The sequence below is a fragment of the Eulemur rufifrons genome, chromosome 21, assembly GCF_041146395.1.
Source record: "Eulemur rufifrons isolate Redbay chromosome 21, OSU_ERuf_1, whole genome shotgun sequence".
In the NCBI taxonomy this organism is placed as follows: domain Eukaryota; kingdom Metazoa; phylum Chordata; class Mammalia; order Primates; family Lemuridae; genus Eulemur; species Eulemur rufifrons.
The window spans coordinates 20340196-20602277 of NC_091003.1; the positions used below are offsets into that span (position 1 = coordinate 20340196).

Consider the following 262082-nt stretch of genomic DNA (forward strand, 5'->3'; position numbering starts at 1 on the left):
CCTTCGGATCTTTACCTAAATGTCTCTTTCTCAAGGAGTTTCTACTTCCTTCCCATTCTGTCTGAAATGCTCGCCACACCAAACCTGATGCCACCCAGCCCCCTCTTCTACTTTGCTTTCCCTCAGCCACACTTTTCATGATCCAATACCTTGCATAGTGAGTTACTTCTCTTGTTTGCCATTTGCTCCTACCCCAGCTAGAATGTAAATTCCACGAGGGGATGCATGTTTGTCATCATTATTCACTGATTTATCTCCAATGCTAGATACCTCCTGCCACCTAGTAGGTATTTTATGAATGAATTTCAACCATGAGTTGGGCCCGGGACCTCACAGTTGGGTGGAGAGAGCCCGGGGTAAACAGAGAGCTGCAAGCTGTGCTGTAAACATAACGCACAGGTGTGCAGGGGGCTGTGGCAGAGCCCCCCAGCCCCACCTGGAAGCCAGGAAAGGCTGAGACCTGGAGGAAGAAGGGTGATTAGCAACGTGAAAAGGCAGGCGAGGCTAGGGTAAGCCCCCAAGGCCAGCAACAGTGTCTCTGGGTTGTTCGATTTGTTGGATGGACGCTCAACAAATACCTGTTGTATGAGCGAGTACATGAGTGGACGAACGAGTGTTCCAGGGGGGGATAAAAGCGTGTGAGAAAGCCCAGAAAGGAGAAGGACCAGGAGGGGGTTGGGGCAGTGTCCGGGGCAGCGGCAGGCAACACAGGTGGCGACCACATCACTCAGGAGCCTGGGCGTGGCAACACCTATAAAAATAACGATGATGTTAGCATAATAATAATTACAGCAGCTCACATCTATGGGGAACTTACAAAGTGCTGGGAGGGATTCAAAATACCTTTTCATGCATCCACTTGTTTAATTCTCACATTACCCTTTGCCTTAGCCTTGGTCTTAATGCACGTTCCCTAAGAAATAAACCTCAGGCAAAGTTTGAATGTTCCCATGTTATTGGAAGGTTCAATCTCTAGGCCCTGAGACGGAGGGAGAAGGGAAGTGAGGCAGGAAAGATGAGAGCTAAGGTCGGTCGTGCGTTACCAAGCTGGCCCTGGTGGTTGCGTGGCTAACGTGTTCTGCCCCCAGTTAGGCTGCAGAAGAAAACTGCCTGGTGTGGCCCAGCGGAAGGAGTGGAAAGAGAGTGTGTCCACTGGCTCCCTCAAACCTCCTGTCTCTCCATGGCTAACGTGCACCTCATAAGATCCCCTTCATAATCTGCAAATGGTGGGAGGAGCCAGAGACCCCAGGCTTTGGCTTCAGGTGGTGGGATGCGATGGGTATGGAGTGTGTTGCCATAGCAACAGCTATGAGTCAGGAGGCAGTCGAGGGTCCAGGAGTTAGATGAGACCAGGAGAACCTGAGAGGATGCATGAGAGGGATCCAATACCATCATCATTATGCTGACCTCACAAAAAGGAAACTGAGGCCCAGAGAGGCTACGTAGCTTGCCCAGCCATGCAGCCAGCCTCTGGTGGGCTTCATGCTACACTGAACACAATTTGGACTGCTCAGGGCTGCAGAGGAAGAAAGAATGTGGACCTAAATCTTTGAGATAAGAACTTGGAGGGGCTGTCAGGGTTCTTTAGTGCCCCCTAGTTATCTGCAGTCGACCCAAAGACTGAACTATCCTCAGATCATTCCTCTCCAGCTCCAGGAGGCAGCAAGAATCGGAGGGAAAACGCTAGGTTTAGGTCTGCTCCAAACTTACTGTGTGCCTTTGGGCAATAGATGCTCCTTCTCTGGTCCTGTTTCTGCTTATGAAAAAACTAATGTAGTGGTACCAGCTGGGCCCTGCCAACAGTGTCTTCTCCTCAGCCACAGAGAGCACCCCTGCCTGTCCCCGTGCACGCCCTTCAATGCCAGCCCAGGGACTTCCACACACAGGTGCAGTATGCAGTAGTCCAGGACAGGAGCCGTGATGCCCACCTAGCTCTAAACCACCGGCCGCAAGAATAATTTCTAGCATCTCCCTGTTTTTGGAAAAGGACACATTTAAACCCTTCTGGAGGCTTTTTGTGCCATGACAAGTTGGTACAAGTCACTTGAGCCATTGAATATGAAATTGGTTCCCTCAAAAATGGAAGAATAGGGAGGGCACCCCAAGAATCATCCCCTATCCCCACTCCACTTTCAAGGGAGGTTCTTTGAGGTTGGAGTAACCAACAGGAGGGAACGCCTGCTAGGGCTGCGCACTGTGCAAGGCCCCGACGGAGCACCCTGCCTGTGCCAGGGCTGGGAATCCTTCCAGACGTTTCCTGCACCAGCCAGACAACCCTGAGACTCCAAAGAGGTCTGAGGGTGGCCACAGTAGGAAGAGCACTGAACTAGGAGTCAGGAGCTCTGATCCCAGCTTCTTCAGTGCTAACTCGGGTCAGTCACTTGGCCTTGCTGAGCCTCAGTTGCCTCATCTGTAAAATGGGTGTAATAATTCTTGCCTTGAAGTTTCTGTGGGCCGGACAGGCTCTAAAATTCAGGGTGCCTTCTTCTACCCTTTATTACTTAAAAAGAAACCAAGACTTAGAGAGCTGTAATAAACTGCTTAGAAAATGACAAAGCAGGAGTAAACCCTCGCACGTTCCCAGAGACTGGGCCCTATTGCCCCCAGAAGGAGCAGGCAGGCCTGGCTTTGTTTAGCCAGAGGGGGACTGCGAAGGTGAAGCTATATGATCCATGGACCTATTCTACCAGCCGACCTTACAGGAAAGCGTCGTCATCTGCACTGCCAGGCTCTGCCCATGGCATTATCGCCAAGAATGCCTGGTATTTTGGAATCAGAGCTCTGGGTTCAAATCCCAGCTCCACCTGTCTGTTCTCCCTGAGCCTCAATGCCTGACATGAGGGAAAGGCACTAACTCTCTGCCTCAGCCCTTGTTAGCTCCCCTGTCCCCACTCACTCAGCGATGAAGAATTGCTATTTAATAGGTCAGAGTCAGCCGCAGTCACTGAACTCCCTTTGCCGGGGGCGAGGCCGCTGTGTTTTAAAGGATGGCATCCCCTGGTGCGTGTCCTTCTCCCTTCTCCGGCAGATCCCGCCCCGCAAGCATAAGCCGGGGGTGGGGGCAGGGGAAGGCCAAGGGCTTGGGAAATGCAGCTCTCTCTCTCTCCCCCCTTTGCAGCAAACTTGAGCAGGAAGCCCGTGAACTTGAGATTCCGGGAGACGTGAGGTGGGAAGAGGGTTCCATCCTCTCCACCGAGTTCTGCAGGCTGCAGGCTGCACACTCCGTGAGCACGGTCTCACCACCGAGCCCACTTTAGGCCTTCACGCCGCTATTTACATAGGAGCATTTTGAGTCACTTTCCCTTTGTCCCTGCACGTGTAGAGTGCAGGGGGTGACGGATAGGGCAGCGGCCCCCTCACCCCGGCCTCTTAGAAGTGATGTTTGAATGTCACCGAGCGCAGTGCCCGGCTCCTCACAGACACGCAAGGACTGGGAGCTGGGATGGTTCCTAACAAAAGGTGACAGGGTCACTGTCTCACCTTGTCACCGGGACTGCTGCTTCGCATCTGTCACCGTGCTCCAAAGGTAGCTGCCCATATTGACAGGTAAGGAAGCAACCGGGTCCAGGGAGTGGGAGTCCAGCCTAAAGTGTCCGTCATCTTTGAAAGACAGGGCGGGAGCTTGGCCAGGCCATTCATCACAGCCAGAGCCTCCTACGGCTGCATCCGACATCCTCTGGCATCTGCCTCTTCCTGCGGCAATGACAGTCTCCTCTCTCCCGTTCTTTCTACTTAGAGTCTTTGGGACTGGGGGAGAAGGCTGAGCCTCAACTCCCCATCCCTGAATTCTGCAGAGACTCAGGGGCCTTGGGACAGGGCTGGGTCTGTGTTGCCTGGAGAGGGCCTCCGGGCAGGGCTGATGTCACGCAGTCACAGGAGGAGGACCTGTGGCTGCCGGGCTGCTGGTGGGGCACCGGCTGGGAGGGGTGGGCCAATGCACATACTTCCAAGTCCACCCCCTGCCTCCTCCAATAAGCCGTCAGCTTCACAAAGCCAGGACCTTGGCCTCTCCCATTCTCAGCTTTCCCCACAGTGTCTGCAACCGGGACACGGCATGGTGGGAGGGCCAGTAAATGTTTGTTGAATGAATAAGTGTTAATTGAGTTCTAAACTCAGCTCTGCCATCGTGTGCCTTTGGAAAACTCTTTTCCCTCTCTGAGGCCCATTTTTCTCCCCTGTAAAATGGCTTTGAGGCTTTCTTCTAGTCTTGGTGGCCTAGGGCTCCTTCTAACACCTGGGCACCCTGTTAAAAGTGGCCTCAGGGTATGGACGCAAGGGAATCCACTTAACCCACCTGGATCCACGACCACTGACAGCCTCACCCTTGAAATGACTTTGGTTACGTTAGCAGGGAAGCCAAAGCATGGTGCGGCCGTGCAGATGGAGCCTCCGGCGTGGGCATCAGACGGCAGAGCTTCCGAGCCCAGGGAACAATGTCGCCACCGTTTACTGTGCTCTATGTGACCAGCACTGCGCTGAGTGCTTCATACACATCTGACCCCTCACAGGATGCCGGTGCTAGTTTAGACCCATTTTACAGATGAGTAAAGGAGAGCTTGGAAAGGAGTGAACTCACTGAGGTCACACACAGGGCACGCATGCTGGATCTGGGGCATGCGTGGCAGAGACCAGGGGCCAGGCCACTCTGATGTCCCGGGTAGCAGAAGTGGCGGCAGGGAAGGTTCGGAAGGTGCTTAGCACCCTGGGTGCTGGGGTGAGCACCCTGCCCTTGTGAGCCTGGGGTCCGCGCGGCATTCCTGGAGTCAGTTTGCCGGGAAGAGGATCGGTTGCATAAGCAACTTCTGCTCCGGGCTGTGTTGGGTTGTGGGGGGACTTCAAAGGCAGGGGGGGCTGCTGTCACCTTCTGGGATGTTAAACTGACTTTTAATGAGCATCTCTCGGATTTCTGTTCACTGCCGAACAACGAGGGAGGCTCTGCTGTTATCAGTTGGCTTTAACCTTTTTGGGTGCGTCACTTGCACGTCGTGGGAGAATAATGACGGGTTTCTTCTTTTACAAAAACGCACTTCGTAAAATAAACGCCTTAAACATTTTTACCAGGGAACTCTGAAGATAATTTCATCTTTATTTTTCTTCATAGCCCTTCTCGCTCTCTGACAGCGTATTAATTCTCTTGCTTACTGTGTGTCTGCCGGCAGAAAGGCAGGGTGATTCTGCCCGCCCACCTCGGCACCTAGGAGGCACTCGACAAATATTGGCTGAGTGACCGTTGTTACCGGCACTTGAAGAGCAGCTCAGGGGAACACACAGGTTCCAGGACCTACAATGTCCCTGGAACGCCAACGGCGGGAAGGCCGTGCAAATCCGCTCCTGACTTCCATAACTGCCTTTGTTTGGGGACCAAGCTGGGAGCTTGGGATGTATTTATCTGATCATTCTATGAATCATAGTGATCATTACTAATAAGTTAAATCACTGCCTACTTTTGCATAGCGCGTATCGTGGGCTGAAGGGTGACCCTCTAAAATTCACAGGTGGAAGTCCTAACCCCTGGACTGAGAATGTGACTGTATTTGGTGACAGAATCTTTAAAGAGGTGATGAAAATGCAGTCATAGGGTGGGCCCTGATCCGGTGTAACTGGTGTCCTCATAAGAGGAAATTTGGACACAGGGAGACACCAGAGGTGCCTGCAGGTGAGGGCAGACCATGCAAGGACAATGCGGGACACTGGCCATCTACAAGCCAAGGACCGAGGCTCTGGAGGAACCACCCCCACCAACACCTTGATTTCAGACTTCCCATATCCAAAACCGGGGGCAAATACGTTCTGTTGTGTAGGCCACCAGGCTGCAGTATTTTACAATGGCATCTCTAGCAAATAAATGCATAGTTTTTTTTTATCATCTTCCTTCCCAGATCTCATTGGATTCTAATAACGGTCATTCCCATTGCCAAGATGGGAAACTGAGGCCCGGTGAGGGCAGTGGCTTGTCTGAGGCTCCGAGACTCCATGGGTTCCACTGTGGGACGTGAGCGTGGGTCTTCCCCACGCCGACCCCACACTCAAGCTTTTGGGGGGGTGCATCCTCCGTGCCAGGGCCCTGACTCTTTGCAGAGCACCCAGCTGCTTCCTCCGTATGTCCCAGCTCTTTGCAGAGAGCAGGACGCCCCCTGTGAACGGCAGGCAGAGGGCAGATGCTCCTCAAGCGGCATTTGGTGCAGATTGGCCAAGTGAGAGAGTGTCCTGGCATCGGGGATGATGGAGCCCGCTGTTGCACCGCCCTGCCGCGCCAGAGAGGCAGGAAGACGGCGAGGTCTTCCAGAGGGGGGCTCCGGTGAATTCCACCTCCTGCCCCATCCTCCTCCCCTCCCCTCTTCCACCTGCGGACTCTGGTGAGGATGGTCAGAGCCGAGGTCTCCCCTTTTTGGAGTGAGCTCTTATCCATTGTTATGGGTTGAATTGTGTGCCCACTCCCCACCCCCCCAAAAAACCAGATATGTTGAAGTTCTAACCCCCAGTACCTCAGAGAGTGACCTTATTTGGAGACAGAGTCTTTACGGAGGTCATCAAGTAAAAATCAGGTCATTAGGGTGGGCCCTTATCCAATAGAAAAAGGGGACATTCATACACAGAGACAGATGGACGCAGGGACGATGGCGTGAAGAGACCCAGGGAGAAGAGGGTGTCGTCCAGCTAAGGATGGAGGCCCTGGCAGCTCTCAAGGAAATAACCCTGATGACAACTTGATTTTTGGACCTCGACCCTCTAAATCTGTGAAACAATAAATTTTTCTGTTGTTTAAACCACCGGGTGTGTAGTACTTTGTCACAACAGCCTCAGCAAACTCATACACCAGTGGTCCAAACAGGAGTTTCTCCCCACTGGCGGAAGCTGTGATTGGCTGTACTAGAGGGGACTTAGGGATGGAGGCACATTTGGGGTGGGATAGGGAGGTGACACCAGTGGGAATTTACATGGAGGCAGCGTGGATGTGGGCACACATACCTTGGCAGAAGGGGAATAAGTTCAAGGTTCTTGAACGTTACTGTGGGTGCACATCTGTAGGGCTGCATGTATTAATACATCTGTGTGTCACATGCATTCAGGGTGTGTGGGCTCATTTATTTGTTCACTGGCTCATTCATCCATGCATCAAAATTTCTTGAATGCTCGAGTACACTTACATACACACAATATAGACAATAGGCGAAGGAAATATGGTAGCACAATGTGGGGATTAAGGGAGCATGGGAAAGGAGCATTGATTTCAGTTTGATATAGCAGGGAAGACTTCCTGGAGGAGGTAACACTTAAGCTGAAACTGGCAGGTGAAGAGGAGGAGGAAGGTCATGGCATGTAGACACATAAGGAGAGAAATAGCTGTATACACCCCAAACTACAGACAGTTTGGGTTGGTTCCATTCTTTGGAACTATTCCACCCCTGGCCACAGCCTATATCAGCCCTCCAGAGCCCCAGGTAGCGTGGTCGTAGCACAGAGAGGAGGCACAGATGCCAGGGAGCCAACGCTTTATTTTGTTCAGACCAAACAGCCTGGGAGCCCAGCGCCCCCGCGGGATCTGGCTCTGTGGGCCCGTCTCGCCTCTTGAGGGGGGCCTTGCTGGCTGGCTCCGGACCGAGGGCCCTGGGGGGAGGCCCGGTCAGTCTCTCTCCAAACTGTTGTGGAGCCGAGAAGTCTTCAAGGGCAGCCGCATCTCAGGAGGCTGAAAGCACACACAGATCAGAGTTGATGAATGGGGAGAGGACGGGTGAGTTTTGCTGGAGAGAATGAATGGGGTGGAGGGGCTGGCGTTCTGCATTCCCAGGGGGCATTACTGCAGCGGCCTGCAGAGAGAGAGGAAGGGCAGGATGTAGGCGGCAGACAGGAAGCAAGTGGGGGGAAAGTTGGGACAGATTTTCCGAGATTTCCCTGTGCAGGGTCACCTGGCATTCATTGCCTCCACCGGGTGCCACGCTCTGTGCTGGAAATCTCTCGTATCCTCATGAAACTCACAGGGTTTCTTTAGGTTGTTGGTATGAACACCCCCATTTTCCAGCTGAGCACAGATGTTCAGCAAGACCGCGTCACTTGCCCAAGATCACACAGCTGCCTACAGGGAAGAACTGAGCTCTCGGGGGCTTGTTTGGTTCCAAAGCCCCCCAGACGTTTGCCTCGTGGGGGCTGGGGCTGTGTTAGGTGGCTCAAAACTCACATCCTCGGAGAAGAACCCTGCTCGGGGGAGGGCCGGGGACTTGAGTTTAAAAAAAAGAGCAGCAGAGACAAGATGTTCCATGATGACTTCTGCTCGGGGCTGTCCCCCTCACGGACGTGTGCCCTTTACTTGGCCTTTGAAACTGCTTTCCGTTTCCCCGGGAGTATCATAATGTAAATGAACGTCAGATCTTTACTCGGTAATTGAGAGCACAGAGAAGGCCATGTTAAGCCAAATTGGTTTGCTCTGATAGAGCCCAAGCCCGTCTCCACGGAAGGGGCAATGGCTTTTTGATGGGCTGAGGGAGGCTCTCGCAGAAGCAGGTCTTCGGAAGGGGAGGACGTGTGGCTCATTCGGGTCAAGGTGGCCCGGGGTGGGGGCTGCGGCAAGGCGCGTGCCCAGCAGCCACGTGCAATCCCACAGCCACCTGAGCCTGGAGCCGCCGCGAGTTCTGAGATTCGGCGACTGGGAGATTTATTAATGCAAAGGCCGTGGGCCGTCGGGCAGCTCTGACGTCACTCACGGAGATGGCTGGAATAAGCGTTCGTAAGGAAAACTTCTAGAGAGAAATGCAGGGCTTCTAGAGTTTTGAATCCCAGTTCTGCCTTGGTGATTTTGTTACAAGTGACGTAAGCTGTCCGATCCTCAGTTTATCAACCTATAAAATGGGAATAAATAATACTAACCACCGCTTGGGGTTAGGAAGAGTATTAAAGTGTTGCCTGACATATACTCTCAGTCAATATAAGCCATTGTCAGCAATGAAGTCCTCTTCCTACCTTTATTCCGGGACGTGCCGGGATCAGTGCTGGGAGGAGGAGGGAGGGCTGAGAGAATTTGCTTCTTCCACACCATTGTTCTGTGATCTTTGCACTTGCCCCCTGCACCCCCAACCTTGGGCCTCAGTTTCCCTCTTTATAAAATGCAAGAATGGGGCTCTGCTATTCTGAAGGCCACTTCCGGCCGGCCTTCTGTGCATCTGTGATCTCACCACAGGTCTCCCCTCCTTACGTGAACAGAAGCCACCGCAGCTCCCCCGACCCCATGTAGAACGGGATCAAGAAGTTGACACCAGGATGGGGAAACTCTAAAAGTCTGGCACCTTCTTTGGCATCATCCCCCAAGACCCTCTTGCTTTTGGATGAGGCTGCATTTCAAACAATAAAAATACAGCAGAGGGATTCTGATAAGCAACACATTACTTTAGCTAAAACATCTCAAAACCCTCGTCTCTCGAGACATCAGTCCCGGCCCTAAAGGCACTAACAGCACCTGGTCTCCTTAAGGCTGTCACACTCAGGTGAACTCTCTTGTTGTCATTCCCCAAGAAGAGTGGTCCCAGCCCGTTGCTTTTACCTGCACCGGTTCCTACTTCTGCAGATACTTCTTCATTATGCTCTCAACGTCGTCCTCCTTCCTGCCGGCCCCCGGCTCTCTGTGCTCGGGGGACGTGCGCTCACCACCGTCACCTGCAGGTCGTGGGACTCCCGGTCGACTCTTGATGCTGTCGGCACTTTTGAAGGACACGATGGAGCTGGAGGATGAGGATGAGTCGGACAGGTGGGCGGGGTCCTCCCTGGGCTCTGGGCTCTTTTTCAAAATGGTCTTGATCCCCGAGAGATAGGAACGGTCAGCCTCTTCCGTCTCAAAGTGGACACTCGAACGCTTTGAACCATCTTGCCTGTCTTTGGCCGCCCTGGCCAAGGACGCGGGTGTGTCAGGCTTCCGGATGGCCGGGAGGAAGTCATCAAAGTCCACTTTGGTCTTGCGTTCGTAGTTGAGGCTAGGGAGCTTCCAACTGAACGGGTCGCTGCCTAGAGGGTCCTCCATCAGGTGGGCAAACTGGCGGTTCTGGAAGACGAGTGGCTCCTTCCCGAGGTCGGGACAGCCCGCCTCGTCCACTGAGGACTCCAGACACCGCCTCCGAGGACGCAGTGTGGGTGACAAGAGCACGTCCCTGGGTCTGGTCGGAGAGCTCAGTTTTCTCCCCAAGCTTGGTGTGGATTCTAAGAGGGACTCGCAGGAACTGAACCGGGTCTTTGGCTTCTCGGGCAGCAGGGCTGTGCCCTGGACGCCGTCTGAAGAGATGCATTTCAGACTGGTGGACCGCAGGAGGCCAGCCGATGTCCCAGCGGCCCCCTCCAATTCCAGGGGTGATTTTGCCCCACACCTCAGTGAGAGGTCTCCCTCATCGCTGCTGGCTCTGCCCCTCCTTAGCGTGGAAGCCCCGGTAGTCTGATAAATGGGGAGAGTGGGCCAGTCCTCCAGGCCCAGCGTGGACCCCCGGCCTCTCTGGGCTCTCTTTCTCCGAAGTCCTTCCACGAACTCCGAGAGGGCCGCAGAAGGACTGGGCAGCTTTTCCCGTGACAGCGGGGATGTTTCTCTACTCCGAGGAGCCAGGGGAGAAGACCAAGCTTCCAATCTCTCCGTGGGCTTTCTCTTGACGCCAGACCCTTCATCGTCCCCAAAATGACAATACTTCTGCCGGCGGAGCAAGTGGGGAGAGACGGACGTGTCCCCCGAGGTCTTGCTACGGACATCCCGGGCTCCGCTCAGCGCCGACGCGGGTTGGGTCGTCTCAGCAGCCCCGGCCTCTTCGTTCATCCTGTGCCCAGAAGAAAAATGCAGTCAGTGGAAATTGTACAATTCAGACAATCTGTGCAATCGGCGTGAGAGCCACTAAGCACAGGCACTAATATTAGTTTTCTTTGGAAATGCCATCCCTAACGCACTCTCAAATGAACTGTATGATTTAATGTGCAAATTCAAGCCATGTAAATGATTTCTTGTTGCTTTCTGAAACGCAATTTCTGTCTATAATTAAACCCAGCTAAGTACATTTGAGTAGATTAAAACTGTAGCTAGGAAGGATGAATTAGATTTATGAGGCATCATATCTGACAGGATAGGACCTATCATCCCAGAGCCTACTGTGAAATAAATCATTTGCCTCTTCAAGATGAGAAGGGGGCACACAGGGGCTATTTATTTATTTAGGGCCCAGCCCAGAGGACAGTCCCACCGAGCGGGGCTCTGAGAGCCAATGATCCACTCGTGCGTCTCCCAGGGCCGCTCTACAACATCCCGGATTATTTCATGGGGTGAGGTTTCTTGGGGGAGGAGGGTAAAATCGATACCACCACCACCCCCCCCCCCAAGAGGAAAGATTCACATGAAACCAGCTTGAAACCAAGGCTATACACAAGCGGACAGACGGTTGCTATTCTGGGCCCACACCAGACGCGGTTTTTATGCAGAGGGAGTTTGTTGCAGCGGCGCCAAAAACACTTTGCCTCGGAAAAGCAGGAACCTCGCAATGGGACAAAATTATAGACCATAAAATAAAGGGCCTCATGTAAAGGAGAGAGACTGGAGTCCATCAACCCTTCCTTTCATACATAAAATCTATTTTTCCTCCCTCTAGGAGAAACTACCCGCTTCCCGCCCACCAGCAAAGTTATAATTTATGCAAGAGCAAAAGAGGCACCAAATGTCAGAGCGCTGGCATTGCAGACAAAGCCTCGGGCTCAGGCCGGAACTGAGGCCGAGAGCAATGCAGACATAGGTTTCCGATCGTGAGACCCACGCCTCTGAGTGCTTTGTTGCTCGAACTCTAACAGGACAATTGCAGGAGTGAGAGTTCCAGACACAGAGGGTGATGGGATTCTGCAACAAGACTCTGGAGAAGGCTTCTCGCCTGCTCAGCGGGATATTGCCGGCCACCTCTACCCACGATCACACGGCACAGTTTAGGAGAAAAAGGACTGACCACGATGCCTTCAGTGGCTTTTGAATCTGGGAAGGAAGCCAAGCCCAAAGCCCCTGGAGGTGATGCCTCGGAAGGAACGGGAGGGGACGGATCGGGTAGGGGATCAAGTTCTTTTCCAGGGAAATGGGTAGGATTGCAATAGACTGGACGTCGTGTCCCCCCAAAATTCATATGTGGAAACTTAATCTCCAATGTGATGGTGTTAGGAGGCGAGGCCTTTGGGGAGATGATTAGGTCATGTGAGCAGAGCCCTCCTGGATGGGATTAGCATCGCTATTATAAGAGACCCCAGAGGGCTCCCGTGCCCCTTCCACCACGTGAGTTCACAGTGAGAAGATGACCTTCTATGAACCCGACACTGAATATGGCGGGACCTGGATCTTGGATTTCCCAGCCTCTAGAACTATGAGAAATAAATTTCTGTTGTTTAGTAGCCACCCAGACTATGGTATTTTGGCTACAGCAGCCAGAACCGATGGAGACAGGCACCTAGATGCTGCCTGCCTGAGCTCCTGAGGACAGAGCGTCAACCATCCCAGGAGCCTGTCCCCTCTGGGGCTGGCGGGATGAGACCCAGAGCTGGCTGGGATCCCCTGCCCCTCCCTCTTGCCCGTGTCAGATGGGGGAGGAGAGTTGACCCCATGGTCTGGGGCTGGTGAGGGGACCTGGGATTGGGGTGGTGGTCAGGTGAGCCGCCTGCTCTCTCGCTGTCCTCAGCATCTCCCGTCCTCCTCCTGCGTGGTCGGACTCCCCCCGCCATGCCCCCCCTCTTCCCCACTGTGCCAGGCTACACTGGTCTCCTGGGACAGGCCACGCCCTCCCTGATCCGGGTTTGCACTTGCTGTTCCCTTTACCGGAAGTGCCCCTTCCTCTCCCCCGCCCCCGGGTCACAGAGCCGAACTCACGGGGAAGTTAGGAGCATGAAGGAAGAGCCCTTGATCCTGTGCCTGGCGCCTCATTACTCAAATAATGGCGGAGGGTTAGGGTGAAAAATTAGTAACTAATAATGAGTGGCTGTCAATCATGAGCCATTAACAAGGAAGGTTGTCACTACTCCTAGTCTCTGACTCTTCAGAGCCCAACCCCTGCGCTGGACTCAACGAAAGCCTCAGTGGAAGTTCCAAGAGGGACGTCCCAGAAGCATGAACGGGCCGGTGACCTTGCATCTCGTCATTTGTGAGCAGCGTGGGCTCCCGCAGCTGGACACAGGCTGGGAGAGGAGACGGAGGGTCCCTGTATGACCCCCTGAAGGTGTGTTTGTCAACATTATTGCCTTGCAACCGCTCCCCTAATACACGGCAAGTTGGCATTCACAGACGCCTGTGTGTTTTTTTCTTTTTTAATAAGCAGCTTGGAGCTGCCAGGGGCGGTGGGCTGCCGCAGAGCTGGCAAAAGTCATTTCCGTCCTGTCCTGGCCCCGAAAGGAGGCGGGTGTGATGAATGTGTCTTCGACACGCTGTCTCATCCGTCGCCTGCCACGTGAGGATGGCAGCGGCGGAGGCTCCTGTCACTGAGGCTCCTGGGACTCTGCCGTCCTGTCCTGCTCACCCCAGCTCCCACCGCCACCAGTGGCCGCAGATGCCAGGGCAGGGCATGGGGAGAGGGAGGGAAGAGAAGTCACAGGATGAGGAGGAGGAGGAGGGAAGATGCACCAGGGACACAGGAAAAAGGGAATGAAAGGGGGGAGGTAGGAGAATCACAGACCACAAGCCTGGACTGGCAGGACCCTGCTGACTGTCACTTCTGCGTCTCCTGAGTTAGCACGGAGCCCAGGACATAGCAGTAAATGTTGTAGAATTCAATCCAGGTACACAAAGAAGGGGGAAAGAGAGAAGTGGAGGGAGGGCAGAGAGGAGGGGAGAAGAAGAGAGGGAGGGTTAGACGGGAAAAGAAGAGGAAGTAAGAATGGGTTGGGGGGATGGTGAGGAAGAGGACAGGGCGGGGGTGATGAAGAGGAGGGGAAGGAGGGGACCGAAGCCAAAGGCAAGAGGGAGAGAGGGGGATGCCGCGTATGCCCTGCAGGTGGGCGACTGAGGAACTGCCTTCTTCAACTTTGAAATAAAAGTGGGCTAGGCTGGGCCCGTGGAGACGCAGCCAGAGTTCAGAAGTGGGGGCCTGGAGGTCGCAGGCTGGGAATGCCGGTGTCCAGGTGGGGAGGGCGCAGAAGGAGCGATGCCTTCCACCAGGTGCGGAAGCCACTCAGACCCAGCCGGGCTGCCACAGGGGGAGGAGGGGACAAGGGCCTGAGGTCTCGGGATTGGGGTGAGCTGAGTCCGACCTTTCCAGAATGGCCTGGTGCCTTTGGAGCCTCAGCCGATGAGCTTGAAACAGGAACGAACACAAGCCATGCTGTGTAGACTCCTGGGGAACCGGAGAGGAGAGGTGGTGGGGGAAGCAGGAGGAGGGAGAGAGGAGGGATGAGGAGGGGAGGGGAAGATGGAAAGAAAGAAAGAAGCCACCTACGCCAGGCTGAGCACTTCCTCCTGGCTTTGCCTTGCAGAAATCCACCTACAGCTCTGCGCCTGCTTCTTCTAGCTCCCGTCTGCCTCGCCCCTCAGGGATGCAGGGTTCCTCGCCTGCCCGCCTGTCTGGGTAGAGACTGCAGATCTTAATCTGAGTTAGCCACCCTCTCGTAGTCTTCGGGGTGATGACCCTAAGCTCTGCTGTCGGAGGCTGCATGATCCAGTCCCTTCCTGTCCCAGCTTTGGTCACTCCAAACACACCTGACTTCATCCAAGAGCCCGAGGAAGACTCTTTTATCTTTTTCTTCCGGCCGTCCTTACAGGATGGCCTGACTCAGATGGGACTCCACTGGCATTGCATGACAGATGGATGGCGGATAGTCAAGACGCCTGCCTCCCAGAGCCTGGGCCGGGGAGGGATGATGTATGCAAGGCTCTGCGGGTCCCTGGGAGACAGGTGTGCGCAGGAATGGGGGGTGCTGTTGCTCTCTAAGGAGAAGCTCCAGAAAGACCTTGGGGACTTCCGCTGCCTGCCCCACGGTCCAAAAAAGGAACAGCCTCCTGGCATACCTTCCAGGGGCTGGTCCTGTAATTGAGTGAAGGGGACAGTCAATCACCACCATGGCTACCCATGGCTGAGCACCTACTGTGTGCCAGGCACCGTGCCTGGGATACAAGGGAGGACAAACTGACAGCCCCTGACTTCTTGGCAGCCCCGTGAGGCAGGGATTACGACCTCCAGTCACAGAGAGGTTGCATGGTGACCTCCATAAGCACAGGCAGCTGGGAAGTGGCAGGGGTGGGGTTGCAACCCCAGGGCCACAACCAGGAACAGCCTTCTCTGTAATCTTTTCCAGAGCCTGTGATATGACACAAAGGGTTAATAGTAATTCCTACGTCACCTAGTCTAGATAATGTCGTTACGGTTTGGGACCTATATGGTTCTGCAACTCACTAGCCATGGGGCCTTGGGATTGTCACCTAACTTCTTTAGGCCTCAGTTTACTCAGCTGTAAAATGGGTGAAACCAGATCAACCCTGCAGTGTGGTGAAGATGAGCGCTCCATGGGGGCAGGGATCTTTATTCACTGTATTCACTGTTACCAGTGCCTCAGTGTCCTAGCGCATAGTAGGTGCTTAGTAAATCTGTGTTGAATGAATGAGGGAAGCACAGGGTTGGTACATAGTAGGTTCTCCATAGCACGTGTCAGATGAATGAATGAATCTCCAGGCCTCTGGCACATAGTAGGTGTTCAATAAATATATGTGCAATTTATGAGCGATGCTCCAGTGTCTGCCGCATAGTAGGTTCCAACAAATGTTGATTAAGTAAATTGATGAATAAGAGCATTTATATGAAAATGCTCTAAGTATTGATTACTTCGAATTATGCAGGATTATTAGGTAAACTAGGATATGAAAACTCAGGAATACTGAAATTCCCACTTTTTCCCTAGCTTTCGAGGCTAAAAAACAAAAAGAAAAAAAAAGAGCTTCAGAAGCAGACAGGCTTAGGTTCAAACCCTGGCTCTGTCTCTTCTGAGCCAGGTATCTTTTGGAGCCTGAACTTGCTCAGTTGTAAAAGTGGGAGGACAACGTCCTGGGTCACAGGGTCTTGTTGGGAATGAGAGATGATGCCCGTGAGTGCTGGCCAGTTCTGCTTCCATCTACTCCCGGTATTTCTAGCAAGGCAAAGGACACTACAGTTAAACTTGCATACGTTACCTGTTTGTTTCAAAGCACTACTAATAATGAATAAATATATATTCAAAAACCTTAACCCTTGTTTGATTCTTTAATGACCCCAACCCTCAGGGCTAGAGAAGATCCCAGACTGAGGGCAGATGTTCAAGAATAAACAATTCCTCTGTGTGAGTCTCTTCTGAGCAGCGTAGGAAAGGGAAGCGGAGATTGAAGTGGCTGGTTCAGCCTCAGAGCAGGCCAGCTACCCAGACAGCGTGTCCTGCTTGGACCACACCCCTCCCCCTGCCAGAGTATCTTGCGAATGTGCCCCCATCATTTTACCTCTACTGCTGACCTCGGTAGCAGGTGCTTCCTGAATATTGGTTGAAGAATAAGCAAGGTACCTATCTGTGAACTGATTTTGTACACATCGAGATCAGTATCATCACCCCATCTCACAGATAAGGCAACTGAGGCTCACTGGTGACAGTCCGTTTGCTCAAGGTCATACTGCTAAATGGCAGGGTCAGGATTTGAACCCTCGTCGGCCAGATATGAAGCTCATTCTTTCTCCTTCCGCTCCATCAACGTGCCCACCGGGCAGAAGGCTAAGAGGAAACCTCAATCCGTCAAACTTACATCTACACAGATATATTTTTGAAAATCCACTGAGACATAACGAACAACAACAACAAAAAAACCCATCAGGTCCAAGTCAGCATCCCAGGAGATGCTGGATTCCCTGGCATTTGATGTAATCACCCAGCAAAAAGATATAATTCCCAGGTCTGAGTCTGGTCAGAGCCTGGGCCAGTCGCAGCTACAGGAAACTGGATGCAGATTTAATGACACCATGAATCATCCCCAGAGGCGTGTTGTCACACCCATTCTTCATCCACACCCTGAAATTAAAGAGGAAATTAAAAACATATTGATGTTCTTTAATACTGGTGAGGCCTGGGATAGGAAACTAGATGTCTTTTTAAGATGCCCTGAAGATTTGGTAACTGAGTCCAAAGTAACAATTGCTAGTCTATAATAAAGGCTGACATGGTGCCCAGGAATGTGCATGATGCACGCACGTGAGGCATTTATTTAGCACCTGTGGTATGCAAGTGAATTCCATGTAATAACAGCTACTATATATTGTGCCTTTAGGTTTTGTGGACATGACTCAATTTTTTTTTTTTTTTTTTTTTTTGAGACAGAGTCTCACTCTGTTGCCCAGGCTAGAGTGAGTGCCGTGGCGTCAGCCTAGCTCACAGCAACCTCAAACGCCTGAGCTCAAGCGATCCTACTGTCTCAGCCTCCCGAGTAGCTGGGACTACAGGCATGCACCACCATGCCCGGCTAATTTTTTCTATATATATTTTTAGCTGTCCATATAATTTCTTTCTATTTTTAGTAGAGATGGGGTCTCGCTCTTGCTCAGGCTGGTCTCGAACTCCTGAGCTCAAACGATCCGCCCACCTCGGCCTCCCAGAGTGCTAGGATTACAGGCGTGAGCCACCGCGCCCGGCCTATGACTCAATTTTATCTTCAAAAAAATCCTCTAAAGTAGACACTATTGTGATCACCCCATGTCAGAAATGAGGCTCAGAAAGGATAGGTAATTTCTCACGCAATAAATGGATTTAAACCAAGGAGTCCCACTCTAGATCTTTGCCTCCTGGCTGCTCTGCTTGACCGCCCTTTATTGTCCCAGTTTACAGAAGAGGAAGCTGAGGCTGGGAGAGGCAGATGGGCTTGCTGAGGAGGTAGCAGAGCTGAGACTCTCACACGGGTCTGTCTGACTCTCTGCAGTGCTCAGCTGGGCTCACGTCAGTAGAAGACAGGCTGCCTTCCCCTCCTGGAGAGCACACGGCAGGTGTGGAATCTGGACAAACCCATCAAGAAAAGTCAGCAGAGCAAGGAATTCCGGGTAAACCGTGAACCACAGGCTACCAGTGCTGCAGGAGGTGGTGAGGGAGAGAGCAGTAAGTACCCCCACCTGGGGTGCACAGCCTTTCTAGAGGGGGTAGGTTGAGTCAGGCTTTGGAAGAGAAGTAGGATGTGCATGGTGGTGATGGGCCAACAAAGACAATCCAAGAAGGAGCAGAAGATTCCTCCTGCCAACTCTTAGCTTATTCAATCTGCAAAACCCGTGTCCAGCAAGGACTGAGATCTAACTTCCACAGGCAAGGAAACAGAGGCTCAGGAAGGCCACCTGGCTGAGAGGAGCTAGGAGAGTGGCAGCGGGTGGGATGGCCACGGCAGCAGGGTTGATGGTGAGCAGGGACGCAGTGAAATTAGCAGCAACCCATGCCAAGCCTGGCCACTCCTGGCCCGAATGTATGGAGAAGAGAGTCAGGAAACAGACACTGTAAATATTCTCTATTCCTCATAATATGGCAGTTTTTATGAGCCAAGATAACTCTCAAGGCTTGCTTGCTCTTCTATCTGATGCATAAGCAGGTGCTGAGTCCTTGACATTTTTTAAAACCAATCCAGAGACGTGCCCTCCGTGGACACCCGGGCCGGCAGAACTGGCCTTGGCATCACTCCAGCATTCCTACTGGCTACTAAGACCAGTGGTTTTTGCACAGAGCTGCCCAGAGCGAGCAAGGGAATCATTCTAGCTTTAAAAGAGACTAAAGATTAGTACAAGATGTTAATAATTGGGAAAACTATGCAAAGGGACACGGAGTTTATGGGAGCTCTCTGTACTTTCTGTTCAATCTCTCTGTAAATCTACAACTGCTCTAAAATAAAGTCTATTATCTTTCTTCAAGAGACTAAAAAATCATAATCAAATGTAATGAGTATCCTTAATAGGATCCTTCTTTTAAAAAAAGACAGTTGATACAAGGCAATTTTAGGACCGTTGGGTGATATGAATGTCACGATCTCAGACAATTTTATGGATTTGTTAATTTTCTGAGATGTGATAGTGGCACAATAGTTAGGAAATGTCTTTCTTGGGAGAAAGATGTGAAACTATTTCAGGGGAACTGTCATGGCGTCACGGTGTTTTCAACCTATTTTCGTATTGGAGAGGGAGAGAGAGAGAAGGAAAGGAAAGAAAAGAAAGAAAATCCGTTTAGAGACAGATAGACATGGAGAAGGAACTAAAGATAGAAAAGATGTCAATGTGGAAATTGTTGGCAATTATCAAATTAAGATAGAAGCTAATAGTTGATGGCACCCCCACACTTCTGTTGTTAAAAATAAAAAGAAGAAAGACAGAAAGAAGGGTGGAGAAAGTAAGAGGAGAAGGAGGTGATACATTTCAGGTGATTCTGAATAATCATCTCTCTATATTAAAAACAAAATCAGACAGACAGACATTTTTACTCGCCCTTCAGTGCTCAGCCCAGCTACAGCCTCCCCTAGGAAGGCTTTACCCACCTCCCAGGTGGGGCTGGGCCCTCTTGTGACTCCCACAGCCTGCTACACTCCTCTCTGCACAATGATTGTTTATTTCCTTAGCTGTATCTCCCAAGAGAAATGTTAGTTTCTGGACTAGACTGCATTCTTCTACGAATCCTCAACATCAAGAAGAATGCTCCGAGGAAAGTTTGTGGACTGGAAAGAAGGAAGGAATGCAGGCATAGAGAGATACAGGACTGGGGGAATGCAGGAAGGATGCACACAAGCCTCCACCTGCCTCACCTGTGCTGCTTAATCCAGACCCCGGGATCCCTGTGATCAGCCAGTCAAAGCAACTTCTCTTGGCTTAAAAACAAGATTAGAAACCGACGTCCAGTGCACAGTCTAGAGTGAGTTCCTTGTACTCCTAAGGCCAAGCTAGGAGCCTGATTTCATTTCTACAGGATGTTATCAACTTCTGGAATATCAGAACTGAGAGGGTTCTGGGAGATGGGACCTCATCTGGTTTGAGCCTCTCATTTTACACCTGGAAAAAACAGAGAAGGAGATAGAACTTCTGCGTCACACACTCTGATGAGATGGTGGAAGTACCAGCTCCAAAATCTGGGTCTTTTACCTTCTGATCTAATTTCCACAATATTTTGAAAGAATATACTTCTATATATGAAGAGGAATTAAAATCTCTAGGTAGATCCAAGATATTTGCAGTCAACTAAATGCATCCTTTCATTGTCCATCAGAGACATTGCCTCACCTGTGTATTGTAAATTGCAATAGCCACATAAAATCTCAGACTTATTCATAAAAGCGCTCAGCTCCCCATGAAAGTGCAGTTTTAAGTGAATATGGAAATGATTCATCCATTCATCTCTCCTGACATCCATCTGGAATCATTTATTGAGTGTCATGACACCAGATGTTGTCGACACAGAAATGAATAACTCTTGCCTTCAAGGAACTTACGTTCTAGAGGGGGAGGTAGATTCGTCAAGTTACAGCTGGGGGAAAATATGAGTGAAACTTCGTGTCTTTGTAGGCATAAGAACTAAGAGAAAAAAGTTAATTTAGCAAAGGGAGTAAAAGTTGAGCTCCGCAGTCAGCTTCCAGATGTGATAGACTGGCTTGACCCAGAGGAAATCCCCACTTAGAAAAACCAGAGAAGAAGAATTCAAATTTAAGGACGTTGGAGAGTCACCAAAGCAGTCAGGTTTCGAAGGGCCAAATTCTGGAAAGAGGGAAATAAGCTGAAGGTGAGCACAGTGTGATGTGGCACTTAACCTGAGAGTCATTTGTTGATCTTGAAGAAGCGTCGCTACAGAGAAATTATACTCCCAGGTATCAAGACTTGCTGTATAAAGCTACATTAACTAAGGCAACACTGTATCAGCTCATGGATGGAAAAATTTAAAAAGTGGAATAGAACAGAGTTCAGAAACATATCTATGCATATAAGATTCTTCGATTTACGACAAAATGATACTGTCGTTCAATGTGGAACATATTATGTCTATAAAATATATGTGCTGGGCCAATTGGATATCTTTATGGAAAACAATGCAACTTAATTCCTCCTTCACGCCATAAAGAAATATCAATTCCTCTTGCATTGTATATCTAGATATAAAAAGTAAATCAATATGGCATCTACAAAAAAAACATAAGGGAATATTTTCATGATTTGAAAGTAGACAAATAATTCTTCAACAGTATATAAAAAGCACCAACCATAAGGGAAAAATTATAAATTAGGTTATGTTAAAGTTAAGAACTCTGTTTATCAAAATAAAGCACTTCAGAGAGTGAAAAAGGCAAGCCACTGAATGGGATATACCCACACACCCTTTAAAGGACTTGCACGTAGAATATACAAAGAACTCCTACAAATCAATATAAAATAGATGGATAACCAAAGAGGAAAAAAAATAATGGGCAAAAGACTTTATCAGACACTTCCTAAAGAGGGTATTCAAATAAAGATATAAGCACATAAAAAGATTTATTTACCAGGGAAATGCAAGTTAAGACCAAAATCTGACACTACTTATATCCACTAGAATAGGTAACTTTTTTTAAAAAAAATAACAAAACCAGGTATTGGCAAGGACGTGGAGCAACTGGAACATTCATTCCCTGCTGGTGGGGACATAAATTGGAACAACTGTTTTGATAGTATTTACCAAAGATGAAAATACATCTGTGACTCAGCAATTCTACACCTGAATCCACACCCAACAGAAATCTGTACATTCATGCAATGAAAGATATGCACAAGATTGTGCATAGTTGTGTTATTTATTGTAGTGTGAAATTGGAAACAACCTAAATATCTATAAATAATAGAATGAATTAATTATTTTATACTCACATAATGAAATATTATAGACTAGAGTTTCTCAGTGGTGGCATGATTGCCATATTGGACCAGATAATTCTATGTGGTCTGTCCTGTGCATTGTAGGAATATTTGGCAGCATCTTTGACCTCTACCTATTAGATGCCAGTAGTAACCCCCAGTTGTGACAGCCAAAAATGTGTCCGGACATTGTGAACTGTCCCCTGTGTGTGTGTGTGCCCGTGTGCACAAGCGCACACGTGTACAAAATTGTCCCCAGTTGGGAACCACTGTTAGGGACTACAGAGCAACGAAAACAAATGAACTGCTGCTACATGCAACAACGTGAATGGGGCCTACAAATATAATATTGAAAGAAGCCAGAATCGAAAGCGTATATACCATATATACCAGATACTTCCAATTACATTGAGTTCAGAAACAAGCATATCTAATTCATGGTGTCAGAAGCCAGGGTGGTGGTTATCTTTGAGGAAGGAGGAGGTCGTGACTTGAATGGAAAACAGGAACTTTTAGGGGCACCCGGTAATGATGCAGTCTTGATTTTGGCAGTCATTACAGAGGTATGATTAATTTTTTTGAAAATTTCATCAAGATGCACTTTTTTGTATGTATATTTCAATAATAAGTTTATTTAATAAAACATTACCTCCATCAAGAGAACCACAGATTCTAAAAGAATGTTCCGAACCATCAGTGATTAATCCAAATGGTTTTATACAAACTTGCAGCTCGCTTAGGTAAGCCTCAGATTTTCTGAAAGGTCCGCAGACCTACCATTCAAGACCTGGAGTTCTATACAGAAAATAACCTTCCTTTCATGGAAACCTGTCTGAGAGGGGTGTGGGTCCCAAGGGTGAATCCTGTGTCCACATCCAGACTTCACCTGCTCCCACTTACGCAGACCTTGGGTCCATGGTCAACGCCTTTGCACTGAGTATTCCTGTGCATTCAGTTTCAACATCCTTTCCACTCAGCTTACTAAGACTGATAAAACTGAAAAGAACCATTATGTCCTAGGAAGACATAAAACCATATTCATGAGAGTCCCATTCATTAAGTGTATTCAGGATGGATTAAAATTATTCTGAGCTGTACCTCTGAGAATGCAGCGACCAGTAAATAAATGTACTATTGAAATAAGATTAGCATCAGATGCTTAACCTACTTTGAGAACAAGCTGTTTTTAACGCCAAGTACCATCCATTCACATATACATAATTAATGAACTAATTACAAACGAGTCTTATCTAATCATTTAAGCAGCCCTCACATGACCCATCCTTGGCTTCACTGCTGTAGTAGAGTAATTGCATTTCCTTGAAAGTAATACAACTTTATTTTTAAAACAATACCCTATAATTTAGACCTTTTTACTAATTCAATCTAGCCTTATCCCAAATAAAAACAAATGGGGGTGGCGGTGGTATCTAAATATTTTCCTTTTAAACTAAGAAACCACAAGCCAAGCGTTCGGGGCTGCAAATATTTACAGAAAGCCACATTTTCCCCAGAAAAAGGAAAAGTTGCAATGCCATCTTTTAGCCAAACGAAAAGCAGTCGTGTTAAATCGGCACCAAGGCAAACGATACATACAACAGTAATTAGCAAAGATTACACAGTAATTAAAATCACGATGATTATGTGAGTGAGAATAATTTATACAATAATCTCCATGTTCACACTGCAATATGGTACAAGTCCAATAGCAACCGTAGAGGACCGGGTTTGGTAATAAATTCAAATCACAGCGTCACTAATTATCTTGTGTTAGACCGGCCACTGAAAGTTAGGGATAAATAAAGTCTCTGACCAGGACAGTCCATTTGATTTGGATTTTGCAAGGTTACCACATAGGGACTCCAAACACCCTAACATGTTTCCCCACCCCCACCACCGCCGCCCCATTCTCTGTCTCCACCCTCTGTCCACCCTCATAGCTCAGCCCTCCCCTGGGTGGAGAACCTTTGCTACGCTTACTGTTGTCATCTACCCAGTGTCACTCTCCTGTTCAGGTACCACCTCCCCTACATCGTCCTGTGGGGAACCCGTCCCCTCTCAACGTTCCCGTGGTTTGGTGGGATGACCCCAGAGACAGGTGAGCACACTGGCTTACGCCTAACTAACATGAGAAGCTCTTTCAGTGCCACCGTCCACGCTGGCTCAATGACGGACATGTGACTCACGCAGGCTTGGGATTTTTGAGGAACTGTTGAGAAGAGAGAAACCCTCTTTACCGTGGGGCTGAGAATGGGGCAGGCATGCGCTTGGAGCCGGTGGCTGCCATCTTGTTGCCTCAGAAAGAAGTCAACAGCGAGGAATAGGAGACAGTGAATCAGCCTGGCAAATCCCCCCTTGGTGCTTGTTACCAACGTCACCCTTTTAATTGCCTGGGAGAGAAGCCATCTGAGTGCTGTCCCCTGGTCATTTATCTGTTCAGTGAAGATTTGTTGAACACCTACTATGTGCCAGGCACTGCACTAGGTATTGGGGTTTAAGAAGGACAGAGACAGGGCTTATGTCCTTAAGGGGCTCACAGCCTCACGAAGGAGACAGATGCCTGAGCAGATGATATCGACATAACACGGCCTGTGCTATGGGAGAGGGACATTTGGGGTCTGCGAGACAACCACAGAGGCACCTGACCCTCCAGGGAGCCAGGGGAGGCTCCTGAGGCAGGTGACGCATGAGCCGAGTCCTGAGGGGTGAGCAAGAGGAGACAAGGGAAGACACATGCGGAGGACGATCCAACTGGTTGGAATATCATGGACAAAGGAGCAGAGCGGGGAGATCACATAGTGTGTAAGGAAGAGCTAAATACCACATGGGGCACAAATTACAAAGAAGAAATGGAGGACAATGAGACCAGAGACATAGACAAGGGCTGGAGCGTGGAGGGCACTGTGAGCCAGGCTAAGGCACTTGAATTCGACCCCCCAGGGCAGAGGACAGCAAAGCTTTTCTGTAAAGGACCTCATGGCAAATACTTTTGGCTTTGTGGGCTATGTGGACTCTGCAGCAACTAATCAATCCTGCCATTGTAGCGCAAAGGCAATCATGGACAACATGTTAAAAACAATGGGCATTGCTGTGATTCAATAATACTTCATATCCAAAACCAGGTCAGGGGCCAGATTTGGCTTGTGGGCAGCAGCTTGCCGACCCTGCTGTCGGTGACGGGAAGTCATGGAAACCAGACGTTTATTTCAGAGGGATCGTCCTGGCAGAAGAGCAGAGGATGGATGAAAGGAGGGTGGTGTTGGGAGGTCTTTGCCAGAGTCTAGGAGAGAAACGATGGGATGGCAGCTTGACTTAAATTCGCTGGCAGTGGGAGTGGAGAAAAACAGAAGAGCGAAGTCAGGAGTGGCTGGGGAGAAGGTGGGGCAGAATAAACAAGGTGTACGGGTCAGTCGAATATGGGAGGAGAGAGGGGGGTGATAGCCCAAGATGACTCAAGGGCTCCAGCTCGGGTGGCTTTTATGAATGACAGAACCACCGAGTGACCCCGGGAACATAGAGTGGATGGGGAGGCATGGGTTTCCTCTCCGATATGCTGAGCTGAAACATCAGGGAGACACCCAGTTCGTGATCAGCGTAGGCAATTAGGTAAGACGTGTAAGTTTAAAACTTGGGAGAACGTAAGAGCTGGTGATCTAGACTTAGGTGTCACCTGGGGATTCAAAATGACAAGAGGAGAACCGACTGCAATCAGGTGCGGAAAACAACAGCCAGGTGAGAACTGGGGCACGGAGTAGGCAGGTAGAGACCAGGAAGGAGAAGTTTCAGGAGCACCAAGGCGCAGAAATGTTGTCAAGGCTAAGTGAGCAGAGAGCTCCAAAAAGTGTTCAACAGCAGCTGATGCAGGGGGAAGCCCAGAAAAAGGTAAAGACTAGAGAATGTCCCCCGATTTGTCTCTTTGGAAGCCGCTGACACGGTGATAAAAGCTTCAGTGGAGTGGTGGGGACAGGCTCTGGGCTGTAGTAAGTAGAGGTGTACTTGTGATGTAAGTGAAGATGCTACACACAGACGACACTTTTCAAAAACTTGGATTTAAAGGGAAGGAAAAGCAATAACTCAATAGGACAGCAAGGTGATGGGCGAGGATGGAGTTAGCATGGCGAGGACCGCAAGGTGTTTGTAATCGGGAAGAACTGGCACAAAGGAAGTTGAGGACACAGGAGAGAGAGGGGACCCTGCATGGCTCGGAGTGTTTTAGGAGGAAAGAGGGCTTGGATATGAATTAGCCTCGGACAGGGCAGGAGCAGACCTCATCTTCTGAGACCAGTGGGAAGATGGGGCCAGAGAGAAAATGAATTTACAGATGTCACAGCAGAAGTTGAGGCCATTTCTTATTTTGCTTTGGATGAAAGAGGAGTTGAGACGCCTCCTGAGGGTGTGAGGAGGGGCGGAAGGAGAGTCAGGATGGTTTGGAATAATTGCCCAGTAAAATGAGAGCAGTAACAAGAAAAGACAACAGCGGCAATCTGGACAGCTGTGTCCCGCAATGGCCGTCAGCAGGGGACCCTGCAGTGCTGCCCGGGTGGCCGAGGCTGGGGCTCTGTTGGGCATGGGGGTGAGGGTCTGGAATGAAATGGGGCTCGGGCCGTGCTTGGGAAGCCTGGTGCACTGTGAGGACAAGAAGGAAACCAGGAGAGTGCGGTCACTTGCACACTCTATTCCGCAGGACGATGGCCCTGGAGGGTGGGAAGGAGAGGCCAGGCACGAGGCAGGGGCCGAGGTGAGCTCACCGCCCCCCCCCCCCCCCCCGACAGCCCTGCCACCACCTGTGGCCAGATGCCAAGAGAGACCCCTGAACAAAGTGTGACTGCTGCCACCACCAAGCCCACACCCTCCCTCTCTGGGGGACGCAAAGGTAATTTAGTGTCTCCGTCTCTGGAAGCGCTTACATTTATTTATCAGCGGCCGCGGCAAAGATTCCTGGGCTGTAAATCATGACGCTTTAGGTGTATTTCTCCTGAGTTGACATCCCCTTATAAATAATACTGGGAATGCTTTTATTTTGTTGGCAGACGACTGCTTGCTCCCTCTCTTCTGTTTTGAGCATGACCTTCTTCCTCAGTCAAATTGGAAATATCCAAGAGGCTCATTTATTGGGCATTACCGTGTGCCAGGTTATATGGAGACAAGAGTCCTATTCTCAGCTGTCATGCAGGGTCTCCTAGCAGAAAGGACACTGGGAGGATTGGCAACATCTATTCAAATTTAAAATGCAAATGCCCTTTGACCCAGAGAATTATTAACCCATGTCCTTAAGGACCTGTGTTTGTTTTTTGAAGCCTGGTATGTTAATGGCAAATATCTAGAAAGCACTTAAAAGTGAGATAAGAAGACTATAGTTAAATACAGCATGGCACCTGTTGCAGGAATTACAGAAACTGAGATAGATCCATGCATACTGGTAAGGAAAGATCTCCAAGGTATGTTGCTAAGGGAAAGAAGCACATTGTAAAAATTTATGAATAGCATAATATACGTAACATAGTATCATACCATTTCTGTTTTTAAAAGCCTACAAATATGCTATGTATTTGCTACAAGTACGTATATATGTTTATGAAAATTAGAAAGATGTGGAAGGCTATAAACCAAACTGAGGGATCCCTTTGGGAAGGGAGGAAGAACAGGGTGGTGGCCAGGGGAATTTAGCTTTCTGTTATATTTTAAGTTCTCGAAGAGGGGAAGTAGTCATAGATTACTTGTGCAACTAAAAAAAGGTAGAAGTCAAGGCACCTGAGCTCTGGGTCTGTCCTTACTATAAATTTGGGCGATATTTCCCTGTGTAGATGTTAATTTTTCCCATCTATCTAATGAGCAAGTTGCACTAGATAATCCCAGTGGTCCTTTCCGACTCAGAATGTCTAGAGTCTTCATATTATAGACATATTCAGAGGAAGGGCTTCAAAAGTCTCAGGTCACAATGCCATGGGGTGTGGCACTCAGTAAATATATTCTGGCTAAATGTTGAATAATAATCCTTAAGCAGTGTTAGTATTAATAAACAGGTCAGATTTTGCCAGTAAACTTTGCCAGGTGAGTGTCCTACCCCCTGGATAAACATCAGAGAGCCATGGTAATGTGACAAAAACAAAGAGAAGTTTTAAAGGGATTCAAACCTGCATTCAGATCCTGGTTCTTCCGCTTAGCTACTGTGTGACATTGAATGAATTACCAACCCTCTCTGAGCCACAGTCATTGTGGAGTTGTGACTAAATACAGTAAATATTTCTGCTCAAACTTTGTTGCGATCTGGTTAGTTATTCACTCAACAAACATTTATTGAGCACCAACTGTGAACCAGCCCTGGGGACACAGACGTGAAGATAGACAAGGAGTCCCTTCTTACAAACGTGCATCTGCCTTACTTCCTACTTCCACTCTGAACTGCAGCTGTACATGCCCGAGGACTTGGAAGGGGAGAGGGTAGGGAGAGGAGGGATGGACCCTGGAGGGGGCTGCCTTGGGTGCTGAAGCCCCACCCTGCCTGAGGGGCAGCTGCGGGAACTTGGGTCAGACCATCTGTGAATAGATCAATCGCTCCCCCTTCTCCGGGTCTCAGATTCCTCTTCTGTAACACATGGGTAATGACATCTGCCTCCTGGGATTCCTCCGGGCATCACATAGATACTAAATGCAGGTAAAGCGGCTGATTCTTTGAGCTATTTCTAGGTACCAGGCTCTGAGTAAAGAACGATGTGTGCACCAACACATTACCCCTGATACCAACTCTGATTTGCACATGAGAAAACACCAACAGAGAAGTTAAGCAACTTGCCCCAAATCACACAGCTCCAGATATGCAAATAAAGGATTGCAAGCCACACGTTCCAACTTCAGATCATGCACTGAAACCACCGCTCATCTCCATTGAAACAGGTGCCACACAACTCGGGGTACAATTTCTTAGGTTAAGGACCCTTCTCATGCACCTTAATATAATTCTGACTGTGAAACGTGGATATTAGGTTAACGCGCATTCACGTTCTGCTCTGGCCGCCTCCAGTTCTGCCACTGCCGCTGGCAGACAAGGAAATACAAAGATATTTAGTTACCAGAAGAGAAAAGGTCGTCATCATTTGGGGTGCACAGAGGACATGAGGCTTCCTTCATACAGACCTTTGTTTTTTAATTAAGAGCCGCAATCAGATAATCTTGCTTTAATTAACTCCCCAGATGCACCCCATTCTTGGAGCCTGCGTTTGGTATTTTCGACATCAAATCTTTCAGCCTAAGATTGTCTGCAGACACGTGCCAGACACTTGCCATTTGCCGAATAATATGCCCAAAAGGTGACCGTGAACTCCCACCCCCCCTTCCTCCGGCAGAGACAAACCCTGCCTCAGAGCAAACACGTTCCAAGTCAGGAAGGGGTTGTCTGGGTTTGCTCTGTTAGTCTGCGGTTTTTTTCCCTTCCGTCTGATCACATTGGTCCTTCTGTTATCACACAGGCAGTGTGCATTTCATCTTAATTATGCATCTGCTTAATCCATAATTTCTGACTTATGGCCATTAACTCCTAATTACAAGAGGACGGCCCTTGAAAAGGAAAACTCAGGGAGCTCAGAGACATGAAGCTGAAAAAGCAAGAGGGAAGACGGATTTAAGTCACGCAACTAAGGGTGCATCCCAAAGCCTGTTTGTTGGGGCAACGTATTGCCAGCAATCCTGTAGATCCGTGAGGGTCCCGTCTCAGGCCGTGACAGAATTCATCTCCTTCTTTGGTAGAGAAATTACAAAATTACATAAAACTAAAAATTAAATAAAGCTAAAATCTCCAAATAAGAACTCTTCCAGCCTAACTTTCTTTATAATGACTCCCCACTTGAAAAAAAAAAAAAAAAAACCTTAAGTGAATATATTTATAAAGAAAATTTTAAACTCGTTACTATCCACAAATGGAAAACCAGTGTGACTTGCCTTCCATAGACGGCAACTATCATAACTATTATTATTTTTTAAAAAATGTTCACCCTGTGCTACTTAAAGTCACCTGGAAAATTATGCTTTGGAAGGACTGTATTAGATCGTCATCACTTTAACCATTTGGGTCAGTAAACACAATTACGTTCCATGTTTTGCAGACGAGGAAGTGGAGACTCAGAGACAGTAAGTGACCTGCCTAAAGTCACAGTGCTAGGAAGTGGCAAGGTCATACCTCAAACTGTCAGGACCACCCTTGTCCCTTGCCTAGGCCAGCGAAAATGAAAGACTTGTACGACAACCTGCCAATTCTGAGATTCTTCGAGCTACTGGCAATCCAGCGGCAGCAGAAAGATACTCTTACCTGGGGCTGAGGATGTGACTGCCGGAGGCTGACTGTCGAGAGGGGGTCCTCATGGTGTCTGTGGCCAGCGACAGGGTACAGCTCAGCCAGGACTGCAGACTGCCCTCGGGCTGGGAGCTGAGCATGGAGACGTTATCCCTGGAACCAGAATGCAGGGCACTGTCAACACAGTGACAGCCACAGTAGCGGCAATTAGATATCCACCCCATAATAAGCCAGGCATTGTACCACCGAGTGCTCTACACGCTTAACTTCACTCACCATCCCTGAGAGTGGGGAGCTCTGTGCTGCCCCATTATACAGATGGGAACAGCAGGATTTGGAGAGGCCAACTGGGGTCTTGGACAAGGTCACCCAGCTAGTCAGCGGTGAAGCTGGGATGCAAACCCTGTTCTTTTTTATTCCAGTGCCCATGCAGTTAACCACTGCACTCTTCCTTGGGGAGTAAGGGACTGCCTAAAGGCCTCTCCAATTTGGGGGTAAAACTTGGCATTGAATTTCATAGCAAATGATATGTTCATGGAATATGTCAAGTGTGAAGGTCTTAACTCCTTTCTTACCTTACCTGGAATGTCTTTGTAAACAGGGACTTTACTCCATGAAAGCATCATGGGGAGAGAAGCAGAAGCCCAGGTACATACTCAGTAATCATTTTCTGGTGGACATACTCACTCAGCATTATATATATGTGTGTGTGTATTTATATATTTATATTTATCTATGAGTCCATGTGTGTATATATATGGTTTTTTTTTTCTTTGAGACAGAGTCTCACTCTTTTGCCCGGGCTGGAGTGCCATGGCATCAGCCTAGCTCACAGCAACCTCAAACTCCTGGGCTCAAGCGATCCTCCTGCCTCAGCCTCCCAAGTAGCTGGGACTACAGACATGTGCCACCATGCCCTGCTCATTTTTTCTATATATATTTTTAGCTATCCATATAATTTCTTTCTATTTTTAGTAGAGATGGGGGTCTCACTCTTGCTCAGGCTGGTCTTGAACTCCTGAGCTCAAACAATCCACCTGCCTCGGCCTCCCAGAGTGCTAGGATTACAGGTGTGAGCCACCACGCCCGGCCGGGTTTTTTTTTTATAGGATACTCTATGTATGCCAGCCATCAGGGAAGGTGAACTGTATACATGAACTTAACATTGACCCCGCCTTCAAGACTCCATCTATATAAATAACCATAAAATAAAGGAGAAATTATTAATGCTATGGAGAGGGACAGGAGGTGGGTTCTGTGGGTAATAGGAGAGAGCCTTGATTTGCTTCTGGAAGGCACCAAGCAGTGGAAGTTGAGCTACATCTGCTTTGAAGGTTAGGGCTTGGCCACGCAGGGATGGGAGGAAGGAATTTTAGGTGGAAAGGACAGTGTGCACATAGGTTTGGAAGTCATAAAAGTCAGGGCATAAGCAATATGGAAAGTAGGAATCCCAGTTGGAGAGAGAGGTAAGGGTCACCATGGGCAAGACACCAATGTCAGTGTGAAAAGTCTATTCTGGAGCAATGGGGAGTCATGGAAGGTGTTTGAGGACAGTGTCATGATAAGGCATGGGCTTCTCTCAAAAGGAGCTGGAGAGTTCAGTCATATGTCCCTAGTGCTCTCTGTTACAAACACAGAGACAGAAGTCTCTCGTGGGAATTGCTGATAAATCTCCAAGCAGATGTGGGTGTTCCCTCTGCGAACTGGACACACAGAGCCAGGGCTCACCCTTATAAGCTGCTCAGTTCTCCTTGGGGTTAACTTACATCTCTTTTCTGCCACCACTGCTGCGATCCACTGCTGTCTGGACACTAGAAAGAGGCACAGGAAAGAATCTGTCACCCTTGTGCTGCCGGGGGCTGGGGAACATGGTGGCCACATCAGACAGACTTGGGTTTGAGCCCCACTTCCGACCTTTGCCACTGCGTGTTCTTAGGGAAGTCACTTGCTTTCTCTGAGCCTCCTGTCCTCCTTCGTAAAATGTGGCTAATGATGGGGCCCTGCATCCAGAGTTGTGGAGCACAGTAAGTGACATAACCCTTGTAAAGATCTCAGCATGGTTCCTGGCAAATAGATAGTGCTAATTAAATGGTAGCAACCATTACCGCTACTCTTGTTTTAGTACAACGAATGCTGCTATTATTAATAGCATCGTTACTGCTGACAAGCAGGGCATTTGCTTTATGTTTTTGTGAGTGTTAGCAAATCAGACCTAGGGCAGGGTAGCTTCCCAGGGCATTGTGGGAAACTCTGAAACTAATGACAACAGTAGCTATTCTTTAGAGATCATCCCTTCATTCAACAAATACGCTGTACACACAATTTCACCTACCCACTCCATGTGTCTCCATTCTAGAGATAACCTGATACCCTTGTCTAAAGTCACACAGCTTTGACTCCCAGACTCATACTCCTAAGTGGTGTGGAATTTCCCAGTGTGTGGGTGCAGACAGCCAAACCACAAATCTCAGGTCCCTAAGACATCATTTTAATCTGGGTCCTCAGGCTGGGACCTCACAGCTTTATTCTCTGCTAGAATTTGGGCAATTCCTTCCTCAGAAGACCTGGTTGCTTTCTCTGAGGGATGCACCCGCTGTTCCTTGGCCCCCATCCTCAAAGACCTGTCACCCCCAGGGGCTTCTATTTACATGCATCTGTCCCCACCAGACTGCAACACCCGTCCTGGGCCAGGAATATGTCTTAGTCATCATTCCACACCAGGGCGAAGCCGGCCAGATCAGAAGTTCTCAGACAACGCTTGGCAAATCCAATAGTAGAGGGGTCAGTAAACTATAACCATGGGCCAAATCTAGCCCACCACCTATTTTTTATAAATAAAGATTGACTTCTTTTGCACTACAACCAACCGAGTAGAGTAGTTGCAACAAAACCCATGTGGCCCCAAAAGGCTAAATGTTTGCTATCAGCCCTTTTAAAGAGAAAGATCCTGAAATAGAAATAAAAGCACCTTTTATGAATGACCCTGTGGGAGGCAGAATAATGGCTCCCAAAGATGTCCACTTGCTAATCCCTCATCCCAAGAATGTGGGACAATGTTTCCTTATATGCCAAAGTTTCACTGGAAGACAGTCACACTGGCTTATTTACATTTTGAACACTTCCTCACATTCTTTGACTAAACATCAGTCTTTGTCTAAACATCAGTCCTGAACACAGGAATGTCTTTATAGCCCAATAACTAATCAAAGCACACGCTGGTCACTCTTGCCCACTATTTATCCTAATCAGCTCCATGAATATGAGCCCCGTGGGTGGCCTCGGTGTTCAGATTTGCCCCCTTCTAAAGGGCTTTTCCCCAGCACTAGAGACTCATTCACTCTGTGGTGTCCAACTGTGCCGGGCATCCTCTCTCCACTCCTCCATGCTGGCTCTAGTTCTCCACCTGCGATGTGCCCGGGGCTGATCTGTATGGACCACATCAGTGGGCTCCCTGTCCCCATGGCTTCTCCTTGGGCTCAGGAACAGGGAATCCAGCTGGCAGCTGATGGGAAGGAGGGAAGAGCGGGAGGCTGGAGTATTCACTGTCCTAGATTTCTGGATTGCTCTCTATTGCCACTTCTTGGGCTGGCTCTATCCCTCAACCAAAAGCCAGAACTCTGCCTGGCAGACAGTGCTCTCTCTCTCTCTCTCCCCCGACCCCCTAGTCTGGCAACTGCACCCTCATCAGCCCAGCGGCAGTTATTGCTCCTAGCTGTCCCTATCTATCCCTGGGTGCTGCACCACCCATCCTCTGGGGCTCCCCCATGCCACGCCCACACCTTTGTAAATCGTCCCTTTGCTAAGCTCTTCAATTGGAGTTTGCCTTCCTGTTCCAGCCAGATTCCACTACAACAGCTGATCTCCGTGCTGTTTCCACATTAATGGGAAGATCTGTGTTTGCCAGGCCAACATTTTGCGTGTTGAACAAGAAGGCATCAGGCATGACCCAACGCTGCACTGCTAACAACTGTCACACTCTTTATCAATGTGTAAGAAAAAATGGTGAAGAAGCTAAAGAGAAAATCCTCTAAAAATATAAGCTTATCAGCCATCATTATCACTCCCTCCTAAGCTTGTGACTCTGGAAAAGAACCAGCCATGAGGACAAATGAAAAGATGCAGGTATGCATGCTTATTAATCCTGCGCTTTTATAGTACCTGTGCACTCGTTGCTTCTGCCCATGAGCTTGTTTTGCTGAATTTGTGCTGAACTTCTAAGGCTGAAGTCAAGACCTGCCAGGTGGTCTATCTAATTGTTCACTTGTGATGAAATACTACCCTGACCAAGGCTGGTACCTAGCCTGGACCACACATTACCCACCATTTGGGAAGGTCTCAACAAAATAGAGTTTGTTTAAAATAAAGGGGCTGGATTGAGAAGAGTTTCTGAAAGTATATCCCACATTTATTGTATGAGCAAATGCCGAAGGCATCTAACACCTTTACCATGAGCTGGTCTGGAACAAAGTCTTAAAGGCAGGGGGTAAAGAAAGGCTTCCAGGCAGAAGCAGAAGGAGTTTTGTTCTGTCTGCCCTTGAGGAGCATTAAACCAGACGGGTAGAAATCACCACCATGTTGACTTTATACAAGTCAAGGGTGTTTGGTCCTGGCAAGTCCTGCAGTTTGTACCCCATGGACCATGGAGCCCTCAAGTTCTGGGAGACCCCCGGGGGCTATCAAGGGGTCAGGAAGAGAGACGTAGGAGGAGGGCTTAGCTCCAAACCTTCCTCTCTTACTTCAACCAGAGAATGGCTGCACTCCATCCAAACCTAGAATTTTCTATAAGAGTTCACTTTGGTGTAAAAAAAAAAAAAAGCAGGGAGGAGTTCTATTATAAGCAGGAAGTTTGAAACCCATTGACCCTTTCACCACGTGAAGAAAGAACCTCTGCGCTACGAGCTCCATGAGGCAGGTCCATGTCTGCCTGTTCCCTACTGAACCTCCTGTCCTAACACAGAAGGTGCCATAGATGATTATCGGTTGAGTAGGCAAGCACAGGCCAGGAAGGGCAGGTGAGCTGTCCCTGGTCCTGATCGATTTGGCGGCACAGCTCGGCCTGGAACACTTATCGCTTGACATGAGGTCACTGGTTCTCTCACTTGGTGCAAGTGGCTTTTTTAAAAAAAAGAACTTGTGCCTGGAATTTGTAAAAGGGAAATTAATGATGAGCAAGATAATTAATGAAATGTCTTCAGATGTATTCCGTAAGGGTGGGTCTTTGCCGTGCAACTCCAGTCTAAATGCAAATACTGCCTGGGCAGTAACACATAAATTCACGTTTGGCCCCATCTCTGAGTAACAGACACAAGTTCGCCATGATGACAGGCCAATTACTGGGCAGAAAGCAGAGACCTGGACAAGGGAAAGGAGGAAGTAGGGGTATATTTGACGTGAGAGCAGAGCTTGATCATTAGAAGTGTGGGTGATGGGGTAGCCTGGAATCAGACCGTGGCTCCATCACTTACTGTGTGGGTTGGGGCAAGTGTCTTGACTTCTCTGAGTCCCGGTTTCCTCATCTGCAAATGGGAATGATAACCTCAGAGAGCTGTTACGAGGACGAGGGACACCAAAAAGGTAGTCCTCAAGGAAGGGCACCTATTACTACGGTCATGATTATTTCCTGTAATGCCAAATAGATAAGGTAGCTTGGACCCCTGACTCCCTGTGAACCCCATTTGTTGGGTATTTGGGCTAGAAACATGCTCAGAAAGCCTTCGCAGCATCATTTAAACAGGTGCTACACTGCACTAAAGCCCTGCGTTGTAACGTGCACTGCGGCATCAGCCTTCTTGGGTTCATGGAGAAATGCTTTAAGGTGTCCTCCCAGGCCTGGGGCACACTTATCACCCATGAGGGGCGAACTAGAAGGTAAGAGTGTTGTAGGCAAAGAGCTGTTGGCAGTTCCAAAGACTGTCCTGCTACGTAGCGAGAAACTTTCCAGTCTGGCCAGAGCCTGGGCCCACCACTGAATAAATTAACTCAGAAGTACACCCTCCATGGCAACCACGATCTTTGGTTAGACCCAGATCTTTCTACGTGTCCTCCTGCAGCCTAATTTTAGCCAGGTTATAAAAGGATGTATGTTGGAACACATCCAACTTATACAACACGGCAACAGGGGACTCTTGTCCAGAGCATTCGCCTCGGATTGGGCCAGCTAACAGATGCACTTTCAGCTGACCCAAGAGTCAAGGGTCATCTGTTGACCTTGCCACATCCCACCCAACCCTCCCCAGCCCCCAGCCAGGGCGACAGATGGAACAGCTGCAGCCCCTGGGCCAGGAATAGATGGAGCTGTCTGTCAGCCGACACATCCCTCCCTCTATGAGTAATGAGCGTGCTCCAGGCCTGGGGGAGCAGCTTAAAGCATTTCTCCATTAATCTAAGGAGGTTGACGCCACGGTCCAAGTTCCAACGCAGGGCCCTCACGCAGGAGAGCGCATATTTAAATGCTGCCGCATAGCCCACCTGGCTTTCCGAGCACGTAGCCGCATTTCCAGCCTGGAAGGCCTGTTACATTCAGATCTAATTCCCAACACGGGGAAATGTGACTTTTTGTAATTTGAACAAGTCTCTCAAAGAACCTCACCTGCAGCTGAAGCCTCTCTCTCTCTCTCTCTCTCTCTCTCTCCTTCTCTCCACCTCCCTCCCTCCTGGCTGGGGTAGGTTTGAATCCTAATTGAGAACTCAGTTTGCGGGAGTACCTGAGACCGACCCTTCAGGCTCCAATCCAAACCTCCTGTCCCAGGTGGTGAGATAATGAGGAGAGAAGGGCAACGTGGAGTTGCCAGCTCGGGGGGATACAGGCCGGTACCGGGTCAGGAGCTGGGGGTTCCGCTCTGGACGGTGGATTTACAACCCAGCAACACATATACTTCTCTTTATGGTTGATAAGCAATTAAATTGCACTGTAACCAGAGAATATGCTTTGTACAACACCAGTTCTTCGAAAATGTGTTGTGACTTCTCCGTGGGCAATTTCTTCCCAGTTTTCACATTCCTGTGATGTTATTGAAATCTATGCTGTGTTTCCATCTCAGATCCAAGTTGCGAGGCAGCATGTCAGGACCAAGCCCTGCCAAAAACTAGGACATGCTCCCCAAGAACCACGCTGGGGTCAGGGATGGATTCAGGGGCTTGACACCCAGGCCCAGAAGGGCTCGTGCTTGGTTTAAGCCTCTTTTGTCACCATCTTGAAATTTTTAGTAACGTTGGAACAAGGAGACCCACGTTTTCACTTCACACCGGACCCCACAAATGATGTAGCCGGTCCTGCCTGGGGCTCTGGGGCACTTGAAGCAACTGGGGGTCTCAGTTCATTTCTGTGGGTTGTTTCCAGGGTAGGAGAAAGGGAGGAGAGAGGGAAGGAGGAAGGCGAGGAAGGTGGAATGAGAAAGAGAAAAAGAGAGAAAGACAGTCGCTTCTCTCTCGTTTACTTGGGGACACCGATCTTCTTTCACTTTCTACAACGTGCCTCTCTCTGAGCTCACTCACTGTGTCCCGATCGTCCCAGGGCCACCTCCTTCTCCTCATGTGGCTCTCAACTCTGGTGCCTTCCTCCCAGAGGGGCACGTCCACCTGGCCTGCTGTTCCTGGCAGCACCACGTCCTCCGCCTTCGTAACTCTGGCTGTATTCTCGGGTTTTATTTGTCAGTGTGTTCACGGCATTCATGCACACACACACACACACACGTACACACATGTGCACACCCATCGGGATGAAGGTTCCATAAAGGCAGGACCATTCCTGGGCCTTTCTCCCCCTCTGTTCCTCAGCAATTCAACAACCCTGGGCTCCAGCCACAGCTGTGAATGTTAACTTCTGCCTGACTTCAGGCACGTTGTTCAGCCTCTCTTTATCTGTGAGATGGAGCACAAGGATAACAAGAGGCAAGCGGAATAGCACAAGCACCTAACACAGCATCCGGCGTGGAACAGGTGCTCAGCAAGAATTCATCAAACGAATGAATGAATGCAACTGGCAACTGCTGAGCCCCTACTATGTGCAATGCACTACACTAGGAAGTCATTTTTCTTCACTTCTTATTACTAACCCATCTTACAGGTGAAGAGACTGAGGCTTAGAGAGGTTGAATAACTTTCTCACGGTCGTGCAGAAATCAACCACTGGATCCCTAACTGGCCATCAAGCTTGTTGAAATGCAGAGCCTGTGTCCTCTCTGATTCTTCCCCTACTTCCAATGCAATCATCCTACACATTGCATGGGATTTTTCCAGGTACAGGATGCATTTCTTTAGACCTGGCGGTCTGTAGTCATTGCACATCTCAAAGCAACCCTGAAATGCAGGTGAGGTCCCTTCCAGCTACGAGCCAGGTGCTGTGTGCAAACTGGAGATCCAGCAGGGAGGAAGACTTCAGACATTCAGATTGGATTCCTGGGTGGCTAGGGCCTGGAGCTTAGAAAAGGTGGATCAGAACAGAGGATGACTATGAGTCTTGTCATCTGACACAGACACAAATAAAGCTGTTTGCTTTCAGGGTGAGGGTGAGGGCAGGATCCCTTTAAGGCCAGAGAGGCTCCTTTGTAAGCAGAGGCTGGAGGGATGTCTGTGACCCTCTCTGACCTCTAGGATCTCATTCTCCAGGTGAGAGGTCTGTTCCTTGCTTCCTGTCACACCTTCTTCCCAGCCTGTCACCCATCCCTCCAGGCATGCACCCTCTGCCTCTTTCCAAGGTTGTTATTTTTTTTTAAACTTTCATTGTTTATGAGAAAAGCAATTTCTTGCTATGCAATTGAAAATGGTTCAAAGATGTTGCTCATTGGCCAAAGGTATTACTATTTACAGCCATTCATCCCCATTATAATTAATGGGAAAGATCTGTTATTTCTATGAATGGAAAAAACCAGTCTAAGCATCAAATAAGTAATAGGGACAAAAGGGGTTTGTAATTACAGTAAGTTCTGCCACGACACTAATGAAACAGGAGGAAGAGGTGAAGGGTGGGGGGGGAGAGCCTTAAATGCAATGACGAGTTAGGAGGCAGCTGCAACATCAGGATTTGCCCTTTTACCAGCAGTTTGGCAGCTGTGCAAATTAGCAGGGAAGGGTGGGGATACTTGGAATGTGCATGGAAGACACTTTTGAACGAAATGAAGATTTTTTAGATGAAGCCCTTTATGTAGAGGCAAGAACAGGGTGTTTTAGGGTCCACTGGGTCTTCATTTTGCTGGTGCTGAGCATGAACATGTTTGCTGGAGAGTCTGACGTTACAAATCAGTGAGCAGCTACAACCAGCCCAGGATTGCACCAAGGGAGGAAGGCTATGCGCATTCTAAAATTAGATGCATATAAAGTACACAACTAATATGGACAAAATCTCCTAAAGAGGGCACTAGTACAGCCATAGATGTGTGTGGATGGTCATTGCACAGATTTTATAAAATACAAATAAACTGGAAGAAAAAAAGTTGTCACCCATAACACTTTCCCTCAGTGTTAGAATGTTGGTGTGTTTTCCTTCCAGAGTTTTTTTTTCCCTTGACTGGGCACAGTCAACTGTAATACAGTCAATATAGATGTCTGGTTCTTCCCACTGGCTAAACAAGGGCTGTCCAGTTTATTCATGGACACACAGACACGCAGATACACCCAGCAGGATGCAGGTTCCATAAAGGCAGGATCATTCCTGGGCTCTTCTCCCTCTCTCTTTCTCAGCAATTCAACAAACCCGGGCTCCAGCCCTCTGCTTGTTACCCTCTCTGGCTCCCTCGCTTGTCCCACACCCACAGCTTGCAAGGGTCAGCAGCTGCCCCCTGCCCCCACCTGTTAATAGGGCCGTGCGTGGCAAAGGGCTGGGCAGGAAACTCAGCAGATCTGGCGTCTAACTCAGTGTACGACGCAGATTTGCTGTGCAACCTTGAACTTCCCCAAGGTCAGGGTCCTCATGTGGAAACAGAGAGGGCTACACAAAGACCTGACATTTCCTTGTTCTCGCTGCAGCACAAACCAGCCTTCATAGAAAGGAAGACCAGGAAAAACTGGTTTCCAATCTGGCCGGCTCAGGTGTGTGCAGGGGCAGCTTGTAGGCATTGGGTGGGAACAGCATCTGGAGGTTCCTTATTGCAAAGCTATGTAAAGAAAACGTCTTCCCTGCTGCCCAGGCTTAGCTATAGTGGCTGGGATGAGGGCAGAGATGCCATGGCAAGGCTGTGGTTCCCCAAGAAGCAACAAGACAAGGCTACAAAGGCAGCTCCTGGGAACAGCATGCTTTGGCCATCTGTAGAGGCTGGACAGCGTGAGCCCATGTGCCCAGCTAGGACACCTCCAACTCCTTCCAGCTCAGCAGCCCACCTGTGGCCTGTGGCAGCTTGGGACTTGTGTGAAGATGGCAGGAAACAGCATATCTTCTGGGAAAGGTGAGAGGCCCTGACATTAAACTTGGGTGATCTCACCAATCACCAGCCCAACCTTGCATCCTTGAATCAGCCATTGCCTTTGTAACATAATGCTCATTATTCCGTACAAACATAGCTTTCACTTATATACACTTACATCCCCCAGCACTGTTCTAAGCCATAGTCATCTGTGAACTCAATTAATCCTCACTAACAGCCCTATGAGGTAGGCAGGATGTTGAAAATATGAAATCTCCAGTCGGAAGGTCAAAAATGGTCAAATCTTGGCAATTTCATGAGGTTCATCCTAAGATTATTATGTCCACTTTAAGATGAGGGAATTAGACCAATAATGGACGTGAACTTGCCCAAGATCACACACCGGAGTCCACGTTCCAGCCGCAGTGCCCTGCCAGAGGCTTGGTGACTGGGCCCGGCAATTTCAGCAGTGCCAAGGAGTGGAACCCGTCTCTCCTCCCCCAAGCAAGCCAGGGATCCCTCCGTCTGCAGAATGCCTGTGGGTTTCCCAGCAGATGTGGCCCTCAGCCTGGCTAAAGACCTGCAGAGCACCCCAGGGTGCAGCCCACGTGCTGGGTGCAGCCCCACCCGGTCCCTTGCAGGTTACCTCTCCGTGTCACTGTCACTGGACACCACCTCTTCCAAGGCTGCCTGCAGGTCAGCAATCCGACGGATCGACGTCTCCAGGTCTGTCTGGAGGGTCTGCCTCACTGCCGCGAGCTCCTCCACATACTTCTCCTGGGGACAGACCACAGGCACACATTGGCCTTGGGCAAGAGCCCCACTCACCTACCCACACATTCCCTGGGGACACACCCTGGGCCGCGCCAGATGCCCAGTGAGTGCTTATGACGTGGTGGGTGTTCCGTGGGGGACTCTCTCTGCAGATGGGAGTATCAGACCTTCAGCCAGATGCTCTGTGTTTTATAGAGGAGGGAATGGATGTCCCAGGGCGCGGCCCAGGGACACAGAGCTCTCTCACCCGTGCAGGGGGTGCTGCACCCAGTGTGTCCAACCCTAGGAGCACGCTCTGAATCTGCACCACCATGCCGGGGCACACGGGGAGGGCCCGGCCCATCCTGGATGGACGAGTGTATGTATGAACCAAGAAGGGTCACAGAAGCTGGTTTCGGAAGCAGAGCCCCTGGGGATGGATCTGGTGCAGGAGGTTGGAGGAGGACAGAAACAAGAATGGTTCTTTTCAGTCTGCGCCCTAGATGCCCCACCTTTTTCTCCTCAGCAACAGCAAAGGCAGAGATGGAAACCCCCGCGGGGCTCCCACCAGGGCAGGCAAAGACAACAGGCATTTGTCAGGTGCTGTCTGTGGCCAGCGCTGTTGAGTGTTTTACGCTCGTGACTTCACTTACACCTCACAAGCCTGGCAGGTGAGTGACTGTTCTTGCTCCCGTTTCACAGATGAGGAACCGAGGCACTGAGAAGTGAAGACTTCATGGCAGTGCCAGACCTCGAGCTCAGTACATCTGACTCCCTCTTAGTGCTCATTCGCAGTGCTCAATACTCTCTGCTACTGCCCTCATTGGACTTTGTCTAGACCCAGGGAAGTCTCTGACTTGCATTTGCAACCTATTCCATGCACCCCTGCCCTTTAATGTAATGACTGTCAACTGAGGGTAATTTCGCTACCCCCAGGGGACATTTGGTGATGTCTGGAGACATTTTTGGTTGTCTCCAACTTGGGGAATACTACTGGCATCTAGTGAATAGAGGCCAAGGGTGTAGCTCAGCACCCTACAATATGTAGGACAGCCCCTACCACAAAGAATTACCTGGCCCAAATGTCAGTAGTGCTGAGTCTGAAATTCTGGGTTAAACCCAGAATCCCATCTTCTAGGGAATTAATCCTACGGGGGCTAAATCAAAAGGCAGAGCACAGCTCTGCATCCGAGGATGCTGTTGACGACAGGGAGAAGCTGAAAGCTGCCTCATCACGGAGCAATTGGGAATGGTTAGGGAAATCACAGCGTGTCACTTTGATGCTATTAGGCAGACATTAACATTAGAAATAAGAATTGTGGCAGCGTGGAATGCTTCTGTGAACCAATGTGAAGCAAACAGAACAGAGCAGAGGAATATCATGCCTGAGTCTTTGCAAATAACACACACACACACACACACACACACACACACATGCTTGGAGAGTTGAGAGTATTTATGGGTGGGGGTGAAGTGTGATTATGGATGCGATTTTTCTTTTAAGCGGTTCTAAGTATGTAAAGTTTGTTTTTGGGTCAGAAATCACTGCAATTCCTAACTCCCCATTGAACTCTCTGGCTCTGTGACCATGAATGGCTCATAGCCCCTCTCTGACCCTGTGGTCATTTTTTCTTTATTCTGTAGATGAGGACACTAAGGCTGGTGAGGCTGCTCAGGGCAAGTAAGGAACAGAGCCTGGGTCTTCCCAGCTCCCAGTCCCGGGATCTCTCTGGGGCTAAGAGTGCACCCCCAGGGGAAGTCAGCGAGGACCGTGGCGGCTCCCCATCATAGGGACACGTTCAGCTCTCTGCAGATTTGCTTGTCTACTCATGTTATTGTAAGTCTCTGCTTTTCAAATAATTTTGAGTCTTTTCTGATTTGAGAGAGAGAGGGAGAGACTGAGCCCGCCCTGGGGCCATGCCGAGCTGCCGGGAGAGGGAAGGGGCGGTGAGGAGGGGAACCGTCGCCTGGGAAGTGGCTGGCGGTACATTGCGGTTGATTGAAGCTGCCAACTGTGAAATCGCCAGCTCGGTCCTGACAAGGTGGGAGACGGTCTGAGCCAGGGGCCCCCAGGCTGGAGGCCAGCGGGCTGTCAGAGGAAATAAAGGACAGGGAGGGACAGAGAGGGGGTGCTCACCCCAGGATGCCAAGCATGTCAGCTCATACGTGCACCTTGAAAATGGCGGGGCACAAAATCCCAGCAGCTTATGGGAACATTTGCCCGCACTCAGCTCCTTCCTAGGGGGCCAGGACGATGATCCCTGGGATTCAGCCACCTTCTCCCAGGAGACGCGGCACCCGTGTCTCTGTGGGACGCCGAGGCTGAGACATCCGGATCGCTGCCGTAGGTCCTATCAGGGGTCCCCAGGTCTGAGGCCTGTGTTAAGGACACTGGATCCTGCACACATTGGCTGAAAGAATGTCCTGCCCACGTGAGAGACGAGGAAACCGAGGGCCAGAGCAGCAAAATGACCTGTCCAAGGTTACACGGCTGGCGAATCACAAAGCTGAGCTGAGCGTCTAGGTCCTGGGTTCCAAGACAGGAGAAAAGAGCACCAGACGTCCCCTCCCAGTTTCGTTTGGATGAACCTTTCCCAGGCCAGTGTCCTGCAGGAGCAGCAAAGGTCTAAAGTCTACACCCTCAGGGAGCCTCCCGGTGGATGGAGGAGAGGCACAGAGGCAGGCCCTGGGCCTCTGGGGTGGGTGCATCGGGGCTGGGACTAAGCAGGTGAGTGGAGGAAATTGGGCCCTGAAATGAGTCAAGTCCATAATATCAGGAAAGTGAAAGTAGGCTCTGGAGCCCGGCTGCCTGGGCTCGAATCCCAGCTCTGCTGTGTGACCTTCAGCAAGTTACTTAACCTCTCTGACCCCCAGTTGTCTCATTGGTAAAATAGGGACAGTATTAGACCCTCCTTCATAACGCTGTTGTGAGGAGTAACTGAGCTTGGCAGAGTGGACAGCCTTAACCAATGGTGGCACTGCTGTCATTTAACTCTTGGTGGACAATGAGGAGCCTCAGAAAGGGCAGAGTCATCCCCACATCACTGAGATTGGAATGCAGGACTCCGGCTCCAAAGCTTTTTCACCATCCTGCAGAGAAAAGACATGACGGAAAACAAGGGCAGTGTAGGAGGTGAGTTAGCCAGACAGAATGAGAAGAGGTGAGAATAAGGAAGCCGTCAATAGACGAGAGTACGTGGATCAAGGACCAAGTTCAAGGACTTGCCACCACCCCTCACCCTCCACCGTGCGCCCCTGCTCTCTGCATCCCATCCTCCATCTGCCAGGGATGTGCATCGCACTCAGTGGGAGCACCCCGAGGAGAGGGATTTGAGAAATGTAGTGTCTGTGTAATCAGCAATCAGCAAATCTTTCTTTCCTGCTTCAACTTGAAAACCAAATGGAGTCTGCTGATTGCAGAGACCAAGTCATTAGGCTAAATGGATGCCGAGCCCCAAACTGTCTCCTGCCTGGGGCAGATAAAACAAGGCTCCAGCCAGAGACCCCCCAGGAGTCATGGAGGGGGATGTATGAGCAGAAGGGGGCACAGAGGAGGTACCCCCTCTCTGGCCTGGGCACCTGGCCTTCCTGCACCCTCCACAGAACAGGACTTGGTCTGGGAAGCAATGATTACACCTGACTAGTAACGCTTGGGGTTGGCTCATGGCTGCTCCATGCAAATGAGGCTGTGTTTTGAGGCCAGGCGTGAGCTTGGTCTTCTCTGTTGTTAGCTCTCTTTAGAGACTCGGAGCATGGAGATGAATTTGGGAGGTGGGGGAAATTGGATGTAAAACCATTTAGATAGTTAGATGTATATATAGCGGAAACCCACTAAGAAATATACCATATGCTCAGACTAATGTGAAACTGCCATGCAGTGATATACACACTGTGATAGACACTCAACATCCAAACATCCTAGTATGTATTATATATTCCTGTACTATTCATTCATACCTATATTCATTCATAAACACTTATTGAGCATCTACTATGCGCCAGCATTGATCTAGGCGTGGTTGCAGGAACCTCATCTGTATTGCCAGTGTCTGGAACACAGCAGGCACTCAATATATGCTTGGGGATGGAATGCATGGTGTTATTCTATGACTGTTAGTGGTGAATGAAGGAAAGACAGGGTATTACACACACTCATTAATGCATACCTAATATATATGATGCATATATCATATACAGATATTCTCTGTGTCACGCATACAGAGATAAATACAATGATACATGGCATGTACATAAAATGCTACTTGACCTCCCCAGCACCGCTTGAGACAATCACAATCCCAGCTACTCCCCGCTACTCCCCCTGGAGCACACCGCATAGAGTTGCCCGTGGGGGAAGCGGTTCATACGATAATTAATGTCTGCAATTAAAATCATCTCCTCTTGTGATGTTCAATTAGAGGCTAATATTTAAAACTGTTGTTTGTTGTTTGTTTTCTCTGCCCAGCGCATCTCAATCATCAGAGGACCCTTCCCTGTCTGCAAATGAACAAGACTCTCCCGCGTCAATTTCTGAGGCCTCTAGAGGTTGCCTTTCAAACATCTTGGGGTGTCTCCCGAGGCCCCTCAGAAGTTAATTTCACATGTGCCACGCAATTTATACTGTAGCTCAGACTATTTCAAAACACTTTCGAAACTTGATGAAAATTTGTCTTGTTATTTTCTTCTGATGTAGTAAAGACAAGTAGAAGAAACAGTGTCACAGAGCCTGGGGCTGAAGAAAATTACACACACATACGCTGTTATAAATACATATATATAAATATGTATATGTGTGAATGTGTGCACGTGTGCGTATAGTTACACACCCAAATGTTCCCAGTGTCTGACACATAGCTTACTTAATAAATGTTAAGTACATATTTATTAGAATTTGTGTAATCAGCAAGCCTTTCCTGCTTCAACTTAAAAAACAAATGGGGTTGAGTTTCACATGTACCACATCATCTATACTATACATCAGACAATCCAAAACACCCCTAATACGTGATGAAAGCCCAGCAAGTATTTTTGCATACTTAGTAAATGCTTAATAAATATTTGTTGAATTACTTAAGAAGTGAATACATTTACTTATATTTCTCACGTGCACAGGCTCTCTGCTAAATGTACAAAATGTCTTCTCTCACTTAATCTTTATAAAACCCTTCAGAATCAAGTATCACAGAAACACATAAAAAGTAAGTTGAGATTACTGCAATGAAGCAGTAGCAATGGTTATTATCTCTGGGTGCTGAGATATCGGGCGATTTTTACTTTCCTTTTTACACTTCTACAGATTCTCTGTAATGAATATGAATTACCTTTATCATCGGAAAGTTAGAAAATACCCGATTTTATTCCTCTCTGACACTACAATGAGCAACCTCCCCACCCCGTCCACCTGCTCAGTGCTGAGAAGTAGTCCTGGCAGCCTCATTATCCCCATTGTACAGATGAGCAGGCTGAGGCTCACAGAGGTTAACTCATTTGCCTCGGGACATGCAACCAAGAAATGACCTAGAGTTAAGCTCAGGGCTCCTGACTCCGGCTCTTCTCTCCTTCGCCTCTCATTGTTTCTGCTTCATCCAAGGATGGCCGCATCTCTGGAGGTGAGGGAGGAGGAACTGCCATTGCTTCATTCAAATTGTCTGCAGGTCACTGGCCTGGGGGAAATGAGGCTGGGGTAGGGGGTTGGGAAATAAGAGCCCTGTGTCCTGTGTCCTGGCAAGAGCCCCAAGGCCACAGTGGCAATGGGGGAGCATCTGCAGGCAGCGCTCAGTCTCATTTTGGGAAAGGGTTGAGGTGGCCCTTAGAAAACCTAAAAAGTAGGCATCAAATTCTCATATTTAAGGTCGAAAAAAGAGCCCAACCTCCAGCCGGAATAAGGACTGGGGAGAATGTGGTCATCGCTCCACAAGGTCCTTTCTTTATAATTATCCTGCAAATTCATTGTTTTATTCTATTTTTATGATGTGATAATGACCGCAGAGAGACTCACCAAAGATCCCAAAGTCACACAGCTAGAAAGTGACAGACAGATTCAAGCCAGGCCTTCACATTTCTAAAGGGTCAGCAAAACCTTACATGTTGCCTCTCAGCCTTTTCTTCACCCACGGCAGGCATGTCCAATCAATCACCGCACAGACTGAAGCAATCAGGGGCTGGAGTCCATTCTCTGAACCACTAAACTGGGTGCTTCCTCCCTCCCAGTGCTGCCCCATGCTTCACCTGCCAGCATCAACCCGAATTCCTAACTCTGGTTTAAACAACCCCAATCCCCCCGGAAATGGCTTCCAAATCCTCAAAGAAGACAGCTACAATAATTGGTTGATTCTGGAGGTTTATTTCTGCTTGCAAATTGGCGAGTGCTCCATGAAACTGAGTGAGGCTGAAGCTAATTGCACTTAAAAAGGGACCCTGAAGGGCAGGAGGGGAAAAGATGCAAACTGCTCACAATGCCACAGACAAGCAGCAGATGAGGCACCTGAGCAACCATGCGCATTTTGCAGAGCCACTAAATCCTTTCTTTCTTTCAGTTTTTAATCTGCTAAAATGACAGTATTATTCCCCAAAAAAAGGTTGTTAGAAGGAATCAAATGAAGGAATGAAAACCTGAGTGCACCCAGCACACCTAACGCAGCAGCAGGTAGTTGGTATACAGCAACTGTTCCTATTTCCTTCTTTCTAAGACTCAGACAATACGAAGGCTACAGGTATTGTATAGTGAGGACAACCGTATTTTGCAGAAAATGAAGTCTAAGAATCTGTTCCATTTTTTTGTTGAAGCTAGAAGGATTTTACACAATGCCTCAGGAAAATAGAAACCACTCTAGGCCATTCAACCAAGAGAATTTAATACAGGGAATTTATTACACAGGTGATGGAAAAGTTGAGGAGCTGGGAGAGATTAGCAACAGTGGGAAGGCACTGCCAGCCTGGGGCCAGGAAGGAAAGCAGAGAAGCTGGGGCGTCCAGGGGGAGGTGGGACTTCCACTGTGCCGCCCAGCGGAAGCCAGCTTCAAGGAGGAGGGGGATCCCCGATGGGACCGAGAATTAGAAGGGAATACAACTGCTTCCAGGGGTGCCCCAAGGCAGAGCCAGAAAAGGAGAAATATCCTGGCTTCCCTCCTCCTTTTCCCTTGAATTGTCCATCACTGTCTTTCATTGGCCAAACCTTCCAGAAGGCAAGAAACAGGAAACCTTTTTTCTGCAATTATACAGCAGAGCAGAGGAGGGGTGAGCATGCATCTGAGAGTGAACAGGCAGAATGACGGATACAGAGCATGAAACATCCAGCGTCAATCCCGGCTTCATTACTGAAGACAGACCACGGCGCTTTCTGTTTGTACAGATTCACCGAACTGTTCACTTAGAAGATTTGCACATGTTCTATGTATGTCTTTCGAGAAAGAAGTTATAAGACGTTCAGAATTACGATTTTCAAGGGCTATAGAATCAAGTGCTGGATTACAGATCCCTCTTCTGTATCGGTTATTCATTGCTACATAACAAATTGCTTCAACACCTAGTGTTTTGAAATGTCAAATATCATTTATTAGCGCTCGTGGTTTTTGTAGGTTGAGAATTCAGGAGGGGCTTGTCGGGATGGTTCTGGCTCAAAGTCCCTGGGAGGCTGAATACAGGCCTCCCAAAGATGCCCCTCTCCTAATCCTGGAACACGTGATATGTTAGCTTATATGCAAAGGGCAACTTACAGATATTATTAAGTTAAGGACCTTGAGGTGGATTATCCAGCTGGGCCCTAAATATAATCACAAAGGTCCTTATAAGAGAAAGGGGGGGAGTCTTACAGGGGGGAAACCAGCAATGTGGAGGTCGAAGCAGAGATTGGAGTGACGCAGCCAGGAGCCCAGAAAAGATGGCGGCCTGTGGAAGCCGAAAGAGGCTGGAACAGATTGTCCCATGGGGCCTCCAGAAGGAATCAATCCTGATAACACCTTTATTTTTCATCCCTAATGACTCATTTTGGATGTCTGACCGCTAGAATTATAAAAGAATAAATCTTTGTTGTTTTAAGCTACTGTGTTTGTGGTCATTTGCTGTAGCAGCAATAGGAAATGAATGCAGGATCTCTCGTGACATCATAACCAACATGCCAGCCGGGACTATGGGTGTCTGAAGGCTTCACTGGGGCTGGAGGGTGCCCTCTTGAGCAGGCCCAGTGACACAGCTATTGGCTGGAGGCCTCGGTTCTCTGCCTCGAGGGTCTCCCACTGAGTGGCTTGCGAGTCGTCATGACATGGCGGCTGGTTTTCCCACAGCGAGAGATCCACGAGAGAACAAGGCAGTCGCCAAATGTCTTTTATAACCTAGCCTCAGAAGGGACGTCCCACGACCATGGACACAATCTATAGGTCACACAGATCAACTCTGTACAGTATACAAGAGGACAACACAGGCTGTGAGGGGCAGAGACAAAGATTGTTGGGGACCATCTTGGAGGCTGGCCACCATGGTGACATTATAAGTTCTTCACAGTTAGACCCGGTGGCCATTGACTCCCACACCCACAAAGGAGGACCCTGTGGCCACTCTGACCTTCCTCCCATTTCTTGGGACCCAGCTGTTTATGGGTTGAATTGTGCCCCCCGGAAAAGACAGGTCAAAATCCTAATCCCCAGTTCCTTAGAATGTCACTGTATTTGGAGATAAGGGTCTTTATAGAGGTGAGCAAGTAAAAATGAAGTCACTAGGAAGGGCGCTAATCCAGTATGACTGGTGTCCTCATAAGAAGGGAAATTTGGACACAGAGACACACAGAAATGGAAGAGTGTGTGAAGAACACAGGGAGAACATCACATGAATATTGAGGACTGGAGTGATGTATCTATAAACCAAGGAACATCAAAGACTGCCGGCAGACCACCAGCAACCAGGAGGCAGGCATGGAACTGATTCTTCCCTAGAGCCTTTGAAGGGAGCACGGCCCCGCTGACACACTGATTTTTTGGACCTCCAGCCTCCAGAATTGTGAGACAAGACATTTGTGTTGTTTTAAGCCACCCACTTTGTTACAACAGCCCTAGCAAACTAATAAAGCACCACATGGTCTTTTCTGTCTCTTTTGAACATGATGGCTTTGGTTTTCTGATTCTAATGGGGTTCACTATAGAGAATTTGGAAAATTTGGCAATAAAACCCCGTTAAAATCACCCTTAAGTCTGTTACGTGGGGACAACCACTCTTAATGAATATGTTGGTGGATTCCTACCCTGTGTTCATTTCTGCATGTATGTATAGATATATCTACTTAACACACACTCAGGTAAAAATGGTTTTATGTTAAAGGCAGAATGGAGCTAGCTATGCGGCCAAACAGAAAACTCTGGAACTCTACACTACCCAGTTTTCCCTGCTGGGATTCTCTGCAGTCTTGAGGCAGAAGGGCTTGCAGCTGCAGGCACCTGCTTGCAATCTTTCCTTCCTCTTCTAATTTTTCAAGCTGATTGTTTTAAAATGTCCTGTGCTGTTGCCTGAAGGCCGATGTAGATTTCTGGAAAGTTAACATCGAGGCAACTTGAGCTATTGAGGATAAAGAGTTTGCCTGCAGGAAGTCTAAGACCCCTGTATTGGGACGTACATCCACATATCTCATGAGCGTCTGTGGACACATATATCAGGCACCAGGGGCCAAAACTGAGTCTTAGAGTAGAACTGATCAAGGTCACTTGGTCACATGGTGGCAGAGAAATAACTAGAACCTGGGTGTTTCCAACCTAGGTCCTCTCTCTAGTATTAATAGAAAGCACACCTCTCTCTCTGTTTCGTCCACGTTAGGTGGGCTGTTTCGGCCTGGACATCACTGCAACAACTGGAGCAGTAATGGTGCCAGGGATTGGGGTTTCAATGGTGAGGAGGGGGTTTTGTACTTCATTCATGGGGTCCTAAGTCTCCCCTGGTGGATGGGGATGAGTGGGAGGTACAGACCCCTCAGGATCCTCACATGGAAGGAGAATGTGACTGAGGGTCTCCCAGGCCATCGGGATGGAGATGGGGTGGGAGAGGGTGAGCAATTCTGCCTTGGGTCTTTGAGTCACAAGGTTTGCAATTTTTAAAATTTCACAGCTGTAACTGGGGCTTGTAGTTTTCCCAGCCTTAAAAATCCCCTCTGGCCTGTGACCTCTGATGCGGTATCTTCAGAAAGGGGTGAAGAAGGGCTGTCATGGGACTCCGCCCTTCTCAAAGTCAACACCCAGCAAGGGCTTCCTGAGACTCCCAGCTGCATACAGACACCCTGAAGTGGGCTGAATCCCAAACGCCTTGCTCCCGACTTCCCAGAGCCACCCACCCAAATTGCTTTCTGATAAAAGAAAAAAAAGAAGGCATTTCATTTTTCTGCCCAAGCACAAATATGACATATCTGTGCCACCCAATTTTCCTGACAGGGGAATAATTATATCAACATAATTAAGTCTCAAATGCAAAAATTATCTGCGCCGCATATACCGACACTACACTTCCCACATCAGAGGGCCATTGTTCCAGCCAGTGATTATCAAGCCACCTTTGACATGTCTTATTTTAATTTAAATGGAAATGCAGCTCATATTTCTTCTCAGTCCACTAGCCCATGTGATTGCAGAAATAGGAAAACCAGACTCTGAAACTTCTCAAGTGGCCACTGGGCTTTGCATCCAAATAAGCCCAGCATGGGAACAATTTATAATTTAGCCCAGGTCCCTTCCCTGGGCTTCAAGTATCTCATCAATACAATCTCTTGCGTCTTTCCCCCCCACCCTCGATCCTCTTTTTGTAAATTTCATCTTCATCATCATCGTCATCATCTCCTAAGGGTTCTTGTAGTCTTAAACTGTGTTCCTCCCTTCGATCCACCCTGCCCTCCAATCCGTTTTCCACAAAGCATCCAAGGAGGAATCTCTTTAATCTGATCATGTCATTCCCTGCTTGAAAGCCTTCGGTGGCTCCCCATTGCCCACAGTCCATGCTTTGTGGTTTGTCATATCAAGTCCTTCACCGTCTTTCCCAACCCACCTGCTGAGGTTCTTTCCTTTCCACCGCCCACACCCTGCACCCAAACACGCCCTGTTCTTTTATGCCTCTGTGCCTTTGTTCCTACCATCCCTCCACCTGGAATCCTCTTCTCTGTTGTAATTACCCCTTCTCTGATAAATGAACTCCTATTCATCCTTCAACGCCCATTCCATAGTTACCTCATCTACGATGCTCTCTCTGGCTCCCTCGGGTAGAATTAACCCCCTTCATTTCTGTACTCCCAGCATTTGTACAAGCCCCTAGGATAAGCACATGTCCCATCAGCTTGTAATTACTTTCCAATTTATAATTTCCTGCTATATTGTGCTCATTAGGAAGAGGGTTGTACTCAGCCTTGTATCCCAAATGCCTAGTGCAGTGCCTGGAACTTAGAAGTCACCACATAAATATCTCAGCTTTAAATTCCTCCAGCTCTAAACTCATGACTCGGGCAGAATACAGCAGGTCTTACCAACAGGGGCCTGCCATTCACACAGACATGGGCTTGCAAGCCAGCCCCACCACTTACAGTGTGTTCCCTGGGCAAGTCTTGTCACCCAGCTGACCCTCAACTTTCTCCCCTGCAAAGTGGGGATGACGACAGCATCGCTATGCTACAGGACTAGTCACTGGTGGAAAGTGCTTGTCACATTGCGTAGAATAAACAGCTGCTCTCCCTCCTGTCCTCAGAACTATTGGGCGGCAGCTCGTGAAATGTGGCAAGCTTAGGGTCTCCTCTGTTTTGATGCTTTCTCAACCTCATGTTCTCCCCTGAGGCATCTGGTGCACTCAGCCCTGAGCCCTGCTGGCTGTACTACTTTAATGCCCCAGGATGGGCCCCAAAGTCCTCCTGTCCCCTCCCCACCAAAACACCACCTGTGTCCTACTGCCCCATGGTCAGGTCACAAGTCACGTGAACACGCCCAAGAATCAGACACGATCACTATTGCCCATGTGCCAACCCCTGGATCATGTTAGGCCGTAACCCTGTTAGCATCCATGTATGTCCAGCACAACCCCAGGAGAGAGGTGGCCAGGGACTGCAGACACAGTCTATGGACACAGGAGTTGGAAGATCACCCCTTGAATAAAGCCATCTAGGCCACTGGTGACTAAAATGACCACATCCCAATAGCTACGCAAGTAGGCACAGCCAAGGAGGGACAGCACAAAGGCGAGAATGAGACCCGCATCCAACTCAAGACCTGGGATTGGATCCCACATCTGCCCAGACCAGTGGGCATCTCCCAGAGTGCTGCCCTCGACTCTGCCTTGGGCATGAATCCTTCCCCGTCTTCAGTACGGGGTGTTGTGAGGCCCAGTGCATTCAGGTGCTTTGTCAACTGAAGAGCTGAAGGTATATGAGATCATTATTTACCATACAGCTTCCTCCCTCTTCAGAGACGCACCTCTTTGTTCAGGCACATCTATCACCTCCTAACAACTGAAGCCCCAGTGTTCCCCACCAGCCAAAGCAACATCGTAAATGAGCTCAAGCAAGCAGGAAGAAACAAGCCCTCCCAGGCAAACCAGCCCTCATCAATAGTCTTGTACTACTAGATACGTTCCCCCAAGGATGGATGAGGGAGGACGTGGAACAGAGCTATTGGTGTTGGTGATCAATGCCAGAGCTTAGCCTTCCCCAGGCTGGGACCGGAGTCGATGCTGTCTCACTGAGGAATGGGGTAGTGGCGGGGGCTACCGTCACAGAAAACAGCCCGTGCGACATAAACAGCAAAAGACGCCAATAAACAGCGTGCGGCCAGGCATGGTAATGACCGAGATTAAGACGATAATTTCTGGACCTGATTTGGTTTCCATCTGCTGAGGCAAGAGGATATTACAGAGCTGCAAACACCATGGCCTCATCTTAAAGTATTCCACCTATTGATTGCACGATGGACTTTTTTTGGGTAATTATGGCTCTTATATATCCACGGCCACTTTCTAGTGGGGTTGGTTCAAATGCCCACTAACCCCTTCTAACTCAAGGGCTCTCAGTGGCCTCAAGAGAGAGGTTCTGGGTAGACATTTATTTTCTGGACCAAAAGACACTGAGCTAGAAAGCAGGGTTTCTCAGCATTGTGAACATTTGGGAGCAGATAATTCTTCGTTGTGGGAGGTTAGGGGAGCTGTCCTGTACAGTTCAGAACGTTCAGTAGCTTTCCTGGCCTCCACCCACCAGACAGCAGCAGCACCTCCCACTCAAGCTGTGCCAACCAAAAATGTCTCCAGATATTGCCAAATGTCCTCTGGGGGCAAAACCATCCCCAGCTGAGAGCCAGGCTAAAGGCATCAGGGTAGATGGTAGACTTCATTTGAGAAGAGACACAGGCTCAGACAGATGTGAATTTGAATCTGGACACGCAGCTTCTTGCTGTGCGATCTCATCTTAAAAACATAAACCTCCCCCTTCCATGATTTCAGGGGGTCTGGCATAAACAGAACATACGACACGGTACCACCTGCTCCAAATGAGCCCTCTGGTCCGACAGCACCAGTGTCACCTGTTTGCTGATTGGACATGCAGAATCTCAAAGCCTTCCCCAGACCTGCTGAGTCAGAAACCGCATCTTTAACAATATCCCCAGGTGATCTGTCTACAGGAGACGTTTGAGAAACGCAGGCTTTGCAATTAAGAGCACAGGTTTTGGAGTCCAAGAGACTTATCACATCCCTTGGTGCCCATCTTTCCTAGCTATCTGGCCTTGGGCAAATCACTTCACCTCTCGTAAGCCTCTTTTGTTACATGTGTAAAATAGAGATAAAAATATGACCTCCCTCCTAAGGTTGAAAGTGCAGATTTAATTAGTTGGTGCATCCAAAGCGCTTTGCACGGTGTCTGTCCCACGGTAGACACACGGGAACCGTCGTTCCCTGCCCCCTTTCAGACGCCTCTCGGACGATGCCGTTAGGAAACCCAGGCTCACAGAGGTGGAACGTAAAGATGTTGAAGCTCCCTCCATACGCTTTTGCGATCTTCCTTTTGAGGGAGTCTAAAATTATACCAGCCACTTGGCCACTCATGCTCCATTTATTCATTTATTGACTCAGAAGGAAAGAAAAACAACTGCTAAGCGGTGGGCGCTCTCTCTTTCCCCTCCGCATCTCGAGGTCACGGCCCGGTTGTGCCGCCTCGCAGATGAACAGTCTCATCAAATTCACTTCGCAGCTGGGGCCCACTGGCTCTCGCCAGGACCATCAGTTCTGCCCCCAGGGGGGTTAAGGAGCATCTTCTGCTTCTGATCAAGGGCTTGGCTCGTGGGCGCTGCCCAGCACTACAGAAGCCAGGCCTGGAATCCCAGGGTCTCCCCCATTTTCCTTTAGCCATGGGACATATGAACAGTTCTTTGACTCCCTCCTGGTGCCAGGGATCACTTTAGCCACAGCCTCCAAAGGCTCCTTCTTCCCTTCATTTCTTCTCTGGAAGCCAGACACTGTCCTGGGGTGGACGGTGACCTGAACCAGGCAAAACTGTCCTTAAAATGGTTCTACCTTTGAATGGGACCCTTTGGAATGGCTGGAGACAGGTCTAGGAGTTTCCTGTGCAAATCCAAGTGCTTGGTGGGACCTTTTCTATTTTACGTTCCAAAACGGGGGTGGGGAACTATGGTCCATGGGTCAAACCTGGCCTGCTTCCTGTTCTTATAAATAAAGTTTTATTGGAGCACAACTCTTCATTTATACATTGCCTATGGCTGAGTTCATGCCTTAAGGACAGGATTCAGGGGTTGAGACAGAGACTCTATGGTCTACAAAACTAAAAATATTACTATCTGGCCCTTTGTAGAAAAAATGTGCTGGCCTCTGTTCTAAAACCCTGAAGTTCTAACACTGTGTAACATTAGGAGCTAACAATTCTAATAATGCATGGATTTCAATATTCCATACTTCTACTAGGTTGAGGCACCTGCAATCAATGATAGTGAACAATTTTAGACCTATACAAATGGCAAATTCATATGGTTCAACTTAAAATTTTAATACTGTACATGTCCAATGAGGCAAGATTCTATGAATCCTAAGATTTTCTGGTTTGAAGGTTCTAAGGTCGTATACATCATAGTTCTAGGATGCTCTTACCCCAAATGCTAAAATTCTGCAGGTCTAATGGCTGAGGAGCCATATTGATAATCAAGAGATGCTATTGTAGTAGACGAGGAAAGGGTATGAAAGTTAATTAGCAGACATCAAAGGGTTAGGCAAGTAAATTAATTTTTCAAAAAATGCTGGCTGGTGGTACCTTGTAAAAAAAAAAATGGATGAACTACAGATGAGAGATGACAACATTTGCATCCTTGCCGTCCCAAGACTGGGGTGGCCCAAGACACAATTGGGATTTGACTCAAAGGAGCCAAGGGACCGAGTGAGGCTCAGCTGAGCATGTATTACTCTTGCTTGCTCCAGAAATAGGTCCCCCTCCTTATGACAATGATACAACGATGAGAAAAGCCATATGTGAGCAAAAAGGGAATCAGAAATAAAGTGGCATGTGGCCCAGCTAGCTCCACCCTAGGGAGAAGTCTGGGAGGGAATTGCAAATGAGACAGGAAGGAAGCAGAAGCATTTGGGCTCTACACGAAAAGATTATGGCTGCTGGCCAAGGCGGTGGCCACCAGCCACACGTGGCTACTGAGCATTTGCTATGTGGCCGGTGCGATGGAGCACTGAATTTTAAATTTTCTTTCATTTTAATTAATTTAAATATAAACAGCCCTGTAAGGCTGGTGACTGCCACACTGGACAACACCATCCTAGGGTATCGGTGTATGTTGAGGTGAGATGGAAAATCATCTAAATATCTGGGAAATCACTGCATTTCACTTATTCTGTCTGCTGAAACCATCACTCCAAGGGAAAAAAAATAAAATAAAAGAACTCCAAACTAGGAGCCATTGAGTTCTGTCCTTCTACATCCAAAGTTTCTGGGGTCTTGAGGTTCTAAGAGGTGCTACTGATCTATATTCTAATGACTCAAAGCCCTGAAATGCTCGGGAAACCCTCCTGATGGATACTGACAGCCACGACCACCCTCTTTTTCAAAGCAAGCTCTCGGTTTCGCATTTGCAAATGTTTCATGGAATCGTGCAACCACCGAGCAGTAAACATTTGAACACCCACTGGGTGTGTGGTTAACTTTTAGACCCCACACTGGAAGAGTCGAGAAGAAAGTGATGTCTGGCAATAGAAGTAGATAGTGTGGTTGAGGCAAGAGACCTAGAAGCAAAACAACCAAATCAGTAATACACAGGCAGGGACCATAAGCCATATTGTGTAGCAGCCTGTGTGGGTAAGATCTAGATGGGAGGAAATCCTGTCTTTAACCTCTCTCGGCCTTAGTCTCCTCTCCTGTAATACAGTCCTGATGAAATACCTATAGCGGGGCTCCTCCAGTTGCCACCGAGGGCCTTGTTAAAATGCCAGTCAGGACTCAAAGGGGCAGGGCGGGGCCGGAGATTCTGCAATTTCTACAGCCAAGGCTGCCAGTGTGGAAATCAACTTTGAAAAGCAAAGTCATAAGTCACAGGGAATTGGGGAGACTTAAATGACACGAGGTATAAAACATGCTTAGTCCTGTTTTAAAACATGATAGGCCGTTCTAGAAATAGTAATCACAGCAACAACAATAACAAGAAAATATATGTTATACGTAACCCAACTTAAAATCAGTCTCCAGCTGACAGCCGTAATAGAAACAAACCAACCCACACACCATAGAACGACAAATGACGGCTCTGTTCACACTTTTCCTGTGAAGAGTAATTATCTTTTTTTGCCCTCTCTGGTTAAGTGGATCTGAACTGTTAGCATCATCGCACAAAAGTCTGAATTGTCTCTAGAACCCCGTCTGAAGATCACACCTGTTCAAATGCAAACGTAATTATTAGATTTCGTACGCAGCAGTGTCCTTGACTTGCAGACACAAGGTCTTCAATGATGGCCCAACGTTAGACGACAACACAAACCAGGCACTCTAACAACACAAGGGCGTACACAGAATCGTAATTTGCGTACTTGGGGTTTTCCACCTGAGGCTTGCCTCTGTGATGGAAACAAAATAGGCCTCTGGGTGTGGCGGGGCACTGGCAGAACCACAACAGAAGGACCATCCTTGGGATACTCAGACCTGCTTTCAAAGGGACTACAGACACATCTGCATCAGCAACTGTCACTAGAGCTGGGGCCAACAGAAAAGCAGAGAGCCTTCTTTTAGTGGAGTTTACTCTCTTGTGCTTTCTAGCAGGAATGACAGGGTTGGTATTAAGGAGAGTTATAATTTCTTAACCACTTAATGTGTGCAAGACACTCCTTTAATCTCCCTACTACCTTATGACCCATTTTACAGATGAAGAAACTAAGACTCAGAGAGGACAGGTGATTTGCCCAGTTCTGAAAGAGCTAGAGCCAGGATTTAAACCTAGCTCTGCAGCCTGTCCCCTGCTCCACCTTTCCTTCTGATAGAACAAGAGTTGGCAAACTACAGTCTGTAGGCCACATTGGCCCACCATCTGTTTTTGTAAATAAAATTTATATACATATTTAATTAATTTTATTTCAGAATGTTACAGGGGTACAAATATTCAGGTTATATATATTGCCTTTGCCCCACCCAAGTCAGAGTAAAGAAGATAGACTAATGGCCAAGAAACATAAAAAAATACTCAACATCTCTAATCATCAGGGAAATACAAATCAAAACCACAATGAGATAGCAATTAACTCCAGTGAGAATGTTTTTTATCAAAAAGTCCCCAAACAACAAATGGCGTGGATGCAGAGAGACAGGAACACTCATACACTGCTGGTGGGACTGCAAACTAGTACGACGTCTATGGAAAGTAACATGGAGATACCTCAAAAGGCTAAAAGCAGAACTGCCATTTGATCCAGCAATCCCACTACTGGGCATCTACCCAAAGGAAAAAAAAGACATTCTGTAAATAAAGTTTTATTGGAATACTACCACGCTCCCTCATTCACAGACCGTCTGTGACTGCTTTTGTGGTACAAGGGAGGGTTGAGAAATTGTGACAGAGACAGTATGGCCTACAAAGTCTGAAATATCTACTACCTGATCCTTTACAGAAAATACTTGCTGATCCTTGGAGTGGTGCACCTAGTTGTTACCTGGGTGCAACCCCAGCAAGCTCTCGGGAAGAAGTGAAAACCATCTTTTTTTCCCCCTAAGTTCCTTTCCTTTTGTTTGTTGAGAAGTGACATCAGTATTTTTTTTTTTTCTCCCCACCCACCAAGCAGTTAGCTCAAAAAGGCAGGAGCCTGACGGATTCCCCCTGAGTGTTTGTTTATAAGCGTCTCTCCAGCAGGACGCTTTGTCTCTAAACTGCTGCCAAACTTTAATAACAGCGTCGACCACGTCATCTCCCACCAAAAGCAAACAGGAAACCTAGCTCTGCACCCAGCTGGGTGGATGTCAGCTGCAGACAGCTGCAAATTGCCTGAACAAGGACAGATGTAGCTTGTTGTTGCCTTTCTTTTTCCATCTGAAAACTTTGTGAGGGGGAGACGAGAATGCTGTTAGGGAAATGAATGTGTTGATTCTAATTATCGGAGCAGGCGGCAGAGGTGACAGGCGGCAGGATGGGCTCCGAGTCATTTACCTGGACTGCAGCCCAGGCAAAGCTGGGGAGAGGGCAGAATTCCAATGAAGCGGATGCTCAGGACACTGAGTGCAAAGAAGGAGACATCTATGAACCCAAAGGTCACCGAGTGGGGACACGGCATTTGGGGACATAATTCCCAGAATTTTCAAACTGGAAATAATCCAACCACTGGCCTAGGCTTATCCCTCCGTTCTGAAGCTCAGAGTCAGCCTACTCTCGAAGGGGCTCTGACTTTGGTTTCACTCTTGTGATGATGATGATGATGATGGTGATGGTGATGATTGCAGTGATGATGGTAGGAATGGGAGGAATGGTAATGATGGTAGTGGTGGCGATGCTCATGGGGGTGTTAACGATGATGATGGTGATAGTGGTGATGAAGAGATGATGGTGATGATGACGATGGTGATGGTTATGATAATAATGATGATAGTGGGTTTACTTTATGCCAGACACTGTGATAAGCACTTAGAACACATTATCTCATTAAATATTCCCCACGATGCCGTGCAGGAGTTGCAATGATTATCCCTACTTTATGAGATAGCAGAGAGAAGGCGAGTGCCTTGACCAAAGTCACACAGTCAGGACGTGGTGAAATTGAGGTTTGCATCTAGGTCTCCTTACTCCCAGTTCTTTCTCCTTCCCATCAAGCTCTTTCTTCTCTCAACACGTATTCTTTATGCCTATTATGTGCTAAGCAATGTTCTAGGGCAAAGGTAAGCAAACTTTCTCTGTAAAAGACCGGATAGTAAATATTTTAGACATTCTGGGCCAAATGGTCTCTGTCACAAACATGCCTCTCGGCCATTTTGGCACAAAAGCGGACACAGATAATATGTAAGTGTTTGTGATTATGTCTCAATAAAACTTTATTTACAAAAAAGCAGGAGACAGGCCAGATTTGATCATAGATTATGAAACTGTTTTGCATTGCTGCCTCAGGGGCCGGGGTGGGAGGGAGACGAGCCCTGATGAGGAGCTCTGCCTGTTTACCACAGAGCTGCATCAGCTATGAATTCAAAACACGGCTTGGCTACCTTTAAACAAACAAACAAAACTTGGCAAGCTCTGGATTGACACCGCCCAGGGGAGAGAAGCAAGGGATATCTCTCTGCCCTTTGAAACCATCTCCCCAGAGATAGGGTGATACTTGTGGAATCATGTCGGGGGTAGGTACAGAATCAATCTGGAATGGGCTGGAGAGAGAGAGGTATCTCCAGGGATATTGTTGTCCACGGAGGTAGTGACTTCCCCAGCCCTGCAGTTGCATGACCAGTAGTGGAATTTCCATTGGTATGAGGTTGGAGAATGCATCAGTGAGGATGAAGAGGCCTGGGTACCTCCAGGTTGGAGATTCTGTGACTCTGTGCATAGGTCTTGGAGTGTAGGAATGAGCTTGTTCCAGAGGAGGCTGTCACCAGGACTATTGGCTCTTTGAGACACATTCAAAGCTTGTAGCTCCAGGACCAACCAGCTCTGAACTTGTCCCGGTCTCAGCAGAGTTCTGAAGATCATCTGGTCCATCTTACAGAGAGGGATAGTGAGTCCAGCAAGGGGAGAGGCATGCTCAAGGTCACCTAGTCAGTTAGAGGCAGAAGGAGCTCAAATTCAAGCCTCCTGGCTCCAAGGAAGGCTCCTGCTACTATGTGAGCCACTCCCTTGGGAAGACAGAAAGGGAAATCAGGCTTTCTACTTCTGACCTCCTTTTCCTTTCTTCGATCCACCCTACTTGTAGGATATCCCAGCCTCAGAAGTAACAGAGAAGGCAGAAAACAGAGGAGGCAGAAGTCAAATAGGAGGCAAGAAAAAAAAGCAGAGAAGGGACGTGTGGCCATGCAGACAGATCTCAGCGAGGGTCCAGGCACACAGACACGGCCTCTGCAGTGGGCTTCTATGGGTTTTTTTCTACTGGCACCAACATTTCGGTTTTCCTTGGGGGAACTATTCTTCCTCCACCCCCTATCCATGTGGTTAGGATGGCCCTGACTCTACTCCTGGATTCAGGGCTGGGCATTTATCCCAGAGCTGTCCAATCAGAGACTGCACCCTTCGGGCACCAGTGATTGGTTTAGGGTTGGGCATGTAAGGCCCATCAGAATCAATGAGACTCCATTTCCGGACCTTTGTTTGAGTTATTTGGTAAAAGAGGCCCTCTTCTTACTGAGGTTGACACGCTGGCTTTTTGTCAGCCTTGACTCTGTCGACATGAGAAAGGGAAAGCCTACCTGAGAATGCCAACCAACCCCAAGGAGATGGGAACAGAGAGCTCCATCCAGTGGCGCCCTGGTAAATGTTTCAAACTGGCTCTGGGGCTGGGGGAGGGGAGCCCTGATTTGTAGCATCAGCCAATTTCCGTGGCATCAATACTCCCTCAGTGGGTAACATCGAGCTCCCAATGTGACGTCATGGAGCACAGAATTGGGAAGAGATGGGCACAGTCACCTTTGCTAAACTGGTACCAGTAAACCACAGCACCTTGGATTCAGCCTATTGGCATCATTGGCATCCCTGAACTCCACTGGGTCTGAAACCAGAGGTCACGAGACTTTTTCATTGCGTGAACCAATAAATTCCCTTTTGCTTAAGCCAACTTGAATTTTATTTCTGTCACTTAACAACCAAAAGAGACTTAACTTAGATAAGTTTACTCATCTATTCCCACTAAATACGCTTCCAATTCCAAACGGGTCAGTTCTCCCAATAAAGCCATTTTGCTTTCCCACTGTTGGTCTGTCCTCAAGTTTTTTTTTTTTTCTGTTTCTATTTTTGGTGGAGACGGGGTCTTGCTCTTGCTCAGGCTGGTCTCAAACTCCTGACCTCAAGCGATCCTCCTGCCTCGGCCTCCCAAAGTGCTAGAATTATAGGCATGAGCCACCACGCCCGGCCTGTCCTCAAGTTCTGAGATCCCCTCTTCTCATGGTTTAAGCTCAACCAAAAAAAAAAAGGGGGGGGGTGTATAAAAAAAACACCAAATAGAGGAATTACCCTTTAAACAGAATTATAGTCTGGAAATGAATTCAAAATATTGTCTGAACTTGGGGGTCCCTGGATTTCCTTGGACCACTATCTGCTAAAGGTGTCGACCTGTAACAGTGAACACGCTTCCTGTGTTCACCAACCTTCCTAGGCCCCCCTCAGATGCAATTAAGGGAAGCGTAATCTCATCTAAACAATTTGAATCGGATTTATTTGAATAATTTAATGTACACCTGCCATATTCAATCAATAGCTCCCCCATTTCGTTTTTAAGTAATTAACTCTGAGGAGTTAAGTTACTCTAATTTCCAGCAAGTCTGAAGTGACGAAAGTTCAATTGATGGAGTCTCAGGGGACAAGATTAGTATCTTCTCCGCTATTTGCCGTCTCGAGACTCGGCGCATTATTTGTAATTGGTATTAGCGAATTTAAATTCTGATTAATTGCTGGCAAGCCTGTTTTCAATGCAGAAACAAAACCGCAAGTCGGGGAGTAATAGACCCAATTATTCCTAGGTAGGCTTTCGGTAATAGATTTTATTATCAAGATATCTCATCTCAGAGGCAGATGCAAAAAAAAAAAAGAAACCTCATTTCATTAGATGGTAACACCTCTTGAATTGCGACGAGCACATTGGCCATGTGAGATACAGACAGCTTAGAAGGATTCACTTTCAGAAACATGTCTGGGGCTGGTGGCACGTAAGTCGCTCCTAGGACCAAGTTTCTTTTGTGCAGAAACCTTTGTGGGGAGACACACGGGAGGCCGTGGTGCCTAGGAGGAGGGCAGTGACAGAAATACCCTCGGTTTCCTCTGTCGGCTCTCTGAGCACGTTGGGAGACCCTAAGAGTGGGTCTTAAAGGCAGCCTGTGAACACGGAGTTTATAAACGTGTCGGGCCACTTTGGATCACGCTGAGATAACGGGGCCCTAATTAGGAGAGCGATCTCCCTGTCAGGAGAACCATAAAACGTGTTATTTACACCCGGCTCCTGGCCACAAATGCCCTCCATATGGAACGCCTTTTTAAATACTTCAGCTCCCAGCCAAAGTTATTCGTCTTTACGCTCTCAGGTTCGTAGCCATTTGCAGGAGGAAAACACTGAGGGCTTTTTAAAACGGACGCCTTCACTGTGGGTCTGGGGGATGCCACGTGGCAGGCAGCAGGAGAGAGCTGTAGTCTGACCTTTGGAAACATGAATCTGTGGGTGGCAAAAAAATTTAAAGAAAAAAAAAAAAAAAGAAAAGAAATGGCAAAAAATAAATCAAATACAAAAACCAAACAGACCCTGGCTTTGGGCTTCCTAAGGCCCTTACCCGATGTGGCCAGAAGACAGAAGAAAGTGGACAAGAGGAACGACAGAGCCAGCGCGCCTTTGGGGAGAGCTTTGCGGCAGGCAGTTCTAGAAGCACGGCATGACTTACTCGCTTTCGTCTTTTGGGGTAGGTGTGACTGTACCCATTTCACACACCAGGTAAAAGACCTTGCTCAAGAGGACAGAGTTCTGATGGTGAAGTAACTTTGCTCAAAAGATGACAGTGAGTGAGTGACGAGATTTGATTAAGAGCTTTCTGACTTCAAACTTTCACTCCTTCCGCTCCACCGCCAGCCTTCTATCCAGGGTGTGGGGCCCCACCCCGAGGAGACTCCAGGCCAGTGGTATATTGAAAGCAGCTCATTCCGGTTGGCAAGAGATGCTCGTTAAATTTTCAGGAATTTGGAAAGCCCATTGTCAAACAGAGCTATTATTAAAACATAAACAATGTAAGCTTACAATTTAAATAAATTATATTAAAAACAAACAATGCCTGCTCAACATGCACCACTTCCTAATGATTTTACTAACATTTTACTATACCTATGCTTTTGCAGTTGTGTCTATTGCCTCTGTGTGGCGGAAGTGACACAGAATGGTGTGCTACCTCGCGTTGCTTCCCAGCTCTGCATTGGGTGACGTCGTGTAGTTAGGTTGAAATCAGCCCCGATGGGAAGATTTACACCACAGCAATTGGCAGACACTACAAACCAGGGATTCACCTGCGCTGGAGAGGCAGCTGTTAAGCGTTTACCAGCACACCGCCACCCCCGTCGCTTTTCCTGGTGGTCTGGTGTCGTCCTCTCAATCTAAATCCACCTCTCAGTGACATCGATGGGAGGGAAATGACGGATACCAAGCGGACAAGGACCTCACAGCTATCCCCTCCTCTGCGTTAGGCCTCCCATTCTTTTCATTTTCCCCCCTGAAGGTGACAAATATACCCCAAAGTAACACCAAATAAATAATTCACGGGCCATATATAATTGATGCTAGATTTAACAGAAGTAGAGTCGTAAGTGGTTGTCTATTAACTATTTATGACCTTGCCCGGGCGGCTGACAAGCCAGGCTCGGTGAGGAGATCACACCCATGCTCCCATGTTTTATTTAAACGTTATTAAAAGTACACAGTCTGCAGCGAGGCTTTCAATTCCACTCAGAATTAGATTCTGCTGTGAAGCTGCCTCGGGGTCTTGGAAAGGTTACGATTGGATTTTGCTGGAATGGCTACTGTGTTGTTCCTGGGAGCCTAGGGAGTTGCATTCTGCCTTCCTGGTGTGCCTCCCTCTCCCGTGGCCCTGTGACCTTGGGCACATCACAGCACCTCTCTGTTTAATCATCTGTAAAATGGGGAGTTATCATGGGTGTTGCCTTAAGGGTTATTGTGAGGATTAGATGAGACCAGAGGCTCCTAACAGGGTCACTTTGCCCTCTTGGGGGCATTTATTAATGTCTGGAGACATTTTTGACTATGATAACTAGATGCTATTTGCACATAGTAGGTTGGGGCCAGGGGTGCCGCTAAACACCCTACCATGTGCAGGATGGCCCCTACAACAGAGAACTATCGGATCTAAGCTGCTAATAATGCCAAGACTGAGAAACTAGATTACGGACTCAAAAGCAATATGAATTTGTATGATTAATTCTTTAAACGAACTTGAATGAGTAAATACCATGTATCTAAAATTCATGAGTGAGAAATGGGCTCTGAGTGCAAGTCAAACCCAGCTTCAGATTCTGTCTCTGCCACTTTTGGGGAATGTGATTTTGCAGTAATTTTTTCACCTCTCTGATTCTTAGTTTCCTGATCGGTAAAATACGGATAGCTATCTCAGATAGTGAGGCTAAAAGGAGAGGACTCGCGTAAAGTACTTAAGCCAGTGCCCAGCATGCAGCGTGTGGTAAACAAATACTAGTTGCTGTGACTATCGTCACCTTCAACTGTCACAGACGTTGCAGGGGAGGCGGAAGCAGAGCTGGCAGATTTATGACAAAGTTTGAGTCCTGGGAGAAAGTCAGAGGAGGAGCAAGAAAAGGAGGGAGAAAGAAAACAAAGTGCCATCTATTAAGTGCCTACTATGTGCTACCATTTGGTACTCTTATTAATACACACATTACCTCATTTAACCCTCACAGTCAGCCAACAAAACGGGCTGCGTTACACCTCTCTGGTTTACAGATGAAGAAATCAAGATTCTGCAACGTCAACTTAGCTGTCTAAGGTGTCAAACTCGAGTTCAGGGCTCTTTCAACCACCCTGTAGCGGGTTAAATAGTGTTCCCCCCAAATCCATACCCGCCTGGAAACTCAGAATGTGACCTTATTCAGAAATAAGGCCTTTGCAGAAATAATTAGTTAAGATGAGGTCACACTAGATTAGGGTGGGCCCTAAATCCAATGACTGGTGTGCCCCTATAAGAAGAGGAGAGAGACACACAGGGACAGAACGAGAAGAGAAGTTCATATGAGAACAGAGACAGAGATTAGAGTGATGCAGCCACAAGCCAAGGAATGCCAGGAGCCACCAGAAGCTGGGAGGGGAAGGAAGGAGGCTCCACAACAGCTCTCAGAAGGACTGTGGCCCTGCGGACACCTTGATTCGGACTTCTGGCCTCCAGAACTGGGAGACAATCTATTTCTGTTGTTTTAAAACATCCAGTTTTTGGTAACCCTAGGAGATTAATACACACTAAGAGGGAGACAGGTCACTGCTAAATAGCTAGAAATCTAGCTGGGGTCACCGGGTAGCTTTATTAAGAGTGAGCAGAGCACCGTCTAAGTTTTCCGAGACCTGGAGAACTTGTGAAAAGGACACTTGTTCAGAAGAAAGTTGAAATTAGAGTCAGGCCAAGATGATGAAGGGTGAAACCCGACAGGTGCGGCCTCCCAAACAGGTGCATGTGGCTGAAAGCAGGCAGAGGGCGGGCCTTCCGGTCACCATCAGCACTTCTAGCTTCCCTGACACCCCTTGGATACCCTGTCCTGGGGCCAAGGTGGTCTCCCCTGGACTCTGTAGCTACTGAAAAACAACAGAATATAAATCCACACATAAGCTGTCTCATCGCCCCAGTGACAAAGGGACTTGAATGATTTAGAGCCAGAATATTCTTTTCTCCATAATGGTTCCTGGAGTCTCCAGGAATAGTACATTTACTAAAATTAATGGCAAAACCTCATTTTTCTTTTTCTCTGGAAGAGAAGTTCCATCGGCGGGGTAATTGATCCTGATCTGGATGTGCCGGTGAGTCAGCTGGGGGTATAAATCATTCACATGCAACAACTCGCAACCCTTAAACCAACACCAACAGTGACAAATGGTACGGGCTGGGGACAGGCGGAAAGGAACACAGACAGGAGATCCATCAACATCTTTCTTGCTTCTCACCGGGGCCCTGGATCCTTTTTTGGTCTCCCACAGCAGAGCCATTTTTCAGCAAGGTTGGGTTGAAAGAGCAGCGGGGGGCGGGAGGGTCTGGTGATAGCTTGGCGTTGGATGCGCAGGATCCCAGCTCTGCCATCCCCGACCCTGCAGCCCTGGGCAATCTCACATCCCTGCCCTCCACATCCTCCACCCGCGGGGGTTGATGTTAAGCATTAAAGAAGACAGAATCTGCAAAGAGCCTGAGCACAGAACAATCCAATAAACATTTGTTGAATGAACGAACGAATGAATACTTGAACGGTGGAGTTCATGAATTCATTCTATGTCTCTAGGGAGATCTGAATTTTAAAAATGGAAGATAAAGAAGACAGTGTTCCACCCTAAGAAATGGATTTGTGGTGGTGACAGTGGGCGTGGGAGAGAGATTTGGTGGCAGCTGGCTTTCCAAGACTCGCTCACATCACAGCGCACCACCCCAGTTTTGCCTGTGAAAGCTCTGAGCTCTCATTATGGAGGAAACTCCATACCTGATGCAATACACTGGCCATGGCCTTAGCTGTATTTTCCCATGCAGCTATATATTCCCATGCATGAGCCCCTCAAGGTCAAGGGTGTGTCCTCTTCCTCCCCAGATCCCAAGCATGTAGCACGAGGCTTGATCCATAGTGAAAATAATGTACACATATCACACGAAGGAAAGAACCAGAGCTCTGGCTTCCTTTCAGGGTTTTGGTGTAGTATAGAGCGAACGAATGGCACAGAGAAGCTGCCCCTTGCCTTACAGGAATGCGATGGGGAAAGGCAAACTCGTGGCTTGGACATGGACAGGCAGGATCCTCTGTCCTGAGACGCCTGGGCAAGTACCAGGTCTCCACGCCAATAGGAGGGGCCTCAGCAACAAGACTCGACTTGAAATGACAGTGAGCACTTAACTCTTCCACTGAGCCCCGTTTTGTCTACACTGTAGGTGTCTACACAGCAGGGACCTCAGGTTTCCTCATCCTTCCTTACCAATGCTTGTACCTGTGTCATGGGCATGGCTGGTATTGAGTAGATATGTGCTAAATGAATAAACAAGAGTATGACATCCTCTTTTCTCCCAGTGGAAACTTCCCAGGGCCCAAAGGCAAGGGACGTACTTGAGGTCAAATAGGTTGATGAGTTTTGGGGACATACACTACTAGGAAGAGGCTGCTAGCCTGATATAACCCTTTGGAGCTTTGTTGTCCCACAGGATCACTGAGAAAACAGCAGGATGTGCTGGACGACTTCAGAACACCAGCCAAGGAGGAGCAATGCCCTCCTCTTCTACATCGGGTTGAAGGATGGCCTCCTGAAAGATATGTCCACCTTGAATCTGTGAATATGATCTTATTTGGGGAAACAGTCTTTGTAGATATGATTAAGATAAGGATCTTGAGATGAGATCAACTTGGATTTAGGATGAGCCAAAAATGTAATTTCAGTCGTCCTTATAAAAAAAAAAAAGGCAGGGGGACATTTGAAACACACATACACAGAGAAGACGAGCCCCATGAAGATGGAAGCAGGGCTTGGAGTGGTGCAGCCACAAGCCAATGAATGCCTGGAGCCACCAGAAGCCAGAAGAGGCAAACAAGTATTCTCCCCTAGAGCCTTCAGAGGGAGCATGGCCTTTCTGACACATTGGTTTCAGACTTTCGGCCTCCAGAATTATAAGAAAATAAACTTCTGTTGTTTTAAATCACGCAGTTCGTGGTAATTTGTTATGACAATCCTACAAAACTGATACTTCTCCCTGCAAACTGAAATAAAAAATTCAGCTTTGATAAACTTACCCAGAAACTTGCAATCGAAATCAGAGAAAGATGCAGGTCTAATTTCAGCATATATGCAAGCTTTGTGTTTTACAGTTTTGTCGGGGGTTTTTATTTTTATTCATATGTGGGGGCTACACTACAATCTTTTCAGTATTTTAGGGTCTTTCATGATCTGACTATGGCCCCAGGAATGGGGACAGGGAGAGGAAAGTGAGAGGGAAGGAGAGACGGAGGAGGAGAGAGAGAGAGGAAAGCCAGAGAAAAAGAGAGCAAGGGAGAGGGGAAGAAAACCAGTTTCATCTGACTGGAATGACTGAGTGTCTGGCCAGTTAAAGACATCAGAGGAGAAAGCCTGGGATGTTCTCTCCTCCCAGCCAGAGCTTGCGGGAGGGCAACTTGCCTGCATGAGAAGCAAGGCTGGTTAGTGAAGAAGTTGTCTTGTCAATTGAGGAAAGACCCATTTTCTCTCCCGGCGCCATGGGGGTGGAGGAACTGCCAGTCAGGGGCCCTGGACTTTGGGAACCTCTGAATCTGTTCAGTGCCTCACCTCCCCCTGCACAAAAGAGCCAGGCAGCCAGCTTGTCAAGGGCAAAGCTGATGGGGGTGACACTGGCAGTGGGAAACAGTGGCCTGAGAAATACATTTGCTGCGGGAGGACAAGTCGGTGAGACCTGTCACAACACCAGAATTGACAGGGTGGGAAGGAGAAAATGACTGTAATTTAGAGACCCCTGAGCCAAGCCTTGGCACGCGGTGGACTTTTTCAGGCAGGCTGTGTGGTGGTAGGCAAACGGAGTGCCAGATGCCCCTGGGTCACAGAATCAGAAGTCTGGAGCCTTGGGGATGTCTTGCCCCATGGGGAAAAGGCTGCGGAGCCTCTCTCGGATGCCCTGTGACTCCTGCAGGAAACTGTTCTTAGCATAAGACACCGAAGGATGGCAAAACCTCCCCATTAGGCAGGAAACAAATTTAAAACTGTTTCTTGGACTACACCAGGGGCAAGGTATGGCTTGGCGATTAAAAGCAGAGACTACAATGTTGGACAGTCCTGGGTTCAAATTCTTACTCATATGTGACCCTGGCCAAGTGAACATACCACTCTGAGCCTCAATTCGGCAGGTTGATGTCCCTGTGCCTCCGTAATCCTCATCTTTATAATGGACATGATCATAGCACCTACCTCTCAGTTTTAAGGTGAGGATTTAAACGAGAAATGTTTCGTTCAGAACCTGGCTCATACCAAATGCTTCCTACACGGTGGCTTGCATCATCATTTTTATGTTTTTTGTTGTTGCAGTTCATGGCCCAGAAATAGGTCTGGGTTCACTAGATGTGACCTGAGACTGGTTATCTCCCCTCTTTACTTTAAGAGGGGCTCAGTCTCCTCATCTGTAAAATGGGAGTGGTAAGTCTGACTTTGCAGGGCTGGTGTGAGGTTACATGGTATTACAGATGCTAAAACCCAGTGCAAGACAGGCAGTTAATGAACATTGGTCCCTTCCACTTTGCAAGAGGCTGCTCTGCTTTGGACTTGAACGTGCGAGGTGGGAAATGAAACGCTGATGTCCTAATCAGGCTTGGGGCCGCCCAGCCGCAAGCAGTGAATGCCATTGGTCCGCTTTGGCCCCGCCCCCAGGACTTGCAGCCAATAGCAGCACCGGCTCTCAGCCCATCCCACTTCCGTTTCTTCCTGCTTCCGGCACACCGCGCAGGCCCAGCAGACAGGCCCCGAGTCTCGCACCGGAAGTCTTCCTAAACCTCATCCCAAACACTCAGCGACACGAGAGCCCCGACGGCGCAGGACTCACCAGCTCCATGCAGCGCCGGCTGGCCTCCTCCTCCCTGCGCGCCAGCTCTGCCATGTCCGCCTTCAGCTCCTCCAGACGCCGCTGGTAATACTGGCTGCTCTCCCGCTGCTGGGACTCAGACGCCGCTGCCTGCGACAGCTCCTCGCCCATCTTGATCAGGCTGTCCCGAAGCCGGATCACCAGGACCTGGGAGGGGCAGAGGGTACACGCCCGCTTTGCAGTTAGAGGCCAGGGCCACGAAGCAGGAGGCCTCAGGAAGACAACAGATCCTTTGCTGAACCTCTGCGGGTTTTCATAAAGTAATCGGGACAAGGATCCTGATGTCTGCTACAAAAATGAAGACTCTACTGTAAAAACCTGGGAAATGATGACTGCTATTCGAAGAGGCAGTGTAGCGCACTGATGATGTTCTGGGTTCAGATCCCCCCTCTACCTCTTCCCGGCTGTGTGACCTGGGCAGATTGTGCAGCCTCTCAGAGACAGGGATGATGACAGTGTATGTGTCCCCGGAATACTGTCAGGCTCCACTGCATTGTTATGCTGAAGGCTTAGCTCGGTGCCTGGCACCCAGATGTGCTGGATAAGGCTTGGGAATTATTAATATTTATAGCAGCCTCTATCCTCTCTTCATGCCAGGGTTTGCTGGGGGGAGTGGTGCAGTGGAGAGAGAACTATGCTGGGAGCAACACCTTTTCCCCAACATGGGTTTTGGCTTCCTGATTTATAAAATGAGAGTGTTTCATCAGCTGATCTCTCATGAGCCTCAGCCCTAATATTTTATGACATTTTTCCTTTTCTGGGGAGTAGGGAGGGACCCAGGGGGACACAGTGAAACAATAGAGAAAAGTGCTTTGGGCGTCACAAGTACTGCAGAAAATAAACCCAAGGGCCCTTCTGCAGAATTCATTAGTTGGCCAACAAGCCTGGAACCAATCGATCCTGATGGGCAAATACTCCAGTGTTGACACAAGACGGAGCCCACATGAATATTTCAGGTCCTTGCTAAGGACTCTGAGCCACCTTTCTGCAGCCACAGGCAGGAGGAAAAACAGTCTCCAGACCAGACACTGAATAATAGCCTAAAAGGAAGCCTTTACTATTCAGTTCCCTTTTGCCTGTCAAATGAAGTTCAGCAACAGTGTCAAGGAGCAGCCGGAGGGGGTATAAAGAGGAAGAGTAGTTCTCATACTATGTCCTTGAGGTACCCCGACTCTCCACTGCAAGGACCCAGGATTCTACTAAATTCAGATAATGGTGGCAGAGTGGGACAGTGAATTTGGAGATAGCCTCTTTCAATTTCAAGTTTTTCTGCCATAATTTTCTTTTCTACTTTGCTTTCATTTGACTACGCTAGAATCAAGTAAAAACTAGCATGAGATATAGCCTCACATTATGTATTTAATATTTAAAATATAGTAGATCACAAGTTTCATGGTGATCTACAGGGACAATCATGCCTTGACAGATCCCGTGAGCAATTCCGAGAACTACTGAGGGTCAAGGAAAAGAAGAATTTCTGTCTGTTTTTCATCCAGAGGAGCTTTATTGGAGACCAAATGCCCCTGGGGGATCAAGAGAAAATGTTTCAGAATGAGGAAGGCAGCTTTCCATTATCTAGATGCACTGTCGTGCTGTGGTAAAGCCAGCTGCCTGCAGAGAAATTGGAATCTGTAACTAGGGTGGAGTGAAAGTCAGGCATGGTGTCAATCTACCTTAGCCTGGGCACTGCCTGCCTTTATCTTGAGCAAGCCACTTGACCTCTCTGAGGTCATCTCACTCATTAGATGAGGCCTATCCTTCCTGCCCCACTGGGCTGTATCAAACATCAAGTGGAGTAGCTGATAGAAAAGGATTTTGACAATGGCGATGTCCTCTGTAAAAGTCCCATGTCATTGGCCTGCAGAGCTGAAGAAGTAAACACCTGTGCTTAGGGTGAGGCAAATACAAGGTCCAGCATTATTGCCACCTCCTCCTGGAAGCCTCCCTGACTCCCCAGCCTTGAAAGGATGTCTGTCTTCTGAACCTCACAGCCCTCTTTCCAAATTATGGACATTCGTGTACATATCTTACCCACATCTCTTACAAGGCTCTATGCTTCTAGAAAGCAGATCTATGTTACACAGCTGTCTTCTATGCACCCAAAACAGGGCCTAGCACACACTAGGTACCAAATAAATTTCTGTTCAAAATGAGTGTGGAGCACATAAGTGGTTGAATAGGTAGGTGGAAATGAGAAGAACTGGATCAGTGCATGAAGAGGGGGGCAGGCAAAGGGATCGAGATCTCAAGAAAAAAAGGAAGAGAGGAAGAGAAGAAAGAGTGAAGGGAGAAGGAAAAAGAACACATGGAAGGGGGGATGGATGGATGGAGACAGAGAAATGGAGATGGACAGGTGAATGCATAGGTGGTTTGTGGGATGGGGTGGTGGTAGAAAGAGGGAGGGAGGAAAGGAAGGAGGGAGGAGGGTTTGGATGGGAGATGGATGAGTCATGTGTATCCAGATAAAGGCACATGAGTAGATAGATGGAGGCTGGGGGGATGGATGGAGCTTACACAACAGCCCTCACTGCTCCGGGTCTGAGCAGTGCTTACATGTCACTAAGTACCTCAAATCTCTTAATCTGCACTTTCTGGAACTCCGTCCTGTTCTCCAGGTCACAGATGACCGCCTCCTGCCTGCTGACAATGGCTCGGTCCACGGTGGACTGCTCCAGATGTTCGATGCGCGTCTGAGCCACCTGCAGCTGGGGGCACACCGAGAGGTCCGTTGGCCGCCTGCTGGCCTTGCATCCCAGGACAGAGACACATGCAGGACCCAGCCTGGGGGCTCATTCCTACGGCCTCCTTCTCTGCTCAGGTGCCGCACGTCAAACGCCTGCACAAGCAGGACCTGGCGGGTCTCAATCCGAGGACCCTCATTGGACCCTCACACCAGACCCTGCTCCTGGGTCTCAGGTGCTGGGAGAGGATGCTTCTTGTGTCTTCAGAATTCAAAACAGGACTTATAATCAGTGCTCCCCCTCCCTCCTTCCCTGCTATAAAAAAAGAAAAGAAAAGAAACAGCAAATCTAGTCTGTGAGCGACCAGCTACAGCATCAAAAAATGTAGGCACGTTGAGGGGGTTTCCAGTTGGATGAGTTTGGGCAAGTCAGTTCCCCTCCTCAAGCCTCAGTTTCTTCTTTTTTTCTTGTGAAGATTAAAGGAGATTAGTGCCTGGCATGTTATAAGCACCCAGCAAATGGCCACCACTGTTATTTCTGTTGTGCTGTTGTTACTCAGTGCCCGAGCACATTTGCTTGAGACCCGGTCACTCTGACAGTCACTTTAGGCAGGCACGTGCAACGGTTCTAGAAGAGCCTTGAGAATTTCATGGATGATAGCAACCCCCCGGGGAACGGTGGGAAGCCAGGGATGTTTGGAGGGATCCAGGGATGTTTGGAGGGATCACGACTTCAGAGGAAGATTTCACAAAGGACCATGATCCTGTCTTAACACAGATCATCCCCTGTTCCTTGGAGCCATTCCTCGGGGGGAGAAAACCCTGCACTGAACCGTCGCATTGCCTGGGGCATGTCTGGATGCAGAACAGACATAGGCAAGAGGGGGTGCGTGAGTGAGAGAGAGAGTGTGTGTGTGTGTGTGTGTGTGTGTGTGTGTCTATTGGCGTTGTTCTCAATTCATCTGGCACACAACTAGAGCTTAGTAAGTATGTGAATTAATGAATGACCGTTTCCAGGAGTCGAAGCGTAGGTGCCCAGAGGGAACCCTTCTCTTCCTCCCCCACAACATGACGGCTCCCAGCACGTACTTGTTCTTGAAGTTTGTGCTTCTCCTTCTTGGTTTCCTCCAGCTGCAGTTGCAGTTCTTGGATCTGCCCAATGTCAGTAGCAGACTGGTGAGACAAAAAAAAAAAAAAAAAAAAACAGTCACCCTGAGACCACAAGCTTTTCTGGGAAACCACCCCTGAAAATCCCTTCTTCCCCAACCCACAGATGTCTGTCTGTGTCTCTCAGAGCTTCTGTGATAATAGCTGTCTCCCAAAAGTTACCTCTCACATCCTCCCCAACATCCTTCATCGAAATGTTCACTGAGTCACTCCATTATATAAGCCCGTGGCTTTGGTCAACTGTCCAGCACTGTCTTACACACCCTTGAGAGCCCAGATAGAAATGGGCTGGCCGTGCCACAGGGGCCAGATTCCAAGGGAAGAGAATTATCCTGAGTGTCAGGTGACTGAGATTCTAGACCTGGACACTGGCCTCAGCAAGCCACAGAGCCTCTCTGCCCCTCTGTCTCCCCATCTGTAAAATGGACTCATAGTCTCCGCTTAGCCCCTCTACCTAGGGTTCATTCAGAGATTAAATGGAGCACCTGGAGAGTAAAGGTATTTTTTTTTTTTTAAGTAGAACCAACCATGGAGCTTGATTATCTCAGAAGAGAGGGATTCCAGAGGGTAGGATGGCCCTCTCACTTTCTATTTCTCGTGTCTTAATTGTTAAAATTATTTAAAATGGCCATATGCATATAATGCTTTTGTAATTGAACAAATAGACCTCCATTTTGGACAAAGAGTGATTCAGAAATGCAGAAGATGGCATAGGCTATTTTTGTGGTGGTTGTTCTAATGTTGATGATATCACTGATGGTTTTTGCTGTTCCTATTTTTTGTTTAGCAAAAATTCCATCAGGTCAAATCTCTATCGGATGCACTTGGAGCCTGGAAGGCATTTCACCCCGGATCTCCTCTGGGGGCACAGTGTGAGGAAGACGCTCATTGCTCCTGTGGGGAGCCATTCTCCCCAGTTTCGCAGATCCTGGGAAGTCCTCATCACACCCCTCAGCCCCACCCCGATGCCCCTGTTTTGTCCGTGCCCCCTGTTGTCTCTGAGTCATCCACCCTGTCCTCATCTCCACTCCACTGTCTGGCTGTAGTTGTCTTTCTCCCGGGCAGCTGCAGCTTTCATTTATTCGACAGCTATTTACTGGGCATCTGCTCCAGGCCGGTCACTCTTCTTGGCTCCAGATACAGCACTGGACAAGGCAGAAGCGAGCCCTCCCATTGTGGAGCTGACGGTCTGGGGCAGTGTGCTGGCTGGTCCTTTGCAACTGCTCTTGCCCCTAAAAAGCTTCCCTTCGACCATAAAATAAAACCCAAACTCATCACAGCCTCTAAGACCCTGTTCTGATCCTCTTTCTCCTGGCCTCGCTGTTCTCACCTCTTACCACATTCCCCTTGCAGGTCTCCTTTCAGTCTCTCAAATGCACCACCACAGGCCCTTTGCATGTGCTGTTCCCCTGCCTGGAACACACCCCCCAACCCCCATTGTCCCCCTCCAATCTAATTAACTCCCGCTCCTTGTTCAGATCTCCATCCAAGTGCCACCTCCTCAGGGAAGCCTTCCCTGACCTGAAACCTAGGTCAGGCTTTGCAGAATTGTGGTCATTTCCTTTCTGGACTCTTGGCTCCGTTTGCAAGTCTCCCCTCTGCTCTGGGTGACTATGTGATAAAGTCTGGCCAGCCCAGTAAACCATGAGGTACAGGAGAGCAGAAATGGGATGTGCTTTTGCTCCCCAAGGTATACTCTGCATTGCTCACAGTGTCTAACACATAGCAAGTGCTCAGTGGCTATTAGATAGATAGATAGGTACAGATAGATAGATGATGGATAGATAAAGGCAGAAGGATGGGTGGTTGGATAGGTGCATGGGTGTATAAATGGGAAAGTGGGTGGAAGAATGGATGGATGGATGAACAAATAGATGAATGAATAAATGAATGGATAGATAGATGAATGAATGAATGAATGGGATGGATGGATGAATAAATAGAAGAATGAAGAAATGAATGGACAGATAGATGAATGAATGAATGGGATGGATGGATGGATGGATGGGTAGATGGGTGGATGAGTGGGCGGGTACAAGAGTGGACAAGTGAATGGGTGGGTTGATGAGCAGATGGATGATGGGTGGGCGAGTGGATGGATAAATGGATGTATGGATAAATCAAAATCTTTCTTGGTGGAGATGTCTTCCAGAGGGGCACACACCATCTGAAGGTGACATTCTCCTCCCTTAGGGCCACATGAAATTTACAATTCCTATCTGTCTCTGTGATGTTCATCTCTCCAAGATCCTAAGACCAATGAGTGGTCCAACCACACATCACCTTCTCAACAGCCCCTCCTCAATCTGCCCCAAGCACCCGAGCTTCTTCCACCAAGGCTGGTTCATCACCTGAGCAATGAGTTCCTTGTGCTTCTGCATCAGCTCATTCAGATCATCCTGGTCCTCGTCGATGCGCTTCAGGAGGTCTGCTTTCTCGAACTGCAGCCGGTACAGCTGCTCGTCCACCTGGTGGGAGGCAGGCCAATGGTCAGGGTGAGGTAGGAGGGTGCGGGGTGGGCAGGAGGGGCCTGATGAAGGGCAAAGGGAGGCTTGCCTGTGGGTGTATGAGGGTGGTCATAGGTGCCAATGCCTGGGGTGGGTATAACAGCTTGTGTGTGTGTGTGTGTGTGTGTGTGTCTGTACTGGGCACGCATGTGACTGTGAATGTCAGGGGTGTGCACCTACATGGATTTATATCTAATCACTTCCTGGCCTTTGGCTAAAATCAAGTGTGAATGGATTTATATCTCTGTAAGCCACCTGGGAATCTAAGTATGCACATTTTAAGTGTTCATGGGACATATATATAAATGCAAATCCCTGCCCTCTCCCTGAGACAAGGACTTGGTTCTGTTCCCAGGTATATATCCCCAGCATTAAGCATCAAGCCTGGCATATAACAGCAAATACGTATCGGGGATGGATAGATAAGTCTGGATGAGCATTGTAGCTATGAGGACATTATTTTGTATGTGTGTCTGGTGATTTATGTGTATATTCATCCCCATGTGTGTTTATGTGTGCATGTATGTGTGCATATGTGAATGCTCGTGGGAAAGTTCCTCTTAATTTGGTGCAAAAAAATTAAGGGACAAAAGGGCAAACAGAGATCTTAAGCAAGCATTTGCCCGTAAATCTCCAATTATACCTAAACTTTGGGATTTTACATAATCAGGAGAGCACACAATAGTTCTGTAATATTATAAATGGCTGAATCCTGTTACAGGAGGGAGCCTACGTGGACCCATGAAACGACGCCCTTGTCTCCACTTACAGGAACAGACATGCAGTAGCCCCAAAAATAAGGACCAAGTTCCGTCTTAGGGCACGACACACAGTAGGACTGCAATAGACACCTGAGAACTACAGAGTGGTGGGCATGCTGTGGCCACACAATGAACAGCTGCATTCCCACTTTTGATGCTAAGCAAACAATAGGCTCGTATGGGATGCACCCTCACGACACTGAGCACACAGTAGGTCCACAACAGGTTTCCTTCCTTACCGTTGCAGACAGGAGCACAACACTGAGGCTCATATATGCCCTCACACCTTTAGAATGATCAGCTCTCAGTAGGCTGCCTGCACGCTCAGAGTGCTAAGCACCCAGTAGGTCTACAATAAGTGCCCTGTCCCTGTCATAGAGCTGAGCACCCAGTAGGCCTACAATGGATGCTGGTACCTCCAAGGTGACACGTAGTAGGTTTATAATAAGTGCCCTTATCCCTCTCATGATGCTGAACTAGCTCCCGGAGGCCTTCACTGGCCCGGGTCCCCACAGGGGCAGGAAGGGACAGGTACCAGGCTCTTGCTTCGGGTCATGTTCTCCAGCTCGCTGTGCATGCTCTCCAGGTCTGCCGTGAGCACCTTCTGGGTCTTCAAGGCCTCCTCACACTTGGCTTCGCTCTGCTCCAGCTGGACCAGGCCGGGAGGTGGAGAAGAGATGAGAGAGGAGGGGAGGGGAGGGGAGGGGAGGGGGGAGGAGAGCAGAGAAGAGACCTCCTTGTGAGGCTGCCTCCTTGAACGTCCTTCCCCTCCAGCCCGCCCCAGCTCCCCTCCGGCAGCAGAGTAATTTACAGGCGACCCTCGCGTCTCCACAGCTATTCATCAACCCACACCTGGGGGGAAGCAAATGCATTTGCATTTGAGGCAGCCAGGTTCTGCGCCCACTCAAAATGTAGCTGGCACTGCCCCATGAAATCAGGCTAGGCCACCCCCGCTGCAGTACCGGAAGCTATTTCCCAGTCCCTTCTGGCAAATCCTTGCTGACGGCCACTCAGTGCCAGGCACGGGGCATGCAGGGAACAGTCAAGCTGACCCCTGCCCTCCCAGAGGAGACATGCAGGGACAGGTAATGACAACCTCTTTGAGGAGCTCAGAGAAGAGGGGACCACTGGGAGGGACAGTGGGAACTCAGGATGGCAATCAAGGGAGGCTTCCTGGAAGAGATGCCTCCAAGGTCTAGTAGGTCAAGTAGCTGCCAAGTAGAAGTTTCTTAACCTGGGTTCAGGGTTAAAAGAATGTCTGTGAACCCCTCCCGTTTTTTTAGAAACAGAGACTTTCTCTGTTGCCCAGCTAGAGTGCAGTGGCCTGATCACAGCTCACTGTAACCTTGAATTCCTAGGGCTCAAGCCATCCAGAGTAGTTGGGACTGCAACCACCACCGTGCCCAGCTAGTTTTTTAACTGTTTGTAGAGACGGGGTCTGGCTATATTGCCCAGCCTGGTCTCAAACTCCTGGCCTCGAGTGCAAGTGATCTTCTGCTTCGGACTCCCAAAGTGCTGGGATTACACAGGCGTGAGCCACTGTGCCTGGCCTGAACCCCCTTGTAAATGGTATTCAAGATATTCTGCCTGTGAGCATGTTCCTGGGTTCACAGCTTTCAGGAGATTTTTGAAGGCTAAGAGCCTCCGACTTAAATAAAGCTTCTCTTTCTCACCCCTTTCTTTCTCATTCTTCTGCCCTCCCGCACACAGTAGGCCTCCTATCTTGGCAAAGTGGGGACATCGAGACCCGTGCAATTACCACGTATGTGGCCCCAGAAGGTAGATACGCCCAACTGGAAAAACCCATACCCAGGCACAAACCTAAGTTCTGGTATTGGGAGCTTCCCCTTGATTTTGAAGTCCAGAATCTCTGAACAGAAACACTCTTAGAAATCACCTATACCCAGGGCGCAGAGAGAGGTGGGCCATGACCCACACGACCCCCTCTTCGAGCCCCTGAGAACAACGCATTCCTGCAGTTGGGCTCAGCACAGGGCCCAGGGACTTGGTGGTCCATTTCCCTTAGCGACTGGGAGGGATGGACACACACTGAGAAAAATGATGAGGACCACGGGAGGTAATTGGCCTTGTTAGAGCATAACCGACAGAGGAAACGAGATGTCAGGCACATGCTTATCTTCCTGCAGGCGATTCCAGCGCCCCTGGCATGGCTGGGAGGTGGGTGGGAGGGCTGCCCTGCAGGCAGGCAGGGCAAAGCTGGCCCCTCATTTGAGCAGAAGTCAGAGGCCTCACTAAGGAGAAGCGTCTAAGCTATAGACCTAAAAGATGCCAAGGAGATCCCATGTGCAGATTTAGGAGGAAGAGTGCTCTGGGCAGAGGCAATAGCAAGTGCAAAGGCCCCGAGGCAGGGACAGGAACAAACACAGTACCGAGGAACAGAGACATCACCAGTGTGGCACAGCTGTACAGAAAGAGGAGAGGAAGAGGAGATGCTGAAGAGGTGAATGGGGGTCACCTTAGGAGGCTCGAGAGCTGGGCTGTAAAGCTTAGATTTTATTTCAGGCTGTCTGGGAGGCATTCGTGGTTTCTAAGGAGCTGAGGGGCGTGGTCTCCTTTGGGTAGCTGTGCGGAAGACGAGTTTTAGTGCGACAGGATTGCAAACAGGGTGACCAGTGAGGATGCTGCTCTCGTCCTCCAGGGAGGAGGTGGTGGAGATGCTCCGGCCATGTGCAAAGGGTGGAAGTGAAGAGAGATGGAAGGATCGGGACAGCGGGGTGTGCAAAGAACAACAGGTCTGGGCAGGCAGGAGCAGATGGGCCATCAAGGGAGATGATGTCACATAACTAATGGAGGGGAGGGAGGCCGCATGCAGGGCCCTGCTGCCGAGCCAAGTTGCTCGGCCCGGAGCCAGGAGGCAAGAGAGGGCCACTGTGAGTAACGCAACATGGCAGAGCAGAACAGGACGACGCAGTTTCCATCTGCCGAGCTCCTCCTTTAGCTGAGGGTTTCATTAGCCCGGTCCCACCGGGCCTCAGAGCCACCGGAGAAGGGAGGCTCTATTATTATGCCCATTTTACAGAAGGTCTAAGATGCAGGATCCAGAAACGCTTCTTCCTTTCCCTTTCGCCTTGGAGCACGCAGGGAGGGGACAACGTATCCCCAGACAAAGATGAACACAGAGTGCAGTCGACCAAGGCAGCTGCTGGTCTTCTGAGCTCCTACTGGGCTGGAGATAGGATTATCTTGGCCCTGGTGGCTTTGGCATTAGCAGCCGCACCTGCTACTGTTGCTTGGGGACTGTTCTCAGGGCACTGTGCTTTCTCTGTCTTGCTTCATAAAAGCTCCACCACGCCTCTAAGGAGGAAGGTGCTGGCATTAGGACCCTTTGATAAACAAGGAAACAGAGACGTACCAGGAAAAGTCACTTGCCCACGGTCACCTGGCTGGTCAGTGGATAGCCGTTGGTCCGACTCCAGAGCCCAAGCTCTTAACCTCTGAGCTGCAGTGGAAAATAACTCACTGGGAAGTCTGACTGCATGGGTTGAATGGATTAAAGTGAAATAATAGCTCTGTTGCAGAGAAAATAGTTAGCTCAGTGGTTTGGTTCCATAACAGAAGCACTGTCGGGAAGGCACGGACCAGGCTGGGGTCTGCAGAACTGAGTTGGAATCAGTATGGCAGCACTAACACGTCACTCTCTGAGGAAACGTGTGTCATCCCCGGCGCCTTCCAGAGATGAGCAAGTTCATTCCAAAGGAGAGAGGAAGGAAACCAACCTTACGGATGCCTATCAAGTGCCGATTTCATCGTGTGCGTGGTTCAGAGCTTGGGCACTGGACCCAGACCCGAGGGCATCTGCCTTTCCCTGTAAGTCACTGGATCTTGCTGTGCCTCAGTTTCCTGCTCTGTGAAATGGGCATGATTCCCCACAGGATCTCTGCAGGATGAATGCGTGAAAACATGCCAAGTGCTTAGCACAGCACCTGGCACTGAGAAAGCATCATAAAATGGTAACAGCTGTAGTCGGTGCTGTCACTGTGAGCTCCTTTCACCCCAGAACAGCCTGAGACGTGGGGTTTTTTAACCCCATTTTATAGATGGAGAAAATGAAGCAGAGGCGAAAAGAACAGGCCACGTCACAGAGTGAGGATGAGCCGCACCTCGGCACCGACCATCTTACGGAGGAATTTTAGGCTCTCTGCGTGGCTGGGGTGGGTAGGGGGAGGTCTCTGACCCCAGGGGCATCCAAGTCAGGCAGGTCCAAATTGTAATAGGATATATAGAATGGCAGGACCAGAAATTTCCCAGCCCAAGGCCTCCACCGGGCAGGCTGTCTTCATGCTCAGCTTTAAAAGTTTCAATTTATTACACTTTAGGGAGCGGAAGAAATACGAGGCCATCGCGGGCTGATTTTCCATTATGGATGACCCGGCGTGAGAATAACTCACTGCACATTATTTCCATATTGAAGCTGTTTGACTGATGTTTTTATGAAGTCGGTGGCAAGTCATGTTAGCACCGAGATCAGATCCTGCAGCGGCGCGACACCGGCCCGACACCACTTTGAAAATGCCTTCCCCCAGCGGAGCTGCAGGCAGAGCAGGCGGAGAGCAGAGGGGAACGGAGGTGAGCAGCTGGCAAGTGATTCCTCGGGGACAGTCATTAATGTCCACTCCCCCCCAGCCCTTGTGGCCAGGGTGGCAACAAGGACCAGAGATGACAGCTGACGCTTCCAACCTTTCAGCCCCGAGTCACCATCACGCCCCACAGCCAAGGCCTCTTGGGTTCAGACTGGATCTCCGTAACATGGGGTGGACAGGTTTACAGAGAGACAAAGACCCCGTGACCTCTCTCCCTCTCCTGACCTAGCGTGTGGCTGGACCCCAATTCACGCTGGACAACACCCCTGATCTGACTATAGTTTAAGTTCATTATGGCTTTCTCTTCCAATGTTGACTTTTTGTAAAATCTGTACAATAATGGCACGATTATGTGGTTGCAAAGCTCCAAAACACCCTCCCTAGCTAGACAAAGCACCGCCCTCACACACAGGTTGAGTCTATCGTCCCCTAATTAAATCAGCCAGCCTTCCCCAGGTCTGCCAAGTTCTGCAAGGCAGGCAGCTGTACAGGCCTTACGAGTCCGTTAAGGTAGGACCCTTCCCTCTGGTAAATGGGTGCATGCCCCTCCCAGGCCTCCCCAGACTACAGCTGCAAGAGGGAACGTGCTTCCCCTATGCCTAAACTACGTGTGGCTAAGCTTTGGTCTGGAGATACTCGGTGAGCACTGTGGGAGGATGCCGAAGGACCCTGAAGCCTGGAGTCCACAGGGGCAAGATGACACGAGCGCCATCTGTGACCGAACGGTGGGGGGGAGGGCGAGGTTGCATTATCTCAATGTTCCCTCCCACGAGGGGGGATGTGGGGAACCTGCGGCCTTCCGATGTCAAGATTGTTCTTTCTTAAGCACTTTAGTGGAGGCAAGAAAAGCTTCATCTTTCTCTGCTGCACCCCTTTTAATAAAAGGATTTGTGCTGTAAAATTTGGATTCAGTCAAAAGGCTGCAATTAAGGACCTAGAAGGCTATAAGTGTCCTTAAGGCCGCAGGTTCCCCACACCTGCTGGGGTTCCAAGTCCCAACGCCTCTATCTATGAGCCCGTGACCTTGAGCAGGCTACTCAGCCTCTCTGAGCTTCTGTTTTTCCCATCCACAAAATGGGAAAGAAATGGTTCACGTCCATTGAGCAGGACTGCTGAGTACAGTTGTATCAGTGGTGCACTGCACAAGCCTAGAGGATGCCATGCATATAGGTTATGAGGATGAGCTCTAACTTTGTGCTAGGCACTGCTATGAATACTTTTTACGTACTATTAATAATTCACTTGACCTTCACATCAGCACTGTCAGGTACTGTCAATAACCATTCCTGATGTTATAGTTGAGGAAACTGAGGAATGGAGAAGTTGAGTGACTTAGTGAAGGTCCTACAAGTACCATACGGCAGAGCTGGGACATGAACCCAGGTGGTCTGGCCACCAAGTTCCCACTCTGAGCCACAACACTGCACTCCCTCTGAACCAGCGGTGCCCACCACAGACATTCTACGGGAGACATCTGGTATGGAACCTGTCCAGTGTCCACTTCCCCCTTCTCTTGATAGCAGGGCCCCACCTTCCCTGTGAGAAATGTCCCTCCCCAAACATCTGTGTATTTCTGATGGTGCTGATCCCGCCCTCCAAGCCCAGAGAAGGGCACATGACCCAGCCTAGCCAATCAGCGCATCCCATCCTGTTGGCCATAACCTTAATAGTTGGTTCCGGGGTTATAACATGGCGGACACCAAGATTTTTGCTGAGACTGTGGAAATGAAGTCCACTCTTTCTGAAGCAGAATGAAAGCTTGAGGTGTCTGGGTTCTTCCCACGCAAGAAGACAAGCTGATATTGAGGGAACTGAGCTAAGAGGTGGCAGGAGATGCATTCTTGATGACGTGGTTGGAGCACCTAGATCTAGCCAAGCCTGAAAGCATCCCTACACTCAGAACTTTTCAGATATTTTGGCCAATAACTTCCCTTTTTCTATTCCAGTCGATTGAACTGAGTTGCTGTCACCAGAACCCAGGTATAGGATGAGTGAGTGAGTTAAAAGAGACAATAAATATATGGTGTCGGCCACAGAGTAAACACTCAAAACCATTGTGATAGCATTTACTGAAGCTAATCTGCCAAAAAGTTGCATGAAAGTATCTCTATCCAAAACCCTGTGATAGAATAACAGTGATTTACTGGTTCCCTATTCTGCGTATGGCTCCTCACCCACGGCGGGGGGTAAATATTCCCCCTCCCCAATTGCTCAAGGAGGGAAAAAGGCAGGAAGGAGATTTCTTCAACACCGGCCGTCTTAGGCACTGCCTGGGCCACTCCATATTCATTATCTCTAAAGCTCACAACAGCCCTGCAAGGAGCAATCAGCCCTCAGCACTTGACAAATGAGAAATTGCAGCCCAGGGCACAGAAGTGACTTGTCCAAGGTCAAACTGGTGTCTGAGACGGTGAGACTCCAAACCCACGCCCTTCCTGGGCCACCGCACGGCCCCCTCTGCACACAAGTCTCCCCTGCTGCATTCAGCCCAGGGCTCCTCCCCACACCCTCTTCCTTTCATTCAGTGTGAGCGCAATTGAGATTCCCCTCACATAAAAGTCAACTGCAAACCGATGAATAGCATTGCTTTTCTATGCAAAGCCATCTGCCTGCTTTAAATACCTGGGTAAAATGTTTGCTTTGGATTTATTAAGCCACTAGATGAGTTGGCTAGACATATGGAGTGAGGTGGGGAGGGGAAAAATTCTGACATTTTAGCAGAGTGATTAGAACCTGGATTTCTGGGTCGTCTCGAACAACTCGGGGGATTTAAAAATCCTGCGTTGCAAATGTCACAGGGAAAGCATTCTGATTAAAGCAGGACGGTGCCTCTGGCAGACTAATCTCAGCACATTCCAGGCCTTGACATCCCATCAGGGCACTCGGAAAAACCAGCCTTCCGCATTAGGTTTTCCCTGAAGGGAATCACCCACAGCTCGTGCTAGAGACGGCCCCGACGTGCAACAAAACTGTTAAATGCCAACATATTCAAACTGTCAGGCCAGGTTCCCCAATGGTCTGTGTGGTTCAGAAGTCTGACGACAGCGGCCCCAAAGGCAAATTTCCCAAGACTGTGTGGTAGCTACCCGAAGTGCGCTTGATCTCGAACTATGTGGGCACATATATGACACATTCTATAATGTTCCTGACATTCTGCTAGGAAACCATTGTTTATTGATGCATCGAAACTCTTCCTGAACATGTACTGTTCCATCTTCTTTGGAGCAATAATACTCATTATTAGTAGCAGAATAATCATAACTACTCACTATTACATGCTCACCGTGTTGCTATCAGACTGAAGTGTGTCTCCCTGAAATTCGTGTGTCAAAGCCCGGACCACTAATGAGATGGTATTTGGAGATGAGGCTTTGGGAGGTAATAAGGTTTAGATGAGGTGACGCGGGTGGGGCCCCCAGGAGGATATTAGTGCCCTTAGAGGAAGAGACACCAGAAAGCTTGTTTCCTGTCTCCACCATGTGAGGACACAGGGAGAAGGCATCTATCTGTCTGCAAACCAGGAAGAAAACCCTCGCCAGAACCCAGGCATGCTGGCACCCTCATCTGAGACTTTCAGCCTCCAGAACTGTGAGAAATAAATGTCAATCCTTGAAGCGACTCACTTTATGGTATTTTGCTAGGGCAGCCTGAGCCGATTAAGACACACGTATATGTTAGTTCATAACACATAATCTGTCTATGAAGTAGGTGTTTTCATTCCCATTTGACAGATGAGGAAACTGAGGCTCAGAGAGGTTAGTTAACTTGTCAAGGACACACAGTTCATAAACGGTGGAGGAGTTAGGACCTAAACTAAGTTCTCTTTTAAATCCACAGCTTTTTCTTGTGAGCTCTGTGGCATGTGCTTCATCACCTGCTGAGTACAGCAGGTCTTTCACTTGTCTTAAGCCTATGTCTTTTAGGGTTCAGGAGCCCAACTAATTTTTTTGTACTTTAGGATCTAAGGACGGCTCAGGTCCTCCATGACTGAACAGACTTCAAAAACTTCCTTCCTGGCTTCCTCTCTGGTGATCATGGATTTGGAGCACACTGATGCTCCAAAGAGAGGGAAAAAAAAGTAGAAAACCAGGATAAAATATCCAAAAAAGGCCCTACCTGCATCTCCCCGTCTTTTTCACACCCCCTTCTTTTATTATATTCTAGCGCCTCTTTGCTCCCCTAAGCAGCACGGCATCCATGTGCCTTCCCGTCTGCCTTCCCGTTGGGCATCGGGCTCCTGGGGGGCCACAGGGCCCTTGCTCAGCTCTGGGTCCCCACATTGCAGGGACCTGACACACGGACACTGAGGGGCCGGGGCAGAGACGTCGGCTCAGCGGCATCAGTGCCCCGGCCCGGGTCAGCTGGGGCGCCCGACTGTGCAGCCCTCGTGTCCCCTGAACGTGCCCTCGGGAAGCAGCCGGCTGCCCGGCGGTCCCGGGCTCCTCTGAGCACAGCCCAGGTCTCTGACCCAGACGCCGCTGAGTGTCCACAGGAAGGACGAGGGACAGGACGTGTGGGCAGGACCCTCCCCTGGAGGAGGAAATGACCTGGATAGGGACGGCGGCCACAGCTTTGTCCTCCAAACCCCAGATAGCCGAGCTGGTCCCTTTCTTCATAGTTGGAACGAAGGCACTTCAGGGGCGGGGAAAGGAAGTCCCAGCCAGGGAATGGTCAGGGCAGAGGGCGTTCTAATGAGATTTTCCTTTAATAAGGGCATATATATATATATATATATTTTTTTTTTTTTTTGCTAAAAAGAAAACACCCACTGAATGCATTTGCACACACCCACCCCTCCAACACATACAAACTTGAAAAACATCAATGTAGCTCAAATTCTAGCAGAAACTGGGCACTGAGGGAGTAAATGGTGAGTCCTGGCCTGGAGCTAGGGCTTTCGGTCATCCGGCGTCACTCCCGCTTAACCAGAAGACCCAGCTAACCACAACACCGTCTGCCTGACCTACTGATCTGAAATTGGATTCTAAGCTATCTAAGATTGGTCCATTAGATTAAATCAAAATCAAGGATTTCTCTTCAATAGACTAATGACCACCAAACGCATGAAAAAATGTTCAACGTCTCTAATCATCAGGGAAATGCAAATCAAAACCACCATGAGATATCACCTAATCCCAGTGAGAATGGCTTTTATCAAGAAGTCCCAGAACAACAGATGCTGGTGCGGATGTGGAGAGAAAGGAACTCTTATACACTGTTGGGGGGACTGCAGACTAGTACAGCCTCTGTGGAAAGGAGTATGGAGAGACCGCAAAGAACTAAAAGTAAACCCACTATTTGATCCAGCAATCCCACTACTAGGTATTTACCCAAAGGAAAAAAAAAGACATGTTCTAAAAATGACACTTGCATTCAAATGTTTACAGCAGCACAATTCACAAATGCAAAGATGTGGAAACAACCCAAGTGACCACCAAGACATGAGTGAATTAATAAAACGTCTATGTACGTTATGGAGTACTACTTAGCCATAAAAAATGGTGATCTAGTATCTTTTGTAACAGCCTGGATGGAACTGGAGACCATTCTTCTAAGTGAAGTATTGCAAGAATGGAAAAACAAACACCACACATACTCAATATTAAATTGGAACTAATCGATCAACACGTATGTGCACATAGGGAAGTAAAACTCAACGGAAATCAAGCAGTTGGGGGGGGGAGGAGGGGGTAGGGGGGGATGGGTAAATTCACACCTAACGGGTACAATGCAGGGTATCTGGGGGAAGGGCACAGCTATAACTCGGACTCAAACTGCACAAAAGCAAATTATGTAACCAAAATGTGTGCACCCCTGTAATATTCTGAAATCTAAAAAAAAAAAAGAATTTCTCTTCATAAAAAGACACCACTAAGAAAATGCGATGTCAGCCATAAACTAGGAGAAAATATTTGCAATAGACGCATCTAGCAAAGAGTTTAAATCCAAAGTATCCCGCAAATCACTAAGAAAAATACACATAATCCAATGGAAAAATAAGCATACTCCAACAGAAAAATAAGCATACTCCTTAAAAGAAGGTAAAAGAAGATATCCAAATAGCCAGTATACTTTGTAAAGGTGATGCAGCTCATCACTCATCAAGGAAATGCAAAGTCAAATCCCAAATATACTCCCCCAAAATGGCTACAATGTAAATGATTCACAAAACCCAGCGATGGGATGCCCGCCAAGCCTCATATTCTGTTGCTGCAGTGTAAATGTCTATAGAGACATTGGAAAACCATTTGGTAGTATCCGCTAAAGCCAAACAAACAGGTGTACTGTGATCTAGAGATATCACACTTGTAGGTACACACCTTATAGAAACGCATACATTTGCACCCCCCTCTGTCTCCCTCATCAAATGACATGTCAAAAATATTCATGGTGGCTTTCTTCATAACCCAAATCTAGACACAACCCACATGTCCATCAGCAGCAACATGGATAAATTGTGGTAGTCACATAAACAGCAAGAAGAGTGAACCAACTAGCGCACTCAGGAATATCAATAAATCTCAGTAAATCATATCAATTAATATCAATAGAATCAATAAATATCAATAAATCCAGAAATGGAGCAAAAAATCAAGACATGAGGTCAACACATGCGGATGGTGAGAATTCATCCAATGAGCAACCTGGGAATTCCATAGGCAAAAGGCCTGCTTGGAAGGGGACAGGATCTTAAAGTGGCAGGTGGCTTGTCACCCTCTCTCCTAAATCATCGGGGTAGGTACCTTCTGAAAACTGGCCTTACTGAAAGGCCAGGTGGAGGGTGGGAGAATTGGGGGGCGGATTTCATCTTCCCCAGGACGACTTCGTGCTTGACACACTGGTGCTAGGATGACCAGCTAGCTCATCCCTGTTGGCCTGGGATTTTCTGGTTTTAAAATTGAAAGTCCTGTGTCCTAGGAACCTCCGACCTGCACAAATGCAAATGGCCCTGAAATCAGAAAGATGGGGTTTCAGACCGAGGAACATTCTACAATATAACCGGCCTGAACTCTCCAGAAATGTCAGCATCATAAAAGGCAAAGAAAGACTGAGGAACTATGACTTCATAAAAACCGAATGCAAGCAGTTTTATGTTCCAGGTTGGGTCCTAAACTGGGGGATAAATTGCGACGAAGGACGTTAATGGGGCAATTGGCGAAATTTGAATAGTCAGCAGATAAGATCCGGAATCTGCAAACTCTTTCTTCAAGGGCAACATAGCAAGTATTTTAGGCTTGGCAGGCCAAGAGGCAAAATCAAGTGTATATGTGGGCATTTATATAACCAGTTTAAAAACCACATAAAGGCCGGGCGCGGTGGCTCACGCCTGTAATCCTAGCACTCTGGGAGGCCGAGGCGGGTGGATTGCTCAAGGTCAGGAGTTCGAGACCAGCCTGAGCGAGACCCCGTCTCTACTAAAAATAGAAAGACATTATATGGACACCTAAAAAAAATCTATATAGAAAAAATTAGCCGGGCATAGTGGCACATGCCTGTAGTCCCAGCTACTCGGGAGGCTGAGGCAGTAGGATCGCTTGAGCCCAGGAGTTTGAGGTTGCTGTGAGCTAGGCTGACGCCACGGCACTCACTCTAGCCTGGGCAACAAAGTGAGACTCTGTCTCAACAAAAAAAAAACCACATAAAAACATAAAAAAAAAAAAACATTCTTTGCTCACAGACTGTAATAAAACAAACAAACAAAAATAGGCAGTGGGCTGGATTTGCCCTGGAGACCCTAGTTTGCCACCCCCTGGATTAGAAAATAAAGTATTTTTATCACTATTAAATGTTTTGATTTTGATTAGGATGAAGGGACACCATGTAACTTGTTTTCTAATAATTCAGAAAATGTCATTTAGAGAGAGAACGATAAACTAATGTGGATCTGAGTGAAGAATTTATAGGAGCCCTTTGAACTAGTCTTGCAACTTCTATGTAAGTTTTAAATTCTTTTAAAATAATTAAAAAAAAAATTCCAGTTCCACCTAACTCTTTGGGCAGTTTTCCAATATGCAGATCCTCTTCCTACCTAAAAATGGAGACTCACCGCCCACCTGGTCAGTTCCCACTCATTCATTGGGCACTTGCTGTATGCAGCCACTCTCCTATACATTGGCCCCAAACACTGTGGCGTTGTGCCTGGCAGCGTATAAACAATCAATGTTCACCATTAATATCCTTGTCACCGCGATGGTAATTAGGACCCTGGTGGGCCGCTGGGCTGCTCCAGGGCCTGGCCCTCCATGGCTGAAGAGCAACAGGTCCTTCTGGGGAGAAGATGGTCTTTCGTGCCTATGACAAGACCAGCTTCTCCCCACACCATTCATCACAGCGTTGAAAGTGTCAATGTTTGTGGGGCAAACAGGCCGGTGATAACCATGTTTTTCACCAATTACAATTTAGTCTTTATCTCCTCTGACAAGAGGTTATGTTAATATTGAATCAATTCATTCCAACATAATCTTAAAAAAAAAATGATGCTCTTCAAATAAAACATTCAGGGAAGCCACCTGTTCTGCAGTTCCCGGCTGGGGAGAAGTGTTCCCAGGGTGCCCACTCACTCGAAAGACTCCCATCAGGGTCATCTTCCCAGAGCATATTGATTCTTTGCAATGTCTCATGGAAGCATGGGTGACGCACGGTGACAAATGTCCCAATTAAGAGCACTGGGGATGAATCCAGGGTCATCAGTCTTCTGGGGCTAATAGGAGGCCGCGGGCTGTTCGCTAACCACCAGTGGGGTTCTCCGCGCAGAAGATGCACCAGGTCTAACGGCCCCACCCGAGTGAACACGGAGGCTGAGCCACAGTCCCCAGGTGGAAGGGCCTGCAGGGCACTCAGGGCGAACAGAAAGGATTTGACGCCCAGAGACAGCAGTGGGCCAACAGAGGCACATTGGTGGTGCAGGGTAGCACTCTTGAGTGCTGCAGTCAGACTCCCTGGGTTCAAACCCCAGCTGGACCTCTTGCTACCTTTGTGACTGTGGATAAGTCCAGTTCCTGCCTTTAAGGAGTTAGAAAGAAAGTGAGGGAATCAAAGTGGCAATTAAAAGAGAGCGTTAAGTACTAACTTAGGGGTAAACCCAGCAGATTGGAGAGGAAAGAGGCGGAACCCTTACCCAGCCTGTGAGGGTCGGAGAGGGCTCCAAGAGAGGACGTCCAAACTCAAGTTCAAGGACACACAGGTGTTTACAGGACAAAGAGGGATCTGAGGGAAGTAGGGAGAGCTCAGCCAGCAGAGGGCACAGCTTGGGCAAAGGTGAAGAAAGTCTTAGGACAGGTGTGGCCACGCCATTCTCAGCTGCTGCAGAGGGGTGAGAAGAGGGTAGGAGCTGGACTTTGCATCCTTGTAGGTTAAGGTAAGAAACCCGGAGTTTACGCGGAGAACGATGGGAAACTACTGATGGATCCTAACACAAAGAGCCAAGATTGTATTTAAATTTTAAAATTCTCTCTCCGAAGATCAGGTGGCAGAAAAAGTGCTTGCACACGGGCAGAGGGCAGCTTAAGAGAAATCTGAGAGAGAGAGAGAAATAAACAGACAGACAGGCAGACAGACAGCCGGTGTGTAACAAGAGCAGGGAGAGAGAGGAGGGGATGCATTTCAGAGTACTTAGCGGGGTACAAAGACTGGGGCTTGGTGGCAGCTTTGTTCTCAGCAAGAGGGGGAATATAGCCCCCAGCATGAATTAAGTAAACAACTAAAGAGCTCAGTGCAAACCATTCTCTATTTAACAAAAAGCAAATAACATATTTCCTTTGGCAGCAGACAAAGGTCAAAGGCATGAATCAAACTGGGGGCGGGGGGAGGAGGAAGCAACTCCTGCCCTGGAGCAGACATCATCCCCCACTTCCTCCTTGGAGCCAGGTGCCAGCATCTGCTCCTCACAGATGTTATTTATGCACAGCGATTATCTCAATTATATATCTTGGTTGTTGGAATTGCTTCTGTCTCCAGATTAGTTTGTTTCCAGTGGAAACATTCCATGGGAATTAATTAGAAATTGGCTCCGAAAGAACAGGTGTCATTAGATCAGCCCCACACCTTGTCTTGCCTACCTGGTTCCACAAGATCTTGTAAAATCATGTGCCCAGAAACCAAAGTCTTCCAACAGCTGACACCGGTAAGTGGAACAAGGGAGCCAGCGGGCAGTGCTATGTTTTGAAATCGTTGTCTTAGAATTTTCAATTTAGAGACTCCTTTCAAATTCATGGTCCAGTGTTCTTTATACCAGCCCAATTAACTGAGATTATCATGCCCACTTAATAGGTGAGAAAATGAAGTCTAGGCAAGGCAGGTGACTTGCCTGAGATCTACAGCTAGGTACGAGGGAGAGGCAGTATTGGAACCCTCTGCTGGCCTCAGGAGTCTTCTGTGTTTATCCGGAGGATCTTATGACTCAGTTGTTAACTGAGATATATCCAAGGCTCCCCGTGGAGGGAAACTGGGTGGGAAGAGCCTAATGATTCTCTAGGTATGGGGCAATGGGCAGAGGGGGTGCCTGCCCAGAAGGGGAGAAGATGCTCTGGCTAAAGGACCCTCTCCTGTTGCTGGTTCCGCCTGATATTCCGTACATCAGGGTTTCGGCGCTTTATCTGGGGACTGCCATTTTTACAAGCTTTTCCGGCTATGCCCTCCTCTGCTCAATAGCTTTCTATGGCTCCCTATCACTTTGGGATAAAGTGCCAACTCCTTAGCCTGGTTCATTACACCATTCATGAGCTGGCTCCAGCCTCCACTACAGGCACGATCCTCTCTGCCCTTTTCCTCTGGGCACCTTATACTCCATCTACACCACAGTGAACCGAATGTACTTTCTGTCTCCATGTGCTTCTGCCCCTTTATGTCCTGCTCCTTCCTTCTTAGAAAGCCCACATGTGTCTTATATAACCAGCAATTCATTTCTATCCTCACAGAGACAGCCAAAGCTACCAGCTCCCCTCCCAAAGCAAAATCAAAGGCTTCCTCTTTAGCTAAACCCCAATATTGCTCCAAGATAGAGTTCCTCACTCTGTCGTCTTATAGTCTGCTTCTAGAACTGGGAGCCCCTCAAGGGAAGGGACCTTGTCATCTCCTCTTTATCCCTGAAGTTTGGCCCCAAATTCATCCCAGAGTGGAGACCGTATCAATACTTGCAGAATGAATGCAGTTCTCCAACAGGCGCATTCGAACACATTCCTATAAAGGTCACAGGGTCTGTTCAAGTTTCTGAAGGTCTCATTGGCTTCTCCCCTATTGGCCCCCACGAGCACCTGGGACATCCAGTGATGACGACACTGCGCTTTAGGAGGAGGGCTCAGGTCATGTCACTTGTCGAAGGTCACAGAGTTAGCAAGTGCCAGATCCAGGTCTCTGGACTTAAAATTTAATTAATTTTAAAATAGAGGGCAGTAAGATCAGTCACACTAATGTAACGTCTCTGTCACTTTTTTTCATAAATGAGGCCGATAGTTCCCAAATGCTGGTCCTAAGACCAGCATCAGAATTTCCTGATGTGGTTATTTAAAAATGTAGATTCTGGATTTCAACCTGAGGACTGAACTCTGGTTTTTTCCTTTTGCTCAAATTCCTTCCTAAGGAGGCCAGGTGAGTCAGGCTCACAAATGGTAAAATCCCACTAAGCAGGTTTTTGTTAACCAAATACAGTGTGGTTTACTTCCCAACCTGATTCCGGTAGAGCATTAGCATCACCTAAAAGGTAGAAAGCCCCCATGTTAACTCAAGCATCCCAGCAGATCCTTATCTTAACTTGAGAGATTCTCGTGTCTGGACCTCCTAGAGTGTTTGCACCTTTATCTTAAATTAAGCATTTCCCTTCTGGTCTTTTAGATAAAGCCTAACTCTCTCAGCCAATTGTCAGCCAAAGAATCTTCAAACCCACCTATAAGCTGTAAGCTCCCCCCCCCCTTCGAGATGTCCCACCTTTTCAGGCCAAACCAATGTGTAATTCTGACGTATTGATTTATGACTTTACCTGTAACCCCTGTCTCCCCGAAATGTATAAAACCAAACTGTAACCCAGCCACAGCGAGTCCACTTGCTCAAGGCCTCTTGGGCGTGGCTCCAGGTCATGGTCCTCAAATTTGGCTCAGAATAAACTTCTTTCAAATATTTCAGAGTTTGGAATTTTGCCGTCCACAAACCAAAACTTAATTTTAAAAAAGGGTATCTACGGAGTGAGATCTAGAAATCTGTGATTTTTAAATGGTGCTTAAGTTCTCTGATATGCAGCCAAATTTCAGGACCCCCAAGACACTAAGAAAAAGCCTGGTACCTAGTAAGTGCTTAATAAATGTTACTAGGACCCAAAGTGGGTAAACCAAGTTGCAAGCGTGCGGGACCGTTGGCATTGACAGCTTCCGGACACACATTGCTGTGTGCCCTTGGGTAAATTAGTCACCCTCTCAGAGTCTGTCTCCTCATTAGTAAAATGGGTCAAAGATAGGCATATCCAGCTCCTAAGGCTATGGCGACGATTATCTAAAATAGCACACTTAATTGTTGTCATCACACCTGATCTGTAAGTCCCGGCAATTCCAAATCGGCTCCAGGTTTGTCCCTTCTTGCCATCTCCACCAGCACCCCGTAACCCAGGTGACCACTTCCTCTGGCCTAGAGGGGTGCATCAGCCTCCAAGAAGGACGCCCACTCCTCCCTCCACTGTCCATTCTGCACACAGAAGAACGAGCCTCCAAAACGTGAATCAGACTCTGTCATGCTCTGCTCAGAATCTCCCAGGGCCTCCTCACCACCTTTGGAATAAAATCCAAACCTTCCAGGCCCTGCACGTTCCGGCCCCTTCCTGCTCCTCCTTCTCCCAGGACAGCGTAGCTGATTCCCAAGCTAAACAAGACCCCCTGCGGTTCCCTATCCTGGGACCCTGTTTATTTTCCTTTCTTGCCCGAATTAAGGTACGGAATGATTTTGTGTATTTGTGTCATTGTTTGTCTTCTTTTCCATCGGGTGTAAGTTCCAGCAGGGTGGGTACGACATCTGTCTTACTAACCACCGTACTGGTACCCAGCCTGTCGCCTGACGCACAGTAGGTGCCACGTCTATCCCCATGCATGAATAAATGAGTGAATGGAATTGTTCGCACCACACCCAGCACGGAAGACGTAAGACGCAGCTGGAGGCAGTTAGCTCCCTCGCCCCTCCCCCTCCTGTCTGCTTCCCCTGTCTGTATCCCCCGCAGCCTTCTGGCAAAGGACAAATACCATACAACAGAGGCGAGATGCGGCAATGCCCAATGTCATCCCTGCTTTATTTGATTAGCTCTGACTCTGGCATCCGGGACACGTGTGCTGGGAGCCAAAGCAACTGTACCCTGACCTCTGGTCCACGCGATCCCATCCTTCTAACGATCTCCATGACAACAGCAACAGAAAGCCAAGGCTGTGGATTCCCTTTGATAGGAGCCGGATGCAGAGACCAGGAAGAAGGACTTTCAGAAGAATGATGCTCTTTGATTCGGCTCAAAGCGCCTTCATTAAATACCACTATTTCCCAAGAACACACATTTTAACCCTGCAGAGGGAGAATGCTCATGAATACTAAAGAAAAAGAAAGAAAAAAGAAACAAAACCACCCGGGTTCCTTTTCAGGAAGGAAACCTGTGGGGGGAGGGGAGGCTTGGGGCCGTGGAATCGGGAACATTTTGATGGAAGGTGGGCAGGCACGTGGCCTTCTACCAAGGGGGCTGCACAAACTCAAGGTGCCTCGTCTCAGGCCCAGCACTGGGACAGCTCCTCTGCCCGCCCGAGGCAAGCCAGCAGGCTCAAGCTTCCCTGCCCACCTGGTCGGCCAAACAGGCAAGAAGATACAGTGGGGGGCAAAAGAACCCCCACATTCTGCACTTAGAACCACAAACTCTGGATTTGGATCCTGGCTCTGCCACTTACCTGCTGTGTTACCTAGGGCACACCACTTGCCACCTCCGAACAAAATTGTCCCATCTGTAAAATGGGCACAATATCGCCTCCCCTCGAGGATTAAGTGAGGGGATGTATTCAAGCACCGGTGATTCTGGCTGTTTTTTTTTTTTTTTTTTTTTTTTTTGAGACAAGGTCTTGCTCTGCCACCCAGGCTGCAGTTCAGTAGCATGATCTCAGCACACTGCAGCCTTGAACTCCACGGCTCAAGTGGTCCTCCTGCCTCAACCTCCCAAGTAGCTGGGACAGGAACATGACACCATGCCCAGCTAATGTTTAAATTTGTTGTGGATATGGAGTCTTGCTATGTTGCCCAGGCTAGTCTCGAACTCCTAGCCTCAAGCGATCCGCTTGCCTCGACCTCCCAAAGTGCTGGGATTACAGTCGTGAGCCACCACACCCAGCCAGATTCTGGATTTCTGACATGGCCATGCAGAGCGTGGAGTGACCAACCACGCTGGCTTGCCCAGGACACAGGATTTTTAGCACTAAAACCAGGAAATTCCCGGATAAGCCAAGATGATCAGTCACCCCAGAAGAGGATAACAGGACAAAGGAGATGACTAAGAATCGTAGAACTTTTAAGATTGAAAGGCCCTGAAATGTATTCTGGTTTAAGGCATTTCGCTTCTGCAGAGTTCTTTCCCTAGACCCATAAACCTGGTTTCGTCATGAGAAAACCACCAGACAATCCCAGGTTGGGGGACATTCTGCTGGATACCTGGTCATTTCTCCTTTGAACTGTCAAGGTCATGAAAAAAAAAAAAAAAAGGCAGGCCTGGGAAACTGCCCCAGACCGCAGGAGACAGAGCAAGCAGGACAACTGAATACAGTGTGGTGCCCTGGGTCAGTGAGATCCGAACCAAATCTGAAATTAGTTCTCATTTTTTTGTGTTGTTTTTTGTTTAAGATCTAGTTAAGAGAGTAAGCTCTACCTGAAATGTTTTGTTTTACAGAGAGAAACTGACACCAGAGAGTGCAAGCAAGCAGAAACTCTGGAATCTCAGTTTCTCACACCTGGCGCTATACTCTGCTGCCTCCCGCTGCCTTCCTGGGGACCTGCTGACCATCGTGAGCTGCTTCTCCAGAAGGATGAGAGAGGAGGACTAGGTTTGGAGTCAGGTTTCCAGGCCTGGCTCAGCCTCTGGCTGGCCGTGTGACCTTGGGCCTCTCTGACCCTCAGTCTCCTCATCTATAAATGAGGTGCACAAGCCAATGGAATTCAACAGAAAAATACATAGTACGTGCAAAAGACTAAGCGAGCATCAGCAGAGATGAATGAAACATAGTTCCTGCCCCCAGGAAGCTTGCAGTGTCACTGGGGAGTCAGACTACCTGTCTGAGTTTCTGGGGATATATCGTGAAGATAAAGCCACCCCCGGCCATGTGGCACAGCAGAGCCCAGATGCCACAAGACCAGAGAAGGAGGAGAAGGGATGCCAGCCGCCCAAGGAAGGGAGCTGGTGAAGGCACTTGGGCTCAGCAAGAATGGCCCAGGTAAGGGACGTGCGTGACTTAGAGGGTAACACCACATGCATGGGCACAACGTCCCCACAGGGCTCGGAGCCTCCCCGGGTGTTTTCAGCTCCCTATGGGGACTGGCAGCAAATCCCGAGTCCCCGCTACATCATTTGGCTCTGGGACGTCTCTCTCCAGGGCTCGAGCCACCCTGCAGAATCACTCACCCCTCTCGACACCAGCCACCCTGGGCCACAGTCTGCAGCTGGAAAAACCACACTCATCACACCTCCCGGGATTCCCAGATCCTGTCCTGGCTGCACCTCCCATCCATCCTGAGACCTGCGCTCCTGCCCTCCTCTGGGGCAACCAGAGATGGTGGAGCCTGAAGACACGAGTTCGAATCCCGACACTGCCACTTTCGAGCTGTGCGACTTTGGGTGGGTCATCGCAGCCTTCTGTGAAATGAAGTCTGTGATTCTCACCCCACTCCGCTGTGGTGAGAACACCACGAGACAGCACGTAGGGAGGGCACAGAGGACCCCGCACCTGGGGAGGGCTCCAGAGAGTGGCAGTCAGTGATCAACATCCTGTCTTGATCGACATCATTCTAATAAGCCAACGGCCATTGTTTGTCATCACCGTTGCTATTGTTAAGAGTTGGCTCTGCGTTACTGGCACTATTACTATGTGGTTCATATCTAGCCGTGGTGGTCACCAAACATACACACACACACACACACACACACACACTGATGCTGCACTCAGGCCTCCTGGCCAGGGCACTGCTCTGCCCAAGCCCTCCAGACAGACACATTCTGCCTCAGCTCTGAAGGAGGGGACAGGAAGCGTCCTTAGACTCCTTCTTCTCACCTGCCACGGCCACGTAATGCTCCCACCCTGCAATGTCCCCATCTCTCTGTAGATCTGTGAAAGTCGGAGGTCGATGCCACGGCCCTGCCCCTACCTGGAGGGAGAGCGGTTCTCCCCGGGCTGCAGCATCCTCCCCAGTCCGGTTCTCGAGGGGACCCCACGGTACCCACCTGGCTGTGCACTTTCTCCAGCTCCTCCTTGCTGACCGACGTCTTGCTGTCCTCCATGGTGCCCAGAAGGAGCTGCACGTCTGCCAGTAGCGCGTGGGTCCTCTTCAGGTCCCTCCGAAGACGCTTCTCCACGTCAAAGTCCCGATGGCCGATCTGGAAGCCAAAGGAAGGCCCGTGAGCTCAGATGACAAAGCAGTGGCCAGGGGCCAGGTTTTCTGGAACCAGGGTCCCTGGGTTCAAATCCTGCATCCCAACACAGAGTCAATGTACAACAAACAGTGTTGCTACCATACTGTCGTCACAGCCTGTATGGACCCAAAGTCATTCTGTCCCATCTTTTGCACCAAAGTCATCAATATGACCCCACCTCATCTCGTAAGAGCCTGTCCCTCTGCTTCTGTCCAGTTCTGCTGGTAGAAGTCAGGACAGCCCTGGGCTGGACAGGGCAGGACGGGGACGTCTGGGGGTTATTAATATTACTGATTTGCAATTTTGTGCTTTTTTATGAATTTATGGAAATTCATTGAGCTGTACGTGTGGGATATGGCATGCTTCTCTGCATGTATGTTACACCTCAGTGAATAGGAACCATGTTCCTTTTGAAGATCTAATTAGCAATCTTTTCTGTCCTTTGAGCTGGTCCCACTTTGCCAGTTTAAGGACAGGCAGATGAGATCATTTTCTGCAGAGGGACCTTACCCAGAGGGGATCACATTCCTCCCCCTAGAATCCTGAATTGGGAGGGGACAGTTGTCAAGTGGGTCCTGAAGGAGCCACATTCTGGACTGGGCACCAGGAGTGTGACCTTAGACTTCTTAACAACTTGCAGTGGCCAAAAATACAGGCTGAGACAAAGCAGAGGAGGGACAGGATTACATGGGGCCCCACGTGAAACTCCGAGAGCCTGTCATCTCCTCTGGGAACAGCACTGACTTAAAATACAGTGCGCTAGAGTCCCTGAAAGAAACTAACGGTCCCCTTCTTGGACTTTTGAAAAGATCATGGGAAAGAACACAGCCCCACACATCAGACGATGAGTCTTAAAGAAAGAGGATGCAGGTGCCTGAACACTGGGACTTGGTTTCCACACACCTAGAAATCAGTGCCTCCGTGCCAAATGCTACCTGTTTCCTGGAATGCTCAGAATATTCTAGAAAGAACGTGGGGTTAAGCATGAAATGACCTAGGCTTTAAACCCTGGCTTATCATTTGCTGATGGTGGTAAACTCGGCTGAATCACACCACCTCTCTGAACCTGAGTTGTCTTGTCTATAAAAAGAGAGGTTAAAAAAAAAAAAATCCCTGTCCTCCGTGTTGAGATAAGGCAAGGATCAGACGTGATAATGGATCACAAAGCACTTTGTACGCTGTCAAGCGCTTTACAAACATAAAGGATTATGAGTATCATCTGATGACCTAGAATGAGTTCGCTGGATTTCATATTCCTATTTCTCTACTGCAGATTTTGAATTATTTGAAAAGTGAGCTGGTTCTTAGAATATAGCCCTTTTTCTGAGATGTATGGCTTTGGTACGTTTAAAATGCTGGTCTCTCTCTCTCATCACCTGCTAAACTGAGCTGTGGGCTGGGCATCATGCCAAGCTCTTTGTCACATGTTATTGCATTTAACTCCGGTGACAATCTCTTAAAAATAGACATTATTATTATTGCCTTTATAAATGCAGTAATAGCTTACATTTATAGACACTTTCTAAGTGTCATACACTATTCTAAACACTTCGCAGTGATTAACACATTTAGCCATCGTGACGAATCAAGGAGGTGTGTAGTACGATGAGTCCCATTTTACAGATGATGAAACTGAAGCTTTACAGAGATGAAGTAATTTGCCCGAGATCACACAAACTAGTAAGGGGCAGACTTGGGATACGAATCCAGCTTTTCTGGATGGAAAGAGGTAATTTTAGTAAAATATACCATGAGACAGATATGTTTTGCTCTGGAGGCACGGAGGAGCATCACCTAGCTCAGGCCGGAGTGGAAGAGGCAAGTAGGAGCTATAGCTACTCCTAGCCGGGGGAGGTTCAGGAAAGGCATTGCAAGTAGAAGGCGCTGCATGAGCAAAGACAGAGAGGAGAGGAACAGTCTGGTATGTGCACTTCTGGGTGGTTGACCTGAGGACATAAAACCCCACAGTGGAGGCAGGTCACAGAGTGAGAGAAGTTACCCAGGGCTCTTAAGTATACACTGACATGGGGAAATGGAGGGGTAGCTCATAAAAGTGACACAGAGAGGGCAAGTGATCGACCCAAGGTCACATTGCTACTTGGTGGCTATATAAGGATTTGAACCCAGGCAGCTCAGCATTAGAATGAAAGCCTCTAACCACTACACCACAGCAGCCAGTACTATCAGCTAAACCCAGATTTGCTTACTCTAGAGCTCAGATTTGTACCATGACTACACACAAGCAGTGGGCATTGCACGGTTCCTGTGTTTGTGTCTGCTTGTGCTCTGCACACATCCTACAGTGACTCTGATTCTCCTGTAGGGTGAATCAGCATCAGAGACATTCCCACATCAGAGACGTTCCCTGATGTTGGCGCTGACCATGCTGTAGAGATGGCCCCAATTCTACAATCTTCACTGCCAGAAAGCCCCTGAAAATGCTGGCACCCTCTCCTTTTCAGAGAGAGAGCACTGCAAACAAAATTCACAACAAAATCTCAGACCAGTCATCCTCCCCTTTATAATGAATTGCTGTAAGAGAGAAGGGCAAAAAAAAAAAAACCCCTCATTAGGTTAATGAGAAATAAATGTCATTCTGTGAGTTCCCCTTTTGCAGCACAAAGATTCAAAGTTGGATAAAGATGGTGAATAACTAACCAATAAATCTGAATGATGTTTAGTGTTGCTGTGGGAAACTATATCCAAATCTCAATTGGTTCACCATTTATCATAAAGGCAAATTATTTGGGGCGGTTGTTAAATGTCCATTGTCAAAGAACTCTCCGAAGCATCGTTAAAATATGATCTAGAAATGCTGGTAGGATAATCAAGCCACTTTAAAAAGGGGGAAATTGAGGCTTGGAGAAAGAATGTGTGTTGCCAAAGGTTTCATGACAAAAGAATGCCAGAACTGAGCTGCCTGATGACACTATGAAAAAAAGATAGTCTACTCAAGTATGGTTCTACCTAACTGGACCTTATCTCTTCTAAGCAGAATGGTGTTAGGTTTTAAAAATTACAGACTATTAAATAATATAGACCTCATTTAAAATCTATTCAGGGTGCTAACTGGCTATATGATCCGGGGTAATTTGCTTTACCTCCCTGATTGTCACTTATTTGATTTATATGAAGAAAATAATACCTATCCCACAGCATTGCTGTGAAAATTAAAATATATTAGAAAAAAATTATGATTAAGTAATTACCTTAAAATGTATTAATAACTACTAAAAGAATAGAAATATAGTTTGTGGCTTCTGAGCCAGCAATAGAACAAAAGGAAACATCAAAAATACTATCCAAAAGTAGGAAAGCAATAAAGAAAGAGCAAAAAAAAAAAAAAAAAAAAAAAAGGAAAACAACAAATACTAACCACAAAATAAGATAATACAAATAGTTTCAAATATATTAGATATTATAATAAATGTAAATGAATTAAATTTTCCTATGAAAAGTTAGAGACTAAAATACTGAATTAAAAATTTCTAGCTGTAGGCCAGGCGTGGTAGCTCATGCCTGTAATCCTAGCACTCTAGGAGGCCAAAGTGGGAGGATGACTTGAGGTCAGGAGTTCAAGACCAGCCTGGGCAACAGCAAGACCCCATATCTGCTAAAAATAGAAAAAATTAGCCGGGCATGGTGGCATGGGCCTGTAGTCCCAGCTACTCGGGAGACTGAGGCAGGAGGATTGCTTGAGCCCAGGAGTTTGAGGTTGAGGTGAGCTATGATGATGCCACTGCACTCGAGCCTATGTGACAGAGTGAGACTCTGTCTCAGAAAAAAAAAAAAAAATCCAGATGTTTAAAGGAAGCATGTGAACCCACACAGAGATACACACATTCGGAAAGGTTAAAAATGAAGAGATTTTAAAAAAGATCTTGCAGGAAAACTAACTAAAAGAAATTAAGCAAAATAAAATAAGGCAAAAATCATTGATAGAGAAAAGAGACATTATATCAGAATCAAAGGAACAATCTGCCAAGGACATAAGGCAATACAAAAGTCAGGTGCACCTAAATATATAACCACAAAATATGCGAGGAGAAACTATAATAGAATTATTAGCAAAACTCAGTAAAACCAGAATGATAGGAGGACTATAACAGGACTCTCTTAGATCAAGCAGACAAAGCCAACGTTAACAGGAGGTAATTTTTAAAAATGTAATTATATATTTTAAAAATTTTCCTTTATGGTTTATGCTTTTATATTTGCATATAATGTTGAAATCAAAAGATTAACAAGCTTGATCAATTTGCCATGTCTAGGACCCTATTCCTAATAAGCAGCTACCGTCTTTTCCATTCAATAATGTGTTCAACTTGACCATGAACTGGGGCAACAAAGAGATCTCAACAATTTCAAAGAAAAAAAAAATCTTATGCATTCTACCATGTTATCTGTCCAAATGACATTAAACATTAACAGTAAAAAGTTATTCTGGATAATCCCAAATGTTAATAAACTTGGAACTCAGTTTATAAATAATTTATAAGTTAAAGGAGGAAAGCACAAAAGATACGACAAAACAGCATGTGAGGATGGCACTAAAGTAGCAATTCAAGGTGAAGGCATTATCTTAAGTGTACTTTAAAAAACATTTTACAGGGAATAAAAAATACTGAAAGAGAGTTAAAAATTTTGATGCAAAAACTAAACAATGAACAATAAACTAAGCCAATGGAAAGAAGAAGGAAAAAGAAACAAAGATAAGGGCAGATGCTAATAAATACAAGACAGGGAAACAATGTAACAAAAGTTGGTTCTTTGAAAGGATTAACAGACAAATTTCTAACAAGACTGATCAACAACAACAAAACGCTCAAAAGTGGACATTATTATTAATATGATTGAAAAAGAAAATAATCTGATACAGTAGCATTTTTAAAACCATGAGAAAACACCGTAATAAGAATTTTTATGCCAGCCTATATGAAAAGTCAGATGAAATAACAAATGTCTAGAAACATATTAGTTACCAAAATTTACTCAATAAGGAAGAGAATAATATATGAATTTGTGTTCAATTATTATTACAGAATTTTGAGACAGCAATCAAATGTGTTCGTTACCCCCTTAAAAGAAACCAGACCCAAATGGATTTACAGGCAAATTGTATCAAATCTGCGAGAACCATCTGACTCAAATTTTATAAAAATTATTTAAGAAATAACTTCAAACTCATTTCATGAGGTTAATACAACATTTGCCAAGGATATTCTAAGGGAAGAAAATTATAAACCAATCTTACTTATGTGCCCAGTTGCAAAAATCTTGAATAAAATGTTAGCAATCCAAAAGAGCAGTGTATTTAAAAAAAAAATGACTAAGTAGGATTTATCTGAGAAATATGTCAGCATACATTATAGTATCTAAAATATTCTATTCTACATTAATAAATTAATGAGATAAGTCATAGGATTATCAACAATTGCAGAAAAAGCATATGACAAAATTGAACAATAAAACATTTTTTCAAGATATTAGAAAACTACAAATAGAAGAAGGCTGATTGAACCTTATTATGGTTATGCACCATATAACATTTTGATCAATGATGTACCATACGTAGGATGGAAGTCCCATAAGATTACAATACCATATTTTTACTGTACCTTTTATATGTTTAGATACACAAATATTTACCATTCTGTTACAATTACCTACAGTATTCAGTACAGTAACATGCTGTACAGGTTTGTAGCCCTGGAGCAATAAGCAATACAATATAGCCTAGATGTGTACTAGTCTATACCATCTAGATTTGTAAATTCACTCTATGGTGTTTGCACAATGACAAAATTGCCTAATCTGCTTTCTCAGAACATATTCCCGTCACTAAATGATGCATGACTGTACTTACCAAACACACACTGCAAATGTGTCTATGCCAAAGCTTTAGAAGCACTTTGATTAAGGTCAGGGACAAGAAAAGGATGTCGAATATCTCCTTTACCATTCCATCTCATACTGGAGGCCAAGCCAATGAAATACAGTCAGAAAAAGAAACAAGAGATAGAAAGTGTAACATTTTTTCTTTGAAATTGTTGAGATCTCTTTGTTGCTCCAATTCATAGTCAAGAAGCAAAACTATTCTTAATTTCAAATGCTAAGATCCTCAATGTAGAAAATCCAAAAGAGCCTATAGATGAAATATGAAAAATAAGAATACAGCAAGTTTGCAGGATACAAGATCGACACACAATAATCAATAGTATTCCCATGTGTCATAACTACTAATTAAAATACAGAATATAGAAAAATATTCTATGCATAATAGCCATAGAAATTGTAAGTTTCCAGAAAGTAAACCTAACAAAAAAGTTCAAGACTTATATGGATAAAACTAATAAAATATTACTGAAAGCCATAAATAAATGGGGAGAGTCAACATATGCAATAATACAATGGTTCAATATATAAAAAGGCGGTTGTTCCCGACTAACTTACAAATCAATGTGTTTCCAATGAAAATCACAATAGGTTTTGTTAAATGAGAAGATTAAAGTATCAAGAAAACAGGCAATGTTTAAAGACAAGCAAGGTAGCTATCCTATAAGGTACCAAAATCCCACCATTAAGACCATATATCCTTAATGCAGAATAGACAAACCAATGAAACAGAATGGAGAGCTCACAAAACACCAGGCATACATGCTAACTGTAGGAAAGAACTCTTCATGAAATGAAACAAAGTTTATCTATATCAAGCGAAAATAGATTCCTACCTCGCACGATACACCCAAATAAAATCTAGATGGATTAAAGACCTAAAAATGTCAAAAGCAATACTTTAGAACTTTTTAAGAAATAGGACATATTTTTATGAACTCAAGGAAAGATATCTTCAGAAATAGAAGCATAAACCGTAAAAAAGATCAATTAATATGACTATATTTTTTAATACTATTTATTTATTTAATTATTTTAGAGACAGGGTCTCATTCTGTCACCCAGGCTAGAGTGCAGTGGCATCATCATAGTTCACAGCAACCTCAAACTCCTGGGCTCAAGCGATCCTCCTGCCTCAGCCTCCCGAGTAGCTGGGACTACAGCTGCTCACCACAACGTCCAGCTAATTTTTCTATTTTTTGTAGAGACGGGGGTCTCACTCTTGCTCAGGCTGCTGTTGAAACTCCTGAGCTCAAGTGATCCCCCTGCCTCAGCCTCCAGAACAGCTGGGACTACAGGCACACGCCGCCACCACACCCCGGTGATTAGAAAACACTTTTTATTAACCAAAGGACATTATAAACATAGTGAAGTGATTATCCATAGTGTCGGAGATATTTTCAAAATCTTTAACCAAAAATGGATTAGCATCTTGTATAAGGATCATGGATGATCAACAGAAAAAAAACAGAGACAAAAGACTAAGAACAGTTAATTCATATTTAAAAAAAAAAAATCCACAATCAACACGTGGAAACTTCACCAGCAATGAGGGACATTCAGTGCTATTGAACACCCCAGAAAAAATTAAAAAATGTCTAGACAGTGCCATGTCTTCGTTGGGATGTGGAAAATCTAAACCTCAGACCCTGCTGGTGAGAGTGGAAACTGCCATAGGCACGCTGGGGAGCAATTTGGGCCGCATTTAACAATTCCACAATTGCACATTCCTAGGAGCCAGCAATTCCTCCTCCAGCCACAGACCCTGTGGAGACTCTTGCCCGTGTGCGCAGTGAGACGTACGTAAGAATAGGCACTGCGGGGTTGTGTCTTAGGGTAGAAGCAGCTAAATATTCCCCAATAGAAAAATGGAATTAAAAAAAATATGAATACCGTGTAGCAGCTAAGTGAATTAATTAAATCTACGTGCTTTCTCATGGACTAATCTCAAAAACATAATACGGACGGAGACAAAAAAAAGTACAGAATCGTACACGCTGTATATGGTTAGAGTTGAAATGTACACACGGGGGAATTACACGCTTCAACCTCAGGGTAGTGGTTTTGTCTGTTGGGGGGGAGTGGGGACAAAAAGAGCAGAGTGGGACTTAGAAGACACCCCAAAAGGACATCAACTGTTTTTGAAATGTTTTGTTTCCTTAACAACAGCTGAATCAAATATGGTAAAACGTTAGTTTATGTGAACCCCGGGTGCTTGGTGTATAAACACCAATTACATTACTTTTTCTCCTTCTCTACAGATTTGGCAAAGGTCATAACAAAAACATTTTAAAATCATCAAATGCAATAATTGATTAAAAAGGCTCCAGCGTGATGACTAACACAAAATTGGCATTTTATTCATCTAAATTTACCTTCCCTTTACATGTAAAATTTATTCTGGCAGTATTTATCAAAGCCTCTCTCTTTATTGCATTACCTACTTTGTGTTCTCAAGTGAACTGTGCTGAACAGAATGCAACCTTGTCCCGGGGATTGCTGACTATCATTCTAGAATCTGGTACTGGGCTGTGCTCTCTTGCACTGATGCTAAAGGAAGCCGATCGCAATGGCTCTGAATTCAATGGTCCCAATTGCTTGGTGAAACTAGAAAACCCAGAGAAGAAGGAAGATTATATAGCTTTCCCGTCGCTTCCCTGGCTTCTAACGCTCCCTCCCATTGCTATGGTGGCCCTGCCCCAGATTTCACTCAATTCATCCATTGGTTTTCAAATACATAACGAGCACCTATTTTGTCCATGGCCTGGCTGTCCTAGGTGACCATGTGAAGTAGACCCACGTTCTTTTGTAAATGAAGCAGATGAACTTGGGAAAGGATATTGATACAAAGACCATTACTGACCAGCGGACACTGAGCCCACATTAAGCAAACACAATAAAATACACTCCTGTGATATTTTAAAAGAAACTGTGGAAGCCACAGGCTTTTCTCTCCAATGTAGAGATTTCACGTAGCAGCGGCACCGGCAGGGAAGGGAATATTCGGGGGATGAAAGAATGATTCCTTGCAACTCTGGAATCAGAAGCTGGCTCTGAGCTCTGCTGGCTACTTTAGTACAGCAGTGGTTCTCTGTAGGGAGGGAGGCTGATTTTGTCCCCAAAGGACGTTTGGCAATGTCTACAGACATTTCTCGTTGTCACAACTGGGGTGTGTGCTTCTGGCATCTAGTGGGTAGAGGCCAGGATGCTGTTCCAGATCCTGCAATGCACAGGACAGCCCCACCACAGAGAATGGTCCAGTTCCAAATGTCCACAGTGCAGCATTTGAGAGCCCTGGTGCACGGTGACGGCAGCAGCTCCACAAGGCTCTGCTCCCCAGCGGCTCAGAGCGGTTAACTAGCTCACTCAAAGCCGTGTGCACAGAAGTAGCCCAACTGGGACTTAGAGATGCATTTGTCTGACTCCGAGCCTGGCTGCTTCCAGCAAAAGTCAGATTCTCACTGGGGCGGCCATGAGCACAATGGCCATTCACACCCACCCCGTTAAAGCAAGGACTGTCTACACTCTTACCCCAACAGCTGCTGAAGGCCAGACAACCTCACCTATCACTCCTGGCTGAGCCCTCTATTTATTCCCATGGGTTCTTCCAAAAGCCCTGCTGTTTCCAGTCTCCTGTAGGTCTTCTTGGAAGAGCCAGTGAGCATGGCAGGAAGAGAGTTGGTGGAGAAGGGGGGACTTGGCGGCAGGTGGGATAGGCCAGCTGAAATGCCTGTTCCTTGGCCTTTCCTGAAGACCAGAGGATGGTTCCCCTCCTCTCCCCATGAGTCCGTCTCTCTAACAGGGCCTGGAGGTGGGCAGCGTGCCCTCCCAGATGTCTGCCGATGTCTCCCACTCACCTGTTCACAGAGCGTTCCAATCAAGCCTTCCAAATCCTGCTTCTCATGAAGGACCATCTGCTTCTCTTCATACTCTTGCTGTAGCTGCATTTCCAGCTGACGAAGCTACAGGACACAGGGAAGAGTCATACATAGGGTGAAAGAGCCCAATCTGGTCAAATCCCACAAGTCAGGGACCCTCGGGAGGAAGGAGGGGTGTGGAGCTCATGGCTTTCTTCCACAAAGGCTGCCTTAGTGACTGGGAGTGTCTCTGTTGGAGAACTCAGGAGCCTAAAAGCCTGGGGGCTGGACAATGATGGGGAGCCCCTTGCCATTGACTGTGAGGCCCCTTCTCCAGCTCCCCAACAGAACAGACATCTTCCTCTTATAGTCACAGCCACTGCTTGAATATTTGAAAGTCTTGGCACTCTGATTTTTCAAGGCTCTGAACAACATTATAACCAACGTATTAAAATGCATCCACCTCCCTTATTAAATATATACCATGGTGCAGTAAAAAAACAAAAAGTTGCATTTGAAATTATTTGGTGTTAAAAACTACATGTGTATCTCCAAAAGTCATATGTTGAAACCCTAATTCCCAACGCAATAGTATTTGGAGGTGAGGCCATAAGGAGGTGATTAGGTTCAGATGAGGCCATGAGGGTGGTGCTCCCATGATGGGATTAGTGCCCTTATACGAAGAGACACCAGAGAATTTGCTTCCCCTGTTTCATCCTCTACCATGTGAGGATTCAAGAAGCAGGCTGCCGTCTACAGGCCAGGAAGAGAGCCCTCACCAGACACAGAATCTGCCAGCGCCTTGACTTCAGATTTCCTAGCCTCCAGAATGGTGAGAAAGAAATGTTTGTTGTTGAAGCCACAGAGTGCGCAGTATTCTGCTGTGGCGGCCTGAACGAACTAAGACATTTGACTCTGAGCGACTCCTTTAATTCACAATTGGCTCTGATTTCTCCACGATTGCCCAGCAAACACAGGCATTCCCCACTCAAGTGCATACCCCTCTGTAGCTGTGCTTTGCAGACACCCACCCCCAGCCTCTTTCATGTATATTACCTCATCCCCTCCGTCCTTCATCGCGACCTCATGCCCTCGGAGATCCTATTTCACAGGTGAGCAAACTAAATCCCGGGGGCGCCGAAGTGCATACGCTTACATCAGTTGTTGTTTAGAGGAGTCAGTGTCCTGGCCCCTGGCCCCAGCTCTCTCTGCCATGCAAGAGAGCCCCAGCCTCCCCACCCAGGTCACTAACAATTGATTTCCTGCCACAGTGACAGATAGACTGAACGGAACAGTCGCTAGAATGTGAAGTCAATGTCAGTGTCTGCCATAGGAGAAAAACACCTTTCTCTGACTTCACTCTCTCCCTTTATAAATCTGCTCACGGAAAAGCCTCAGTAGGGTCTGGGTCACATCTCCAACTCCTCAGAGCCCTGGTCCAGGGCACACACACCATACTTTGAGGCATTCTTGCAATAGACCAGAAATTTGTGCAACCTTCATCTGAAGGACCATGGGCAGGGATGGCGGACGTTCATCTCCTGACCCATGGGGGCGGGGGGGACAAATACTGATTGATGGTCAATTCTATAGAAAGCAAGTTCATTTCAAAACTTTCTTTTAAGAGTGAGAACCACAAGGCACTCTGCTCATACCTGTTTTTAGAATGAAGACTGGAAAAGCTAAAACTCATTTTGAAAAATATGTAAAATAATAAAAACTATGTAACAAGCAAAGCAAAATTTTCCGGAGTGTGTTCTGTAGAATATTCCCATGGTGGTGTATGCATGTATGATAGAACGAGGAGGAGGGGGGAGGGAAGATCATGCTAGAATAAGTGTGGAAACCTGTTAAATGAGGCTTAACCCAACGCTTGCTAGCAATGCCACTTTAAGGATTCATCTTACATTCCCATCAGTCAATACATCTATTAAGCTGTTTATCTCAGCATTGGTTATAATAGCAGAAAACCAGCAACAAATTGAATGTCCAATGAGAGGGGATTTGTTGACTAAATTAGAGAACATGCTTAGGGTGTAATACTGTTAAGCCATGAAACATATAAGTTAGATACATATTTACAGACATGAAAAGAGTCCATGGCAAACTGCTGAGTAGAAATAGCAGGCTTCAAACCAGCATGACCTCATTTGGTGAGAGTGATGTCTCTGCAAATACGATGTGTGTATGCGTAGTGAAAGAGCGATGTAAAAGAACATTGAAAATAGTAATAATGATGGTTCCTAGGTGGTAAGATTTCACGGGTTTATTGCTTTTTTTATACACTGTTTGGAATGTCTGCAAAGATCTTGGATAAAATGAAAGAAATGATTTCAGTTGCAACGGAAATAGCCAGAAGGCATTGGTCCCATTATTGAAACTTAGAAGCCCTTACCCAAGGCATCAGTCACACATGGCATTATGGGCTCTTAGTAGAAATCTTGGCGTGATTATGCTGGAAAGTTCCAGAGGCTTCTGGGAGTTCCAAGATAGGTACTTCTGCTCCTGCACCTTTGGAGGTACCTCAAGAGCTAAGGTCTCAGGTGCTTAGAGAAAGAGCCTGTCCCCAGACCCCAGGCCCTGGCCTCCCCCTCACTCTAAGGAAGAGGACATTCAGATTGGGCCTGCCCGGCCCCAAGGGCACAGCTGTGCTCACGGCTCACGTACCCGCTTCTGGCAGGACTGACGGACATCCTCCAGTTCTTCCTCCTGGTCCTCACGGTCCTTCTGATGCATCTGCTTCATCCGCTCGATCTCCAGCTCGAACCGCTGGCGTAGCTGGGAGGGGGCAGCAAGGACAGTGCGTGAGGGTGACCCACTCCACCTCTCCGCGTCATCTTTGGCATTCCAATTGCATTTTTCATTTTTGCAATGCATCAATGAGAGTCAAGTTCTCTCTCTAGGCACACCAGAAGGTCAGAAATGGCAGATAAATAGCCCAATGCCACCTCTATCCCTTCTTGGGGTTAGAATAAGCCTCACTAATCAATTGCACTCTCCCACTAAGTTTAGCCTCAGAATTCTTCTCAACACTCCTAAGATGAAACAAATTTCTCATCCCTGGAGCAGGCATCGGCAATGGCTGTGTGTGTGTGTGTGTGTGTGTCTGGGTGGATGGGTAGAGCAATTGCAGAACAAAAGTTTATGATGATATGAACACCTGGAAAGGGAGGTAACTCGCCAAGATATTACTTTGGGCAATTCATGTCAACTCTGGGTCGTTTCCCTCTTTCTCTGTAGAAAACAACCATCTTAGAATCCTACTATGAGTGTTAAATGAGATGATTCATATGAAACACCTAGCACAGTGCCTGACACATATATATTACTTTCTTTTTACCCATTAGTTTGCAAACAGAGAGAAAAAACTATCCCCTCCCTTCCTGGCAGACAGATGTAATTATTAATAAGAGCGCCACAAAGGAGCTGAGTTTTTTTTAAACTAGAGTTTCCAAACACGAGTGCACAGCATGTAATGAGCTATGCATACCATTTAAACTGTGTGAAGTTGTAGAAAAGGTCCTAAAATTGAAGGCAAAACTCATGGGTTCCAGTTCTAGTTCAAGACTTCACTTTCCTGATCTGCATAATGCACAGATTGGCTCAAGCCCTGGCTTCTCTTTTGTGGCAACTGGAATTACTAATGCATTTTTAAAATATCCAAATTCTAGGGCTTCACCCTAGATCTACTGGATCAGAATCTCCAGGTTGCAGAGCCTAAGACTATATATGCTTTAAAGCTTTCATTTATCTATACTCTTTAATGCTATTGGTCCACGGAGAAGTATTTGGAACCCAGTAATATATGCGGGTTACATTGTAGAAACAGTAACTTTACGACCATTTACTGTACTGCCCCGGCACCGCTCACCAAGCTTCCAAAACTTCACAACTTCTGTTTAACATGGAAATTAACTTGAGAAAAAAACAACTGTGGTCTTTTAAAATGTTCATAATATTCCCTGCTACATCGGACAGTAGTTAAGAGCAAAAAGGATAGTGAACACGAGAGCCCTTGTTACAGTTCCTGGCAGAAAGCAAGCTCACTTTAAATGTCAGCTCCCTTCCTTTCCTTCTTTAAAATGACAGAGCTTATAAGAAGATAATCCAAACCAAGGAGCCTGAGCAAGTAAATACAATATTTCTTTTCCATTTTTTGCTGGCTTCTTGGACATTCTTGACATCTGCAATACCATTTATGTCAAACTTATATGAGTTAACATAAAATTCCCTGGAAAAAAAGTGCTATATTATCATCAATGACTATCTACTGAATGTCTAGGAGGGCACAATGCAGCATGAAGTTAGGGTGAGGCTGAAGTTGGAAAAAAGTGTTGAGTCAACCCTCCTGGATAAGCTGAAGGTGGAAACTTGGGAAGCTGCATTAGCTTTTGGGTCCCTGAGGTCACGGTAGTGCATTTCTGCTTCTGAGTGTGAGTGGTCCCCTGGTGGTATCTTAAAGAGTTAAGGCAATTTTTAAAAGTGCTTGCTTTAGTCTTGGCTCCGTGAGGACCCTGCTCATCTAAAGAACACTGGTTTGCTGCATGACGTTGCACTATTCTCCAAGTCCTTTAAAGACCTGCACAGGTAGGTCTCCACCTTCTTCCAGAACCTTCACAGATTCATAGCTGGGGCTGGCAGGAAGCCAGGGGATTGACAAGGCTCTTTATTTCATTGTGCAGAGGAGGAGACTGAAGTCTAGAGAAAACAAGAGTTTTTCTAAGGTCATAGAGATAATGAGCTGCCTCAAAGACCCCATAGTACAGCTCCTTAAATGTCATATGGCTGTCCTGCCTCCGGGCCTTTCCACAGGCTGTTCCCTCTGCCCGAAACTCTCTCATGCAGCCAACTCTGACTCATCTTCTAGCTTTCAGCTTCAGCAAGTGTCACTTCCTCCAGGAAGTCTTCCCTGACCTCTCCCCCAACCCTGCTCCCATGACCAGATCTGCAAGTTAAAAGTTCCTGTAACACTCAGAATGACTATAAACTTTGGTAGGGCAGAGGTGGTATCTGTCTTGTTTATTATTACATGCTCAGTGTCACAGGAGGAGGTATTGACACAGAGGAAGTACTTAATAAATACAGTTGATGGAGTAAGTAAAGGAGGTGTTCTGTGTTTTTCATTTTTGCTTTTGTTTTTCAGAGAAAGGGTCTCACTCTCTCTCCCAGGCTGGAGTGCAGTGGCTTGACCATAACTCACTGCAGCCTTGAACTCCTGGATTCAAGGAATCTTCTCATCTTCTGTCTTCTTTACTGCTCCTCAATGAGCATCCAAGACTCTCCAGACCCTGGTCGTCCATACCCACCATGCCGTGTCCTAACAGTCAGGACGGTCTATCCCGATAGAGTGGGGTAATCAAGACGCAAGGGCTGGCACCCTGGCTCATCCACTCCCTCTTCAACAGAGCTGCTCAGAACTCATCTGCCTTGCACACCCATGACCCCTGGTTGGATTTTCTTGCATAAGGGGGTCCCAGCCTTTAAAAAAACCACTTAAAAATAACTGCCTTTTACGAAATCCCGTATGAGAAATTTCTTTAGTGCTAAGTATCAGAAAAAGCCCTACTTCTCCTTGAAATATTGCTGTATTTTTTTATCTTGGGGATCATAAAAAGCATGTAACTCACATTTCCTTTTTCTCTCTGGCCACCAGGAATTTTAGAGCTAAAACCATTAAGGGTGTAATATCATATGTTTTGCGTATCTGCATATTAATTCACTGTCCCCACACCCCCTCCTTAGCGTCTATTTTAATTTGTGCTTTACTGATTCCGATTGCTTTATTTATAGTTTCTAAATTTTATTACACATATATCCAGTAAGCTGTCTCAAATTCTTTATAGGATGAGGTGGGCCTATAAATAAACAAGCAGACAAATAAAATGTTCACCTGGTGCTTTGTGGAGAGTGCTGGTACGAGAGTATTTGAAATCCCTGTCTTACTACCCTCAGTTATTTTGCCAAAGACTGGCATGCTGACCTTCCTTGAGGTTGTGCACAATGCCAGGCGTGTAGTAGGCATTCAAGGCAGTGTGGGCTCAAATGAAGCAGCTCCAAATCCCATCCCTGCCACTTGCTCCAGGTCTCTGAGCCTCAACTTCCACATCTGTAAGGTGGACATAATACTAACATCTTCTCACAAAAGGTTCTCATGGAAATTTATGAGAAGATGTGTGGGGAGAGCTTAGGGCTGAGTCCAATACACAGACAGTGCTTAAAAAATGTTAGCTATTTGGTCAAGAGTTATTTTCAGCATCAACTATGTACCTGGCCTCATTCTAGGCTCCAGAAATACAGTGAAAAGCAAGATCAGCAACAACAAACAAAACCTGACTCCATGAAGCTTATATCCTGAAGGGGGAGAAAGTGGCTATGGCATGGCAGAGAGGCTATTTGCAAGGTGATCAAGGCAGATGTCTCTGAGGATGGTAGGAGAGGGCTAGATCACGAAGGATCTTAATGTCAGACTTAGGAGATTAAAGGATCTCTGGGGTAATAGGGAGCCATGGAAGGATTAGGAGTAGCCAAGTGAGGTGTCCTTGTTGTTGTTGCTTTTTAATAACATCACTTTGCATTGCAGCCTGCATGGGACAGGGTTTTCCTACCTGTTCCAGCTGCTTGATGGTGTTTTCCTGCTGGTTCTGGGTTTTCTGTTGCTCAAGGGCAGCAGATTCCAGCTTCCAAAGCTTCTCCTTCAAGCCAGCGATGCAATTTTCCCCCAGAGAGGGAGACTTCAGCAGCTCCTGTTTATGGTCCTGCAGCATCTTCACCTCCTGCTTCAGCTGCGAGGTTTCCTCCTCTTTTTGCTACAAAGTGGGCAGAGAATGGAGTCGCACGAGCACGCTCTCTTCCTCCCCTGGGACTATGTCTGGAACCTGCTGGAATACACTTTCCAGTTTCCAGTGCATGCCAGCTCCACCTCGACCTCATGGTCCCTCACGGCACCCGCTGCGGGCACCAGCAAGGGCTGCTCTCAGGCATGGCAGGGGGTGGGTCGGGAGATGGGATGGGGATAGAGCAACACCACTGCCCTCAGAGTTAGATCTCAAGGTGCATAAAGGACGTGCTCAGCCCATCTGTAAAGAAAATGCAGGCACATAGGGAAAGCGTCCCTGTCTGCCTGCTGAGGCTGGGGTTGAGACATCGGTGCCACAGAAGGATGAGGAGCAGCGGAGTGAGGCACCCATGTCGTATTTTAATAAAATCCCTCTGCACTGAAAGCTGTGTGGGACAGGGCATTGCTCCTGGACAAGGCTATAGCTGACTCTCTGCTGAGCATCTCGCACCTCCCAGGTAGACACCTTGGAACCTGCATTGGTAACGTAAACAAGATCATGACATCAAGCTCAGAAGGTCTGATTATCAATTTGCCAGCGACTGTTTGTTTCATTAAGACATACTGGGAACCATGACTCCAGCTGCCTGACAGACCAGGACACCTGTGCGGGGTTCTCTCTCGGTCACCATTTGCAGCAGGTGCGCGGTGGGGTTTCCTGAGATCCAGCAGCCGAGAGCGAAGATGGCTCTGCACCCCAACCCCATCCCTTACCTTCAACTGCTGCTGAAGCTGGCCTAGTTCCCACCGGATGCTGGTGTTCTCTTGGGTCACTTTCTCGCGGAGGCCCTTCTCAAACACGGACTCCCCCAGGGCCTGGGCCAGCTGCAGGTCAAACCTATCCAAAGCAGGACACACGTCAGGGCATCACAGTGGGGGAAACTGAGGAGGGGCAGGGAGGAGCTGGAGAGAGGTGGTTCATTTGCCAGGAACCACAAGACAGAAAGTGAGAGTGAGAAAGAGAGAGAGACTGAGAGAGAGAGAATGAAAAGATGCGGGGTTTGCTCAATGCTTTTATGTAAAGTTGTGGACGTGGTATCAAAATCTGGAATACCAGAGCAATTTTTAGAGTTTATATAAAGTTTCCACCAAAAAAAAACTTGATACTTACTAAAAATATGACAAACATACATAGACAAAAACTAAAATAGAATAAAACTATATACAGATATACAATAAAAGGTATACAGAAAAAGCTAACCTATCTCGTCTGCCAACATATGTCAAGACCCTTTAACTCTACCAAGCCCAGGTTTGGCATCCAATATTCACTGACCAATGAACAAATGAATGAATATATACATATACACACAGATAAGGATATTCTACATTTCATATTTTACATCATATTGTCTGGCTTATACTCTCTGAAGCCAGAATAAAGCATGCTAATTATTGATAAAATGCTGGACATTTATACATTCAGTCTTGTCCCCATTTGTTTCCCAGGAAGCAAGTATGAACACTAGACAGTCCTACTAGTTATCCGGGGAATTAAGAAATGCCTCATTAGGGGCCCTCCTGACCCTCCGTGATGGTGACCACTGGGTGCAAAGCATGTTCTTGACTGTATATTACTCCACTGGGTTGTCTCAGTCTTCCGTCCCCTATCACAGATCAGGAAACCAACAGAGGAGCCTTCACCAAGCCTCAGTAATGTGTGACTTTGAGTCACTTGTCCTTGGCTCAAATGGAAAGTCCCATTGCTCCTAAGAATTTGGTATGGCAGAACTGAGCATGGAGTCTGGGCTTTGGTGGCAAGAAAGTCTCCCTTGTTATAAGGTTATCCAATGTCCCTTAGTACTAGATGGTCACTCAGTCTCAGACTCCTGAGAAAGTCAGTCATAGCTCACACAAGCTTTCTGTTGAAGCTTTCTGATTGGCTACTGGTGACATAATTCAAGAGGTGCTATGCTCTGCCTCTGAATGGAAAGAAACGTTCTGATGATGGTGATGATCCAGCTGTCCCAACATTCCAGGCCCTGGGCTGGGGTCCAGCTGGTCCTTACAACAACACAGCAAGAAACATGTCATTATATCCATTTACAGAGGAGGAAACTGAAATTCAGAGAGGAGGAGCGATTCAGCCCCACATTCCAGAGTGGTGGCAGTGGGCTTGAGCCCAGCTTCCCTAGTGTCTCAGCTACTCCTCCATCTACCTGTTCGTCTCTGAAACAGGTGAGGTAAGATAGTTAGGGCCAGACTGACTGATGCTACAAAGGAGGCATTGGCTTAACAGGCCACCTGATGCCAAAGAATGGCCCCTACAGACCGTGATTCCTAGCGCACATGGATCAACCAAGGCCAGCAGACTTGCACACACCTTTCACCTCAGCAGGAGCAGACCTGGGGTCCAGCTTCTCATAAATGTGGGAATAAGTGGGCATAGCACAGGGCTTACCCAAGAGTTCCATCAGCTCTTGCAACTGAGCTTTGTGACCCACATGGTAACCATAGCAACATGAAGCCAACCCTAAATGGAACCATTCTGGGCCACTCTGAACTTAGAAGCCAAGGTAGGGTCAGGGAATTCGGTCAGCATGGAGGCATGATTCCATCCTGGGCCCAGCGACTAAGGAGGCAGCTGCATCTACAATTGTATTAAACCTGGAGAGATGTAAGCAAGTGTTGCTGACTTCTAGATTTCTCCCTCACCATAGTCATTCTGCCCGCAATTCTGCCATTAGACTGAGACTTCTGCTGTCCCCTTAGGTTCCCTACTAAAATTCAAATCCACTTGGAAAGGTAATGCCTGCTATCTGCAATTAACATTTTAAAAAGTTAGCTTCTCCCAAGACTCAATAAGGAATAAATAGAACTCCTGAACAGACCAATAATGAGCAATGGGATTGAAACAGTAATAAAAAAGCTTACAATAACAACAACAAAAAAAGTCTTGGACCAGATGGATTCACAGCCAAATTTTACCAGACCTAAAAAGAAGAGCTGGTATCCATACTGCAGAAATTATTCCATAACATTGAGAAGGAGGGAATCCTCCCCAACTCATTGTATGAAGCCAGTTTCACCTTGACACAAAAGCCAGGAAAGGACACAACAAAGAAAGAAAACTACAAAACAATATCCTTATGAATATAGATGCCAAATGCAACAGCACATCAAAAAAATAATCCACCATTACCAAGAGGGCTTCATCCCAGGGATGGTTCAACATAGGTAAATCAAGAAATTTTTTTTATGACATAAACAGAAGTAAAAACAAAGACCATATGATCCTTTCAATAGATGCAGAGAAAGCATTTGACAAAATCCAGCACCCTTTCATTATAAAAACCTGCAAAAAACGAGGCATAGAAGGACCGTATCTGAAAATTATAAAAGCCACATGTGACAAACCCATAGCCAACATCATACAGAATGGGGAAAAGTTGAAAGCATTCCCACCAAGAACTGGGACAAGACAAGTGTGCCACTGTCACCATTTCTATTCAACATAGTGCTGGAAGCCCTAGCCAGAGCAATCAGGCAAGAGAAAGAAATAAAGGGCATTTAAATTGGGAAAGAGGAGGTCAAACTATTGCTTTTTGATGATAATATGATCTTACATCTAGAAAACCCCAAAGATTCCACCAAGAGGTTCTTGGAATTGATAAATAAATTCAGCAAAGTCTCAGGTTACAAAATCAATGTACACAAATCAGTAGCATTCCTATACACCAATAACAATCAAGCTGAGAGTCAAATCAAACACTCAATATCATTCACAGTAGCCACAAAGAAAATAAAATACCAAAGAATATTCTTAACCAAGGAGGTGAAAAATCTCTGTAAAGAGAACTGAGGAAAGAAATTGCAGAGGACACAAACAAATGGAAAAACATACCATGCTCAAGAATCAGTAGAATCAACATTATTAAAATGTCCATACTACCCAAAGAGATGTACAGATTCAATGCAAGCCCCATCAAAATACCAACATCATAGATCATGGATCTAGAAAAAATAATTCTATGCTTCGTCTGGAAACAGAAAAGAGTTCGAATAGCCATAGCAATCTTAAGCAAAATGAACAAATCTGGAGGCATCACATTACCAGACTTCAAACTATAAGACTATAGTAACCAAAGTAGCATGGTATTGGCACAAAAATAGAGACATAGACCAATGGAACAGAACAGAGAACCTAGATATAAAACTAACCACATACAGCAAATTGATCTTTGACAAGGCAGACAACAATATACACTGGGGAAAAGAAGCTCGATTCAATAAATGGTGCTAGGAAAATTGTATAGCCACATGCAGAAGAATGAAACAAGATCTGTATCTCCCACCACTCACAATTAATTCAAGATGGATAAAAGACTTAAATGTAAGGCATGAAACCATAAGAATTCTAGAAGAAAATGTTGAAAAATCTCTTCTAGATATCAGCTAGGCAAAGAATTTATGAAGAAAATCCCAATGGCAATCACAGCAACAAAAAAATAAATAAATGGGACTTGATTAAATTAAAAAGCTTCTGCACAGCTAAGGAAATAATCAACAGAGCAAATAGACAATCTACAGAATGGGAAAAAATACTCACAAGCTATACATCCAATAAAGGGCTAATAACCAGAATCTATAAAGAACTCAAGGAAATCAGCAAGAAAAAAAACAAACAACCCCATTAAAAAGTATGCAAAAGACATGAACAGAAGCTTTTGAAAAGAAGATAGACAGATGGCCAATAAACATACGAAAAAAAAAGAAAACTCAATGTCACTAATCATCAGGAAAATGCAAATTAAAACCACAATGAGATATTATCTCACCTTAGTTAGAATGGCTTTTATTAAAAATTCCAAAAACAATAGATGTAAGCATGGATGCAGAGAAAAAGGAACACTTACACACTGTTGGTGGGACTTTAGATTAGTACAGCCTTTATGGAAAACAGTATGGAGATTCCTCAAAGTACTACTAAAAGTAGACCTACTATTTGATCCAGCAATCCCACTACTGGGTATTTACCTCAGGAAAAGAAGTAATTTTATCAAAAAGACATCTGTACTCGAATGTTTATTGCAGCACAATTCACAATTGCAAAGATGTGGAATCAACCCAAGTGCCCATCAATTCATGAGTGGATTAACCAAATGTGGTATATGTATACTATGGGGTACTACTCAGCCATGAAGAAGTATAAATTAAGGCCTTTTGCAACAATTTGGATGGAACTGAAGATCATTATCCTAGGTGAAGTATCTAAAAAATGGAAAAATAAACACCACATGTACTCACTATTAAACTGGAAATAACCAATGGGCACACATATGCACAGAAGCAAGGAAAATCAAGCAGGGGGGAGGGCGGAGGAGGGGATGGGCAAAAACCTACCTAATGGGTACAATGAATACTATAGGGGTGATTGGCACACTGATAACCCTGACTCTAGTATAACAAAAGTGATCCACATAACCAAAAACATTTCTACCCCATAATATTTTGAAATAATAAATAAACTTAAAAACAAAAAAGAAAAAAACCAAATCAATTAGCTTCTGCCAAGAGATGGTAGCAGAGCAGAGGGCGTCACAAGACAGGTAAATTTTGAGAGGATGAAATGCAAGTATGATGAAATGGGTACCTTCCCAGGGGACATCATGCAGAGGTGTGTAAGTCCCTGGAATGAAGGATTCTGCCCAAGAGGGTGAGGGAGAGATCAGAAAGATGGCATTTTCTTGGTTGCACAAATTCCAGAGGCTAGTCCCTTCACATCAGAGAAAACATCTCTCAAAACCGGAGTGGAACCCACAGTTGGGGACTATGAGGGTCACAGCTGGGAGAAACCTGGGGGATGATGGAGTCCACACCTCTCATTTTACAGATGGGGTCTGTCAGAGCTACTTTTTGTTATCAGGTGACCTGTTAAGTCCAAGGGCTCACCTGAGACATCAGTCACTCTCTGGCCCAGAGAGGTGGTGTCATTTGGCAAGGTCACACAACAAGTGACCCAGGTGGAGCTGAACTCTTTTCCTTGCTGCAAAGGTAAGGTTTAGCCAGAGCATCCATGGGGAGGTGGAAAAGGAAACAGAGTAAGGTATCAATAAAAAGAGAATAAACCTCTGTTATGTCGGGTGGAGGAGGGATGCTAACAATCCCCGAAAGATTTTTTTCAGATGAAAAAGACCAGCTCAGGAAAGCTGAAGGGTAAATGAGACAAACAATATTCAATGCAGATCAAGTCCAGTCCAAAATCTATGCCACCTCCGTGGAAATGTAATTCTGCTTGCTACTTCTTGGAAAAGAGGCACCTTCAGCAAAACCACATCTTGACTCACTTAGGAATTTTTTCTGTATTTTACCCTTGGTCTTCTACAAGAGGCTGCTTTCCACATATTTGCCTTCTATGACGTTTCCCTTAGGGCTTGCCAGGCTCAAAACAGGATCCCCACACACCTTTACCCCTACCAAGTGACCTGAAGAACATTAGACATGGCTGAGTTGTCCCGAGATAAAGGCATCACAGGTGCTGAGGTTTTGCATAAGGAAGCCCATGATTGTACGGGCCTGGGTACTGAGCCAGGCTCCACTGTCACCTGGCAGTGACAGCCCCTAATGGGAAACCAAGTATGGGAACCACTGTGCAGATTCAAGATTGGCATCTTGGTGGTGCACAAGGCCCAGTCTCTGCCAGAATTGCTCCCATGATCTGAGAGCCCAAATCCTAAGTAAGAAAGGCAGGGACTCCATCTTCTAGCCTCCTCCTCATTCTCTTGCCCAATTTGTAACAATTGGCATAGATGGGAACCAGCATTCAGTCCATTTGGATGTACCAACCATATCATTTAGTCCTCACCATGAAGGGGTGATCCCACCCCCAGCCCAAGGACAGGGAATCGCAAGCTGAAAAGGGTTGAAAGACCTGCCCAAGGTCATGAGAGAGAGGCACAGCTGGGATTTGAACTGGTGCTGGGCTATCTTTACCCTCCACAAGAAGCGCTTTACTTGACAAGTGGAGATGTCGAGGCCCAGAAGGACCAAGAAAGTTGCCCGAGGTCCCTTGGCCAATTGGTAACATAGCTGAGCCTGAGCAAGAGAAAATAACCATTTCTGCCAAATTCTTGGGGGAAACCAACCGGAATAAGATGTGAAGGGAGGGTGAGGAAAACTGGAGCAGAACGAGGGAGTTAGGTCCCAGGGACGAGGACCCACAGAGTGACAAGGCTTAGGAGGAGAACCGGGAGCCCCCAGAAGACTCCAGCAGCCCACCCCGGCACCTGGGTGATGGGACAGGACACAACTCACTTCTTCTGCTTCTTCTCCAGCTCGTGGTTGCGGCTTTGCTGGTTTTCCAGCAGGACACGAGTGTCCTCCAGGTCACAGGTCAGATGGTGGCTCTTCCTCTTCAGTTGGTGAGCCGTCTTCTTGGCCCCCTCGTAAGCACTCTGCAGCTCCGCGAGCTGTGGGAGTAACAGAATGAATTACCAGGCTCTGCTGGCGCTGAATAGGCTTTTAACTTGGGTTTTCAAGGAGCTGCCATTTCCAAGGTGCGTCACGGGAAGAGAGCAGACCCTGGAGCCGGAGAGACCCTGTCTTGACAACTTTCCACCTGTGTTACCTCCAGGAAGCTATTTATCAGAGCCTCGGTTTGCTCAGAGGTAAAATGAGTATAACGCCATCAATCTCTTAGGGTTGTTCTTACTTTTCCTCAACAAAGCTCCTGCCAACAAAGCTCCAGATCCTTTACCTGCCTGGCCTTAGCTCAATGGCCCCTGGAGCACTGGATGACTTGTTCCCCTCTCAGTTTGTGTAACAGAGGGAGATAAGTGAGGACTCCCCACAAAGCAGCCAAAATGGCACACCTAGAAAAATCTGACCAGGAAACCCAAGGGATAAACCTTGAAAGTTAAAGCAGCAAATGGCACTTCGGGTGGGCTGAATTGCACGGGACTGTGAACGGCCTTCAGCAAACGGAAAAGCAAAGCCTCACGCATCTTCCTGCAGGAAACACCCTCCCAGACGTCCTAGTTTAGATCTGGGAAAGAGCACAACTCAGCACACTCACTTTGAAGAAATGGCCTCATTAAAGAATTGCTTTAAATAAGCAAAACTCTGAGTTAATGAAGCTTGTAATTCTAAATTCAGTATTTGAAGGCAAATGGGATGTTTTCTTATATTCTGCTGCTCGGAAAAGGTTGCAGTGTTATTACTTTTTAATGTAGCATGAATATCCCCGTTCCTTAGGGAAACGGACCGAACTTTGTGATGTGTTATTAAAGAACTGGGCTGTTTTCCCTGCAGTTGTCTCTCTGTTTACCTACACTTCAGGATGTCTCTCGAGAATGGCAATATAATGTCCATCTTAAAGGCGACCATTCAAACCATCACCACCGCCGTGAAGGATACTGAACCTCACTTCCATTGTTTGTAAATTCCCATGTGACCTCGCCCTGGCCCACCTCTGCAAGGTGCCTGCATGACACTTTTCTCTCACACTGAGGATATAATGATAATTCTAGCAAATGTGACCTCCACCCCTATGGCTCTTATATGGAATGTGAGAGACCAAGAAATCAGCAGGTAATTACAATACAGCACAACGAAGCTTACAATTGGGGAAACTCCCAAATTTCCCAATATAGTCTGCATCAGCAAAGACTTTCCGGAAAGAGTTACATGTAAGCTGAGATCTTAAGAATAGTTGGACATATCTAGGCAAGAGAGAGAAAGAAAGACTGCTCTGGGAAGAAGAAACAGCATATGCAAAGGCCCAGAGGTGAGAAAGAATCAGGCATTCTAGGAAGGAGAGGAAAAAAAAACTGAGTGTGTTTGGAGTCAGCTGTGTGCTGGAGATGGCTGGTACCGGTTTATAGGAGCCAATGTTGTACGTCTCTCCCAAAGGCCATGTTCAGTGACAGCAAAATGGTAGTTTGAAATTGGCCATGGTGGAAATATTTACACTGTGGGGATTGGCAAATGCTACAAATCAGGGCTTTTTTTTTTTTTTTCCCCCATAGAGCCATTTACTAGCATCCCATTGGTTAGAGTGTAGACTGGCTAGGATGTAGACTAGAGAAAGCTGGAGGCAACGAAGACAGGCAAAGAGACCAAACTATCACTACATTCGTGTAGAAAGACTAGATAAGATGATAGTATGTAGAGATAAGATTACTTTAGATTTGTAACGTCTAGCCTCTCTTTCAAAAAAGAAGCAAATCTTGAGATAAGGAAAATGTGGAAGACACAAAGCCAATAAAAACAATAGTACCTGCTTATATTATGGAAGCCAGGATGAGGGGGAAGAGGAGTTGATAGACCCAAAAATATCCCTGAGGATAGAGGCGTGTGTTTGAATGCCCAAACAGAGACAGGAGACAAGGCCTTGGGCTCATGGAAGGTGGGGAGTTGGGATGAAGACCCTTGCACTGTCAGGACCCTCAAAGAGATGCACCTGCTGGCCTGGAAGGTAAAGCCAGGTGCCTCCACCCTGGCTCTAGGTGCGGGAGAAAGTATTCCCATAAGAAATCAAAACACCCAGCTCTATGCCTCATGTGGGTTTAGAGATCCAATTGACACTTTCACACGTTGCAAAAATCTTGAGACTGAGAATTTAACTTTATCTCAGGGGTTGCTGCAGAAGGAAGCGCAAAACTGTTTTCTCTAGAGGAACACACCTACAACCCTGTTATAAAGGACTCTCATTAAAATTGATAAAAAGTAAAAAAAAAAAATTAATCCCTCTTGCTGAAGATCAACTCACAATAAAAAATAACTAAACACACACACACCTACACACAATTTACCATGAAAGAAGCATAAAACAAGGAACATTCCACGATTCAGAACACCTGGGGCTACTGAGGTATGAGCAGAGGAGCCTGCTGAAGATGAGCTCACAATGAAAATTTACAAAACACACAAGGGAAAACATACACCACAAGAGTCAGCATGCTTTTTGATCGTAGAACAATCTGAAAGTGACTCTGAAAGATTCCGTGGCTGTGGTGTGGCAGGTGGTTGAAGGGAAAGGCCAGGGGCAAGGAGACCAGTTAGGAGGCTGTTGCTCTGGTCTGGATGAGAGATAGAGGTAGCAGATTAGGACAGCGGCAGCGGGACTAGATAAAACGTGACTGTTTTAAGAGCATATGATAATCACGTTATAGGTGCGCAATCTGAGCTAAAGTGATTTCCAGGAGGTCCAAGCAGAGATGGAACTGGAAGTCAGATATCCTGAGTTGATATTCACGTTCTTTGTAACACAGAGCAGTCTCTCCCTGGATAGAAGACCCAACAGTAGCAAAAATATTTTCTGTGTCCCACAGTGATCAGCATTTCCATCAGTGGAGGTGGAAGAACAGGAAGTGGCTGGTGCTCTCTTTCTCCCTCCAAGGACTGGCCAACGGCAAGATTTCCCACAGTGGGGTGAGAACCCGCTCCCTCCCTGACACCTCTATGGCCCATGGGATCCACCACCTCTTACCTTTTGCTCCAGCTCTTTCCTGCACGTCAGCTCTGAGTCCAGCCTCTCCTCGCATTGCTGCAGACGCTTTCTGAGGAACTCGTTCTCCATCTGGGCACAGTCAAAGCGCATTTGCCACTCATCTGCTGTTTAAGAGAGAGTGAGGGAGACGGAGTGAGTGTAAGGCGGGAGTGCAAATGGCTCTCCTTCACTTTCCTGGCTCTTTGCATGCAATTTCACAGTATTCTTGGAGCTCCTGCACCTCAACCTTGGACTAAGAAACTATGCTTTAAGTCCAACTTTTAAAAAACTCTTCCTCTGGGCAGCCTGTCCTGACTACGTCCAACTGTCTAAAGTTCTTGACTGCTCAGTGTTCTAAGATTGGTTACCTAATGCTGTTCAATTGCCTCTACAAGTGCACTCATACCTTTCTTTTTCCAAGGAAACTTAATAATCCCTAAGGCAAGGGAGCTGTTTTAGGTCATCTGTGAGTCCTTCATATACTCTAAAACTAGAGTTCCCTACACACAGCAGATTGCCATACATGTTGATTAATGACTCTAATAAAATCAAAAAAAGAATCATCCTACTGGCCAACCTCATTGTACGTAATCATTCATTGTTGCTTGAAGTAACAAATAAATAAAATAGCAATAATTCAAGAGTCTACTAAATATATGGCTATAGAGACAATGGCCACAAAATGTCTCAATAAGGTAACATGGATATCAGATCCCTTGATTTGGTAAAAAATATCAAAAAAATATCATTTGCTTGTTTGATTAAAACTGGCTGAATAGAATGGGCTAGTTTAAGTTATGATGTCTTAGCTTTTGACCATCTGAATAATAGAATAATGCCCCTTAAGTTAATGGAGCTGTGGAAAATATTCCACAAGTAGACAGCCTAAGACAGAGACTAACCAGTTATTCTTCTGTCATCTATCCATCCATTCATCCACCCATCCTTCCATCCATCCAAACACTCATCAAGCACACCACCTTGTACCAGGCATAAGGGATAAAGAAATGAGTAAAAAGCAATTTCCACCCACCTTCCAGGATAAATCTAGTGGAAGAGACACAAACATGTAAAAATATAGCTGCAACCTAGTATACCCAGGGCTTTCATAAAGAAGGTTAAGGAAATTCAGGAGAGAACTCAAATTCATAAGGGCAACAAACTTGTTTTGTTCATCATTGCGTTCTCAGAACATATTAATACTATAATGCTTAGCATATAGTAAGTGCTTGATAAGTTTCATTGGCTAGGTGGATGGATGAGTGGGTAGATGAATAGTTGGATAGATGGTAGGGTAGAGGAGTAATGGATAAATATTTAGGTAGATAGGTGGAATGGAGGATGGATGGATGTTAGGGTGGACATATAGGTGGGCTCATGGATGCAAGAATAAATGGATTGATAAATGAATAGATGAATGAATGGTAGGGTAGATAGATAGGTGGGTGGGTGGATGGATGGATAGATGTATGGATGAATGGATGGATGCATGAATAAATGGATTGATAGATGGATAGATAAATGAATGGTAGGGTAGGTGGATAGGTGGGTGGGTGGATGGATGAATAGATGGGTGAATGGATGTATGGATACATGGATGATGGATAGATGGATGGATGAATAGATAAATGAATGGTAGGGTAGATAGGTAGATTGAGGGGTGGATGGTTGGTAGGATTAAGTTCTTGGAAGAGGTGACTCCAAGAGAGATTTCCATATAACCAACCCAAAAGAAGGATGATATAATATTAATAGTAAAGAGTTAAAGCTTGTTCAAGTTTCCACCAAGGTAGTAATATCATGATGGGAAAAGAATACTGTCCTTTCACCAGGAAAAAGCCTCATGGCAGCAAGCAACATGGCCTGCAAAAGGAAGAGGAGGCAGCAGAAAGCATTCCTGCAGCTGCGTGCTCCATGCCACAGTGAGCGGCAGAGCAAGTGCCATGAGCAGGTGAGGAAGCTGTTCTCCATCCTTCACAGCTCATCTCCACCTCCGACTCCCCTGCCCACGGGTGCCGCTCCTACTCAGTATGTGTAATTCAGCCTTTCACCACCCAATCACCTTTTTCCTGGGTTTATCTGATCTCACCATTTATATTGCAAATATCTTGTGTGCAGGGCAAACTAAGATCCTTCTGTAACCCCCACAGTGTCCAGCTTGGTGCTGGGTACATATCGTAAAAGGTACTCTTTAAATATTTATCCATGCATAAAAGAAAAATATTTTTTAATAATTCATACTCCATCTCGAACCATAGAGGAGGTTGTGGTACCATTGCAGTGGTATAATTAAAATGTTTTATTGCATCTCTCAACTTTCCTGTATTTTAGAAAGTTTCTATAATGAGTATGTATTACTTTCATAATGAAAAACAAAATATTTGTGGGTTGGCTTCTTGGAATGAGCATACGGAGATGAGAGCCTATATAGCATTGTGACTAATGTGCCCACGAGCTAAGCACATCTCCCCTGCTCATTAACTCCCTGTCTGTCCATGGGAGACACACTGGGGAGCATCATTTAGACATGATTCTCAGTCAGACACAACTGGTGCTGGTGACGTTCAGGGAAATTGCACTGCTCCATGCTGCTGGTTCTGTGCCAACATGTCCCCTCCCCCTCAGTGTACCCTACTTTGTTGGGTCTCCCATATCAGAAAAACCTCAAACTCCTCTGTTAAACCTCCCTGGTAAGTACCTGCCCTGGAGGTAGCCAAGGTGGGAGGATTGGATCAGAAAGCAAATGCACCTTTTCTCTGCTCCACAGACCCCTGATTCTGTTCCTCGGAGTGTCCCTCACATTTCAATGGGTATACGTTCTCCAGAAGGAATCATGCTAACATTTTATAAAACACAACATGCTGGGCATCCTTCTCACCTAATTCTGTTAGGCTGGGGAGAGTAAGAGACACAGTGGCAAATTGACAAAGATGTCACCATCCAACCATGCTGAGATGAGTCTCCAGGCAACTGCATAGGAAGGGGACCCGCCCCAGAAGCTCCTGGCACTACTGAGCAAATCTATCTCTGGCAGAGCCTGAGTCCTCGTACCTTCTCACTGTTCAATACCTGCCGAGGGCCCGATGCAGCTTAAATATCTATAAAATGGGGACAGCAGTAGCTTCTGCTCCACAGGTGGTTGTGAAGATGGACAGTGATCTCATGACTTCTCGTAATAATAATGATAAATCAGCTAATATCATAGCTATTCAGCACTCTGTGCCACACACATGGCTAAACACTCTCTAGTGGTCATAGGAGACGATCTTCACTTGAAAGATCAAGAAATTAAGACACAACTGCTTTCCCCAAAGCCACTGGTCCAATAAGAGGTAGAGTCAAAGTTCAAATCCAGAAATGCAACTTCATAGGTTCCACTCTTAACCACTAAACTGCCTTCCTCAAAATTTATTTAAAAAATATGCATATAAATGAAAAAGTGCCTTGTCCCTAGAATCCCTATTTTTTAAATCATTCTCTGAATTATTACTAAACAGCACCTAACACACTAATGATTTGTTATTTGGGATGCGTCGGATTATCCGTTTAACGTCTGCCTCCCACTAGACTGTAAGCCCCAAGAGGGCAGAGGCTGTGCCTGTTTGCTCTGCCGAAGTCCCAGCCCCTCCTGCAGCATCTGGAACCCAATGAGTGCTCAGTGTGTGTCTATGAATGATGAATCAAATGAAAAGGCAGCTTTGCCCACCGGCGTCCAGCCCCGAGGGCCCCAGGCTGCTCACCTCCTCCAATGCGATTCCTTTCCAAGGCATGCAACTGAATTTTCTGCTGGGCTTCTTCCAACTGTTTCTCCACTTCTCCCAAATTTTTCTGGACTTGCTCATACTTGCTCTGGAAGAAAGGGCTCAAGGTCCAAACCAGAGCTTGATAGAAGCCCGGGCTGGTCTTCTCACCCATGGCACCTCCAAGGCCGAGCCTTAGGAAGACTCAAATGTTCCCCAGGCCCTTGAGCATGGGAGTCAGTCAACCTGTGCATCTTGCTTGGGCTCAGTGATCGCAGATTCTGAGCACGGGGGCAGGCCCGCCTCCTCCCAGCCACCCTTGACCACTCACCTTGAGCTCCTGGACCTCCCGGAAGGCCTGGAGCCGCTCTGCCCGCTCACCCTCTAGCACCTGGCAGGCCACATCCCCTTTGAAGCGCTCATCAGCAAGCTCCGTGGTCAAGTCGGCAATCTGGGAGTGGAGATGGGGTAGTTGAGGAAGGGTCACTCATGGGTGCCTGTCCCCCCCCCCCCACACACTCCACAGGACCACCCTTGGACAAAGCCTTGGCTATCATGGAGCAGCAACCCTTGGGTGGAACCAAGTGGTTAAGAGCACAGACTTCAGAATTTTACTGGTCTTGGTGTGGTGGAACTCTTGGTCCAATACTCTGTAGCTGTGTGACTCTAAACCAAACAGGAGTCCTGCCTGATTCTCGGTTTTCTCAATGTCAACGCAGGGGAGATAACTTACAGAATTGTTTTGAGGGTTACATGGGATAACCCATAGGAAGTTTAGCACTGCGCCTGGCACATAGTAAGTGAATTTAAAAAATAGCTCATTTTAGGGGAATATCTTCTTACCCATCTCACTGGAGTGACCAACACTGTCCCTCAGTAAAACACACCGGTGACTGCCCACCACGCCAGAATGCTCTTAGGCAGACCTCACCTGTCTACAGTTCCCTGTGGTTCACCTGCCCCTGCCCGGTGACAGCCATGCACATCCAGAGGCTTACTATTATTTCAGACTATTACAAGGGTACAAACATTTTGGTTACATAACTTGCTTCTGTAGAGTTTGAGTCAAAGGTATGAGTGTGCATTTTACCCATTCGGTATGAATTTACCCGTCCCCTCCACCCCCTCCCACCTGCTTGATTTCCGTTGAGTTTTACTTCCATATGTGCACGTAAATGTTGATCGATTAGTTCCAATTTGAGTGCATATGGTGTTTGTTTTTCCATTCTTGTGATACTTCACTTAGAATAATGGTCTCCAGTTCCATCCAGGTTAAGAACTCAAGCAAATCAACCAGGATCATTTTTTCTGTGCTCCCAACCTGTTTTTTTCCCCCCTTGTTGCATTTTTACTGTAATTATCTATTCAGCTAGCTATTACATAAACCATAAAATAAGACTGGATAAAGAGTTTCCATGAAAACTAGGTTGAATGCTTTGGAAGGCATTAATAAAGGTAAGTTGTTTTTTTTTTTTTTTTTTTTTTTTTTTTTTAAAATGTTGCCAAAGAAATGTAGTGCAACAACTTAAAAAACAAACAAACAAACAAAAAAAAACTTGGAAGTAAAAAATTAGGTTTCTGTATTTAAATTGCTTTGCCATTTGCCCTGTTTTAAAGAAGTCAAAACTGGAAATCATATGGTTGTGTATTAGGAGTGTGGTGTAAGAAAGAAAAAAGTGGAACTTGAGTTAGAACCTCATACTCAAAAGGATGTACTCCAACGTCAGAAATGCAGTAATTTAATTCATGCATGTTTCAAGTTAAAAATAGAATTTTTTTAATGAATTCCCGCTTGCATTGATTTTTTTCCTGACTAACTGACCAACCACAGAAGCCAAATGGGTCAGAATTTCTGTGGGTTGATTGTTCCAAAATGCAGCCTTCAGGGCTTGAGGATGCGCCAAAGAGAGTAAGGACAGAAACATATTGGTGAAGCGTTTATGGCCAAGAGGCTCAGACACAACCTTGCATAGAGGAGAGGTGGATCACAAAGCTACGAGGCAGTGGCTAAAGTTAAGAGGCAGGAATTTTTTTTTAAGAGGTAGGGTACAGGGTTCAAGACCAGGGTCAACAACTAACCTGCTAGGTGACCCTGGGAAGTCCCTTCCCCTCTGGGGCCTTGGTCACCTGAACTGTAAAATGCATTGGATTAATGAGGTCCCATATCCTCCTGGCATGTCCATTCTATGCTGTGAATGTTGTAAATGATGTCAAAACGCATCACTCTCCCACCAGACCCTCTGTGTCATGACTGGTACTTAGGGGCAACTATGGGGTGTTTTCACACACAAGCTGAATGGTCTCTACAATGTGGAATGTAGCTGTCCTTCAAAACCAGTCTCCGTCGAAACATCAGCTCACAGGCTGTCTCAAAATTTGCTCAGCTGCCCTCTGAAGAAGGAAGACCCAGATCTACATGTTCTGACATTCCAAAAAAAAAAAAAGAAAAAAAAATCCCCAAATATATTGCCAAAGCGGGGAAAGAGAGCAAAGTTGCAGAATAGAATATTTGGCATGATCTCATTTTATTTTGTGCCTGCACAGAACAAAGTACTCTCAAACTGCTAGTAGCAATTTCTTTTTCCCTCTGGAAGAATGGACTCACATAGGAATCCATTTTCCCTGTGATGCATCTCTGTACTGTTGATTTTTTTTTTTTTTACTGCTTTGTAATCAGAAAACAAATGAGAAAAATAAACAAACAAAATAAACATCTTTTTAAAAGGGTCAAAAAATAGTTGTACTACAGAAACCGGGGCTGCTTGGTATAGTCTACGCTTCCCACCCCCTTCCCTCTTCCAGCCCACCTTCTTCCCACCTGGACCGCATCAATAGACTGCTCAGCCCAAAATGCAGATTTCAGCAGAAACAGAGAAAAAAAGGAGGCTTGGGGAAGTCGCACAGCAAGTAAGTGGCAGAGCTGAGATTTGAGCCCAGACCTGTCAGATCCAAGTCGTGGCCATCAGCTAAGGAATGGGGGTGTTCTCCCGGCGTGTTCCTGGTCGTTTGGCGATGGCACGTCCTTTTGCGACTCCTTACACTGGTGTCTCTAAAGGGCACTGAGGAAGTCCTTGAATGACCTGGGATGGTTGTTAAAATGCAGATTCCTGGACTCTCAGCTCCCCCAAACCAGAATCTCTGAGGCAGAATCTAAGAATCTGTATTTCAACACGTTCGAGGGTGATTCTTTTCACCATGCAATTGAAGAACTACTGCCATGGAAATTGTCAAGCTCTCCTCCTAACTTTGGCCTCACCTTTCGCTTCGGATGGGTTATATTTGTATACGGCCATGCAAAATCATTCTTGCTGGAGCGGTGCTGACCTGCAGTGGTCTCACAATGCACACCGGTGCAGTCCAGGAATGCCCCGGATCACACCTCTACCCACCACCACCGCCCCCATCCCTGAAATCAACACTCATTCCAAGCACCGAGATTGTGTTCTCTCCACCTTAGCCAATTAGTGTGAAACTTAATTTGTGCTAATCAGCCGGAGCAAAGGGAGCACAAAATTAATTTAATGCATTAATTTTGAGTTTCACAGAACCCAAAGTCTGGAGCCCAAGGGGCAATCAGCCCTTTCAAATTGGGGAAATGACAGATGCTTTTCACGGAGACAAGTAGCCCCTGATCTTCCCTTGTCCCCACAAATCCCTCTCCCTTCCCACACTGTGGGGCCCGGAGTGGGCACCATGCCCGGAATTGTTAGGGAAATGCAAAATGAAAACCAACTTAATGACGGGAAGAGCCTGGTTTGCAAACGCAGAAAGGTCCTTGCAGATTAGTCAAGGACCAATTAACTAGAAATTATCTTGCAAACCTCCCTGGATCTGCCACTTGGCCAAATCAGCAGAAATATTCTTTCTACTTAGGGACAATGACTCCAAGGGCCTGCTAGAGAGAAGGGGACGGGAATGAATGAATTTGCTGTATATTTTGTAGAGACTCTAAAGAGAAATAATATGTCCTGTGTACTGCTACCATTTGCAGCTTGGGAGAGCAGTGAGTAACTGGGATTTGATGGACATTAAGTGCTGGGGCTGTCACTGCTGCTTGTCATTTATGGATCTGACAAGCACTATATGAGCACCTACTGTGTGCCAGGCCCTGCTCTGAATGACCCCACTTTGCAGCTGGAGAGACCAGTAAACCACAGGGGCACGCATGGGTCTTGGCTTGACCCTATTCTCAGCTCTTATATTCAAGGGCTCTTGAGCCCAGAAACCCTCTGACCTGCAGACAGCAGTAAACAGTGACCTTTCCCTCTTCTCCTGCACATTTCGATCAGCACAGGAAGGATCTGTTCATTATAATCCCTTGTAGGAAACATAGCTCATACTCTTGGAAAGCTGGGGATAGATCACGGCTGAGCTACTCTGCACGTGTCCTTTCTTTAAGCGCATCACATAGCTCATGGGGAGGGTATTTTTGTTATTCGCTTGTTACAGAGCAGGGAACTGAGGCACGGGAAGGAGAACAATTTGCTAAGGCTCAGAGACGGTAAGCAGCAGAGGCAGTCCCGCCCGGGCAGCCAGCCCCGCAGCCCCCGGCTCTCAACCACCTCGCTCTCTTCCGTCTCACATCCACCACCTGACTCAACGCCCCCACCCCAGGCCCCTGGAGGTCAGCAAAGCAGGAGCCATGGTCCACCTGGAACAGACCAGGAAGCCACAGCTCAGAGAGGTGAGCTTAAACAGCCACCAAGGCACAGACAAGCCCAGATGCGAGCTGGACCTCAACCCCCCTTGCTGGGCTTTGCCAAAGAAAGCCCATGTGGACACCCAGGGGAAAGGAAGCCCCCACTCCTGGCCCCAGCACCCCGAGCAAGGAAAAGGGGAGATCAGTCAGTAAATAAAGAACCAGCCCAACTGCAGCACCAGCTGGCTTCGTGCGCTGTTTGCCAAGGAGATTAAGCCACGGATGGCTTCGGTCTCATGGCATTGCCCTCAGAGCTGCCTCAGTCAGCGGGGGAAATTCAGAACAAATCTCCAGCTTAGCGTCCGGCTCTGGGACTCCCTGGAGACACACGCTGGGCATCAGTTCAGGCATCACCCCGTGCCTTCCTCCCTTCCACGGAGGCATCCCAGCTGGGCACAACACCCGCTACTAAGTAATCGTGATAGATAGTGACCACAATAACAATCGCCACCACCGGCATAGGTTCGCCCACGGAACCTCACAGTGCCGGGAGATGGGAACTGATATTGTCTCCAGACTGCAGATGAGGAAACTGAGGCACCAAGGTGCAGACACTCACCCAAGGACACCAGCCAGCTGGTGGCTACAGAGCCCTCACTCTTAATGTCACTCACCAGACTGCCTCTTGGGGACTCAAAGCATATGTGTTGAATGAAGTAATGTATGAAAGAAATGTATACACGTGAGAGCTCTACAGCCTCTGGCATGTTCGCGGAAATGGGGTCACTCTGGTAAGAATGCCGGTAGAAGGGTCACGCCTCTGAGCAGGCCATATGGGGGTGACATACCACCAACTGTCCTCAGGGTCCCTCCAGGGAGAATGGGCAGTTATAGCCTTTCAGGAGCATTAGGGGGGACCTCAAGGGCCACTAGGGTCCCCAAAATTCTTTACTCAAAAGAGGAAACAACTGCTTGGGGTCCTGGTACCCACACATCCCATCTTGAAAATGTTCTTTGGTCCTGCCCTCCCTTCAGGATGGAGTCCAAACATCTAACATGATTCTCATGGCCCTGCCATCTGGCCCAGCTTGGTGGCGTGACCCCTACCCCATAACCCCTCCCCCCCACACACCCACAAAACACAACACTCCAAACATCAGGACTACACCTGCCAGAGCAGATCACACGCTCTGTCTCTGCTCTCGAAGTGCCCTCTCCCTGAAATGTCCCCCTGCCTTGTCACCTGCCTAGCTCTTGCTCATCCTCCAAGACCCCTCCCCTGAGAACCTCTCCCGGTTCCTTCTCTCTCACAGACTGGAGTCAGCCATCCCTGGGTTCAAGTCCCAGCTCTGCTCTTCACCAGCTGTGTGATGTTGGACAAATCACTTCACCTCTCTGGGCTTCAGTTTCCTCATCTATAACCTGAGGATACTAACACCTTCCTCACGGTTTGATTTAAAGGTAAAATGAGACAATGCAGGTAAAGGATTTGTCACAGCAACTGGCACACACGCATCACTCATGGAACGTTACTTTTGTTATTAAATTCAGTATGACACCATTCATTGATTAAATTCATAAATTTGCATTCAGTGCTTTGTGCTAGACACTGAAGGGTACAAAAATGTCTAAGACGTGTCATTATCTTTGAGGAATTCAGTCTACTGTGGGAGGGTGAACATTTAAAAATATATATATATATGTAGGTAATAGTGGTGATGTGGGTTGCTATGTAACGCACAGTGATAACTATTTTATATGCACCTGCTCCCCACAGCCTTTGAAAGATGAAGTAACGATTGCCGTCACCATTTTACTGACCATGAAACAAAGGCAAAGAGACTTGAAGAGTTTGCTCACAATCCCGTAGCAATAAGGGTACCGAGTCAGCCGTCTCGATCCTAAGCCGGCTGGAGCCTCTGCCCCTCCACACCAGACAGATATGCAAGGTCAGGTCGTGGTACTGGTTCACGAAGAATACGAAGAAATGTGGACCACAAAACTTGCAGAACAGTGTGAAGCATTTGTGAAGCTTGAGCATGAATTGCTCATTGCAAACAACGTGACTATACGAAAAACACCTGCTAGTTCTGTTTCATGAATCACGTCTTCTGCATTTGTGGGCTGCCTTGCTCCATACTGAATTGTTCCCACAGGTCCCGATGATAACACGCAGCAATCCCAATACCCCCTGCGAATACAGGTCACGTCCAGCTTTGGTCAGTGGCAACCACTCTTAGGCAGCAGCAAGTGGTTCTGGAAGTTTCCCTGATGTCAGTACCACCTGGATGTGGACCTTGGCCACCTCTATCAATACCAGCTTTTTCTATTAATAAGTTTGAAAAGGATTAAAGCTGGTATTCTAGAATGTGCCCTTCACTGGTTGTGCAAATAAAACTGTAGCATGACACTTCAGGTGAAGTTAGCTGATGTAATTGTGCACTCTGGCCAAGCTGTAGCCAGTTATTAATAATTCTAGAATGTATCCCAAGTAGCTTGCTGCGACATGGTGAAGGAGGGCATATCTGTATTTCAGGACTTTCTGGGGTTTCAGAATGAGTTTATATGATTTTCTTTTTAAAGCATTTACTTCTTTAAAAAAAAAAAAAGATTCTGGACCTGTTTTTTGTTTGGGGAAACTGAGGCTCACAGTCAGAAAGAATATTCCAGCTGTGCCCTCCTCTGAGGGGCGTTAGCTGACCCCACTGTGGTCATCTATGAATACGCCCACACTGTGGCCACAGCACCTCTGCAGCTGTCTGCAGAAGGAGACCCTCCCAACAGGTCCCAGCAGTGCAGGCTCAAGGGACCATGATGTCCTAAGTCAGACAGGAAGCCAGGCTGCCTCTACTCCCCGCACCAGCCCAGTTCCCCACAGGAGCACCATGACGCCGTGGCAGGACCATGAAGCTAGGGGTCAGGAGAGCTGGGGTGTGGTCTGGGCTCAGCAGCCAATTGACCCGATGACCCTGGAAGGTCACTTCCCTTCCCCTCCTAGAGATGAGCCGTGAGCCACATTCGTGGTCACTGTGACCAAACTCCCTCAGCACTTTGCAAATGGACTTTCTGACCTAAATCTCCAGTCCCCGTTGTACCCTGGATTCTCTCTGTAATTCCTCATCAAAAACGCAAAACCTCTCCGCTAATGAGGCCAGAAATCCAGAGTGCACGGGCCTCAGTCTTTTGCCATAAACACGGTCTTGAAGAAAACCTGGAACATATTCCAGAGTGGGAAGAAAACATCCCAACCCCAACCCTGGTCACATATTCCATGTGCTCCCAAAGCCTTGTAGGTACTTTGGACAAGAAGGCGTGTGCTTCTCATGAAAATAAAAAAAAAAAAAAAAAAAAACCCACTTTGCATCAAGGCAGATTTTGCACGCTTGAAGAATATTTATAGCCATCTTCTCCTCATCTCTTCCTCTGCTCCCTCACAAATGAAGCACTTAAATCATTTTGCAATAATGTTGTCTTTTTAATAAGCCTAGTCAAATGGAGTTTCCACTGATGAGACACAATATGTTTCAACATGGTTTCCATCCATTGTTTCTTCTCTACTGAGACAAAGGGGTGGGGGTGCAGAGGCTGTGAAAGGTGTTGTGTCTTCATGATACATGTCCCTGAAGGGGTGTCTGATCCCCAGCTGTTAACAGAAACTCCCTTCCACGAAAGTAGACCTACGGGGAAGGAGAGACCTTTCAGCTGTTCTCTAGTCTAACGTTTCTCAAAGTGTGGTCCCAGGATGAACAGTTTCAGCATCACCAGAGAACTTGTTAGAAATACAGGCTCTGCAGGGCCACCCCAGCCCTACTGACTCAGAATCTTTAAGGCTGGGATCTAGCAATCTGCCATCTAATAAGTTCTAGGGGGGATTCTGACACACTTTCAAGTATAATAACCACTGCTCTAGAGCATCATGACCTCCTGCAGCAGGGTCACCTTGGGGTTTGTTAAAGAACCAGTGGAAGAACCACCACCCCCCAATTCCCCACCAAGACCCCCCTTCTGCAACAAACCTTCAGGAGGTGGATGCAGAAGCTATAGGGTTAACCACTCTCCAGCTAGCTATGATGTTTTTTAAAGTGTAAAAGCAACAAATATAAGCCAGTGGTAACTTTTTTTAGGGGGAGGGGAATTAGAGCCCTTTCTTCAAATAAAATCTAACATGAGCCCCAATATACTGCATTTTACCTAATCTGAGCTGACATTGATTATAAGGTGCACTGTTACAGAATGTAAGAAAAGAAAGCACTCACAATTGTTCAGTATAAGATGCTGTTGATGGTTAAGATACGACCCAATTTCAAAGATGCAAAAAGGTGGGAAAATGTGCATTTGAGAATCGACAAAATATAGCATGAAACCCAAAACTGCAGATACTGCAACTGATGCAGGTTTGAGAGTTCTGGAGCCCTTTGACCTCTTCCTTACTCTCTGGCAACTCTAAAGAAACTCGAAGTTTCAGGAAACACAATGTAAAATGATTGCATCCAAAAAGGCAATCCACAGAGTAGGAGAAGATGTCTGCAATACATATATCTAAAAATGAAACTTCTAGCCACAGTATATAAAGAACTGCTACACATCAATAAGAAAAACAATAGAATGGGCAAAAGACTCGAAAGACCACTTTGCCAAAGAGGATAACCAAATAGCCAAAAATATGTGAAAAAGCACACAAGACAAGACAATTTGGTACTACCACACACCCACCAAAATTGCTCCATGGAAAAGACAGACACTACCAAGGGCTGGTAGGGATATGAAGCAACTAGAACTCTCACCCATTACCATCGGAGTGTAAATTAATACAAACACTTTAGCAAACTGTTTAGCAGTGTCTATTAAAACTTAACATAGAAATAACTTTTATAAAATCCAGCAATTCCATTCCTGGCCATATTTCTAACAGATATGTATAACATGTGCACCAAAGGACATGTACAAGAATATTTATAGCAGGTTTATTCATAAGAGTTCAATTTTTTAAATTAATAAATAAACCTGGAAACAACCAAATGTCCCTTGAGAGTAGAATGAATAAGCAGTGGTCTAGTCACATAGTGGAATACTAGACATCGATGAAAATGAATGATCCACAACAATGCAGATGAATGTCACCAACATAATGTCCACTGAATGAAACCAGACACAAGTTGAGTCCACACATTTGTGTGCATTTAGGTAAAGTTGAAAAACAGGGAGAAAAATATCGATAGTGTTAGCAGTCGGTTTGGTGGCTGTTCCTTGGGTGCTAGTGACTAAGGAGGCAAGAGGGGGGCTTGTAGGGGAGCCGGGAATGTTCTGTGTCTCATTCTGGGTGTCTGTTGCAATAGAACATTGGTGTGTTTGTTTTGTGAAAATGCATTGAGCTATGCAGTTATAACATGTGCACTTATTTGTATATCGGTCTTATTTAAAGTTTAAGAAGGAGGAGAAAGCGGAAGAAGAAGAGGGAGGAGAAGGAGAAACAGGAACAAGAAGAGGAGGGGGAAGGGAGAGATGGATTTGGGGAGAAGAAAGACATCATAACACTCAGTCATCTACATGTGCTTCCTAGAGAAAGCACCACTTTGACTTCTAGTTGAATTATTTTTTATGAAATTGATATCATGCCCTTGGCTTGCAGTTTAGCATCATGCTACCAAAAACACTCCTACAGAAATCCTCTTATTTACTGTGTGAATATTGTTGAAGTCATATTTTGCCATATCCCTTAGTGCCCCTTTTACAAGGATACATGGGAAAAATTTCCCTAACACCTCAATACCCTAAAAAGTTACTCATCTCAAGAACAGGTGTTTTTTTTTTCAATGTAGGCACAACATGTCTATGGAATATCTTGTTTCCCTCTTAGCTTTGGCTGCTAGGAAGCTCAGTATTAGATTTTTTCAGCCCAACTTTAATGGTTCTATTCACCCATTCTGTGTCTATTCCATGCCAGGGGCCGGAGCTAGTTGATGAACGAGACACATCTCTGCCCTAAGGGGTCTCACAGTTTGGCAGGGATACAGACATGTAGGAAGTTGTTGGGAAACAGTCAACCAATGCTCTGAGGGAAAACACAGGGCTAGAGGTAGCACATAGCAGGGCCCTAACCCACCCGTCAAGTGTCAAAGAGGTCTTGTTGGAGGAAGTACCACGTAAGCTGAGTGAAAGCGCTGGAGAGACATTAACCAGGTGCAGAGGGTGGAGGGAGGTGTTCCTGGGAGAGGGAACAGCGCATGCGAAGTCTATGAGGCAAGAGGGAGTCTGAAGCCAACGGTAGATTTCCATTTTCTCTTTCCCTGGCTTTGTATACTCTTCAACTTTTATTTTGCTTTGCTATTGACTTTTACTTTAATTTTTTCAAGGCCCCATACATTCTTTTGTAATTATATGTGACATAAAGACATAAAGAGCCGGGCAGAATACTCCGCAGGTGCGGACACTTGTTTGCCTGGTTCAGGTCGCAGAAGCCTGAGCTCCCTCCCTTCCTTCTCCACGTGTCCCATGAGCTGTCACTCAGGATGCTGAAGACGTTCATCTCCTCCCTCCAAGTCTGTCCCAACAGCCAATGAGCGGCAAATCCCCCCGTCAGACCTGACAGCTCGTGATGAATGACTGCCTCAAATGTCAGCTCAGTGGGAAGGAATTTCTACAGGGAAGTCCCTGATATTCCCAACCAACCCACAGCTCTGCAATTTTTCACTTCTGCTGCTCCACTCCTTGCTGCTTTCAGCAAGAGAGGTCAGGCAGCATATTCCCAACCAACCCACAGCTCTGCAATTTTTCACTTCTGCTGCTCCACTCCTTGCTGCTTTCAGCAAGAGAGGTCAGGCAGCTTGCTCCCTAGACACACGAGTGAGACTGCCACGCACTGTGAGTCATTTCAACTTAACGGTATTTTGCATAAGAGGGCACAGGCTCAGGGAGCAGTGTCTCAGCCTGGCCTGTCCTTACACTCTTTGCAGATGTCACCCTTCCTATGAGGAGCCCCAGCTTCCTCCTTCCCCCGGGCCAACTCCACAATTGACACTTCATTGTGGCCATAGGAGTGGGCATGGGTGAAACAGATACAATTTCACGGAGAGAACGAGAAGGGGTGGAAAAGAGATAGCTCCTTCCCAAACCTTATTCCACATCCTCACGTGAGCCAGCCAGGCTCAATTTGGGCTGTCACCATAGGAAGAAGAGTATGTTCTGTTGGCTTTATCATAAATCCAATTACAGCTACCTTTGTCCTTCAACCAACCAAGCAAGATGATCAGTAATAATAACACCAGGTCCTTGCAGGTGTAGAAAGCCTTAGTTTTGCTCTGGACTGACAAATATTACCCCACATTGCCTCAGAACCCTTGCACTTGCCATTTCTACTCTTTCTCCCAGATCTGCACATAGATGGCTCCATCGAATTATTCGGATCTGGAATCGAAATAGGCCCCACTCAGCCACCATTACTGTCACCTCCCTCTGCTTTATATACATAAGATGTCACAATCTGTAACTAGTTTGTTTGAAATCTGTCTCCCTCTAAACCTTGTGAGGACAGGGACTTTGCCTCGTGTCCCTAGCTGTTTCCAACGTGTCCAATCAAATGTCTACCACATGGGAGACGTTCATACATACATATTTATTGAATAAGTGAATAAATGGGTTCCATTTGGTCTTCAATGGAACCCTGGGAGGTACCCAGGGCTTCGTGGGAAAACAGAGCTGGGGACCAGGCATGGTGGCTCACACCTGTAATCCCAGCACTCTGAGAGGCCGAGGCGGGAGGATGGCTTGAGCTCAGGAGTTTGAGACCAGCCTGAGCAAGAGTGAGACCCTGTCTCTACTAAGAATAGAAAAATTAGCCAGGCATGATGGCATGTGCCTGTAGTCTGAGCTATTCTTGCTGAGGCAAGAGGATGGCTTGAGCCCAGGAGTTTGAGGTTGCAGTGAGCTACGATGACGCCACTGCACTCTACCCTAGGCGATAGACCAAGACTCTGTCTCAAAAAAGAAAAAAGGAAAGAAAGAAAAAGAAAGAAAGAAAAGGAAAGAAAAACAGAGCTGGGAATAGGATGAAGCAAGGAAAACACTCACTTAGGGTGCAAAATTTCAGGGGGTGCCAAACTACTCAGAAATCAAGATAAATAATATTTTAATGTAATATTTTTTAAATCTCAACACAAAAAAACATGATGATTAAAATATTAAAATTTTAAACAAAGACCGGATCCCGCTGTGCAGAATAGTGCCTCATTTGCCTCACCCTAATCCTAGCCCACGAATCCTGCATTTATTTAAAATTTTGATATTTTGCTAATCAGGGATTTTTGTGCATTAATTTATAATGAAAGATATTGTATTAAAATATTATTTATCTCACTGAGATTTTTTTTGTGACCTTTTAAATTTTGTGCCCTAGACAAGTGCCTCCCTCACCTCTCCCTAGTTCTAGCCCTGAAAGTCTAAATGGAACAGGAGGTTTTCCTTGAATAGCGACTCCTTGGTCTATCCACAGCTCCCTGACCACACATCACACTATAGCACAGGACTCTGTCTAAGAGTTCGTCTGTAATTTGCAGTGGCCTTCTTGGGGCAGGAAGTGTCTGGTTCATGTCCTGACCCCCAGCCCATGAACTCAGCATGCAACTAAAGAGAGAAAACTCAGCACCGCAGTCACACACTCACCCAGCATAACCTTCTCCAATCCTATGAGCATTTCCTCACCCCAGGTACCAGCTACTCTGAATTTTGTTTATTATTCTTATAAATACGTTGACACCGTAACTATGTACATATGTGGCCCTAATCAATATACAGTAATGTTTTGAAATTTTGAAAAATTAACATATGTGCTATCCTATTTTAAGTATTCTTCTGTGACTTCATCATTTTCCTTTGGCATTATGTTTGCAAGAGCAATCCATGTTGATACACGTATTTCTAGTCTAAGGATCAGGAAACTTTTTCTAGAAAGATCCAGATACTAAATGTTTGAGTCTTTGCAGGCCATATGGCAGGGCTGAGTAGTTTCAGGTTGCAACTCAGCCCTGTCTTTCATCGTAGCATGAAAGCAGCCATAGACGACACATAAATGGATGAGCATGGCTGTGTTCCGATAAAACTTTATTTATAAAAAGCAGGCAGTGAACAAGATTTGGCCTGCAGGCCATAACTGCCTGCCACTTCATTCACTCCCACCTTTGATAACTCAATGTTTACTGTAACAAAATGCGTGCACCCGTTCTCCTATTCATAAGTTCTCATCTGAGTGTTGACATTCAACATGACAAACTTCTGTTGCTATGAACTTGTCATCTTTTCACATCGACATGGATAAGATTGGCTAGCCTATATACCTAGAAGTGGAATTGCTGGCCACAGGGCAGAAAACGCCAAATTGTTCAAGAGTGATTAGATCAATTTATCCTCCCACCAGCAGTGAATAAGAATTCCCACGGCTACACAATCTTGCCAACACTTGGCTACATCAGACTTTTCAATTTTTCCAATCTGATGTGTGAAATGGTACCTATTGAGGTGTTAATTTGCATTTCCTGATTGCTAGTCAGGTTGAGCATCTTTTCGGGAGTTTATTGCCCATTTGAATTCCTGAACATTTGTGGGGGTTTTTATTTTTTATTTATTTCAATAGATTCAGGGGGTGATTTTTTGTTACATGGATGAATTGTATAGTGGTGAAATCAGAACTTTTACTGTACTCGTCACCTGTACAGTGTACATTGTACCCAATAGGTAATTTTTCATCCTTCACCTCCCTCCCAGCCTCCCCTCTTTGGAGTCTCCAATGTCCACTATACCACTCTGTATGACCATGTATATCTATTGCTTAGCTCCCACTTATAAGTGAGAACATGTAATATTTTTTTTTTTTTTTTTTTTTTTTTTTTTTGAGACAGAGTCTCACTTTGTTGCCCAGGCTAGAGTGAGTGCCGTGGCGTCTGCCTAGCTCACAGCAACCTCAAACTCCTGAGCTCAAGCGATCCTCCTGTCTCAGCCTCCCGAGTAGTTGGGACTACAGGCATGCACCACCATGCCCGGCTAATTTTTTCTATATATATATTTTTAGCTGTCCATATAATTTCTTTCTATTTTTAGTAGAGATGGGGTCTCGCTCTTGCTCAGGCTGGTCTCGAACTCCTGAGCTCAAACGATCCGCCCACCTCGGCCTCCCAGAGTGCTAGGATTACAGGCGTGAGCCACCTCGCCCGGCCCATGTAATATTTTTTTTCTGTTCCTGAGATACTACACACATAGGACAATGGCCTCTAGTTCCATCCAAGTTGCTGCAAAACACATTATTTCATTCTTTTTCATGGTTCACTAGTATTCCATGGGGTGTGTGTATGTGTGTGTGTGTGTGTGTGTATAGACACATACACACAAATATATTACCACACTTTATTTATCCACTCATTAGTTGATAGGCACCTAGGTTGATTTCATATATTTGCAATTGTGAATTGTGCTGTAATACACAGATCAGTTCAAGTGCCCTTTATATAAAATGACTTATTTTCCTTTGGCCTATATATATCTATTTTTTTTTTCTTTTGGAATGTTTGCCTTCTTCTAATTGATTGGAGGAAGCTCTTTACATATTCTGGGTACTCTGCCACTTTGCAAATTTCAACTCCAAGTATGTAGTGTGTCTTCATTTTATGCTTTGATAAATAGTTTATTATATCAATATAGTCAAATTTATCCTTTTTCCCTATGATTTGTACTTTCTGACTTATTTAAGACATCTTCCCTTTGGAGTCAGAGGACATGGCTTCAAATCTCAGTGCTACACTTGCTAGTTGTGTGGCCTTAGGAAGATATCTAATATCCCAATTTCCTCCTCTGTAGAATGGATACAATAATGGCAGGTACCGCACAGGTAATTTGGAGGGTGATTATAAAACAATTAGCACAGTGCCAAGCATATCAGCATCCTCTCCCTTCAACAGACCTCACATACACAGGGACCCCACACAGGGACCCAAGAGGAAGGAGGAGATACCTTGCTCTCTAGCAGGTCCGCGTTCTGCCGGAGTTCGCTCCGTGACTTCTCTGATTTTTCTAGCTTCTGTCTCAGCGTCATCAGCTCCTCCTACAAAAACAAACACTTTAACAGAAGCCATTCCGGACCAGAGATGTACATCCCACTTGTGTTAAAAGTGAGCAAAGTGTATGAAGTTTCAGTTAGAGAAAAGAAATTTTTGCGATCTATTGCACAGAATGGTGACTACAATAATACCTTGTATATTATCATAAATAATAATGCATTGTATCTTGCAAAATTGTTAAAAGAGCAGATTTTAAATGTTTTCACTACACACAAAAAAAATAAGTCTGTGTGTGGAAAAAGTGATAGATTGGTCCATCGGGCTGGTTTAATCATTCCACAGGATAAATGTATATCAGAACATCACATTGTGCTACATAAATATATGCAATTATTATTGGTCAAAGTAAAAATAAAATTTAAAACAGAGTGGCTGGGAAATGGATTCAGCCAGCATATTTATGTTGCTGCCCAGATGCTAAGTTCCCACAAAAGTTTATCTTTCATTATTTCTGAATATCAGCATCTCTGTGCATGCAAGTCTGATCCAGCCCAGCCCAGGCTAGGAGGGGCTGAGCGCCAGTCACCAGAAGGGGACAGCTGCTCCATCTGAGACCGGCCATGCCTGCATGTGGGGAGTGTGCTCAGCACTTCATCTTCCCAAGGATTACTTTTCTGCCAATGGCTCAGTATATTTGGAATATCTCAGAGGAATATCTGGAAGGGGGGCATCAGAGGATGTTGGGTTGAGCATTCTTAGATCAAAAATTTTCAAGGGTGGGGGATGTGGGTCCCTGATTCAAGCACCAAGAAGGGGGTGGTGGGAGGGGGGAGCCACCTGGGGCCCTTCCTGCTGCAGGGACTGACCTCCTTGGCCCGGAGCTGCTCATTCCCGATGGTGGCGCTCAGGAGGGGCCGGAGGGAACCCAGGAGCTGCCACCACGGCCAGTCCTTGACCGCCAGGAACACAGCCACATTCTTCTGGATGCACTGAGCAGCCAGTCGGCGAATCTGCAGGGGAAAGAGAACAGGGACTGGAGGGGCCCTTCCCAACTCGAGTGAGGAGGAAGGAAGGACAGGAGAGAGAGGGCCGCAGAGGGGCTGGAGGAAGTGGGTTTATATCCTGGTGGAAGGGACTGGGTAACTTTAAAGAAAGAAGCTTCCTTTCATGGCGCCCTTTTGATATGTCGGGCTCTCTGCATCAGGCATTATGCCGTAACTTATTCTTGCATGACAAAATAATAACAAGAGTAATAGCAATAATGATAATAATAGCAGAAGGAGAAGATACTATTCAGTAGGGTCACCTCTTATGTAGGGATCAGGTTTAAAAGTCACCACGCTAGGCAAAAATTATCCTTGAAAAATCCCCAAAGTTGCCCATAAGAAAATGCCCAAGATTATGTTGTTAGCTTATAGTGAGGGTACAGATTTTTTTAAGTGTATTTAAACACTAATTCCATGCTTCTCAAGCTTGAGTGTGCACCACAGTCCCCTGGAGGGCTTGTTAAAACACAGATGGCTGGACTGTACCCCCAGGGGCTCTGATTCCATCAGTCTGGGGTGGGGCCCTGAGAACGTGCATTTCTAACAAATCCCAGGGGATGCTAACACTGCTGCCCTGGGGACTGCACTTTGAGAAGCACCGACCTGTTCATTCTTATAACAGGTGGGGCCCAGGAACACACCGACTGAGAGAGATGCTTTTGTCGCATCCCCGTAACCATAGCCAAGCTTGTGCAGCTGCCATGCTGCTTCCTGAATGCCAGGCCCTGCCCCGAGCATCTTGCAAACTCCAACTCAGTCCTCACCACGGTCCTAGGAAGGTAGGTGTTATTACCACATCTCCATTTTACAGATGTGGAAACTGAGGTGCAGAGACGTAAAGTCATATACCCAGTGTTATCTAGCTTCTTGGTGGCAGAGGAGGTTTGAACCCTTGCAGTCAAGCTGGAGAGCTCAGACTCTTAACCTCTATTCCAAATCATCCCAAGACAGAAGCTAATTGAGTGCAGAAGGCCAGTGGGGTTTCCAATAATAGCTTAATTATTTATGCTCTCACCTTTTTCTGTTTTTGCCAAGTGCATGTACTTGAGTTCACAAATTCACATAAACTAGAGGCGCATGGAATGAGACTCCATTCTAATAGTAGTAGTAATTAAGAATAACAGTACTAAGGTAATAACAACTAGGATTTATTGTGCAGTTATTATGTGCCATGCACTGTATTAAGTGAATATTATCTCATCTCACCTTCACTCAGCTACTAAGAGGGAGAGGTGGGATTTGAATATATATATTATTTGTCCCCAGAGCCGTGTGGTCCATTGTTCAGGCTACAGAGAGAAAATTCAGTCTCCAGAGATCTCTGAAGATCATGACCCAGCATGGCTCAGGACCATGTGATCAACTTGGTCTTTGGTCCCAGAGACCTCAGTGGCCAGCAGCTGCACATGTCCTGTCTGCTGACCCATGAAAGTCAATTCCTCCAAAGATGGGACAGGTTGAAATCATGAATCAGCCCAGGAGGGCTTGGACAACCTCATGGATACCTAGTGCAAGAAAAATGTCCTCAATAATTTGATGTCAATGTCCCATAAACAATCATAACATTGTGCAAAGCGTCACTTAGGAGTCTCACTACTCAGGTTAGGTGCTTGGACTGGCAGCGCTGGCATCACCACGGGAGGCGTGCAGACCCCACGCTCACTCCGGACCCAACTGGGTCTGGATCTGCAGGCGCACGGTGTGCAGTACCTTCAGCTTCTTGAATTCCTGGCGAGACAGAAAGCCCCTGCAAGCCGCCTGGAAGAGAACGATGCTGTGAGACACCAGCTTCTCTCGCTGCTTCTCAAGCTTGGAGACCACACCTGCCTTGAGGAAAACCTGGGAGGAAGAAAGATCATAGGTGACTCCTTTGCTGAAACAGGGTGTTTGGAATCAGCGGTGCTTGCAACTAACTCACACCCTGGGTCTCTTGCATCCACCCACAATATTTGTCGGCAGCTGCCCCTTAATGAGGGTCTGAGATCAATGCATTTTGCCTCCTGAGGGCTCCCCTTTCCCCTCCTCCAGCCCCCGGAGACTCCGCGTGGTCCACGCACGAGGAGCATCAGTGCTGCCTGGGAGCCTGGTAGAAATGCAGAATCTCAGACCTCCCTCCAGACCTGCTGAATCAGAAGTCACATTTTAACATGATACCCAGGGGACTCAAGTGCGCATCGGTTTGACAACCACTGCCAGGACGGATGTGCCCACACGTTTCTGTGCACCAGAGTCACCCAGGAAGTATAGTAAATGCAGATTCCCAGGCATCGCCCCAGGAAAGGTTGCATCGTGGGTTTGGGGGGAGGCCTGGGGATCTGCGTTTTCTGATAGACACCACCACCTAGAAATACCCCCGTCCAGCCTTGTAAGGAAGGGCAGCCGCGGTGGGGGAAGTGAGGGCGGCCCTCCTCGGTCTGCAGAGGACGGGGCTGCGTTGGTGCCACCCACGGAGGTGCTCAGGCATCTAGCGGAAAACAGCTCTCAGGACGCGATTTCCGGGCCGCGGCTCATCAATAATGGATGGCGCCCTCTGCAGCGCTCTGATCAATGCCTCCGCGGCACCCCACGGAGCCGCCCTCTCATAGACTGCAGGGAACGGGAATGAGCACCCCAGGACCGACTGTCAGCAAAAGATTAAAGCCGAGAGTCCTGGAGGTCTGAGCTAAAGGATTTCCTGAAAGAACCTGAAGTTTTGGGGCCAAGGAGGCGGGTGGGGTCGCTACAGTCCGGTGTGGCATTTTCTCACCTTCCCAGAGGCAAAGGACTCTCATGGTGGGATTTGAGTCCATGCAGGGCAAGGAGTCGAGTCTCTGATGCCCTGATGCTACTTATTTCTAAAAACAGTCCTGTGTGTTTCTTTGTCACAGGCGGCTTATAACCCCCAAAGGTGTCAGTTTCTCTGGAGACACCGAAGAGATCTATCTTAATCGGTGGCATTATTGATTAGTGGCTAACATTTAGGGGGCGCTTGCTGTGTTCTGCAACTGGACTAAACCGCCCCTTGATATGCAGATCAGGTGATTTACATGCGCATCCTACATGGTAGTGTTGATCCTCTTATTTTAGGGAGGGATAAACTAAGTCTAAAAAAGGCCTTTGCCCACGATCCTGCACTAGCAAGTGGCAATACCAGGGTTTCTTTTTCCCTATCTGACTCCAGACAAGACTACAATTATCACTGAATGTAATTAACATTTGTGTGGCATCTACATTTTCCCAAAGCCCTTTCTCCTACGTCCCATTTTAATATTCAAAGCAGCCCTGTGAGCGATCCATTGGCTCAGGTAGGTTATGTAATTGATTCAAGTTCACATAGCCGGTTATTAACAAAGCTAAGACTTGAATCCAGAATGTGGGTTCATCTCCTGCACGTATTCTCAGTATCAACAGGAGGCTTCTTTTTCTCATTCGTTATGATACAAACATCAGAAGTTGGAGGCTCGATTGCAATTCGATTCCAGGTGGAACAAAGTCTCTCTCAATCGATTCTCCATTGCCCTGAACCTATTTTCGGTAATAGTGACGATTCCACCTCTCCGGCACTAAACCTTTTCTCGATGGGAAAATAAAAATTAGCACCACCAATCGGTACTAACTCTGTTTTGCAACACTCCCCCTCAGCCGGGGCCGGCCACCAAGACAATTAGTCTCATCGAAATAAAGGCACGATTGACTCATTACCTATCAGATTGCCTCAATAATGACTGTATTAATTTCACAAGCTAGTGAGTCTCAAAGGCTGCTGTAAAAAAAAAAAAATCAATGACCAAAGTGATGATAGCACCAGTACGTATATCACAATAGGTGGCGGCTGCTGCCAAAACCGCTATTGATTAAGTATGAAGCTTTCATTAAAAAGATAATTGGAAACCACCATACACAGGGTGGGAATAAGTCATTGCCTCTGCAGAATCGTATCTTGACTTTTTTTTTTTTTTTTTTTTTTTTGCCTTTTAAGAGCATATTGCCGACCAGAAGGCCCACTGCATGCGGGATCACACCTTTTTCATAAATGCCACAGCCCTCGGCACAAGCCCTGATAAGGCACCGGGGGTTGAAAAATCACAAAGAAAAATCTAAATTATTCGCTTTTCACGGATCCAGCTGCTTATCGGACGCAAACAGAGTGTAACATCGCCAAATCCCCGCCTCTAAGGAATCCACAGGGGCCACTACTGCGCAAGCTGTTTTTCCTCTAAAAATTCTGAAGGCCGAGGTTTTTAAAAATCTGATATGGCGATAGCTCCCGTATCTGGTAAGGCCGAGGAATTAGCTCCTCTCCTCCTAGTAATTTCCCAGATTAGGGAAGTTTAATTCTTTAAACATTAAAATGTTATCCCATGTGATAAGCTTCTTGCCCCAGTGACAAGTGTATTCAGCAAGTAGTGACAGTCAGCCCCTGTCCGATGACGATTTACTGATTCCTAAAGTCATCTTGGGAGGGAGAAAGTGGTGACTCCATTTTACAGATGGGGTAACTGAGGCCAAATCCTACAAGGCATAAGGTGTTGTATCTGCCCTTAAATTGTCTCAATCTATTCCCCAGCCTGGCTTCTGAAAGGATGCATCGATCTTGATTTGCTCTTCACAGTTTGTCAGTGAACACCAAGAATTATTCAATAATGGTTTATTCCCGAGATGTTTCGGCTTACAGACCTCTTGCTCCCGCCACTGCAAGACTGTGACCACCTTCTCCTGTCTTCTCCCTTGCTCTGCAATAGCTGCTAGGATCGTAAGGACTGACTTTTGCATTCATGCAATGACTGAGTAATTATCGAGACCAGTGGTTCTCAGACTTGAGTACGTTGGAATGATCTAGAAGGCGTGTGACCACACAGACCCCTGGGCTCCACCCAGAGTTTCTGATTCATTAGTCTGGGGCGAGCCTAAGAATCTGTGTTTCTAGCAAGCTCTCCGGTGACAGTGACGCTGCCGGTCCAGGGACCATACTTTGAGAACCGCTCGTCTAGAAGGATGAAGTGTCCTGAGCTGAAGAACAACCCCCCGACTTAGGACCCCCAAGACCTGTGTGTAAAGAATGTGCTATATATACAGTCATGTGCCACAGAAGGACATTCCAGTCAACAACACACCATGGATACGACAGAAGTCCCATAAGATGATAATACCATATTTTTACTATTCCTTTTCTATATTTGTTCAGATCCAAAACTACTGACCATTGTGTTACGGTTGCCTACGGTATTCAGCACAGTGATGTGCTGCACAGGTTTGCAGCCGTGGAGCAGTAGGCTAGACCCCATAGCCTAGGTGTGTAGCAGGCTCTCCCGTCTAGGTTTGGGTAAGTGCATGCTACGATGTTCACGCAACGAAATTGACTAATGATAATTTCTCAGAACATACCCCCATCATTAAGTGACACATGACTGCATTGCTGTTCATGAACAAGAGTACCCATAGCGTCTAGAAAAGCCCCCGGGGTTTGGACATATACAGGTTTGCGTGGAGCCTGCACCCTCAGGTATCTGTAAGATCTGAAAGGAGGCTTATTTCCCAGAGGTACGGCTTCCTCGTCGGAAAATCAGGATCGTACTTGTTATCTCGCAGAAGACTGTCAGGAACAAAGAAGAAGACAATGTGCGGTTGCCGGGCGTAGTGCCTGGCTCATGGTGGGAGCCCTGGGAATGACAGCTTCATTCTCTCTATTGAAAAAGTCAGCAAAAGCCCAGGTGCTGCAACTCCTAGCGGGAGAAATTGGGTTGGGACCACAGTAGAGTAACAACATCTTGCCAGGACTAAGAGGCCAGTCGGGGGATACTAGCGTGGGTGAGCCGAGGGCTGCAGCCAGAGTAAACGGCTGTGAGCTCTCTGAGGAAGGGGCTGTTTTCAGGGACTCACTATGGCACAGGCTCCATGAACTACAAATTGCCAAGAATGCCACCACGGTGGGCTTCTGGGGAGCAGGACCCTTTCCAGCACCTCACATAGCACCTGGGGGCGGAAGGCAATTGGCAGAGGTTTATTGGATGGCATCAATCAACCAGCAGATAACTAGGTGGGGGGATGGACGGAGCAACTTCTCCTTTTGTCTGTTCCCTCTCCAATTTGGATCTCTAAACTCTGTCCCTTTTCCCCTGCCCACCACTTGATCCTTGAGTTTAAAATCTCTGTGCCCCACTTCCCAAACTAGAGCCCACGGGACACTAGCTCCAGGAGATGGTAATGAGCATGCCACAGAGACAAAAGGCTGGGGGGTTCCATGGTCAAATAGTTTGAGAAGCTCTAAGTACCTTGTTTCCCTTCTTGAGAACTTGCAGCATATACAAGCCTATTGGGGAAGTGTGAAGATTCTTCTCTAAACATTTAAGCATTATTTGGAAGAGTTTTTGGCTCAACAGCAGTTTGGGAAAAGTTATTTTTCTCCACTTGAATAATCATGTGCCTTCTCAAGGCCCTTCTTTCTTTTCACTTCCTACTGTCAATCAGCTAGGACTGTAGCAGTGTTACAGCTGGTTGCAAAGTAGGAGTTAAAAGGCTCTGAGTGAGAATAAGTGTTTCTTCCTAGGTTTTATGGCAGCTCCTTTTGAGGCTCAGAAGTTCCTGTTGAGGACCAGCGTGTTCATTCTCCCAAAGCCCTAAAGTCCCTGGGAATGTAACCTCTAACCAGTGATATTTCTCAATGTTATTTCCATCCATATGATGACAGTTTGTCTTCATGATCTTTTAAGATAGGCAGGGCAGAAAACAGTAACTTTGTTTTTAGTTTGGAAAAAGGACACCACAGGGATAATGGACAATGGAGGTAGGACAAGAATCAGGTCACATCTGGATGCCCGATGTGATGGGCAGAATGTCGTGAGAAAGAAACTCTACTCACTTGGCTGTGCCCCATGGCCACCGCCTTCCTCTCCAGGTCCAGGGTCTGCAGGAGCTCCTCCACGGCCTGCGGGGGGAGGAGGGAAGTCAGGAGGAGAAGGTATGCAGAAGGTAGGAGACGCCTAAAGGGCAAGGTCGAGCTAGCCGAACAGCTGATGCACCAGGAGCAAGGAGGACCCCACATGTCTGTGAGCTTTGGCAAGTGCAGACGGTGAGCATGTACTGAGCACCTACTGTATGCCATCCATTCGACCGGGACCATCACAGACACCAAGTTGTTTCATCCTTTCAGCAACCTTAACATCGGTCGTCATGCTACTATGCCCACTTTACAGACCGGAAAACTGAAGGTACAAACTATTATTATAATAGCATAAAATCAAGGAGGCAGATTCTATGGAAAAGAATATGGCAGTTCCTCAACAAATTACAGAGAGACGTACTATGTGATCCAGCAATTCCACTTCTGTGTATATATCCAAAAGAATTGAAAACAGGGTCTTAAAGGGGAATTTATACATTTGTGTTCATAGTAGCGTCACTCACAATGGACAAAGGGCAAAAACAACCCAGGGATAGACGGATAAACAGTATGTAGTATGCCCACCCAACGTAATATTACTCAGCCTTGCAAAGGAAGGAAATTCTGACACTACAACTTGTACGAACCTTAAAGGCATTATGCTAAGTGAAACAAGCCAATCACAAAAGGACAAATACTGTGAGTTTCCACTTCTATTAGGTACCTAGGGTAGCCAAATTCATAGAGACAGGCAGTAGAATGGTGGTGGCTAGGGGTTGAGGATAGGGGCAATGGAGAGTTATTGTTTAATGGGTACAGAGTTTCAGTTTTGCAAGACAAAAAAGAGTTATGGAGATGGACGGTGGCGATAGTTACATTGTGAAAGTATTTAATGCACTGAACTGTACATCTTAAAATGGTTAAGATGGTAAATTTCATATTACGTATATTTTACTGCACACACACACATACACACACACCAGAAACAATGCCCTAAGTATAGGTGTTTTTTCCAAGATTCTGAGGCTACACACAGGGCAAGAGGCAGATTCCAATCAAGGTCTGGCTATGTGGCGACAGCCATGTCTTGAGCTGCTCCACTTGCCTAGAATGGCTCCAGAGGATTCAGGGGACTAAGAAATTCACATGCTATGTCACTAAGTCACCCTGTGACAGCCTTCCCAGCACTCTGTGCTTCACTCATCATACTAACTAGATACTGCCTCACTCTCATGCACACATGCTAAATAAATGATGTGGACATCACCCTTGTCTGCCTGACCTACAGCCTGTGTTTAATTCCTCTCTGATTTCCTCCACTGCACTATAGCACTGTTCTGTGCATACAGTAGGAGCTCAACAAATACGGTGACTCAATGAAGGAACACCTAAACAAGGGAGATCCAATGGTAGGGAAAAGCAGCCCCATGCAGGAGAAATAATTACACTCAAAGAGATTTCTAGATGCAGCACAGACCACATCACCAGCCGTTTAATGGAATCCTCCTCTTGTAAATTGTCACGTAGGCGTTGAAACAACCCTGCCAGGGATTTGCACCCTCAGACAAATACAGGTCATGTCTGGTTCCCTTGTGACTGCCAATTTCCCTCCCACTCCACCCCCACACCACCCCTCATTGCTCTTCCATTCGCTGAAAATAAGAAAGTCTATTTTCAGAATAAACTGTCAAAAAAGTAATTGCAATGCTCGAGAAGCAAAAGGTATTATGAGACTGGAATAATTTAGTGGACGAGTTTCAATTCCATAGGTCAATGGCATCACGGAGAACTTCCTGAGATACCAAAAAAAAAAAAAATTGCTTATTAAAAGTCTAGTCCCAAACTGCAATCAGGAAAGAAGCTTCATCTTCTGACCTCCTGGAAGAACATTCCATGATACCCTTCCAAAATTTCAGTGGTTTCACTTACTACATTTTAGCCACAAATGTTCCAAGGGAGCTGTAGGTGAAGAAAATGCATAAAACCAATATATTCAAAATACAACATCTTTTCTCTCTGCACAAGAAGAAAACACAATAAAAAAATTGGCTAAAAAGAGATGTATGGATAAAATAATGAAATATACGGCCAATGATATTTTTCTAAATCTATTTCAGAGGTAAGAACTAGGGTAGATTTTATGGGGGAAAATACAAGGATCTGGAGTTAGAGCCACCTGTGTTCAGATCTGGGTTTTATCATTCATAAACTGTGTGACGTTGGGCAAGGGCTTTACTGTGAACCTCAGACTCCTTCTTGAAAGATGGGGACAAAAATAACACTTGTTTCAGAAGATTCTGAGATTGTGCTTATGGGGGGCTTTTAGCAAGGGCATGTAGTAGATACTCAATAAACATTAGGAGATATTCCACCCTCATAGTCACCTCTGCTCTGGTCCAAACCGGACAAATGGGTTGCAGAACATGGATGAAGGCTTCTATTTCTTGCATATACTCCAAACACTCCCAAAGCACACACTTAACCACCACAATAGCTGAGGATCCTTCTCTACCTCCATGTTTTCTTAGAATCCCTTAGATGTCTATGTAGCCAAGACTACTAGCTTTAAGACAGATATTCTGTTCAGTTGACCTCATTGTACAGACAAGAGAGTTTAAGTTCAAATGGTGGCATGGGTGGGTATGTGCAGGCGTTGATGCTCTTCCTCACCTGCAAAGTGGGGACAATATTCCCTGCCTGGACCATGCAGCAATGGGGAGCATTAACTGAGAACATACGAAAAGGACTTTGCAAATGACGTTGCACTGAATTGCTATCACTGTCATTAACATTACTATTAGATTGAATCCTATAAAATTGCCATTTGTTTAGAGCAAATATCAATTATCTGATTTGGTTCAACATAATGTAATCACTGCCCAACAGCCACTTGGTGGAAAAAGACAGGGCAGGAACCCAAGTGACCATAAGAAATTTTTCCTCATCCCATGTCTTTATGGAATCATCTCTTTCATGTACTGGAATTGTCTGGGTCATTGAAGCTTATCCCTCTCATCACGAAATTCTATGTTTTTTTGTTTTGTGAGTCAAATGTTGGCCATTTTGCTCCCAGAAAACAGTTTCCAGCATGGTTTCGAGTCTGATCCATGTTCTAACTGCTTTACATATAATAACTCGCTCTGTTTCCAATTCTCAGCAGCAGGTACTATTTCATCCCCATTTTACAGACAGAGAAAGTGAGGCCCAGTACAATGAAATGGCTGCTCACATTTGTAGGAACTGATGGAGGGAAACCCAAAACCAAGGAATCAGCTCCCAGGCTTTTCTCCACCCTCCAGTGCCGGGACCCAGTTCAGATCCACCATTCACTGGCTGTGTGGCCCTGAGCAAGCCACTCCTCCTCTCTGGTCTTCAGTTTCCTTTTCTAGAATATGAGTTAATCACGTCTGTCCTACAGGGCCCTGGTGGGGGCTTAATGAGGCCATAGAGGCAGCATGTAACAGTAATACTCGCAAACGGTGGAGCAAGGAGCTTAACGAGTCCTCTCCCCTCCCCCAAAAAATAATAAAAATGAATAAAATTTCCAATAACAACAACTTCCATACTCTAAAAATTGAATGAAGGGATACAGAAAATTGACGAGTATTTATTCAAGAAAAACTACGGAACCACAGGTAGGAACAGTGGGAGTCTGTGGCTGTCTTCATTAGGGTTCTCCCACGCTTACCCTCCGCCCGCCCCACCCCAGCTCTGTCACTGCCGTGGTCCTTCCGGAGCCAGGCAAGCTGTGCAAGCTATCAGCGTTGCTGCCGGAAGGGGCGCACCTAAATGGAGGAAATCATGCAAAAGCCCCACACTCGGGAGAGTTGTCGGAAACAATGGCGGTCTTGGCAACAAGTGAAATGAGAAAGGCCAAAGGCACCGCTAAGCCTGAGGTTGTTGTCCTGATGGAGGCGCACTCTGGACCGTGGATAAGCCAAAATTTAACCAGGAGACATGGGAAATGGGACAATCACAATGGGCTTGATAAATGCCCGTATATTCCTGGCTCCAGACTGGACACAGTAACAGGAGAGACTAGAGACGGCCCCCTAGCTATCGACTTGCCCCAATTTGAACATGAGGCCGTGTGCACAGACAGAAAATAAGTGAAAGGGCCAAACCGAATGTCAAGGCCAAAGCACAATTGCAACATATGGAAACATATGTTTCCAACCCACACACAGATTCAGCAGAAGAACGTGGAAGCCTCACAGATTCAAGGTGTTTGATAACCACCCCTGCTGATCACTAAGCCGTGCTGACACACAGCGGCAACCCCTGGGAAGCCAGGCTTTAAAATAAAAACCCCAATTTTTTTAAATTTCAGCTTATTATAGGGGTACAAAAGTTCAGGTTATGTATGTTGCCCATGCTCCCCCCATCCCCCCGAGTCAGAGCTTCAAGCGTGTCCATTCCCCAGACAGTGAGCATCGCACTCATTATGTAGGTATACACCCATCCCCTCCCCCCGCCCCCCACATCTGTCCAACACCCAATTGGTGTTATTCCCAAATGTGCACTTAGGTGATGATCAGGGAAACCAATTTGCTGGTGAGTACATGTGGTGCAATTTTTAAAAGCTGCGCAGAGATATCAGTGGTCCCACACCACGGAGGAGACAGATTCCATAATTCCAATCAAGACAAGTTACTACATGGTTAAGAAAAGATCAGAACCTAGAGTTGCTATCATATATCATCTAAGATGTCTGGCTTCTAACAAAAATTATAGGATATGCAAAAACACTGGAATTATGGTTTAAACTCAGGATGGGGGAAAGCAGTCAGTAGGAATTATCTTTTTGGGTTCAGAGTTTGGAATTAGCAAAGACTTCAAAGCCGCTGTTATAAATATGTTCAAAGAACTGAAGGACACAGTGCTTAATGAATTAAAGGACAGTATAATAATAATGACTTGTGAACTATAAGACATCAATAAAGAAATGGAAATGATAAAAAAAGATCCAAATGATTTTCTTCATTTGAAAAATAAATTAACTGAAATGATAAATTCACTAAAGGGGCTCAACAGCTGATCTGAGATGACAGATTAAAGCGTCAGCAAACTTGAAGATAGATCAATGGAAGTTAGAAGTTATCCAATTTGAAGAATAGAGAGAAACAGGAACAAAGAAAAATAAATGGAGCCTCAGAGACATGCATGGCCGCATTAAGCATGCCAACATATGCATAATGAGAGTCTGAAAAGGAGAGGAGAAAGGGACAGAAAAAATATGAGAAGTGGTGGCGAGAAACCTCCCAAACTTGCCCTCCCTAAAATCAATTTATGCATCCAAGGAGGACAAGGAATTTGAAATAGAACAAACACAAAGAAGCCACCCCAAGATTCATCATAGTCAAACTTGAAAATCTTGGAAGGAGAAAGAGAAGAATAACTTATTTTGGAGAAAACATCATTGGCAGAACCAATGAAGTCCAGAATGCAGTGGGATTACATATTAAAAGTTCAAGACCAGCCTGGGAGAGACCTCGTCTCTACAAAAGATAGAAAAATTAACCGGGCATGGTGGTGCCTGCCTGTAGTCCCAGCTACTTGGGAGGCCGAGGCAGGAGGATTACATGAGCCCAGGAGTCTGAGGTTGCAGTGAACTATGATGACACCACTGCACTCTAGCTGGGGCAACAGAGAGAGACTCTGTCTCAAAAAATAAAATAAAATAAAATAAAATAATTAAAAAAAATAAAAATAAAAAATAAATAAATAAAAATAAATAAATAAATTAAAAGTACTGAAAGGAAAAAACAAACCTGTCAATCAAAAATTCTATATCTGGTAAAACTATTCTTCAAAAACAAAGGTGAAATAAAGACTTTCCCAGGCAAACAAAGACTGAGAGAACTTATTTCTATCAGGCCTGCCTTACTTCCTTACTTATATTAAAGGAAGTCCTTCAGGATGAAAGAAATGATACGAGAGGTATTTCAAATCCTTAAAGAACTGAACAATACAGGAAAATATAAATACACAGGTAAATATAAAGATCTATATAAATATATTTTTCTCTTTTCTTCCCTTAATTACTTTAAAAGATGTAACATTAAATAAAAGAAAATTATAAAGCTGTGTTGTTGAGTTTATAACGTATATAGATGTGATACACAATCACTCCTCGGTATTCATGGCGTATTTGTTCCAGAACCCCCCCTCCCCCCCAGAGGATACCAAAATCTATGGCTTCTCAAGCCCCTTCTATAAAGTGGCATAGCATAATATTTGCATGTAACATATGCATATCCTCCTGCATATTATAAATCATCTCTAGATTACTTATAATACCTAATACAATGTAAATGCCATGTAAATAATTGTTGTAATGTATTGTTTAACTCATTAACTGCCATGCAAGTTGTATTTAACTCACACTAGTTTTGAGCCCAGGGCCTCATGAAGTATGTGTAACTCACATGTCTCTTTACCTTGGGAGCCATTGGTGCACAGGCAACTCACGCTGCCATGCTGTAGCATACATGTTACATGTTGGGTGGCCCCCTGGGCAAAACCCTGCAGTTGGTTCATGAAAATCTTACTTGTTGATGTTCTTATTGTTGCAATTAATATTGACAATTTAATTGCATATAACTCATGCACAGAAAACAATAAAAAAAATAGCAAATTTTTCATGAAATTCAAAAGGGTTGTTTTGTTTTCAAAGTTTTTATTTCATTTTCATAATAAAACACCATGGCCCCAATGTGGCAGTCATTTTTCTAGTGTGGCAGTCAATGTGTTAAGGGAAAATGACAAGAAAAAAGTCTGTACATGCTCTATACAGATACAATCATTCATTTTTTTCCCAATATTTTCAATCAGCAGTACCATCCACTTTTTTTTTCATATTTTCAATCAGTAGTTAGTTGACTCTCCAGATGTGGACCTCGCAGACACATACAGAGTCAACCGTGTATTACAATAATATCACTAAAGTGAAACGGAGCTATGTTAGAGCAAAGATTTTATATTTTACCAGAATTAAGTTAGTATCAATCTGAAGTAGAGCATTATGAATTACAATGCATACTGTAATCCCTAGAACGACCACTAGAAGAAGGGTGTATTCAAATAGTCCGCTGGAAAATACATAGTTTGCACAAAAGAAGGAAGTGAAGAAGACGAATAAAAGAAGACATGAAGCACATAAAGAAAACAAACAGCAAAATGATGGTGTAAATCACATTACACATCAAAGGATCAGACACTTTAATAAAAAGGCAGAGATTGTCAGCCTGGATTTAAGAAACAAAAGATTCAGCTATACACTGGCTACAAGAGACACAGTTTAGATTCAAAGACAGGTTACAAGGAGAGGAGGGAATGAAACACGGTATACCATGTAAACACTAAACAAAAGATAGCTGGAGTTGCTATACTAATATCAAACAAAATGGAATTTAAAACAAAAATTCATTACTAGAAACAAAAGGGAGGTATTTTATGGTGATAAGGGGTTGATCCATCGGCAGATGTAGCAGTTATAAATATATATGTACCTAACCACAGAGCCCCAAAACACATGAAGCAAACATTGACAGAATGAAGGGGCCAATAGACAATTTGACTTGAACAGTTAGAGCAGTTAATACCTGATTCTCAATAATTGATAAAACAAATAGATATAAAAACTGCAATGATATAGAAGACTTGGACAACACTATCAACCACATCAACCCAACTAACACCTATAAATTACTCAACAACAGCAGAGTACACGTTCTGTACAAGCACACCTTGAACACTACTAGCCTAGATACATTAATATAATATGCTGGGCCAAAAAATAAGTCTCAATAAATTTAAAAGCACTGAAATCATATGAAATATGTTCTCAAACCACAATGGCATTAAATTAGAATGCAATAAGCGGGGGGAGGGGGGAAGAGAAATCTCCAAATTTGTAGAAATTAAACAACACATTCCAAATAACAAATGAGCCAAAGAAGAAATCACCTTGGAAATTAGAAAATATTTTGAAATAAATTAAAATATATCGAAATTTATGAGATACAGCTAAAGTAGTACTTTAAGGGAAATTTAACTTTGGACCAGGTATATCAGAAAAGAAGAAAGATCAATAATCAATAACCTAAGCTTCCATCTTAAGAAACCAGGAAAAGTAGAGAAAATGAAACACAAAACAAGCAGAAGGAAGGAAATAATATAGAGTGGAAATCAATGAGACAGAAAACAGAAAAACAAATAGAGAAAAAAATCAGTGAAATCAAAAGTTTGTCCTTTGAAAAGACCAACAAACTTGACAAAGTTTATTCACACTGACCAAGGAATAAAGAGAAAGAGAAAGAAAGGCACAAATTACCACAATCAGACCAACAGAACAAATTGAGATTACAGAAATAAAATTTAATATTTACAGTCAATAAATGTTTGGCAAAGGTTCCAAGGCAGTTCACTGGGGAAAAGCATAGTCTTTCCAATGAGCAGTACTGGGACAATTGGATATCAATAAGCAAAAGGATGAATTTAGTCATGTGTGTCACACCATACACAAAAATTAACCCATCATGGATCAAATATCTAAATGGAACAGCTAAAACTATACATCTTTTAGAGGTAAGTGGGAGAAAATCTAGGGTTAGGCAAAAAGTTTTTAGATATGACAAAATCACAATTCATTAAAAAATTAGTAAGTTGAACTTCATGAAAATTAAAATCTCTGTGCTTCAAAGACACCATTATGAAAATGAAAATACAAGCCAAGGCTGGAAGAAAATATTTGCAAGGTATATATCTGATATATAATTTGTGTCCAGAATACATAAAGAACTATTACAAATCAGTAATATTAACAGCACAATTAAAATGGGCTAAAATTGAATAGAGATTTCATCAAAACAGATATAGAAATGGCTAACAGGTGCACACACAAAAGCTCAACATCATTAAGAAAAACGCAAATTAAAACTATTATACAGTGAGATACCATTAGCACACACCAGAATGGCTAGAATCAAAAAGACAGACAGTCCCAAGCACTGGTGAGGATGTGGAGAAAATGAACGTCTCATACATTGCCAGTGGGAATGCACCAGGTACAGCCACTTTGGAAAACAATTTGGTAGTTTCTTTAAAAGTTAAACATAAATTTACCACACAACATAGTAACTCCACTCCTATATATGTAGCTAAGAGAAATGTAAACATATTTCTATGCAAAGACTGCTATGCATATGTCCACAACAGCCTTTTTCCTAATAGCCAAAAAGCAACAAAAAAATCCAAATATAGTTTAAATGCTTTCTATTATTAACCCAAAATTATTTTATCTTAATAATCATTTGAGGTTTTTAAGGAAAGGATAAAAGTCTTCATTTTATGGAAAGTGCATTCATATCCATAGAAATAGTAAAATTACTGTTTTTGACAAGATAGCAATTGGTAACATTTATTGATTATTTACTCTATGAATGTATGTGTGTGAGGTACCGTGTTAATATTTTAAATTAATTAGGTCACTTGATCCTATCACCATTTTAAGATAATGAAACCGAATCAAAGAAGGGCTAAGTAACTTGTCAAGAATCACACAGCCCGTGGGCAGATGAGACGTGGCATGTGCTCAGGAAGCCTGACTCCGGAGTCTGTGTCCCTAACCTGTTAAGCTATTCCACTTCCGTAACTCACAGCTGGTAAGATTCATTCAATGAAGCAGCCCAGGTATCGAGCACAGGTGGATCATTGTCTTCACTGTAAGTCAACATTACACCTCAGCTCACATGAATCTCAACACACCCAAGATCTCTCCACCTTAAGTATAAAAGCTCAGAAATCCAATGGCAAATTGAGCCCAAATCTGAGAGTCCAACAGATCTCAGTTACATCTTGGCCAAGTATAGGGAGAATTTACTGAGATCATGCACGCAGAATGCTTACCTACCCTGACTGGCACATGTCACGTTTTAACAAAACTAGTAACGGGTGGAGGTTCGGAGGTTATAAACCCCTTTTCAGCAATGTGGGGTGATGACACTCTTTCACCTTCACCCTTGGAGATTCAAATTATGAATCCCAGAACGTACCTGGGAGAAATTCAACTTATAGATAATGCTTTCCACTTATAGAGTCCCTTTATTATCTAGAACTTTGCAAAGAGCTTCCTCTTTAATGTTCAAGAAGGGCACACCCCGAAAAAGCATACGGGCTGACATCTCACATTAGGCTGTACACGCCAGACAGGCAGTGAGAGACCCCAGGAATAATGAACAGCCGTGGCTGGGAAGTGCTTCCCCAACTCACTCCTCAATAAGTAGTGTGATGTGGAGAATCCGTATCTGTGGAATAGATTACTCACCCTGTGAACCATTTGGCTGCTGTTTATACAGCACCTGCCCTCATGAAACCCACATCATGGTCCAATGGCTTCCATCTGTTGAGCAACCTACTATGTGCCAGACACTTTGCTATGCCCTGTTACATGTTGTCTACGGTCGTACAGCTACCATGTGTCAAGGGCATGGATTCACAGAAAGAGATTTAGAGGAAGACACAGTTTGAAGCCACATCTGTCTGACTCTAAACCACATGCTTTAACCACTGGACTTCTCACTCCATCAGGGTGGAAACTGTGTCAGTTATTTAACTCTATAAGCTCAGGACTATAGATAGAGTTACTGGAACAAGACAGAAACTACATGAAAAACAAATAAACACACACACATATAATTGGGTTGGTTAAAATTGAATGGGAAACATGTAAAATGATTAAAACAGCAGACTCGAAGGGGACAGGGACAGCCAGGTGAGCAAGAGGATGATGAATCAGTTACAGGAGGCTAAACTTAAGGGAGCTCCTGAATCACTGTTCAGCACCCTGAAAGCGGACAGCTCCCTCCTTGGCCATGGTCTCCTAGGGGCCTCTTCCCAGCAGTAAAAGACTCTTGACATGAATTTAGAGGAAACAGGAGTGTCCACGAGGGTGTGCGACAGAACAAGAGTGGATGCCTTCGAGAAGATGAATTGACAGCCCTTAATTATGTTCTTCAGATCAAGTCCCCAGGGACAGAGATTGTGTTGGCTAAAATCAATCAACTCTGTAGACACTCTGAGAGGAAGAGGGCGGACCCAAGTGTTCCCTCACATCGATCAGAGAGACTTGGCTACACCTGCTTTCGCGGCAGAAATAGGGAAGGGAAGTGGGAAGGGACTACAGTCTGGGACGTAGCCAAGGTGAGCTGAAAGAGCTTCTCCACGGACCTGCCTGAGACTCCACCATTATAGCCACTATGCGTGGGCTTTGGTGTAGATTAAGGCATAGTCTTAACCAGATGGGGCAGCCTAGCAGAGAGGACTAGGACTCGAGATGATTAGAGGGGGAAGACAGGGACATTTTGGAGGCCTGAGTGTATATGCCCGGGTGTCTGGAGCAGATAGGAACATGCTGAGTAGCCGGAGGTCAGCATGAGGACACTGCTCCTGAAGAGCATCATGGAACGGGCAGAGTGGGCTTCGCTTCCTTTAATATTTTGCTTAAGTCAGTCCAAGTCACAAAGACCAGGTCTTCTATGCCACGCTCCTGCTGGGTTTTATCAACTGGGCCATCACTGACCACCTGATAAAGCTCAGACTCTCTAGCCCAGTGAACAAGAACCCAGAATTTGCTCCTGCCAAACTCCTCAGCCCCTTTTCTTGTCACTTGGCATCTTTTAGGGTTCATCTCAACACTAAATTGTCTGTGCATCTTTGTGACTCCAGATCTTTGCACGTGCTATACCCAATGCCCTATGTTCTGTCTCTTACCCAATTCCTCCAAATTATCCCACAAGGCTCAATGCAAGCATCACCTTCTCTAAGGTGTCTTCCCTGAGTGCCCCACCCTCACCTGCACTTGAAATATCAAAAATTCCAGTGGCATTTCCTGGGGTGTCCCAAAGCCAATTCTGTATGGAAATTGCTTGTTTTGGTGTCTTTCTCCTCGAGAATATGTTCTGTTCGCCCTCGTATCTATGGTGCCTCGCACAGGTTATGGTGAATTGCAGGCATTTGGTTAAAGTTGGGTGAAATTAATAATGATTATTTTAAAATAACATCCATTGATGGCATATCTTGTACAGAACTGCCCTAAGCACTCTGCCTGCCTTCAAGGCGCTTCTATTCAAGAGTCCTGTGTGAGCGTGAAAAGATGTTCAACATCTGGAATCATTAGGGGGATGCAAATCAAAACCACAGTGAAATGCCACCTCACACCTGTTAGGATGGCAACTATCAAAAAAATAATACTAATAATAATAACAAGTGTTGGCAAGGATGTGGAGAAACTGGAATTCATGTGCAGCATTCATGGGATGCAAAACGGTGCAGCCACTATAGAAAATGCTACGGCAATTCCTCGACAAATCAAAAATAGAATTACCATATGATCCAGCTCTTCCACTTCTGGGTAAGCCCAAAAGAATTGAAAGCAGGGTCTTGAAGACATATTTATACACCCATGCTCACAGCAGCATTATTCACAAAAGCTAAAACATGGAAGCAGTGAATGAACAAATAAAATGAGGAATATACACACAATGAAATATTACTCAGCCTTAAAAAGAAAAGGAAATTCTGAACCTTGAGGACATTATGCTAAGGGAAATAAGCCAGTCACAAAAGTACACATATAATATGATTTCACTTATATGATGTGTCTAGAGTGGGCAAATTTGTAGAGACAGAAAGTAGAATGGTGGTTTCTTGGGCTTGGACGGAGGAGTCATTGAGGAGTTATTATTCAATGGGTACAGAGTTTCAGTTTTGCAAGATGAAAAATGTTGCAGAGGTGGATGGTGGTGATGGTTGACAACAACGTGAATGTACTTAATACCACCAGTCTTAAAACATGGTTAAGGTGGTTAAGTTTATGCTACATGTATTTTGCCACAGTTTAAAAAAAAAAAAAAAAACCCTATGTAAAGAATCCGAGAGCCTGAGTTCAAATCCCAACTCAACCACTACCTGGCCGAGTGGTCATGGCCTCAGTCGCCTCTGCTGTGAAATGGGGATGGCTCCCAGAGAGGGAAGGCTTTACCTTTTGAGAACTGTCTCAGGTCATGGTTCTGTAACCTTTTGACACTGGCATGATATTTTGCAATAAGAGTTTGCTCATCTGGAATAAAAGGCATATGCTATTTTTGTTTCAGGAATACAAAATATCCAGCAAGTCCCTGCAAAATGAGAGTAATTCCCTGGGAAATAGTCTTGGCATGAAAACCAACATTTGGACTCCACATGGTAGGCACACAGGGGACTTCACCGAGGCCCCTTTTACACCCTGACAATGAATTCCCTCTACTGCCGTCTAGCGTCTAATGACAATATTGACCTTTTCTAGCTGTCAAACTTGTCTTATTAAATCCTGAGGTCTTAACTGCTTTGCACACAGAGGCTGACAGTTTGCCCACCCGAGCACGTGTTCATGTTTAATTCATGGCATATCCCACGTTGCCTGGCAAATGAATATTTATCAGCTTTTTCATAAGAGGCAGGATGGTGTTCCTTTCATTGCTACCAAAATGCTATGCTGCAGCAAATGAAATTTGTGAGCAAATAAAAAAAGAAGAAGAAGCAGCAGCAAACATTCCCAACCAAGTCCATTCCGCTAGTAATTTTCCATTTTCTGAGGCCTCTTGTGTATATGGAGGTGGTTTCGGTTTGGCTATAACAGAGAACTGCTGAGTCGTCCAGAATAGAAATACTTCCATATGCCATTGCCCCCGCTGAAAATGCCCCCGCACCCCACTCCCGCACCACGTCCAACTGCAGGGGAGCCCAAGACCCCTTCAATGGCTCCATGCCAGACCCTCTGAATAGAGATCAAGTTTCGGGGAAGTGGGAATAAGGAATCCCAAATGAAGAGTGGTACAGAGTGGTTGATGGCACCAAGCCCGGCAGAAACTCATGGCTTCCAAAATGGACCACTACCCGGAGAAGGGACAGCCCTGTGCCGCAGACATCTGGGTCTGATGTCCCCTCCCTCAGCGAGTTAGGAGGGCCCTGCAGAAAGCATTGCCTTGTCTGTTGAAGGAGGCCTATGCTCTGGTTCCCCCTGCAGAAAAGAGCCAAGAAGGGACCCAAGAGATGTGACTCTGCTTACTTCTAGCCTTCTGACTCATTGACTGGGGGTCGCAGGCACACACAGACACATGAAGTTTCAACCTGGCTGTGAATACAGAGTCTCTGCAGCTTGGCTGTCATCACCTTGGACTTGAAAGATGATGATGATGTTGCTGCTGCTGCTGCTGATGGTCTTTAATATATATTGAACCTTTACTAGGCACTAGGCCTTGCACGAGCCAACTACACTATTACATATCATCCTCCGAACACCCCACTGAGCTAGGCATTATTGTTGTTTCCACTTTACGGACGAGCAAACTGAGGAAGAAAGAGGAAGTAACTTTCTTAGGTTCACGCAGCTCCAGCTGGGTGTCAAATTCAGGTCGGTTTGACCTTGAGGCCCATGCCCTTTCAACCACCCTCCCCTGGAACCAAGAAACTTGAGATTACAGGGCAAATCCACGAATGCCTGGCTGTGTGGCCTCAGGAGGGTCACACCACCTCTAAGAACCTGCGTGTTGTCATTTGCAGAGTAGAGTGTAACAGCTCTTGTTTTGCACGGCTGTTGCAAAGACACAGCGGGCTCTGCAAATTCTAATGAGCTGTGTCATCACGGATAAGCCTGCGGTCCTGCTCAATAGAAGCACTTAGCGAGAGTTTGGCACCAGGAGTAAAGAGGAGATTCCATAAGTTGACAGGAGAGTTGGAGAAAGAAGACACATAGGGGAAAAATGCAAAGTTAGGTGTGTGTGTATTCACTCATTCACTCATTCAACAAAAAACTTATGGAGCACATGCGAGGAGACAGAAAACATCCAGGGGCTCTGCATAATTTCAGAGGAGGATAAGTGCTACGCAAACATGAAAACAACATGTGCTGGACAGTGACATCTGAGCTGGCATCTGAATAACAAGATGACACCAGCTGTGCAAAGACTAGAAGAGTGTTCTAGGCAGAGGGACCAGCCAGTGCAAAGGCCCTGAGGCAGGGGGTGTGCATTATAATTCTCAAAGATGCGGCCCTGGTGTACACACTTCCCAAACATGCTGGACCCTGAAGCTCTCTTTTCAGAGACACTCGGGGTGCTGGTGCCAAGTGGAGCAACCTTTGCAAATGGTGGCTTTTCATCTTGCTAGGGCCCCTTTTAGCTGGGACACTCACTTCTCATCACTCTATTCTTATTCTTTCCCTGCACTTCCTTATACAGGGTTCAAAAGGTTCATTCTGGGATGGGCAGGGTCCCAAGTGACATTGTTGGGGGCTGCAGTCTGGAGCAGGGGCCTATGCAGAACCTGATGCCACCCTCAGCCTTGACCCCAAGGCCCAGATCTCAGATCCCAGCTGGTCCAGATGCCCCCCTGGGGCCATCCCCTGAGGAACAGGAGCCCATCAGACCTCAGTTGGAGCACCCAGGGCCCCCACCCCTCTTTCATCCACCTTTACATACCTTCCTCTCATCTATTCCCTCTGAGGTTGTCATGAGCTTCTTCAGGAGTGGAGGGTCCAGCACCTGGAATTGCCGGCGGAACTGAGCGAGCCCCATGTGGTCAGCATAGCCTGGGGAGGGGCAGCAGGCAGGAGAAGAACACGGAGTCCAGGTGAGAAGAGCCAGTTGCACGAGCCAAACCCCCAGACAGGAGTTCAGGGTCTTACTCCCAGCCTGACCACTAACTTCTTGCGTGCACTCATCTCTCGGGGCCTCAGTTTCTGCATTTGCTAATTTAAGACACTGGATTTGATCAACAATTCCCAAACATGTTCCCCAGAACAGAAATCCTACAAAATGCTCCACTGAAAGTTTGAAAAGGCTACACGCTCATCCGCCTCTTGGGAGGACCCAATGCATGTCAGGATCCCAGTCAAAGGCTCTGGTTCCCACTGCAGATCCTCAAGTGACAGGGTCAGAGGAGGTCTGGTGCAACTTCACTCCAATTTCAAGACTACTAAACGACAAGCCAAAGTCATAAACGAGGAGGAAGAGCTATCATGGGTGTGTGTGGCTAATTCAGTGAGCCTTTCTTGAGGAAGAGGAGGGTGTCAGGCCAGCTTCGAAGGACATCAACAGCACAGAGATGGGGGACCCCGTGGGGTGGGCAGTTACAAGCCTGCACCTTCCTTTTGGGTCAGACTCATCTGGGTGCACATCCCATCTCTGCCCTTGTTAGTCCCACAACGGGGACAGATGACACCACCTCTTTGAGACTCAATTTCTTCCCTTGTCAGATGAGTATAATAAGATCCATTCTCATGTGGTCACTGCAAGGATTAATCTTGATGGCAATTATGGTAACAATCTGTGTGACGTGCTTTCCTGTGCCCTGCCATTCGTCTAAGCTTTATGTCCTTATTAACTCATCCAACCCTCGCAACAGCTCTCGGAGCCGTGACCTGTTCCAGGAGAGGACAGGGAAGTGTGCTCCGGGGACTCCCCTGGGGTCACACGGCCAGTGAGAGGTGGTGGCCGTAGTCAAGCCCGAGCCATCCCCCGTCCAAAGTCTGAGCTGTATCCAGCAGGATACAATAGGTAGTGTTTAATGAGTGTTTACTGTGTGCCTTAGCACAGTGAGAACAATCTCATCTAGTGTGTGTGACCACAGTGTCTGGCACAAACTAGGTCCTCAATAAACAGCAGACTCGGGCAAGCATTACTCATGTACGTGTATAGTGTCTATATATTAGATATGCACGAATTCAAAATCATAAACATTTGATGTATATAGCTATGTATGCATGTAAATATATCTTGTGTGCGTGGGAAAGAGACAGAAGTGACTTAGAATAGAAAAAGAAAAAAAAAAAAAGAGGAAAGGAACCAGGTCTAGGAGGCAAAAATTGGAAAGTTTTGCCACGAGACGTCAACCCTTTACTGGGCTGGAAAGCTCCCGCTGGCTGTGCTGGGCTGTGCTGGGAATGAACACACAGGGCAGACGCTGCAGTGAAGTCACACGACCCAAGGAAGGGGACGCCCTGACCCTGCATGCACACAGGGGCTCTAACAGTCCCCTGGGGGTCCGGGGCCCTGCAAAAGGCCCTGCTTCCATTGAGCCAGCCGGACGGCATCGATCGGCTGTGGGGGCCCAGCCGTCAGCTGTGACCATCTCGCTCTTCTCCTGTGACATTATCTGTCTGTCTCTGGCTGTGGCTGTGCAGGTGGGAGGGAAAATCAATGATGTGCTCTGGGGACTGAGGGTCTCATCGTGGCTCCCAGCTCCCAGCGTTCCATCATTAGCTCGGTCGGGGGGCACGAGAGCAGCGACCGCATGCTGGGGCATTAGTGGCCACAGAGACATTAACCAGACGGGCGTCCACCTGAGCCTCCCCGCCTGCACCAGGCACCCCATCCTCTGCAGAGAGAATGGCTGTGTCTGAGCCATTCCTAACAGTCAGGGAGGGGAGCAGCGTGGTGGCCTTCAGGGGCTGGGAGGCATAAAAGAATGGGAAGGACTGAGATCAAGCTCAAGTTGTAAGATAAGCTAATGGTGGGAACCTCGGGTGTGCGCTTGCTCACTAAAACACAGCCGTGGAAACTTCATTCCTTCTGTTAAACCCCTGTGTCCCCCTGCCAGCCCACCATCTCCCCAGTTGGAGCTGGTGAAAGCTAAATTCCCAACAAGGGCACTCACAGCCTGGCCTGGTGGACGCAGCAGCCTCGCCTCTAGCAATTCCCCGTTCATTTCAAACCCTACTCCCTGAAAACCCAGGCCCCTTTACGCCTCCCTGCCTCTTCTCCAATGTCGTCTCTCCCCCTGCCTCCCAGAGATGAGCCGCTTTTGATGCTTCAAGACCAAATTAGAATGTTACGTCACCTGGGAGGTCTCCCCCTGTCTCCCCAGCGAGAGCAGGAAGCTCCATTCTCCAGGCATCCAGGTACCTCCTGCATCCCCGGGTGACCTAAGCCCTTGTCACATCATATTATCATCTCCTGGGCTCACTGTGATCTCCCAAACCAAACTGAGCATCTTGAGTACCATGATCCTCTTACATTTGTTGTTGAAAGGAAAACACAGCCTTAGCCTTTCAGGAGCACACAAGTCATTCTGGAAATGATACGGGCTTTGGACTCAAAGAGCATAAAATCCAGGCTCCCCGTGCCCCAGCAGTGGGACTTTGAGCTAATGCGTTCACCTCTCTGAGCTTCAGTTGCTTCATCTATAAAAGAGGGGTGATCGCGGCCTCTCTCTCAGGCGACCGCTAGGAAGAGTGAACGGGATGCTGTATGCAAAGCTCCTGGCACGTCGTAAGGGCGTCTGTCCCTTGGCTGCCACCGGTAGACGGGCACGTACCAGGAGTTGGAGCCAAGGTGCTCTGCTCCCGGCGGTCTCTTACCTGTCCTGTGCAGACGCAGAGCCTCCAGGATATGGGACCCCGCAAGCTGGACCCTCAGTGCTGGGATGTCCGGAGCCAGAGGCCCACCTGCCCCAGGCTTGTCTCCACCAGGCTCTGGTGGCATCGAAGACCCCTGCCCGCCTCTGCTCTCCACCACGGGGTGTGGCACCAGGCAGTGGATAAAGTGCAGACGAGAACGTCGGATCATGCTGGTCAGCGCGTCCTAGGGCCAAGCAGAGAGGAGGTCAGGGCCAGCTGTCTCAAGGAGGGACAGACAGGGGTCTGGACACGACGTTCCCCAAACATGCATTCAGACCGGCCTGGGCATCTTTGGGGGCCCCTATGCCCTGCACCAAGGACCTCCCACCTCCTTCCTGATTTGTCCTCATGAGAAAGAAAGGGCCTTTGTTGAAACAGATGGGGAAACTGAGGCCTAGAGAGGGCACTCGAGTGGCCCCAAGTCACGCAGACCACTAGCTGGGACTAGAACCCAGGACTTAGTCTCAGGGCTCTCCCAGTGTAATACACTGTGAGTGTCAGAATGTATCCTTCCCACGTCCCTGCCCCTCATTCGGGCTCAGCCTGACCACTGACCAATCACACGTCCTCATTTGCTAATGGATTCAGGTTCCTGGTCTAGGTAGCATAGTTAGATCCTTGCAGGACGCCTCTCCCTTACCCCAGGGACAGCCTAGAGGTGAGAAAGGCAGATGGGGCTAGTCTGGTGCTTATATCTGTCACCTTAGTCAGGAGGGCATTTGTCCCCAAGCCTCTCAACTCAGTACCAGTTAGCAGAGGCTGTGGCCTCAGGCTTGGATCGGCCACTTCCCAGGACTGTGACCACAGCCAAGTTTCTCTGCTGCTTGGAGCCGCCGTTTCGTCCTTTGTGGAGTGTGGGGGGTGGGGTCTGGGGCGTGCTGGGGAGGGTGGCGGTGATGCAGGGACTCATCGTCCGGGAGGAGAGGGCGTGTGGCAGCAAAGGCCACCACTCCACGGGCAAGGGCACCTGCTCACCATCTGCAGCTTGATCTGGGAGCACGGGGCCTTCCTCTTCACCGCGCCGAGGCTGCTGGCGAACGTCCTCCTCACCACGTGGCTCCTCCGCAGCGCCTGCTGGGAGGTGCCCTCCAGACCCGCCATGGCGCGGCACACGGGGGGCAGCTTGGCCCGGGCCTGGAACAGGCTCCGCAGCTCCTCCCTGGCAGGCGGGAGGGGAGGCAGGGGCGTTAGGAGGCTCTTGGGGAAGGCTCGCCCTGGGCGGGGGCGAAGGGAATGAGCCCACCTTAGCTCCTGCCCCTAAAGCCTCCCCTTGAGTCCCGTATCCCAGCTGCTCCCCTTCACTCACACTCCCTCCGCCATCGGGGCTTTGCTTCATGACAAACGCCAGCTCCTTCCTCGATGCCTCTCTGCCCCCTGCAAATGCCCTCTGCCTGCCCTGTCTTTGGATCCTATCTGCTTCTGCGGATATTCTGGTCACTTATACACCTGCAGCGATTCTACTAAGCCTGCGCTTTCTCAGAGCCCAAAATCGTCTTCTTTATCCCTAGAACAGGTCTAGACGGTAGCAGCTATGTGCTGTAGGGTTTAGGCAAGAATGAATGACTCGCAGGCCAAACAGGCTCTTCCTGGAGCTGCAAGATGATGTCCAGGAAATACCCAGCCTAAGTAACCTGCGCAGAGGGTGCCTTCCCTTAGCATCCCTGCGATGCACGGGTCTGAGATCAGTGGCATGGGCGCTGGCTCCTTCCATGTCTGCTCTGGAAAACCCATGCTGGGCCACCCTCTCCTCTGGGTCTGCTGTAAACCGGGCTCCTTAACAAGCCTCCTGCCACTTCACAGCACCAAAGCCTTCCTAGATCAGACATCAGAGCTTGCCGGCATCATTCCCATTTCTCACACTAGGAAACTGAGGCCCAGGTCATGCAGCTTGAAGGAGGCAAAAGCAGGATTTGAACACCTGCCTGACTACAAAGCTGTGCCACAGCCGCTGAATCCTGCAGCCTGGCTCAACTCTTATTCTAAGGTGGAGGAAGCAAAAAACCCAGAGGAGGGAACGTGACTGCCCGCCGTCACTCAGGTGACAAGGGCAGGGTGGGGACTCAATCCAGGTTCCCTGGCCTCCGCATTCAGTCCTCTGGTTCTCGCTAACCGTTCCTTTGCCCTGTCCCCTGCCTTAATCTCTGTTCAGGGGTTGTGTGTCCATGACCCTTCCTGGATTTGGGGTTTCCCATCAACTCTGCTCACAGTGTCCGGAGAACTCTCCAAGGATCACTTAGACTCAAGCTGTATCCTGGTTCTCTGCCACTTCTGTGCCGCCTGATCAAAGGCAAGCCACTTCGCCATTTGGGGCCTCAATTTTCTCATGTGTAAAATGGGGCTAAGGGGGTCCAGTGTTGCTGTAAGGGCGAAGAAGATACTTCTGAAGTGTTTCTTCTGATGCAAGGCACTGAGTGGGCCGTCAGTGAATGTCCCCTCCTCACCCTCCTGCCCACCCGAGACACCAGCACCTCCCCTCCCTGGGGGGCTCAGTTTCTACTCTTGTCTCCAAGCTCTGCCCTTGCAGGATCCCGGAATTGAACTTGGGAAAATACACACACAGACATGAAACAAGCCTTTTCCAACAACCCTATGAACTGAAGGCAGAGATTGCTGCGGGCCCTGTGCCAGCACTTCCGGAATGAGCCACCAGGGAACAAGATGAGCCTTTTTTAATGCTACAAAACATGTCATTTCTGTTTTACGACCCCCCAGTTCTAGGATGTCCATAAAAGTTGTTCCAGTCACATCATCTCCCAGACACTTAATGCAAAGGCAAAACGCCGAAATAAGAAGGCACAGCTTTTTAGCTTCTGTTCCACCTCCCCGGAAGGCCGGCCTTTCTCCTCGGCTGGGTTTGCTCGGGCCCTGGGGAGACATTGCACTGCTCCAATTCCAGTTATGGTTTTGTGTTCCATTATGCAGCGAAGGGACTCCTGGACCGGCCCTCCCTCACTGGGTCGCCGTGACTGCGTAGCCCAGGTGGGGCGGAGAACGCAGCACCTCAAATGCCCCAGCCCCGTCCCCAGCCCTGGCCAGACTCACCTTTTCGACTGCTGCAGGATCTGCGGGGCCTCCAGGGCGGAAAGGTTGGGCTTGGCTCTGTGCAGCCAGCCGGTGAGGTCGTAGCGCACGGGGTCCTGGCCCAGCTGGTGGGAAATCTCGCACTGCAGGGGCTGCTCACAGGTCCTCAGGGCAGAGGTCCCTGAAAACAGACACGGTGGCACGAGCGCTGGGGTCTGGTGGGGACACTCTGCAATCAGTGGTCACGCCCCAAAACACGCTTTTCCCATCTAAGTACGTTTCCAGGCTGCTAAAGCTAGCGAGGTTGAAGGCACCCACATGTCTCCCGCTTTGGTGAATCTGTGCACATTATTTCCAAAGTAGATTCCCTTGCCCCTTGCTCTCCTATATCCGGGATACCTGTTTTTCCCAAACACCGTCAGCACACGCACTCTGCCTGAGTTTCGCGCTATATATATCTCCGTGTACCACCTGCGCTGTGATTCACTGGATGTTTTCTTCAAGCGGATTCACATTTTCACAAGGACAGTACACTGATTTGAAAAGAAGCATTATATTGCGGGTTTGATGTGCAAGCTATGTTTATTTTCTAATATGCATGGAAGTAAATACATAAGGATTAAATATTGTAAAAATATTTGGTTGTGTGCCACCCAAAGTCATCTTGAATACCATCAACCAAATATAGGCACAGCATACTCTTGGGAGACCCTGGCACACACTTGGTGACAAGAGACAGAGTAGGAGAAATAAATAGGCTTGATCTTGGGAGAGAGAGAAAACCTGGGTTCCCCACCAGTCATTACCGTGCGAAAGGGGCCAAGCCATGCAAGCCTCTGAACGTCGGTTTCCTCCTCTGTAAAATGTGCATTAAATAATACATACCTCCCAGTGTGGCTTAAGGCTTAAAGGAGATAATGTGTGTCAACTATTTTGGTGCAGTACCTGGCAGAGAGTGGTCACTCAATAAGCAGTAGTGGTCGTCATTTAATCATTACGGCACTTAATCTTTCTAATGTGTATGGAAGTAAATACATAATGATTAAATATTTTTAAAATATTTAGTCATGTGCCGCCGAAAATCATCTTGAATACCATGAACCAAATAAATGCACAGGATACTCTTGGAAGACTCTGCATTTAACCCTTTACTGCCTTTAACCCTTTGCCGATGTTCCGGAGTCATGTTTACCTCCATATCCCTGGTGTTCACCGTCATGCTTGGGACGTGAACAGAGTCCGGAAGTGCTTGTGGGATGAATGAATGTATGAATGGTCATTTATGGTATCATTCTAACTGTCGCGATGCTCTTAGGTTGAGTTCACACATTTGGGATGGTTGGTGGTCCCCGCACTGGATGGCCTCAGGCTGATTATCATTTGGAGTGATCCTATCGTTTTGCTCCTTCTGTCTATTCTGGATGACATTGCTTTGCTTTCCTGTCCTGTTATTGTCAACACACCCACATGCATGAGGGTCTTGAGACCTTCTCCCAGATCCTAATTTGCTGCCTCTCACTTGCAGTGAGCTAGAAAACAAAGGACCTGCATTTCTTGGAACTCCATGCAAAATAAAGACAGTCTGAGAGCCTGCAGGCTTCTGAGAGCCTGCAGTTGAGGAAAGGGCATGGCTTCTGCCAACTGTTTGGCTCCTTAGAGGCCTCTGTGCTCAGTAGCCACTTGCCTCTGTGTCCCGGATAATTGAAGTCACCGGCAAAGAACACTTCTAGTTAAGTGAAGTTTTGCTGCATCGAGAGCCTTCCATGAGCCACTCACAGAGGTGCAGCCCTTGCCCTCAAGGGAGTCACCTTCCAATGGGAGAGGAAAGCATCCCTCTTGGAGCCAGATGACAAAGCACACAGCAGGTCCCCGATGTCCCCACAATGCTGCAGGTGTCAGTTTACACGGCTGCCACCCTACACTGAACTGGAAGCCACTAGAGGACAGGGCTTGTGTTGATGCGTGACGATGGTCAGCAGCTAGCACAGATCTGGGCTCGGAATGAGAACGCAGCAGCGTTGCGGGAGAGAGAAGAGAGGATGGTGACGTCGGTTAAGCCCCAGCTTCTAGCACTCTCCGCTGGACACGCTACCACGAGTGACTCCACTCAGTCCCCACTCTGGCTGGTGACGTGAGCATCTCTGAGCTGGTCTCTAGACGCTGACATTAAAGCTCAGAGAGACGAGGCAGCTCGGCTACTGTTGCATAGCAGGATGAGGACACAGGTCTGCGGGGCCCAAAGCCTGCCTCTGTCCAGGGTGCTGGCAGCGCGTGGCGATGCCACATTGCCCAGGAACTGTCCTGCAAAACAGCTCCGAGGTTCCAGGCCTGCCTGTTACCCTCATTCACTCCTTTCTCCCAGAGTTGGTTTTCAGGCCACAATTTTGTCCTTCAAAGCATTTCAAATGAAGCCTCCTGCTTTCAGAAGCCCTGTGGAAACTCCTGGGTTTAGGGCCTTACCCGGCATAGGTCCTTCACGGCTTCCGCAAGGCCCCCCTTGGCTCCCGCAGGTCACCGCCTGCGTTGATGAATGCCTGTCGTCTGAATGTCCCCTGGGGCTGGGCTCCCTGAGGGCTGACCCCAGCCCGACTGGCCCTTGTGGGGACACTCAGCAAACGTACCTTAGGTAAAGGTAAGAGGTCATAGTAGCTAACACTGGGTGACCCAGAAGGCCCCATGTGTCCTGGTTGACTGAGTGTTCTCATTAACTCAGAGCTAATCAGCTAATCAGAAAGCCCTAGAGGAAATGAACTTTTTTTTTTCCAACCAAAATGTCTGAATTAATGTGTCCGTCTCAGTAAGTTCAGGGCAAAGGACTTAATAGATTCTCTCCCTTGGGAACCGAGATCCTTATAGCATCCTGCTAGGGCTGTCTGTGATGGGCACCATCAGGCCTCAAGGAAAAGGAGAGGGACCACAAATCTAGCGGAATCCCCCTCTCCCCTCCCCAGCCTCGCCCTACAAGATGCCTTCTGCTTCCAACCCCACTTTCTGTCTCTTCTGCCTAAACGGCAGGATCCACAAAACATTCCATTTGAGAATTCCATTTCATTCGAACCTGGATCACTGAGTTTCCACATATTCATCAATTCCGTAACAAGTATTTGTGGTGTGTTTAATCGTGCCAGCTGTTTCGGGTGCCACCTCTGCAGAGGGTAACAGCCCAGCCCCCATCCTCAGGGAGCCTGCAGTGGCCCCGGGGGCAGATGGCCGATGGACAAGTGTGGGGAGCACCCTGGTGACCACCGCAGTGGAGAAGGGGAAAGCAGGGGAGGGAGACGGGAGCGCAGGAGGGGGACGGGTGGGTGTGATTCTACACAAGGTGGTCAGAGAGACCCCAAGACCCCAACATGCTGGAATGTGGGGGAAGGAACAGACCCCGCCAGGGCCCCCAGGGAGGAACGTGCTCGGCGTGTTTGAGCAGCAGCACACAGATCACGTGATGGGAACCAGAGATCGGAAGGAAAAATGCAGATGTCCCCTTGCCACGCTCAGGGCCCTGGGCAGACAGAAGCGCCCCTGCCCTCAGGGAGCTCACAGGGGGATGGGAGAATAGAGCAAAGGCAAGAAACACCCACAACGTCACAGAGCCTGGTGAGGGCCCCAAAGGGAATAGGCAAGGAGTTGTGACGGGGCAGTGGGGCTGCCCAGGGGACAGCTTCAGACAGGGCACAGAGACGGTCTCTGAGGAGGGTGACTTCAAGCAGAGAGCTGGAGGAGGAGGAGGAGGTGTAAATGCCTCTTTGCACACGTCAGATCAGCCGTCCTCACAGCGGCCCCCTGAGACAGGTTTTACCATGACGGCCGTTTTACAGAGAGGAGGTGAATTCCCAGAAGTCACACACAGTGCAACTGAGCAGCGAGCAGGGAGCCAGCTCCGGCCTCTGCGGTCCGAAGCCCCGGCTCTCCACACCCCTACCTCCTGCCTCGCCCACTCCCCGAAACCCCCTCTCCCGAGCCCATCACACACGCAGACAGGAGCCACTCTAGCCTGGAGAGGGGTCACGAGTCTGCCCGGCCTTTGGAGCGAGGCCATCTGGTTTAGTGCTCGCTCTGTGCTTGGCACCTACAGGGCCCTCGGAAGCCACCTGGCTTTGGTAAGGGACTGGGCACCTCCCTGTAGGGGGTGCAGTGAAGCCCTCGGGTCTGCTCAGACGAAGGTCTCCACAAATGACAGTGTCTGCCTCTCCTGCCCCCTTCATCCTCCTTCCCCAGCTGGCAAAGGGGTGACCTAAGTCATATCTTAGCACCTGGGTGGAGGGGAGTCAACCATCGCCCAGATCAAGTCGAATGCCAGGACCTCTCCAGGGTGAGGACAGTCCAGGGCTACATTGTGACTTTCTGGGCCCTAGGCACTTTTGCCATCACAGGCGTCTCCCTGCATAAAACACACACACACACACACACACACACACACAGACAGTCATGCATTGCTTAATGATGGGGACACATCTGAGCAATGTGTCCTTAAGTGATTTTGTTGTTGTGTGACCATCACAGAGTGTATGTACACAAACCCAGACGGTGCAGCCTACCACACACCTAGGCTACGTGGCGTGGCCTATTCCCCCTGGGCTGTGAACCCGCACAGCATGTTACTGCACTCAATACTGTGGGCAGTTGTCACACAATGGTAAGGATTTCTGAACGTAGGAAAGGTATAGTAAAAATATGCTAGTATCATTGTATGGGACCACTATGTGATTCATCACTGACTGAAATGTCATTATGCAGCACGTGACCGTATATACAAGGGCTGTCCAGAAAGTATCCAGCCATTGTTAATATGAGAACATATTGCATGGAGGGATATTTTGTGGACAGCCCTTGTATATGCACATATTTTATGACTGTTGGTATAAAGATAAATAGATTAATATTAATATATAAGTATATACATACTGACTGATGAGGGCTTTTTGTTGTCGTTTTCTTTCTTGAGACAGAGTCTTACTCTCTCACCCTGGGTAGAGTGCAGTGGCATCATCATAGCTCACTGCAGCCTCAAACTCATGGGCTCAAGTGATCCTCCTGCCTCAGTCTCCCGAGTAGCCGGGACTACATGCGTGTGCCACCGCACCCAGCTAATTATTTAATTTTTTTTAGAGACAAGGATCTTGCTCTTGCCCAAGCCGGTCTCGAACTCCCAATCTCAAGCAATTCTTCCATCTCAGCCTCCAAAGTGCCAGGATTACAGGCGTGAACCACTGCGCTTGCTCCCCTTCTACTTTTAACAGAATTAAGACTAATGAATGAAAGAGCCCACATCCTGGCCGCCAAAGCCAGTCGGGGCTGATAAGATCTCAGAGCATATTTGCCGACTTAAACGCATGGCGGGGTTTTAAATCCAGACCAGCCTTGTTTGGAATCTGCCTTCTGACACTGCTCCTCTGGGTGATCTTGGACAAGCATCTCTACCTCCCTGGAGCTGTCTCCTCCTTATCTTAGGGGTAAGAATATTTATCTCCAGACGCACGACAGAATCCTACCAGAAGACAGACATGAGGCCCTGAGCAGGCTGCCCTGCGGGGAGTACACACAGCGCTCCTTCAGCCCCTTAAATGACACAATCACATTCTTCATGCTGTCAACTTCCTTGTCCTCATCAATAAATTGCAACACTTTGCAGCTGGTGACAAAGCTCTGAACACACGTTATCTCGCCAAATTATGGTAGCAGAAATTCTAGAGAAAGAGGGGCCAGGGTGACTCCCTTCCATGTTACAAGCACATCAACTAAGACTATGAGAGGTGTGTTCAGTGTCACACAGGGGGAAGTAGGAAGAGCCGGACTTGAACTTGGGGCTGATGAATGCCAAATCCCACGATCTCTTGCTCCGGCTTGCCGTCTCCACCTCCCACCTCACTGCCCATCCTACCAATGTGACTATCACCGAGTGCTGTGGACTTGACCTGCTAAATACCTCCAGAGGCTGCCCACCTCCCTGGGGCAGGCCAGCTCCTCTCTCACCTGGACGGCTGCCTTCCTACCCTGTCTGCACACTGCAGCCTGGGTGAACTTTCCAGAACATGAAGCAGACCCTGCTTCCCACTGCCTGTTGTCCCTCGTGGCTTCTTGCTGTTCTAGGGTTAAGGCCAAAGTTTTTGCATCGCCAGCAAGGGCCTCTGTGGTCGGAGCCCAGATGATATTTCCAGTCTTGTCCTGCATCGTGCAACTAGCTCTCTGCTGGATTTACCTGCATGCATCTCCCTCTGGCTACTGGAGAAATTAGACCTGCCTGATGGCACCGTCACAGCCCAGTCTCGGGCTCACCGTAGTCATATGTGCTTAACTGTGAGCCTGTCTAGAGGACGCGGGCCACGGCAGGCTGGTTCACCACTGTATAGAACAGCAACCAGCACACAGCAGCTGCTCAGTGTGTTTGCAGAATGCATGACAGAATGAACACATAAATGACTCAAAGCACACACAGGCACATGTATGTGCATGTCTGCACTGAGAGCCTCTGTGCAGGCCTTGTCAGGGCCTTTTCCCATAGCTGACAAGGACAGATCCAATAACCAGGCTGGACTCAGCCCCCACCCCCACCGCCACCCCCTTGCTCTCTTACCTTCAGCCCCAGCTCCTTTCTTCTCAAAGGCCGCAGACAGACGCTCGAGGACCGTGCTGTCACTGGACCCCTCTACCCGGACCTCCTCGTCCAAGACGCAGAAAAGGCCCTGTGCATCTTCGGCACCTCCAGCTGGTAAGCGGACCTGGCGGAAGACCCAGCGTACACTGAGGGGCCCTGATGGCCTTCAGAGGCCGGTCCCGGACTTCTCTTCCCACCGACAGGGCACGGGGGCATCCAGGTCCCAGTGTCGAAGCCACAAAACTGTAACCACCTCTCAGTTGCAAGGGGTCTGAATCCTGCCTCTGTCCTCATCTCCTGTGTGACCTTGGGCAACTTACTATACCTCTCTGAGCCTTGTTCCCACCCGTGTAAAATGAAGATCGGAAATACCTTCCTGAGCAAGCTGTGGGGAGGATTACACAAGGGGAAACCTGTAAATTGCACATTTCTAGATACATGCAGGCGGCTGGTCTATTTGCGCACGGCCAGACATGAAAGGATTGATTCTATCTGCATCACTTCCTCTTAGAAGTCTTTGTCTTTCTCTCAAACTAAAATCTTAGGGGGGAAAAAAACAACAAGCACTCAAAGAACATTTCAGAGCAGAAGGTGAACTCGACTCAATAGCACAGACGTGGAATTTTAAATCTAGCTGCGAGCTTCAGAGAGCATCTAGTCAACCCTGTAATTTTGCAAATGGGAAAGAGAGAGGCCCGGGGACTTTAAAGGGCTTATCCAGGGGCCCACGGAGTTGGCACAACCGAAAATGGTGCCCAGTGGTTACAGAGGAAATGTAATACGCAGAGTGACCAACTGTCCCGGTGTGCCTGGGACATGAAACGTCCAGTGCTAACGCCAAGAAAGTCCTATGCAAACCTGGCATTTGATCACCCTAACTGGGAAATCCCCACTCCTTGGAGGCTCAGGGTCACACCCAGGGTCTCATGGAGAGTCACAGGGGCAGAGCTGGAACTGGATCCCAGGTATCCTGGCCCTTCACCTTGGCCTTCTAATTATTGGGGTTGAAACCGATAGCCGGCCCATCCTCCAAGGTAGCCCTTCCCAGCCACAGGACGCTGGCTCTACCCCACCCTTCCCAAGCAACACTGCTGCAGCTTGCTTCAGGGCTTCCACTTCCAAGGAGAGGCACCGATGAGGAAGCCTAGGGTTTGGGGGGCGGGGACAAACCAGAGAGATGCCAGCTAGAAGCACACACATGGCAAACAGCGGGCGGGGCTCACGCACAAGAGAGCTATTCAATGATAGGTGCAGCCCACTGCGGACTAAGAGAAAGCTTGCAAACTACTCCTGGTCAACAGGAGACAAGGAATGGAGAAAGGGGCAGCCCGCAGTGTCAAATGTCAGGAGAAATGCCACCTGCGGGGCACCTCCAATGTGCCAAGTACCGTGCCAGGTACGTGATGTGCAACATCTCACTGATGTTCACAACAACCCCAGGGAAAGTATCGTGCCCATTTTGGAGATAAGAAAACTGAGGCTCAGAGAGGTGAAGTGACGTGCTCAAGGTCACCAAGATTAGACCCAAGCCTGGCAGGGTCCACAGCCCAAGCACTTTCCCACCAAAACGTGAAGGCGAAAACAAAAGGTCAAGTGGAATAGTCAAGACAGTTCTGGGTTGAGCAGAGGTGCAGATCTGGGGTTACCAAAGTAAGTTCTGGGGATAGGGAGAGTGGGGTAAACGCTCAGGTAACCCCCAAACCAAAGCTTATTTGCCCCCCAGGGGATTCAGGGGCCTGGAGCCAACATCATCCCCATTCTTCACTCCCCAAGGGTCCCGGTCTCTGCCTGGCCACAGCATCTTCATCCAGACCCCAGATCTTTCCAGACCACAGTGGCTAGAGGGCCCTGCCCAGAGCCCCCAAACTCCCTTCAGCTCAGACCATGGGCCCGCAAGCACGAGCCTGTATTCTGACACAGAGTCAGTGCAGAGAGTGGTTCTCAACCTGGAGACGTTGACATCGCCAATGTCCAGGCCTCACCGCAGACCAATGCACACAGAGGTCTGGGGGCGGGTCCCAGACACCAGTGTTTCTAACAATCCCAGGTGCAGACAGCATTGAGAGCCAGTGGTTTGAAGACTCCAATCCACTGGTATTTCAGTAAGAAGGCCACGTGGCACCGGAGAGCCCCCTGGGCTGGCTGGGCCCCACGTTACCTGGGAGGCATTCTGATCCACGACAGCCACGGTGGCCCCTGGGGAGGGCTCCGGGAGGTCAAACCGCACAGGAACACCTTCCTGGAAAACCGCAGCATTTAAACGTTAGCTCCTTCAGCGAACTGAATGGAAAAGAAAACTTCTAGAGGAAAAGAAAGCAGTGAACACTTCCATCGCCCCTTGGCCTTTTCAAATTATTTTTTAAATTATAGTAAAATAGACATAGGGTGACATTTACCATTTTTAACCGTTGCTAAGCGTACAGTGCAATGGTGTCAATGACATTCCCGTTGTTGAGAAACCATCACGACCATCCATCTCCAGAACTGTATTCGTCTTTCAAAACCGAACCTCTGTACCTGTGAAACAGTAGCTCCTGTTTCCCCACTCCCCCAGCCCGACCCTTGGCCACCACCGTTCTACTCTCTGTCTCTACGATTCTGACTATTCTAAGTACATTGTATAAGTGAAATCAGGCATTATTTGTCCTTTTGTGTCTGACATTTCACTTAGCATAATGTCCTCAAGGTTCATCCATGTTGGACCATTTTGTCAGAATTCCCTTCCTTTTAAGGCTGAGTAATACTTCCTGGTGTGTGTATATCACTCTCAGTTGCTTGTTCATTCTTCTGTCAGTTGCAGTCCACACTTAGGTGGCTTCCACGTGTCGGCTATCGTAAATAACGCTGCTGTGGACACAGCTGCACAAATACCTCTTTCAGCTCCTGATTTTACTTCTCTTGCGTACATGCTCAGAAGCGGAATTGCCGGATCACATGGAAATTCTATTTTTAATATTTTGAGGCACGTCGTCCTGTTTTCCACGGTGGCTGTACCATTTTACATTCCCACCGATACTGCACAGAGGGTCCAATTCCTCCACATCCTCCCCAGCACTTGTTATTTTCCAGGTGTTTGTTTGTTTCGATAGTAGACATCCTAATGGGTGTGAGCTGGTGTCTGGGTGTGGTTTTGATTTGCATTTCCCTTATCCTTTGTGATGTTGAGCATCTTCTCGTGCGCATTTATTACTCTGCTTTGGAGAAATGTCTATCTAAGACAGTCCAATTTCCAATGGGGTTGGTTATTTGTTTTCTATCATCACTTCTTAGCCTCTGTAGGAGAAGAAAGGTTGTAGACTGACTTTCCAATAATGTCCTGATATCGTTCATCATGCGTGGTCATTAGCAATCATGCTGAGAGCTTTGTCAGATACTGATAATTCAGTACAAACTTTTTAAACATTTACTGAGGACCGAACAAGTACTGGGACGGGTGCTTGGTGCTGGAGGGAACAAGCGTAAACTATGGATAATAGTTGTCACATAAAAGAAACCAGAAATGTCTGGACAATGCTGTGCACAGAGATGTTCATCACACTGTTGTTTATAATGCCTTGAACTTGGAAACCACCCAGATGTCCACAGCAGAGTTAAGATCGAATCAAACATGACCACGGACAAGCATGTTTACTAAGACTTTGCACATGGAAGGAGGCGATGTGAATAACGTCATGCCATGAGAAAAATAGCAAACAACAAAACTGCATCTACAGGAAGATCAGAAATCTGAAGCAAATATAATATATTGAAAAATGACTGGTAAAATTCAGAGCAGTTGCCTCTGGATGGTGAGGCTACAGGAGATTGTATTTTTGGCTTCTTTCTATTTATATGCACTTTCAGTATTTTAATAAATAACACGAATTACTTTGATAATCAGAAATAAGTGAAATATTAAGGGGGAAAATACAATAGCTGCTAGCACATACTGAATGCTTAATACAGACTAGACCCTTTCTATCCTGATTCATCAAATGTCCAAACAGCCCCTTTAGGGAGTGTGGTAAAAATGATCATAAAAACAACCTCAGCTTTCTGCCCTTCCCACAGCCACACTATTTGCAGACTGACCCTGCAGCTTCCCTGCAGAAAACTGAGCCAGTTTTCCTACCCCTTGAATCAGTGCTCAGACTGGGACTTGCTGTGACCGATCAAACACAGTAGAAATGACCCTGTGCCGGGTCCAAGCCTCGGCCTCAAGGTGCCCTGCGCACCTCTGCCTGCCCTCTTGGAACCCGCTCAGCACCACGGCCAGCCGACCCCAGACACACGCGGGAGGCCAAGATCATCAGCGCCACCCACTTGACTTACTTCGGACCACGGGCTCAAGAGCCGTCCCAGCCAAGACCAGAAGAGCTCCCCAGGCTCCCCAGAGACTTAGGAGCAATAACCAAAGGTTTGTTATTTATTTCTTTAAATAACCCACTATATTTGGGGGTAGTTTATGATGTAACATTATTATAGCAAATGGTAACAGATACAAGTGTATTATTATCTCTATTTTCCATGTAAAGAAATTGAGGGTCAGAGAGGGCGAGTGACTTTCCTAAGGCCACACAGCCGATAAGTGACAGAGTTGGGATTGGACCGCAGGTCTCATCAATGTCATTTGTTTGAGATTCATTCATGTCGGTGTTTTCATTTCTATTGCTGTCTGGGATCCAGCCAAAGAAATGACCATACTTTCAATACCTATCGCTCTATTGATGAACAATATGAACACTTCTAATATTTTGCCATTAGTACTTGCTGGCGTCAGAGTGGTCACCTTCAGGGAAGAAGGCAGGAGCAGACATGGGGGGCCACAGGGGGTACTGGCAATGTTCTCATTCTCCCCTGGGTGATGGACACACACATAATGCTCGTGTGGATACATTCATTGAGCTGTATCCATTTTCTTTGCATTTATGCATTTTTCTTTGTAAATGTTACGTTTAAGTTTAAATATTGTTGTTAATGAGAAAAGAAGGGCTGGCAGGCACATGCCGATACATGTTTCCTGATTCGTATACACAGTTTCTCTCGGGTGCTCCTAGAAGAGCAATTGCTGGTTTATAGGGTTCGTGCCTTTCAACTTGGTCAGAATCGTCACCTTGTGCCGCAAAGGGGTGTGCAGCTCACTGCTCCCACCCACCCACAGGGCATGAGGGGCTTTCCGGGTCGGGGGAGATGCAGAACGACCCTTGGAGGAGGCTTTAGCTTGGGGAAAAGGGGAGTGGAGGAACAGGTCATCTTAAAGAAGGGACCACTGTGGGAGCAAGGCCTCGGGGAGCCCACGTTCCCTGGTGCGTCTGGACTGTGGGGTCAGGAGGCAGCGGGGGAGGCTGGGCTGCGGAGGGAGCAGCAGAGGTCTGGGGGGGCAGGCCCTGAGTAAGGGGTTTATTTCCCTCCCGTGAAGCAGACAGGTGAAGCTGGAGGCTCCGGGGGGCAGGAATCCCACCCCTTGCTGTCTGATCTCACACGCTCCTCCAGGCCCTGGTGACAACCCCGCTCTAGCCCAGCCGTACCGCTTGGTATCGCTCCAGCGTGGAGACAAAGGTCTGCTGGTAGAACAGCAGCTGCAAGCGCTCGTGGACATAATTGTGGCACAGCTCCTCGAAGGTGGCCGCCCGGTCCTTGCCCTGGTGCCGGGGGTTCTGAAAGCCCGGAGAGTCTACCACCATGATGGAAGCCATGGAGAGGTGGTGGGAGGAGAAAGATCTAGGGAGAGAAGAGACAGGCCAGAGACGGCATGGAATTCAAGACCCAGCTGGTCCAAGCCTTCCACTCCTCCCATCACAGAGATGGAGAAACTGAGGCAGCATGCTGGGTGGGTTTGGAGATCCAGCAGATCTGGTTTCAAAATCAAACTCACCACTTACAGGCTGTGTGACTTTGGGCAAGTTGCTTAACCTCTCTGAGCATGGGTTTTCTTAACTGTTAAAATGATGTTGAAGGTGAGTAGGCTGATCCCAGGGTTTGCAATGAGGATGGGAGGGATCAAAGTATAGAAGGCGCTTTCCACAGGCCCAAACAGGAGAAATGACAAGCTTAAGATCACCCAGAAAAGTTGGCTACAAAGACTAGGGCCTCCTTTTCTTTCCCCAGTGACACATTAAAATAGAAAAACAATTGTGTTTAGTGCTTCAGTCTACAAAGTTCTTTCAAGGTGGACAGAGCAGGGAGTATTCACATTAAAATTCAGGAGTTAAGCGACTTTGGAGCCAGTCACACGTGGGCTTCAACCCTCACTCTGCAACAGAGGGGCTGTGTGTCTTGGGAGAGTTGCCCGACCTCTCTGAACTCCCACCGTCTTAGCCATGAAAGCATTGGTGATGGTTACAAGCTCAAAGGCTGTTGTGAGGGTTGGACATGATAGGGCATCCACTGCCGCGAATGTGAAGTTTGTCACGTGGTCCGTGCTTGGTAAATGCCACCAGCCATTATTGCCATCAACATAACCAGCTATCAGCTGCGGAAGGCCCTTGGTTTGAACCTCGGCTCTTCCCTGTGACTTGCCAAGGTTTTCTACCTATAAACTAGGGTCAGTAAGAGCAGCTACCACATGGACACGCATGAAGATTAAGTCAGTTAATTCTACAGAAAGCCAGATTCCTACTTGGTGTTCATAGAGGCTGTGGTGGGTACCGCTAACATGAATATACCCATTTTACAGATGTGGGTTCCAAGAGCCCACACTATGAAGTAGCCGCCCATTCAGTGGCTCAGGCAGCCTCCTCTGCCAGCAGTTCCCTTCCCACCCCCAGTACTGCCTTCTCTAAGCACGCAGGAGCCGCTTGGTTTCGAGATAATGTGTCTGAGGTCTCAGATGGTAATTACTGTAGCAGTGATACAGTCGATTCTGTGTCCGCCACGACTTGGAGAAACCCCACTGCTCTGTTGCTACGCACCGGCCTCTTCCCTTTAGCAGGATTTCAGAAGCCTAATTACGCTTGCTGCTTTCGCTGAGGGGGAGGGAAGCCTTTGCCTGCGCTCCGGATTCGCCCTGCCGAAACTGCATAGAGCAGGGGGCCCCAACCTATGGCGAGTTGTGTCATTATTTCATTATATATTACAATGTAACAATAATAGAAATAAAGTGCACAATAAATGTAATGCACTTGAATCATCCCGAAACCATCACCCCCCCACCCCCACTCCCTGGTCCGTGGAAAAATTGTCTTCCATGAAAACAGTCCCTGGTGCCAAAAATGTTGGGGACTGAGGGCTTCCGAGGATGGGCTTGGTGCATTGCTCATAATGCTGGAAAGAAGGGGATCCTGGTGCCCGCAGCCCCGCAAATGAACTTCAGAGGCACAGCCTGGCCCACTCCAAACTTCTACCATGTTGCTCCCCCATTCCCCGCAAGAAAATTTAGAAAAATACAGGGATGAGAAAAATGTGCTGAGTTATTCGGGCACACTCGAAGGTACAAGATGAGAGTGTGGAACTGGGGTTGCACCCAAGCTGCCCCGCTCCATGCTTTGCTCTCCCCATCTGTACGATGGGCTCATGTGAGTGTTAAATGATACAAGGAACTTTTGACAATTAGTGCAGTCCCTGACCCTTAGCAGGCGCCCATAAGTCATTGGCTTTTATCACTGGTATTTTTGTAATCACTGTTGGGAAGACTTATTTCAATTCATTATTTCTTTTAATCCTCATGACAATCCCAGGGGATGAGCTATTTGTAGATGTGGAAAGGGAGGTCAGAGAGGTGAGCTGATATGCCGAAGTCACACAGCCAGTGAGTGGCCAAGGCAGACTTTAAAGCCAGCACTGCCACCTCAAAATCCCTCTCGCCAGCTCGAAAAATACCACCCTGCCGAACTGCCCGGTGCTTGAACTTATCTGTGCTCCCGCGAGAGGCCCACGTTGTGGCCAGGAAAAGGCCCTTGTTACCTGTTGATGAGGGAGACCACAGCTGCAAAGAGCTCTTGGTACAGGCCCGCGGCCATCCCCTCCACACACTCCACACCTGTCATCTTGAGCCCTGGAGTTGGAAAGATGAAAGGTCAGAATCCCTGGTCGAGCCCTGGCAGGGTCGTAAGGACATCACTACAGAGCCTCGGGGGCCACCCAGCTTGGGAAATTGCTCCTTTCCTGCCACACCCCTCCACTGCCGAAATTGCGTACCCAGGCTCTTAAGACAAAGGCCAAATATCTTATCAGGTCTGCAGGGTCCTGTGTAATCTGGCCCTACCTCCTGTCCTAAGTGCTTCCCTGTGCATCTCTCAGGGCTCAGTTCAAGTGCCACCTCCTCACGGAAGCCTTCCTTGACTACCACCACCACCGTGAGGCCAATTCCCAGCTCTCTCTATGGTATGTTAGCACTTACCATAGCATGATCTTCAGTATCGTGCTTATTTTATTAACCTGTGTCTCCCCACAGGCCCGGGAGTGCCCCGAAGATGGGGACTGTATAAATCCCCAGTGCCTGACCCGTAGTGGGCATTCAATGAATGTTTTCTGTTTCCTTTTTCTGATGGGAAATTTGGAGATTTTATATTCGAAGCCATAAAATGTTCATGTGCTGAGATTTAATAATTTCACTCCTAGGAATCTGTTCTCAAGAAACATTCAGAGAAACAAAGACTTCTGGGGACATAGGTTCTTCCAGTGGCTGAGTAAGTTGGTGAAAATCACTTTTTAAAAATGACTTGGATGTCCAGCAACAGCAAATGGGTTAGATAATGTGCAGTCCACCCTTACAAAGGTATGAAGAATATTGAATGAGACTGGAAAAGTGCCTAGCTATGACGGTAGCAGGGATGTAAAAGCTTACAAAACTGTAATTACAGTTGTCTCAATTTTGTTTAAACACACACACACATGCACACACCCACGCATGTGCATCCCATTAAAACAGCCAGCCTCGATGAGCGTGCACTGAACAAAGCAGAGTGAGGAGTGAGGGGCAGAGTCAGACCCCAAATCCTGACCCTAAAGCTTTGGTTCCAACCGCAGCACTGGAAACGCAGCTTCCAAACCGGCACACGCTAGCGCCCGGAGAGGTAGTTCTGCTTGTACATTCCAGGCAGCCGCTGCAGCCCTGAAAGCATTTCCCTCCTCACCTTTAACTCCACCCCCAATCTGGCCTGTTGCTAGGCAACCCACAGCCTCCCAGCACCTCTCCAAAGCCCGAAGGTCCCCTGCCTGCTGAATGCCTACCCTAGAGACCTCAGCCTGCGAGGTTAACTCAGACTCACAAAGCGCTGAGTGCGTGCGTGCCCGTGTGTGGTGCGCAGGTTCTTGCATATATGTGTGGTGTTTGTGTCTGTGCATGTATGTGCATATGCATGCTTGTGTCTACGCATGTATCTGTGCGTGGACAGTGTGTGATTGCGTGTGGCATCTGTACACGAGTGCTACGTGCATGTACATGTGGTGCACTGTGCATGTCTGTGCGTGTCTGTGCGTGTGCATGTGTGTAGTATGTGTGTGCATATGTCCCACGTGTGTGTGTGTCATAGAGGACACTTTCGAGCAAACCACAGCTCTCACGGGAACAGACATAGAGGCCGATGGAGTCCATGTGACATCAGCCGTCACGCCCAAGTCCCTGGAAGGTGGAGGCAGCTCCAAGGAGCCAAAGGGGCTCCAAGAGATGGTCCCCAAACACCGCAGCTCAGACAGTCCTGCTCACTAATCCCACACTCTGCTGCCTCAAGGACAGCCGCTCTTGGAAAGTTCTCGAGGCCCAGCCGAGGCTGCAGACTTGAGGCCCAGCAGACGCCCCCTTTGCAGGTGCAGCACGGAGCCCTCCCGCTTTTCCCCACATCAGTTCAAAGCACCCTCATTCCTCCAGCTGCTCAGGCTGAAACCCCAGAAGCCACCGTGATCCCCCACTTTCCCTTAGGGCCCCTGCTCTCACCCCCACTTATAAACCAGACCCTGAATCTGTCCACCTCACCCCATCTCCACCAGCTCTTCCCTAGTCACCTACCATCACCCATCACCTGGTGACATTTCTAGGTTCCAAACGGGTCTCCTGTCCCCCACTAACTCCCCAACCTTCATCCAGGCTGAGCAGCTTAAAGTCAAATCGTGTCATGCCCTGCTGAAGCCAGGGCATGGCTTCCCACAGACCTAACAAAAACCCTGGTTTACAAGTCCTTGCGTGAGCTGGCCTCCCACCGCGTGCACCCTCCATCCTCCTCTCCCACCCACACCCGCATCTTGGCCTCAGTTCTGCTTCTCCAACAGAAAGGTCCATCTTCCCCCGACATGGCACAGGCTCAACAAACATGAAATACAATGGAAATGCATCAGTCTCTTGGCCCTGCCCACGGTGTCCCGTCTCCAGAGCACAGGGCTCCCTCCCAGGTTTCCGCAGCCACCGTGACCGCTGGACAGAGGTGACTAGTAGAATATTAGCACCCCACAGGTAGGAACCACGCCCATTTCCACCCACAGTGGCCTCCCCTGCATCTAGCACAGGCTGGCCTAGAGCAGGCCCTTAATGAATGAGGCCCTAATGAATGAGTGAAAGCGTGCCGGTGTGTCCCCAGGGGCTGACCGAGAGGGGACCCGCCCGCCCAGGGAGGTAGCAGTGGGGTACCTGAGCTGCTCTCCTCCTCCTCCAGGCCCCGTCTGCTCGACCCAAACGTCACTTGCTGGATGATCTGCCGTAGGTGGTGCTTGAAGGTGGACGTGTTCAGCTCCTCGTACTCGCAGCCCAGGGCCTCGGCGGCGCGGTTTGCCCACTCAAAGCGCATGAACTGCTTCCGGCCCACTGCGCAAGGGACAAAGCAGAGGTGTGGCCATGAGGTCCTGGGAATGGGGCAGATGGAGCCCAAAAGGACCTTGGAGAATCCAGCTGTCCTCCCAATCTCCAGGCCACCCCCCACCCCCAGCAAAGCGGGGAGCCTGAACAACTGCCCAGGCCTGGGCCCTGGGGGATGTCCCCAGAGACTTGTTCCTCCTACTTCCTCATCATTTGCATTGTTCGCTTTTTCAAAGCAATTAAAAATATCCCGGGGAAGAAGCACTCTACATGTGGAATTGAGGCATGGTTAGTAGAAGTATGATTTATCTACCCACGTATCCATTTATCTATCCATCCACCCATCCACTCTTCCCCACCGTCCACCTCACTATCCATTCATTCTCCCCAGCCACACACCCAACCATGTGACCGGCCACGGCTTCTTCAGTGCATGTTTACTGAGGTCCCACTATGTGACAGGCACAGTGTCGGCCCCTGGGAAATCAGCGAGCAAGACAGACGAGGTGCCTGTCCTCATGGAGCTTACAGTCTATTGAGGGAGTGGGACCATAAACAGGTCAACAAATAGATCCAAAAGATAATTTCAGGAGAGAAAATCATAAAGTCTCCCACCACCAAGGAGAAAGTATTAATAAAACCAGGTGATGAGCTCAAGAGAGACCAAGCGAGTTGTTATGTACCTATGGTGGTCAGGGTGGGCTCTCTCTGAAGACATGATATTTGAACTGGGTTATGAAAGATGAGAGGGAGCTGGCCATAGACAGCATCATGAAAGTGCTTTAGAGGCTGAAGGAGGAGGCAGTGCAAAGGCCCTGCGGCAGAAATGAGCATGTCAAGGATGCCAGTGTGGCTGGAATGAAAGGGGGTAGAGGGAGGAACTGGATAGGGATGAAGAAGCCAGAGGCAGCCACTCTGTAGACTATCATAAGGCCATTGAAAATTAGCCATGAAGACTTTGTACACCATGGACGATGCTTACGGTTGAATGTTAAATGAAAATCAGAGGAGAAAACCATACCATAGTATGATGTCAAATGTGTGAATCAGTCTAAACTGTTGTGAAATATAATAAAAAGGTCACCATTAAGAATCACGGCCGGGTAAGGGAATACTTGTATTTTCCAGATTTTCTATCGTGGTTGAGCACTAATTTTGTAATCCAAATAAAAATAAATGACTTATTAAAACACATAGCGGTGCCATCCTTAAAACATTTTTGCCAATAAATACATGCTCAAATACAAAAAATGCTCAACATCACTAATCATCAGAGAAATGCAAATCAAAACCACAGTGAGAGGTCATCACACCCCAGTTAGGATGGTTTTTATCAAACAGACAAAAAGTAACAAATACTGATGAGGATGCGGAGAAGAGGGAACTGTTGGTGGGGATGTAAACCAGCACGACCACTATGAAGAACAGTATGGAGGTTCCCAAAAAATGACAAATGGAACTTCCATACAATCCAGCAATGTCCCCACTGGGCATTTATCTAAAGGAAAAGAAATCAGTATTTTGAAGCGACATCTGTACCCTCATTTTACTTCGGCACTATTCACAATAGCCAGGATATAGAATCGACATAGGTGTCCAACACAGATACAATATAAAGAAAATCTGATCGCTATACACAATGGAAGAGTATTCAGCCATAAAAAAGAATGAAGTTCTGTTATTTACAGCAACATAGATGGGACCGGAGGACATTTTGTGAAATAAGCCAAAAACAGAAAGTTAAACACGGCATGTTCTCACTCCTATGTGGAAGTTAAAAAATACTGATCTCATAGAAGTGGAAAGTAGAACAGAGGATACTAGAGGCAGGGAAGGACAGTGGAAAGAGGAGATAGGGAGAGATTTGTTAAAGGATACAAAATTACCACTAGATAGGAGGAATAAGTTCTAGTGTTCTATAGCACTGCAGGATGACTGTAGTTAACAATAATATATTATATAGTTTCATAGCTAGAAGGAGGATTTTGAATGTTCTCAACACAAAGGCATGATAAATGTTTGAGACAATGGACGTGATTTACCTTGATCTGATCACTACACATTTTATATATGTGTGTGTATATATATGTTTATATTTATATATAATCACTGTGTCCTATATATATGTACATTATATGCCAACTTTAAAAAATAAAATTAAAAAAAAATCAGAAACACTTTCTCCCATCTCTTACCTTCCCATAAATATTTCCTTCCTTGAAATAAGAATCACAGCTACCAACAGGACTTAATCCTTCAGAAAGAGATTGTGAGGGCCCAATTCTTCAAGCAGACATCTTAAAAAATCCATCTGTTTTACGGCAAAATTAGAAATTTGGAAAAGGACTTTATCCGGGACTTCAACACCACCCAAGGAGGAGGAGCTCTGGCCGCAGCCACTGAGGGCATCACAATAGCCACGGCCTGTGGACCGTCCTCCTGCACGCCCATTACTCTGCACAACAGCATCATGCTATTATCCTCATTTTGTAAACTATCCCCATGTCACAGATGATGAAACTAAGACTCAGAGAAGGAACATGGCTAATAAAAAAAAGTCCTGACACTCAAAAATGATGAAGATGATGATTGTGATGATGGTGATGGTGATGATGGTGATGGTGATGATAATGATGGTGATGATGGTGATGGTGATGGTGATGATGGTGATGGTGGTGATGGGGTGATGGTGATGATGGTGATGGTGGTGATGGGGTGATGGTGATGATGGTGATGATGGTGATGGTGATGGTGATGATAATGATGGTGGTGATGGTGATGGGGTGATGGTGATGATGGTGATGATCATGGTGATGGTGATGGTGATGGGATGAGGGTGATGGTGATAATGATGGTGATAATGATGGAGATCATAGTAATAATGGTGATGATGATGATGGTGGTGATAGCAGTTACAATGTATTCTATAATCTTACTCAATATGGCATCTTTGTTCAGCCCATGGCTTTTGGAGTTAGAGAGCCTGCATTAGAGTTCCAGATGTGACACATGGAAAAAGCTCAATATTTATTAGTTGTAATTTATTATATTAATATTCTTATGTAATCTTCACAAGAGTCCTAGAAAGCACTAGAATCATTTCCATTTTATAGGTGAGAAAACCGACTCAGAGAAGTCACCAGAAAACAGACGGCTACTAAGTGGAAGAACTATTCCTTCACCAAAATCAGTCCTTCAAATTACTACCTTTAGGAAATTTGCCATATCCTTGTGACCCTTATTTTCAAGAGACTCACTTACCTTTTTCACTTAAATACATTGCAAAAGGAAATGTTATTGTGCGATCTTAAATGAAAATTCATTATCACCTGTCATGAATAGAAAGTAGAAATAAATGCAATATAAGCACAAAAATGTCATTAGATTCTAATTAAATGCTATTACCTGTGAGCCTAAAGTCTGCTCGCTCTTTGTTCAAAAGGGAGATTAGCAAGTATTAGAAAGAGGCGTTAAAGCCTATTAGCACTAAATGAGAATTTCTTACTCCTGTGATGGGGACTGAAAGTGAACTCAGTAGGAGATGACTGTGATTATGGTGGTGGTGTTGATGGTGATGATGATGATGGTGATGGTGGTGATGGTGATGATGGTGATGGTGATGTTGATGATGGTGGTGGTGATGGCAATGGTGATGATGATGTTGGTGATGGTGATGATGATAGTGATGGTGATGGTGATAGTGATGATGATGACGGTGATAGTGATGATGATGATGGTGAGGTGATGATGGTGATTGGTGATGATGATGGTGATGGTGATTGGTGATGATGATAGTGATAGTGATGGTGATGGTGATGATGGTGATGATGGTGGTGATGATGATGATGATGGTGATGATGGTGATGGTGATGATGGTGATGGTGATGGTGACAGTGATAGTGATGGTGATGATGGTGATGGTGATGATGATAGTGATGGTGATGGTGATGATGGTGGTGGTGATGATGATGATGGTGATGATGGTGATGGTGATGATGGTGATGGTGATGATGGTGATGATGGTGATTGGTGATGATGATGGTGATGGTGATGGTGATGATGGTGATGATGGTGGTGGTGATGATGATGATGGTGATGATGGTGATGATGGTGATTGGTGATGATGATGGTGGTGATGATGGTGATGATGGTGGTGGTGATGATGATGATGGTGATGATGGTGATGGTGATGATGGTGATGGTGATGGTGACAGTGATAGTGATGGTGATGATGGTGATGGTGATGATGGTGATGATGGTGGTGGTGATGATGATGATGGTGATGATGGTGATGGTGATGATGGTGATGGTGATGATAATGGTGGTGATGGTGATGGTGATGATGGTGATGATGGTGATGATGGTGGTGGTGATGATGATGATGGTGATGATGGTGATGGTGATGATGGTGATGGTGATGATAATGGTGGTGATGGTGATGGTGATGATAATGGTGGTGATGGTGATGGTGATGATAATGGTGGTGATGGTGATGGTGATGATAATGGTGGTGATGGTGATGGTGGTGGTGATGGTGATGATGGTGATGGTGATGATGGTGGTGGTGATGGTGATGGTGGTGATGGTGATGGTGATGATGGTGATGGTGATGATGGTGATTGGTGAGGGTGAGGAAGCTGATGGTGGGTAATGTCCTGTCCTCCTCCTGCCCCACCACCCTCCTTAGCTGCTCTCTAAAACAGGGTTCTCAGTGGCAGTGACCTTCCCGGCCTTGATAAGCTGGGAGAAGTCATGAAGGAAATCGGCCATTGCTATTTCTGAAAAGAGGAGTGGTAAGTGGACTCTGGCTGAACTTTCTGAATCCTGCCTGACGTCAGGGGGATACGTCCAGGTGCAGCCGGGACACACCCTGCAGGTGCAGGTAGACACACGGAGGGCTTTGTCAGGAAAATGTGTCTCCTGCACCCAGCTCCCTGAAGGCTGGCCAGCACACAAAGTCCAACCCCATGGCTTCCTTGATCTTTGCCCAGACATAGGCAGTGGCCATCGCCTTCCCGAGGAAGGTCGAGAACCCTGCGTTGGCACCCACGGCAGGGAGAAAGGCAACTGGGCAGTGACGTGGGTGATGGACCAATGAGGATCTGGGTCTAATCCTCGTGCCGGCCATTCCAGCTGTCAGCCTTTCAGCCAGCTGCACAGCCTGGCTTGGGGGAAGGGGGTCATGAACCCTTCCTTGCCCTGGCCCACTCCAGAGGGGATCGCACGTTCTATCCCGGTGCTTTTGTCTCCACTCACCTGGAGGCAAGGAGACTGTGCCCAGAATGATCCCAAAGCTAAAGGTGCAGAGGTGACCGCTGGTGTGTGGTTTTGGTCCCCAGCCATGTTCCCGGCTGCTGGTGGGAAACAGGTCCCCAAGGCAGGTCGGCCCACAGTTCCCGCCTCCCTTCCCCATTTCCCCTCCCCACTCCTCTCTTGGCACTTCCTGGTATCACCCCCCACAAAAACGCCTTGGCTTTGAACCCCCGTGTCAGCGTCTGTACCCGCTTCGAGGCGCTAAGGGGAGGAGGCCATGGCCACGCTTAGCACGGTTTGGTTGGCCAAGGGAAGGCTCTCGAAAAAGCAGCTGATGTCTGGGCTCATGGCTCTTTCTCTGCCTCTTTGTATATTCCTCAGAAGCCATGTGCACGTCTGGGGTGATGCCAGGTTCCAGCCAATGTGCTACCGAGGACAGGGCTGAGTCAGTAACTCTCTGGGTGGCAGAAGGGGTGTGGAGCAGGGCAGAGCAGCCACAGAGCTGGGGGTCAGGGTCCCCCCAACGGCGCACCTCCTAGCAGTCATTCCATGGGACAGTCACCGGTATCACTGGGAAAAACGAGTTGTGTATCCTATCAATTTGGTCAATGCCTGGCTAAACAAGTTTCTTAACTGCAGGACTTCTCAAAGCCTTTAAAGTATATCTTATGAGTCTCTAAGAAGGGGACGTTCTGTTCAGATTTATTGGTCCTCTGAATGTTTTTACAGAGTCTTTGCAGGTCTAATGTTCTAGGAGACACTAGTTTAGGAAAATACCGGTTTAACTGAAAGGGCCCGCACCTAACCAGGTGACTCTGGGCAAATTGCCACGCTTGAGTCACTTGTCCAAGGTCACTCTTGCTGTAAGAGCCAGGCTGGGATTTGAACAGAGAAAACAAACAAAGGAGGAATGAGAAAAAGAAGGAAAAAGAAGGAGCAAGGGAAAGTAATGGAACTGCAGTTACCGAGATGCTCACATCCACCTGCAAAGGCAGGTTTTTTTTTTTTCTTTTCCTTTATGCTCAACACAACAAAAAGTAGAGAGAGAGAGAAAATAACATAGCTGTTTTTCCCCACGCACCATGAGTTCAATTGCTATCAATTACTGTGGCCTCCTGTATTTATTAATAACCAAGTTATTTCTCCTTCCAACAATAGCCGTGCTGTGGCTGAATTACTCAACATTATGTGACTTATTTATAATGCTGGTGCATCTGGCTCGCATTTCCTCACACTGAGGTTTACAATTCCGAGGCCCGTGAAGAAGGAAGTCTCCTGTAGAGAAGAGATAAGTCTAAAAGGCGGAAGCGGCTGCAAGAAAAGGCACCGTTCCGCAGACAGACTGCCTGGGTTCAAATCCCACCTCCACTGCTTAAAGCCGTGTGACCTTGGGGAAGTCATGTCAACACTATGAACCTCAGTCTCTTCTTCTGTTAAATGAGAGTGATGAACAGAAGCTACCCCATGGAGTGCTGGTGGAGAGTCAAGGAGGTAAATGGGGTAATAGCACCTACTCCATGACATCGCTGAAATGGCCAAAGCTCTTAGAACAGTGCCACCCAGCAAGTGAGTGGCTCAGCCAATCAGAACCCGGGTCCCCCAAGCACCCCAGCCTTCCCACCTCACCCTCCCAGGTGTTGGCTGCCGGCCAGCTCTGCCTTCCCGCATCGCCACGTCTGAGCACGCATTTTTTTAAAACATATATATACATAATTGTTTAACATCCCTACACAGCCATTCCAGCTTAATGAATGAGCTTGATATGCTCGGAAAATGCAGAATAAATCCTTGCCTGTGGTCCAGAACAGGCCGGGCTGCACCAGCTCTCAGGCACAGAGCCAAGCCCCCAGCTGGGGCAGGGTGGAGGACCCAGGGCCAGTAGCCGCAGGAGGACACTGGGGCAGGAGGGGACCCAGGAGGGGACAGGCCTCTGGGGTGCTGGGCCACGTGGTCATCCTCTCTTAATCAGAGCGCTTAAGTTCACAGCCCCAGAGCAGCAGGCCTCGGGTTGGTACCTTAGGACAGGAAGACAGAGGCCCCAGGCTTTGCATCAAAACAGAAGACCCTGAACCTGCTCCACGGGACTCAAGCCACCATGCCTTTGCTCACTGAGGTCCCTCTGCCTGGAACACCCTCCCTAATTGCTCCTGTCTTCGAGATCCAGCTCAAGGGTCTGTGCCTCCAGGCATGCTGGGGAGGGGAGAGCACTCTCAACTGTGGGGGCCCCTCCCAGCATCATGCACTCATCTGGGTCTCTCTCTCGGGACTGGGTCAAAATTTTGCCTTGTAAGGTGAGGGTGGTGTGTCGGGCAGCTGAGGACCCACCATCCAGTAGGCACCAAGGGGAGGAAAAGAAGGAGAGCGAGAGAGAAGGGAACAGGAAGGAGAGGGGAAAGAAGGGCAGAATGAGTAGGATGGAAAAGATGAGTGGGAAGGAAGAAGAGAGGAAGCGAGGAGCGGAGAGAAGCAGGGTGGGATGAAGGAGGGAGGGAGGGAACGAGGAAGGGGCCGAGCGAGATGAGCAGAGCACTGGCTCGGGAGTCAGGAGACCAGGGCTCTAGCCCACCTCCCCCACAGCCTCGCTGTGTGGCCCTGGGCAAGTCTCTTCCCCTCTCTGGGCCTTGGTCCCTGCCCTGCACAAAGAGGGGCTCGGGCGGGCTGCAGTCTGAGTCCCTCTCCAGCGCTTGGGGTCTCCACTCTACCCGGGATGCTCTTCAGGCCGAGCGGGCGAGCCACGTCTTTTGCAGCCATACAGGGAGATCCGTGGGGGCCCCAGCAGAGCCCTGGGTAAGTCAAGGCCACGGGAGGCTGAGCCTGCCTGTCCGAGGATGGGGAAGCCACCCAAACCCAGGGCACAGCTGCCCGCCCCTCCCGTCTGCACGGCTCTAAACACCCTCTCATGCACAGAGTTTGAAGAAACCCACAAAGTCGTCCCAGCCAGCCGGGCCCCAGCCGCCGACGCCAATCCGCGCTCTCGGGAAAAATGTAGGGGAAGAAAGTACGCTCGGGCTCGGAAATCCTCGTCACGGGTGAGGCTTGTCTCATTCAAGGCAGGAAGCAGCTGGGGCCGGGGTGGGGTGGGGAGGAAAGAAGCCCCCAGAACTGGAGGGGAGCAGAGCAGAGCGCTGAGCCACAGTGAGAAACTTCTAGATCGGGCCTGAACCTGGCTCCTCTGCCCCTTGCTAAGGAAACAGAAGCGAACCCAGAGAAGCAAAGGCAGGACAGGCCCGGCGTCCGTCTTGGAGGAGGGGACAGAGGTGGCATCCCCACAGTGGAGACAGCAGGTGCTTTTGAGAATGCCAGGCCTTCCTCGGACCCCCAGCGAAACAGTGCACAGCAGGCAGAGGGCCCAGTTCTGTGCCACTTAGAGCTGTGTGACCATGAGTTAGTGGCTTCACCTCTCTGAGCCTCAGCTTCCCCACCTACAAATGGAAATGATAACAATAGCACCTACGGGCTTGAGCCAAACAACCCAGACACACACTCAAGGAAGGTGAAATGACAAACACTGGACACACCTTCCCACCTAGCAGTTCCACTCCCAAAATGCTCCGAAATGCTCACTCACGTGCACCACCGTGTGCGCACAAGGATGTCCAGCGGGGCATTATTTATAACATCAGAAAAGCAAGAAACTGCCTGAATGCTCATCGACGGGAGAATTATTATGTAAACGGAAGCCCCGTCCACGCTGGGCAATTCTCTGTGGTCAACAGAGAGAATTAGGGACATCGCTCTGAACCGAGGTGGAAAGAGACCCCAAGACAAGCCGTGACGCGAGACGTGAACAAAGTGGAGGACACGGAAACAGAGCTGATGTGACCCCACGGGCGTAAACAGCCACAACCAGGCACCCGCCCACACCTACGTGACGTGGGCGGATGCTGCCAACCGCACCGTCCCCAAGGCCCGGAGATGAGGGCTGGAGCCTGGTGACAGTGACGCACCCACGTCAGCTTCCCGGTGTCCTGCAGCCGTGGGTGATGCCACGACTGGGGGACGCTGGGGGAAGGGCTCATGGGACTCTGTGTATGCTTTCTGTCACTTCCTGTGATTCTATTATATAATTATTGCAAATCAAAAGGTCAAGGAAAAAAAAAAAAAAGACATCCAGCCTGTTGGGGCAGAGACCGTCCTGTATGACACAGCAGTGGTGGACACAGGCCATCATCCAACTGTCAACGTCCACAGCGCTGCACACCAGAAAGAGTGGACCCGGCTGTCAACCGTGGATGTTAATTAATGCTAGTGTATCGATACTGGTGATCGCACGGCGTCGATCACGGGGGACGGGTGTGGTCAAGGGGAGAAGACGCACGTGGAACTCTGTCCTTTCTGTCCAGTGTTTCTCTAAACCTCAAACTGCTCTAAACATTAAAGTCTATATTTTTTAAAAAGCGCCTGAAACCGTTCACCGCGGCCACCTTTGACAGCAGCGGATCCCGGGTGCGCAAAGGGAAATTCCTGTCTTTTTCACCCTTTATTCTTCCATACTGTTTCCATTTTTGACAGAAAGACATTAAAGTATTACTCATACGATTGCTTTAAAACTATAAAAATGGTAAAGTGCTCCACGGGGCGCAGGAATATGTGGTCACGGCATTGTGTGCCTGGCATCACGGTCACTGTTGTCACCTGCCCCAGTGTGGAAGTGTCCGGTCGCCTCCTCCCGTCCCTGGACGGGCTGCCCGGGCTGACGGTGCCGGGACGTCCCAGCAGGAGGCAGGGGGCTGGGACTTTCTCGTTACTGGCATTGTCTTTCTAGTAGGTTCCTCTAGGCCCCCCGAGTCACAGCCCCATCTATTCACAGACTGACACCCTTACCGTGGCAGGCGGGGAGCGAGTTGCCGGCTGAGTAGCAGCCTCCCGTCATCGCCCCATTACAATGCCCCCTCCTTGGGTTATACATGGGTCCGACCGCGTCATATATTAAGCCACAGGTCAGCAGCAAGCAGACTGGCAAATTTAGTGAGCGACAAGCAAACACCCTGCCAGCCTTCAGAGAGAAACGGAACACAGCCGGGCCCCCGTCAAGGCAGGCGTCGCTCAGCCCTGTTGTCATTTTGGATTCTGAACATTACTGGCATTTTGTGCAGGAGTGAGGGACCACAGAGTGACCGGCGATTGACTTTCTGGGGGAGAATGCACATCGGCTCTGACAGCTACAGGATCCTGGGGACTGGAGAGGGTTAAAGACCAGCCCAAGTCGGCCTCCCCTCCTAAGCATCACCGGGGAAAACGGCCCGGATAGTGGACAGATTTCTCATTAATAATAATAACGACAATCGTAACAGTGACAGAGCTTTAAAATTCAAATTAAATAACGTAAACCTCACAAGAACCCTAAGAGGTGGGCAGTATTAGTATCCCCATTTTACAGATGAGAACACTGAGTCTCAGTGGTCAAGAGAGCCACCAAGATCGTGCAGGAGAAGCAGGATTGAACACAGGTCAGCCTGGTCCATGCCTTTGGCCTCGACTCTGAGCTGTCCCCTGTCTGCTTAGTGGGACGCCCTTCCCCATGCAGGACCGGGTGGAGACTGGATGGAGCTGAGAAGGAGCTCTTAGGAGACAGGGCAGAGGTCCAGGCACCCAGAATGCACCCTTGTCATGGAAAAAGGCAGGAACTTTGCAGGCAGACAGGCACTAAGTTCTAACCTTGGCCCCACCACATGATGCTGTTCGACTTTGGCAATGTTGCCTAACCTCTCTGAGCCTCAGCATCCTGAGTCACAAATGGTGACTCCTTCCTCACTTGTCAAGGTTGCTGTGAGGATTAAAGGGAGAATCCATGGAAAGTGACCTCCCAGCCCTCGCTGAGACAGAGGACAGGGAAACTCCAAGAGAATTTTGCTAACAGAGATGATTCCTGGGAAGAGTATTGTTTCTCATTTTAATCTCATACAAAAAAAGAGACCCCAGGAGAGAGAAACTGTCTCTTGCTGCAAAGAGCTGATGGAGGTCAGCCTTGATTCACTCTTCGGTGAGAAGAGGGTCCTTAGGGGGCCCCTGGTAATAAAACAGAGAGCCAAAGTCCTAGGGGCACCCTCTCTCCACCTCAGCAGGGATCCGGGAAGGCCTGGCAACATCATAATCTGCAACGGCTGACTCCTACCGACACGCCTGCACTGTGCTGCTATAAAAAGGCTTTGGCACGCGGCACCTGAGTTCATCTGCACAGCCGACCTGTGAAGTCACTACTCTTTATAAACCCATTTTACAGGCAAGAAAACTGAGCCACCGAAGGCTTAAGTTACTTACTCAAGGCCACCGTGGCAAAATAGGGCCACACCCATGTTTCCCATCCCATATGCCCTAGAACTTTGCTGCTCCCCCATCCAGGGGTGGAGTCTGGTTCCCTTTGTCCTTGAAATTGTGACACGTTTATTACCAATAGAACGTGGCACTCTCTCCTTAGCCAGCAAACCCTGGAGAGCGTCCAGTTGCTGCCATTCGGAACACATGGGCGCCAGATAACTGGGCCACAGGCCACTTTTTGCCAAAGGGCAGAAACACGAGCTTGGATCAACAGTTGTCTGATGGCTCCAGGGAGATGGCCCAAGACACGGGCCCCGGTGAACAGCGAACCAACCGTGATGTCAAATCACCTGGTGTTTTCTGCCTGCGGTGTGATGCCGGCCCTCAGAGACCCCTCCCGCCGCCTTCCCAAGGGACCCATTGGTGACAGCGAACCAGAGAAACAGAAAGCAGGTGTGGACATTATGTAGGGGAGGAAAGAGACCCAGCCCCCGTGCCACCACGACAGTTGGTCTCTAAGATCCAAAGGCCAGCTGCGCCCGGCTTCTTGAGACAAGCCTCTCTGCCACGTGGGCAGTCAGTGCGGGGTGGTTGAGGGTTGGGGCAGGAAGGGACACCCGCGGGAGCAGAATGGCTCCCTCTGAAGGCCCTTTGTCCATCTGTCCTTCTGCCTGGCCCCTCCCCTTCACCTGCCAACACGATTGGACGCATAAATCCCTCACATCCCTCGTCCGGATTCTATTCCAGGGCGATCTCCCCATCCCTTGAGAGTTGCTGAGAAGACATATCAGTCGACAAATATTTACTGAGCACGTACTACGTGCCAGGCCCTGTGCCGGGCCCTGGGCACGCAACCGTGAGCAGAATCAGACAGGGGCTCTGCGCTCAGCCCAGCAGGGGAGACGGACGTTAATCTAATTACCAATCGCCCCACGTGAGAAATGAATAAGGCGGCCAGGTAATGCTCGGAGCACCCAAAGCAGGAAAACCAGACCTCGTCCAGGGCTCAGCGAAGCCTCGTGGTGGGGGAAGCGGCTTTCGAATGGGGACCAGCAAGGGGAAGAGGGGAGGGCAGAGACACAAGCAGTGCCCTTGGGGAGCAGCAGGAGAGCGGAATGGGGAACGTCCCTGTGACGAGCCACAGCGGCGGGGACTCAGACGGAGACGGCAGAGGCGGGCAGGGACCAGACCGCGCTGGAACTGCCCACGCAGGGAGCCACGGACAGCCCTGCTGACGTGGCCGGATCAAACGTGCGAGTTGAGACTTCCCGCTGGCCGTGCGGGAGAACTCAGGGCAAGGAGGATGGGAAGAGGGGAAGCAGGAGCCCCGCTGGGAACCAAGCCCGGGCTTCCGGGACACAGACGATGTCCAGCTGGGTGAGGCCACCAAGACACAAGGATCCCTGGAGAGAGGTCTGGGGCTCCCAGCTGTGGCCCCAGGAACACACCCGCAGGCGATCTCTCCTGATCCAATTCGACGGCGCCCCAACGGGCACCCTTTGTCTTCTGATCACGAAGGACACCCCTTTGCAGGCCACAAAGAAACAAGGTGGCCTTTGAGCCAGAGACACGTGGGCTCCCGTCTGAGCTTGGGGGTGGCCTCACTGTGCGCCCTGGGCAAGCGGTTTCTCCTGGAAGAGCCTCGATTTCCCCATCGGCAGAACAGGGCTGAGTTGATGAGAGGAGCGAGTGGAACAGCACGTGCTAAGTGGTAGCACAGGGCGGGCCTGGAGCGTGTGCCTTAAAATGTGGCTGCCCTGCCCTGTCGCCACTGAAGGTGGCTGTCGAGGGAGGGGAGGGTGCACCTGCCCTCCAGCGCTCAGAGGAGCTGAGTGACGAAGCATGTCCGTGCCCAGCACAGCCACGTCCCCTGCACGGACCAGGGCCCAGCCCCTCTCCGAGGCAGACAGGCCCACCACACCTCCCACACAGCACGGACGTTCCAGCTGAACCAGACAACCGGGCGTCCATGCGCGATGCCCTTGGCCTCCACCATACCCGGCCTCACACTCCTGACAGCGCCCCCTCTGCCGGGAGAGCCCGGCAGCCTCCATGCAAGTTCAGCTGTCTTGTCCTCCCTGCCTGGACCCCGCCGGGCAAAGCAGGGCCGCCCCCTGACCTCCGGGCTGAGCAAAACTAAATTTGCGCTGGACAACCAAGAAGCTTACATGGAAGCTGCCCGCTGAGCCCACCCCTCCTGTGCCAAGAGTGACCCCCACCCCGACACACCCAAAAAAGAATTGCTTAGAATTCAGGAGCGCTCTCACACAAGAAGGGCTTGCTGGGGCTCAGAAAACAGCACCCCAAAATAAAGGCCTCAGAAGCCAAAGCTTTTTCTCTGACCTTCTCCTGTCCTCATGCCCCTCAGCCCCATTGTCCCCTGAGGCTAGCCATAGAAACCAGAATCCCACTTCCCCAAGGCAGGTCATAGAAACCAGAACCCCTTTTTTGAAAGCCAGCCATAAGACCTAAAATTGATCTGTGTAAAAACTGGCCATAAAAGGCCGGGCGCGGTGGCTCATGCCTGTAATCCTAGCACTCTGGGAGGCCGAGGTGGGCGGATTGTTTGAGCTCAGGAGTTCGAGACCAGCCTGAGCAAGAGTGAGACCCCGGTCTCTACTAAAAATAGAAGAAATTATCTGGACAGCTAAAAATACATATAGAAAAATTAGCCAGGCATGGTGGCGCATGTCTGTAGTCCCAGCTACTCGGGAGGCTGAGGCAGGAGGATCGCTTGAGCCCAGGAGTTTGAGGTTGCTGTGAGCTAGGCTGACGCCACGGCACTCACTCTAGCCTGGGCAACAGAGTGAGACTCTGTCTCAAAAAAAAAAAAACCAAAAAACTGGCCATAAAGAAATTATCCGACCCACCTTGTTTGACTGTTGATCAGAAGACCACATTCCAGAGAGGGTCCTGCCCCACACCCAGAAGGAAGGATGATGCTCAGAGAGGCCAAGAAGACTCTAGATAGACATGCCTTGCAGGGTTTCCCCATTCGGTCTGTTAGTATGAGATCACACCTTTTTGTCCAATCATATTTCTGCATGCTGTCTATACTTTATTGAACCTAAACATAAAAATGGACAATTTCCCCTGTACCTTTGTGTCTTCACTCTGAAGCCTCCTGTGTAACACGTTAGGTAAACTCATCAATCAATCTGCCTCGAGTCAGTGATTTTTGAGTGAACATTTAGGGGGCCACGGGCCTTCGTCCCTACAAGCTCCAACGACAGCGGCAGTGGGTGAGAAGGATTCTGGTCCCCGTGCAAAGCTGGAGAGCCTTAGGTTCCGGCAGCCCTGAGCTCTGCCCCTTCCTGGCTGTGTGCCCTTGAGCAAGTCGCATCACCTCTCTGAGCCACAATTGCCTCATCTGAACAAATGACAAAGACCCACCTTGTGGCATTGTTTGGAATACTCATTCAGGTCCCGTGGTCAAGCCTCTGGCTCCGCACAGAAAGGGCTAGGGAATCCTCACCCCCTGTGCCCTGGAAACTCGGGGGTCTCTGAGGTAGCTTTGGCTTGTCTCTGATCAAGGTGGGTGCCCCGGGGGAGGGAGGGATGGTGTGGGCTGGGTTTTGTCTGAAAAGGGCACCACTCTGGTGGCTGGGTGGGAGAGTGTACAAGGTTAAAAATAAAAATAAAGGTGAAGCAGACTGTGGCAGGATTGGTGGCTACAGAGAAAGTCATTCTACCAGAGTGAGTCTGTCTGGAGGTAAACTGTTTCTTGTCATGAGTTGAAGTCAAAATAGTGTGAAACTCACCGAACTCAGTGCCAACGATTAGAAGTTTAAGAGAGAGGATCGGGTGAGCAGACCCAATGGTCTGGTTTACTTTTACCCCGGGATGTGCAGGATAAATAAAATGGATGCATCTTGAGATCCATGAAGCCCTGAGCGCATGGCTTCCTCTGAGCATCACTGCATGGCATCTGCCCTCGCCCCTGTGGGGAAGGTATTATCATTGCCCCCATTTTACAGATGAGAAAACTGAGGCTTAGAGACAGAAACCAACCTGTTCCCACTTACACAGCTGACAAAGGGCAGAGTGCGTCTGACTGCAGTCTAGTCTTCTAAGCATGCTTATGTACGTGCTTAGAATGTACCCATCCCGTCCCAGAACCGCTCAGCCTCTGCCTCTCATCTGGAGAATGGGTGTAATTCTACCACTGTGCAGGCTGATTTGGGGCACACACTCAATTAGCATTTCTCGAGCAGTTCCTGTGGCCCAGGTCTTGGGAAGAATGGAAAGAAAACATGGTCCCCGGCTAAACAAAATGTGGTACATGCACACGATAGAATATTATTCAGCCCTACAAAGGATTGAAATACTGATCGGCGATACGACATAGATGAACCTTGAAAACATTATGCTAAGTGAAAAAAGCCAATCACAAAAGAACGTGTATTGTATGATTGCGTTCGTATAAGATGCCCAGAACAGGGAAAGCCACAGAGACAGAACGTAGCTCAGTGGTGGTTTAAGACTGTGAGGAGGGCATTGCTTAGGGGTGAGGGATTTAGGGGGTGTCAGCTGAGGGGTTTCTTTTTAAGATGATGAAAATGTTCCACATTTGACTCAAATTGACTATGGTGATGGTTGCACATATTCGAGATTATTCTAAAACCCACTGAAGTGTACGCTCTAAGCGGGTGAACCGTACGGCCGTGGATTACACCTCGGTAAAGCTGCTTCACAAACAGTCTGGGCCACTTTTGCTTGTCAGCACTGCGAGCTTGGGTGAGCCCCAGATGGCTCTGCGCTGCCGTTTGACAGATCAAGTTCAGGCTAATTATGTAACTTGACCCAGGTTACGCACAGCCAGTAAAAGGCCAAGCTGAGATGTGAACCTAGACCTGGCCGACGCCAGAGCGTCCGTGTCCTTTTCTCTGCCACATCCCGAGGGGAGGTGTCCTCCCTGACTCTGGGGCTGCCCAGGGCACCTGGCTGATGACAGGCTTAGCCTGAGCCCCTGCAGGCAGCCAGCCAGCTGCCCGAGGGAAGGCGCCGGAAGGTCTCCAGCGATAAAGGACACCGCATTGCATCGGAGGAACCGAAGGGACAGGGGAGGAGGTGGCGGCAGAACTCAGGGGTCAGCGGGGACCTGATGGGAACTCGGGGGGGGGGTGCAATGTGACGCCCCAGAGGAGGAGGCTCAGGAGGGTCCCAGGAAGTTGCTGTGGGGGTCTTGTGTGATGTCGGTGCGGAAGCCGCCTGGGCAGGGACCACGTGGTGACGGGAGGCCTGGCCGTCATCAGCCTGGGACCGCCCTGCAAGCGCACAGTGGCCTTTTAAAGATCAAAGAAGGGCTGGAGCCCTTATAAAGCCGGAAGAAAGGAAAAGAACGTTTCCAGCAGAGAAAGAGGAAGCGATAGTGCCCAGAGTGGGCAAGAGGATGACAGTGGAAAGGAAAACTGCTCGTCCGGTGGGTGCCCTGGGTTCCGGCCCAGCACCCCGGCCGCCCCTCCCCAGTCTGGCTGACACAGGACACTGGGGATTAATGCCACACATCCCCGTGAGGCCACAACCCTGGGGGCTGCTGCTCAGGGCTTGGCCCCCGTGATAAATATATATTCAACCTTTATCCCTGGTTCCCAGCACACGCTCCAAAAAACCTTCAGGGTCTCCGTAAGAGTGTCTTGGGGATGCTCCTAAGATGACCGGTGGCCGGGGACCCCTGGGTAGCTTCTGGATGGGGGACGGCCATCAGAAAGACCACGCACGATTAGAGGGTTAGGGGCTTTCAACCCCACCCCCCAACCTCTGGGGAGGAGGGGGGGCTGGAGATGGAGCCCGTCACCGCTGGCTGCTGATTTAATCAATCGCGTCTGCATCAGGAAACTTCCATAAAACCCCTCAGTGATGGGGCCCCAAGAGCTTCCCACACATCGAAGTGCTGGGAGGGTGTCGCTCGGGGACAGGGCAGGAAGCTCCCTGTACTTTGCGGGTGTGGCTCTGCCATCTGGCTCTTCCTGAGTTGCGTCATGTATAAAGAGCCGGTCGTAGCAGATCAAGTGCCTTCCTGAGTCCTGGGAGTCACTGCAGTGAATTACCAAGCGGGAGGACAGGGTGCTGGGAAGCCCCAACTTTAGAGCCAGTTGGCTGGAAGAATAGGAGGCCCGGTGCTTGCAGCCAGCATCCGTCGCGGGGCCAGTCGTATGGGACCAAGCCCGCCCCCTGTGGGGTCCACGCTAGCCGCAGGCGGTCAGTGTCAGAACTGGACTGAGTCGTGGTCCTGCTGGAGGGTGCCCGGCAGGTAGGGTGGGGTTCCAGAGGCCGGGCCCAGCTCGGGCAGACCCAAGTCCAGACACCATCTCTGGCTGTGGCTGTGTGTCCTGAGGAATATGTATGAAACTCTCTGGTGGGCATCGGTTTATTCGTTTGTAAAATGGGCATCATCCTTGTCCGTCCCAGGCTGTCGTAAGGAGGCGGTGACATGGTCAGATCTGTAAGTGCTGAGCACAGGGGCCCCAGGAAAAGGAGAATGGCCCAGACCTCACTCTGGAACGTACTGGCTGTGTGCTACCAGGTAAGTGACGTACCTTCTCTGTGCCGCTGTCTGCTTGTCTATAAAATGGCAATGGATGAAAGTGAAGACTTGTGAACCCCTCCACCAGGAGCCAAGTCCTGGGCTCCACGGTTTGGGGCATTGACTCATTTAATCCTCACAACACGCCTCCCAAGTGGTTGTCGCTGTGACCCTCGTGAGCCCCGTTTCAAGAGGAGGAACCGGGCTCGGGGAGATGGGGCTGGGATTCGCACCCAGCAGGCCGACTCGGGACTCTTGCCAACGGCACTATTTTCCCTCACGGAATGAATACATGAGTCTAATCAGATCAAAAGGCACAACAGAGATATCAGGGCTTCTGCAATTGTCAGACACCAAACCAATATTGCGGCGACAGACTGGGATTGCTGTAACGGTTCAAAAACCCTGAGTCCAGTTGTAAGTCCCCCGAATCTCCCCACAGGGACTGTCTTTGGGTTTTAAAAATAGGATCAGCGCTCTCAAACTAAGTTGGGAAGCCAAGCGCACTGAGAAGAGAGTATCATTTTAATGAAGAAAAAAATAAAAAAACCTTGATTAATGAACATGATTCTTAATATATTTCAAAATGATCTGTTATGACACAAAGCAAAGACATTTATATACGACTTTGAAATTCTTAATAGCTGATTTTAGAGCAACCTATTATGAAATGTTCCAAAGCAGAATATATAGTAAGTAAATCATCGGGCAGGCCTCCCAGGCAGACTGATGGCAGCTCTTCTTAAAATAATTTACAAGGTGGGGTGGAGGGGGCGGGGGAGGGATGGGAGAAATTATTGCCATAATCATGCATTAATAAAATATTTATAAAAGCGATGTTCTCTTCTATCGTCCCAGGCGTTCGCATGCGTGGGTTAGGTCGCTGAGTCATCGGAGGGAACAGCCACCCTCTGGCCCGGGAGGAGAAAGTCAGGCATCTAACTGGGCGCCTTCACCTCTCTGCTGGCACGGCCACAGTCCGGGGGTTCCCCTGTCTCTGGATGGATACCCCAGCTTCCCGGCCTCTGGGGTAAGGCAAGCGGAGTGTCCCAGAGGGGTCCCCAGTGGGACTGAGCGTCAACCGCCCAGGGAAGCTGCTCCTAACACACCTGTATCACCTGCCTTCCCTACCCCGTCTCCCTCCTGCTGCCCCCGGGATCCTCTCCCACATGAGGCACAATTGTCCCCAGTCTTCGTCTCCCGGTCTGCTTCTGGTGGAGCGCGGCCCACGTCAGCCCCCTCATCCTCATTCTGTTTATTCCAAACCCACTCTCAGCCCACTGAAAGCAGCCACTGGATCTGAGAGAGTCATGTTTAACCCAAATCTGCCTCGCTCGGGAGTCCACGCCCTGCGGTTTATGACACGCAGCCCTCCCAAGTCTTGGTTTTCTGTTCTGGAAAACACGCTGGCTGGCCTCCTGCCACGCACCCCCAGACCACAGAGGTCTACGTGCCAACGCCGAGCCTTCACGCCTCTCCTGAACAATGCCGTTGCACCCGCTCTCTGTCAGCTAATAAAGCTGGGTGATGCTCTCAGACTTGGAAGTCTCATCTCTCCAAACAGGATGGCAAAGTCACAAGGAGAGACGGCGCCCGCACAGCCTCTCCCATCCCCCCACCCACGCCCAGCGCAGGTCTGGGCACAAAGTCAGTGTTGACCCATCTCAGCGATTGGGGTGGCTCTTGCGAAAAGGTTTAATAGAGGCTACGTTGTCTGAAGTCCTGAGCTGAAGTTAGATGGCGCAAAGCAGAAAAAATGAACAGTTTCCCGGGCCCCGTTTGCAGTTTTCTATGGGGTGACTGTTTAATGTTGCTATGATCAAAGCATAGCAACTCAGTCCCCACACTGAGAAACCAGCGCTGAAAATAAGAACTCCGCTTCGCCTAGAGGTACCCACAGAAAGACTCCCCTTTGGAGTTTGCAGAAGCTGACCGAGATGGCGACCGGAGACTGCTGGGTTCTTCTCTCGCATATTCTACAGTTGCTCTGCCCAGTACGGTAGCCACTAGCTACGTGTGGCTACTTAAATTCAAATTAGGATTAAACACAACCAAAAATGCAATTCCTCAGGTGCACCAGCTACATGCCAAGTGTTCCATGGCCACCGGCAGCTAGTGGCTGCCAGGCTGGACAGCACAGCTAGAGAACATCCTCGTTATTGCAGGAAGTTCTTTTGGACAGACCTGGTCTAGAAGGTTTGTTTGAAAATTCCAGCCCTGTTTCCTCCTCGTGACGCCCGGTTTCAGCAGCCTCCCGGAGACGCGGAAGGTGACAGGTTGACCCTGTTCCCATCTCGCCGGGAGAAGGGCCTTGTCAGGCACCTGCCAAAGGAGACAGCTGGCGACCCAGGTGAGCGAGCGGGAAGCACGTACCTTTGCAGGCCCCCGCCACGCCGAGGTGGTAGATGGCTGCCAGCACCCGCCAAATGGCCCTCTGCTCGCTCTCTGCGATGCCCAGCAGCTCCATGGCGCCCCGGAGCTGGGCAAAGGCAGCCGCCGCCTTCTGCTTGTCTTCAGGCTGAGACAGGACGGGGAGAAAGAGAAAAAGGGTCCATCGCATGGAGAACAGGCGAACCCACAACTTGAAGCCAAGCTGGGTCTCAGGAGACTGTGGGGGTCACTCTTACCGCAGGAAATGACCCACAATGAAGCCGAGGAGTGTTGACCAACTCAGACATCTGGGAAAGTTATCAGAGTCATTCCTATCTGACTTCGCCATGCGGCGTGAGTTTTATCTGTGTGTGTGTTCACTCAGGACAGATTTACGGAGGCTCTGCTCCGCGCTGGGCTCCGGTCCGGGCATGCAAAGGTGAGCAAAAACCCAGACCTTGACTTTGAGGCCCTCTCAAGGTAGAAGTGGGAAGAGATGTAAAAGCCACTGAGTGCGAGACAGGCTACGTGGAAGGTGGGCTACGGGTCTACACGAGGAACTCTGGGGTATCAGAGAAGGGAGCGGGAATTCATCCCACCCAGGGGAGCCAAGAAGAAGAGTGCAGATGAGACCAAACTGGGATCGAAGTGGGAAAGATAAATCAGCAGAGTTAACCAATAACGTAACAAAGGTCCTTAAGGAACCACATGAGCAAAGGGGGATTTGGGGAACAACAGATGATCCGTTCGTTGAAGCAGTTGATTAGTATTTTTGGAAGGGGGTCAGAGAAGGGGAGAAGGTAAAACTTGAGAAACTGGCGGGGGCCAATCTTAAAGGCCTCAAGTGTTACATTAAAGGACATGGGCTTTACATTCCGGCCCTGATTGGCAGATACGCGTACGTGTCCCTACTGATAGTCCTGGACTCATGGCAGACATCACTAATCAATCAAGATCCCATAGCAAGCCAGTGAGTCCAGATTCCTTTCGGGACATCTCCTCTTGTGGCTACCACCAACTGATCTGCCTGAGTAACTGAAATGATGCTAGTTTTCCACCCCCAGGGCGGCAATGGGAAACTGCCAAGGATTTTAACAGGAAGCAAGAGAAGATGACATGATCAGATGTTTACGGGTTGTAGGGTTGTTTTGTTTTTTTTTTTTTTAAGATTTATGATCCCAATTATGTGTGATTGAATATTAAAATTAGTCTGAAACTTCTGTGCACACACCATCTGGCCAAGGAGGCTCAGCCCAGAAGCCTGCTGGGTAGAGAGGAAGTGAGCCGGGCACGGGGATTCATTCTTTTGTCAATAATCCACCAGCAGATAACGAGAAACTGATTTGGGCTTGGCCTGCTTAGAGAACTTGGGCGATGAACTATAGGCTGTCAAAGCAGGTCCTTGAATTTTTGTAGCGTCCAGCGCCCAGAGACGGAGAGACACTTGCCCAAGGTCACACAGCAAATTAACACCAGATACAAGACTAGAAGCAGGCTTTTCTGACTCCCAGTTCGAGCCACTCGTCCCCTCCATTCAAGCCACTTCTAACTGGGAAACCTGCAAGGATCATCAACCAGTTGGAGCGACGTCAAAGCACACAATGACATTGAGAGATTTGCTATGGAAACATGTCAGTTAATAGCAAAAGCATGTTCCACTGATCCATCATGTTTCTGGGCCACCACAGGACCACAAAATCCCTAGCAACCAGAAGCTCAACCTAGCAACCGCAGCTGGAGCCAACGTAGGGAAGGAAAGCGTCTTACCAACGTACTCTCGGTTATTTATGAGATTTCAAAGTAGCAGAAAAAGGACGCCGAAAGGACAGTGCCCACGCATTTATTACGGCTCCCACCGTCAGCTGCGAGCGTTTGGCTTTCAATTACAGGTGGACTCCATCCTCCGCCCCTTAGCTCACGGGAAGAGAAGAATGAGAAAACTGGTGCTGAAGCTCATTTGCTTCCCTCTCTTCCTCCCCTCCCCGCCTTCCATTGTCTCTTTTGGAACAGAAGCCATGAATCAACAAATAGATACGTCTCTGATCCAAAACGATTAGGATCGGGAAGGTGTTTGCAGTTCCTTAAACTTGCAGAGAGCCGATTGTTCTTCAAACACCTCTGCGTGGTGCCCTGACAAAAGCCACTCTTTGGATCACAATCGTGAAAACAGAAATCAGTCGAATGAATGGAATAAATCACAGCCCAAATCATTGACTTGTACCCTTACAATGAGTATACGTTATACACTTTATGTTCTACCTCAATTTAAAAAAAAAAAAATCAGTGGGAGGGAAAAAAAAAAAAAAAAAGTCAAATCACAAGATGCCCAGAGTTTTTCTGAGGCAATCAGTCTCAAGGTCAACCAAAGTCTGCAGGTAATTGAGTGAAAAAAAATAAAATCCAAAATGTTCACTCCATATTAACACGGCCTGGGTTTAGAGTACCCAGGAGATTCCTGCCATGCTGAGAGAGGCCAGGTTTGGATTTGCAGTCAGACACAATTCTTGACTCTGCAATCCCAACGGTATGACTCTGCACAAGTCTCTTGCCCTTGCATAGAAGCTCAGTTTTCACTTTTTTTTTTAATGGAAATAATATCCTACTGTCCTCCTAGGGCTGTCGTGAGGACTAAATGAGTTGACATGTGCAAAGCACTCAGCAGGGTAGCTGGTACACAGTGGTGCTCAATGAATGATGGTTTCTACTCACTACCACCTCTCTCCCTCCATGCCTTTGCCTAGGCTGTTCCACCTCCCAGGGACACCTTTCCCCGCTGCTGCCCAAGTTCATGCCCCGCACTTCATGGAGGTGAGTCAGGTATGGCGCTGCCCTCGATGGGCTCCCAATCCACTGTGGGGGACAGATGTGCAAACAGATGGTGACACACAGAGTGCATGCCAGGGGCTGGGGAGACTCTGGGCAGGGGCCTGGAACTGACTGGAAGGATGGGAGGCTTCCTGGAGGAAGTGGCATATGAAGCAGTTCAGGAAGGGCAAACAGAATGAGCCAGGCTAAGTGGGTGCCGGGAAGCAGGAAAGGTCTGCAAGGAGACGGGCAGGGGGCTGGGGGAGCATGGGACATTCGAGTGTAAGGACCCCAAGGACAGGCAGGCGTTCAGGCCTCTCTCACAGAGCGAAGGGCAGTGGGGAGCCACGGCTTGCAGCGGCAAGCTGCTCTCTGACGGATGCTACTGGAGGCCTCCCTGGAAGAGGGGACTGGCACCTGGGCATCCTCTCCCCGGGATATGAGTACACTGGGGGGCCTCAGGCAGGCCTGTTTGAGTCCGACCCATGGGGAGGTAAACCAATCCCTCCTCCAGGGCCAGGTAGGCTCCCCTGGGGCGCTACAACCCACCTGCCCAGGGCTCTCCCAGCCCTCCACGTCCCGGACCGGGAGCCAGCTCAGGGAGGAAAACGCCAAACACTGACTCAATTCACTCGCAAAAGAAATAACACATCGGTGCCCACGCAAGCGGGTGAACCTCACGGATACCGTGGGGAGGGCGGGATGGGTGTCCGTCCAGAGCCTGTTCCCAAGTGGTTCTGCCCCTCACTCAACATCTCACCAATTCCCTTCCTTCCTGGGCACTGAGAGTCCCTTGAAGTGGGGAGGCGAGAAAGCATTAATTGAGCACCTACTACACTGTACTAGGTCTTTTCCTATGAGGCAGTCTTGGGTCTCTCCAACTGACAGAGGAGGAAACTGTGGCTCAGAGAGGTGAAGTTATTTGCCCAAGAGCACCGAGCTGGGGAGGGGTAGAGTTCATAAATATCGCTCTACTGAGGCTCCGATCCTTAGAGTCGCCTGAGGAGTTGGGTGGTGCTCTACCCATTCCCCAGGTGGAAAAACTAAGGCCGAGAGAGGGTAAGTGACCCAGGGGTGTACAGTGGATCAGACCCTGGAGCACACGGTCTTCAGCCACGACGCGGGACGGAGACGACAGAGTGGGAAGAACAAAAGTAGCGGATGTGAAGTCAGGACAAACTGGATCCCAGTTCTGCCTCCACCACTTAAAAGCTGTGTGCCCTTGGGCAAGTCACTTCACCTCTCTGAGTCTGGCTACCCCTGGAAAACAGATGGATTAAGTACAGGAAAGCTCCCGGCAGAGCCCCGGCACAAGCGAGTGACTGCCACCCTGCCCTTTGGAGACTGTTCCTCTGCAGCTGACAACCGCGTCATGAGAAGTAAATGCACCTCCGGCCACGCCTGGAATGTGACAGCCAGAAGCAAACTGCTGGCAGGCAAGGAATATTATTATTATGATGATGATGACTACCACGGCTGCCAGGAACTTTAAAAACAAAAAAAAATACCAGGCTACGTTGCAGAAAAACAAATTACAGAGAAGAAGAAAAGAATAGGAAAGCTTTGTGATTTCAGGTGTGTCCTGATGCTCAGCAGGTCTCAGATAAGTTCCACTTAAAAGCTGAAATGTGGCAGGCGGCGAGGGCGCGGGGCAGGGACTAAGACGTGGAACTGGCAGTCGGCGCGTGGGGACAGCCATCGAGCGCCTGGTCAGCGCCACATTGGGGATCTCAGCACTTCCGCCCTGGGTCCCTGCTCCAGCTGACCCCTGACCTCTACCTCTGCAGCCAGTGCCCAGTGTCGCAGGAATGCCGGCCTCACTGCACCTGTGTCACTTGCTCTCAGTTCAGTTCTGGCTCACAGTCGCTTCCTCCAGGCAGCCTTCCCTGATACAGCCCCAATGCTTCGGGCTTGCCCATGCAACATTTGGGACATACTTACACCCAAACATTATTTGATGTTTATCCAAAATTCCAAAATTCAAATTTAACTCAGGCATCCTGTATTATGTTTTGCTAAATCTGAAAAGCTTGGGGGCTCATGCTTAGCAGCTCTCATTCTTGGAGGGCATTTCCTGACCACCAGATTCCCTTGGTGAGACTGTCCCCAAATAGCCCAACCCTAGGAACAAGCCCAAGTTTGTATCAAAGACCAATGAGTTTGCAGCCTTTATTTTTGTTCTCAAAGAACAGAAAAAACATCCCCTTGATACCTGCCAGGTAGCAGAGAGAGAACAAAGCAACACCCTACCGGTTCCTGCAAATCAATTGGTCTGAAAAATCTGCCCCACAGAAACACAGGGAAAAAAAAGAAAACTGCTTCAAATGCTTCTTTGACACGACTTCACACTGTGACCAATTCCTTTATGCAGCCTGTTAACAAACAGGCCAGGCTGGGGAGAGCTCGCAGGGGCCCAGCTTGGCCCCTTTTTCCTCCTCAAAACCGACAGGAAAACAAACCACCACTGCCCTGCTGATTCAGATGGATAGACTTCGGCAAAACTCATTAAATGAATGAGAGAACTCAGCGCTGGGATAACGTCTCATCTGTCGCCTTCAAGGTCAAGGTCTGGGCCCCTAACGCCCTCCAGCGGTGGGGAAAAAGGAGGATGAAGAAAGAACACACTGAAGGGTCTCCCCCCAGTGAATGAGGCCAGAAGGTGAAGAGTAGATTAGTCCCCAGGGATTTAAAGATGGGAGAGACACACATCCCCCCACCCACTGCAGAAACAGAGGGCACTACCGCAGTTCTCACACTGGGGTCCTTGGACCAGTAGCGTCGGCATTTACTGGGAACTTGTGAGAAACGCAAGTTCTTGGGCCCCACCCCATAGTAACTGAATCAGAAACTCTGTGGATAGTATCCCGCAGTGTGTGTGTGTGTGTGTGTGTGTGTGTGTAGCAGCTTTCTTAAGGTATAATCGGCAAAAGATAAACCGCTCGTCTTTAAAATGTACAATTAGATAAGTTTTGACATATGCACCCATGAAACCATCATCACAATAAAGACAACAAACATATCCATCGCCCCCAAAAGTTCCCTTTTGTAATCCTTTCTTCCCCTCCTCTTGTCCCCTGCCAGTCCCAGGTGACCATTAACCTGCCTTCTGTTACTATAGATCAGTGTACGTTTTCATGGTCCCAAAGATGGGATCATACAGTTGTCCTCTTATCTCGGATTTGTCACTCAGCATAACTCTTTTGAGACCCATCCATGTTCTTGGGTATTATAAGTTCATTCCTTTTCATTGCTGTGTAGTATTCCATTGTATGGATATACCATGATGTATCACCCATTCACCTGTTGATAGACATTTTGGGTGGTTTGCAGGTTTTGGCTATAATAAAACTGCTATGAATTTTCATGTAAAATTTTTGTATGAACATCCACTCTCATTCTTCTGCTTAAATATCTAGAGTAAAATGACATGTCATATAAAAGGTATATGGCTAGCTTTTTTAAGGAACTGCTAAACTAGACCAAGGGTTAAGAAACCGTTTTGTTTTGCAAAATGGTGGTGCTATTTTACATTCCCACCAGTGACATATGAGAATTTTGGTACACCAAATTCTCACCAGCACTTCGTACGATCAATCTTTTTAAAATGTAGCCATTCTAGGGATTGTGTAGTGGTATCTCATTGTGGTTTTATTTTAATTTCTTTAATGACTAATTATGTTGAACATCTTTTCATGTGCTTTATTTGATATGCATTTATCTCCTTTGGTGAAATGAATGTTCAATCTGTTGCCCATCTGTTTTTCAGGTGGTCTTATTTATGAGTTCGAGAGTAATTTTTATATTCTAGATACAAATCCTCTATCAGATATGTGAGTTGCAGATATTTTCACAGACTAGGTTGCCTTTTCATATTAATAGAGTCTTTCAAAAAGCAGAAGTGCTTAATTTTGATGAAGTCAAGTTTTTCTCTTATGAACTGTGCTCTTGATGATACCTGTCTCATCTAAGAAACTTTGCTCAACCCAAGGTTACAGAGATTTTTCTCCTGTTTTGTTCTAGAATATTTATGGTTTTAAGTTTCATGTTTAGGTCTACGTGTTTTTTTTGTTTTTTGTTTTTTTTTTTTTTTTTTGGTTAATTTTTGTATATGGCGTGAGGTATGGATTTAAATTTATTTATTTGTTTGTCTGTTTATTGCGTGAGGATTTCCAATTTCCAGCACCGTTTGTTTCCCAGACATGAGTGTTTGGAAAGAAGCTTCAGAGTGGAAATTATCCACCCTCCTCCACCTACTGAACTCCTATTCATCCTTCAAAACCCAGGTCAAATGTCTCCTTGGCTAAGAAGCCTTTCCTGACTAAGGCCAAATAGTCCTTTCCACTATCCTCTGGAGCCTACCACATCTCATACAACCTTTGGCATATTCTTATCCCACAGGATTGCATTTATTTCCATGTTTGCCTTTCCTGCTAGAGTGAAAATTCAAAGATGAAGACCATAATCCTAGTGTTTAGCACAGGCCTGCCTGGCACAGGTGGTGGTGGAGGGAGGAAGAAGTGGACTCAGAAAACAATCATTAAAACAGAAACAAATGAGTAAAATGTCAAGCGACTGACTCATTTCCTTTTTTAAGCAACTGAATACTAATCTCTCAAGGCCCCATTCACAGACCGTGTTCATCAGGAAACCGTCTCTAACTGTACCTGCCCACGTCAGTTACCAATAACATAGTGCCCCGTTGACAGATTCAGGGCAAGCCCTGTGCTAAGCACTTCCTGCACATCATGTCACTGAATCCTCATGACAACCTCATAAAGCAGACACTACTATTACCATTATTTTACCGAAGAAGACACAGACGTTCAGAGAGGTTAAGTTCCATGCCTGAGGTCACATATCTAATAAGTGTCAAAGCCCAAGTTTGAAGCCAGACGATCTGATTCCAGGGCCTATGCTTCTACTTCTACTACTGTATCACCTCCCAGTTCCCTTTATCGGTACAAATTTCATTTCCCCAACAAGCCCAGGCCCTACCAAAGGCAGCCCCTGACTCTCCCACATGACCACGGACCCCCATGTCAAAGGAGACAGTTACACCAGGGATCCCTCCGTCACCCTCCTGCCCTGGCCCCAGGGACACAGACTCACACCCCAGCCCTGAAAGACCCCCTCCTTACCTTGGACCACACGCCCATGCCAAAGGAGCTGCTCTCCGCCATCTGATGCAGGTACAGCTCTGTCCTGAAAGCAGAAAAGGGACCCATGTCAGTGACCTTGTGGAGCAGGTGGTCACCACAGTGTGGCACTTCATGAAATGGCCCAGGCAGCCCCATGGCCGCCCCAAGCCTTCCAGGGGTCTTCCCAGGGATATCTCCAATCTCCCAAAAACTCCTCACTCACTGCCCTTGCTCGACCCTTCCTAGGAGCCAGGACACCCCAGAAGAAAGAGTTAAGGAGCAAAACCAGGGGCGCCGGTTCTAATCCCAGGTCTTCTTCTAATCAGCTAGGGGACTTCACCCAAAGGATGATATTAGAACAGTCAACATGAATGAGTCCTTGCTGTACGCTAAGTTCTAAGATTACTCATGATGGCGCCATTCAACGTGTACAAATATTATTCTCATTTTAGAGGTGACGAGCCAGAGGCGCGGAGAGTTAGTACCTGGCCCAAGACTTCACAGCTGGAAAACTTGCAGCCAGGAGTTGGGCTGAGGTCTTTTGGCCCCCAGAGCCCAGACCCCTGGTGCTGTCCTGCCGCTCACCCCTCCCTGGGCCTCCGTCTGCACCTTGGAAAGTGACATGATGTTTAAGGCCCCTTCTGGTGTTCAAATACAGGTTCCTTGAGAGAGGGGTCTGCAGAGGGGCTGCCGCTACTGCAGGCCTGGAGAATGCAAGCCGTGGGGATGGGGGTACAACTGTGCCCCCCGCGCCTCTCGAAGCACACGCCACTCACGAAAGCATCACGGAGCTCAGCGTAGGGTCCTCCAAGCCCCAGGCAGATGCAAAGGGTTCCTGGAAAGTGCAGCTTGCTCACTGGGCCCCAGAACTCTGTGGTTCTGGGTCCTGCAGTGTCCTCTCCCTTAGTTCTCTGCAGACCCCACGCCTCTCTCCTCCACCTCATGTCCTTGAAGGACCCTGATGAGATACGCTTTGAGTCCAACCCCAGCTCTGCCACTTGGCAGCCAAGCTATTCCTCTTCTCTGAGGCTCGCTTTTCCTCACCTGTAAAATGGGCATTCTACTCCTTGCCTCACAGAATTAAATGAGATATTGTACGTAAACTCACACTGCCAGCCTGACACTGAGTGAGCAGTCTATGTTTCCCCCACACGCTCGTATCAGTTAGAAATTGAAACTGACAAATAAATAAGAAGCATCTACCTGGCGCCAAGCTCTATGCTAGGTACTGGGGAGGGAGAAAGGAGGAACGCAGGGACCCCTGATTCAAACGTCTCTCAGACAATCTGGTGAGGAAGGGAGACCCACACACCCCAGCATGGCAGGTGCTGAACCGGAAGCACACACCAGGCACCAAAGTGGTATAAAAGAGAAACTGAGGTACAAGAATCAGGCAGTGCTCCTCTACAAAAAGGGATTTGGGGGTAGGGTTTTGAAGGGTGAATAGGAGTTTGCCGCATGAGTGCTTGGGAGAAAAAAGAGAACTTTGTGGAAGTGGGAACCAACTTTTGTCCTTTGGAAGCTTCCATGTGTGTGAGGGACCAGCCTGGCAGTAGCAGAGGTAGAGAAAGAAAACTCGGGATGACTAGGGGCCCCGTGAATGACCATGACTCCCTGCGGGGTCTGAGTTGCTCCAAGCACTTTACTCTTCGGGGGTCCCCAAAACTCCACTGAGGCAGCCCCTTCCTCCCAGAGGCAGCTTTGGCCTGGCTCTTAAGGATGCCAGACTCACCTAGGCTAGACCCATCTGGGCCTGGCATCCTCTGCTGTACCCATTCTACAGAAGGGGAAACTGAGGCTCAGAGAAGCCCACATGGGGCAAAGCCAGGATCAAACCCACATCCCTCTGCCTCCAAAGTGAGTCCCTTCCAGCACACACGTGGGCAAGACCTGGGGGCCTGTCAGGGCGGATTACATCCTCCAAAAACAGCAACACACACACACAAAGCCCTCACCGTGGTCAGGCACTGTTCTAAGCATTGTCTACTTGTTCACTTTTTAACCCTCACCACAACACTCGGAGGTAGCTATAATCTCCTCCATTTTACAGAGGAGGAAAGAGAGGCTCAGAGAGGTAAAGTCACCAGCTCAAGGTCACACAGCCATCAAGTGAAGAAGTACAGTTGTACCCCATCCTTGGACAGCATGGGCAGGGCAGGTTGAGCCTGCCCTTCAGATGACAGAGGGAGGCAGGGGAACAAAAACGGGGGGCTCAGGAGGGACGAACCACAGATTATCACCCCTCACATGAGAAGCCCAGCTCTGTCCTCTTCCTGGGGCTTCACCGGAACCTGGGCTGTTCATCCACAAATGAAGAGATCGAGGCTCAGGGAGAGGGAGCCACATGCCCAGGGATGCCCCGTAGCACTCGGGAAGGGCAGAGGTGACTCCCGGGCCACCTCTCCCAGGCAGCCCTCCAAAATGAGGCTTGTCTGACCACCCAGCTCATGGTCCATCCTGAGGCACACCCTCCTAGGCACCCAAGGCTCCCACAAAGTTTGGAAACTTCTGGAAGACGTGGGGTCTGCTCTCCCCTGCCCTCTTCTCACATGCCACTCTTATGGCAGACAGCCCACGCCACACGTTACAAAGAGTTGAATGTGAATTATCTCACTTAATCCTACAAGGCCTATTCAAGGTATTTCCACTTTACAGAGGAAGAAACTGAGGTTCAGAGTGGCTGACATAGGAACAAGGTCACCCAGCCCACAGGCAGCTGGAATTGGGGGCCACGTTCCTAACCACTGGACCCCTGGGCACCTCAGCTCTGGGCAGAGCAGGTGCCCTTTGTCCACGCGGCCCTCAGCCGGTGCCCGGCGCTCACCTGAGATCCAGGTCCAGCCCAGCCAGCATCTGGGAGAAAACCTGGAAGTTGCCTTCCCCTTCCGGCTGCCGCGCCACGCGGCTCTTCTCCAACAGCATTGTCTGCAGGGAACGAGGGGCACCTGGTCAGCGCTCGGGGTGCACTGGCCCACGCGGGTGCCCCGCTGCCCGGCGGCCCGGCGGGGTGCCCCACCCTGACCCTCTCCTGGAGGCAACATCTCCTGGTCACCGCCCTGCGCCTCGCTAGCTCAGCGTCCGCCCAGGAGACCGACTGATGCGATAGACTCGCTCCGATGACGGTCTCCAAAGGCAATAATGTCGCATGGGGCTGCCCTCCCCCATGTCCCTGTTTCAACAGAGACCTGTAACGCTTTGACCCCAGTGGTGATTAATGGTGGGATTTCGGGGCCGGGACAGAAAGGGGACTTAGGTGGCGCTGAGGAGTGTTCCTTGAGTCTGTGTGTTACCCCAGCTCCCCGCGTGCACACGGCCCTGCTAATAACCTAACCCTATTTTCTGTTCAAACAGAATGTTTGAGGGGCCCGGGCAGGGGCCCGGGGGGGTTGGAGATGGGAACAAACAGGCCACGTGTCGCCACACACGGACTGCCGCTCGAGGCCGGCAGGCGTCTGTTTGATTTCAGCTGACGCTGCTAAGACCTGGCTAATGAGCGGCTGGATTATGTATTTACTCATGAACATTTCACCCCCGAGACGGTCCGAGGTGCGGACGGGCTGGCTCGCTCCGGGAGAGGAAGTCCCAGGCCACTGAGCGAGTGGGGGTGGGACTGGTCACGGCCAGGGGGTCGGTGACCACCTCGGGCACATCCCAGATCCCAGCTGGAGGGGCTGCGGACACAGCAGTCCCAAGGACCTCTTTGCCTGTCCACCCAGAGGCCTCACCTGGAGCTGAGCAGCTGTGACCCGGCCTGTGGCACTGAAGTCCAGCGACATCACCGTGGCAACCCGGGTGGCGTGGTGGCTGTGGCCCGTGGACACAGAACCGAAGGCCCGGAGGATGGTGAAGGTGGCTCGGATCTTCTCCACTGTGGGGACATGGGGCCAGGCGTCACACATGGCCCAGGGGCTGCCACCCCAGCCTCCCACGGGTCCATCCTCCCTCTGGGCCCCTGCTCCAGGTGGGCTCCCTGTGGCCAACCTGCCACCGGCCCCCCCCCCACCCATGCACACATCGCACAGAGCACCAGCTGCTGGCGGGCCCTGGGCCGCAGGTCTCAGTCTAGAAGGGCCCGACATAGGCACAGTGTGGGTGACAGGGGCTTCCCGAAGGCCTCACGGGCCTGACAGAGCCCAGGAGGAAGTGAGGGTGACACTGTTTGGAGCCCACACTCAGGGAAGCAGGCTTGCAAAGCCCCATGACCCTCCACAGCTATTTGTTGGGTCCCTACTGTGGAATAAGCACTGTGTTAGGCACCTGGATCCAGCCTCTCCTGACTCCCACCCTCAAACACATGCACTCACAGGAGAACCACATTCTGAGGGGACAGAGACTGGCACCCCCTCCTCATGCCAACCCCAGCTCCTCGTGTGATCCAGAGATACAGTAGGTGCTCAGTAAAGCACTGGGCTAACCCTAGCAGAGAGGGAGTATATCCCAGTGGTTAAGAGAGATGGAACAAGGGCTCTGCCCTTGGCTAGTTACCTGATTTGGGGCCAATTAATTACCCTCCCTGGGCCTCGGATAGCCCATCTGCAACATGGGGATAATAATAGAACCTAAAATATTTAATGATGCTAAATGCTTAGAAAGTGCTCCAAAGATGGTGCTGCTATTATAACGTTTATTAGTATTAGAAACATAATATTACCTAGGTCATGCATTCTCCATGGGGTGGATATTGCCCCCAAAGTGGGCAAAAACTGATTCTTAGAGGTAGTGATGAAAAAATTTTACTTTTCTTTTGTTTACAGCGTATATATACACTACGTAAATAAATATATGGTTTACTTGTGGAATTAAAATTCCATGGTGGGAGGATGATTAGGGGAGAATGTTCCTAAAACTCCTTGGGAGGAGCAATAATGAAACAAAAGTTAATAACATTGGCCCAGTGGTTACACTCTGGAACCAGACGGCTTGATTTGAATCTCAGCTCTGGGATGGATTTGCTGTGTGGCATTGGGCAAGCTAGTTAACCTCTCTGAATCTCAGTGCCCTCAATCTATAAAATTCAAATAATTCTACCTTATAGGGCTGTTTTAAATAATAAGTTCATATGCTTGGAATAGGGCCTGGCATATTGGTCCTCAGCAAGTGTTTATTATGATCATTAATATTGTACTTATTATTAATTGGCACTCTTTCTTGAAGGCCCAGCTCAAATATCACTTCCTCTTCCCAAACCTCCTCTGACAGCACTTTCTGCAGCACATTTAAGTTTGGTACATACGTACAGCTCAATTTTTCCTCTGGTTTTTGGTTCCTCCTAAGCATAGGCTCTGCCCTTATATCTTTACTTGTTGAGTTCTCTGTACAGTTCAGCAGGTTGTGCACTGCACCAAGACACCACATCTAAGGGGTGCATCATTCACATCACATTATCAAAGATTTGAGTACTTATTAGGATGACTGCCCAGCAGATGGCGGTCAAGTGTCTGGTTCAAACAATGTCAGTATATCATGATTGTTCAGCAGATGGTTGTCAATGTCTTAAAGAAGGAGTAGATTATTCTAACTTGAATGAATGTGTCCAGTGACCTAGGGGCAGCCTTGCCAGTTGCAAGCACAGGGTCTGCACGTAGCTGGTCCTCAGTGAATGCTAGCTCAGTGGATACAGGAAGGGGCAGCCCAGCACGCCCCTCCAACACCCCCCTTCCTGCCCCCCATACGTGTCACCTGGAGACCGCCATACCTGAGACCCGGCCTTCCACACTGCCTGCCATCCCCACCAGGTGCTCCAGGACCTGCTCACAACAGGTGGTCTTCCCAGCGCCACTCCGGCCAAGGGCTACAATGCTCTGGTCTGCCCGTTGGCTCAGCAGCGCCCAGTATGCCCGCTGGGCCAGGGAGCCAATGTGGGCAGACAGGCCATCCCGGCGGCCCTTGGGCACCTGCAGAAAGATCCCAGGCATCAGCCTTCCCACCCAGCCGTTGACTCGGGAGCATTCCAAGACAGTGCCCCACCCCAGGCCTAGGGGCCAAGTCCACGTCCCTGCCTCCCATCCTACTCCAACCTTGTCGCAGTCTCAGCATTTTACTGAGAAGGGCCCAGCCTGTGTGTCCAGTCTTGCTGCTGGCTTGCTGTGAATCCTCAGGCAACCTAGGACTCTTTTCTGAGCCTGGGTCTCCTCGTTAGCTAGTTGGAGGCTCGAACGAGAGCTGCATCAGCCCATGAGATCCATCTCACTGGCTACTCAAACGAATGGATAGCATCTGCCTGAAACGCGGCAGCTGGATACAATCGTGCAATTGATTAGTGATGTCTGCCATGGAAACACGGCATGGCGCGTGGTATTGGTGGTACGTATGCTGTGTCTTTGCCATAACAGACTCCGGTGATTCCTGAAACACCATCCACCTCATCCATTCAATCATTCTTTAATCAATAAAAAAATTATTTCTGTGTCTACTGTGTAGCATGCACTTTGGGCACAACGTTACACAAAATGGGCAAACCACAAGCAGATACCATGACGCCTATTACTATGGAGAAATAAATTTTTTAACAGTCACGACCAAGTTCTAGTGAAGACGTGGAGCAACTGGAATTCTCCCACGGTGCCAGCGGGAATGCTAAACCATACAGCCACTCTGGGAAACAGTTGGGCAGTTTCCTAAACAGTGAGACGCACACTCGTCACGTGACTCCACAAACCCACTCCGGGTATCCGCCCAAAAGAAATGAAAATCTGTGATCACAAAAAAACTTCTATGTCACTGGTTATATCGGATATATTTTCAAAATCACTGCAAACTAGAAACAACCCAAATGTACTTCGACTAGTGAACTGGGGTGATCAACTACCGTGGGATAGCCGCGGAGAGTCTCGTGGCCCAGAAAACACTCCAGTCCCAGACAAACCAGGGCACCTGGCCACCCTGTGAACAAATCAGCAAACAGGTGCATCTGCACAATGAAAGAAAGAAACTGACTACGGATAGACGCCACAGCATGGGTGGATCTCAGCCACATCATGGTGGGAAAGAGAAGCCATTTGAAAGGTTACATACCATGCAATTCCATTTATATAATGGTTTTTTGGAAAAGGCAAAACTAAAGGGACAAAACCCAGATCAGTGGCTGCCAAGGGTGGAAGGTGAGGGGCAGGTTGACCACAGGGGGGCCCAGAGAACTTTTGGGGGTGATTGGAATTGACTGGTAATTTCTCATGGAGACGGTGACGCAATGGTACACCTTTGTCAGAACTCACAGCACTGTACACTGAAAAGAAGAATTGAACTGTATGTAAATTACACTTCAGTAAACCTGACCTTAAAAAAAGAGAGAGAGAGAGAGAGAGAGAGAAATCTCCTGGCTCTGGGGCTTGCTTTCTGTGGGAAGAGACAGAGGATCAACAAAGCAAATCTCTCAGTTCTCTCAAACGGTTGTCATTGGAGAGCCACGTGCCCGGGTGGGGTCACCAAGGAAGTGGGCATCTAGAGAGGAAGAGTGTGGGGACCGGGGCACCCCCACAGGGAGTGCCTGGGAGATCACACAGAAGGCAACAGGGAGGGCCGGGGGGCAGGAGGGAAACCAGGGGAGCGGAGTCCCGGAGCCGAGGAAGGGAGCGTTCCCAGGAGGAGGGGACAAGTCCTGCTGAAGGTCCAGAGACCAGAAAGGGGACATTGGATTTGGCAGCACGGAGGTCAGTGGTGACCTTGATGGCCGTTAGGGAGAAGGGACCAGGGCAAGAGGTGGCCGTGAGGTCAGTGGAAGGGCACCCTGAGGAACAGAGGGATGGGTCCACCTGGAGGAGAGTGTCCAAGCCCTGGATGCTGGGCGGGTGCCCACTGGGTCCGGCCGGGCTCCATCTGCCTCCCCAGTGCCTTGGCACAAACCCCAGCGCGGCAGCCCTCCCCGGAGCCCAGACCTCCCGCTGGGGGTGGGGGAGGTACCACCCCTAGTCCACGGCTGGCTTTTCCTGCTCCAAGACCTCAGGAGCAGTCATGGGTCCCTACCCTAATGCCAAACACAGGGACCCTAAAGCAGATGAAGTGGAACAAGCCCAGGCACTGGCTGGACACAGCTTCCAGGCACGAGGCAGACAGAGGGTCCTGGGGTCTGAGCCCTAGAGCCACCCCGACTCTGGAAAAACTCAAGTTCAAGGATGGGCGACTCCGTCCATCAGCCTTCTCTGGCCCACTGCCTAAAGGGGAGAAGGAAGAATTCTGCACGTCCAGTCCCCCGTGGGCACACACAGGTGCACGCGTGCACACGTGCCTTTGCCTTTGCGCAGGTGTACCTTGCGTGCTCGCGCACCCGGCAGTTGCGGAGGCCTCTGCACGCAGCATGTGCCCACCTGTGCCCACGAGGTCGCACCCACCGGGACCTGCACACCGCAGGCACACGCCCTACTCCCAGCTGCGTGGCGGGGGCCATCCCCAGTGACAGACTCCCCCCCCCCCCCGTGCTGCCGGGACTCCACCCAGCCCATTCTCAAGGTGGCCCCAGTCGCAGCCTCACTGCCGGTCTGTGCTGCCACCTGGTGGCCGTTTGGGGACTCAGCGATTGAATCGGCCAAAGGACAGGAGGTGGCGGTGGGTTGGGTGCGGGCAGGGAGGGGCCCAGATTCCACACTTTTCGGCACTTCTGCGTAAGTTCTGATGCCCCCGTCCAGGGTGGCCGGTGCAGACCTGGCCTGCTGTCGGGACCTGAAGAAAACAACCTTTCCAGAGATTTCCAGGGAGCAGGAGTCACGCAGCCATGTGGGGGCTCTGAGTCCCGGGGCTGCCGCAGCAGGGGCAGAAGCACTCGCAGCTGGGAGGGGACAGGGAGCCTGCGGGGCGCTGGCCCACCCAGAGCTTCTGAAGTCCTCCCGGCCCCTGACCGTGGACAGCCACACTGGGAGAGGCCTGGGGAGCCACTGAAGAGGTGGCGGTGGGGGTGGGGGGGGTCCTCCCAGAGAAGAGAAGTCACAGACTAGGGGCCCACGGGGCCACTGTCTCCTCTTTAAGGGATTTAGCGCTGTTTGGGGACTAGCAATGGGATTGTCCCATGCTGCTCCCTCCAGAGGCCTAGATGCGGCTTTCCACCCGCAAGGGACAGACGAGAAAACCGAGGCCAGAGAAGCATCGCGACCTTGCCAAGGCGCCAGGTGTTCTAGGGGCCTGCGCCTTCCCAGCAAGTCCTCGCACAGCGCACCTGCCTCGCCTCCTGCAGGCCTCCCCCCCCCCCGCCACTGCGCTCCTTTCCACCTGTCTTCCACCCAGCAGCCAGGGGACCCTTTTGCAACCTGAGTCGGATCATGTCCCTGCTCTGCTAGAAGTCCCCAGTAGCTGCCACCACGCTCAGAGCAAAAGCGGCGTCATCACCACGTGTGAGAGAGGACAGGACACCCCGCCCCCTGCGGGAGCAACGGACCCGGCCGTGCTGCCTCGTGCTTCCACAAGGTGGCGCTGCGAGATTGCCCATCCTGACAAAAACTGGCCATTCCTCCAAAAAATCAAAAATCAGAACGGAAGGGTCTGCTTCCCCACGGATGTGGGTGTCGGGACTCCTGGGGATCCGCGGCATGGGGTGAGGCTCACGGCTGGGCTTTATCCCAGCTCCTGTGTTTGCGCAGCATGAGAGTTTAGTGGCCGGTGTCAGCCAGCTCTTCCCATCTGTAAAATGGGCCGGTAATAGGACCCGGTTTTCAGGCGGATGTGAGAATTAGTTGAGTTGATACACGAAGGTGCTTGAAGCAGTGGCTGGTAGAGTCAGTACTCATTCACTGTTTTCTTTCATTGTCACTATCTTTAATGCCGCTGTCGTCCCAGCAGTGACTTAGGTATCTTTCCCCTCCAGGGAGTGGGGGGTCCCATGGTCCTTGGTGCCCCGCGATGCCCTTGTTGCCCTTGTTGACCCAGAATCTCATCTGTGGCAGGATGCTGCTCACAGACAGGCTTACTGGGGACTCTGGCGGTTCTGCTGTCCCCCAGGATGCAGGAGGGTCCCCCCACCCCTTTTGCCCCCGCAGTCCCACCTCACCTTCCCCGCAGAGGGTGCCGAGGCCCCCTGGGGCTGGAGCACGATCAGATCCGGCCCCGAGCAGGTATGCAGCCGCTGAGCCCCATAGCGCTGCAGAAGCGTGTTCAGGACACTGGATTCGTTGACACTGATGAGAGAAGTCAGGTCCTCAACGTGGTCCAGCTCGGGGGGGTTGGCCTGCGAACCATCACACAGAGTCTCCTCTGGCCTCCTGGGCCCCAACCCAGGGCCCCAACCCTGTGTCCCCCAACACACACACGTGCACACAAACACACACAGAGTGACCCCGTCCCATGGGAGCTGCGCCAAAGCCCGGAACAGAACACAATGGCTCTGGAGAGGGAGTGATGAAACCCTACAAATAAAATAGGGCCATCCCTTCTCCTCGCCCTTTGTGCAAGCTGAGCGGCACCCCCTCTTCCCTAGGGTCCTCCCGCCCTGCCTTCCCTGCACCTTGAGGGGAGATGCTCCCACGGCAGACTAAGCAAAATTCAAGCACTTTCTGTATCTCAAACACCACGAAAAGACAGGCGATGCTTCAGAGTGGGCGAGTGTCTGCCGCTGTCTCCTCCTTTGCTGCATCTTAGCGGGGAGCCCTCAATTTGCTCTGTGATACCGAGGGAAGGAGGCCACCAGCCAGACCACCTTATTGATCTAACAATCCATCATTTTTTCATCCCTTGGAAATCTGCCTAAACGCTTTGAGAAGCAAGGGATGTTTGCAGCTGCTCCCTGACATCCATTCTAAGAGGCTTCCTATTGTTCTTTCCAGCTTCGGGGCGTTTTCTGGGCCCAGTGCTCTGGCGTTTGGGTCAGGCTCGAGCTGTCTTATGGGTCAGCCTTTCTTCTAAGGGTGTTGAGCCTCTGCAAACTCCTAACATCAATGGCAGAGGAGGATCTGGGGTGGGCCGAGGAGGGGCAGAGAGGAATGCAGATGAGCAAGGAAGAAAACTTCTTCTCCATTAATAGGCTATGAAGGGTGGAAAAGAGACAGGACAAGACCTTGTTTTCTATCATTATAGTCTGACTTGTCCTCAAAAGGATTTATGGTATACAACAAAAATGTATGCAAAAAAAATTGAAAAAGCAAAACTACAAGAAAGGCTGATGCCCAAAATATAGGCCCTTGGAACTTATGCTGTGGGTAATGGTAAGCAGCAAATTGGGTTCTGAGTTCCCTGGCAGCCAGAGTGAAAAAGGAAACATGCTCTGCAGCATGATTTGCAACATCCATAAAATGAAAAACAATCACTTTCTTGGGTCAGTCAGAAGAACTCCCAGTGCGAAGATCTGACAAACATGTCTCTTGGTGTGTCCTCATAAAGGAAACACCACAGGACAGAGTGAATGGCTCCTAACAATATCCCTGCAGTAAAACAATGGGTTCCGTGCGGTTCTTACCTATAACTTCCTCGAGGGCATCAATCAAAGTGATATCTTCAGTCAGATAGAAGGAAACCTTTTGCAGGGCTGGGGAAGGAGAGTATTGAGCAGGCAGGGAGGGGGATAGGGGACTCACCCGATGCACATACTCCTCATCCACCTCAGTGATGGTTTTGTCAGCATCGATGCAAAGTCTCACTCTTCCTGCTGGCAAGTCGGCTGTTCCCTCATCTGGCTTTAGCACCGTGGCTGGTTGGACCGCCCAGACAGTGGAGGGGAGAGAAGGAGAGAGGCTCTGAGCCAGCCCAGGGAGCTACAGAGAAGGCTCGGGACAGGTCAGAAAGGGGCTAACATCTTCTCCCCTTGGGGTCTATTCTCATGGATGTTTCTAAATTATAACCCTAAACCCTTTAAGGACAGACTGAGTCTGACTCACCTTGAGCTTTTACCAGCCAGCACAGTGCCAGGCACAGAGTATGGTTGGGTGCACCGACCCGTCTCATCCCAGACCTGGGATGGCAGGTAATGGCCTACAGACTGCCATTTCCCCTTCCCGTGCCCACGACAGACATCACTAATCACTCTTCCCAGCAGTGATCTGCCTAGGACTCTGCAAGGATGGCTTCTCAGCAGAGTGCAGCCATCAGCCACAACTAATCGATACAAGTGGGCTCATGGGGGAAAAAAAAAAAAAAAAAACACCTCTATTTGCCCACCTGCACTAGACTCAGAGTTCCTTGAAGAACTCGTAGAGACCAAGCATGCTTGTTGCATCAATGACTTAGTTAATTAATTATCAAGGCTCAAATGCCTTTGAAAACAGCACCCGATAGGCCAGCTGTCAAGGGTGAAATGACTATCGGCTGTCCCCACCCTCCCTCCCCCTCCCAAAAGCCACATATCTCTGCCCTAGTCTCCCAGCTCCTTTCCCCCAAAGTGTGATCAGAGCCTAGCAAATATGGCCAGCAGGGGCACAGGAAGAGACGACCCCTAGACCCTCCACGACGCGGCATGAACACCCCTAATTACCAAGAGTGAATCCTTCCTTCTGAACCAGCCAGACTTTCTCTGCCTCATACCACCTGTCCCCGGGTGCCTGAGAGCAGAGATCACACAAGTTAAACCAGCAGATGACACCCTCCCCCTCCGACCACCCCATGTGTGGGACAGGAACCCCCAAATCAGAATCTCCTGGGTCCTGGGAGGCATGGGGCTCGGGGTGCTTATTTATATGCAGATTCCTCCCCCCACCCCCTGCCTTTTGAATGAGAACCTCCCAGGTGGGCCCTGGGAATCTGCCTTGTTGGCAAACTGCTCTGTATGCTACCCCAAGTGTGAAAGCTATTGAATGATATTGTAAGTAAGCTCAACTATGTCAGCCACGTGGGGCCACCTCGCATTTGGGGGACCTTCCCTAACTTTGTGGAGAATCTCACCCCAGGGCCAGGGCAGTGGGAGCCTCAAAACCCTTACCTGTCAAGGAAGAAGTGCTGGTCCAGCCACCCGTCTCCGAGTCCCCTCCATCCCCTGCCCACCCCGCGTCCACCCCTCCCTCCATCTCCAGAGGGCCCCATTGGTCCCACCCCACTCCCGGGGCTGCAGCTGCCTCACCTGGTCTGAGTCTCCGCTCGGGCCTCCCGTGCCCTCCTCCTGCAGGGCGTGGGTCCCAGGCCCGTCCGCATCCTTCTCCAGAGCCGGCTGCCCGGGTCCCTCGGGCGCCCCCTGCCAGGCGCCGGCCCCATCGCCCGCCGCGGCGCAGGGCTCCGGGACTCCCTGCGCTGGGCGTTCCGGCCAGCCCTCCTTCCCAGCGGGCGACAATCCCCTTTCATCCACCACCCCTGGGGCCTCACAGCCCTTCTCTGTCGCGCTCTGTGCTCCACCTGCCGCCCCAGACTTGCTCTGAGGTTGTCCCGCCTTGCCTTTCCCACCCTCCGGCTCACCGGCCTTCGCCTTCCCCTTGCCCTGCGGCTCACCCTTCTCCCCCGCTCTACTCGGGAGCTCACCTTCCTTACCCTGCTGGCTCTGGGGACCCTCCCACTTGCTCCTTCTGCCCAGGAACCCGCCCCACTTTCTTGCCTGGATCTGGGGCACAGCACGTTTCCCTTCACTCCCTGCATCCTTGGAGAGGGTCCCCTTTTCCACCTTGTTTGGGGGGTCCCCTTCTCCTTTCTCTGCTGTTCCTGACTGTCCCCCCTCACTGGGCCCTTGGGCTTGGGGCCCGGTCCCCTGCCTGTCTTTTCCCTGGGGCTCACCCACTGTGGGCCCTTTGGTCTGGGGGGCCCCGTCCCCCTTTCCCATTGTGCCTTGGCCCTTCCTGGCTTTCGTCAGTAGCACGGTCCCTTGGTCTGTGTCTCCAGCACCCCCAGTCCAGGTCTTCTCAGCTTTCGGGGCCAAATGCTCAGTGCTGGCCTGGGGGCCACAAGAAGTCCCTGGGGTCTCCCCTCTCTTTTCCCCTCCAGGGTCCGTGGCTGGGGGAGGGGTCTTGCAAGGGGGAGGGGTCCTCTGCTCTGGCTTGGCGGAGTCCGGGTCCAGCTTGGCCACCATCAGCAGCACGTCACCCCTCCTCACACCCCTCTTGAAGGGCAGGGTCTTTTTGGCTGGTGTCCCCCCAGAGCCCGGCTCCGGGGCCTTCTCCCCATTGATGGCGGTCATCCTCACAGGGCTGGTGCTGCCCGCCCCCTCGCTGTCCTTGCCCGGAATGTTTGAGCTCCCAGGAGAGCTTGACTGAGTGTCCTGGGAGATCTCCTGGCTTCCAGAGCTGGTGCCACTGCTGGACTTGCTGTTGGGTTGGCCGGTGGAAAGTTCTGGGGTCTAGGAGAGAGAGACCACAACATGCCCGGCTGCCTGCCGACCTGACGGCTTTGCCATTCACTCACACCTTCATCCATTCATTTAGCCGTCCGTCCTTCCAAAGATCTGCCAGGCACCAAGCCAAGCCCAACACCCTGACCTTGGCCCAGAGCCTCAAAGCCAAGTGGCAGAGTGGAAGGAGGGTGGATTTGGGAGCCCGACAGAACCAAGTTCAGCTCCTGGCTCTGCTACACCCTAGCTGTGTGGCCTTAGCTAAATGACTCCCCGTCTCTGTTTCCTTATCAGTAAAATGAGGATCACAAAGGCCTATCCTGCAGGGCGGATAAGAGGATCTGTGTTAATACAGAGAAACTGAGCCCGGCACCTAGTACGTCCTCAGCAACGGCAGCTGCTGCTATAGTTACTGTTTCTGCCTTGATTCTTCCTGCTGGACTAGGAAGGGGTCAGGAAAGGACTCGGGGCCTGACATTAGAGGCTCTGTTATCTAGGCTGTGACACTTTTCAGCTGGGCTATCGTGGACAACATCCTCTGCCCTGTCCTCTCTGAGCTTCGGTTTTCCCTCAGTTCAGGCAGATACTACCTGCCCATCCCGATCTTTTATAGGCTGAGATGTGGAAAATCACTTTGGAAATCACAGGAGACGAAAGAAACGGAGCTGCTGCTACTACCGCCGCCCTGGTGCCCCTACTGCACTGCTCACAAGGACGGCTTTGTCTCTGCTCCTGCAGAAGGAGACCTGGGGGGCAGGTCTGCCTGATGCCTGGCTCCGTCACCCGCCCTCGTCTGGGCTCTTCCATCTTGGACGGTGCTAACACAGCCTCGCAGACACCGATCCCCAGGGATCTGGGACTCGGCCCTCCTGCACTCAATTCCACCCTGCAAAGCTTCACATCTGGGTCTCCTCCCACCCCGACCCTGCCCTGCTTCCAGGTTTTTTGCGTATGCTTAGCTTGCCTCCGGGTGTGCCCTGTCCTCTCTCCACGTCCCACTCCTCTTTCTATACCCAGCTCAGATGTCACCTCCCTACAAATCTTTGCCTGAAGACTCAGTCGGAAACCGACCCACACATCCAAGAAGCCCCAGAGCCCTGCGCTGGTCTATACCAGTCACGGCATGACTGTGTTGTGCATTCCATTCTCGCTGTCATTGGTGTCTCTCTCCCGTTGCAGGTGGCCCGTGCCATAACACGGTCTCCATCTTCGTCTTTGTAATAGTGATGATATGATAATGGCTTTCATTATAGATCCCTTGCAATGGGCCCTCCATCACCGTCAGGCAATATCCTACTGAACCCTCGTAAGGACCCAGTGGGGCAATATCTGAACTTCTCCCCATTCTGCAAGTAAGGAAGCGGATGCAAAAATATGAGGTGACCGGCAAGATAAAGCCAGGCCTCTCTGACTCCAAAGCCAGTGCCGTTAACTGGTGCATATCACACGCTTTTACTTGTCTGTTTAGGGCTTACTGGAGTCTCCTGGGGAGCTTTAAAACAAACACTGATGCCTTGACCCTCCTCCCAGAGAGGCTGATTTAGTTGGTCTGGGTTGCGGCTCCCGGGTGATTCCAATGGGCAACCAGCGCTGAGAACCGCGGCTCTGGCGCCCAAGGCCGAGTGGTGCGGTCTGACCCTCTGTGGCCAGGCCAGACGTCGCCTTGGAAGGGGGGATTGACTACACTGGGCAAATCTCACCACTGTCTACACCATTTTGAAAAGTGAGTCAATGCCTTATTTTTAACCAACCACCCCAGAGGAGATGGTGGCGTGAGGATGTTCCAAACAAGATAACCAATCCCAGCCTCCCCTCGACCCCATGAATTCTCTTCCTCGGTCATCAAAGCCCTGCACCCTTGCTAGCAGAGAGAGGGAAAAGCACTTATAGAATCGCCAGGGCTGAGAGGAAGCTCTTGGCAAACCCATCTTAAAGATGAGTAAAGTGAGGTCCAGAGAGGGGGAGGGATTTGGCCAGGACCACAGAAAGTTGTGGGGCCAGAGCTGGAACCCAGGTCTCCTTGACATTCCAGAAGGGTCGCTCTCTACTCCGGTGGTATTCCAGCTTCTCCCTGCCTTAGGAAAATCAGCTCACCTCCCCAGCCTTGTTTTCCATTCCTGCAAAATGGGATGCATTCCAAAGGCTCATTGCAAAGATTATGTGAGGAGCAAATGGAGCAGTCGTGCTGGGACGAGGAGGGAGAATAAGGAGGTATTTACTGATCGGGACAGAAAAATTAAATTGGCAGGCACCAGCCGGGGCTTGCGGCCCCGCAGGAGCATGTTCTGAGGCTCCCTTGCTGCAGCCCGGGAACATCCTGGCCCATGCTCCCGCCACCTGTTGTGGGCCGCAGCCTGTCCCTCCTGTGTCTTGCCCCTGAGTCCCCATCCCAGGCCCAGCAGTGACAGTCTGTTCCTACCAACTCAGCTCTGCCTCTTAACTTGTTCACGATGATGATAGCGTGGCCCACAGCGTCACGGAACCCCTCGCCCCACCAGGCCTCTGTGGCACCAGCCCGGCCACCTCCCTCACCAGACAGTCTGTCCCCAGGCAGCTCTCGAGAGCAGAGAACACACAAGCTCTTGCCCTAGCTCTGCCTCTGTCTGGCCTCCTGACCTCGGACCAGTCACTTGACCTCTCTGGGCCTCAGTCTCCACCTCTGATAAATGGGTAGAATGCCATCCAACCCCCCATTGCGGTACAGAGCATCCAATGAGCCCATGAACAGCAAAGTAGGCATCGTCTAGAGATGAGCAGCATACGGCAACATTTCATCGTGACCAGATAACAGCCTACTGGGTTCCCCTTTGGACCCCACTTACGCCTTAGGTCAGGGAAGGGTTGGGACAGAGCCTGTCCTCCCTGTCACCCTCCCCCGTAAAGACTTGGCACAGCTGCTGAGCAGCCGCTGGAGGATTTCTCTGTTGCAGCAGAGTCGTTAGTCGGACAGGTACAGGCGTGAGTGGGACTGGCTGGGACAACCAAGGCTGAAGTAGGGGGAGGAGCCAGGGTGGCCACTGGGCTCAACCCACACGGGCCCTGAGGCCACCAGACCTCTCATCCCAACCAGTGCAGCCTTCAGCTTGCCCCAAGGGGGCGCTGGAGAGACACAAGGCGATGCCCTCTCTGCCTAACCCAGTGATACTCCCAGGCTGCGCTGGCTCCCAGCCTGCCTTCCTCCTGTGCAGCCTGCTCCCCCTGCCTGGGTTCCCTGGTTAAGGAGGTGGAAGAAAGAAGGGAGTGAGCACTGCCACCACCAGGGACAAGTGTGCACGTCCTTGAAGCACAGGGGCTGCATTGTGTTCAACTATTGCTTCAATCCAGCAATGCTATTCAGAAGAGTTAAGGGTTTTTTGTGGACATCCACCGATGAGAAGGGACACCAGCTGGAGGAAGGTACTGAGGTTCCCGCCGGTGCCAAGCATTAACCCTTTAGTTATTGGATTGTGGCCATTCTGAGGGGCTCAGGAGAGGGGCCAGGGTGAGCATGGCAGCTGGAGGGCACCTGGGGCTTGGGATCATGGCCATCTGTCACTGGCTATGGAAGTGTTCAGTATTTTAACAACCCGTATAACTATGCCGTGAGTACCAGTGGAATATCCTTTCTGCTTAAATTAATATGAATGAACCATACATCCGAGCCAGTATGTAGGTTTCCTTTTCTTCAAAAATAGCGGTAAAAGGATCCTCACCAATAATCCATCAACCCATGTCATTCATTCATTCATTCATTCTACAAACATTTGTTGAACAGTCACTACAAGAGCTGCTCACGATACAGAGCTGAATGAGGGAGATGACTGTTGCTCTTAAGGAATTCCTAGTCAAATAACTCATATAATCAAATAATTACTACGCCGACCACTATTAAGACAGGCACAGAGAGTGCGGAGGAAATCAGAGGAAGGAGGGCGATGGGAGGACTTTCCAGAGATGTGCTATTTGAGCTGGGTTTTGAGGGATCTGTAGGAGTTCAATAGATCAAGTCAAAGAAAAGACATTCCTCAAAGCCAGGACAGCAGGAGCAAAGGCAGAATGACTCAAAGACAAGTGACTCAGAGGAAGCTCATGAGACAGGATGGTGGGTATGAAACGGCATGCGGTCCCTTTCCTGGGAGCCACTTACCTCGCGTTCCGGAGAGGCAAGTGCTGCCTGTTTCTTCTGTCTCGCCTCCTTGGCTTCTTTCTCAGTCTCCCGAACCAGTTGCTTAATGAAGCCCCCTGGGATGACAGAGAAAAGGGGAGGGGGCGAGGACGGCGGGGGGCTCTTGTCCTCTTCCCGAATCTGTTTTGCAGAAGCAAGGAAGGAGAGATCCCAGTGAGTGAACCCGCAGGGGCACGTGGCCCTTCAAAAACGTTGCAGGGGGAGTCTGGGAGGGGCCAACAGGGACACACATGACCAAGCCGGGTATGAGAGGCCACAGCGAAGCAGGCGAGGCTCAGCGGGGCAGCGTGGAAAATGGAGAGCTCATTTCTGCCTAGACGGAGTCTTCTCTTGGTACGGTTCCCTTCCTGGCCGTGGGGACAGCCCCATCTCTGGGAGGACCTGCTCTGAAAGGAGCCTGTCCAGTTTCCAGAAGGGGACGGATCACAGGGAACCATCCACGTTCTCCTGCCTACCTCAGCTTGTAGTTAATAGAATAATCACTTAATTAATATGGTTAAATAGGGAAGGACTTACAGCCATGATTTACATAAGGATCCAACCCTGTGACTCCGGCCCACTCATAGCGCTGTGGCTTCTTGATCGTCCTTAAACCAGGACCTGGGCAGCCAGGGGCTCCCTGACACTGGGTCCTAAATGAGTCAGGCTGGGTTCTGGGATTTGACACCCAGAAATGTGGCCCAGGCTGAAGCTGGCTGGACTTCGGGTGCAGCTGAGACACTTTCGTCGGCTACAGCAACCTTGGAGGCTGAGGCACAGTCCTGGCTGTGGCCGACTGGAATGTGTCTTTAACCTGCATCGCTGTGACTGCTCGTGAGAAAAAGAAACGGTCACCAGCGCTTTATAAGGAAGAGCTGACACTGGCTTAAAATAGTCCCCTTATCAAGGTACGCTCTGCGTGTCCGGTAAAGACTCGCTCTCTGCAGCCCTGCTGATGCAGGGGGATTGGAGGGAGGTCGGAAAGGCTGGGAGAAAGGCGGAGGCCGCGGGCTGAAGCTGGCGGGTGCAGACCTCTGCCCGGGAGCAGAGAAGCAGGGGCGCACGGCTGCGCTCACATCCACGCTCTGCCCCTCCCACCGCCAACCTCCCCGCCACCCCCCATCAGACTGGGAGGGGCGAGGGCACCCACCCCACCCGTAACACCCCCAGCTCATCGAATCACATGCACAAGGTGGGGTGAGGGGCGGAGGAGGTAACAGGCACCCTCGAAAGGGGCAGCCTCGGTATCTCAGGTTGGGGGAAGGGTCTGTTTCCAGTTCTCCATGGCAACTGGAGGCAGGGGCCACAGAAACCCGCCCCTGCGGCATAAACCTGGCAGCCAACAGCGCTGCCTCGGCCCCCACGTTCCTCCTCCCGTGCGACTTAGTGGAGGGACCAAGAGGACCTAGATGGGACAGTGGTCTGCCCTCACTTCCCCACTGCCAACAGGAGCAGGAAAGACAGGCGGTGATGGGAGGGGTCAAGGGCATGGTCACCAGCGCCCAGCTGGGCTGGAGAGGCCCTGGCTGACCGAACTGGCTGGGAGAGGACGGAAGATGGGTCTGGGCATGACACAAAGACGGCAGGGGGGGCGAGCGCAGGCCGGAGCACCCGGGCCCTGACTCGTCTTCCGAGGGTCCAGTCGGCCCCCGTGGCTGCGGCCCCCCGGCCCCGGGCGACACTTTCCTTCTGCTCCCACAGGGCGAGGCGAGATGAGATGGCCATGCTGAGGCTGTGCCGGGCCGCGAGGATGAGACGAGGTGGCGCTCCCCGCAGACAGCACGGAATGAGGCTTTATGGACACACGCAGCACATGGGGTGCTCGGACACGGGACTGACGCACGGACACACGGTGGGGGAGGGGAGAAGAGAGAGACAGGTTAGCTCACGGCACAGCCCCTCCGCCCCCCACCAAGGCCATCAACCAAGACCCTGCGGCGGAGCAGCCGCGGTCAGGTGTCACTGTGGTCACTGACCCCGCGAGGACTGGCAATGCCCTACAATCATTTTCCTCTTGGCCCCACACGTTAAACTTGTATTGGGGTATAACATACAGTCAAAAAAAAATACATAATCGTATGTGTATAGCTCAGTGGCTCTTACAAAAAGGAACACACCCATATACAAACTAGCACCCTGATCAAGATTTTTAAAAATTGTAATCTTATTTATAAGAAGTTCAAAACCAGGCAGATCTCATCGACGGTACTGGAGGTTCGAGGAGCCCTTGGCTTTGGGCTGGGAAGAGGCATGAGGAAACCTTCTGGGGAGCTGCGGGTGTCCTGTATCTTGATCTGAGGGTCGATTACACAAGCGTGTCAAATGCAACATTTCATCCGGATGTACAATTCAGATTGACTGTTTTATGGCATATGAATCATATCTCGATTAAAAAAATAAACAGAACCATAGAACCTCCCTCCTGCCCCTTCTAGTCACTCTTCCCCCAAGAGCAATGGCTGCTCCGACTTCTAACACCGTGGAATAGCGGGGTTTTCTACTCTGAGGGCGTGGTTTGTTTCAGGGTTGGACCATGCAAACTAGGGGAGGGTGGGAAGCCACCACTCGCAGTTGGTCCCACGCTTTGGGGAAATGGTCTGTCATCATATCGAGAGGCTTAGCAAACTTTCATGATTTTGACCTAGAAAGCCCTCTGCTGGGAACCAAATTTGAGGAAGTAATCCTAAGCCAGAAAATTCCATCGCCGTGTTGCTTGTAGCATCCGAAAAGCAGACACAGGGTCCCAATAACGAGAGAATGTCAAATAAAAAAAGAGCACAGCCAATTTGAAGTAACAGTATGAGTCCACTGAAAGGGGTGTTTAGGAAACATTGTTTTTACGCAGCCTTATTGCGGTGTCATTTGTATGCAGTGAGAGTCACCCATTAGAGTGTTCAATTCGATGATTCTTTTAATACGTTTGCAGAATTGTGTAACTGTCGCCACAATCTAACTTTAGAACATCCTCATCACCCCCCAAAAGACTCTTATGTCCACGTACAGTCACTAGCTGTTCCCTCCCTCGGCCCCAGGCAAACACCCATCCCCTTCCTATCACTATAGATTGGCCTTTTCTGGACATTTGATGGACATGGAATCTTGCAGCATTTAGTCTTTCGTATCTGGCTGCTTCACTTTGCAAAATGTTTCTGATGTTCAGCACGTGTGTCAGTACCTCATTCCTTTTTGTTGCCAAGTAACATTCCCTTGCAGGGATAGACCTTTTTTAAAAAAAAAAAAATTCATGCACTGGTTAATGGACATTGGATTGTTTCCACTCTGAGATCATTATGAATAACACTGCTACAGTGTTATTCACCTCGGTCTTTGGGTGCACAGATGTTTTCATTTCTCTTAGGTAGATTCCTACCGGCGAAATTGCTGGGTTGCATGGTAACTTTATTTTTAATTTACTTTTTTTTTATTTCAGCATATTATGGAGGTACAAATGTTTAGTAGGTATATTGCCCTCGCCCCCCACCACCCCGAGTCAGAGCTTCAAGCGTGCCCATCCCCCAGACGGTGCGCATCGCACTCATTATGTATGCATACACCCATCCCCTCCTCCCCGCTCCCATCTGCCCGATGCCCGATGTGTGTGATTCCTATATGTGCGCTTAGGTGTTGATCAGCTAAAACCAATTTGATGGTGAGTCCATGTGGTGCTTACTTTATGTTTGATTTTTTAAGAAGCTGCCAAGCTGTTTTCCCATGTGGCTACATCATTTTCCATGCCCGCTGCGGGGCACGAGGGTTGTCTGAGAGGCTCTGGCGGCAGCACTGGGAGCTGCCCGTCTCAGCCTGCAGAGTGAGGGAGGTAGAGTGTGCCCTGCACACGTGACGACCGCCCAAAATGCACACATAACAAAGTGCTTCCCATAGAAAGTCGAGTGGGAGGAAAGACACCTAGGTCTTAGCAGAAGTGGTCTCGAGTGGAGGAACAAGTGTTTTTCTTCTTGCTTTGACTTTTCTCACTTCCAACTCCAGCCTGGGCACTGTCCTGCGCTCTGAGCAGTGCCCTTCACTGACCCCTTCTGAGTGACGCCTCCCCCCATCCCTGGCTGTCCGAGCAACCATCCACCGAGAGATTTATAAGGACTTGTGGGCCTGGAAGTAGCTGCCTTCGGGGACTTGACCATGAGAAGATAGTGCTGGCAGCTGTGCGTCCTGGCAACTGGTGAGGGCTGCCTGGGCCCCCTCGCCCTGCAGAGCCGGCACCCGTCATCTGAGCAAGCGCCGTGAACACCTCTTTCTCGCTCTGCATTCAGCGACGCCCCATCGGTAGCTGGCGGCAGCCACGGGAGCGTTTACACCACAGAAATCGGCAGACGCTACGATTTGTAGCTTTCATTCAGGGAGCTGGCCCTTAGACATTCCTCAGCACACCCCTGGCCGAGACCCCAGCCCTCCCCCACAGCCTTGCAAGGAGGAAAACTCAAGATCCAAAGATCCAAGAAGGGCCATTTCAGCTCGGATGAGGTCACGTGCCCAAGGGGAGACCCTGGAAACATGTCCAAGTGCAAACAGCCAAGTCTTTGCCTTAAGAAAAAAGATCCCCCACACTGTGGCTTCTCCAGCTTGCAAAGGCACAGGAAGCCGGGCACTGGGCATGAGCCCCCATCTCCGGGGAGAGGGGCTAGGGGAAGGGAAGGGGTGAAAGATGCCCCCCCATTCCCTTGGGTGACACAGGAGAGGGCCCCGAGTGACCCACAGGCTCCATGCCTGAGGCACGAAGCCCGGGTTATGAATAGGTCTGACGTGAGGTGTCTGCCTGGCGGCTGTCCCCACCCCCTACAGCCAGGCCCGGCCACGTCGGTGGCTGCTTCCCAAGAATCACCCTCAGCTTCGAGGTTCCAGGGGGAATCCTGGCCTCGGTCTGGGCTGTCCTTAGCCCCGGGGCTGCCAGGCCCGCCCAGAGGCCCTCAGCACAGGGGGCGACAGACGGAGCTCGCTCCCAATGTCCTGCCCCTCGGAGGCCCCGGGCCAGCCCCACTGACCCAGGGCCAGGAGCCAATTCCGCTGGGGAGGCTTTGTCAGGCCTTAATTTAAGCAAGTGTTCTTATCACCACGCTCCCTTCCAGGCCTGACGCACACACCTGCTGCCGTTTTCAGCCCATGAGGAGACCCTAGACACTTCGAATTCACAGTGTAAAGTTTCAAGTCTCCCCTTCGGGGTGAGGGAGGCTGGTGGAAAGAAAGACAACCCCCAAGGCCAGGGACAGCTTGTCACAGTTTTCCACATAGACATGCTGGATCTGAGTGGCCCTGTGGGGCCATTGAGTCTTCCTCTGCTTTCTCCACAATGTCCAGTCTGGACATAGCAGCCAGCCCTCTGGTGACGTCACCTGTCTCTGAATAAAGCCCGAGTCTTTATGGCAGCCTCTAGGGGCCCTCGTGACCACCTGCCCTGAAAACATTCTCTTTCGGTTCATGCAGCGATAATGACTTCCTGGATACACCCTTCCAGGGATGTCCTGACCTCAGGGCCTTTGCACATGCTGTTCCCTCTGTGTCAAATGCTTTTCCTTCATGGCTCACATCTTCATCTCCTTCAAGTCTTTGCTTGGAGTCACCTTCTCAATGAGAACACACTTGCCCCCTATATAAATTGTGGCATAGCTCTCAATCCCACCCCACTCCCTGACCAGAACATGGCCCCTGTGAGGGCCAGAACTTTCCTCTGTTAGTCCCAGAGCCTCGCACGCACTTAGCTCTCAATACATAGTTGTCAAATGAATGAGCGAGTGTGCGAGTGAGTGACTAGGGTCATGGCTGAGGAGGGACAGAGCAGCAAGTCTGTGGCAGAGGTTTCTGACGTCCCTCTGTGCCATCGACATCCACACATAGTGTTGTCATGGCCCGAGTTCACCTCCTGCGGGACCCCAGGAGCTCCCTGGGCCTCGGTTTTCTTAGCTGTACAACGGGAGGACAGCAATATATTAAGCAGGTGATTTGATCCCTAGTAACTGCCCTCAATCTGATTTCTGTTCCTGCTTGACTCCGTGGTTAAAACTGGCCTGGAGACCCCAGCCCAGCGCCCGGCACGAGGTGACTCACCGACATTTAGGGAGAAGCAGCTATTTACCAAGCACCGAGATAGATCTTTATACTTAACCTGCCCTTGGCACCCTTTCATTCCTGCTGGGCCTGAAATGTAATTATATTAAAATCCATATCACGTTTCGTTCCCACAGCGGCACTATGTGGTTGGCATTACTCCCATAGAGCAGACAGAAACTCAGAGAGGTTAAGGCACTTGCCTGAGGTCACCCAGCAAGAAGGCCGAGGCGAGACCTGCCCCAGGTGTGTCTGGGTCCACTCATGCATGCTCAGTCCTGCAGCAGTGATCATAAGAGAAGAGCCATCTGGCGGTGCCCCGTGTCCCAGTGGCGAGCTGTGGGACCCCAGGGAGCTGGCTCAGGCGGGTACACTCAGGGCGACGGCTGGTGTTCAGCAGGGTCCGATGTTCACTTAGCATCTGTCTGGTGTTAGTCATGGTGCTGGGTGTGTCATAGTCATGAGCAGGGAGGTCAAATGGGATCAAGGTCACATGGGAGAGAGTGGGGGTGTCCTGGGTGCCTAAGTCCCTGTTCCTTCTGCTCCACTCTGAGGCCTCTGCCCTCCCTGCCTTGAAGAAGGGGAAGCAACAAAATCAAGGCTACTGATAATAGTAGCACTGGGATTTCTGCATGGCTCTGTGCTGAGATTTGAACCGATCATGTCATTTCCTTTTCCCGACAACCCCATGAAGTAGATTCTCTGAGCTCCACCTCGGGACACTGAGGCAGAGGGAGGGGAATGGCCTTGCACTCGGCCAGCGGGCAGCGGGCAGCGGGGCTGGTTCTTGGACCCAGGTGGTCTGACTTCGAGGCTGTGCTCACGGCCGCTATGGCACACGGGTCCCCCAGCATCAAGCGACTCTGCGCCTGGCGTGCGGCAGCCTCTCAGTAAAAGCCACGTCCCTGTCCCCTTCCTGGCTCTTACGTCCACCACCTACCACGTGCCTGCTGGGGCACCTCCTGTGTGACGGCGTGCCTGGGGTGTCACCCGTGTCTCTCTGCAGGACTCCGACAGCCTCCTGTCTCCTCCACCCCAACACCCACATCACCTGTCCTCCGCTCCACTGGCCACACGGCTTAGGTCACTATTTGTTCCTTTTGCATTTCGGTCTTCCTTTTCGAACGCTGTCTTGCCCACAGCTTGGCTTGTGAGTGTTCGTGTGTATTCCCCAGCCAGCCCACGAGGTCGCTGGAGGCGGGCAGAGGGGTCGGCCACAGGGAGCACCAGTGTGGAGCGGAGCTAAGATGCTGACACCACTCTGAAGGCTGGTCACAGCAGACCAGGCATGCAGGGAAAAGAGGATGCTCAGAGAACTGACGACACCCCCTTCAGATTCGTGCTCCGCCTCTTCTACGTTGCTCCCTGCCTGCGGACGCTGACCTGTGTAGACTCTTCCAACGGCCTCCCTGGTTTTGCAATGTCCAGGTGGGCTCCACGAATAGGAACCACCCGTGGCGGGAGATCGGAGGGTGTCTGCGTCTCGGCTCCCTCCCCGCTGGTCGGCGGGGGTTGGCTGCCTCCCTCTACCCAGGGCGCCTTCAGAGTGCCCTCCCCACTCTCTCCACGCTCCTGCTCTGGCTGCAACTGCCTCCCCTGACACTTCAGGCCCAGAGGAAGTAACAGCTCCCACCCTTGCTAAGTCCCCGAGTGCTGCACCGTCCCTTAGGGGAGGGGTCAGCAAACTACTCCTGTAAAGGGCCAGATAGTCAACCTTTTGGGCATCGAGGGCCATAGCTCTCTGTTGCAACTACTCACTTCTGTCCTCACAGCCTAAAAGCAGCCACACGCAGCGTGTCAATGAATGGGCGTGGCTGTTTCAATACAACTTTATTTTTTAAACCAGGGGCAGCATTGGATTTGGCCCGTGGGCTGTCCTTTGGTGACCCTGACCTTAATGGTTCCAGGGAACCCTTCCCCCACTTTGGGAACCAGTCCCTTTCCTGAGCTCTCATCAAATGGTTCCGCTGGAGTGAGGTGTCTGTGTCCTGCCGGAGCCCTGACCATCAGGCCACCTTGTCGCAGAGAAGGAGAAGAGCTGCCCGGGAGAGGGTTGGACGACGGGATGGAGGCTGTGGCTCCAGCCTCCACATGGCATAATCTCTCCAAGGGCTGCTCGGGCTAAGATGCTCTGTGCCCAGGGGCAGACCGCCGGGGATTGCCCTCCCTTCCCCTGGCTCTCTTGCTATCTGGATTCCCCGTGAGCGTGGCCTGCGGAAGGCCACGTGACCTGCATGCAGCAGGAACTAGAGGCCAAGTGTCTGGTCCCCACTCTACCTTGATCCCTTCATCTCGGGTCCTACTTTCAGCAAAGACTGTGAGTCTCTGTCTACGGCCAAAGCCCCCTCTGAGTGGTCCTCCCCACCGACTCCAGCTGTCACTCAGATCCTGAGTCATTATCCCTCCTCTCTCGTGCCCCACCAGGCCCGAGGCCAGTAAGGAATTCCCACCACTGCTGCTCCCTGAGGGCTTCAACAGGCTTTGTTGGTTCCCTCGAGCCCACGCACATCTCTTGGGAGAATCTCTTCATTAAGAAGGCTCTCCAGGATACCAGTGGACCATGCTGTTTTCTAATGGCACCTTGACTGATGCAGCCAGGAGGCAAGTAGGGTTCAGCTCACATATTAATTCTGATAGATGGGAAGACTCTTGAGCCTTTATCTGGGCATGGTGGAAAAAGCGCTCTGATTGATTATCAATGTCTTCCCTGGGCGTAGAATGAGGGAATGGTGCATAACTGCTATCTAGTTGCCATCCATAGGCTAGATGGGCAAAGGGGACTCTTGATTCAAATATTGTCCAGCCTAGCCCACTCAGGCCTTGGGCTCGGTGGCCAAAGAGCCAGGCAGTAATAGAAAAGGACTTTGGCCAGGCACTGTGGTGTGCACCTGTAACCCCAGCTACTTGGGAGGTGGAGGTGGAAGGATCATTTGAGCCTAAGAGTTTGAGGCCAGCCTGGACAATATAGCCAGACCCCATCTCTAAAAAAAAAAATACAATAAATTATTTTTAAAAAAAAATAAAGGGACTTTGCCCAGCATGCAGAGACCTTCCCTTGATTAGGGCAAGGGCGGCCCACAGCCTGCTGCTAGCTGAGGATTCAGGCCACACTCACAACAACCCCCATGATCTCAGAAGAGGAGAAAGGGGAAGGGAATGAATGAGAAACAAGGGTAGGAAGGTTGCTGGAGGGAAAAGGATGTTGAAGAGAAAGGGAGGAGCAAGAGCAGAGCAGAGGAGGTGGTGAGATGAAGAAAGGAGGAAAGAGAGAGGCAGGGGAGGGGCAGCCTGGAATGCCCCCACCATCAGAGCCGCGGGCATGCAAATGCAGGAAGACCCCAGAGGCCCAGCCCCCTTCACAAGGAATTTCCCGGATGGAGAGTCAATGAGCTCCCTCTTGGTCATGCCCATTGACGGGGAGCTCACTACCAAGTAAGACATATGGGATTAGCACTAATTGCTTTTCTTCTCTGGAACCAGAACTGCAAAAGATCCTCTGAGGCCATAAAACCCAATTCTATCCTGCAATCCATGGACCAGGTAGGGGAAGTGACTCTCTCATGGTCCCACAGCCTCCAACAGTGGTGGAACCAGAGTCCTCATCTCTCAGTCCCTAGGGTCTGACACTTTTTCTCCTACTCAGTGAGCTGCCTCACCGGGACAGCCATGTGCTGGCCCCCGTACTGCCCTCTGGAGCAACAGACAACCAGGTTAACCCCTTCCCCAAATGACACTTACAGAATCTGCCCCCAATTTTCTCATCTGGAGCCTTCAACCATTTCTCAGGTGGCATAACTTCCAAATCCTTCAGAACAACGGTCACTGTCCCCTGGGGGGTTTCTAACCAGCCCTCTGCAAGAGTTTGGCCAGGGCAAACGCCCTTCAGCGGGCGGACATCCCTCCTAGTAGTCTCAGAGCTAAGCCTGGGCCTCACTATACCTGTTGTTGAACCTCTTGGGCCTGCAACTCCGCCATCTGTCAAATGAGGGCACAGTCTGTCTTGCCCACTTCACGGGGTGGTGTGAGTGCTGGACACTCGTGGGCCTGTGAGTCATTGCTGACATTATTACTATTAATAAATAATGTCCTTTTGCAGCAGCCGTGTGTCCAGTTGACTCCAATTGAGCCCCAGGTGGATTAGAATCTCCAAATGCTTTGCATATCTTTAGCTCACAAGCCAGGACTCCTCCACCCTCACCTCCATCCCTGAATCACGCAGTGGGTGTTTCTTAGAGAAATTAGAGAGAAAAACCTCGGTGCCTTCAGCCCATCGGTTCTCCCCTCTCCAGCCACCCTTACATCCTGATGAGACATTGGCCCTCACAGATGCGCCTCGTGGCCTGGTGCAGGGATGGCCAGTAAAGTTTCTCTCACAAGAGATGTAGTTGGGGCTGCCTGGAGTGCTGTTTTGAGAAAGATCCTGAGCTATGCCTGGACTCAATAGGAAAGTGTGCTGTGATCGACTAGCAATGTCTGCCATTGGCATGGGAATGGTCAGGGGTGGCCTCTATGCCAAGTATTTTCCATTTCCAGTCTAGCGTTTCCCCTGCCACAGTGAAGCAAGAGGCTGACCAGACTTTTTCGGGGAGGCTCCCCTGAACCCTTTTAGGGTTCGAGTGCTCCATCAAAGGGCTAATTTTCTATCCTCTGCCATGTTGCTACCTAGAGCTGTGCTGTCTAACACAGCAGCCACTAGCACATATGGCTAGTTACATTTAAATTCCATATCATACAATTAAATTAAACATTTAGCTTCTCAGTTGCACGAGCCACATTTCAGGCACTCAATAGCTGCATGTAGCTCGTGGCTACCATAGTGGACAGCAAAAATAACAGAAGATTTCCATCATCACAGAAAGTTCTATTGGACAGAACTGGACTGGACCAGTGGTTGTCACCAAGTGTGGCGACTGTGCACACCAATGGACATTTTTGGTAACATCATAGAAACATTTTTGGTTGGCACAACTGGAGAAGAGTTGCTACCAGTAGGTATCTAGTGGGCCAAGGATGCTGCTAAACATCCTTCAAAGCCCATGGCAGCCCCACGACAGACAAAGAATTGTCCAGCCTAAAATGTCACTAGTGCCAAGGCTGATGCTGGTCTAGAACCCTGCTCTAGAAGAATTACGGCGAATTGGGAGGCGCGTTAAGGGAAGAGAAGGGCAACATAATATTTGCTTTGAACAATAAATAGATGAAACATAGAAAGAGCTGAGAAGATGGGCCACCCCTGTTGACAGGAAAACAAGAGGAAAAGCATGTCACTAAACCTCTCTAGTTCTCAATTTCCTCCTCTACAAAACTGGGACAGCATCACCCCCCCTTGATAATCAGTGCATTAGATGAGGTAATGAATGCGAACGGGGTTGGTTCTCTGTCCCTGTGAAACAATGTTGCACAATTCGTTACTCACCCAAGGTTGTTTATTAGACGAATCTCCCAGTCTCTAGCAGAAGGGCACTGAGTTCCCGTTTCATTTCACCTTGCACGACCTTGGGCCACTTAAGCCTCCCAATCTCACTTCCTCATCTGTAAAATGGGGCTAACACCTCACGCCCAAGCTCGCAGGAATGTTTAGTGCGAATCAGACATTCAATCCCACTGAGCAACCGTCACTCCCTCAACTCAACAGCTAAACCAGCTGCCCTCCATGAAATTGAAACTCAAACCCCAGCTGGTTCCCAAGGAACAGCTGAAAATGCACTTAGTCTTTTGTGGACAGAGATGAATTCCCCTTGGGGCCTTGAACCTTGACATTCCTGCTACCCCGAGCAGGAGTCCCGGCCACGGATTTGGTGAACACGCTTTGCCAGTTCTTGAGGATCTTTCCTCCGCTGCCAGAAACTACGATTCTTTAAAGTAAATAATCATCAGGGAGACGCACAGAGAAAGGTAGAGCAGAAAGGGAACATTACGAAGCTGGGTGAGTCATGCCCTGGGAGGAAGGTGATTCAGATGAAGCTGGTGGTGTCGTTGGATCCTTCAGACTGAATGAGGGTGTGTGTGCGTGTGTGTGTGAGAGAGAGAGAGAGAGAGAGAGAAACAGAGAGAGGAAGAGGAGGAGGGGAGACAGAGAGATCTGCCTTGATGTCTAAGGCCCTTGTTTGTTTAATAAAACTCATTCTCGTTGCCTCCGTTGAAACTAGAGCTGAGATTTAACCCTTTCCTTCGAGGCTTCGAGGATGACGATGGAAAGCTTTTGGAGGCAGGGGTAAAAGAGAGGGCTTATGATTTCTAACACGGGGAGCTCCAGGTGGTTCCCTGAGTGCCAGCCTTGATGGCGGGGGCTGATCTAAGCCCAGCGCTGTCACTGCAGAGCTGTGTGTCACTGAGCAAGTTGCTTCCCCTCTCTGTGCCTCAGCTGTCCCGTCTGTAAACAAAGGGGGCTGGAGGTGGCAGCACCACTGGTTTCAAACCCACTTCCTCCATGTTTCAAATCATTTGATTTCACTTAGTTTAAATATTAAAAATATGCCATACACCAGAGCAACTAACAAACATCTGCTTAAAAAGGGCCATTCAGACTGTTGTTTTTGCCTACCAAGGACTAGGCAAACCAGGGCCATCTGACCATGGCCTTGCAGGCTCCCAGCCGGAGTTCTGTCTTTGGGCAGCTGGAGGTGGTTCTCTTCAGCTTTGGGGCCCTCTGTGCTCATCCCAAAATGCCACAGAAGGGCCCGATCTGCCCCAGGGGGAGCACCAGCCTAACAGGACCTTTGCAGTAATCAGACCCTTACAAAGTGCTGTGCGTGTTTTCCACGTCTGTGAGATGATTCCATGAGTTTAGGCAAGACGCGCGTTGAGCAGTAGCCCTCTGTGGTCTTGTTGGCTTGAACCAGTGGAAACACTGTGCTCCAGTTTGGGTGGGCACCAGAGCCACCCGCGAGGTTTTAAATCTGCGGATTTCTGGGCCCCTTTTCCCAAGACTGCCCAATAGGGCTGGGATGAGCCCAGGAATCCGCATTTTAAAAGCTCCCCCCAACCCAGGTGAGTCTGACGGGTAGGAAGTCAACCACCCACACGTGGAAAAACACCGCCCTGGATGTTGAATCCTGGAAAAGATCTCAGAGATGGTCTCGCCCAACCCCCGCGTGTTTTAGAAGGAGAAACCAGCTCCCAGTGGGAGGGAACTTGTTCAATGTCACAGTCGGCAGAGCCCAAACCAGGCTACTCAAGGTGAGCAGGCCTGTATGCAGGTGACATCAAATATTTGTTGGTTGGTGACATGCACGCAGCTCCTCAAAAGCCAGGAGACCAGGAGATTCCCTCTCCTCCTTCTCCTCCTCCTCCCCTTCCTCCCTCTACTCCTCCCCTTCCTTCCTCCCCCTCCTCCTCCGCCTCCTCCTTTCTCTCTCTTTCTGTGCCTTCCCCTCTCTCTGCTGTTATTTTCTAGAACTCATGCATAGCCCAAGACCACATGGTCCCTCTCTCATTTGCTCCCCCAGTACACACTGGACATGTCACCCAGACACAGGAGAACGCAACTGAGGTCAGTAGCAAAGTCAGCGCCCAAGAGAACCACCATCCTGCTGGACACTAGGAGCCCCAGTGAGACACTCAGCCTCAGCGCTCTGGTGCACTGAACGGGGAGGCATCTTCCGGGACAGCCACACAGTGAGAGCCACAGCCTAGTGTTCCAGGCCCCCGTGCACGCGGGCAGGTCAAGGCCGGACTGGGTAGCTTGGAGCCGACTGGGTGCTGACTGGGGGCAAACTGGGCTCTTCCCTCCCCACCCCCTCTGTGGGAAAGTTGCAGGGAGGTGGCAGCCCCGAGGCCTGCAGCTGGCGAGGTCTTCCCAACTCCTGCGAGGGAGCCCTGTGTGAAAGCGTAGCCCCCTCCCTGCCTTGCCACGGGGGCCACTGAGGCCTGCGGCTCTTCTTCATTCAGAGAAACCCCTGCTAACGGGTGCACCACAGAAAACCCCTCCTCTCAGACGGAGCTCGAGTGAGTAAGCCATGCATGAAATTGAAACCTCCGGCCATGAACCGCCATTCCCCTTCCCCCAACGCTCACACATGCTTCATTTGAAATTAAGAAAAAAAAAAAAACATTAAAATGAAGGCTTATACTCAACTGAGTTGGGAACGTGAAAAGGGAAGCGTCTGGCTCCCTGACCATAAACTGGAAGCTAGTTAAGCAGAAATTTCTGGTAGTTGAGAAAAAATATAAACCCTGATGTCCACCGGCTAAGATTCCACGGTGGAGGTGAACTCACGACTGTAAACACGTTTTTTTAAAAATGAGTGGCTGTGTCTTGACAGGGGTGAGCCTTCCAAGTGTCGCTCGCCCCAGCGATGTGTTTAAAATCCTCCGAAACACCCTTGTTTTCAAAGTTGAGCGACACGGGCAACCAAGAAAGCGATGAGGCCTCAGAAGCTCTCAACACCAGAAAGGCCCAAAATAGACCAAGAGACCACAGGCCTGCGCCGCGGCCCCCAAAAGCACATTCCAGAAAATTAAAACTTGCCCACCATCTGGCAAGGTGCCCGTTGTAAAACCCAGCCCGACGGTACCTTCTCCGCAAGAGGCCACGGGTCACAGGAGCCGAGACTGCCTAAGAGGTGTCCCCGGGTGACAGCGAAGGGATCTCACCGAGCCGGGACAGCAGGGGCGAAGGAGAAATGTCAGGAGCACCCTCCGCACACACTCGCACACGTCCCTTCCCCGCCCGTCCTCCCCCCTCCTTCAGAGCCAACGTGACCAATGTCATAGCAGCAGCTGAGTCGACAAGTCATTTCTAAAATTAGCCCCTGAGCGCCAGGTCTGGCCAGGAGACAGCCTGGGGTGGCCGTTGACGGGGCAGTGGAGAGCATGGACATATTTGGTGGCGCGGAGCAGGGAGGGGACAGCGCCGGACGCAAGCACATTCTCACACGTCACCCCCATCCCAGGGCGGGGGCCACACCCCCCCACACGCCCACCTCTGCCCACGCAGACACCCAGAGGCTGCAGGAGTGGGTCAAAGAAGAGAGCCAGCCGGCTGTCTGCATTCCAGCTGGACTCCGGAAGAAAATAACTCGGACAAGTGCTGGGGCCTCTTGGTAAACAGTCAGTTCATGTAAATGTGCCTAAATCGTAGGTGGCGGTTATCACAGGCCAGGCACCAAGCTGAGGGCTTTCATGAACTCATTTAATATTCCCTATAGCCTTAGGAGTGAGGGTTTTTCCCCACCTCCATTTTACAGATGGGAAAACTGAGGCACGTAAGAGCTAACCAACTTGCCGGAGGCAGTGTGGAGAGACAGGATTCGAACCCAGGCAGTGCTGGCCCCGGAGAGAACAGATTGCTATAAAAAGTGCTTCGTCCACGATCTGAAAGGAGAAAAAAGTAGGGAGTTCAATAGATTAGGTAAATCTTGCAGGTCTACACAGCTAGTCAGGGGCTAATCCGAGTCTTTCTGGTTCCAAAGACCACAATCATTGGAGCACGACGCGCTGCTTCTGTAAGACTCTCAACCATGCCTACACGTTGTTCTTCTTTCCCAAAGCACGAATTTCTGTCTGGGTCTTGAGAATTAGCATGCAGTGGGAAGTCCCCTTCTTTCACACTAAGGGAAGCCCGATTTGGAAACGGCAGTCTATACAATAAAGGTGACATTGAGGAGGAGTCCCCAGGGGCCCTAGCGGAGAGCATCATGGGACATTTAGGCGGCACCAGGTGAAGAAGTTGGAGACAAGAGGTCCCAGTGAGCTGTGTTATTGCGCTAGAGCGTTTAACATTGAAACATGCACCCACCTTGTGCCAGGTCCCGAAACATCATCTCTTGGGACTTGATTGTCCCTTCTATCTTTCCATGGCTGTTGGTCTTAAATGGTGGTGACATGAAGCAATGATTCTCCGGGCCCAGGGCTGAGGACTCTCTGTAAGCTGTGACCCTCAGTGATGGGTTTGTTGACTTGAAGAGAACTGTCCGTCCATTCCGAGGAAGTCAACATGGCTTGTCTTTGCTTTATTTGCCTGGTATCTGTGGGGGGTGGGTTTTTGCTACCCAGGACAATCAAGTATAGCCCTGACCACCCACTTTGATTGAGGACAGCCTTGTAAGCAAGATTTTGTCACTCAGCTGTGCATTTATCCCCCAGCCTGCAGGCTGCATTCTCTAGGTAGGAGGAAAGCCATTCTTACCAAGGCATCCAGAGAATGGGTCTCTTTGGGCTTATCCTGGCCAATTAGCATGGTGTCATAGACAGAGTCGATCATGGTGCTATTATTGGGTGGCCAAACATTCCAGTGGCTGCAGGTGCTTTTGGGCAAAGACCAGGGGAATCGTTATTCTACACCTTTGCCGTGGGGCTGCCCGCCCTTCCGCCTGGAGACTTGGCCTCTCCTTCAGTCAGTGAGTTCTGGGTCCACAAAATAGCCAAGGGATTGTGACATTTTATTGGTGCAGTTGACTTCAGTCTCCCTCCATCTTTAATTTTTTTGATGGTACAAACCAAGAGGACCTTTGTTGGGGTGCCCTTTGGAATACCACCTTCTATTGTCACCTCCACCCTTCCTGCAAGCCCCTCCCCCTTGCCACACACCAGGATGATTTAGTCCACCTGGCTTCTCATGGTGACATACTGTTACCTGGCCTCTATCATTTTGTGGTCTTCTCATCCCCATGGCCATCAGAGAGCCTTGTGGGAATACATAGACCCCCCTCCCACCATCTTTGGTTTCACTTTCTGAGGTTTTAGTTACCTGAGGTCAACTACTGTCCAAAAACAGGTGAGTACATCACATAGGATGCCTTGAGAGAGAGAGAGAGAGAGACCACATTCATCAACTTTTATTACAGTACAAGTATATTGTCACAATTGTTTTGTTATTGTTGTTGTTAATCTTGTATTGTGCCTAATTTATAAATAAAACTTTATCATAGTTGTGTATGTACAGGAAAAAAAACATAGTATATACAGGGCTTGGTGCTATCTGTGATTTCAGGCATCCACTGGGGGTCTCGGAACGTGTCTCCTTTGGATAAGGGGGGACCACTGTGTGTGTGTGTGTGTGTGTGTGTGTGTGTGCGTGTGTGTATGAGCTCAAGCGCAGGAAATACCCAGCTTGCTCTGACCTGTGGCTCCACAAGCAGACAGTTCTGCCCAGGCAGCTGTGGCTTTGGGGACCACCACCTCCTTGGATTTCTAGTTTAAAGTGACATGCACCAGGGGGGTCTCTCAGCACACCTCCGTGGGAGCAGGGACGGCGGGTGAGGGGTCTTATCCCTGGGAGTGGGCTGGACAGCATGGCATGGCCTTGAGACAAACTCGAGACGAGAGGGACCGACTGAGTTTGCGCACGGCCTGGGTACTGCACACTTGGCGCGTGTCACCCCGGAGGCACAAGCAGCTCGTCTCCCAAACCCTGGAACTGCAAAACTGGCTGAGCTCCAGCAAGCCGGGAAATCAGCAGAAATGCTTTTGGCAGTCCCCTTCCTCTTTATGAAACCAGCCTGTGCATGAACTTCCCCCAGAGTAAGGATTCTCTGCGATGAGTCACCTCCTCATTTCTCAACGGCCTGATAGAGTAACGCAGCTCTCAGTGGGGGTGAGGGAGTGGGGAACAGCGCACTAAGTAGGCATCTTCGCACAGATCCTTTTTATTGAGATTTATATACGCAATTTACCAACACAGAAAACCAGCCCGGCTGCTCCAAAATAATTGTGAAAGATGGTGACAGTGACTGACGTCGGTGCCGTGCCACGCGCAGAGCAGGTGACCTTAGACGTGGAACAGCGTCTCATGTGGGATACGTTTTCGAACGTGCACTAGTGAGCGTACACCGAGAAGGGATTATAAACCTTCACTGGCACGATAAATACAAAAAGAGATAAAAAAATGATATATATATATTTTTTCTGGTTACAATGTCTAGTTGACTGGCTTGACTTAGTATAGCAATGCACAATAGCAAATGGATTTCTTTCTTGAAGGGCAGTATGCTTTGCCAACATAGTCAGTGTGTCACTATATTGGCGGCTATGCAGCTATGCAAACAGGCGGAGGGAAATGTCAGCAAGTGAGGAGGGACCCTGTCACGGAGACAGGTCTTCCTTCTATTTTCACATACATCTAGGGGCCGTTCAAAAATAAGACCTCTTGCAAACTTTCAATCCTTACATGAGGCCATTTGCCTTGACTACTTCCTTTTCCAAGCCGTTTTGAAATAGCGAAGGGGGAGATGGTCACCTTCCAATATGCTACTCCTAAAAGCAGAGCTTTTAAACATGGCTTGTTATTTATAAAGAAGGGTGAGGACGGCCCTTCTATTTAAGAAGTTGAGAAATCGGGTGCAACCACCAAACCGTGAAGCAATGGGAAGACTGGTTGAGGGGACTTGGAACAATAAGGGTCAGAAGAGGCGTTCTGCGGTCACACCTCCAATCCTAACGGATCACTGTAGAGAAGAGTTATCTATCTACCTGCTTAGCTCACAACGGCCCCTAGACGACGCCGTGGCTTTAAAACCGGATCTATGTCATGAGAGAATGACACTGCAATGTCTTCCAGAAATTCTTTTCTGCTATAGCCAGCGCAGAATACAGCGTCTGGGGTACTTTGCAACAGGCAAGAGGCCTCGGAAGAGGGAGATGAGAGCAGTATTTCAGAGCAAGTTTGCTGTCAGATGTTACAAAATCGTGCACGCGCCTCTCAGCACAGGCCAGACGGCAAGCGATCGTTGAAAACGATCCATGGCAGTGAGAGGAAGACTCTGCCCCACGTTGCTATAGGCAATTATTTCAATTTTATTGTACGACAAACAGAAAGGACTGTCATTTCTTTAAATAACAAACTATACAAATAAAAAGGAGCAGAAATGATAGGGAACGTTTTTGATGAAAACAAACTTATGGATTCAATAAATAATATAAAATGCCTTTGTGCTAAAATAGAACTCTTATTTTTTTATGTATATATGTAGTTCAGTGATCTTTTAGGTTACCCAGAAAAAGCCGAATCTATTATAATTAGTTAAAACATAGAAAAATACAATTTAACAGAACTAAAAAAAAAAAAAAGGCCAGTGTTTAGCTTATAAACCACATATAATATATACATCATAGAATATAATCAACTAAGAAACAAATCAAATTTCAAGTTCTTTGTAATACGGATACACAATTGGAAATATTTCTCCATTCCCTACCCTGACATCAAAGACATATTTAGGACACAATTAAAAGAGGAAGCATGGTCGTCAGTGTGCAGAGATGATTGCGAGATAGTTAGATATTGGAGAGCTGACTCTACGGTATGAATTTGAGGTATTTATCTCTAAAATCAAGGTGCTTTCTCCCTACATGTTTTATATGAAATGCATACGCCATTAACCCATTTTCTGTAGTTTTTTGTTTGTTTTTAATAAAGGCGATTTAAAATTTAGGGAGGGTCCTGCATTTATCAGTCAATGCTAACACAACAGCCAGGTCAGGGACAGGCCGAGGGAGGCCACAGGAGGGGACACCCCTGTCACTCTGCTGTAAGAGAACAGCTCTCTTTGTCTTTGAGGACAAAGAAAATCTAAAGTCCATTATGACTTGAGAAAAACCAAGGAATATCATTTTAGAGTTCAACAGTAAAAAATATTAAAATATGGTCCGGATCAAAAAAAAAAATTCATATGAACATGAATTTAAGTACTTAATTCAAGCCTCTCCAGGAAACCTTACATGGGAAGGGAAAATCGGTTAGATCTTAAGGAAAATAATTTTTTTTTTTTTTTAAATTTAAACTATTAAAGCTCACTATAGAAATGGGCAATGGCACGCACGGCAAGGGTCCTGTTCTTCTAGGGGTTTTACTAGAACTCCAGCAGGTTCATAACAATGTCCCCAACCGGGCAATGCATCCATGGTGACCCAGACATCACCTCTCCGCCTCCTGCGGCTGCAGAGGAAGGTGTTTCCGGATGACTGATGCTGATTTAGCTCCGGGCCTTCACGGGAGGGGGCTCGAGGACATGCGCAGTAACAGCTGTCTCAGTCTTGATAGAGAGCAAATGGCCTCTTACTCAATTCAGCAGCTCCATATTCAAAAATAAAGTGATGAAATCTTACAGCAATTATTACTGTAATAATAAGGAAAAAGACTCTCCTCTGTTCTAGAGAAAAAAAAAAAATCCCACCAACTTTAACTCAGTCATTTCCTTGGTGCTTTATGGTGCAAAGGGAATGGTTTTGACCAAATTAACTGCTTTCTTCCTTTTCCCCATTTCTACCATGATTGTTCTCTGTGCTACTCACCCGCCCCCTCACCACCTGTCACACACCCCAGTGTCACCCGGCACAAACAACAAGTCATCCCCTCACGCAGGGCAGGGAGGAACTAATTCACCAAATGTCTCTGAAAGACACAGAAATGTTTCCCAGAACATAACTGGGGGAAAAAAAAAATGACATGTGATTAAATCATACGAGATAAGTCTTACCTTGTACTAGCGCATTTCTAAAGCATTGTTTTAGACTTACACCATGTAAAAAAGGTCAAACTTGGAGAATTTTGTTTTCTTCTTGAAATGTCAAAATTCTGAAACATCTATTAAAAAATCAATACTGTTGAAAAGTCAAATATATTTCATTATCCCAACTACAAAATCTGAGTGAAATAAAAAAAAAAATCATCAGAAAAAATTTCATCTTTTTAATCTAATTAAATCGCATCATCATTTGGTAAACAGGATTTTCTAATGGCCGTTGGGGCCTTAAAACAATTGTTTCTGAAATCTGCATGGCGTACTTCCAACCACAGATCAAGCTAAATCTTGTTTGTCAACAAATGGAGCACTGCTTGCTATTGTTGCTTTCTCTCTTGAGCACAATGCTTCTTTTACCCCGTGGGCCTTGCTAGACATTTGGTGCTTTTTTCATATCTATAGAATTTGAAATCGTAATGTCAGTGAATTGACCAATCAGCGGCATGACTATTCTGCCTTAGCGGTGAACCAATAAACCGATGACTAGGAAATTTGTTGAACAATCATACTTAAACAAGACAAAGAAAGAAAACCAGTGAGGCCCAAGGACACGAAGGGATAAACGCACTAAAGGGAATGTTTCAGGTTAAGAAGAAACCTGGATTCACAAAAGTTTTTAATCTAGTCCATAATATGTTACATAGCAGCTTACAGTATTCTATTATTTTGAGGCCTTGCTTTATAGATTCCTTTGAATCGTGAAATCAAGACTTAGCATAACAACATTTTATAAAAATAATATCAACCTCAATTATTTTCCTTGATGGTGTTAAACTATCCCAACCATAGAAATCTAAAATGATGAGAACACGTGGGCTGAATTTTGTCCTTTTTAATGGTCCAAATGTGAGACGGGCAAACGTCTAGGAATTACGTAACCTCTGAAAACCACCTAAAAGAGCCAAGTACACCAAGACTTCTAACCCAGCCAACTTCTCCGAACACGTGGGCACCAGGTGCAGGCACAGCGGTGATTTGTCTGGTGGCAGAGACATCCCCATTGTGACGTTCCGGCAGACTGGCCCCGCCAGGCCCATCAGACCAGACCCCAACACTGCCACTGCCCTCCGAGGCAGCCTGTCCTAATCTCACAAAGTACCTTTACAGAAATGACATCTGGATGTACTTCTCGGTCCTATCATTATAAATCAAATGGGAGTTGGGAAGGGGTCAAAGTTTACTTGGAGTAAGTTTGAGGCAAAAGGGCTTTTGGGATAAAATTCATATTTCTTTTCTAAAAGAGAGATGAAGCTTATTTTAATCTCAAGAGAAAACGCTGTATTGTTGAAAGAGATGTGGATTGGCTCAATTTTATGGCAAGCACGGGAAAATTTGATAATCTTTCTGAATGCTTCTGCATAGCGAACACCCCAGGTATGAGATGTAAGACGCTAAGCCTTACACCTTCCCTGGCGGAGTCATTGAGCCTTCTCGATAGATGACGCCCAGATCTTCCTCAACTGCAAGAGCTGAGCGCGTATGAGCTTGTGTTCTAGAAAGTAACTACGACAGGCCCCGCTATGATTAGCCAGGGCTGGGAAGATACTCTTTAAGAACAACAGCTTCTCTGTTTCTGGTGGTGTTTATCTTTCTCTCTCTCTCTTTTTTTTTTGAGACAGGGTCTTGCTCTGTCACCCGGGCTAGAGTGCAATGGTGTCACCATAGCTCACAGCAACCTCAAACTCCTGGGCTCAAGGGATCCTCCTGCCTCTGCCTCCCGAGTAGCTGGGACTACAGGCACACACCACAATGCGGTTAATTTTTTCTATTTTTAGTAGAGACGGGGTCTCGCTCTTGCTCGGGCTGGGCTCGAACTCCTGACATCTAGCGATCCTCCCGCCTCAGCCTCCCAGAGTGCAAGGATTACAGGTGTGATTTGAATACTATTCTTCCCTTTTCAATAAGGGGAATGCATGTAAATAGTATATCCATCCTCCTACACTGGAAATAACAGGTAGTAGAACACGTACATTCATTTAAACCCCAACTAGTAGTTGAGATGGATAACAAACCTCAAAATTTCTCTTCCAAAGTAACTCCTATGAAGTGACAGACCCTTTCAGTAAATGGTCTCCCGAACTCGCAAAATACAATTTCATTAAAAAATACTTTCCCAATGAACGTAGCACACACATATAAAAACAAGGACTTGGAACCGCTAAAAATATCAAGGACAGGATACAGATAATTAGGATGTCAAGGTATTTATATTGTTAGTAGTCAATTTAAAGACATACAATAAAACTACACCAGGAACAGGACAAATATGTGGACTTTTAAAATTACTGTTTTTGTAGTCTGATGACATGGGGGACTTCACTGGTTCT

General features: G+C 48.5%; 1 protein-coding gene across 1 annotated transcript; it reads right to left on the minus strand.

The window, feature by feature from the left end:
- Positions 1-9544: 9544 nt before the first annotated feature.
- Positions 9545-240961, minus strand: MYO18B (myosin XVIIIB). The gene is made up of 42 exons (XM_069497098.1): positions 240917-240961; positions 239219-239377; positions 233902-235101; positions 233320-233386; positions 232427-232539; positions 230908-231084; positions 226630-226828; positions 224660-224802; positions 223759-223859; positions 220935-220998; positions 212995-213139; positions 192420-192593; positions 189761-189851; positions 187387-187579; positions 184038-184118; positions 181859-182003; positions 175309-175468; positions 173242-173425; positions 172228-172450; positions 169349-169458; positions 153810-153875; positions 148682-148810; positions 146792-146935; positions 145880-145969; positions 130576-130695; positions 130245-130353; positions 126505-126629; positions 123330-123484; positions 116790-116913; positions 115846-116046; positions 111908-112018; positions 109241-109345; positions 99300-99452; positions 78802-78915; positions 77350-77466; positions 74921-75004; positions 73719-73856; positions 71113-71298; positions 41083-41213; positions 31866-31910; positions 30115-30252; positions 9545-10781 (listed from the first exon to the last, which is right to left on the minus strand). The coding sequence occupies exons 1-42, from the start codon at positions 240959-240961 to the stop codon at positions 9545-9547; spliced, it is 7596 nt and encodes a 2531-aa protein (XP_069353199.1).
- Between the last annotated feature and the right edge of the window lie 21121 nt (positions 240962-262082).

Bases quoted from the DNA above. Each gene is read 5' to 3' on its own strand.
- MYO18B (XM_069497098.1), bottom strand. From the start codon at position 240,961: ATGGCCATCTCATCTCGCCTCGCCCTGTGGGAGCAGAAGGAAAGT. The intron at 173,426-175,308 runs GTGAGTCTGGCC...CCCGCCTGCCAG, and splicing joins ATCCTGCAGCAGTCGAAAAG to GGAGGAGCTGCGGAGCCTGT. The intron at 112,019-115,845 runs GTAGGAAAACCC...GCCCCCTCCCAG, and splicing joins CCATCAAGCAGCTGGAACAG to CTACGCCAGCGGTTCGAGCT.